We start from the raw sequence: 225494 nt of genomic DNA, 5'->3' as shown, positions 1-225494 counted from the left end.
ATTCCAGAGAGATTAATAAACCTGGGGCCATAGATTAATTAGATGTGGTCATTTCCCTACAGCACGGAAAATTACAAAAGTTGTTCCAATTAAGAAGAATACAGCAGATTCTTAGCAGCACAAACTTTCAACGCAGATGACATGATTGTTTACATTTCATTGATAAAAATAATAGTTTAAGCTGTTCTATTGGACTTTAGTTCTGCTTTAAATCACGACTTACTGTTAGAAAAACTTAGGCGTTTTAAATTCTCATTGCATGCTGTAGGGCGGTCAGGTCCGCTGAGACACCTGTTTCTAGACCCTGTTTCTAGAATCTTGAACAATAATCTTAAATCTGCCATAAATTGGTGCATACCAATAAATTAATTTTAAATATATCTAAAACATGGATGAATGGATGTATTTGGATCAAATTGGAAATTAAAAACTCAGCCAATACTAGATGTGTCTTCAGATGGTACACCTGTCAGGTGTACCATCAGGTAGAGGAAGTCCGTCTGTGGGAGTCAGAGCAGACGGGAGTGGTCAAAGCACTGTTACAACGATGGGAAGACATCCAGCTGTTATAAGAAATTATATTCCTTTAAAACTGATCCCTGAAATGATTAACACCCCATGGTGTGGTTCTATGCTCCAAAATAATGCAGCGCGTCTCGTTCTGAACTGTTCTCAGTGATTTAACATGTCTAGCTTCTCTGTATATTTAATAAATATTGTAGCATCTAAAATACCAAATGTTTTCTATAATCAACTCTTATTTAGCTGTTTAACTAAACAATTTTAACACCAGGCATGCTTTATATGCCTGTTTTATTTTCGCTTCATGAAATAATGATGCTGGACATCTTCAGGGGAATAAAACATGGATCTCCCTTCATTCATCTTTCTTAAATAAAACAAATACTACAGCTTTTAAAAGAGCCCTGTTGGATTATTATTTTTGTATAAAGTGTTAAGAATAACAGGTTTTTATGATGTGGGCCCCAGGAAGAGTAGCTTTTGTCACGGTAACAGCTAACGGGGATCCTAATGAACAAAAACAAAAAAATAATCTCATATAGAAAATCCTAAGTAACACTGAGCCACCCATCCATCCATCTGTCCACTCAGCACACCCCTAGAATATCTGCTACATACTGCACATTTCTGTATTCAATAAATTAGAATATTATGGAAAGTTCATTATTTTGGTAGCTCAAGGAAAAGACATTCTATAGATTAACACAGACTTATATTGTTTTAAAGCCTTTTTCCTATTAGTCATGTTTTTTTCCACCTCCACCTAATAAAAACACAGCATTTAAGATTAGAATATAGCTTTTTAATTCCTAATAAATGTGTTTTCCAGTTTAAAGGTTCTCGTTGAACAGGTCTACTGTGACTGACTGGAAGCAGCTTGTTTTTTAGCAGAATCTCACTAAATGGCGTCAGAAGTCTGCTTTCATCACTAATCCGTGCTAATGCTCCAGTTACTTACTCTTTAAATTATTGCACGGTTTCCTTATCTCACTTCAAAGTGCAGGAAGGCTTCAGGCTGGAGAGCAGAACTCAGAGGTTCTTTCTGAGCTGCGTTTTGGGTTTTTACAGCACCAGCGGTTTTATGGGATTTCCCCGTTTTAAAGACTTGGAAGCTTTGGCTGGAAAAATAACAGCAGTGAAACACATCTGGCCATTAATGCATTTTTTAAAGCAAAATCTGTTTGGAACAAAAGACAAAGAGCGTATAGAGAAAAGTTGAGGACTTCCTGTGTGTTCGTGGAAAAAAAACTACTTTGTGTGACAGTGAACTTATATAATAGTTTAGCTCCTGAGTGTGAAATAAAAAAGCTCAGTTTGACTGTTTCAACCAACTTTTCTTTTCTATCATAAAACATCAGACATTTCTGCTCGAGCCCAGAGAGGAAAAGACGCCCAACAACGGTTCAAGGTTTCTGCTGCTCACTCGGTGTGGACCGGACCGCCCCAGAACCCACCAGAAGAAGCTGGGATCCAGGAAATCACTCCTTCATATTCATGTTATTTCAGCTTTTAACTCTGGTCCTGTTTACTCAACCTTTCTGATGAAAATGGAAAAGTTTGGTTGTGTTGGTGCCGTTCATTCAGAAATGTCCCGCTCTCTGTTGCCATGAGCAACAGGAAAATCTGAATTTCTCTTACAGGGAAGAAGAAATGTGACTCATAAAGTCTTTTTCTATTTATAATGTCAGGGTTGTTGCTTTCCTTTTAAGGTTTCGTTTTATGAGTTGGTAATAACTCTGAACGAATGTAAAGTAATGTTTAAATTACTCATTAAATTAAAATAAATCTTATTTATATAGAGCCAGTTCATGATACACATCACATCATCAAGACTCTTTCCAAAGTCAGCTTCCATCAGATCCTCCAGGTTGGTGAGAAAGTTTCCTCTCTAAGGAAACCCAGCAGGTTGCATCAAGTCTCTCCAAGCAGCATTCACTCCTCCTGAAAGAGCGTAGAGCCACAGTGGACAGTCGTCTGCATTGTTGATGGCTTTGCAGCAATCCCTCATACTGAGCATGCATGAAGCGACAGTGGAGAGGAAAACTCCCCTTTAACAGGGAGGAGAACCTCCAGCAGAACCAGAACCAGGCTCAGTGTGAACGCTCATCTGCCTCCACCCACTGGGGCTTAGAGAAGACAGAGCAGAGACACAGAAAGCTCAGAAGCTCACATTGACCCAGGAGTACTTTCTATGATAGAGAAGACAGAGCAGAGACACAGAAAGCACAGAAGCTCACATTGACCCAGGAGTACTTTCTATGTTAGAGAAGACAGAGCAGAGACACAGAAAGCACAGAAGCTCACATTGACCCAGGAGTACTTTCTATGTTAGAGAAGACAGAGCAGAGACACAGAAAGCACAGAAGCTCACATTGACCCAGGAGTACTTTCTATGGTAGAGAAGACAGAGCAGAGACACAGAAAGCTCAGAAGCTCACATTGACCCAGGAGTACTTTCTATGTTAGAGAAGACAGAGCAGAGACACAGAAAGCACAGAAGCTCACATTGACCCAGGAGCACTTTCTAATGCACACTTTTTAAAAGTTAACGTTATAAATCTCTGCAGAACATAAAACTGAAAGTGTTCCTTGGCGTAATGACAGGACGGACACAAACACGTTTGAGCACCGCAGTTAGAAATATCGTTTTAACAAAGAAGGGTCCTTGAAGTCACCCTAAAGTGGCTCCTAATTGCAGAGCAATGCCAGGCATGGCCTCTGGGGGCAGCACTGTTGCCTCTCAGCTGCTCCCCCTGTGAGAACCTCCAGCAGAACCGAGAAGGTTAAAGATCAACTCCATCCATCTGGGCCGCTGCAACATGAGCCCTCGTTCATCAGAACCCCTTCGTGTCGTGAGTCACGTTTGGCTCCAAACTTCCTCCAGTTGTGAGCAGCTGCTCCAGAATCTCTGCAGCCGTGCTTCACCAAACAGACGTTAGCAGAACGACAAGGAGCTTCAACATGTGTCACATGACAGATTTGCATAACTATCAGCTTGTCGTCGCCCAGGTCCTGTAATCTCATTTCCTGCCTCCTCTGCGTTAAGCCGTGTCGGCTCTGAATGCAGCAGGGAGAGCAGGACTGTTTGCCTGATGAGCAGAAATGATTCACAGATGTGAAACACGCTTACTCCTTTAAACCAAATCATGGAAATTATAAGTTGTCAGGGTAAACACTACCCATAGAGCAGGATGGAAAAGTCAATGGTTGCAGTGAGTCAGCTCATAAACATCTGCAACTGTGAAGGGTTTTGTCTGCAGAGCTGCAGAGCTGCAGAGCTGAAGCAGACACAGTCCAAACCTTCACCTGCTATCTATCTGCTTAGAAATTCACATTTGCACACATTTTGGTCTTTATTGTTGCATTTGAGGGTTTTAATGAAGCTCCACGTTTTGGTCACCTACTTCCTGCTCCGCTTCCTGTTTTACTCTGTTGTTCTGATTTTTTTATTCATTTTGGTTTTGCTATGATTTTGCTTGGAAGGTGAAATTGCTTAATTGCATGTTTGAAAAGTCAGCTGGAAAGGTTCCTGAAGTTGAAAATCTGATTCAGCTCCTTTCCAACTACATGCTCACAATCCAAAATGGCTTCCTCTGACTTAAGACCCAGGAAAAGTTAAATTAATAAACCTTTTCTGTGCTTTTGATGCTGGGAATAAACATGTTCTTTAGGTTTTTACACAGATCACGCCTTGCATCAACATCTGTCCTGAGAGATCCGACTGAATTTGCAAAACTGTTAAAAGAGACGTGAATAAAACAGTTGAGAACCTTTTTTATCTGAAACATGTTCTGGGTCACTTTTAATCGGCATCTGGATGGAAACTTTCCTGGGACGCAGGGTCTCATCCCAACAAGATATTCCCCTAAAAAAAACTCCAAACATAGTCGCCGAGGAAGCAGCCTGATGAAATTACATCATCTGGCTCCTTTTGATGCAGAGAAGCAGTCACCCTCTCTTGGATAACAAAGCTCCATATTTCTGGGCCTGGACAACCTACAGAAGAAGTTAATATCAGGCGCTTGTATCCAGGAACTCAAGAACCAATAACCCCTAACTCCTCCTCCAAAGACTGAGGCTGACCTGGAGGAAGCAGCTTTTTCAGGCTGAGAACAGATGCTTCATGCGTGGCAGAAAGGAAAACATTAAGCACTAACGAGGCTAATCCTTTGTGACCGCTCTGCGACAGGAACAGGAGCTTTAGCGGTACTTTGTCCACGTTAAAGGTGATCGGAGCAGCTGATGGCTGCAAGTCTCAGGATCTTTCACTGATTAAAGTCTTTAGTGTCTGTCGGCTGAAACTGAGAGGACATCCTCAGATAATATCACTGTCAGAGGCAACAGCCTCAGCTGTGAGACCATAAATAATAAAAATCATTAGATGTCATGAAGTCAGCCATTAAAACTGTGGTGGTGAAAACACAGCAGTCAGAACATCACCAATCAAAGCAAAAGCAGGAAGGTTCCTCATATTCAGACCGTGGAGCTGTGGTGAGGTTCTCAGAGGAAATTAACTTTTCTGCTTTATATAACAAAACAACTCATTGTTGTAGCCTATCAGGCTTCAGGGAAAACTTTCTTATTTAAAGGGGACAAATGTAAAAATCTAACTGTTCAGCCCTTAAAGCCTCAGTGTGAGATTTTCACACTGGAGCACCATCTAGTGGTGCGCTGATGAATTACAAACAACCTCACCATTAAGCTCGTAATAATTACTACGGAACCGTGGAGAGTCATAAACGTGACAATGTAAACATGTCCTCCATGTATTAGCTGCTGCTAATAGCTAAAAGCTACGGTCATCGTGTGAAATGCTTTTTGGTTCTGTTACTAAGTCCGCTTATTTTTAGCAACTTTGTTTTTTTCTAAAGTCGCTTGTAAATTCTGTCAGTTGCCATTTTTGGGGGCTCGTTTCTGAAAGTGCCGTCGCTGATTTGGGCTCTAAAATAAGTAACTATGTACACAGTTATAAAGAGAGCTGCTCCTGCTGCTGCAGTGCAGGCAGTGAATGCCCCCCACCCCCCACATCACACACAGAGAGAAACAACCGAGCCGTCTCTGCTGCCGAGAGGACAGCTGGACCACGTCTGTCCTGTTTCTGACATAAAGCCAAAATAAACTTCACTGTTTTATTGAATTAACTCAGCTGTCCAGCAGAAAGCTGCAGCCTCTGCATCAGGTTTAAATCCCGCTCCCTCATGAATTATCTCCACCTGGTAATAATAGCTGAGCTGATATAGACTCTCATTTTCTCTGGTTATTACTACTTTTTCTTTCCTTGGTTACTTTCTCTTCTCGCTGGGCAGAGAGTACGGATGGTCCTCCATTTCAACAGAAAACAGCAAATAGATGATCTACGGTCGTCTTTGCTTGTTTATATTCCTCCTTCACCGACAGAAGGTCTTCATATAGAAAACAGATGAGGAAACATGTAAGACTGACAAGTTTGTCCACTTTCTGCTGCTGTAGTCAGAAATAGTGACGCAACATGGCGCCTCCTAGTGGTGCACCACCACCTATGTATTTATAAACTACTAATTCATGAGAACGCTTTCATTTTTGATGTGATGTTATTAGACTTTGCCAGAATATGTATTTATAAAAGCAATACTTCATTTTCGCTAATTAAAAGCCAAATTAGGTACACGCTGTCCCTTTAATCAGAATCCAATTTAATTCAATACATTTTTATTTACACAGCGCCAGTTCACATCTCAAGGCGCTTTACAAAGTCAGTCTGATCTAATCACAGAGACAGAGGGCGTCCTGATCAGATGTTCAAACCACCTCAACAGTCTCCCTTCGATGCAGAGAAGCAGCGGCTCTACTTTGAGCTCCTCAGTATACCAGAGCTCCTCCCTTTATCTCTGAGCCTGGCCCCCCTCCACAGGAAGCTCATTATGGCCGCTTGTTTCCAGGATCTCGTTCCTTCGTCTTGATCCAGACCTCAGAACCGCAGGTGAGGGTCAGAACGTAGACGGACCGGTAAATCCAGGGCTTTGCTTCATGGCTGAGCGCTTTCCTCACCACAACAGACCGGAGCAGACCCGGTTTTGTGCTGAGAATGCAGATGCAGCTCTTGCTTTGGGCTTACAAGCCGCCCAGATACCCCACACTCCCACAACACCCCCCCCCCCCCCCCCCCCCCACAAAAGACCTCAGAGAACACAGATGTAATCCTTCTCCAGATCCACAGAACACATGTGGACTGGAGAAGCACACCCCCATCATCCCCTCAGCCCCCCCCCAAAAAACTAGATGTTTTTATATTTAAAATCTCTCAATATGACACGTTGCCAAGGTAACCAGCATCAACTGCCTTACCTTTAGCGGCTAACGTTAGCGGCTAACTTTAGCGCCAACGCCATAATTTAGGCTTTGACTACAACTTCTTATAGGTGTCCTAGAACGCTTTTTAAAGGACACCCTGCAGCCAATCAGAATCCAGTATTCACGCAGACCGCGGTTTAACTGGCACCAAAACGAGTCGCTCTCAGAAGCAGCTCTGAGCAGAAGCAAAAGAGGGAATGTGGGGGTAAATTAATGAGGAATTCAGACCAAAGCGTTGCCGTTCCCCTTTATATAGACCACAACTGAAGGACTTAAATGTGAAAAGGAACGCATGATCCAAACCCTAACTAATCCTTTAACTGTTTTCCACCTGCCCAACAAATAGCATCAACACAGGAGTACGTGTGTTGGTCCCGTCTGCAGTGGTGCACGATGTGGTACGTAGGTTTTAGCTGCTTCAGTCTTAGTTACAGTCAGGTTTAGATTGATAGCAGGAAGAATGGATCATATGGAGCAGGAGTCTGGTTTCTGCCTTCATGGAGAAATATCGACTCTATTCTGCAGAAAGACGGTTCTGCCTGGTGGTTTACGGCACGGTTTCATTCTCAGAAGTTCGAGGCGGTCCGGGTGAGAAAGCGTCCTGGAGAAGGTTGCTGCCTTTTTGAAGTTGCTGCCTTCTCAGTGAATCTCCAAGGCTTGCTGCTGGTTGATATGAGTTCTGGATTCAGCAGCGGCTCCATCTCAGTCCCGTGTTAAAATGAATCTGTGGTCAACATGCATGGGTTGCCACGGCTCCCCTCTGGTGGATGCAGCCGTCAGCTATAGAAAACATTCAGCAATCAATGGCGGCCATTGTCCAGGACCGCTGGTGAGTCAGAATCAAAGGCGGGGTGGGGGTGGGTGGTGTTGGGTGGGGGTTCTGTGGCTGCGCTTGGCAGAACCAGAGGGAGATGTGATGCACCAAGAACTGGAGAGACATTCAGTCTCTGGCTCTTCTCCTGGCTGAACAGGAGCCAGAAAATAGCTTTTATGGTGAATGTTGGTAAAAACCCGGAGAGGCTGTATGGACATAAAACCTTCTATGATATCGTTTCCAGGGTTCCCTGAAAGAACAACAAGCCCTCCTCTATGTCTCATTGTCATTTACCAACAGAATAACCTGGTTCTGCGTGTTCTGCGCTCAGTGAGGTGGAGTCGCTCATTCCAGCGTTTCCATGTAGCAGCAGCCGGTAGGCCATGGGAAGCAACCAGAGCGGAGACGCATGAGCCTCCAAACCAAAGCGGTTATGGAAATATGTGTTCACCACGTGGTTGGCCATGTTACCCAGCACTTTTCCTCTAAAGTGGCTTGTTGAAAAAATACATGTGAGCGTGTTTCAGTGAGAAATACGCTGGACTACACCGCCTGAGATTACCAGGTTTCTTTCCACAATTTACCATAATTCTGTCAGGATTTCATCCGACAGACCAACAGAAGGTCGTGCATTAAGGTGAGGAGGAAGTTGCCTCTGAATCTGAAAAGGCTGAACTGCCTGATCAGCATCCGACCTTCCGCTCTGCAGACGCCTGATCATCCAGGATGGCGGCTCAGTAACTGGGCCTCAGCATCATCTGCTGCTGCCTGGCAGCCGGAGGGGCGACGAAACGCGTCGTTACTGACTACCATCACCTGTCAGCAGCCTGGAGGCTGCATGGGGGGGGGGGGGATTAGCACTGCTGCCGTACATAGCCAAACCATAACTGTTTTCAATTCAATACAATTCAATTTCATTGATATAGCTCCAATTAACAACTCATCTCAAGGTTCTTTCCAAAGTCAGACTCCATCAGATCCTCCAGGTTGGTGAGAAAGTTTCCTCTCTAAGGAAACTCCTTCATATTCATGTTATTAATCACTCCTTCATATTCATGTTATTAATCACTCCTTCATATTCATGTTATTTTAGCTTTTAACTCTGGTCCTGTTTACTCAACCTTTCTGATGAAAATGGAAAAGTTTGGTTGTGTTGGTGCTGTTCATTCAGAAATGTCCCGCTCTCTGTTGCCGTGAGCAACAGGAAAATCTGAATTTCTCTTACAGGGAAGAAGAAATGTGACTCATAAAGTCTTTTTCTATTTATAATGTCAGGGTTGTTGCTTTCCTTTCAAGGTTTCGTTTTATGAGTTGGTAATAACTCTAAACGAATGTAAAGTTTAAATTACTCATTAAATTAAAATAAATTTTATTTCTATAGCTCAAATTCACATCAAGTCTCTTTCCAAAGTCAGCCTCCATCAGATCCTCCAGGTTGGTGAGAAAGTTTCCTCTCTAAGGAAACCCAGCAGGTTGCATCAAGTCTCTCCAAGCAGCATTCACTCCTCCTGAAAGAGCGTAGAGCCACAGTGGACAGTCGTCTGCATTGTTGATGGCTTTGCAGCAATCCCTCATACTGAGCATGCATGAAGCGACAGTGGAGAGGAAAACTCCCCTTTAACAGGGAGGAGAACCTCCAGCAGAACCAGAACCAGGCTCAGTGTGAACGCTCATCTGCCTCCACCCACTGGGGCTTAGAGAAGACAGAGCAGAGACACAGAAAGCACAGAAGCTCACATTGACCCAGGAGTACTTTCTATGGTAGAGAAGACAGAGCAGAGACACAGAAAGCTCAGAAGCTCACATTGACCCAGGAGTACTTTCTATGGTAGAGAAGACAGAGCAGAGACACAGAAAGCACAGAAGCTCACATTGACCCAGGAGTACTTTCTATGTTAGAGAAGACAGAGCAGAGACACAGAAAGCACAGAAGCTCACATTGACCCAGGAGTACTTTCTATGTTAGAGAAGACAGAGCAGAGACACAGAAAGCACAGAAGCTCACATTGACCCAGGAGTACTTTCTATGGTAGAGAAGACAGAGCAGAGACACAGAAAGCTCAGAAGCTCACATTGACCCAGGAGTACTTTCTATGGTAGAGAAGACAGAGCAGAGACACAGAAAGCTCAGAAGCTCACATTGACCCAGGAGTACTTTCTATGTTAGAGAAGACAGAGCAGAGACACAGAAAGCTCAGAAGCTCACATTGACCCAGGAGTACTTTCTATGGTAGATGGTAATAGAGGATGATCTGCCTCCACACACTGGGGCTGTCTCTCTGGGCTGTCCTCAGGTGTCTGTCCAGGTGGACTGGACACCTGTCCAGGTGGACCTGTCTCTCTGACCCAGGAGGATGCAGACAGGGCTGCTGGGTTCTTGAGCTATTTCTGTCGTTTTCACGTGTTCTGCTGCTTCCACAGTCTGGTTGCTATTAGCATGTAAGCAGTTGTGCTGTGACAGACGAGCTTTGGGCCGGTGACGTAACGTTGTTAGGGTTGGACCGAACACAACCGCAGGCGGAACAAACAGCTCTGTGTGAACTTTGATGTTTTCATCCCGCAGCGTTTGGGAGGTTATTAGCAGATCTTCTTTTTCTGTTCTGAGTTATTTGTTCCCTTCGTGACAGAACAAATGGAACGCCTTGATGTGGGCTTTGAGCGGCTGGTTTTAAATCAAACAGGACTCTAATGTCAGCTGTAGCCTGGCTGTGAACGCTTCCAGGTGAGGATCCAGGTAAGCACACAAGGAGCCGCGTCAGCGTGGACGTTCTGGTCCTTCCAGAGCGTCAGAGTCAGCCCAGATCAGGGCGAGGGAAATCAAAGGAAATGGGCTCGCTGAAGGATGATCCACAGCTGTGCTCCTCATGTGTGCAACACATTTCATTTTATAACTCCATGTGGGCCCAAAGCATTTCTTCTTTTCCATGCCGGACAGCTGCTGGGTTCATCTGCTTCCCGTTTACTTTGTTTTCCACAACTTTTCTATTTCTGACCCAGTGAATAACCTAAAAACACGCCGAGAGCTGCTTTGGTTCAATGCAGCCATCTTTGACCTAAAACCATGGAGGAAAGGTAATCACACCCCATGATTCTGCAGAACCTCTTCCAGCACCAGTAACTCTGCAGCGGTTCTGATGGACCTTAACATGTTTCTCACAGCTTTGAGGAGGAACTTTGCTCCACGCTTCTGTACAACGTCCCACCTCAGCAGTTCAGTCAGGTCAGAATCTGGACTTTGACTAGGCCACTGCAGCACCTTGAATCTTTTCCTGTCCTGTTGTGCGCTAACGAGACGAAGTATTCAAGCCAAAGACGGCGCTGCGCTTCTAAAGATTTATTGATAATGTCAGAAAACTGGTGCAGGCAGGAAAAACCTGAGCAGAACCTGACGGTGCCGGCGGCTCACAGCAGGAGGTGACTGAGGCTGACGGCTCCGTGGAGCCTCGGTCACACGGATGAAGCAGATGATGAGCAGACGGATCTGCTGCGGCTTGGAAAGGTTTGTGAAACAGTTCAGGACGAGACAAGGGAACCCAGAAGACCAGAACCTGATCGTGAACATCTACTCACTCAATAATCTGGCACCGATGCTGGAGACAACGTGGTAGAATAGGTGCTGGTACTCATACATTCTGGGGCTGGGCAGTTAGTTCTGGGCTCTGGAAAAGCCTTAAAGAGGAGAAAGCTGAATGAAATGTTTCATTTCTTCTGTGTTATGTTGGTGGACGTTTCCCTGCTGACCAAAGTCACGTCATTCATGTTCTACTGCCAATAAAATCACAAGCGTTAACTGGAAGAGAGTGAAGTCACCAGCTGTAGCTGAATGGAAAGAGAGGCTAACAGGTGATTTTCAGTAGTCTCTGCCTGTAAAAAGCTTTAGAAACCAGTTCTGACAGGAGATTAATCTGCTGTTTTCTCTTTTTATCACATGTCTTCTGTAATGTTCTCTTTGAATTGTGGAAAAAAATAGAAATATAAAAAAGCAAAAAGAAAAACCTAATCTGGCGGTGACTGATCAACAAGGAGAACGGTGCTGGTTTGCTGCTGTGGGAGGTCACAGGTGGCAGGAGGAACGGAGCATAACATGATATTAGGTCCACGGTTCTGTGTTTGGGTCCACGGTTTTCTTTATGACCCGGTTTGGACCGAGCTTCAGCTGCTGGACAGATGGACTCATATCTGACTCTTTGGTCTATGAGGAGATCGTGGTCCACTGAGTGACTGCGAGGAGCCCAGATCATCATCCCTCCTCCACCGTGGACCTTTATTTCTCATTCTGTGAAGCTGCTCACAGAGACGATGATCAGGGAGTCTGTGTCCGGTCAGCAGAACCTATCTGGGTCTGACCCTGTTAAACCCATGGAGGCAGCCTGGGTGGGTCCAGAACCCTGGTTGTGTTGGTTCTGCTCAGTAAAACACATCATGATGTTGAAGCATCAGGAGGTGGAAGCCTCCCACAGCTACATAAAAGACGTTTCTGTGCCCCCCCACCTACGTCTGTGGCGATTCCATTGTCAGTGTTTATCTGTAGCATCCTCAGAAGTGGAAACGCTGAGCTTTGAGGTATGAAATAATAAGAGAGGAAGAAAAAACAGGCTTTCAGACCACAGAGCTCCCTGCCTCCTACCAGCCAAATGCTGCGTTTGGAAAAATACATCAAACCAAGCAGAAGGCCATGAGAGACCAAACCGACTGCGAGTTCCTCTAGAAGAGCTGCAGGAGTGACTGAAAGGCTGCAGGGTTCATTCCTGAGGAGGAAGCAGGCGGTAAGAAGAGCCTTCAGCCTTAGCAACCACCTCCACACACAAAGGCAGCGTGAAAATTCCAGAAAGCTTCAGAAACATGCAGCAACACATGTTGTTCATTTGTGTAAGCGGAGGCTCGTTGCTGAGGTAATGGAGGCAGAACCGTCTCCTCAGTCCTGCATGGCAGCGGTGAGGTCATCTGCACCGTCAGCCTGATAAGAGCTGAGCTGAACCCAGAGGAGATGTTAGACATCAACAGGCCCATATTCTGGATCTCTGCAGAATCTCAACCCTGAAGCTGAAGCTTGAAGCTCTGCATGCTCCAGAAAACTGATCTCTGAGCTTCAATGTTCTCAGCTAGTCTGCAGCTGAAGCTGCAGTGATGCTGCAGAAGCTCTCCTCTGAACGTCAGCGGCTCTGGTTCAGGTTCTGATGGTGAACTGGACCGGACTCTTGGACCGCTTCACCTGGGCTGGAGATCAATGATCACATGAGAGGAAATGCTGTTAAGATCGTTTGGATCATGAATTCCCTATAAACCTCAGTGACAATCAGGAACATCCATGCATTTCCTCTGGGTGGACAACGGTCGGCCATCTTGGCCAGGTCTCCCTAAAAACAGATGGTAATCCCCAGAGACTTCCTGGTTAAATGAAGCAGAGTGAGACATAACTGTCATCAGGGACAAAGCCACCTGGAGGATACCTGCACACATGCATGCTGGGAGATGTGAACCGTTCCCAGAGGAACGTCTGTGCAGCTCAGCCAGGAACGGCTCCACTAAAAACATCTGCAGAGAAAGGTTTGTGTCCTCGCTAGCACTGGATCTCCATGTTCTCCCCCACCGGCTCCGGCTCCAGTCACCTTCCATCGTCATCTGCTAGCAGTTTAACACCTGGATGCACATTTCTGCAGCATCTGTGGATCTGTCATTGTTCTGGCATCTGAAACAACTCTGTGGCTCCTGGCGTGACTACAGATCAACAATGTTAGAATGTGTCTCTTCAACACATTGTTTTTTCTGCTTTTCTGTCCAGATGCTCCTTTATGGGTGTGCAGGGATCAAAATGTGCTTCGTGTTGTTCTTTAGCTTTGGGACTCTTAGAGGGAAACATTTGAGGGGAACGTGTGGGAAGACACAGTCAGAGAAGGAAGCTACGGAAAAACATTCACATTTTACTTCCTCACATTTTTAGATCATCTAATAATTTTTTCACCAAACAAGAATAAAAGAGCAAAATACTGTCTTGATCTGATGATTTTGGTGGTGACTGAGGGCGTCAGCAACCTGCAGACAGAGCAGAACAAAGCATCAGGAGCTCCACCATGAGAGCCACAGTGAGTCTGCAGAGCACCAGTCTGAGATGGGACCCATAGGGGCCAGGGGGGCAAAGGGGGCCCATAGGGGACAGGGGGCCCATAGGAGCCCATAGGAGCCCATAGGAGCCCATAGGAGCCCATAGGGTCCCAGGACAGCTCATCTTAGCCTCAAGTATCTGTTGTCTCTGAGTTTTCTGAAGAAGAGGTCCATGACATCATGCCTGAGTCATGAGTTTCCATCTCTGGGTTCTCCAATAAGCCCTTCTGTCTCTAAATCCTTCTCAGATGATGATCAGCATTCACTCCTGAAAGAGCGTAGAGCCACAGTGGACAGTCGTCTGCATTGTTGATGGCTTTGCAGCAATCCCTCATACTGAGCATGCATGAAGCGACAGTGGAGAGGAAAACTCCCCTTTAACAGGGAGGAGAACCTCCAGCAGAACCAGAACCAGGCTCAGTGTGAACGCTCATCTGCCTCCACCCACTGGGGCTTAGAGAAGACAGAGCAGAGACACAGAAAGCTCAGAAGCTCACATTGACCCAGGAGTACTTTCTATGTTAGAGAAGACAGAGCAGAGACACAGAAAGCACAGAAGCTCACATTGACCCAGGAGTACTTTCTATGGTAGAGAAGACAGAGCAGAGACACAGAAAGCTCAGAAGCTCACATTGACCCAGGAGTACTTTCTATGGTAGATGGTAATAGAGGATGATCTGCCTCCCCTGATGATGTCACAGCTAACAGAACACCAGACCAGGTGTACCTTCTATGAAGAGAAAAATGACAGAGAACAAAAAGTTAAAAGCTGAAATAACAACAGTCATTTCAATGCAAAACTGGAGAACAGACTGTGAACTGTACTGTGGAGGCAGATGAGCGTTCACACTGAGCCTGGTTCTGGTTCTGCTGATGGAGTCTGACTTTGGAAAGAGCCTTGAGATGCCGTGTATCATACTTTAGGTGTTTGACTTCTATTCTGAGCATTCTGACTGGTTAACAGTGGGCTGAAGACCTCAACCTTTTATCCGCGGGCTGAGAAGAGGAAGTTACAGTTTGGTGAAATAAAATGTAAAAATCTGCTGAAGGTCAAATGTTTTATTCAGACTGGAAAAGGAAATTATGAGTCAGCATTTCAGTTTCACTTTTGTATTCAGGCTGCAGCTCTTATACTAAGTTTCATATTCTGCCTGATTCCCCAGCTGTGGGTCCAGATGTGAGCAGAACTTCAGGAAATTAAGAATTTCTGGACCACCAGGAGCACGAGAAAGTCCCCTCAAGTTTTATCTCCGCAGACCCACACACCTTCATCCTGCTCCTCTTCGTCTGATCAGCGCCTCTCAGAGACGACTGCGTGGTTCTTACGCTGATTAAAAGCGTTATTTAGGGACTTGGACCGGGCGGTACCAGCGATCCACTCAGTGTCTCCACTCAGTGTTTTCATCCACTCGCCTCAGACACAAACATCATCTTCATTGCTTTTTAAGAACAAAAGTGTAAAAATGAGAATATTCTGGGTTTCCTCTGACCCACATGAGGTCAGAACTATACATACAGGCCCACGCCTCCTTTCACATCCGGCTAACTGTGCAGCTGCACCTCAGCCACTTTCTGCCTCCACCAATGAGCCGCTGGCATAATCTGGGGTTAGTTTAACTTTTTTACCTGTTCTCTCTTATTTAACTGAGGAGGTTTTCTGGCTCAGATCGGACTTTTAAAGGCAGTCAGAGCTTTGGAAGAACCATTCCAGAACCGGTTTGGGTCCTGTGAGGATTTCACCCATCCACATGTAGGTGGTGCTTTGAGCTGAAGTTAAAGAGTTTGGAGGCAGTCCACCAACACAGGTAGCACTGGCAGCCCCCAGCATGATGCTGCCACCACCGTGTTAGACTGCTGGTTCAACGCTCTCAGACATGTTTAGTGTCATCATGGCTGAACGGATCAGTCGTCACCTCGTCTGACCATCCAGTGTTCTAAGATCTGGAATGACCTCAGCCATAAGAGCAGTTTGAGAGTCATGCTGGAGAGCCATTTAAAAACCCTTTAATTACCCTGATTACTGGCAGAGGGTACCCAGAGAGAAGCAGCCATGCAGAAGGAAACTGGAGGATCGATGATTAAACCTGCAGCCCAGCTGGGTTCAACCTGCACTAACATTTCTCTCTTTTACAGCCACTGCAGCTGCAAGTTGTATAAATCATCAGCATAAAACAGATAATTAATCCTGATTAATGTGACCAGAGCATGGCTGTGATGATGGACCCGTCTGACCAAAGCTTGAATGTTTATCATTTAGCTGAAACTGTCAGGAACAGATGGACCCAGTTATTCAGCCAGATAAATGAAAAGGCTTTAATAAAGCTCAAAAATAGAACAGACAGGGATAAGCAGGCTATGTGGTCACATAACAGTCCAGGGTCGATACACAGACCAAAACAGGAATACAGACAGGGAACAGGCTGGCTCAGATAATCAAAAGGCAGAATCAGGTCGACAAAACGAGTAAGCAGTCAGACAGGGCAGGAAAAACAGGTTCAGGGATCAGGCTGGCTCAGATTGGGTCAATATTCACAGGACTATGAGAAAAAAACGCTGGATAAGACTCACCAAGAGGCTCGAATTGATCTGGCAGACTGCAGGAGGCAGAGGCAGGTACAGGTAGGGGAGTGAGCAGGTGAATGGAGGGAAACTAATTACCAGAATGGGTGGAGCTAATCAGGAGACAGGAAGTGGCTGGAAGTAAAACTGAAGCTGATTGGATGGTGACAGAAGTGATGGAGCAGGCCAGAAGAACTGATAACATAAAAGACAAAATCAAACCACAATAAAAACCCAAACTATTCCATAAACCCAAACTAATACAGAACACAAGCTATAACCAAACAAGAAAGAACTCAAAGCAGAAACGGACCTTAAGGCAGGAGAGTGAACAAATTAAATCAAATAACAAACATAAATCATAACAAAACCCAAATCCTGACAGAAAATGTGAATATTTTAGTTTTCTTTAACTCTTCCAGCATTTCATGATGACTTCAGTCGATGGTAGAAATGTTTGTAACTTAAAATCAAACAGTTGCTTTGAAGACGTTGGGTGGTTCTGAACTAATTAAAGGCAGCAGACAAACTGGACTCAACAGAACCGTGTTCCAGTCGTCTGGAATAAAAACCACAGGAAGTATTTTTCTGTCATAATTAAAACTTTGTGTCCCCCTCGTGAGAACGATGAAAAAGTTCATGTGATCCGGCTCACAGGAAGAAAGCAGCGCCTCACCTCAGCAGCTGCTTTGGATTTCATCTCCCTGCAGACCTCTGCTGGACTTTTGAACCCAACAGAACCTGGACCTCTAAGCCGGGCCGCAGAACCTAGACCTCCATTTTCTCTCTGCTATCAGACTGACGTCTTTCTGGAAAGGACTGAATTATTTCAGCTGAATTTGATGCTCAGTTTAAAGCGTTTTAGGAGTTTAAGTCTGCGGATGTTTTGATGCTGTTTCAGGCTCAGAACGGCCGGATCTGCTGTAAATCTCTTTGCTGAGGCCCGGTTCACCAAACCAAGATCACATGTTGAGACGGCAGGTCTGGTTTCCCCAAAACAGCCCCAGGTCACGGTGACTGGTTCTGGCTGGTTCTGGTAAGTTAGCCGGGTCAGAACCGGGTTCAGTCAGTGTCTGATGGACTTTCTACCGTTTTTACTTTCTGCTGATGCCAAACGTTAAAGTTCTGATCCAGTCAAGGTATAAAAGTTCCGACACCACGTTTATTTCTCCTCACAGCCTGGAGGACCCAGTGAAGGAAGATGTTTCAGACACGGAGGAACATTTTCAGTCCTGATTGGTCCAGACATAAAACACAGCAGGCCTTATTTCTACAGACCTCTGAACATCCAACACCTGACAGAACCGGGCCACATGTTGAGAAATGTGCTGAACGTTGAACCTTTCTGTGAGCACTAATGATTTTTTTCATTAGGAATGGTGCAGACGAGGCGGTCCGTGGTTCTCTGATCCGTTTATTTGCTTTCTCTGAGCAGAAACAGTGAGTGGGTGGACTCCACGCAGATTTTCCTGCAGGCAGCTGGTGAGCAGCTTGTTCCTAATGTCTTCCCGGCTTTGGGATGAATTCTCCAGTTATGTGGAGCAGAGCAAACACTGAGTCTGTGTTGGTGTTTCAGAGGGATTTGCCTTTCATAATTTCCACATCGTGGTGGAAGCCAGAAAAGTCAGAAAAGCCAGAAAAGTCAGAAAAGTCAGAAAAGTCAGAGCCAGGCCCAAAACATCCTCTGCTGCTCTACTATCACTATCAGGTTCAATCAGAGATTTGGTGACAATATAACGTCGTTTTTACTCTGAAGGTTTTTAACGTTTGATGCATCCAGACAAATCTAGTCATCTGAGCTACGGAGAGAGAACGATGGAAACTCTTTTTATTTCCTGTGAATAAAACATTAATGTCTGCAAACATAAACATCAGTCATGTGATGTCCAAAGATTTTGTCTCATCCTCAGGGTTGTGTGCGTGTGTTCATGTACTTCCAGCTGGGCGACATTTTTACTCATTTTACTAGTAAAGTGAGGACTTTGATGTAAAGTTAGGAGCTTTTTGTGGTCCTCAGTTATTTCTGGGCTAGTGGTTAGCTTTAGCACTAAGATGTTAATTAGGGTTCAGGGTTAGCCATTAGGGTCAGTGATAAAGGAGGTTCTGCAGGTGGAGACCACAGACCACGTCTCAGTTGCTTTCTGCCTGATGTTTTGGTCTCTTCTGAACGCTGGTGGTGCTTTCTCTCTCTGGCAGCAGGAGGCGGAGTCTAACCCTCACAGGTGGCTCAGGTGGTGCAGCTCATCCAGGATGGAGCATCAATGCCAGCTGAGACAGGAAGGTTTGCTGTCTGTCAGCGTAGAGTCCAGAGCATGGACTCTGCCCCATGGGCTAGAGCATGGCCCATGGGACATTTCTTTGGGGGCCTGCAGCCTCCATGTGTCTCCAGAGGTATTCTGACTGCCATCAGGGACAGAGAGGAGATCTTTAGATCCACTGAGACCACCTGGTGCTGCTGGTCCTGGTTCCTCCTAATGTAGACATGATGGACCTCATGTGGCTGGAGGGAGTCAGCAGCTTCTGCCAGACGAAGGCATTCATGCTAATAAATTTGATTTTCATCGATACTTTTTGTTTGATTTTGTTGTCAGCACATTGAACTATGTAAAGAATAAAGTATGAAGAAGAATATTTCATTCATTCACATCAAGGATGTGTGATGTTAGTGTTCCTTTTATATATATATATATATATATATATATATATATATATATATATATATATATATATATATATATATATATATTTGTGGAGCCCACATGGTGGTCCTGATGTGGACACGAAGCAAAGCATCTTAGACACGTTTTACTGGCAGCTTGTCACCAATACAGTCTGTTCCTGTATTCCAGCTCCAGCATGAAGCTGAGCTGTTAGCTGAAGAACAGCTTCATGCTTTAAGTTTAGCACCGTTTCATTCCTCTCAGGTCCAGCGGCCTGACACATGTTTCTCTGAAGCGGTTCTGGCAGTGGACTGGGACTGCTGGGAATCTGAAAGAAAAGCTCCAGAGACTATAAACCAGGAGAGAACGAGGCCTGATGTATAAAAGATGAAGTAACGTTTTAATTTCTCATGCAGATAAATAAGCTTTAAACCACAGACTAACTGGGCTTTCCTCACGGTTCTGCTTTCTGGGCCATTTCTTCACTGTTCTGGCCGCTCGGTCCAGCTGATTATCAACCGTCCAACTTTCTGCTCCCCGCTTTGGAGCGTGTTGCCTAGCAACGGCATAACAGTGCAGCGCTGTGCAGGAAGTACGGCGAGATGAGTAATGGGCCTGAGACTGCAGAACATGAACCGGGCCACTGTTCTAAACACTTCCATATGCTGCAGACGGTAGAATCAACACGCTGAGACCCGAGCGGGTCGGCGTTCTCCTGACCTCTGGGAACAAAACGCTCCCTGACAGGAAAAGATGGCGGCTGTGTTTGGGTTGCACCGGGACCGTCCTAACGGTCTGACAGTAAGTGGTGCTGAGAGGGCTTTCCTGTTGACATCCAGAACCTGGTGCGGCCCGGTGTCTGAGCCGTGAACAGCCTGAAGCTAACAGCCACGATGTATACAGGCCGACATAAACATTAACATGGCAGAGTCATCCATTAAACAGCAGAAAGCCTTTAACTCAACTCTCATGTAAAGATGTTAGATTTATTATTTGGTAATGTTGAAGCTGATCCTTTTCCCTGAAATAACAATAATAAAACATCTGCTGGTTGGTCTGAACATCAGCAGCTAGTTTCATTTGTTCTGCTGCTTTCCGTCTCCAAACTGCAGCCGGCCGCCGTGTTTTCTGGCTCGCTTCCATGTTTCCTTTCATGTCTTTGGAGGAATGTTGGAGAATCGGGCCAAAAGTTAAACTGCTCCAACAGCATGTCATAAAACCTGGTTCTGACCCGCTGGAGCTGTTTTCTCCTGCTCCGTTCCCAATTATCAGCCGTTTGCTGCAGGAAGACCAGCTTCAGAGCTTCAGCTGCCGTCGTCTGCTTTCTGCACCGTTTGACTCATTTCTGTTTCACGTTCTTCTACATTAGCTTATGAAAAGTATTTTTATAAAACCTTACAGATTTTGTCACGTTAAAACAAACGTTTACGTATTTTATTGGCGTTTCAGGGGCCGTCTGACACAGAGGAGAGAAAATCATTCTGGATTCATCTTCATCCTGGTTACTCTGACATAAAATCAGACCATGGACTAACAGGCAGGACCAGGAGAGCATTGATCAGAGGACTGAGTACTAATGAGTCCTGCACCAGAATCCCAGTAAAACTCACAGAAAGTAAAACCAATCCAACCTCAACTGGACCAGAATGATTCCACGGTGTCATCATTTATGAAATACAGACGAAGCTAAAATGGAAAAGCTGCAGCTGAGGGTCCAACCACAGCATCAGGCTGAGGTCTGGACTTTGACTAGACCATTGCAGCACCGTGGTTCTTTTCTTTCTCAGCCATCCTGATGTGCATCAGCTGCTGTTTGGGGACCACGGTTCTGCTGGGGACCCGGTTCTGCTGGAGATGATGGTCCCCTCAATGACCTGAGGAAGCCAAATCGGATCCTATCACCATGCCTCCATGATGTTGGTGCTGATCTGCTGGGTCCAGTGTTCTCCGTGGTTCTGTACGTTACGGTCCGACATCTCTGCTTTGTCCCAGAATGCTCGTGGTTTACTTTGTTTACGGTGCTTTAGCTATGAAGCACGTTCCTCCCTGGTTCTCCAGGTTGATGCATGGAGGGATTTTTCAGGTGAAGCTGCATAAGCAGCCTGTTCCTCGGCGCCTGCAGGTTTAAAACTCCTCATGAAGCACAGATGCCGTTTCTCCTGATGCAACACTTTGATAAGACGCTGCCAAGCAGCTCATTCTTCGTAGCCTTCCCCATCAGCTCCCTGCTGCTTCTGTTGGGAACATTCCTTCTGCAGACGGTGGGACGTTATCAGCTCCATTTTCCTGACTTCCTGTCATCCTGGTTTAAGTTTCCATGATTTCTGTAAGTCAGGTTTCCCAGCTTGCAGAGCAGAGAGGGAAATAAAGGAAAGGTCAGCAGAAAAGCCCTCTGTGGATGTGTGACGTCACCCTGCGCTGCTCAGATCCTCACCAAACAGGGAGATGTGTCTGGGTTTCATTTCACCCCCCCGCTCTGCTTTTTTCTCTCCTTTCTTCAGAGAAAGTGGGAGGAGAGGAGAGAAGTTTGGAAGTTTGTCCCATCCCAGCCGTGGACTCTGCACCACACCTCCTCTGGTTGGAGAGCAGGACGGTGCTCGTCTCCTTCTGTCCCCTCGCTGCAGACCCCTCTGTCTCTGCGTCTCCGCTCACTTTCCTTATCACTGCTCTCTTCGGCCTCCTTCCCTGGGGAGCGCCGAGTCAAGCCAGCGAGAAGCTTTTTCCTGGACGATAATGATCAAAAGTCACTTTTCATAGCTCGTTATCTTTTATCTTCAAGAAGAAAGTCAGCGGAGTGCATCTGCTTCAGCTCAGGGTAAGTCTGGTGCTGATGTGTGCAGAGAGGCGCGTGTTGCGTTCAGGTGACCTGAGAATGAAGCGCATGTTGTGGAAACGGTGAAGTTTCAGCTCCTAACATGGGAACGCTGACGGCTGTGATAATTACAGCTCTGTGCAGAGTTTTTGGCTTTTACCTCGTAAAATATACGACAGCGTGCGTTTAGCACTCAGACTGAAAGCTATGATTAAGCGGTGAGAGCACTTCAAGGGCAAGAGGTGAAGAAGAAGGTTCCAGCCGGAGATGGGCGTGTGTCTATTCACGTCCTGAAAAGCTGTTTGTGATTTTAACTCAGATTTAATTATGGACAGCAGAATGAGCGGCTAGAGAAGCTGCAGAGATGCTTTATCATCTACATTAAACTGTTATGTGACATTTGGGTTCATCTTAAAAGCGTTTCCTCTGCAGAAATGCACCTTGGTGCCATTATTGCATGTGTAGTCCTGCAAAGACGCCTGAGTGGTTTTCCTCTGGTCCGACCTGTAACTGTGAATCAGTGAAAGGCTCTAATGATGATCAGCGTGATGGGCAGATGTTTCCACAGCAGCAGCAGCAGCAGCAGCAGCAGCAGCAGCAGCAGCAGCCACTCCCTGAGTGAAGGCAGCAGTGGAACATGTGAGGAGGACGCTGTTTTCCACACTCCTGGCCAGATTTGGTTTAGCGGACTGCAGGAATGTTTGGACGGTGCTGGCAGCAGTGGGCTGACTGCTTTTACTGGGCCAGGTGTGCGTCACCACCCTCCACCGTTACACGGCCCCCGCTGTGGGGGGGGGGGGGCTTGATTAAAATGAACGCTCCTGGGTTTCTCTCTGCGTCTTCTGGTGAACTGCCGGCTCTTTCTCTGATGCACTTTAATCACACAAGCTAAGGGAAACTTGAAGTTTGTCCCAAAACGGTTTTAAGTGCTCATTTGGAAAAGCTTTGCTTGGCATCAGGGGGAGTCTTAATAAATAACCTTGAGATATGCAGCATAAATCAGCATTTGTGTGTTTTATGGCGACTCCAGTTTCCAATTTTCCACGTTTTTTTCTTCCCTTGATGAAGCACAGATGTCTGAAAGGTTGGAGGAGTTTTCTGGACGGTCTGCTGCTCTGTAAGGACGCCTCTATCAGGGACTCAGAGCAGCAGACTGGAGAGCCAGTGTGAAGAAAACTCTGAATCACAAAGAGCTGAAACACGGCTTTCTGTCTGCACATCCATTCTCGTCTCTTTTATCCTTCCGTCGGCTTTGATCGGCTCTTCTGGTCTGAGTGCGCATATGTCAGATGTCAGACGGACTGATGCGCTCCAGATGTGTGCAGCAGCCTCTTTAAACTTTATTATCGATCCTCTATCATCTGCAGCACACATGTCCTCTCACAGCTGGATGGGGCGGGCTCCGGGTTTTACTCAGCGGCTGCGGTTGGGTTAGCAGATGAACCTGAGATGTTTACTGCAGGAGCAGCGAGTCGTTATTTCCAAAATGATTTCTGCCCATTCAGCACATCGAGTTCAGAGGAGCTGAGCATGGTGGGAAAATCCTGCTGCAGCCCCGACCTGATGTTTTCCCTCCAAGTAACTTTCCTGTAAACTTCTATGTTGGTCTTTATCGAAGCTTCCTGAAGGTTTTCTGTTAGCTTTGTAAACGTTTGCACTAAGCTTTAGTCCAGCAGATTCTGATTTTTAGAGGGTGTGTTTAGTAAAGAAGGCCTGAAACGGTTCAGGAGGTGGACTGACGAGAGGAAGAGCAGCTTAGAGGATCTGGACCTGTTGGACTGGCTGATTACAGAGAAAGTCCAGAGATGAAGATGTTCAGGTTCTGGGAATGATAGAAACATTGGCCGATGTCCAGGGGAAACGGTGCTAGAAGGTCTGGAGAACCAGTGATCAGAACCATCTGGAACGATCCGGATCAGTCAAACTGAAGATGAAGAGAAAAGCAGCCGTGGTGTTTAACTAATGAGAAACATTCAGAGAAATGCCAACTTTGATTTTATAACACTTAGTCAGTGGAGAAAAAAACTAATAAAAATAGAAATGAACAAAACCAGCCATTAAATTTCTCTAAAGTATTTTAAGATTCATACTTTCAGGTTCAGCTGAAGGAACCAGAGGATTAAAGATAACGTGACACAAATTCCACTTTTCTTTGCTCCTCCTCAGACTGGGAAAGACAAGAAAACATGCAGCTTCAGAAATGAAGAGAAGGCATTAATATGACAGCGTCAGCAGCTGGCTGCTGTTTTTATATCTGGAGTTCTGCAGCTCAGAATCAAAAGCCCGGCCCAAATCAGCCCAAACATGTTTAGAGTCAAGCTTGGTTTATCCTTACTTAACCTCAACAGAACCACCTTTAATTAAAGAGTTCTGTATAAATGCAACATTTCTGGACCAGCGGTAGAATAATACGATCAGAACCTAAAGCATAAAATATATCCTTAACTGATCGGTTACAGTTTCTATCTAAATATTCTACATTTACCATTTACTATGAGATACTGCTGGTTAATAAGCTCCTCAGTTAGTACCGGTTAACTACCCACTGGTTCCTGCTTAGTTCCCAGGGCGTTCCCAGTTAATCAAACTTTATCTTATTGTAAAGAGTTTCCAGAACCGCGTCTCTTTCCTGCATAAAGTCTCGTTTTGGGCCAAACGTTTGCAGCGGCTCTTCGTTAATAAAACATTAACACCGCAGACGTGCTGCAGGCTGCAGATTTAGATGAATGGGTTCCTCTGGTGTTGTGACAGAGAAACCAGAACCACGTTCAGCCAAGCCCGGCCGGCGCTGCAGAACCGCGGCTTTGGACCGACCTGAAGTCACATGAGCATGAGAGGAGGACACAAAGAGCTTTGGTTTCCTTGAAACCTGGTGATTTAGGTTCTACCTTTGGACCGCAGAGCCGGTTTGGTGGCTGCAGGCAGAACCAAGCCAAAGCTTCCGCTCTTTGGGTTTAACTCTGCAGAACCGCAGGTCCTCACTGCTTCAAGAAGGCAAATGGAGACCAGGCCGACGGGGTTTGGCTCAGACGTTCAACGTTTAGTTTAAATCTCTGCAGGTGGGATTTCAGTAAAATTATTGGGAGAAATTGTTTAATTTTTGTAGTTTCACTGCAGCTAAAAATTTTATTTTCCTTTTTTATATTTTCTTCCAAATCTTTAAAATCTTTAAACGTTCTGCATCAAGACTTCTCCTCTTCTCTTAAGGTTTCTAAGATTTATTTGCACGTTGGGTACTTTTTTACAAACATTCCCTTTGACAACTGACATCTTTAAAGGCACTGTTTGTTCTAATTAAGGCCTTTTATTACTTTTTTCCTTGACTTTTTGTAAACTACAGGTAGGGAACAATGAATTGTGTTAAAAAGGCTCCTGAACTCCCGCAGCGCCACACAGACATGATTTATCACCAATGAATGTGTGAAAAATCTCAAAGGAAGCAGTTCAGCAGACGATAAGTTGCAGCAGTGAGGATAATGGAGGACGTCGTGTGTCGGTTGGTGGATTTTTGTTCTGTTCACTAAAGACCTTCAGAAGCTCTTCACACAAGAGAGGGGCAGGAAACTCTTTCCTCAGAAAGAAGTCGCCCCCTTAGAAAAATGCAGAGGTGAGGTACCTGGAGAGGTTCTGGAGTAAGAGCTGCTTTAAACCTTTTGCACATGTGTAGAAGCAGGACCCAGGAGACGCAGAAGCAGAACTTTAATCACCTGGAAGCTTCACTGCTGTTCCCCTTACCCTCCACCAGGTGTCAGCACATGTTTCTGTTGTCAAGGAACCAAGAACCCAATAAAGGTCCTAATCATCCTGGTTCTTCTCACCAGACCGATGCAGACTTGTTCCCTGCATCCCAGCATCACTCTTAGTCTGCGCTACCAGCCCAGACACAAAAACGTCTTTATTCAGAAACCATCATTGGGTTTTAAATCCTGTCATCACAGGTTTGAAGCAGAACTTTATTTTCCATTTGATTCAGGAGGTTAAAAGCAGCTAAATGAAATGAAATAGGGAGTTTCTCACCGCATTGAATGTGTCACTGCTCCCGGTCTGTCCAGGTTTATGTTCCCCGGCAGACAGGTGAGAAATGAACAGGTGAGCTCCTCTGTGAGAGCTAAACTGTGGCTTCAGAGGGTTAAAAGTTTTAAGATTGGCTAACAAGGAGGTGAAAGAAGCTCTCTTTTCTTTCCTGGGGCATTACTTCACATCCTAATGTAGGAAAAACTGACTCCAGAATCACATCCAGCCAACAATCCTCCCTAAGAACGCCGTGATGTGAGCAGGAAAGTCCAGCGTTTGCCCAGGAGAGCTAATTACCAAAGGTCTCCATCTAGCAGCTGCTTTCTATCCTCACCCTGCTCACTCCTGATACTCCTCCCTGAAAGCAGGCTGGACACACAAACGCCTGATTATCATCTGATAAAACCCAGAGCTTAAAGATAATGCCCTACAGCATATACTTCTGGGGGACTCACGTCTCTCTCAGGACCCTTTGGGGAAATTACCTGGAACTTTCCCTGAACTTGTCTTGTTCTAGCGGTTTTTCTAAGGATCAAACTATTTTTTGGTGGCTTTTAACTACAAACCTGAGCTGTAAATGATGATCACCATTGTCTACCTGGTAGACTTCTCAGGCGTTCTCTGCTGCGCTCCGTTCGACTATAGCGGTTGTTACATTTGAGATTTCTGATGGGAAGCTGGGATTTCCGAGTTCCGACTGCAAATCGAATGCTACATTAGTGTCTGTAATAGAAAACACAGGAGGAAATGTGGGTTAAAAGTAATAAATAAGCCCCAGCCTGGTTAAAGGCTGTATAAGCACAGAGGCTGTAACCTGAGCTTAGTTCCCTGCAGCCTGGGGAATCAGGCTGGATTACCATGTGACATGAAACATGCAGCTTTCCTCAAACTTGCAGGGAACACCCGGGAATCCGGCTGCTGGACGACATCAGCTGTGATCTGTTACTTTAAGAGACTTTCAGTTCACAGAGTTACTTTGTAGAATCTGGAGGGTACACTGCTCAGTGTCTGGGTAACTTTCTAAAAATCACAGGATACTTTCCAGACCTACAGGTTGCTCCTTAAAATTAAATGGGTACCTTCCTGAAACCTGTAGGTTAGGTTTTAGAACCGGCTTTTTACCCAGCCCGTCTTCTCAGAACCTACACAGGATTGGTCAAACAGCTGTAGCAGGGTTCTTAACAAGGTACATTATACCTTCTATAGAGTTACCTTCCAGGAACTGAAAGGCTCCTTCCAGAACTTGCAGGTTACTTTCAGGAACTTGTGCGTTGTTCTACTAATCTTTGTAGTTTACAGGCTGCCAGTCAGGTAACCGCTAAGTGCTGGAAATAACCGCTTTCATTTCCCAGCTAGGAGCGTTCTGGATCAGGTTCCCATGTTCTCCTGGTGCATGTTGTCCTGTCTGCTGGTCGGGGAACGTTCTCTCTCCAGCCCTGAACAGCATTTAGTAGATATAGTGAAGGAACAGCTGGAGAAAGCGTACCTTGTTGAAGAATGAATGTTGCAGGTTGAATGACTGAAGCCAATCAGCACTAAAGCAGGAGGCGGTTTCCTGTGTGTCTGATCTGAGCTTTCTGTAGACAAACCTGAAGTAGCTGCTCCTGTAGAGGACAAAGGTGTCTCTAATGTTCAGGTTTCACAACTCATGACACTTGCTCAGAGTTGTCAGATTTCAGTCAGATATTGACTATTAGACTTAGACTTTAACTTGTTACTGGGAACTACGCTGGTGCTCCTGATTTCTGCTTCCCGTTTCACCAACTTTAAATGCGGCTTTTATCAGAATTTCTGAGCGTCCTCTCTAGGAAGACAAGTTTATTTATGGAGTTCTTTTCAGTAACAAGACTAGGAACGCTCATTCTTTGTTTTCCTCGGGTATCTTTGTATCATCTGTGAATTGTGAGCTCCTTAATGACACACTCTTGTTTCTCCTTCCTCGTTGTGCCTGAAGATGAAGAGGCCTCGGTTGTTACCCCTGTGTGCCCTCCTGGGGGTCCTGATGGCAGGACTCCCCTTAAACCTCGATGCTCAGGAAGGTAAGTCGAATTCTTTTTAATTGTTTTCTACCTTTTCACCAAGAAAACCGTTTTTCTCATTTCAACTGTCTTTCCAAAAAAGTTGGGATGCTTTGTAAACAAAACGCAATAATTAATGATGGCTATTCCAGTTAAAGCCAATAAAGACTCAATACTTTGTCCCAAAAACTGCAGCAGACTGATGCAAACTGGAAAATGGTCCAAAATCTATGAGCATTTTAGCAAAAATCTGAACTTCATACATCGGTCTGTTTACATCTCCAATCAGGGTTCAGATCCTTAGAAAACCATCTCACGTTCTTTTAATTTACATTTTTATAGAAATTCCTGACTTTTTTGTAAAGCTTGTTGTAAAATTTAACAAATATGATCCATATTAGCACAGACGGATTTTTACATGACTAAATATATCTCTGAAAACATGAGCATAGTGTTCATGATGAACAAAACAGACTGATGCTGTCAAATCTGAAGTGGCCTAACCAGTTTAATGTGTGAAACTATGTGTGATGCCTTGCACAAAGTGTCTTTTCACCGGTCTTCTGTCCTCTGACATTCTCCTCTGAAGACTGTGCACAAGGCTCGGCAGCTGATGTGTACTTTCTAGTGGATTCGTCCTGGAGTATGGGGCAGGAGAACTTTGAACATGTCAGAACGTTTCTGTCCACCTTGGTAAAGTCTCTGCACCAGGTCGGAGGAGGGCGCTTTCACTTTGCCCTCACACAGTACAATAGCAGGCCCCAAACGGAGTTCCGCCTCAACACCTACCCAACAGCGCAGGACGTCCTGGCACACATCAACGCCATGTCTTACCGCGGCGGCGGCACCCGGACCGGCCTGGGTCTGGACTTCCTCCTCCGTACGCATTTGACCTCTGCGTCGGGAAGCCGGGCAGCCGACGGCGTGGCCCAGATTGTGGTGGTCCTGACAGATGGGCGATCGCAGGATGATGTCGCCGAGCCGGCTAAGGTGCTTCGGATGGCAGACGTGGAGATATTTGCGGTTGGAGTCCAGGATGCGGTGGACTGGGAGCTCAGGGAGATGGCTAGCCAGCCGCAAGAAACTCACGTGTTCAATGTAGACTCTTTTCTGAAGTTGCGGGATATAATTCAGGATTTAGTAGTGAACCTTTGCGGGGCAGTTACCCGGGTGGGGGGCACTCCCGTGGTCAATGAGGCCCCTGTGGCTGGACAAGGGACAGGTAAAGAAACGGTCCCACCTCAACTACCATACTAACCTGCCCACATGTGCAGGAAGGAAGCGCTGCATACTAGAGCAGGAACCTTATCATTAACACCATCCAGTTATAATTTGATTTTAGCATTATAACCTTTCCACCTGCAGAATTAACCTAACTTTTTGCCAGCAATGCATATTGTAACTCATACTTTCTTGGAGCTAACAGGTTACCTTCTGCAACTAACAGTTACTTTTATTGAACTCAAATAAATACTTTTGGGAACCTACAAAGTACTAAGCAGAACTTAGAGGGTACTTTTTGGGACCAAGCTGACCTCTTTCAGGGTTCTTTACAGGAACTTATAATTTGAAGGAAACCTTCATGGACAAGGCTTTAACATGAGGTGACATGTAATCTGTTACTTTCCAAAACTTTAACTATAATTTACAGATTATCTTATAGAAGGTACAGGTTTCGCTCCTTAAACTTTAGGCTTCCACAACCTTTAAGCTACTTTTTAGGGCTTACATGTTACTTCCCCAGAACACAGAGGCTACTTTTAGACACCAAGTATCACTGGCTGACATGTAACCTGCTACTTTTGTAACATAGATTAATCTCCTGGAAGTTACTGGTTAGCATTTAGAACGTACATGTTACTTTCCAAAACTTCAGAATTTTGTTGATCACTTAAAACTAAGTTTGCGCATTAAACATTGCTTTCTGGTACTTGAACAGGTTTTAGGGAGTGTGCTTAGCATTTATGTTAAAGGAAAGTCACCTGCAAGTTTTAGGAAGCAAATTGTGATTGTGTTATATTGCAGCAGCAATTACGTAGCTAGGTATTAACTCTTTGTTAATGTGGTGGTAGTGGTAAGGCGGGGCCCTGAGTATTTTACTTACACTAATATGGGTAAACAGGAGAAACAATAGTAAATTATTTATGGAGAAAAAATTAAATGGAAGGGCAATATCCAAGTTTTGTAATGTTTCAGCACGGTCAGAATACTTTTTGTGACTTCATAGACTCAAAAAAAATTTTTCTCAAAATATTACATTGAAGAACACACATTCAGTTTGGATGTTCGACCTATTTGAGCTCAGATTTGGCAAACCGTAGCAGGTCTGGTGGTTGTTGGAGTTCGTTGTGACCAGAGAAAACACAAATGGCTGCTTCACTTTGTAAACAAGCAGAAATTTGTGGGTTTACTCACAGATCCTTTTAGGCTAGGGGCGAGGTGGAGGTTGAGGCTTTGTGCGTGACCATGCTGAATCCAGTTAGCTTCCCACCGTTTGAGGAACACTCGGCAGAAACTGTAACCGGTCTACGCACAGCAGAAGAGTCCAGAGAAATCCTCTCAGTCCGTCATCGCAGGTTAAAACCGTCCAGAACAGAAACATAGACTCTGAATATTTTTCTCCCCTTGGCTCTGGTAAAACCTCCTCAGGCTACAGACCTGACGTTTTTACACTTGACTTGCTTAGATCTGATCGGACAAACACTTCACATCAAACGTAACAGAAGAAAACACAAGACTGACAAATGAACAAGTTACGTTGTGAACAATGAAGGTTGCAAACACACTTGCATGCATTTTAACTCCTTTTTAATATGTTTGCACCATATTTACCATATTCACATATTTTAGCCTGATATTTTAGACCAGGCTAAAATACATTGCCACCAACCTTTTCCTGACTCTGCTGTTATTCAGCTCTAACACTTTTAAAATCACTACAAGAACACAATATTACCCCAGATGTTTTTGAACAATCTAACTTTTTGGTTGATGTATAGAACTATTTTCATTCACAGTTAAAAACAGCACTTCTAGATGGTCATTATCATTTGGAGAATACACGTTTTTGTTTTTTTTATTATTTAATCTGCAATTTGAAAGACTTAAAAAAGGCTACATTTGGTGGTCAGGTGGATCTCAGGGCAATAAACACTACGTCAAAAAGTCCAACATATTTAAAGTTTCAGGCTTTAAAGACGGGCTAAAAAGATTTTAAAGAATCAATAAGGAGTCCTACAGAACCAGTTCAAGCAGCCTGACATGTATTCTTTAATCTGTTGAAGAGTTTGGTTGCACCGTTTTAATCCAGTTGGAGACAATTTGAAGCGGACGTAAGTTTTTTGTTGTAAAGATGAGCGTTAAAAAGAGAGAATATATTCCAGGTAAAAAAACAAACAGCTGAGGGGGAAAAAGTGTCAAATTGAGTTAATTCAGATTCATCATCATGGAAAATGTCGGGCTAGCCAGTACATGTTTCCAGAATGATAACTTGTGAAAAGGTTTGTGGAACTTGTGGGTTTTTCTGGCATCTGGAGTTGAATATTATTTGCAAAGAAATAATAAAATGTCCTTGTGAAAATGAGAAGAGAAGGGAGTAGAGGACTAATCCCTGAGGCACACCACAAGCTGGTTGACAAAGCTTTAGCCTCAGATTAACACCATTTAATCCGACAAACCTTTGGTTGGAAGCCTGATTTCCTGGATGCTTTTACTCTTGAAAACGTTACCAGATATCAGTCATGAGCTTTTAACCATAGCTAACCATGCACCACTGCTTATGTGTCCTGCACATGTTTGTCTGTCTTTATCAGTCACAATGTCTTTGTGAAACATGTTAAATACTCAGTATTTGAAACAGTTATCAACCTGTTGGAATCATCCTTGAGCTGCTGTAGTCCTGGAAGATGTCCAGTCATCTGGGCAGGAAGCACGTGTTGTAAAAGGCCTAAATAGGCAGTATCAGTAGAAGGAAAGGTGATTATGAATAAAGCAGCAACTAATCTAATGGTTGATGTACAAAATCAGATTTAATCTGCATGCAGGCTCCAAGGATGATCCACAGGTTCATGACTGGTCACTTCACCTGTGGTCTGTAACAAGAGTCTGCATGGGACGGCTGAACTCAACGGAGCTGAGACATTTAGAAACATTTCTAAAATTATAGTACAATCTAAATATTTCTATAGTATTTTATAGAGGATGCATTTCCTCTTGACTTGCAATCCTCAAAAAATAACCACAACTTGATTTATTTCCATATTTAACTGATTTCAAACTTATCTTAAATCTCAATTGCAGAATTTGTAAGAGTGCCAACTAATAAATAATAAAGGAAAAAGTATTGCTGGACAGAATTTTATATCTAATCCCACTTTTCCAAAAGCCAGGGGAAAACAAAAACAGGCTTTCCCATAGAAGTTGTAGCTCAGAGTATAATGTTAAGAACCGCTTTCATTGATAAAGATTTATCTCCACATGTAGTTTAGACATCAAAGCCTGGACGGGGCTGCATTTCTTTTTGTTGGTAGCTTTTTTTCTTGCATCCTGCAGAACGTCAGATAAACAGATTTACTGGGAGGCCGATAGAACCGAAACACCAACAAAGACAAAGGGTTTCAGGTTGAATCCTGAAACTATGAATGATCATATTTTGAACTATATAATATGATAAGCTATCAACACTTATATTGATAAGCTATCAATATCTTGATTATTTTTCATTAGGACTATTTAAATGGCAGAGTGTAGGAGATCTCCTTGGTTCAGCCGACATGCAGTATGATGTGTTTTGCAGTGTTATTTATTCATCCACTCTGACTGTTACTTCACACATGCAATGATTTGCTAACTTGAGTTCCCTGATTGATGTCTTTGTCACTGTCTCACTAGAATATTTGCTTTCACTGTTTCCATTTTGTTCTCTTTTTTCTCTTTCTCTCCTTAAAGCACCAGAAACAGCTGACCTAATATTCTTAATTGACGGATCACAGAACGTTGGAGCAGCTAACTACCCCTATGTACGTGATTGGGTTACGAGAGTCATTGAGCGCCTCTCTGTGGGCAGGGACGCAATTAGGGTGGCCCTGGTCCAGTACGACAACGACCCAGAAATAAAGTTCTATCTGAATAGCTTTTATGAGAAATCGTCGGTCCTGGAGGCGGTGAAGGGCCTGACCTTCTCAGGTGGCGATGAATCGAACCTGGGGGCCGCCATGGAGGAAGTGGCTGAGAGTCTGTTGAGTGAATCGGCCGGGGGCCGGGCAAACGAGGGCACACCCCAGGTTTTGGTGATCGTCAGTGCCGGCGCGTCCACTGATGACACCGGTGCCGCTCACCGGGCCCTCACGAGGGCCGGTGTCATCACATTAGGGGTGTCGATTGGTGACGATGCTGCAGCAGATCTGGACGAGGTGGCCACAGATAAAAGTTTGGTCCTGAAAGCAGCCAATTTCAGAGCGTTGACAACCACTGATGAGCAGTTTGCAGGCTCCATTAAGGTGGCAATGAGCAGCATAATATTTGTGACTGATTTCCCTGAAGGTAGGTAACCTCTTCAAGTGTTGCTGGGGTTCGGTGGTTGGGGAGGGGAATTATTACATCATGTGTGTCAGATGCAGGTACAGCAGGTTCAACAATGATAATCAATGATGAGATTTAGCCTCATTAATCCCCCATAGGGAGAAGTTCGGTTGACTCAGCAGCACAGAGCACATGTAAAAAAGGAGAGATGAAGTATTGTAGAAGTTTTAACACATCTTTACATCATCAACTGATAATAATCACTTACAAACGGTTAGATGTCTAAGATGAAATGGGACCAGGCTCTTTCAGTGTGGTGCTGTGGTGTTGTGGCCTGATGGCTGAGGCATAATGGAGCCTCTAAATCTCTCTGAAGCTGGCAGATGGACGAGTCTGTGGCGGAAGGAGCTCCTGAGCTGCCTCGTGAAGAGGATGAGAGGGGTCGTCCAAGATGGCCTTTAGCTTCACCTCTCCTCCTCTCCTCAGTCACCGCCTCCACACACTCCATGCCCATCTTCACCAGCTGGCCCGCTTGTTGGCGCCACAAGTCCCGATGCCACTTCCCCGACACCCCACTGCAAAGATGAGGCTGGCCACCGCAGACGGTGGAGGGCCAAGCAGCCTGGAGCACATTGTGGTACCTGAGGCCTAAAGGGCCCATCACTGAGTCCCTCAGCTGTCCTGTCTGCAGGGAAATAACAGGAAGTGACCACATGCTGTCACCACTTAGTTTATCGCTGCCTGGTCTGAAGCAGTTCAAGCATCAGTTAAAGTTTAAAGGGCATCAGAATATTATGACACCATAAAAAAGAAATGATCACTGTTACCCGTTATTCTAATGAAACGGCACATTTAAGGACATTTCAAACAGCTGCTTTGGCTGGCAGCAGAAGTTTCACTTTACAGAGTCACCAACACAACCACTACTATCAGGTTTCAGGATAACAACTTAGAGACTAAAATACAAGTATGTTAACCACATATTAAACAGGAATAGGCCTGGACTTTACTGTTTTAGGGACTTTAAATCAAATGTCAGACCTGATACTGCAGCCAGATGTCATCACAACACTCTTCTACATTAAAAAGTCAGATAATGCTCAAAAACAGAAATGAAACCCAAAATTACATGATTCAGCACAGCGATGTAAAAATAACGTCCAAAACAAGTAGAAATCAATAATAAATGAAATTTTTCACATTTAATAAATGCTTGTGTGTGTTGAAATATTTAGATCTCTGTTTTGAGGATTTTCTTTAAAATAACTACAAGATTTTATATAGAAATTTGTAATTTATTACTATTTCATCGTTTCACCATTTTGAGCAAAACAAGATTCACTATCTATTTATTTATAATGACAAAGTGAAAGTCTGCAAGTCCAGCTTACGTCTACCTTTTCATAAATGTCTTTACAGGACTTTAAGTAAAATGAAGACATATGTTAAAATAAACACTATTTCTTCTGTTTTCAGTTGTAGCAGCTGGAAAACGAGACGTCATTTTCTTGTTCGACAGCACGATGGGAACGGCGGTCGTCAACGCTTTGCGTGACTACATCAAGCGGTTTGTCAGCGCCAGGGAAATCGGTCCAGATGCTGTCCAAGTGGGTATTGCCCAGTTTTCCACCGCTCCAAGACTCGTGATGGACCTCAACAGCCACTCAACCAAGGCGTCTTTGCTCAGTGCTTTGGATTCTGCAGCTACTCTCAGACCAAGACCGGGTCAGACCATCAACATCGGCGCCGCCTTAAATTTTGTGCGGCAGAACATGTTGAGACCAGAGAAGGGCAGCCGTCAGCGCGTCTCCCAACTTGTGTTGCTTATTGTCAGTAAAAGGTCCAGTGACAGCGTGGCGGAAGCGGCTCAGGCTCTAAAGGGGCAGGGTGTCCTGACTTTGGCTGCAGGCTCCAGGGCAGCTGCTGAGGAGGAACTGAAGGAGATCGCCTTTTCTGACAGAATGGTCTTCATGGCAAAGGACTTCAGACAACTGTTTCGCAACGCCAGGGAAATAACCGATGCCCTCTCCACTCTTTCTGGGACGATTGTGGAATTGCCCACTGATCCAGGTAATGCCTCATCTTATCATTGCTCAGTACTGTGAACATCTTTCTAAGTTGTGATCAATACATGCAAACTGTTACATCCCAGCCAATAAAAGGAGACAAAAACAGTAAAGGTGAAATGTAACAAATTTTATCCACACAGTATCTACTTCCCAAAATAAAAGTAGACTGTTGCTTAGGATTCTCACTTTGGGGCGTAATAGATCCTGAGTTTGAAAAGCCCCAACTGGTCATATTCTCTGAGTTTGGCCTGGACTTGTGGGCGCAGTGACAATAAATATTGTCTGCAATTTAAGAGTCGTTCATGAAAACTTCAGCAACACTTAAAGGTTTGGAGAAAACTTTGACAGTCATGAATGAGCCTGAAGAAGGCCACGAGCACAAATGCTTTGGTCAAAGTCTGCACCTGAACCTTCAAACGTAGCTGAAGTTTTCAGTTCATTTATGCTCTTCATGCACCTTGAAAGTTGGTGAAGTTGTGACAGAAACGTTTGGATCTCTGGAAATTAATAGTCAATGATTTCATTAATCACAAATACATTTTAATTTTGATTAGTAATTTAATGCCACAAAAAGAAATTAGCAAATGACCAGGTAAGTAAAAACCAGCTGAACACCCATCAGGACTAAAACTGCTCAGCTCTAGTTTAAATCATAAGATGTTGCTCATATTGAAGTAATGTTGTCCCTTTGTGCTTTTCTTTAGATGTGGTGATCACCACAGTGCAGACGCAGAGAATGTTTCGAGACATCGTCTTCCTTGTGGACGGCTCAAACTACCTGGGCAGCAGTAATTTGCCCTTTGTGAAAGACTTCATGATCAACATCGTCAACCAGCTGAACATAGGCCCTGATAATGTCCAGATTGGCCTCGTGCAGTTTGCAGAGCGTCCTAGAATTGAATTTTACTTGAACACCTACACCAACAAGAAAGATATTGTGGACAAAATCTCTCAACTCACTCTGACTGGAGGCGCAGTATTAAATACAGGAGCGGCGATGAACTATGCTCTGAACAACATGTTCCAGCCAGCAGCTGGCTCACGCAAGCCCCTGAAAGCTGAGCAGGTGTTGGTCTTGATCACAGGTGGCACACCCCAGGATGATACCAGCGCTGAAGCTGACAGATTGGCGGTGGATAACATTTTGACTTTCACTGTCACCTCTGGGCAAGCAGACCAAGAAGTGATGAAAAAAATCGCATTTGTTGAAGATATGGCTTATCACCAAAGACGCTTCTCAGACTTACCAGCCTTGGCCGACGTTATCGTGCCGAGCCTAATAAGCGTGCAGGGCGCTATAGAAGTCGATAAAACAGGTTAGTTTCCCATTTCCCATTGTCTAACACACATGAACGTACTAAACTTTGCCTAACTGCCTAAAATGATTCTTTGTGTGCATCCTCAGAAGAGGGTCTAACTGGAGCTGAACGAGACGTGGCTTTCCTGATTGATGGCACAGACAGCGTCCGAGCAGACTTTCGCTACATCCGGGATTTCATCCTCACAGTGATCGAACCCCTTGACATTGGGATCGACAGAGTACGCGTTTCAGTGGTTCAGCACAGTGAGAGGCCCTCTCCAGTCTTCTACCTCAACTCTTATCAGACCAAAGAAGAGGTGATAAGAGCTGTAAGAGAGATGACTCTGGCCGGCGGGCGCAACTTGAACACAGGAGTCGCTCTGAAATACATGAAGTCCACTATCATGTCTGAAAGCAGTGGCAGCCGGGCGGCTCAAAACGTCCCCCAGTTTCTGATCGTTTTGGCTGCGGACAGATCCATGGATAGTGTAAAAGAACCTGCTGGTCAACTGAAGACAGACGGAGTTGTACCGTTTGGTGTTGGTGTCAAGAATGCAGACAAGAGGCAGATTGAGGCTATTTCACACAACCCTTCCTTTGCTTTTAATGTGAGGGAATTCACTGAACTTGGCACCATACCATCGAAGGTCAACGCCTATGTTTCCCTGCCCAAGGACCAGCTGGCAGTGGCCCTCCAGCAAGGTAAGACAGACAACTTTTCCTCCTTGGTGTGCTAAAGCCGATGTATGAAAAACAGTGCTTTTTCTGATGTTTGCTGCTTGATCAGAATAACAAAACTTTATCTGTGTCGTAGTGCAAAATGATGCTGTAAAAAGAGATATTGTGTTCCTGCTGGATGGCTCTGATAACACCAGAGATGGATTTGCAGACATAAAGCGCTTTGTCAAAAACATAGTGGAACGCCTCCATGTTGACGAGAGCCTTGACAGAGTCTCTGTGGCTCAGTTTGCTGATAGCACCAAAGTAAACTTCTATCTAAATTCCCACAAGACAAAAAACGACAACTTGAATGCTATTGATAACTTAACGCACAAAGGTGGGAGGCGGCTTAATGTTGGAGCGGCTCTCCAGTTTGTGAGGCACAGGGTCTTCACGTCCTCCACGGGCAGCAGAAGACTAGAAGGAGTGCCTCAGATTTTAATCATTCTAACAAGTAAAGCATCTACAGACAGTGTGAAAGGACCAGCGTTTGCTCTTCAAGAACATGAAATTGTGGCAGTCGGGGTTGGAGTGGGAGATGCTAACCTTGCAGATTTGGAAATGATTGCATTTGAACCCGGCTTCATATACAAGGTCCCTGACTTCTCCCAATTAAACACGGTCCAAAAACACGTTCTTGCTGCACTGAACATACACAAAGACAATCAGGAAACCAAGAATGGAATCTCAGATTTAGTAGGTAAGAACAGCATGTGTTTTCAAGTAGCGTTTGAAGGTATTTTATTTCCTTTAGTCCATAAACTGATACAAAGTTGGGATAAAATCGTCTATATTTCTGTTGTTTCTGATCCATTCATGATTCTTCTTAGCTGAACATCCCCAGCTCTGTTGTCATTTTATTTTAAAGTTTTCACATTGATCTTTCTGTAGTTCTGGTATGAACTCCTGAGCTTCATGCTGTTTGTACATGTAAATATCCCTGACCGTACAACAGTTCACGACCACTCTTTCTATCTATGTATCAACCAGTTGACACTTTCAGCAGTAAGAGGGACATAGTGTTCCTCGTTGACGGGTCAGACGACTCCAGAAACGGACTTCCGGCTTACCGCCACTTTGTCAGGAGAATGGCAGAAGACCTGGACGTTGGAGAAGACAGGGTTCGGTTCGCTGTTGTACAGTACAGCGACGATGCCGCGGTTTACTTTAGCCTGACAAGTCACAAAACCAAAAGGGCAGTGATCTCTGCGGTCAGAGCGCTCCGCCATAAAGGGGGAAGAACTAGAAACACTGGCGCTGCGCTGCAGTTTGTGCGAAACCGTGTCTTTTCAGCCTCCGCTGGTAGCAGACGCCTGGAGGGAGTTCCTCAGGTGCTGGTTTTACTGACTGGTGGCACGTCCAGTGACGATGTCTCCAGGGCTGCTTTGGACCTGAAGCAAGTTGGTGTGTTTTGTTTTGCCATTGGAATGAAATGGGCTGACCAAGTGGAACTGGAGAAAATTGCCTCCTCCTCCAGGTTTCATGTCAACTTGCCTGTCTTCAGTGAACTTCGGTCCATTCAGCCTGACATGGCTGCATTCATCCAGGCCAAAATACAAACTCAGCCTCCTTCTGGCGTGGGTAAGAAGAGTCACAGATTCATAGCTGAGATTTTCTCACTACCTGCTGGTTCTTCTACCAGCGATCCTGCAGACTTTGAAGGCCGATGAAACTGCATCATCTTCTGAGAGCATCAGTCGATCAGTTTCATGCTCTTTAAGTTTCTTTTGGAAGATGCAACATCAAGGTTGCATTGTCTCTTTTTTGGCTCTCATTCATTTTCTTCTTGAATCTTTTAAGGGATTTCTCTTGCTTCTGCAGCTCTTCCTTGAGCCAATGATAAACACATCATTGACTGATTATTAGTTTCAAGTTATTTTTTGGTTTTCTCCTCCTGTAAGTGGAGAAAGAGGAATATTCCCTCTAAGTTTCCCAATATTCTTCTTGATCAAGCTGTCCAAAGTATTTAGACACTGAATACTTTTTTACTGCATAAAGCTTCTTAGAACTTCCCTCCCAACTTATTTTGCCTTGTTAAACTGTTTGCAGCTTTGATTTCTGGTTTCTAATGGCTAAACTTGCATTCTCTCCTAGTTGAACTAGAGTCTCCTCAAAGAGACATTGTGTTTCTGTTGGACGGATCAGATGGCACACTGAGTGGCTTCCCAGCAATGAAAACCTTTGTCCAACAAGTAGTAGAAACTCTCAGTGTTGGTGAAACCAAAGACCGTGTTTCTGTGGTTCAGTACAGCCGAGATCCAGAGACACATTTCAGTCTGAACACCCACACGGATAAACAAGCCGTTCTTAATGCAGTCCGACAGCTGGACCATAAAGGGGGCCAGCCACGAAACACTGGTGCAGCTCTCGACCATGTGAGGAGGAACGCTTTTGCAGAGTCCTCAGGAAGTCGGCATATGGAGGGTGTCCCTCAGATACTGATCCTGTTGACCGCAGGAAGATCTCAAGATGATGTTACAAGAGCTGCTGCTGATCTAAAAGAGGAAAAAGTTGTTCCCTTCTGTGTTGGAACCAAAACTGCTGACATATTAGAGCTCCAAACGATTGCACATAATCCTTCCTATGCCTTCTCGGTCCTTTCATTTGATGACATTGGAAGCATTCATCAACAGCTTGTGTCACTGGTGAAAAGAGTGCCACGGCAACAGCTCAGAGAAAAAGCACTGAGTGGTATAGGTAAGACTATTTACATTTTTAAGAGCAGTTAGTAACTTCTCTGACTGCTCATCCCTCAAAGCACTGAATCCTCGTAAATCTGATACCTAAAGAGCGGCTCCTCAATAAAATGATCAGGAGTGAACTTTGCTCCCTATTTTTAATGTCCTGATTCATCTCAATAATCCAGGTAGAATAATTGAGAAGGTCCTCTTCACGTTTTCTTCTTTGTTGAAACGTTCCGTCTCATCTGGAACAGACGACTTCAGACTGAGGAGTTCCAGGTAAACTGCTGATAAGGCTGATTTTACCTGGAACTCCTCAGACTGAGGAGGTCTCTTGGAGAAGAGACTAAATGTTTCAACAAGGAACCGTCCAGAGGACTGCTCAAATAGATTTATCCATGTTTTTAAGTTAGTAAAAACATACTTTGAGATGATAAATGTTACAGCTGAAATAATCTGTATAAAACTGTTGTTTTATAAAATAGTTGGAGAGGCAATTTCTACAAGGTCTTCTGCTTGTTCTGAGACCAGATATTTCAAGAAACTCAGAGAGGGAAACATTTTGTAAAGTTTTATATGAAATGGACTAATTTCACATCACAGTAAATTAGCACAAGTGTTGCCAGAATCAGGACAGCTTCATCAGGGTGGGAGCAGATTACAACTCTGTCAAGCTTCATCAGAAACGCACAGCTTTGCCGTGCTGTGTTGCCAGATCTTATGAGGGAAACAAGCAACAAGTTTGATTAAGACAAGCCCGAAAGAAGCTCAACAAGCATCCCGTTCTACTTTGACCCACCCCAACTTTTCCTGTTTGTAAAATTTTTGTCAGCGGGAGTTTGGGGAACAGATATTTTAGCCTGATCACAGTCTCTATAATGGCGCGTTCACACCACACGTGAATGATGCGACCGGTGATTTAATTCAGTTCAATTCAATTTTATTCATATAGAGCCAGTTCATGTTACACATCATCATCAAGGTTCTTTCCAAAGTCAGACTCCATCAGATCCTCCAGGTTGGTGAGAAAGTTTCCTCTCTAAGGAAACCCAGCAGGTTGCATCAAGTCTCTCCAAGCAGCATTCACTCCTCCTGAAAGAGCGTAGAGCCACAGTGGACAGTCGTCTGCATTGTTGATGGCTTTGCAGCAATCCCTCATACTGAGCATGCATGAAGCGACAGTGGAGAGGAAAACTCCCCTTTAACAGGGAGGAGAACCTCCAGCAGAACCAGAACCAGGCTCAGTGTGAACGCTCATCTGCCTCCACCCACTGGGGCTTAGAGAAGACAGAGCAGAGACACAGAAAGCACAGAAGCTCACATTGACCCAGGAGTACTTTCTATGTTAGAGAAGACAGAGCAGAGACACAGAAAGCTCAGAAGCTCACATTGACCCAGGAGTACTTTCTATGTTAGAGAAGACAGAGCAGAGACACAGAAAGCTCAGAAGCTCACATTGACCCAGGAGTACATTCCATGGTAGAGAAGACGAAGCAAAGACACATGAATGCCAACGCCGTTTTTTGGCTTTCCACATTAAATCCAGCACAGTGACTCGCTGAAACCCAGGTCCGCCATGTTGAGTTGAACCAGCGAGCAACAAGCGGATAGAAGCTCCTCCTATTTGATGAGGCAGTGAAGCGTTGTTCCCATTAGCCACGCGACTTGCTGACGAAATGTCAAGCAAGCAAAAGAAGAAGAAACTGACACGGAAAGTTCGCCTTAATTGCATTTGGCTGGAATGCACAATAAAGCAGCAACATAAGAAGGCGAGGAGTTCTATCTAGTGTTATTAAATACAAAATTTTAGGCTGCACTCAATAAACAGGAAAAAGAGACACTTTATTTGTTTCAAAACATCCCAGCTAAACAGGACAGTTGGAATCCCTAAATAGCATCCCTTACCAGCACTACGACAGGCTGAATCCTCACACCCTCCACCTCCCATTTCACCTCCATTTATCATCATCTAGCTTTAGCTAAACGGCTCCCGGCTCACATGGTTTCCCCAGAAAGAAACCCTGAACTTCTGCCAAATGAATAATTATATATATAATCATTATAATTTTTACAAAATCCTAAGGAAGAAATGCAAGGATAAAGAACGTATTAATTTTCTTTGGATATTGAGATTACTGATATGGCAAAAATATTTATGAACAGTTGCTAAACTGGTTTAAGTAGTTTATTGGAAAAAATGTTTTAAAAACCAGATGTTTTTCATATTAGACATGTTCTATCTTGCTCACAGTAAACATTTATTCTGGTCCTTGTATCCTAACACTTGCTTTGCTATGTTTTTTTCACCTGTTGCGTGTTGTGAGATGTCACAGATCCTTCCAGGATTAAATAAAAAAAAATGAGAGGGAGTGAGCAGGACACCTAGTAGATATTCTTCCTCATAAAGGTCAACTATGGATAACAGTTTTTGGTGATGAACTTACAGCTCATGACTACTTTACACAACTTTGCTTTGAAAAGAATCCACCCGTGCCTTTAACCTTACATTTTGTCTTTTGCTATTTCATATCTGTTAAGGTCAAACGCAACAAAGAGACTTCATGCAACGAGATATTGTGTTTTTACTGGATTCTACTGATGAAATGTTGAGTGACTTCACACAAGTGCTTGGCTTTGTTGAGCAGATGGTGGAGAAACTCAACGTGGACGAGGGGAAAGATCAAGTTTCTGTGGTTCAGTACAGCAACGAACCTTCTGTTGAGTTTCTCCTGAACACGCACAAAACACAACAGACAGTTGGTGACAGTTTAAAACGCCTGAGAAATAAAGGTGGCAGCAGTCGCAATACAGGTGCAGCTCTGAATTACGTCAAGCAAAACGTTTTCACAGCTTCCTCTGGAAGTAGGCGCCAACAAGGAGTCCCCCAGTACCTGGTTCTTCTAACCAGTGGTCGGTCCAGTGACGATGTCAGAAATGCTGTGGAAAACTTGAAAAGCATTGGTGTGACGTTGTTTGTGGTGGGAATAAAAAATGCAGACATCCTTGAGATGCAGTCCATTTCCCAGGAAGCCAGTCATGTTTTCCTTGCAACGGAATCCACGTCTGACATGTCAGACATTGAACAACAAATTCTTTCATCCACTGAGAAGAGTGGGAAGTATGTTCCCAAAACAGCTTCCTTTGGTAAGACTTTATTACCCAGCTTGCTCACCATGTTCACAGCTGTTTGAGTGCTTAGCTCAGTTTAAACAGTCAGTGCTGATTTAGTCAAAGAACGCTGCGCAGTCTAAGCTGATCTTCAGCCAACTTGTTTATCTGATTACAGATCCCAGCAGCAGGGATGTTGTGTTTTTGATTGATGGTTCGGATGATTCCCAGCGAAGATTCCCTGACATTATAGATTTTGTTCAGAGAATAGTGACAGGCCTAAGCATTGGCATCAACACAGACCGCGTGGCCGTGGTCCAGTATAGCAACACAGCCGAGATTGATTTCAACCTGAGTCGCTACGTGACAGAGAGTGACGTTGTGGAAGCAGTGAACGGTCTGACTCACAAGGGAGGTTATCCTAAAAACATTGGAGCTGCTCTTCAGTATGTCAGAGAATATGCATTCACTCCAGAGTCTGGAAGTAGGATCCAGCAGGGCACTCCACAGATACTAATCCTGCTGAGTGGTGGCAGATCTGGGGATGACATAAGAACCTCAGTCAGAATGCTGAAGGAAATGGGAGTAACCATAGTAGCCATCGGGACAAGTGATGCAGACACCTTAGAGCTACAGACAATATCTCATGAACCCAAATATGCTCTCTCTGTTACCGACTACGAAGAACTTTCCACTGTCAAGCAGGATGTGTTGTCTTTGTTGAGAGAGACTTCGCATCATGTTGCGCATTCAGTAGGTTTTGGTAAGCTCTGTCCTTCTCTTTACAACTCACTTTAAAAAGAAATCTGCTGGGAACTTCAACTTGAGAAAACTCTGTTGCTTTTAATATGTACTTCTTGTCTTTGTTGCAGATTCAAAGAAAAGCGATGTAGTTTTTCTAATTGATGGATCATATGACTCAAGAAATGGCTTTGAAGAAATTCGAGCCTTTATTCAAAGAATAGTTGACAATTTAAATGTGAGTCAAAATGTGGACCAGGTGGCTGTTGTTCAATACAGCCGTGACGCCACAGCTAATTTCTACTTGAACTCCTATTCATCCAAGAACGACGTGCTCAGTTCCATTAGAACCATGAGGCATAAACTGGGACGACCTCTTAACATTGGTAAAGCACTGGACTTTGTCAGGGACCATGTCTTTGCTGCTTCAGTTGGAGGCAGAGGAGCTGATCTGGCTTCTCAGTATCTGTATTTATTCAGTGGTGGGAGGTCTGGAGATGATGTAAGAGGACCAGCAGAGATGCTAAAAGCCAAGGGGATAAAGACTTTGAGTATTGGAACAAAGAATGCAGATACGCTAGAAATGCAAACCATTTCTTACACACCCGGACATTATTTTTATGTCCCAAACTATGATAACCTGCAAAGCATTTATGCATCTGTGGAAAACAAATTGAGGGACTCGCAAGAAATCACTGAATTCTCAACTGGTAAGAAGAAAAGAAAAACAGCTCTTGAGGTGGCTGATGGGTCATTTTCTTTTCTAATGTTTTGAATTTTCATTTATGTGCTTTTACACATTTCAGAAACCTCTACAGCTGTAGAAGCAGAACTACAGCAAGCTGATATTGTGTTCCTCCTTGATGGATCTGATGACATGCAACAAAATCAAAGACTAATTTCAGAGTTTGTCATAGACTTTGTCAATACACTAGAAATTGGGCCAAGTAAAGCACAAGTAGCTTTGGTCCAATACAGCACAGAGCCCACTGCTGAATTTATCTTGAACACATACCCACTGAAGGAAGATGCCTTGAATCATTTGAGGAATGTGAAACTGAGAGGAGGTGGCACAGTAAACACCGGCAGAGCCGTTGATTTTGTGAAAAACACTGTCTTCACTGCTTCATCTGGAAGCCGAGCCCACCTGGGAGTCCCACAGGTACTGATTGTTGTTAGTGGGAGAAAGTCAGAGGATGATGTCTTGGGCCCAGTGGAAAGGTGTAAAAATGCTGGAATTGCTGTATTTGCTGTTGGAGTGAACACAGCAGATAGGTTTGAGATGGAGCAGTTAGCTCCAGGAGCTTGGTATTTTGTTAAGGAGTCATCTGACTTTCCACTTGTGAGACAACAGGTGTTGTCAGTCACAGCCACTCTCAGAGGCTCTATCAGCTCAGGTGTTGGTAAGTGGAAATATTTCTCTTATTTAAAAGAAAGAACGCTGCACTGTCTATATTTTGGTGACTATTATCTCAGAACTAACAAATATATTTGATTATTCACATTCCTAGGCTCAACTTCAACGATGAAAAGAGATATTGTATTCCTCATTGATGGGTCTGATGATGTAAGGAGTAGATTCAGCAGTATTCGAGAATTCATTGCAAACCTGGTTCAGATTTTTGATCTAGACCAGCAAAAAGATAAAGTTGCTGTTGTGCAATATAGCAACAATGCTGAGATCAGTTTCAGTCTGGATGCCTACACCACAAAAGACGATGTTCTCCAACACATTGCAAGGCTCAAACCCAAAGGTGGCCGGCCTCAGTACATTGGGGCAGCGCTACAGTTTGTAAAGGATAATGTTTTTGTTTCAAAGGCTGGAGGGCGACATAACGAAAGTGCCAGCCAGATACTTGTCGTATTGGCTGGTGGCCGGTCGAGAGATTCCCCACGAGGCCCAGCAAGGGCACTAAAAAGTGGGGGGGTTGTCATATTTGCAATTGGATCAAGACTGTCAAACTCAGCGGAAATGCAGTCCATTTCATCTTACTCAAACTACACCTACTCTGTCCCTGACTTTCAAAATCTGCCTCGCATTCAGCAAAATTTAATAAGACATCTTACTGGAATGAAAAGTCAGGAATCTCCAGAAGGTAAGACAGATCATCTGCATCTAACATGTGTCTGTGTCTGCATATACAGTCATTCTCTTGAGTTATGCCTAAATTCTTAACCCGTAGGGTTTATTATGGTATTACTTTGTAGTTTGTAGTTAAATACCCTTTGAGAAGTGTGTTTGTAAAGGGCATAAAATGTTGGACTAGAAGGCCTGAGTCTATTTATCTGAAGATATTTTATAGGTCTGGGAAATCTGGAGTCTGTGTAGGTAAATTAGGTTCATCCACACCTTACTTGCTCATTCATCATGGTCTACACCTAGTGCACTGCTGTCGTGTCACTTAGGTAAAAGAAACAGGCCACCCACAAACTATTCTTAAAACTTTGGGAGAATAATGTTATCCAAAACGTCTTGGTCATACGGAGACATTCAGAGTTTCTCTCACCAGTTTTGAAAGAAAGATGGAATGAAATTAGCATAGGACTTGTCATCTAAAAGTCACAGAACAGAGGAAAATATGAAACAGGTAGTTCTCAATTGATACTAATGTGCTTTACTTCTCTTAATTTTGCAAAAAGCCAAAGGTAAAGTGAACTTTCTAACCAGTTCCTCAGGTGTCAGGTTTGATTTGATAGTGATAGGACCAAACCAGAGACAAGAGCTTGAGAGTCGGATGTTGGGTTATGATGATTTGTTTATAATATAAAAGCATGCTTACAGCTGAGAACAACAATGGAGGACCTGACAACTGGTTATGGTGGAGCACACTGAATAAATAGGGGAGGGGATGAAAGGAGTAAATTAAACAGGTCAAATGGGTAAAGCAATTAAGCAGAAGGGGAGGAAGACAACGAACTGGCAGGGGCAGAGGCAGAACCGACTCAAACAAGGAAACATGAGAATGCCCAGGCATTAAGAAATGACCTAACTAAACTTAGTAACAGCATCAAGAGAACAAAGATTTAACAGAGCTATTGAAATCATAATGAACAGAAGATGACCAAAACAGGAACAGAATCTAATAGATATACTGAAACAGAAAACTAAAATAATGACAGAAACAAGGACCTGAGAATAAACAATACTAAAAGTACCAAAAAGGCTGTAGAATCCCCATAGAGCTACAATAAGTAATAAGACCCTTGGGGATCCTGACATGGAGGTGTCTTGATCTCTGAGTGATTCATTGGCCTTCCCAGTGTCAAATATAAACCTCAGGCCTCCAATGAGACTGTTGTTATTTATATTAACACAGATGTAACTATGGATAACTGTTCTAATAAAGAGTGTTCTCCACATGACCAGTTTATTTAGTTTAAAACTAATGCAGGGGTAAATCTTAGTGGAATATTTTTATTTAAAAGTATGCCTTTTAAGATAATTTATACAAAGTTTACCTTCTTTATAACAAATAAAGCAGCTTGAGACAAATCGAGAGTGAAACAGTCTTTAAATTCTCAGTTAACATTACTAAAAAGTATACTCTATCCCTACTAAAAGTCACCAACTGTACTTGGTATATTCCCTAAAATGCACTTCCCTTGACATAGCCAATTACATATAAATTTTAAAAGATTTACAACGACAGAATTTGTGTGAGATGTATGATTTTTTAAATTATTTCGGAGTTTCGCATTCATTATCTGACGTATTGGAAGAAACCATGACTTGAAATTCAAAATGTTCCAAATTTCATCTTCCCTAGTTGTGAGACAGTACCCAGGAAGGGATGTGGTGTTCTTACTGGATGGATCTGATGGAACTAGAACTGGCTTCCCAGCAATGCGAGACTTTGTCCAAAGAGTAGTAGAGACACTCAGTGTGGATGACAACAAAGACCGTGTCTCGGTGGTTCAGTACAGCAGGGATCCAGCTGCCCAGTTCTTCTTGAACACGTACATGACAAAAGGCCAGATCCTTGATGCTGTCAGGGGTTTGAGGCACAAAGGAGGAAGACCCCTCAACACTGGAGCAGCTCTCCAGTACTTGAGGGATAATGTCTTCACTGCCTCTGCTGGAAGCAGACGGCCTGAAGGAGTTCCACAAGTCCTCATATTGTTAAGTGGTGGAAGATCTTTTGACAACGTCGATGCACCAGCTGATGCTCTCAAGCAGATGGGTGTCTTGATCTTCGCAATTGGAAGCAGAGGATCTGACATCAGAGAATTACAGAAAGTATCCAACGATCCCACTTATGCTCTTTCTGTGTCCGAATTCACTGACCTTCCAAGTGTCCAACAGCAGCTTCAGGCTTCTGTGGAGGCGGTGGTTATTGACGTCACCCCTGAGTCACCAACTGTACTTGGTATGTTCTCAAGCATCTTCTCAACGTGACATAGGCATTTTCCTGTGTGTTTTCACACTCTTGTAAGAATAGAAATTACGTGGGATGTGTGTATACTTTAACATGTGCTTTTCATGACAACTCAAACTAAGTTTACCTTGGGCAAAAATGGAAAATAGTATAAGTTACACTTTATTTTCTAAAACAGACCGTCAGTTGATCACAACCTGAAGTGACAACATTAATCAAAGGTTATCACTTGTTTCTTTCTCGTGTTTTCTCAGTTGACACAGGCAAAAAGGATATTGTATTCCTCCTCGATGGTTCTGATGGCACAAGGAATGGCTTCCCAGCCATGCGTGATTTTGTTGAAAAAGTGGTTGAAAAAGTCAATGTGGGAGCAAACAAAGACCGTGTCTCTGTGGTCCAGTTTAGCAGAGAAGCTGAAGTCCATTTCTATCTGAACACGTACAATACAAGAGAGGATGTTGTGGATGCGGTCAGAGGGCTTAGACACAGGGGAGGAAGACCCCTCAACACCGGGGCAGCCCTCCAATATGTAAGGAGCAATGTCTTTACAAACTCCTCGGGCAGCAGGCATCTGCAAGGTGTTCCACAAATGTTGATCTTGCTGATTGGGGGAAGGTCTTTTGACAATGTTGACGCCCCAGCGTCTGCTCTAAAACAGCAGGGCATCTCTGTGATTGCTATTGGAACAAGGACCTCTGACAGTGGAGAGCTGCAGAAAGTATCCTATAAGCCAAATTATGCGCTTTCAGTGTCTGAGTTTAGCGATCTCCCTAGTGTCCAAGAACAGCTCTCCTCTGTCATTGAGACAGTGCAAGCAAGCTCTACACCTTTGGCACCAACAGTGACTGGTAAGGAAATGACACATTTCACCTTCTATGGTCTCATAGGATGTAGTTGGAAGTGAGTTGATGTTTAGTTTGCTAAGCCTACGTCAGCAAGCTGCAGTCTAAAAAGTGTTTTACTAGCATACAACACTAATTAATAATTCGGAGCTTAGCATTCATTATCTGACGTATTGGAAGAAACCATGACTTGAAATTCAAAATGTTCCAAATTTCATCTTCCCTAGTTGTGAGACAGTACCCAGGAAGGGATGTGGTGTTCTTACTGGATGGATCTGATGGAACTAGAACTGGCTTCCCAGCAATGCGAGACTTTGTCCAAAGAGTAGTAGAGACACTCAGTGTGGATGACAACAAAGACCGTGTCTCGGTGGTTCAGTACAGCAGGGATCCAGCTGCCCAGTTCTTCTTGAACACGTACATGACAAAAGGCCAGATCCTTGATGCTGTCAGGGGTTTGAGGCACAAAGGAGGAAGACCCCTCAACACTGGAGCAGCTCTCCAGTACTTGAGGGATAATGTCTTCACTGCCTCTGCTGGAAGCAGACGGCCTGAAGGAGTTCCACAAGTCCTCATATTGTTAAGTGGTGGAAGATCTTTTGACAACGTCGATGCACCAGCTGATGCTCTCAAGCAGATGGGTGTCTTGATCTTCGCAATTGGAAGCAGAGGATCTGACATCAGAGAATTACAGAAAGTATCCAACGATCCCAGTTATGCTCTTTCTGTGTCCGAATTCACTGACCTTCCAAGTGTCCAACAGCAGCTTCAGGCTTCTGTGGAGGCGGTGGTTATTGACGTCACCCCTGAGTCACCAACTGTACTTGGTATGTTCTCAAGCATCTTCTCAACGTGACATAGGCATTTTCCTGTGTGTTTTCACACTCTTGTAAGAATAGAAATTACGTGGGATGTGTGTATACTTCAACATGTGCTTTTCATGACAACTCAAACTAAGTTTACCTTGGGCAAAAAGGGAAGATAGTATAAGTTACACTTTATTTTCTAAAACAGACCGTCAGTTGATCACAACCTGAAGTGACAACATTAATCAAAGGTTATCACTTGTTTCTTTCTCGTGTTTTCTCAGTTGACACAGGCAAAAAGGATATTGTATTCCTCCTCGATGGTTCTGATGGCACAAGGAATGGCTTCCCAGCCATGCGTGATTTTGTTGAAAAAGTGGTTGAAAAAGTCAATGTGGGAGCAAACAAAGACCGTGTCTCTGTGGTCCAGTTTAGCAGAGAAGCTGAAGTCCATTTCTATCTGAACACGTACAATACAAGAGAGGATGTTGTGGATGCGGTCAGAGGGCTTAGACACAGGGGAGGAAGACCCCTCAACACCGGGGCAGCCCTCCAATATGTAAGGAGCAATGTCTTTACAAACTCCTCGGGCAGCAGGCATCTGCAAGGTGTTCCACAAATGTTGATCTTGCTGATTGGGGGAAGGTCTTTTGACAATGTTGACGCCCCAGCGTCTGCTCTAAAACAGCAGGGCATCTCTGTGATTGCTATTGGAACAAGGACCTCTGACAGTGGAGAGCTGCAGAAAGTATCCTATAAGCCAAATTATGCGCTTTCAGTGTCTGAGTTTAGCGATCTCCCTAGTGTCCAAGAACAGCTCTCCTCTGTCATTGAGACAGTGCAAGCAAGCTCTAAACCTTTGGCACCAACAGTGACTGGTAAGGAAATGACACATTTCACCTTCTATGGTCTCATAGGATGTAGTTGGAAGTGAGTTGATGTTTAGTTTGCTAAGCCTACGTCAGCAAGCTGCAGTCTAAAAAGTGTTTTACTAGCATACAACACTAATTAATAATTCGGAGCTTAGCATTCATTATCTGACGTATTGGAAGAAACCATGACTTGAAATTCAAAATGTTCCAAATTTCATCTTCCCTAGTTGTGAGACAGTACCCAGGAAGGGATGTGGTGTTCTTACTGGATGGATCTGATGGAACTAGAACTGGCTTCCCAGCAATGCGAGACTTTGTCCAAAGAGTAGTAGAGACACTCAGTGTGGATGACAACAAAGACCGTGTCTCGGTGGTTCAGTACAGCAGGGATCCAGCTGCCCAGTTCTTCTTGAACACGTACATGACAAAAGGCCAGATCCTTGATGCTGTCAGGGGTTTGAGGCACAAAGGAGGAAGACCCCTCAACACTGGAGCAGCTCTCCAGTACTTGAGGGATAATGTCTTCACTGCCTCTGCTGGAAGCAGACGGCCTGAAGGAGTTCCACAAGTCCTCATATTGTTAAGTGGTGGAAGATCTTTTGACAACGTCGATGCACCAGCTGATGCTCTCAAGCAGATGGGTGTCTTGATTTTCGCAATTGGAAGCAGAGGATCTGACATCAGAGAATTACAGAAAGTATCCAACGATCCCACTTATGCTCTTTCTGTGTCCGAATTCACTGACCTTCCAAGTGTCCAACAGCAGCTTCAGGCTTCTGTGGAGGCGGTGGTTATTGACGTCACCCCTGAGTCACCAACTGTACTTGGTATGTTCTCAAGCATCTTCTCAACGTGACATAGGCATTTTCCTGTGTGTTTTCACACTCTTGTAAGAATAGAAATTACGTGGGATGTGTGTATACTTTAACATGTGCTTTTCATGACAACTCAAACTAAGTTTACCTTGGGCAAAAAGGGAAGATAGTATAAGTTACACTTTATTTTCTAAAACAGACCGTCAGTTGATCACAACCTGAAGTGACAACATTAATCAAAGGTTATTACTTGTTTCTTTCTCGTGTTTTCTCAGTTGACACAGGCAAAAAGGATATTGTATTCCTCCTCGATGGTTCTGATGGCACAAGGAATGGCTTCCCAGCCATGCGTGATTTTGTTGAAAAAGTGGTTGAAAAAGTCAATGTGGGAGCAAACAAAGACCGTGTCTCTGTGGTCCAGTTTAGCAGAGAAGCTGAAGTCCATTTCTATCTGAACACGTACAATACAAGAGAGGATGTTGTGGATGCGGTCAGAGGGCTTAGACACAGGGGAGGAAGACCCCTCAACACCGGGGCAGCCCTCCAATATGTAAGGAGCAATGTCTTTACAAACTCCTCGGGCAGCAGGCATCTGCAAGGTGTTCCACAAATGTTGATCTTGCTGATTGGGGGAAGGTCTTTTGACAATGTTGACGCCCCAGCGTCTGCTCTAAAACAGCAGGGCATCTCTGTGATTGCTATTGGAACAAGGACCTCTGACAGTGGAGAGCTGCAGAAAGTATCCTATAAGCCAAATTATGCGCTTTCAGTGTCTGAGTTTAGCGATCTCCCTAGTGTCCAAGAACAGCTCTCCTCTGTCATTGAGACAGTGCAAGCAAGCTCTAAACCTTTGGCACCAACAGTGACTGGTAAGGAAATGACACATTTCACCTTCTATGGTCTCATAGGATGTAGTTGGAAGTGAGTTGATGTTTAGTTTGCTAAGCCTACGTCAGCAAGCTGCAGTCTAAAAAGTGTTTTACTAGCATACAACACTAATTAATAATTCGGAGCTTAGCATTCATTATCTGACGTATTGGAAGAAACCATGACTTGAAATTCAAAATGTTCCAAATTTCATCTTCCCTAGTTGTGAGACAGTACCCAGGAAGGGATGTGGTGTTCTTACTGGATGGATCTGATGGAACTAGAACTGGCTTCCCAGCAATGCGAGACTTTGTCCAAAGAGTAGTAGAGACACTCAGTGTGGATGACAACAAAGACCGTGTCTCGGTGGTTCAGTACAGCAGGGATCCAGCTGCCCAGTTCTTCTTGAACACGTACATGACAAAAGGCCAGATCCTTGATGCTGTCAGGGGTTTGAGGCACAAAGGAGGAAGACCCCTCAACACTGGAGCAGCTCTCCAGTACTTGAGGGATAATGTCTTCACTGCCTCTGCTGGAAGCAGACGGCCTGAAGGAGTTCCACAAGTCCTCATATTGTTAAGTGGTGGAAGATCTTTTGACAACGTCGATGCACCAGCTGATGCTCTCAAGCAGATGGGTGTCTTGATCTTCGCAATTGGAAGCAGAGGATCTGACATCAGAGAATTACAGAAAGTATCCAACGATCCCACTTATGCTCTTTCTGTGTCCGAATTCACTGACCTTCCAAGTGTCCAACAGCAGCTTCAGGCTTCTGTGGAGGCGGTGGTTATTGACGTCACCCCTGAGTCACCAACTGTACTTGGTATGTTCTCAAGCATCTTCTCAACGTGACATAGGCATTTTCCTGTGTGTTTTCACACTCTTGTAAGAATAGAAATTACGTGGGATGTGTGTATACTTTAACATGTGCTTTTCATGACAACTCAAACTAAGTTTACCTTGGGCAAAAAGGGAAGATAGTATAAGTTACACTTTATTTTCTAAAACAGACCGTCAGTTGATCACAACCTGAAGTGACAACATTAATCAAAGGTTATTACTTGTTTCTTTCTCGTGTTTTCTCAGTTGACACAGGCAAAAAGGATATTGTATTCCTCCTCGATGGTTCTGATGGCACAAGGAATGGCTTCCCAGCCATGCGTGATTTTGTTGAAAAAGTGGTTGAAAAAGTCAATGTGGGAGCAAACAAAGACCGTGTCTCTGTGGTCCAGTTTAGCAGAGAAGCTGAAGTCCATTTCTATCTGAACACGTACAATACAAGAGAGGATGTTGTGGATGCGGTCAGAGGGCTTAGACACAGGGGAGGAAGACCCCTCAACACCGGGGCAGCCCTCCAATATGTAAGGAGCAATGTCTTTACAAACTCCTCGGGCAGCAGGCATCTGCAAGGTGTTCCACAAATGTTGATCTTGCTGATTGGGGGAAGGTCTTTTGACAATGTTGACGCCCCAGCGTCTGCTCTAAAACAGCAGGGCATCTCTGTGATTGCTATTGGAACAAGGACCTCTGACAGTGGAGAGCTGCAGAAAGTATCCTATAAGCCAAATTATGCGCTTTCAGTGTCTGAGTTTAGCGATCTCCCTAGTGTCCAAGAACAGCTCTCCTCTGTCATTGAGACAGTGCAAGCAAGCTCTAAACCTTTGGCACCAACAGTGACTGGTAAGGAAATGACACATTTCACCTTCTATGGTCTCATAGGATGTAGTTGGAAGTGAGTTGATGTTTAGTTTGCTAAGCCTACGTCAGCAAGCTGCAGTCTAAAAAGTGTTTTACTAGCATACAACACTAATTAATAATTCGGAGCTTAGCATTCATTATCTGACGTATTGGAAGAAACCATGACTTGAAATTCAAAATGTTCCAAATTTCATCTTCCCTAGTTGTGAGACAGTACCCAGGAAGGGATGTGGTGTTCTTACTGGATGGATCTGATGGAACTAGAACTGGCTTCCCAGCAATGCGAGACTTTGTCCAAAGAGTAGTAGAGACACTCAGTGTGGATGACAACAAAGACCGTGTCTCGGTGGTTCAGTACAGCAGGGATCCAGCTGCCCAGTTCTTCTTGAACACGTACATGACAAAAGGCCAGATCCTTGATGCTGTCAGGGGTTTGAGGCACAAAGGAGGAAGACCCCTCAACACTGGAGCAGCTCTCCAGTACTTGAGGGATAATGTCTTCACTGCCTCTGCTGGAAGCAGACGGCCTGAAGGAGTTCCACAAGTCCTCATATTGTTAAGTGGTGGAAGATCTTTTGACAACGTCGATGCACCAGCTGATGCTCTCAAGCAGATGGGTGTCTTGATTTTCGCAATTGGAAGCAGAGGATCTGACATCAGAGAATTACAGAAAGTATCCAACGATCCCACTTATGCTCTTTCTGTGTCCGAATTCACTGACCTTCCAAGTGTCCAACAGCAGCTTCAGGCTTCTGTGGAGGCGGTGGTTATTGACGTCACCCCTGAGTCACCAACTGTACTTGGTATGTTCTCAAGCATCTTCTCAACGTGACATAGGCATTTTCCTGTGTGTTTTCACACTCTTGTAAGAATAGAAATTACGTGGGATGTGTGTATACTTTAACATGTGCTTTTCATGACAACTCAAACTAAGTTTACCTTGGGCAAAAAGGGAAGATAGTATAAGTTACACTTTATTTTCTAAAACAGACCGTCAGTTGATCACAACCTGAAGTGACAACATTAATCAAAGGTTATTACTTGTTTCTTTCTCGTGTTTTCTCAGTTGACACAGGCAAAAAGGATATTGTATTCCTCCTCGATGGTTCTGATGGCACAAGGAATGGCTTCCCAGCCATGCGTGATTTTGTTGAAAAAGTGGTTGAAAAAGTCAATGTGGGAGCAAACAAAGACCGTGTCTCTGTGGTCCAGTTTAGCAGAGAAGCTGAAGTCCATTTCTATCTGAACACGTACAATACAAGAGAGGATGTTGTGGATGCGGTCAGAGGGCTTAGACACAGGGGAGGAAGACCCCTCAACACCGGGGCAGCCCTCCAATATGTAAGGAGCAATGTCTTTACAAACTCCTCGGGCAGCAGGCATCTGCAAGGTGTTCCACAAATGTTGATCTTGCTGATTGGGGGAAGGTCTTTTGACAATGTTGACGCCCCAGCGTCTGCTCTAAAACAGCAGGGCATCTCTGTGATTGCTATTGGAACAAGGACCTCTGACAGTGGAGAGCTGCAGAAAGTATCCTATAAGCCAAATTATGCGCTTTCAGTGTCTGAGTTTAGCGATCTCCCTAGTGTCCAAGAACAGCTCTCCTCTGTCATTGAGACAGTGCAAGCAAGCTCTACACCTTTGGCACCAACAGTGACTGGTAAGGAAATGACACATTTCACCTTCTATGGTCTCATAGGATGTAGTTGGAAGTGAGTTGATGTTTAGTTTGCTAAGCCTACGTCAGCAAGCTGCAGTCTAAAAAGTGTTTTACTAGCATACAACACTAATTAATAATTCGGAGCTTAGCATTCATTATCTGACGTATTGGAAGAAACCATGACTTGAAATTCAAAATGTTCCAAATTTCATCTTCCCTAGTTGTGAGACAGTACCCAGGAAGGGATGTGGTGTTCTTACTGGATGGATCTGATGGAACTAGAACTGGCTTCCCAGCAATGCGAGACTTTGTCCAAAGAGTAGTAGAGACACTCAGTGTGGATGACAACAAAGACCGTGTCTCGGTGGTTCAGTACAGCAGGGATCCAGCTGCCCAGTTCTTCTTGAACACGTACATGACAAAAGGCCAGATCCTTGATGCTGTCAGGGGTTTGAGGCACAAAGGAGGAAGACCCCTCAACACTGGAGCAGCTCTCCAGTACTTGAGGGATAATGTCTTCACTGCCTCTGCTGGAAGCAGACGGCCTGAAGGAGTTCCACAAGTCCTCATATTGTTAAGTGGTGGAAGATCTTTTGACAACGTCGATGCACCAGCTGATGCTCTCAAGCAGATGGGTGTCTTGATTTTCGCAATTGGAAGCAGAGGATCTGACATCAGAGAATTACAGAAAGTATCCAACGATCCCACTTATGCTCTTTCTGTGTCCGAATTCACTGACCTTCCAAGTGTCCAACAGCAGCTTCAGGCTTCTGTGGAGGCGGTGGTTATTGACGTCACCCCTGAGTCACCAACTGTACTTGGTATGTTCTCAAGCATCTTCTCAACGTGACATAGGCATTTTCCTGTGTGTTTTCACACTCTTGTAAGAATAGAAATTACGTGGGATGTGTGTATACTTTAACATGTGCTTTTCATGACAACTCAAACTAAGTTTACCTTGGGCAAAAAGGGAAGATAGTATAAGTTACACTTTATTTTCTAAAACAGACCGTCAGTTGATCACAACCTGAAGTGACAACATTAATCAAAGGTTATTACTTGTTTCTTTCTCGTGTTTTCTCAGTTGACACAGGCAAAAAGGATATTGTATTCCTCCTCGATGGTTCTGATGGCACAAGGAATGGCTTCCCAGCCATGCGTGATTTTGTTGAAAAAGTGGTTGAAAAAGTCAATGTGGGAGCAAACAAAGACCGTGTCTCTGTGGTCCAGTTTAGCAGAGAAGCTGAAGTCCATTTCTATCTGAACACGTACAATACAAGAGAGGATGTTGTGGATGCGGTCAGAGGGCTTAGACACAGGGGAGGAAGACCCCTCAACACCGGGGCAGCCCTCCAATATGTAAGGAGCAATGTCTTTACAAACTCCTCGGGCAGCAGGCATCTGCAAGGTGTTCCACAAATGTTGATCTTGCTGATTGGGGGAAGGTCTTTTGACAATGTTGACGCCCCAGCGTCTGCTCTAAAACAGCAGGGCATCTCTGTGATTGCTATTGGAACAAGGACCTCTGACAGTGGAGAGCTGCAGAAAGTATCCTATAAGCCAAATTATGCGCTTTCAGTGTCTGAGTTTAGCGATCTCCCTAGTGTCCAAGAACAGCTCTCCTCTGTCATTGAGACAGTGCAAGCAAGCTCTAAACCTTTGGCACCAACAGTGACTGGTAAGGAAATGACACATTTCACCTTCTATGGTCTCATAGGATGTAGTTGGAAGTGAGTTGATGTTTAGTTTGCTAAGCCTACGTCAGCAAGCTGCAGTCTAAAAAGTGTTTTACTAGCATACAACACTAATTAATAATTCGGAGCTTAGCATTCATTATCTGACGTATTGGAAGAAACCATGACTTGAAATTCAAAATGTTCCAAATTTCATCTTCCCTAGTTGTGAGACAGTACCCAGGAAGGGATGTGGTGTTCTTACTGGATGGATCTGATGGAACTAGAACTGGCTTCCCAGCAATGCGAGACTTTGTCCAAAGAGTAGTAGAGACACTCAGTGTGGATGACAACAAAGACCGTGTCTCGGTGGTTCAGTACAGCAGGGATCCAGCTGCCCAGTTCTTCTTGAACACGTACATGACAAAAGGCCAGATCCTTGATGCTGTCAGGGGTTTGAGGCACAAAGGAGGAAGACCCCTCAACACTGGAGCAGCTCTCCAGTACTTGAGGGATAATGTCTTCACTGCCTCTGCTGGAAGCAGACGGCCTGAAGGAGTTCCACAAGTCCTCATATTGTTAAGTGGTGGAAGATCTTTTGACAACGTCGATGCACCAGCTGATGCTCTCAAGCAGATGGGTGTCTTGATTTTCGCAATTGGAAGCAGAGGATCTGACATCAGAGAATTACAGAAAGTATCCAACGATCCCACTTATGCTCTTTCTGTGTCCGAATTCACTGACCTTCCAAGTGTCCAACAGCAGCTTCAGGCTTCTGTGGAGGCGGTGGTTATTGACGTCACCCCTGAGTCACCAACTGTACTTGGTATGTTCTCAAGCATCTTCTCAACGTGACATAGGCATTTTCCTGTGTGTTTTCACACTCTTGTAAGAATAGAAATTACGTGGGATGTGTGTATACTTTAACATGTGCTTTTCATGACAACTCAAACTAAGTTTACCTTGGGCAAAAAGGGAAGATAGTATAAGTTACACTTTATTTTCTAAAACAGACCGTCAGTTGATCACAACCTGAAGTGACAACATTAATCAAAGGTTATTACTTGTTTCTTTCTCGTGTTTTCTCAGTTGACACAGGCAAAAAGGATATTGTATTCCTCCTCGATGGTTCTGATGGCACAAGGAATGGCTTCCCAGCCATGCGTGATTTTGTTGAAAAAGTGGTTGAAAAAGTCAATGTGGGAGCAAACAAAGACCGTGTCTCTGTGGTCCAGTTTAGCAGAGAAGCTGAAGTCCATTTCTATCTGAACACGTACAATACAAGAGAGGATGTTGTGGATGCGGTCAGAGGGCTTAGACACAGGGGAGGAAGACCCCTCAACACCGGGGCAGCCCTCCAATATGTAAGGAGCAATGTCTTTACAAACTCCTCGGGCAGCAGGCATCTGCAAGGTGTTCCACAAATGTTGATCTTGCTGATTGGGGGAAGGTCTTTTGACAATGTTGACGCCCCAGCGTCTGCTCTAAAACAGCAGGGCATCTCTGTGATTGCTATTGGAACAAGGACCTCTGACAGTGGAGAGCTGCAGAAAGTATCCTATAAGCCAAATTATGCGCTTTCAGTGTCTGAGTTTAGCGATCTCCCTAGTGTCCAAGAACAGCTCTCCTCTGTCATTGAGACAGTGCAAGCAAGCTCTAAACCTTTGGCACCAACAGTGACTGGTAAGGAAATGACACATTTCACCTTCTATGGTCTCATAGGATGTAGTTGGAAGTGAGTTGATGTTTAGTTTGCTAAGCCTACGTCAGCAAGCTGCAGTCTAAAAAGTGTTTTACTAGCATACAACACTAATTAATAATTCGGAGCTTAGCATTCATTATCTGACGTATTGGAAGAAACCATGACTTGAAATTCAAAATGTTCCAAATTTCATCTTCCCTAGTTGTGAGACAGTACCCAGGAAGGGATGTGGTGTTCTTACTGGATGGATCTGATGGAACTAGAACTGGCTTCCCAGCAATGCGAGACTTTGTCCAAAGAGTAGTAGAGACACTCAGTGTGGATGACAACAAAGACCGTGTCTCGGTGGTTCAGTACAGCAGGGATCCAGCTGCCCAGTTCTTCTTGAACACGTACATGACAAAAGGCCAGATCCTTGATGCTGTCAGGGGTTTGAGGCACAAAGGAGGAAGACCCCTCAACACTGGAGCAGCTCTCCAGTACTTGAGGGATAATGTCTTCACTGCCTCTGCTGGAAGCAGACGGCCTGAAGGAGTTCCACAAGTCCTCATATTGTTAAGTGGTGGAAGATCTTTTGACAACGTCGATGCACCAGCTGATGCTCTCAAGCAGATGGGTGTCTTGATTTTCGCAATTGGAAGCAGAGGATCTGACATCAGAGAATTACAGAAAGTATCCAACGATCCCACTTATGCTCTTTCTGTGTCCGAATTCACTGACCTTCCAAGTGTCCAACAGCAGCTTCAGGCTTCTGTGGAGGCGGTGGTTATTGACGTCACCCCTGAGTCACCAACTGTACTTGGTATGTTCTCAAGCATCTTCTCAACGTGACATAGGCATTTTCCTGTGTGTTTTCACACTCTTGTAAGAATAGAAATTACGTGGGATGTGTGTATACTTTAACATGTGCTTTTCATGACAACTCAAACTAAGTTTACCTTGGGCAAAAAGGGAAGATAGTATAAGTTACACTTTATTTTCTAAAACAGACCGTCAGTTGATCACAACCTGAAGTGACAACATTAATCAAAGGTTATTACTTGTTTCTTTCTCGTGTTTTCTCAGTTGACACAGGCAAAAAGGATATTGTATTCCTCCTCGATGGTTCTGATGGCACAAGGAATGGCTTCCCAGCCATGCGTGATTTTGTTGAAAAAGTGGTTGAAAAAGTCAATGTGGGAGCAAACAAAGACCGTGTCTCTGTGGTCCAGTTTAGCAGAGAAGCTGAAGTCCATTTCTATCTGAACACGTACAATACAAGAGAGGATGTTGTGGATGCGGTCAGAGGGCTTAGACACAGGGGAGGAAGACCCCTCAACACCGGGGCAGCCCTCCAATATGTAAGGAGCAATGTCTTTACAAACTCCTCGGGCAGCAGGCATCTGCAAGGTGTTCCACAAATGTTGATCTTGCTGATTGGGGGAAGGTCTTTTGACAATGTTGACGCCCCAGCGTCTGCTCTAAAACAGCAGGGCATCTCTGTGATTGCTATTGGAACAAGGACCTCTGACAGTGGAGAGCTGCAGAAAGTATCCTATAAGCCAAATTATGCGCTTTCAGTGTCTGAGTTTAGCGATCTCCCTAGTGTCCAAGAACAGCTCTCCTCTGTCATTGAGACAGTGCAAGCAAGCTCTAAACCTTTGGCACCAACAGTGACTGGTAAGGAAATGACACATTTCACCTTCTATGGTCTCATAGGATGTAGTTGGAAGTGAGTTGATGTTTAGTTTGCTAAGCCTACGTCAGCAAGCTGCAGTCTAAAAAGTGTTTTACTAGCATACAACACTAATTAATAATTCGGAGCTTAGCATTCATTATCTGACGTATTGGAAGAAACCATGACTTGAAATTCAAAATGTTCCAAATTTCATCTTCCCTAGTTGTGAGACAGTACCCAGGAAGGGATGTGGTGTTCTTACTGGATGGATCTGATGGAACTAGAACTGGCTTCCCAGCAATGCGAGACTTTGTCCAAAGAGTAGTAGAGACACTCAGTGTGGATGACAACAAAGACCGTGTCTCGGTGGTTCAGTACAGCAGGGATCCAGCTGCCCAGTTCTTCTTGAACACGTACATGACAAAAGGCCAGATCCTTGATGCTGTCAGGGGTTTGAGGCACAAAGGAGGAAGACCCCTCAACACTGGAGCAGCTCTCCAGTACTTGAGGGATAATGTCTTCACTGCCTCTGCTGGAAGCAGACGGCCTGAAGGAGTTCCACAAGTCCTCATATTGTTAAGTGGTGGAAGATCTTTTGACAACGTCGATGCACCAGCTGATGCTCTCAAGCAGATGGGTGTCTTGATTTTCGCAATTGGAAGCAGAGGATCTGACATCAGAGAATTACAGAAAGTATCCAACGATCCCACTTATGCTCTTTCTGTGTCCGAATTCACTGACCTTCCAAGTGTCCAACAGCAGCTTCAGGCTTCTGTGGAGGCGGTGGTTATTGACGTCACCCCTGAGTCACCAACTGTACTTGGTATGTTCTCAAGCATCTTCTCAACGTGACATAGGCATTTTCCTGTGTGTTTTCACACTCTTGTAAGAATAGAAATTACGTGGGATGTGTGTATACTTTAACATGTGCTTTTCATGACAACTCAAACTAAGTTTACCTTGGGCAAAAAGGGAAGATAGTATAAGTTACACTTTATTTTCTAAAACAGACCGTCAGTTGATCACAACCTGAAGTGACAACATTAATCAAAGGTTATTACTTGTTTCTTTCTCGTGTTTTCTCAGTTGACACAGGCAAAAAGGATATTGTATTCCTCCTCGATGGTTCTGATGGCACAAGGAATGGCTTCCCAGCCATGCGTGATTTTGTTGAAAAAGTGGTTGAAAAAGTCAATGTGGGAGCAAACAAAGACCGTGTCTCTGTGGTCCAGTTTAGCAGAGAAGCTGAAGTCCATTTCTATCTGAACACGTACAATACAAGAGAGGATGTTGTGGATGCGGTCAGAGGGCTTAGACACAGGGGAGGAAGACCCCTCAACACCGGGGCAGCCCTCCAATATGTAAGGAGCAATGTCTTTACAAACTCCTCGGGCAGCAGGCATCTGCAAGGTGTTCCACAAATGTTGATCTTGCTGATTGGGGGAAGGTCTTTTGACAATGTTGACGCCCCAGCGTCTGCTCTAAAACAGCAGGGCATCTCTGTGATTGCTATTGGAACAAGGACCTCTGACAGTGGAGAGCTGCAGAAAGTATCCTATAAGCCAAATTATGCGCTTTCAGTGTCTGAGTTTAGCGATCTCCCTAGTGTCCAAGAACAGCTCTCCTCTGTCATTGAGACAGTGCAAGCAAGCTCTAAACCTTTGGCACCAACAGTGACTGGTAAGGAAATGACACATTTCACCTTCTATGGTCTCATAGGATGTAGTTGGAAGTGAGTTGATGTTTAGTTTGCTAAGCCTACGTCAGCAAGCTGCAGTCTAAAAAGTGTTTTACTAGCATACAACACTAATTAATAATTCGGAGCTTAGCATTCATTATCTGACGTATTGGAAGAAACCATGACTTGAAATTCAAAATGTTCCAAATTTCATCTTCCCTAGTTGTGAGACAGTACCCAGGAAGGGATGTGGTGTTCTTACTGGATGGATCTGATGGAACTAGAACTGGCTTCCCAGCAATGCGAGACTTTGTCCAAAGAGTAGTAGAGACACTCAGTGTGGATGACAACAAAGACCGTGTCTCGGTGGTTCAGTACAGCAGGGATCCAGCTGCCCAGTTCTTCTTGAACACGTACATGACAAAAGGCCAGATCCTTGATGCTGTCAGGGGTTTGAGGCACAAAGGAGGAAGACCCCTCAACACTGGAGCAGCTCTCCAGTACTTGAGGGATAATGTCTTCACTGCCTCTGCTGGAAGCAGACGGCCTGAAGGAGTTCCACAAGTCCTCATATTGTTAAGTGGTGGAAGATCTTTTGACAACGTCGATGCACCAGCTGATGCTCTCAAGCAGATGGGTGTCTTGATTTTCGCAATTGGAAGCAGAGGATCTGACATCAGAGAATTACAGAAAGTATCCAACGATCCCACTTATGCTCTTTCTGTGTCCGAATTCACTGACCTTCCAAGTGTCCAACAGCAGCTTCAGGCTTCTGTGGAGGCGGTGGTTATTGACGTCACCCCTGAGTCACCAACTGTACTTGGTATGTTCTCAAGCATCTTCTCAACGTGACATAGGCATTTTCCTGTGTGTTTTCACACTCTTGTAAGAATAGAAATTACGTGGGATGTGTGTATACTTTAACATGTGCTTTTCATGACAACTCAAACTAAGTTTACCTTGGGCAAAAAGGGAAGATAGTATAAGTTACACTTTATTTTCTAAAACAGACCGTCAGTTGATCACAACCTGAAGTGACAACATTAATCAAAGGTTATTACTTGTTTCTTTCTCGTGTTTTCTCAGTTGACACAGGCAAAAAGGATATTGTATTCCTCCTCGATGGTTCTGATGGCACAAGGAATGGCTTCCCAGCCATGCGTGATTTTGTTGAAAAAGTGGTTGAAAAAGTCAATGTGGGAGCAAACAAAGACCGTGTCTCTGTGGTCCAGTTTAGCAGAGAAGCTGAAGTCCATTTCTATCTGAACACGTACAATACAAGAGAGGATGTTGTGGATGCGGTCAGAGGGCTTAGACACAGGGGAGGAAGACCCCTCAACACCGGGGCAGCCCTCCAATATGTAAGGAGCAATGTCTTTACAAACTCCTCGGGCAGCAGGCATCTGCAAGGTGTTCCACAAATGTTGATCTTGCTGATTGGGGGAAGGTCTTTTGACAATGTTGACGCCCCAGCGTCTGCTCTAAAACAGCAGGGCATCTCTGTGATTGCTATTGGAACAAGGACCTCTGACAGTGGAGAGCTGCAGAAAGTATCCTATAAGCCAAATTATGCGCTTTCAGTGTCTGAGTTTAGCGATCTCCCTAGTGTCCAAGAACAGCTCTCCTCTGTCATTGAGACAGTGCAAGCAAGCTCTAAACCTTTGGCACCAACAGTGACTGGTAAGGAAATGACACATTTCACCTTCTATGGTCTCATAGGATGTAGTTGGAAGTGAGTTGATGTTTAGTTTGCTAAGCCTACGTCAGCAAGCTGCAGTCTAAAAAGTGTTTTACTAGCATACAACACTAATTAATAATTCGGAGCTTAGCATTCATTATCTGACGTATTGGAAGAAACCATGACTTGAAATTCAAAATGTTCCAAATTTCATCTTCCCTAGTTGTGAGACAGTACCCAGGAAGGGATGTGGTGTTCTTACTGGATGGATCTGATGGAACTAGAACTGGCTTCCCAGCAATGCGAGACTTTGTCCAAAGAGTAGTAGAGACACTCAGTGTGGATGACAACAAAGACCGTGTCTCGGTGGTTCAGTACAGCAGGGATCCAGCTGCCCAGTTCTTCTTGAACACGTACATGACAAAAGGCCAGATCCTTGATGCTGTCAGGGGTTTGAGGCACAAAGGAGGAAGACCCCTCAACACTGGAGCAGCTCTCCAGTACTTGAGGGATAATGTCTTCACTGCCTCTGCTGGAAGCAGACGGCCTGAAGGAGTTCCACAAGTCCTCATATTGTTAAGTGGTGGAAGATCTTTTGACAACGTCGATGCACCAGCTGATGCTCTCAAGCAGATGGGTGTCTTGATTTTCGCAATTGGAAGCAGAGGATCTGACATCAGAGAATTACAGAAAGTATCCAACGATCCCACTTATGCTCTTTCTGTGTCCGAATTCACTGACCTTCCAAGTGTCCAACAGCAGCTTCAGGCTTCTGTGGAGGCGGTGGTTATTGACGTCACCCCTGAGTCACCAACTGTACTTGGTATGTTCTCAAGCATCTTCTCAACGTGACATAGGCATTTTCCTGTGTGTTTTCACACTCTTGTAAGAATAGAAATTACGTGGGATGTGTGTATACTTTAACATGTGCTTTTCATGACAACTCAAACTAAGTTTACCTTGGGCAAAAAGGGAAGATAGTATAAGTTACACTTTATTTTCTAAAACAGACCGTCAGTTGATCACAACCTGAAGTGACAACATTAATCAAAGGTTATTACTTGTTTCTTTCTCGTGTTTTCTCAGTTGACACAGGCAAAAAGGATATTGTATTCCTCCTCGATGGTTCTGATGGCACAAGGAATGGCTTCCCAGCCATGCGTGATTTTGTTGAAAAAGTGGTTGAAAAAGTCAATGTGGGAGCAAACAAAGACCGTGTCTCTGTGGTCCAGTTTAGCAGAGAAGCTGAAGTCCATTTCTATCTGAACACGTACAATACAAGAGAGGATGTTGTGGATGCGGTCAGAGGGCTTAGACACAGGGGAGGAAGACCCCTCAACACCGGGGCAGCCCTCCAATATGTAAGGAGCAATGTCTTTACAAACTCCTCGGGCAGCAGGCATCTGCAAGGTGTTCCACAAATGTTGATCTTGCTGATTGGGGGAAGGTCTTTTGACAATGTTGACGCCCCAGCGTCTGCTCTAAAACAGCAGGGCATCTCTGTGATTGCTATTGGAACAAGGACCTCTGACAGTGGAGAGCTGCAGAAAGTATCCTATAAGCCAAATTATGCGCTTTCAGTGTCTGAGTTTAGCGATCTCCCTAGTGTCCAAGAACAGCTCTCCTCTGTCATTGAGACAGTGCAAGCAAGCTCTAAACCTTTGGCACCAACAGTGACTGGTAAGGAAATGACACATTTCACCTTCTATGGTCTCATAGGATGTAGTTGGAAGTGAGTTGATGTTTAGTTTGCTAAGCCTACGTCAGCAAGCTGCAGTCTAAAAAGTGTTTTACTAGCATACAACACTAATTAATAATTCGGAGCTTAGCATTCATTATCTGACGTATTGGAAGAAACCATGACTTGAAATTCAAAATGTTCCAAATTTCATCTTCCCTAGTTGTGAGACAGTACCCAGGAAGGGATGTGGTGTTCTTACTGGATGGATCTGATGGAACTAGAACTGGCTTCCCAGCAATGCGAGACTTTGTCCAAAGAGTAGTAGAGACACTCAGTGTGGATGACAACAAAGACCGTGTCTCGGTGGTTCAGTACAGCAGGGATCCAGCTGCCCAGTTCTTCTTGAACACGTACATGACAAAAGGCCAGATCCTTGATGCTGTCAGGGGTTTGAGGCACAAAGGAGGAAGACCCCTCAACACTGGAGCAGCTCTCCAGTACTTGAGGGATAATGTCTTCACTGCCTCTGCTGGAAGCAGACGGCCTGAAGGAGTTCCACAAGTCCTCATATTGTTAAGTGGTGGAAGATCTTTTGACAACGTCGATGCACCAGCTGATGCTCTCAAGCAGATGGGTGTCTTGATTTTCGCAATTGGAAGCAGAGGATCTGACATCAGAGAATTACAGAAAGTATCCAACGATCCCACTTATGCTCTTTCTGTGTCCGAATTCACTGACCTTCCAAGTGTCCAACAGCAGCTTCAGGCTTCTGTGGAGGCGGTGGTTATTGACGTCACCCCTGAGTCACCAACTGTACTTGGTATGTTCTCAAGCATCTTCTCAACGTGACATAGGCATTTTCCTGTGTGTTTTCACACTCTTGTAAGAATAGAAATTACGTGGGATGTGTGTATACTTTAACATGTGCTTTTCATGACAACTCAAACTAAGTTTACCTTGGGCAAAAAGGGAAGATAGTATAAGTTACACTTTATTTTCTAAAACAGACCGTCAGTTGATCACAACCTGAAGTGACAACATTAATCAAAGGTTATTACTTGTTTCTTTCTCGTGTTTTCTCAGTTGACACAGGCAAAAAGGATATTGTATTCCTCCTCGATGGTTCTGATGGCACAAGGAATGGCTTCCCAGCCATGCGTGATTTTGTTGAAAAAGTGGTTGAAAAAGTCAATGTGGGAGCAAACAAAGACCGTGTCTCTGTGGTCCAGTTTAGCAGAGAAGCTGAAGTCCATTTCTATCTGAACACGTACAATACAAGAGAGGATGTTGTGGATGCGGTCAGAGGGCTTAGACACAGGGGAGGAAGACCCCTCAACACCGGGGCAGCCCTCCAATATGTAAGGAGCAATGTCTTTACAAACTCCTCGGGCAGCAGGCATCTGCAAGGTGTTCCACAAATGTTGATCTTGCTGATTGGGGGAAGGTCTTTTGACAATGTTGACGCCCCAGCGTCTGCTCTAAAACAGCAGGGCATCTCTGTGATTGCTATTGGAACAAGGACCTCTGACAGTGGAGAGCTGCAGAAAGTATCCTATAAGCCAAATTATGCGCTTTCAGTGTCTGAGTTTAGCGATCTCCCTAGTGTCCAAGAACAGCTCTCCTCTGTCATTGAGACAGTGCAAGCAAGCTCTACACCTTTGGCACCAACAGTGACTGGTAAGGAAATGACACATTTCACCTTCTATGGTCTCATAGGATGTAGTTGGAAGTGAGTTGATGTTTAGTTTGCTAAGCCTACGTCAGCAAGCTGCAGTCTAAAAAGTGTTTTACTAGCATACAACACTAATTAATAATTCGGAGCTTAGCATTCATTATCTGACGTATTGGAAGAAACCATGACTTGAAATTCAAAATGTTCCAAATTTCATCTTCCCTAGTTGTGAGACAGTACCCAGGAAGGGATGTGGTGTTCTTACTGGATGGATCTGATGGAACTAGAACTGGCTTCCCAGCAATGCGAGACTTTGTCCAAAGAGTAGTAGAGACACTCAGTGTGGATGACAACAAAGACCGTGTCTCGGTGGTTCAGTACAGCAGGGATCCAGCTGCCCAGTTCTTCTTGAACACGTACATGACAAAAGGCCAGATCCTTGATGCTGTCAGGGGTTTGAGGCACAAAGGAGGAAGACCCCTCAACACTGGAGCAGCTCTCCAGTACTTGAGGGATAATGTCTTCACTGCCTCTGCTGGAAGCAGACGGCCTGAAGGAGTTCCACAAGTCCTCATATTGTTAAGTGGTGGAAGATCTTTTGACAACGTCGATGCACCAGCTGATGCTCTCAAGCAGATGGGTGTCTTGATTTTCGCAATTGGAAGCAGAGGATCTGACATCAGAGAATTACAGAAAGTATCCAACGATCCCACTTATGCTCTTTCTGTGTCCGAATTCACTGACCTTCCAAGTGTCCAACAGCAGCTTCAGGCTTCTGTGGAGGCGGTGGTTATTGACGTCACCCCTGAGTCACCAACTGTACTTGGTATGTTCTCAAGCATCTTCTCAACGTGACATAGGCATTTTCCTGTGTGTTTTCACACTCTTGTAAGAATAGAAATTACGTGGGATGTGTGTATACTTCAACATGTGCTTTTCATGACAACTCAAACTAAGTTTACCTTGGGCAAAAATGGAAAATAGTATAAGTTACACTTTATTTTCTAAAACAGACCGTCAGTTGATCACAACCTGAAGTGACAACATTAATCAAAGGTTATTACTTGTTTCTTTCTTGTGTTTTCTCAGTTGACACAGGCAAAAAGGATATTGTATTCCTCCTCGATGGTTCTGATGGCACAAGGAATGGCTTCCCAGCCATGCGTGATTTTGTTGAAAAAGTGGTTGAAAAAGTCAATGTGGGAGCAAACAAAGACCGTGTCTCTGTGGTCCAGTTTAGCAGAGAAGCTGAAGTCCATTTCTATCTGAACACGTACAATACAAGAGAGGATGTTGTGGATGCGGTCAGAGGGCTTAGACACAGGGGAGGAAGACCCCTCAACACCGGGGCAGCCCTCCAATATGTAAGGAGCAATGTCTTTACAAACTCCTCGGGCAGCAGGCATCTGCAAGGTGTTCCACAAATGTTGATCTTGCTGATTGGGGGAAGGTCTTTTGACAATGTTGACGCCCCAGCGTCTGCTCTAAAACAGCAGGGCATCTCTGTGATTGCTATTGGAACAAGGACCTCTGACAGTGGAGAGCTGCAGAAAGTATCCTATAAGCCAAATTATGCGCTTTCAGTGTCTGAGTTTAGCGATCTCCCTAGTGTCCAAGAACAGCTCTCCTCTGTCATTGAGACAGTGCAAGCAAGCTCTAAACCTTTGGCACCAACAGTGACTGGTAAGGAAATGACACATTTCACCTTCTATGGTCTCATAGGATGTAGTTGGAAGTGAGTTGATGTTTAGTTTGCTAAGCCTACGTCAGCAAGCTGCAGTCTAAAAAGTGTTTTACTAGCATACAACACTAATTAATAATTCGGAGCTTAGCATTCATTATCTGACGTATTGGAAGAAACCATGACTTGAAATTCAAAATGTTCCAAATTTCATCTTCCCTAGTTGTGAGACAGTACCCAGGAAGGGATGTGGTGTTCTTACTGGATGGATCTGATGGAACTAGAACTGGCTTCCCAGCAATGCGAGACTTTGTCCAAAGAGTAGTAGAGACACTCAGTGTGGATGACAACAAAGACCGTGTCTCGGTGGTTCAGTACAGCAGGGATCCAGCTGCCCAGTTCTTCTTGAACACGTACATGACAAAAGGCCAGATCCTTGATGCTGTCAGGGGTTTGAGGCACAAAGGAGGAAGACCCCTCAACACTGGAGCAGCTCTCCAGTACTTGAGGGATAATGTCTTCACTGCCTCTGCTGGAAGCAGACGGCCTGAAGGAGTTCCACAAGTCCTCATATTGTTAAGTGGTGGAAGATCTTTTGACAACGTCGATGCACCAGCTGATGCTCTCAAGCAGATGGGTGTCTTGATCTTCGCAATTGGAAGCAGAGGATCTGACATCAGAGAATTACAGAAAGTATCCAACGATCCCACTTATGCTCTTTCTGTGTCCGAATTCACTGACCTTCCAAGTGTCCAACAGCAGCTTCAGGCTTCTGTGGAGGCGGTGGTTATTGACGTCACCCCTGAGTCACCAACTGTACTTGGTATGTTCTCAAGCATCTTCTCAACGTGACATAGGCATTTTCCTGTGTGTTTTCACACTCTTGTAAGAATAGAAATTGTAGTGTGTGACTATCGCAAGCTAGGTTAGTCACTGAGGGAAGGACGTAGGTGTCTGTCTGACTCGCTGACTGAAGGAGGAAACTTGGCTCCAATACTGGTTGAAGGGTGTTTATTTTTCTTCTTCTTGCACAATACACTTTGACAAGTTTGTATATTGACTGGAAAAATACTTTGGTTATTGATTTGTTACTTTGCGGTCAACAGAAAATATCGGCCCCTATCTCAACCCTCTCTGTCACAAACAAAAGACAAAAAGAAACAAAACTCCATGGGTAGACACAGGTGCTAATTATCAGGCCATCATCCACACCCAGCCACACCCACAGACATATATCCACACACACTTGCTCCCTCTTGTGACCAGTGCTAAACTCATCCATGCCTCTACAGAAATTATGTGGGATGTGTGTATACTTCAACATGTGCTTTTCATGACAACTCAAACTAAGTTTACCTTGGGCAAAAAGGGAAAATAGTATAAGTTACACTTTATTTTCTAAACCAGACCGTCAGTTGATCACAACCTGAAGTGACAACATTAATCAAAGGTTATTACTTGTTTCTTTCTTGTGTTTTCTCAGTTGACACAGGCAAAAAGGATATTGTACTCCTCCTCGATGGTTCTGATGGCACAAGGAATGTTGATCACAACCTGCTCCTATAACATGATTGTCAGGTTAATTGGCCTTCTTTAAATTCCCCTTAGGTGAGAGTGTGAGAATGGTTGTTTGTATCTGTGTTGCCCTGAGATAGTTAGGTGACCTTTCCAGGGTGTACCCTGCCTCTCGCCCATTGACAGCTGGAGATCGGCACCAGCACCCCTCGTGACCCCAATAGGTATAGACGTGACATAAGATGGATGGATGGATGTAAAATAGGCTATCCCGTTAGTTGGTAAAGAAACAAAAACAATTTAATGATCTAGTTTACACTGTCCCAAAGATAGAACAGTTGATCTGAATCATGACAATACAATATTTGATTCAGATTTTGGTCTATTTCAGAGTTAAAAATCTAAATGATTTTGACAACTTTTTGAATTTTCTCACAGCCCTCTCAGGTGAATCACTCATTAGAAACACGTGGACTATAAGCAGTTTTTAAAAAAAGAACATTTTGTACTCAACCCACGTTAATTAATATACCAATGCAAGTTTAATGGTTTGAAGTGATGAAAACACTCATACAAAGTTTTAATAACAAAGCACAGACTGTTGTACAAAGTACTTTGCTTCACTGGTTAAACCCAATAGAATTTAGTTTTTCTTTATCAATTTACAATAAATACTAAGGAATGATTGCTACAGGGTGTATTTCTCTACAAAAAATCTTTGAGGAGGGGAAAGTAAATACTAAGCATGGTTTCCCAAAACTGTTTCAGAATTTCACGTTTTCTTTGGATTATTAGAGCATTCATGTCATTACCTAACATAAAAGGAAATAAATGCACGAAATAGCAGGAAACGTGTGTAAGAAAAAGGCATTTCAAATCTGCATAGAACTTATGATGGTAACGCAGACACCAAGGGAGGATTCAAAGGTGTTCCGATCATATTTATGTGTGTAAATCACATCTACCAGAAATGTCTCTTCCTATTTTGATTTAGAAAATGGTTTTCAGGACGATCTGTTTGCCTTCTAACTGCACCAAGGTTTGCCAGCAAATGAAAAAAGACCCGTGTTTCAGGCTCACAACAGTTTGTTTGTCTGTTTGTTTGTTGGTTGGTTGAACTTAAATGGGCTTATTTCAGCTGACCAAGCAAAGCAAACTATCAGAAGAAAAGAACAATGGTTCGTTTTTGCTGACAAAGTGCCAATAACTCATTTATAAGAACATAATCTGGTGATATTTAGAATTAAAGGTAGAATGAATTTTTTTTTTTTCCAGAAATGTAGGTAAGAAACGCCTCAGTCGCTTTCTGAATAAGTGCGCGCATGCACAAGACAAGTTTTACCTGATCTTCAACTCCCCAGGGGGAAAGTGGGAAAATTCTCCAAAATACAATCTGGTCTTATTTCTGTCTTCTGTTCTGAGGCCTTCCTCTTCTTCTCATAAACTTGTACACAGTGAACTTCTTGCGACTCTCAGCCATGTTCAAAGTCTAAGGTGAGAACAGCGGAGCTACAATGAACGGCTAACACCGAAGCGAACCGCTAAGATAGCCGCTAAGGTAACCGCTAAGGTAGCCGCTAAGCTAACCGCTAAGCTAACCGGATACATAAAAACTGCACCAATGACGTGCGGTAGGGCTCATTGGTGAGGCACTGACGTCATCAGGGTCAGATTTACAAATATATAAACTCTACAGAGTAGACTCATTATAAAGTTCTGATGGAGACTGATTGAGCCAAATAAATTCACCAAGATACATAGAAATAATATTGATTCTTAGAAAATAATACTAAATTATTTGTCATTTGATTGGTAACAGTTTATGAGTTATGATGAGTTTCTGCATTTGTAATACATTGAAAAACTATAACCCACATTACGCACATTTCATTACAAAAACAAAACATGAATACTTATCGCTGTCTTACCTCTACTTATAAATGAAGTCCATGCGCCGCTCTTTCTGAACAAAAATATCATCATTTCCCGGTAAAAGTTCTCTTTATCTTCTTCAGATTTAAAAGTGTCTCAGTCTCAGTGGAGCTCACTGCCAGGGAGGAAAGCCTTCCTTCATCAGTCCTGTTCCAGCTGGATGTTTAGAGTCTTTTTAGTGCTTTACTTGTTTAGCATAACTCGCTAATAAAACATCCATAACTTGCTGTCACTCTACAGTTTTAGGATCAGGAGCAGTGCTCCTTGAGCGCCCCCTGCCTAGAGGCCAAGGAACTGCAGGCCTCACCAACAACCAGCTCTCTGCTGGTTATGATCGCCCAGCAGCACGAAAACATGTTACCTGCACACAGTTTAATGAAAAAAACACAATTCATAATCCACATACATTAAATTGTGGAAAATCAGTTAATAACTGTTTGAACAATCGAATTTATGATCTAGAGACAGGAAGATGCATTCACAGAATGGAAGCCAGCGCAGTTAACATGGGATTGCGTAATCCCAGGGGAGGCCAAGCTCGCTGCGGCCACCAAGGATTTACATGAAAAATAGCAAAAAGTCTGCTATTTTAAAGAGAATATGATCAAAAATTAGGAAATTAGATAAAAAAATAACTTTTATTACACATGACTGAGTGAATCAAAATATATATTATATTATCATTATTATATATTTTCTTTTTTTCCATGATGACAAGTCAGGCCTGGCCTCACTTGCCTCCCCTGACTGCACGTCACTGAACCGCACAGCCTAAAAGGGGAAACTAACAAGGAGCGTGCACTGAATACCGAATGCTGTACTTTTATAAGTACCGAGCAAAGCCCGTACTACCGGGTACCGACAGGCGTAAAATCAAACGGTATTCAAATGCATCACTGTGACACTGAGGGATCGAAGAGTGGCAATTTTCCACTTGAACACAGCGAGGCACGCACAAGAACGTGATGACGTCACGAGCACGGATGACCAAAAGTGCTGCAGGTTACGCCGCTGCGATATTTGTGAGGGGAAGTGCGAAACCAGCGTCGGGAATACCTGTAATCTGAAAAAAAAAAAAAAAAAAATGAATACCTGTAATCTGAGGAAGCACCTGGTCACTGCTGCCAAGTTTGCAGATTTCTTGCTATATTTAGTGACTTTTCGGACCCACCCAAACTTTAATTATTTATTTATTTTCAAAAAAGCAACTTGCAAACATCTAGCGACTTTCTCCTGTTATTGGTGACTTCCCGTGAAAGTAACAATCGTCTCCCAGACAGACAGGCAGCCGCCTCGTCCTGAAACTCACCTGCAGTCAGAGCAAAGAGGAAAGCTGCTCTGTTCCCTCCTTGCAAATGTAGCCCGCCCTGATTTACAAAGCGGGATAAAATATCTTTTTATTTTTTTCTTCTCTGAAACTGTTGCACTAAAACAATTCCCTGTATTTTATTCGCACGCAGCTTCAATCCCATATTCACCTTGTTCACGTTGTTCCTCTGACAACTTTTGTTTTGGTAAAACTGTTTATTATTACATTGCCTTAGTTATTTTTCAGGCAATGTTTTAAAATTAATCAATTATTTTTGTAGATTCAAACAAGTTTATACATTGAGAAATAAATATGTTAATTAGGAAAAATATAAAGATTTTATTAGTAAACATTTATTACCACATAAATGTACAAAAGTACCAAAAATAGGTACTATTAAGTACCGGTAGCGATTTCTACCGGGCATCAGTACCGTGTCTGTTCAAATGTGAAAGGTACCCATTCCTAGGGTGCACACACACTGGCATTACGTGAGAGCGTCACAATAATTGGCATGTGGGAAAACCAATCGAAAAGGTGGTACCTCCGGAACTCGAAACCAAAAAAGGTTGTCCACTAGACCTAAGTGATGTCGTAATAAGCTCCAGAACATTGAAATCAGGTTTATTGCTCACTGAGTTGTTGAGATCCTTTTGATTATAAACTATAACAATGCCATTTTTTGTTTTCTCTCTTACAGCGGAGTCGCAAGGCCCTCGCAAAGACATTGTTTTCCTGGTTGATGGATCGGATGATGTTGGTCGAGAATTTGCTATCATCCAGGAGTTCATCCGCAGGGTTGTGGAGAGTCTCAACGTGGGTGAAAACAAGATTCGAATTGGCGTGGTCCAGTATGGTGATTCTGCCCAGGCTGACATGCATCTCAACTCATATACAACAAAAGAAGGCGTCCTGAATGGCATCAGGGAAATGAGACAGCTTGGAGGAAGACAGCGTAACCTTGGCCAAGCCTTGCAGTTCCTCAGTCAGAACGTTATGATACCAGCACGAGGTAGCAGGAAGCGAGAAGGTGTGCCACAGTTTGCCATCGTTGTGTCCAATAGACCCTCAACAGATGACGTCCGGCGGGAAGCCTTTTCCCTCAAACAATCAGGAGTCATTCCATTTAGCATTGGCACCAGAGAGATCAACCCCGAAGAGCTACGTTTGGTGTCATTTGTCTCAAAATACTCCTTCCCTGTTGATGATCTTCCTGGCTTGTACCAAGTCCAAGAAAGCCTCATCAACACACTAACAGAGTTATCAGATGAAGAAATTGCAAGATTGAGGCCTGAATTTCCAGATTTTGGAGGTAATTTGTCTTGGTCCCTATTTTCTGTAACTCTCTTTCTTGGTTCTTGACTTTTAATAGGTGTTCAATTGAATTCAATTTTATTTTTACAGCGCCAATTTATGAAACATGTCATCTCGAGGCACTTTACAAAGTCAAATCAATCATATTATACAGATTGGTCAGAAATTTCCTATATAAGGAAACCAGTTGATTGCTTCAAAGTCTCTCCAAGCAGCATTCACTCCTCCTGAAAGAGCGTAGAGCCACAGTGGACAGTCGTCTGCATTGTTGATGGCTTTGCAGCAATCCCTCATACTGAGCATGCATGAAGCGACAGTGGAGAGGAAAACTCCCCTTTAACAGGGAGGAGAACCTCCAGCAGAACCAGAACCAGGCTCAGTGTGAACGCTCATCTGCCTCCACCCACTGGGGCTTAGAGAAGACAGAGCAGAGACACAGAAAGCTCAGAAGCTCACATTGACCCAGGAGTACTTTCTATGGTAGATGGTAATAGTGGATGATCTGCCTCCCCTGATGATGTCACAGCTAACAGAACGCCAGACCAGGTGTACCTTCTATGAAGAGAAAAATGACAGAGAACAAAAAGTTAAAAGCTGAAATGACAACAAACAATGCAGATTGGAGAGCAGTAGGAGAACTCAGCAGAGAGAGAGAAATAGACCCTGATGTCCTCCAGCAGCCTAAGCCTATAGCAGCATAACTATAGAGGTAGCTCAGGGTAACATGAGCCACTCTGACTAGAAGCTTTGTCACAAAGGAAAGTTTTAAGATTAGTCTTAAAAGTAGACGGGGTGTCTGCCTCACGGACCAAAACTGGGAGTTGGTTCCACAGGAGAGGAGCCTGATAGCTAAAGGATCTGCCTCCCATTCTACTTTTAGAGACTCTAGGAACCACCAGCAGACCTGCAGTCTGAGAGCGAAGTGCTCTGTTAGGAACATACGGGGTAATCAGAGCTCTGATATATGATGGAGCTTGATTATTAAGGGCTTTATACGTTAGAAGGAGAATTTTAAATTCTATTCTTGATTTAACAGGAAGCCAATGAAGGGAAGCTAAAACAGGAGAAATATGATCCCTCTTGTTGATTTTCATCAGAACTCTTGCCGCAGCATTTTGGATCAGCTGAAGGCTTTGAACTGCATTTTGTGGACTTCCTGATAGTAAAGAATTACAATAGTCCAGCCTTGAAGTAACAAATGCATGGACTAGTTTTTCAGCATCACTCCTGGACAGAATGTTTCTAATTTAGGCGATATTCCTGAGGTGAAAAAAGGAAACTCTGGAAACCTGTTTAATATGGGATTTAAATGACATGTCTTGGTCAAAAATAACACCAAGATTTTTTACTTTATTACCAGAGGCCAAGTTAATGCCACCCAGATTAAGTGATTGATTAAGAACTTTATTTTTTGAGGACTCTGGTCCAAAGATTACAACTTCTGTCTTGTCAGAATTTAAGTGCAGGAAATTTAAAGTCATCCAGCTTTTGATGTCATCAAGTTGTTGTATAATTACAGCCTACTTAGCTGTTTACTAGGATCTGGAAGTCTCCTCACGAGATTCCCAAATCACCTGAGCTGACTACTTTCAGTGTTATCTAGAGCTAAACCACCTAAAGAATGATCATGCTTACTGACCCTTGATGTTCCCTTAAAATGAAAGCAACCTTCTACATTATGAATTTGTTATGTTGGTAGAACCTATACAGTAATTATATCTTAAGATAACCACCTTTGGTTTAGTGGTTTTTTTGTAGCCTAGCTAAGCAGCTAAAGGTGTGAAAGACTTTCCAGTTTGAACCTTCAGAGTTTAAAATATCTCTGCCAGAACCTCCAGAGCCAAAGACATTTTGTAATCTGATGTGTTTCCTTTCTCTCATCTGGAAACAGCAAGCTAATCCACAGTTACAACAGCTCAAGATTTTTAACAATAGGAACCATTTCACTGAACAGTTGTCTAAAAAGAGCACAGATAATAATTTGCAAAAATATATATTTCCATCTACTCCTACTTATGGTCTGGCTTAAAGCTGCTGTTTAGTGTTGGCAGTACATTTAAACATAGATCTTTAACTTGAGTCCTCCCAACTGTCAAAAAGTCAAAAGAAAACATAATTTTCCAATAAACTAAACTGACCAATAGTAAACACTAATGATTTCACTTCAGTTCTTTGTTCTGTAATGTTTTAAAGGCGTTGGCAATTCCTTATGATCTGCATAAGATTGGCACAGAATTGTGCTTTAACGTATCCTATCATTTCTGCTTTGTTTCCACCTCTAAGAAAGTGACCGTTGATCACAATATAATCCTGTGCTTCTATTTTAACAGTAGTCACGCCACCACCAGCAGTAGGACAAGATAGGAGGGATGTTGTGTTCCTCATCGATGGCTCTTCTGCAACACGTAGCGAGTTCCCATCCATTCGCCAAATGATAAGAAGAGTTGTGGACCAGCTGGATGTAGGACTCGACCGGGTCAGAGTTTCCGTGGTGCAGTACAGCGATGATCCAAAACCAGAATTCCTTCTGAATGAGTACTCCACTAAAGGCGAAGTTCAACAGGCTGTCTCAAAACTCGCGAGCATGGGTGGAAGTCGCCTCAACACGGGCCGTGCCCTTGAGTGGGTTTCCAGGAACATCTACCAGAGATCTGCAGGAAGCCGGGTGGAGGACGGCGTGCCTCAGTTCCTCATTCTGGTCACCGGCGGCAAGTCCTCAGATGATGTGTCAACACAAGCTGACCAGCTGAAGAGAAACCAGGTTGCACCTGTTGCCATTGGTTCAAGAAATGCAGATCGAGATGAACTTCGACAGATTTCCCTAAAGCCAGAGCTCGTGTACACCGTTGACAGCTTCCAACAACTTTCAAGAGTGGAACCGCAACTCATTAATTCAGTCAAAACAATATCCACCGCTGATATCATCCAGAGTTACGTTCCAGTGGTGGACGAAGGTAAGAAATGTGATTTTAAGAACTACTCCGGTAACATGGTGGAGTCAATTACTGGATATCTGCTAGAAAACATTTTTGTTTTGCTATAGCTATATTTGTGTCTCTATTTTGCAGGTGGTCTGGATATCGGGAAAAAGGATATCATCTTCCTCATTGATGGCTCAGACAGCACAGGTCCCAATGGAATCGCTCATATTCGAGACTTTATCATCAGTATTGTCCAAAAGCTCACTGTGCACCCTGATAAAGTCCGTGTTGCTATTGTCCAGTATTCAGACAGAAGCAAAACAGAGTTCTCACTCAAGACACATTACGACAAGCAATCTGTGGTGTCTGCTATCAAACGCCTCCGTCAGATAGGTGGACGTTCCTCAGAACTGGCCAAAGCCATTGATTACGTCTTAGATAACGAGCTGAAAACATCGGCCGGAGCGCGTCTGCAGGAGGCCTCCCAGCATCTTGTAGTTCTTTCAGGGAGACGATCCACCCAACCCGTTACTCTCTCTGGACCTCTGCTAAAGAACAAACGGGTGAACTGCATCGGTGTTGGGACTGGCAACGCTGACAGAGCTCAGCTAAGGGAAATTGCCACATCCCAAGAAGATGTTTTTACAGTAGCTACATTCCCCGACTTGCCGAGAGTAAAAGAAAATGTTATTTTAAGGCTGAGCGGGGTTGCAGGAGTCCCTTCACCCCCAGATGTTACTCCAAGTAAGTCATATAGATATCAACATTTTTACTTAATAAATGGACCTTATTGTAAAGGGGAAGTGTGATAAACTACCACTCATAAGTTTAGGATCACTTAGAAATCTCCTTATATTTTTATTAAAATAACATTAAATTGATCGTAAATACAGTCATTGTTAATTTAGACAGACATTGTCAATGTGGTAAGAAATGTGCATAAGAAATGCCACTCAAGCTAACCCAATATGTGGGAGGAACTTCAGGACGCATCGGGTGACATTTCTTCAGATTACCTCAACAAATTTAGAGCTTGAATGCCAAATGTCTGCAAGGCTGTAATTGCTGTAAATGGGTGATTCTTTGATCAAAGCAAAATTTGAAGGTAGAATTATTAGTCTTAAAAGTAGACGGGGTGTCTGCCTCACGGACCAAAACTGGGAGTTGGTTCCACAGGAGAGGAGCCTGATAGCTAAAGGATCTGCCTCCCATTCTACTTTTAGAGACTCTAGGAACCACCAGCAGACCTGCAGTCTGAGAGCGAAGTGCTCTGTTAGGAACATACGGGGTAATCAGAGCTCTGATATATGATGGAGCTTGATTATTAAGGGCTTTATACGTTAGAAGGAGAATTTTAAATTCTATTCTTGATTTAACAGGAAGCCAATGAAGGGAAGCTAAAACAGGAGAAATATGATCCCTCTGGTTGATTTTCAGAGTTTTTATCAGAACTCTTGCTGCAGCTCCCGTTTGAATCAGGCACGAGGTCAAGTGGGAGCCACTAGAACTGCCAGAGTCCTGGATAGATGTCAAAACGTTTTTAGAAAGAACTGAGCAAATGTCCGGTTGCCTCCAATTTAAGCTTGTTTGCTGAAACCCTTGAAATATGTTTAATATGGGATAACACCAATATTTTTCACTTTATTACCGGAGGCTGATTTAATTTCATCCAGATTAGGTGATTGATTAAGAAGTTTATTTTCTAAGGCCTCTGGTCCAAAGATGACAACTTCTGTTTTTCAAAAGAAGAAAAGCTTTACTATGTTTTGCTGATTAAATAACTTGTTATCTAGATACATTGCAATTTCTGAGCACATCTATTACCTTTTGTGGCCTTTCTAGTTCTGCGTGTATTCGATAGGGAGGCGTCAGCTAGCAATGCTAACCACAGCATAACATATATCATGTACCGAGGAAAATGAAACTCATAACATCATTAATTTTACCTTTGTTCTTGTCCCAACTGTAGCACAAGTGTTACATTATGAAAAATCTCTGCTGGGGTTCTAGGTTTGGAGTCCAGGCAGAAATTCAAAAGTCGTAGAGGCATTTTCCGTTTAGTTTTAACTTCTACCTGTTGTCTTCTTCAGTTCTGACATATTTTTTTTAACTTTAAATTCATTTTCCATCTTTTAGCGGATGATCAGCCTGAATCCAAAAAGGCCGATATAGTCTTCTTAATGGATGGATCCATCAATGTGGGCCAGGAAAACTTCAAGGAAGTCAGGGAATTCATCATGAATCTGATTGATTCGTTCTTCACGGAGAGAGACAACCTCCGAGTTTCCCTTGCTCAGTATGCTGCAGATGTGACCGATGCCTTTTACCTCAACACCTACAGCAACAGGGACGATGTTGTAGATGCTATTAGCAAGATACAATACAAAGGCGGACGTGCAGTCAGGACTGGTGATGCCATCCGCTATGTCCAAAACGTCCATTTTACCAAGGAGAGAGGGAGCAGGATAGATGAAGGCATTCCTCAGTTCCTCATGCTGATCACGGGAGGTCGCTCAGATGACGATGGGAAGACAGCAGCTCTGGCTCTGAAGAGCCGGGGAGTGAAAGTCTTTGCCATAGGAGTGGGAGACATTCAGGACGAGCTGGAGAACCTGGCGAGTCAATCTTCCACCACGGCACGAGCACAGGCCTACGTGGAGCTATCAGAGCTCAACGAATCAATCCTGGGGGCTCTGGACGACGAACTGAAGGGCAAGCCTTGTGTCGATTCCAAACGTAAGAGGTTATAATATCACTGTATCGTTGAGCTAGTAGACCTAAAATGTGTATTTTAGATTAGAATTGAAATGTTTTTAATAATATCTAAATGCTGTCTTACAGCCTGCAATGTTGAGGTGTTAGTTGGCTTTGACGTGTCTGGCCGGGACATCTTCAGCACTCAAACCAACCTTCAGACCAAGGTGAACGCGATCCTGCAAAGAATCTCCAAAATGGTTCCGATCAGTTGCTCTGCAGGGCAAAGCCCGTCTATCCAAGTAGGTATGCTTGGCTTGGACTCTGCCTCTGGGCCAGTCCAGCTGGACTTCAAGGACAACCCTGACGAGCTATTTGAGGCCTTCAGAGCCCTGCGCAGTCGGGGGCCCTTCCTTCTCAATGCTCAGACCATCTCTGCCTACAAGAACCGCTTCCAAGTCAGACAGCCTGACACCATCAAGGTTTGTTTCCCAAACAGTTGAAAACAGCTTGTGGAACAGTTGGAAAATCAGAAAGTGACTGTTGTTTCCATTTTCAACCTAAAGGTTATCATTCATCTGACCGACGGTCTTGATGCTCCATATGCTGAAGTAAAAAGACGAGTTGAAGAACTTCGTCAGTCAGGTACAAAGACCACACAGGCAGAAGAACTTGATTAAGCGTCTGTTAAATGAACAAGCCCCAGTGTTAAAGGAGCCTAATCTGCATGTGAACTTAGATTGCATGACAGCACACTCATGCAGCTTTAAAGCCTAAAAGCCTTTTGGATGAAGGGTGAAACGTATCTGCTAGATCCCTGCAGGGTCAGTTTCAGCTTTTTGTCATCAGAATATCTTTCTCTACTTCTAAAACAGGAGTGAAGAGCTTCATTCTGGTCGGGCTGGAGCGAGTGCAACGTTTTGAGGAGGCTTTGCTCTTGGAATTTGGTCGTGGCTTTAGGTACACAAGACCCCTAAGACTCAACGTCATGGACCTGGACTACGAACTTATGGAGGAACTGGTGGGTAAAGACAAAAGCTAACCAAGACCGTTCATGGAGGTCAACCCTTTGGAGAAACTGCCTGCCAAATACTTTCATTCTCTCTTTAGGACAACATTGCAGAGAGGGAATGCTGTGGAGTTCCATGCAAATGTACTGGAAACAGAGGAGACAGAGGGGCGGTTGGAATGCCAGGGCTTAAGGTAACATTTAACCCTAACCAAATATTTTTAAAGTCCTATTGGGAAGACTGACGTTTTCACTGATCTGTCCTTTAGGGTAGTCCAGGATTTCAAGGAAGCCCAGGACATCCTGGTGACGAGGGTGGACCAGTGAGTCTTAATGCCCTGTGCAGACATGCTGGATCGTTTACTCTGCTTTCTGTTTCTGCACTCAGCTTTTATTTCCTGTAATCACAGGGAGAGAGAGGTCCTCCTGGTGTTAATGGGACTCAGGGTTTTCAGGGATGTCCTGGACAGAGAGGTGTCAAGGTAAGATTTTATTTTAGCTCTTCACCTCATAGCTATTTAGGAACATGTTTTAATTTAAAGGACAGCAATAAAACAATTCAAACCCACATATGTTCTTCTTAGGGCTCTCGTGGGTTCTCAGGAGAAAAGGTGAGTGTATTTTTTGTGAAGTAATAATGTTCATGTCATGTAACATCTACAATTTTCTGAACAACTAGTACTTTTTCAGGGTGAATTAGGAGAAATCGGACTTGATGGCATCAATGGAGAAGAAGTAAGTCTGTCAAATATTATATATTAATTCTTTTTTGTCATGTTTTCAGTTCTCTATCTTGTGATTTAACTACGGTGGTGTCTCTAACATCAACAGGGGCAAAGTGGCATTGCTGGGCCTCCAGGAGACAGAGGAAACCCTGGTGCTAGAGTAAGCAGCTTTATGCTGATTTAGCATCATCTTACGATGCTTTTTTAAAAATCCAGGAAGAAACAAATGTATCTGTGTCTGTTATCAGGGTCCAAAAGGAGCCAAAGGAAAAGCCGGCGATGCTGGACAAAGAGGAATCAGAGGAGATCCTGTATGTATCAACTGTTCATATTCATTCTGAGGATTTAGTTCTCACCACTCATGGTAGAAATTCAACAGCAGCGTGGAACAGTTGTTGCAACATTAACTGACAACAACCAACGTCTAAAATAAAGCACTAGAGCAGCAGAAAGACAATAACATTGGCAGATGCAATGAGGTAGATGAATAAAGATGATAGATTAATACAGGAACCGCTGTAATAATGACTTTTTTAGTTTTCTGTACAGGAGAGACAAAGAAAAATAAGAGGCAGTTATCAGTGCAAAGAGCCCTAGAGAGGACAGGATGTCATTGGGTGAGACAGAGACACCTGGATAAAGGTCCAGAGCAGGGATCCTCAGTTCTGGTCTTGGAGGTCCGGTGTCCTGCAGCTTTTAGATGTCCCTGGTCCAAAACTGTAGCAGCAGCTTCTAACCACCAGGACAGAGATGGTGGCTCACTGGTTCTGACCTGGACTGCACTGCAAAAACTGAACTAAATATAAGTAAATTTTTCTTGAAATGAGTGTATTTATACTTTATTTGAGCAGGTAAATAAAAGAATCTGCCAATGGAATAAGTTTTTGCACTTAAAATTGGAAGAACTCATCTCCATCACCTTATTTCAAGTGCATTATATCTAATTATCTTATTTTAGGGGTCAAAATACTCATTCCATTGGCAGATAATCTTATTTTCCTGCTCAAATCAAGGACAAATGCACTAATTTCGAGAAAATATTACTTATTTTTAGTTCTGTTTTTGCAGTGTGGTTCTAGGAGGATGGACCTCCATGTGCTTAGAAACAGCAGCGCTCCACCTGCAGGTAGATCAGAGCAAGAACCAGAACTGACAGAGACACCTGGACAGGTGTCCAAACGTGTTCAGAAAGAGAGAAAGTCCGGTTGTCTCTGATTTAAGCCTGTTTGCTGAACGGGGGCAGAGCTGACTTTCCTCCTGCCAAGTTCTACTCAATAAATGCGTGAGCTTGAGTTTCCAGGGCTCCTGAAAACATGTGCTTTGTTATGTCAACCCAACAAGCTGCGCCTTACATGTCTTCACAGCTCAAACTGAGGTAATTGTGTCACTTTCCATCAGGGAACAAGGGGACGAGACAACAGCACCCCGGGACCTAAGGGAGACCCTGGTGATAGCGGACCGCCGGTACCGTCCTTTTTTCTGCCGTAGACAGAGAATAAAACCCACTGGCTTCGTTTTGTGACTGGGCTGTCTGTTTTCACATGACAGGGATATCCTGGTGTTGATGGATCCAAAGGAAGTCCTGGAGAACTTGGCAGAGCGGTAAGCAACACTTTCAGCACTAAGAATGTTTCCAGACTTCCTGTAAATCAAAACTGAATTTTCTCCTTTTTTAGGGACTTGATGGTAGAAGAGGCCAACCAGGACAACCTGTAAGTCCCTTTCTGTGGCGTTAGGTGTCAGTATGTGTGTAACCGCCACTCTCACAGTGACGTAATGTTTTGGTGCTTCACTGAAGGGACTTCCAGGGAAGCCGGGAGACCGAGGCCTGAGAGGACAGCCTGGTATCGCAGGTTCCAGAGTGAGTTCTGTCACTTTATTCCCATTAGATTCTAGAGCAGATAAATAACTGCGATGCACGCGCCAAAAGATCTCCTGGCTCTGAGGAATCTTACATTTCTTGGCAGTTGCAGCTGCTTGACAAACTGTTTTCATTGGATTCCAACAAGGAGATTTTTTTAACTGTGACGGACTTTATTTGTTAGGCTTTGGTTGATAACGTGACAGAAAGATAAATAAGTCCTGCTCTGTCCTTTTCAAGGGTCCAGCTGGACCGATTGGTACACAAGGACCCAAAGGGGAGGATGGGAACCCTGGACCAAGAGTAAGGGAACCAGCTTCTGTGTCTAAGCTAGCAATCTGATCCCAGATCTGACGTCATGATGTCTCGTTGTTCAGGGTCCCGGAGGTAACCCAGGTCCAGCCGGAGAAAAGGGAAGAAGAGGACCTCTGGGACGCAAGGTAGAGAACCGGACCGGATCTGATGGCCGTCGAGTTTCATTTCTAAACGCTCTTTGATCAGATAGACTCTCTCACCTGATTGGACACACATGGAGAGTCTGTCTGAGCAAACAGGAACGGGCTCCAGGTACATGAGCTCGACCGAACCTGGAGAACCGCACCTGAGAACCCAAACTGGGTTCACTTATGGTTCAATGCTTTCACTATTTCCCCCAAAACTGTTCCTGCCTTTCCCTCATTGTTCCACCTTGTTCTCTGTTTGTAGGGAGAACCAGGAGATCCAGGAGCTGCCGGTGTTCCTGGACCCATCGGCCCCCACGGAGAGCCTGTGAGAACAGAATCCTTTTCATAGATCCACTTTTAAACCCCCGTCTTCACATATTTAATAAGAATAACACACTTTTAGTCATACTGAAAGCCAATTTTCCAAATGCTTTAAATGTTTTAGCGAATCCGTCATCTTCCCTAGGCTTAAAACTGAATTTAGTGAAACTGCTTGTTCCTGTTTTTCCTCAGTTACCAAGAAGTAAACTCTTAACCCTCAAACAACACATTTGTCCCAAGGCCAAAAAAATGTCCACTTCCTAGAAACATCTGAAAAATATTAGATTTTAATAAAAAAGGTCACTTTAAATATGTTTTTTCTTTTTAATAAATCAACTAATTACATTTGTGTATTTAACTGTTTAAATATCAGTAATATATTTTATTTCCATTTTACTCTACAGTTACACTATAGATAGTAAAATAACTTTTATGGTCAGCCATTGGCAGCAGTTATGATTCACATTTTTTCTGTAATGTTAGAATGAAACAAACATATTTTAAGACAAAAGAATATCAGCTTCCCACAAACAGCTATAAAAAATACAGATTAATATTTTTCCCCCTTAAACTCGTTAATCTTTTCAAAGTACTTCATCCTGAAATGTTTATGTAAAATGTTTATATTGCGACCAAGAGGAATATTTTAATGAAGGTCTATAAGTTTACATGAGTCTACTGCAGGAACTGACAGAAAGCTGCTGGAAAACAGGGAGAAGCTGAGATTTTGATGCATGCTTTGAACGGGAAAGATGTGGCGCCCTAACCTGGCCAAACTTATATTTCACATGAAACATAAAGGATTTTTTTATTAATTTAAAATTAAATGAAAGGTATGGTTTCTTTTTATATTGTTATCATCTGGTAAATTTAAGTCATATGTGTTTAAGGTGCCACAGTGCCAGTTTTAAAGTTAAATATTATTTATTTTCTTTACCATACACGCCCTGATGAGTTTTCCTCTGTTTCCTGCAGCTGCCTCTACAGGCTGGATAGTCAGTTACTGAGAGGCTGATTCAGGTCGTTTCCTCTGGCCGTGACGAGCTGCTCGCTCTCGTTCACCTGCTGCTTTGTTGCGTCTGCGCTGTAATCAATGCTTTAGTGAGAAAACACGACTAACTTCAGTATTTAGAGCTTCCTGACCTCAGAAGACGTTACGCATCTAAACTAAACACCTGTGCAGTCGCTGGTGTAATTCCAGCCTGTCGCCACAGGGGGCAGACGTCTGCAGAGATCCAGGAACTTACTCTATGCTCCTTTAACGCAAAGCTGAAATTGCTTGAAAGTGAAAAAGTCACCAAATATGGCGATATTTCTCTCTGGTCACAGTCTTTCTGTCCTGTTTAGGGTCAAGATGGCAGAGATGGAGCTGGTCCAAAGGGAGAAAAAGGAAGAAAGGCAAGTGATCCTTTAGGGTCCAACTTATTGGATAAAGTTCAGCAACGATGGTTCTGATTCACTCTAATGGTCAATTTGTGTATAAATTTATTTGATATGTTTAATATTGGGCTACACACTGCTTCATGAAGACATTAACACAATGATTGCCTACCATGTGCTCTTCTTTGAAGGGTGATGAGGGTTTCCCAGGATTCGCTGGACCCAAGGTAGAGCAACACGTATCTAACCTGAGGTTAAGTTTTCATGTGAAAGCTCTGGTGATGCTGATTGTTTGCATCGTCTGCTTGTCTTTCGTGGTTTTAGGGAGCAGCTGGAGACCCTGGCACCAAAGGTGGACCTGGACCCAGAGGAAACCGAGGACAAAGAGTGAGTTCATACACATCAGAGTCATGTTTTATAATATGGAACATCTATATGAGGGCAAATATCTTCTCTGTAGCATGGCCACATCTTTGCAGCAGTACTTCAGACTAAATCACCTGCATGCATCCTGATTTCAATGTCGACTCTTTCCAGGGAGTATCAGGGGATATTGGAGCACCTGGACAGAAGGGAGAAGTTGGTTATTCTGGACCTGATGTAAGCTTTTTAAACCGCTAAACGTCATTCACATTCTGTACGGCTGCCCAATGTGTGCAATATTAATCATCCCAATGTCATTTTTTACAATATCTCAATATCAGGAGACGGACTGGATGTAATATGTTTTAGGGAATTAAATTTGATGCACACAGTTGATGTATATTTTTAGAGGCTGTGATGTTAGAACTAAGACAGAAAGAGAGAGAAAAGTCTTAATCAACATTGGCATTGCAATATTCAGCAATACTGACAATTATGTATTTAAAAGAAATCATTAATCCCATATTTATACGTTACCACAAACAGTACACACACATATTCAACATGTTAAACACCAGCTTTATGTCACAAACTGCATTATTATTACATTTAAACAAGATTTAAGGAAGTAAAACATGAAATGCTTTTACTGGGATTGCCTGCTTGTATAAAGCGGTTGGATTAGGCAAAACGACATAAAATCTAGAGATAAAGGTGGAAAATCCTGAACTGGAGAGCAGCGCTGACACAACTCACTGATAGGAGAGAATAATAATAATAATAATAATAAAGGTAAAATTGGTCCAATGCACAGACTTTGGAGCGTTTTGATCAGATCAATGCATCTTTTTCTCTGCTTTTATGCACCAGCCTGGTGAGAAGTGCTCCATGCAGCAATCTAAACCAAACCTCTAGATTTATTCATTTTGTCAAGGAATAAATGCAATAAATTTCCACCACAAGTGATACTAAAATTACCAGTAAGATTTTTTAGATTTTTCTTGTTTTTATATATATATTTTTTATCAGCTTGGAAAATATGTTTTTCCACATGAATTTCTTTAAATATCACCATCAAATAGAAGAAAATGCATCACTCCTATATTGTGCAAAAGATTTATATTTTTCTTTGTTTAAATACTTGAAATAGAAACAAAATGTCGGTTCTTTAAAAATTACAACAAATTTCCAATAGTTTATATTTATTAAACTTTACCCATTGTCTCTTTTCAAAGGTTATATTTATTTATTTATTGTATATTAATTAGCATTGCAGCAAATGCACCAGAATTAGCCAAAAGGCTATTTTTCATCCTTTAAAACCGTCCAGTATAAATACAGTGACTCTACATGAGCGGTAATGGGCTGATTGTCTGTTAGGACTGTAATTGTTGCAGAACTCTGAACTAAAGGGAAATAAAAACGATCACCAAAGCGATGGATTTGATGCTGCTGCTCTGCTGCAGACATGGCTGCTCATCCTTTGGTGATTCTGACGCTCTTTTTTCTCCGACAGGGCGCCAAAGGACCCAGAGGACCAGGTGTTGTGGTGTGTGCTCATTTCCTCAGATTCCATTAAAAACAGATTAAACTTGTGTTTTAAAAACAGATTAAACTTGTATTTCTGCGTGTATCTAGTCTCCTAACTGTTTATTCTTCATACTTTCAGCAATGTGACCTGGTCAAGAAGATCAGAGATAACTGCCGTAAGTTTCTAAGACATGTTTTTCATCTTCAGATGTATTTTTGTTCATGTGGAGCTCAAACGATTTCTGACAGCGTTTTCCTTTCTTTTGATTTCCAGCCTGCTGTTTCGGTACGTATGAAAGAATTGATGATTTAGTTTTTTAATGGCGTCCGTCACTATGAAGCAAAGCTGACCGTGTCATGGCGGCTCTCAGGTAAGCAGGAGTGTCCGCTCTACCCCACCGAGCTGGCCTTCGCCCTGGACATCTCCACGGCTGTCGACCCTCAAGTCTTCAACAAAATGCGGGACACGGTTGCCCTCCTGGTCAGGAACATCACCATCGCTGAGAGCAACTGTCCCAGAGGCGCTCGTGTTGCTCTCACCTTGTACCACAACGAGGTCATCACCGAGGTGCGGTTCGCCGACGCCATGAAGAAGCGCTCCCTGGTGGATCGCATCGAGGGACTGCAGAAACCGAGAACTCAGAGCAGGGATGCCAGTTTGGAGGGAGCCATGAGCTTCGTGGCCCAGAGCACCTTCAAGAGAGTCCGCAGTGGCTTCCTGATGAGGAAGGTCGCCGTCTTCTTCGTTGGTCATCGGGTGAAGCAGACACAGAAGCTGACTAACGCCGCTCTTCGCCTTCACAACGCTGGCATTTCTACGTTGTTGTTGGTGAACAGAGAGAACCGAGAACTGAGCCGGGCGGTGCAGGTACGAGCCGACCAGAGGAACGTTTGCTCTGATGATCCACGTTCTCTGTCATTAAACACGTTTTATCCATTGTCCATGTAAAACAGGTCAACAACACGGCGTTGGCCCAGGTGATCGTTCTCCCTGACTCTGGAAGCTCACAGTACAACTCAGTCTTCCAGAAGATCCTGAGCTGCCACGTCTGCTTCGGTAAGACGACTTAATTACTTTTACTCAGCTTCACAAGGATTCACCTCAAACTAGGAAGAAAAATAAATGCCTGCTGCATTTTGTCTGGAAAAAAGCCTTCAGACAGAAATTATAGGAGAGAAAATCATCAGATTCTAATTATTTACATTCACAGAGAATTTCCTTCTTCAGAAACTCAGGATGTAATCGTTTCTCAGAGCATTTGTTCCTTTCAGAGCATTTTTAAAGTTGGAAAGAAATCTCTAAATGACAGAGCATTCTTCATCAGACGTCTTTTCTTACCTCTGAGGTAGATTTTGTGAGATTAAAGCAAAGTTTCTACATAAATTCGACAGATGTGCATGTGGATGATGCCTTCAGACTCAACATGTCACTTTCTGCTTGTTTCTGTAGAATTAAAGGTTTTCTGGTGCTTTCTAGAGGTTTTCAGTTCTGGGAAATAAATGGGAAGATTTAAAGCTTATAAACATGTAACCATATCCTTTGTATTAAGAAGAATATTCTTTGTTTTGCAGATTTCTGCTCTCCAGAGCAGATTTGTGACTACATTCCGCCGTCAGCGGGCAGAGATCGGCGGTCGTTGACGTCTGACGTGGACGTGGACATGGCCTTCGTCATCGACAGCTCTGAGTCCACCTACCCGTCCGTCTTCATGGAGATTAAACGATACATAGCTCACATCGTAGAGGCTCTCCATGTGTCCTCAGATCCAACGGCGTCCGTCCACCACGCCAGAGTGTCTGTCATACAGCAAGCCCCGTACGAGTTCATCCACAACCAAACCGGCTCTCCCATCCGCGTGGACATCGGCCTGACGGAGCACGCCTCGGCTCAGGACATCATCAGAGCTTTGCTGGAGAAGACGGAGCAGCTGGAGGGCGGCCGGGCCCTGGGGCCGGCCATCGAGTCGACGGTGGAGCAGGTGTTTGGGAAGGCGCCGCTGCAGCGGGACAGGAAGGTGATGGTGCTCTTTGTGACCGGCGGCGTGGAGAAGGAGGAGGAGCAGCTGGTCCGCGCCGCCAGCGAGGCCAAATGCAGAGGCTACTTCCTGGTGGTTTTTGGCGTGGGTCCGTCGGTGGGACCCAGGGACGCCGGCGTCTTGTCCCGCATGGCCAGCCAACCGTCAGACGTCTTCTTCAAGCGCCTGGAACTTGTTTCTGACTTCTATGACAAACACATCCAGACGTTTGGGCAGCTGTTTGCAAAGTACATCAGCTGTAAGTTCAGCGATGACTGAATGATTCACAGCCAGTTCACTTCTGCTCCACCAGCATCATTCTCACAACGTTTCTGCTTTTCAGTTGAAAACCAGCATGAAGACTCTAAGAACTGCCGGTGGACGCAGAGTGACCAGCCGCTGAAAAGCCCACTCCCACAGTCTCACCATCAGGAGTCAGTCCTGCTAGCTGTGCCGTCCATTCTTAATGTCTCCATAATAAATGTGCTTTCATTCATTTTTTGTCTCTATATTCACCAGAAAACACCAGAAAAGTCATGAAGGTCACCAAGCAGTTCATGAAAAAAAGCACAACGGTAAGACGGACAAAAAAACTTCACAGCTAAACGAAGTGAACCTGAAAACTTTTTAGTTTTTATAACTCAGTAACTTTCAATCGTTTTTCATCGGTTGTTCCTCTGGTGTTCAGACAACTTAGATCAGCTCTAATCTAACATCTAGAAAACTAAAAGTGGGAAAATCTGGACAGGATTACCTCACAATATTTACAGATTATTTCAGTGCTGATCGTTGCTACTTTTATTTTGTTAATATATATAAATAAAGTTATTTATTCGGCCTCTAAACTCGACCCAGTTTAGATCCTCATGTTGAGTCCAAAGCTCTGATCTCAGGCGGTGCGCAGGTAGAAAAACCACAACGTTTTCCTGTTGTGCATGATTGTGAATTTATTTGTCGGCTCTCCTTTAGAAACTCAATAGATGAGTTGAAAAAAAGTTTTAATGTAACAAAGATATTTTTCAGAATCAGGATTTTTATCTTTCTGTCTAGGGAACAAACAACATTTTCCTTTTTCTCTAAAAACTATTAAATTCCTCCCTATTGTTAGTGGTGACTGAAACACTGGGATGGATTCCTGAAACGTTTCTATTTTCCAACCACGACACAAACAAACCAGAATATCTCAACAATTCACTGCAGAAAACCCCAAAAATCTGCATGAAGAAGCAAAAAGTCTCTCTTTGCTCTGATGCAGCTTCCAGACATTTAAACAAAGTATTATGCATGCAGAGAAAAAGCTGCAGAGATTTATGTAAAAAGCAAAAAGCATTTCATGCACAAAGACCAGAACTATTTGGGACAATGATGAATAAATGTCGCCTCCTTAGTAACGCTGAAAGGAAGTCAAATGATCTGCTGGTTCAGGTCTGAACAATCTGCCTGATGCTTTCTCTGATCTGCAAACCGTAGCAGTACTAACAGATGTGTCTAGATATTTAAATGCAGTCATCACGAGTTTAACAATCATACGACCAACAACTGGCTGCACAGGTTTGACTTTATTGTGCAATATTTGATGATATATGCCTCAGCAGGCTGCATATCAAATCCTGCAGGTGGGTCAGAAAGTTTAACAGGGAGGAGAACCTCCAGCAGAACCAGAACCAGGCTCAGTGTGAACGCTCATCTGCCTCCACCCACTGGGGCTTAGAGAAGACAGAGCAGAGACACAGAAAGCTCAGAAGCTCACATTGACCCAGGAGTACTTTCTATGTTAGAGAAGACAGAGCAGAGACACAGAAAGCACAGAAGCTCACATTGACCCAGGAGTACTTTCTATGTTAGAGAAGACAGAGCAGAGACACAGAAAGCACAGAAGCTCACATTGACCCAGGAGTACTTTCTATGTTAGAGAAGACAGAGCAGAGACACAGAAAGCTCAGAAGCTCACATTGACCCAGGAGTACTTTCTGTATTAGAGAAGACAGAGCAGAGACACAGAAAGCACAGAAGCTCACATTGACCCAGGAGTACTTTCTATGTTAGAGAAGACAGAGCAGAGACACAGAAAGCTCAGAAGCTCACATTGACCCAGGAGTACTTTCTATGTTAGAGAAGACAGAGCAGAGACACAGAAAGCACAGAAGCTCACATTGACCCAGGAGTACTTTCTATGTTAGAGAAGACAGAGCAGAGACACAGAAAGCACAGAAGCTCACATTGACCCAGGAGTACTTTCTATGTTAGATGGTAATAGAGGATGATCTGCCTCCCCTGATGATGTCACAGCTAACAGAACCCCAGACCAGGTGTACCTTCTATGAAGAGAAAAATGACAGAGAACAAAAAGTTAAAAGCTGAAATAACAACAAACAATGCAGAAATAGAACAGGGTGTAGAAGCTCTCGAATAAAGACAGGTGAACACCAACCCATACCTTTTGTCATTCTCAAATCTGAGGTAAGAACACGCACCATATGCTTGGCTGCTAGCATCTGAGAAGTGATGTAGTTCTGTTTTAACAATCTTTCCAAATCCTTGGGGATGATAACATCTTTGGATCAATAACCCCTTCACATCCTGAAGGCTGAACTTCCACTTCTCCCACCGTTCAAGTAAGTCTTCAGGCAAAGGGTCATCCCATCCAATACTTCTGCGGTACAGATCTTGTAAAATGCATTTCCCATTCACAATGAATGGTGCAAGAAATCCCAGCGGATCGTATAAAGATGCTATTACTTAGTTAAAGTTTTCCGTCGCTGCGACGGATTTCCGTCATTTGGAAAATGAGCGCAAAAAGTTCCGTCTAGACTTTTTATGCAAGTTATTAAACTTAAGCTGCTTTAATCCAATGAAACCTGGCAGAGCCAGGACATTAGCCAATCAGAAAGATAGTAGGGCGGGTCTTTGTGAAGCGCACATCTGCCAATCTGAGTTTTATCGGTGTTTCATCATTTTAACTTTTGGGAGAGCATTTTAAGTGGCCTCATATGCATGAATGAAAGTAGCAGTGGTCAAAGTTTTCTTTGGATTTATGCAAACCAGCAGGTCATAAAGTTCACTGGAATGAACAGCTGACAACAACTTCATCGGTAAGTGTGTCTGTTGCTGCTCCTGCAGTTAATTAATGAATTATTTCCACCTGTGGCCATGTCACCTGTCAGCGTTTATTCCCTCGCTGCCAGTAACTCAGCTGATAAACCAAACAGGGATCTCTTCATGATTCGCTATTACGTTTTATTTAAAACTCAAAGAGTTACGCGCTAGCTCAGGCTAATTTAACATGATGGGCTTTTTCTTTTCTTTCTTTTTTTTAAGAACGGTCAGAATGTGAAACAGTGTCCCGCATTTCAATGGGTCTGATTTAGAAAAAGTAAAAAAATTCCTCCTGCGCTTTTCTGTAACAAAGAAAAGCGCAGGAGCAGCTGCCCACCAGGACACTTGTTAAATAAAATCATAAGGATTTTGATGCATGCAGATTATTAAGGAAACTACGTCAGTAAATAAAAAAATAAACTGCAGCTACAACATACACTGGAGAACAGGTTCTAACTGGGTGAGGCCAGAGAAAGGCGATCCTCAGAAAACTTTTATGAAGTTATTTTTTATTTTTAAACAGAGTGGAGCGCGATGTGAAGTGACACTGTAGAACCAAGTCGCACTAGAATCAGCTGAGAAAGCCTCCTGTGGTTCTATGAACTAATTTTATTCAACCCAAAATCACCTGCCAGAGAGACAACCTACAGCAGCCAAGATTACCTACAGCAATATTTAACTTTATGCAAAGTTTAATAACATTTTTCTTATTAAAGTGTTCGTCTTAAAAAGCAAGTAATGTTTTTTTTCTGATAAACTTTGAGCAATTTTATTAAACTTTTCAAAAATGTTACATCCCATCCATCCATGGATTTTCTATACCCGCTTTTTGGTACAGGTGTGACGTCAAGCCCTACCTGATGGGGAAACAGGGTAATGGAGGGGGCAGGTGGCTCTTCATAGGCAGGGACACAGATTACATCCTGGACAGATCGCCAGTCACAGGGCTAAAATATAACCATTTTGTAATAATAATAGGAAAAACAGACTGATTATTGTAATGTGCGATCTGTGTTAAATTGAATTATATGACGTCATCATAGTGTTGGTTATGTGTCCTGCATTGTCCATGGCTGTGGTCGGCCTTGTATGATCATAGGATAAATATATCCTGAATGTGACAGGGAGCCAGTGGAGTTAATGTTCAGGTGTGAAGTAGATGATGTAATAATGAAGCTGCTGTCTTTGTACTAGCTGCAGTTTATATAGGTTTATGGAGGTTTTCTGGAGGACAGGGAGTGAAGGGAGCTGAAATTGTAAAGTGAAGAGGTGAGTGGACTGTGGACAAGTTCAGTAAAAGTGTGATGGAAGAACTTGATGGTGCAGAGACGAAAGTTAACCAGATGATGATGTGGAAAGTGAAGCAGAGGATGGAGAGGCTGTCCAGGATGGAGCCAAGGCTCTGAAGCTGAAACATGGGACAGAGACAGGAATGGTATAACTACCAGATTTTGTTAAAGTTGGCTTTGCACAATAAGCAAGTGAGGGAACTGATGTGGCATGATGTCCACGGCCCAGGGATATATATGCTGACTTAAAAATTTTTTTAATCAAACTGACAATTTTTACTTTAACCCATGAAATAGATGTTGAGCTAGTAGACCCTGATGTCCTCCAGCAGCCTAAGCCTATAGCAGCATAACTATAGAGGTAGCTCAGGGTAACATGAGCCACTCTGACTAGAAGCTTTGTCACAAAGGAAAGTTTTAAGATTAGTCTTAAAAGTAGACGGGGTGTCTGCCTCACGGACCAAAACTGGGAGTTGGTTCCACAGGAGAGGAGCCTGATAGCTAAAGGATCTGCCTCCCATTCTACTTTTAGAGACTCTAGGAACCACCAGCAGACCTGCAGTCTGAGAGCGAAGTGCTCTGTTAGGAACATACGGGGTAATCAGAGCTCTGATATATGATGGAGCTTGATTATTAAGGGCTTTATACGTTAGAAGAAGAATTTTAAATTCTATTCTTGATTTAACAGGAAGCCAATGAAGGGAAGCTAAAACAGGAGAAATATGATCCCTCTGGTTGATTTTCAGAGTTTTTATCAGAACTCTTGCTGCAGCTCGCGTTTGAATCAGGCTCAAGGTCAAGTGGGAGCCACTAGAACTGACAGAGTCCTGGATAGATGTCGAAACGTTTTCAGAAAGAACTGAGCAAATGTCCGGTTGCCTCCAATTTAAGCTTGTTTGCTGAAACCCTTGAAATCTGTTTAATATGGGATAACACCAATGTTTTTCACTTTATTACCAGAGGCCGATTTAATTTCATCCAGATTAGGTGATTGATTAAGAAGTTTATTTTCTAAGGCCTCTGGTCCAAAGATGACAACTTCTGTTTTTCAAAAGAAGACAAGCTTTACTATGTTTTGCTGATTAAATAACTTGTTATCTAGATACATTGCAATTTCTGAGCACATCTATTACCTTTTGTGGCCTTTCTAGTTCTGCGTGTATTCGATAGGGAGGCGTCAGCTAGCAATGCTAACCACAGCATAACATATATCATGTACTGAGGAAAATTAAACTCATAACATCAATAATTTTACCTTTGTTCTTGTCCCAACTGTAGCACAAGTGTTACATTATGAAAAATCTCTGCTGGGGTTCTAGGTTTGGAGTCCAGACAGAAAGTCAAAAGTCGTAGAGGCATTTTCCATTTAGTTTTATCTTCTACCTGTTGTCTTCTTCAGTTCTGACATATTTTTTTACTTTAAATTTATTTTCCATCTTTTAGCGGATGATCAGCCTGAATCCAAAAAGGCCGATATAGTCTTCTTAATGGATGGATCCATCAATGTGGGCCAGAAAAACTTCAAGGAAGTCAGGGAATTCATCATGAATCTGGTTGATTCGTTTCTCACGGGGGACGACAACCTCCGAGTTTCCCTTGCTCAGTATGCTGCAGATGTGACCGATGCCTTTTACCTCAACACCTACAGCAACAGGGACGATGTTGTAGATGCTATTAGCAAGATACAATACAAAGGCGGACGTGCAGTCAGGACTGGTGATGCCATCCGCTATGTCCAAAACGTCCATTTTACCAAGGAGAGAGGGAGCAGGATAGATGAAGGCATTCCTCAGTTCCTCATGCTGATCACGGGAGGTCGCTCAGATGACGATGGGAAGACAGCAGCTCTGGCTCTGAAGAGCCGGGGAGTGAAAGTCTTTGCCATAGGAGTGGGAGACATTCAGGACGAGCTGGAGAACCTGGCGAGTCAATCTTCCACCACGGCACGAGCACAGGCCTACGTGGAGCTATCAGAGCTCAATGAATCAATCCTGGGGACTCTGGACGACGAACTGAAGGGCAATCCTTCTGTCGATTCCAAACGTAAGAGGTTATAATTCACTTTATCGTTGAGCTAGTAGACCCTGATGTCCTCCAGCAGCCTAAGCCTATAGCAGCATAACTATAGAGGTAGCTCAGGGTAACATGAGCCACTCTGACTAGAAGCTTTGTCACAAAGGAAAGTTTTAAGATTAGTCTTAAAAGTAGACGGGGTGTCTGCCTCACGGACCAAAACTGGGAGTTGGTTCCACAGGAGAGGAGCCTGATAGCTAAAGGATCTGCCTCCCATTCTACTTTTAGAGACTCTAGGAACCACCAGCAGACCTGCAGTCTGAGAGCGAAGTGCTCTGTTAGGAACATACGGGGTAATCAGAGCTCTGATATATGATGGAGCTTGATTATTAAGGGCTTTATACGTTAGAAGAAGAATTTTAAATTCTATTCTTGATTTAACAGGAAGCCAATGAAGGGAAGCTAAAACAGGAGAAATATGATCCCTCTGGTTGATTTTTATCAGAACTCTTGCTGCAGCTCGCGTTTGAATCAGGCACGAGGTCAAGTGGGAGCCACTAGAACTGACAGAGTCCTGGATAGATGTCGAAACGTTTTCAGAAAGAACTGAGCAAATGTCCGGTTGCCTCCAATTTAAGCTTGTTTGCTGAAACCCTTGAAATCTGTTTAATATGGGATAACACCAATGTTTTTCACTTTATTACCAGAGGCCGATTTAATTTCATCCAGATTAGGTGATTGATTAAGAAGTTTATTTTCTAAGGCCTCTGGTCCAAAGATGACAACTTCTGTTTTTCAAAAGAAGACAAGCTTTACTATGTTTTGCTGATTAAATAACTTGTTATCTAGATACATTGCAATTTCTGAGCACATCTATTACCTTTTGTGGCCTTTCTAGTTCTGCGTGTATTCGATAGGGAGGCGTCAGCTAGCAATGCTAACCACAGCACAACATATATTTTGTACCGAGGAAAATGAAACTCATAACATCAATAATTTTACCTTTGTTCTTGTCCCAACTGTAGCACAAGTGTTACATTATGAAAAATCTCTGCTGGGGTTCTAGGTTTGGAGTCCAGACAGAAAGTCAAAAGTCGTAGAGGCATTTTCCATTTAGTTTTATCTTCTACCTGTTGTCTTCTTCAGTTCTGACATATTTTTTTACTTTAAATTCATTTTCCATCTTTTAGCGGATGATCAGCCTGAATCCAAAAAGGCCGATATAGTCTTCTTAATGGATGGATCCATCAATGTGGGCCAGAAAAACTTCAAGGAAGTCAGGGAATTCATCATGAATCTGGTTGATTCGTTTCTCACGGGGGACGACAACCTCCGAGTTTCCCTTGCTCAGTATGCTGCAGATGTGACCGATGCCTTTTACCTCAACACCTACAGCAACAGGGACGATGTTGTAGATGCTATTAGCAAGATACAATACAAAGGCGGACGTGCAGTCAGGACTGGTGATGCCATCCGCTATGTCCAAAACGTCCATTTTACCAAGGAGAGAGGGAGCAGGATAGATGAAGGCATTCCTCAGTTCCTCATGCTGATCACGGGAGGTCGCTCAGATGACGATGGGAAGACAGCAGCTCTGGCTCTGAAGAGCCGGGGAGTGAAAGTCTTTGCCATAGGAGTGGGAGACATTCAGGACGAGCTGGAGAACCTGGCGAGTCAATCTTCCACCACGGCACGAGCACAGGCCTACGTGGAGCTATCAGAGCTCAATGAATCAATCCTGGGGACTCTGGACGACGAACTGAAGGGCAATCCTTCTGTCGATTCCAAACGTAAGAGGTTATAATTCACTTTATCGTTGAGCTAGTAGACCCTGATGTCCTCCAGCAGCCTAAGCCTATAGCAGCATAACTATAGAGGTAGCTCAGGGTAACATGAGCCACTCTGACTAGAAGCTTTGTCACAAAGGAAAGTTTTAAGATTAGTCTTAAAAGTAGACGGGGGTGTCTGCCTCACGGACCAAAACTGGGAGTTGGTTCCACAGGAGAGGAGCCTGATAGCTAAAGGATCTGCCTCCCATTCTACTTTTAGAGACTCTAGGAACCACCAGCAGACCTGCAGTCTGAGAGCGAAGTGCTCTGTTAGGAACATACGGGGTAATCAGAGCTCTGATATATGATGGAGCTTGATTATTAAGGGCTTTATACGTTAGAAGGAGAATTTTAAATTCTATTCTTGATTTAACAGGAAGCCAATGAAGGGAAGCTAAAATTGGAGAAATATGATCCCTCTGGTTGATTTTCAGAGTTTTTATCAGAACTCTTGCTGCAGCTCGCGTTTGAATCAGGCTCAAGGTCAAGTGGGAGCCACTAGAACTGACAGAGTCCTGGATAGATGTCGAAACGTTTTCAGAAAGAACTGAGCAAATGTCCGGTTGCCTCCAATTTAAGCTTGTTTGCTGAAACCCTTGAAATCTGTTTAATATGGGATAACACCAATGTTTTTTACTTTATTACCAGAGGCCGATTTAATTTCATCCAGATTAGGTGATTGATTAAGAAGTTTATTTTCTAAGGCTTCTGGTCCAAAGATGACAACTTCTGTTTTTCAAAAGAAGACAAGCTTTACTATGTTTTGCTGATTAAATAACTTGTTATCTAGATACATTGCAATTTCTGAGCACATTTATTACCTTTTGTGGCCTTTCTAGTTCTGCGTGTATTCGATAGGGAGGCGTCAGCTAGCAATGCTAACCACAGCATAACATATATCATGTACTGAGGAAAATGAAACTCATAACATCAATAATTTTACCTTTGTTCTTGTCCCAACTGTAGCACAAGTGTTACATTATAAAAAATCTCTGCTGGGGTTCTAGGTTTGGAGTCCAGACAGAAAGTCAAAAGTCGTAGAGGCATTTTCCATTTAGTTTTATCTTCTACCTGTTGTCTTCTTCAGTTCTGACATATTTTTTTACTTTAAATTTATTTTCCATCTTTTAGCGGATGATCAGCCTGAATCCAAAAAGGCCGATATAGTCTTCTTAATGGATGGATCCATCAATGTGGGCCAGAAAAACTTCAAGGAAGTCAGGGAATTCATCATGAATCTGGTTGATTCGTTTCTCACGGGGGACGACAACCTCCGAGTTTCCCTTGCTCAGTATGCTGCAGATGTGACCGATGCCTTTTACCTCAACACCTACAGCAACAGGGACGATGTTGTAGATGCTATTAGCAAGATACAATACAAAGGCGGACGTGCAGTCAGGACTGGTGATGCCATCCGCTATGTCCAAAACGTCCATTTTACCAAGGAGAGAGGGAGCAGGATAGATGAAGGCATTCCTCAGTTCCTCATGCTGATCACGGGAGGTCGCTCAGATGACGATGGGAAGACAGCAGCTCTGGCTCTGAAGAGCCGGGGAGTGAAAGTCTTTGCCATAGGAGTGGGAGACATTCAGGACGAGCTGGAGAACCTGGCGAGTCAATCTTCCACCACGGCACGAGCACAGGCCTACGTGGAGCTATCAGAGCTCAACGAATCAATCCTGGGGACTCTGGACGACGAACTGAAGGGCAATCCTTCTGTCGATTCCAAACGTAAGAGGTTATAATTCACTTTATCGTTGAGCTAGTAGACCCTGATGTCCTCCAGCAGCCTAAGCCTATAGCAGCATAACTATAGAGGTAGCTCAGGGTAACATGAGCCACTCTGACTAGAAGCTTTGTCACAAAGGAAAGTTTTAAGATTAGTCTTAAAAGTAGACGGGGTGTCTGCCTCATGGACCAAAACTGGGAGTTGGTTCCACAGGAGAGGAGCCTGATAGCTAAAGGATCTCCCTCCCATTCTACTTTTAGAGACTCTAGGAACCACCAGCAGACCTGCAGTCTGAGAGCGAAGTGCTCTGTTAGGAACATACGGGGTAATCAGAGCTCTGATATATGATGGAGCTTGATTATTAAGGGCTTTATACGTTAGAAGAAGAATTTTAAATTCTATTCTTGATTTAACAGGAAGCCAATGAAGGGAAGCTAAAATTGGAGAAATATGATCCCTCTGGTTGATTTTCAGAGTTTTTATCAGAACTCTTGCTGCAGCTCGCGTTTGAATCAGGCTCAAGGTCAAGTGGGAGCCACTAGAACTGACAGAGTCCTGGATAGATGTCAAAACGTTTTTAGAAAGAACTGAGCAAATGTCCGGTGGCCTCCAATTTAAGCTTGTTTGCTGAAACCCTTGAAATCTGTTTAATATGGGATAACACCAATGTTTTTCACTTTATTACCAGAGGCCGATTTAATTTCATCCAGATTAGGTGATTGATTAAGAAGTTTATTTTCTAAGGCTTCTGGTCCAAAGATGACAACTTCTGTTTTTCAAAAGAAGACAAGCTTTACTATGTTTTGCTGATTAAATAACTTGTTATCTAGATACATTGCAATTTCTGAGCACATCTATTACCTTTTGTGGCCTTTCTAGTTCTGCGTGTATTCGATAGGGAGGCGTCAGCTAGCAATGCTAACCACAGCATAACATATATCATGTACCGAGGAAAATGAAACTCATAACATCAATAATTTTACCTTTGTTCTTGTCCCAACTGTAGCACAAGTGTTACATTATAAAAAATCTCTGCTGGGGTTCTAGGTTTGGAGTCCAGACAGAAAGTCAAAAGTCGTAGAGGCATTTTCCATTTAGTTTTATCTTCTACCTGTTGTCTTCTTCAGTTCTGACATTTTTTTTTTTACTTTAAATTCATTTTCCATCTTTTAGCGGATGATCAGCCTGAATCCAAAAAGGCCGATATAGTCTTCTTAATGGATGGATCCATCAATGTGGGCCAGGAAAACTTCAAGGAAGTCAGGGAATTCATCATGAATCTGGTTGATTCGTTTCTCACGGGGGACGACAACCTCCGAGTTTCCCTTGCTCAGTATGCTGCAGATGTGACCGATGCCTTTTACCTCAACACCTACAGCAACAGGGACGATGTTGTAGATGCTATTAGCAAGATACAATACAAAGGCGGACGTGCAGTCAGGACTGGTGATGCCATCCGCTATGTCCAAAACGTCCATTTTACCAAGGAGAGAGGGAGCAGGATAGATGAAGGCATTCCTCAGTTCCTCATGCTGATCACGGGAGGTCGCTCAGATGACGATGGGAAGACAGCAGCTCTGGGTCTGAAGAGCCGGGGAGTGAAAGTCTTTGCCATAGGAGTGGGAGACATTCAGGACGAGCTGGAGAACCTGGCGAGTCAATCTTCCACCACGGCACGAGCACAGGCCTACGTGGAGCTATCAGAGCTCAATGAATCAATCCTGGGGACTCTGGACGACGAACTGAAGGGCAATCCTTCTGTCGATTCCAAACGTAAGAGGTTATAATTCACTTTATCGTTGAGCTAGTAGACCCTGATGTCCTCCAGCAGCCTAAGCCTATAGCAGCATAACTATAGAGGTAGCTCAGGGTAACATGAGCCACTCTGACTAGAAGCTTTGTCACAAAGGAAAGTTTTAAGATTAGTCGTAAAGTAGACGGGGTGTCTGCCTCACGGACCAAAACTGGGAGTTGGTTCCACAGGAGAGGAGCCTGATAGCTAAAGGATCTGCCTCCCATTCTACTTTTAGAGACTCTAGGAACCACCAGCAGACCTGCAGTCTGAGAGCGAAGTGCTCTGTTAGGAACATACGGGGTAATCAGAGCTCTGATATATGATGGAGCTTGATTATTAAGGGCTTTATACGTTAGAAGAAGAATTTTAAATTCTATTCTTGATTTAACAGGAAGCCAATGAAGGGAAGCTAAAATTGGAGAAATATGATCCCTCTGGTTGATTTTCAGAGTTTTTATCAGAACTCTTGCTGCAGCTCGCGTTTGAATCAGGCTCAAGGTCAAGTGGGAGCCACTAGAACTGACAGAGTCCTGGATAGATGTCGAAACGTTTTCAGAAAGAACTGAGCAAATGTCCGGTTGCCTCCAATTTAAGCTTGTTTGCTGAAACCCTTGAAATCTGTTTAATATGGGATAACACCAATGTTTTTCACTTTATTACCAGAGGCCGATTTAATTTCATCCAGATTAGGTGATTGATTAAGAAGTTTATTTTCTAAGGCTTCTGGTCCAAAGATGACAACTTCTGTTTTTCAAAAGAAGACAAGCTTTACTATGTTTTGCTGATTAAATAACTTGTTATCTAGATACATTGCAATTTCTGAGCACATCTATTACCTTTTGTGGCCTTTCTAGTTCTGCGTGTATTCGATAGGGAGGCGTCAGCTAGCAATGCTAACCACAGCATAACATATATCATGTACCGAGGAAAATGAAACTCATAACATCAATAATTTTACCTTTGTTCTTGTCCCAACTGTAGCACAAGTGTTACATTATAAAAAATCTCTGCTGGGGTTCTAGGTTTGGAGTCCAGACAGAAAGTCAAAAGTCGTAGAGGCATTTTCCATTTAGTTTTATCTTCTACCTGTTGTCTTCTTCAGTTCTGACATTTTTTTTTTTTACTTTAAATTCATTTTCCATCTTTTAGCGGATGATCAGCCTGAATCCAAAAAGGCCGATATAGTCTTCTTAATGGATGGATCCATCAATGTGGGCCAGGAAAACTTCAAGGAAGTCAGGGAATTCATCATGAATCTGGTTGATTCGTTTCTCACGGGGGACGACAACCTCCGAGTTTCCCTTGCTCAGTATGCTGCAGATGTGACCGATGCCTTTTACCTCAACACCTACAGCAACAGGGACGATGTTGTAGATGCTATTAGCAAGATACAATACAAAGGCGGACGTGCAGTCAGGACTGGTGATGCCATCCGCTATGTCCAAAACGTCCATTTTACCAAGGAGAGAGGGAGCAGGATAGATGAAGGCATTCCTCAGTTCCTCATGCTGATCACGGGAGGTCGCTCAGATGATGATGGGAAGACAGCAGCTCTGGCTCTGAAGAGCCGGGGAGTGAAAGTCTTTGCCATAGGAGTGGGAGACATTCAGGACGAGCTGGAGAACCTGGCGAGTCAATCTTCCACCACGGCACGAGCACAGGCCTACGTGGAGCTATCAGAGCTCAACGAATCAATCCTGGGGGCTCTGGACGACGAACTGAAGGGCAAGCCTTGTGTCGATTCCAAACGTAAGAGGTTATAATTCACTTTATCGTTGAGCTAGTAGACCCTGATGTCCTCCAGCAGCCTAAGCCTATAGCAGCATAACTATAGAGGTAGCTCAGGGTAACATGAGCCACTCTGACTAGAAGCTTTGTCACAAAGGAAAGTTTGAAGATTAGTCTTAAAAGTAGACGGGGTGTCTGCCTCACGGACCAAAACTGGGAGTTGGTTCCACAGGAGAGGAGCCTGATAGCTAAAGGATCTGCCTCCCATTCTACTTTTAGAGACTCTAGGAACCACCAGCAGACCTGCAGTCTGAGAGCGAAGTGCTCTGTTAGGAACATACGGGGTAATCAGAGCTCTGATATATGATGGAGCTTGATTATTAAGGGCTTTATACGTTAGAAGAAGAATTTTAAATTCTATTCTTGATTTAACAGGAAGCCAATGAAGGGAAGCTAAAACAGGAGAAATATGATCCTCTGGTTGATTTTCAGAGTTTTTATCAGAACTCTTGCTGCAGCTCGCGTTTGAATCAGGCTCAAGGTCAAGTGGGAGCCACTAGAACTGACAGAGTCCTGGATAGATGTCGAAACGTTTTCAGAAAGAACTGAGCAAATGTCCGGTTGCCTCCAATTTAAGCTTGTTTGCTGAAACCCTTGAAATCTGTTTAATATGGGATAACACCAATGTTTTTTACTTTATTACCAGAGGCCGATTTAATTTCATCCAGATTAGGTGATTGATTAAGAAGTTTATTTTCTAAGGCTTCTGGTCCAAAGATGACAACTTCTGTTTTTCAAAAGAAGACAAGCTTTACTATGTTTTGCTGATTAAATAACTTGTTATCTAGATACATTGCAATTTCTGAGCACATCTATTACCTTTTGTGGCCTTTCTAGTTCTGCGTGTATTCGATAGGGAGGCGTCAGCTAGCAATGCTAACCACAGCATAACATATATCATGTACCGAGGAAAATGAAACTCATAACATCAATAATTTTACCTTTGTTCTTGTCCCAACTGTAGCACAAGTGTTACATTATGAAAAATCTCTGCTGGGGTTCTAGGTTTGGAGTCCAGACAGAAAGTCAAAAGTCGTAGAGGCATTTTCCATTTAGTTTTATCTTCTACCTGTTGTCTTCTTCAGTTCTGACATATTTTTTTTTTACTTTAAATTCATTTTCCATCTTTTAGCGGATGATCAGCCTGAATCCAAAAAGGCCGATATAGTCTTCTTAATGGATGGATCCATCAATGTGGGCCAGAAAAACTTCAAGGAAGTCAGGGAATTCATCATGAATCTGGTTGATTCGTTTCTCACGGGGGACGACAACCTCCGAGTTTCCCTTGCTCAGTATGCTGCAGATGTGACCGATGCCTTTTACCTCAACACCTACAGCAACAGGGACGATGTTGTAGATGCTATTAGCAAGATACAATACAAAGGCGGACGTGCAGTCAGGACTGGTGATGCCATCCGCTATGTCCAAAACGTCCATTTTACCAAGGAGAGAGGGAGCAGGATAGATGAAGGCATTCCTCAGTTCCTCATGCTGATCACGGGAGGTCGCTCAGATGACGATGGGAAGACAGCAGCTCTGGGTCTGAAGAGCCGGGGAGTGAAAGTCTTTGCCATAGGAGTGGGAGACATTCAGGACGAGCTGGAGAACCTGGCGAGTCAATCTTCCACCACGGCACGAGCACAGGCCTACGTGGAGCTATCAGAGCTCAATGAATCAATCCTGGGGACTCTGGACGACGAACTGAAGGGCAATCCTTCTGTCGATTCCAAACGTAAGAGGTTATAATTCACTTTATCGTTGAGCTAGTAGACCCTGATGTCCTCCAGCAGCCTAAGCCTATAGCAGCATAACTATAGAGGTAGCTCAGGGTAACATGAGCCACTCTGACTAGAAGCTTTGTCACAAAGGAAAGTTTTAAGATTAGTCTTAAAAGTAGACGGGGTGTCTGCCTCACGGACCAAAACTGGGAGTTGGTTCCACAGGAGAGGAGCCTGATAGCTAAAGGATCTGCCTCCCATTCTACTTTTAGAGACTCTAGGAACCACCAGCAGACCTGCAGTCTGAGAGCGAAGTGCTCTGTTAGGAACATACAGGGTAATCAGAGCTCTGATATATGATGGAGCTTGATTATTAAGGGCTTTATACGTTAGAAGAAGAATTTTAAATTCTATTCTTGATTTAACAGGAAGCCAATGAAGGGAAGCTAAAATTGGAGAAATATGATCCCTCTGGTTGATTTTCAGAGTTTTTATCAGAACTCTTGCTGCAGCTCGCGTTTGAATCAGGCTCAAGGTCAAGTGGGAGCCACTAGAACTGACAGAGTCCTGGATAGATGTCGAAACGTTTTCAGAAAGAACTGAGCAAATGTCCGGTTGCCTCCAATTTAAGCTTGTTTGCTGAAACCCTTGAAATCTGTTTAATATGGGATAACACCAATGTTTTTCACTTTATTACCAGAGGCCGATTTAATTTCATCCAGATTAGGTGATTGATTAAGAAGTTTATTTTCTAAGGCTTCTGGTCCAAAGATGACAACTTCTGTTTTTCAAAAGAAGACAAGCTTTACTATGTTTTGCTGATTAAATAACTTGTTATCTAGATACATTGCAATTTCTGAGCACATCTATTACCTTTTGTGGCCTTTCTAGTTCTGCGTGTATTCGATAGGGAGGCGTCAGCTAGCAATGCTAACCACAGCATAACATATATCATGTATTGAGGAAAATGAAACTCATAACATCAATAATTTTACCTTTGTTCTTGTCCCAACTGTAGCACAAGTGTTACATTATAAAAAATCTCTGCTGGGGTTCTAGGTTTGGAGTCCAGACAGAAAGTCAAAAGTCGTAGAGGCATTTTCCATTTAGTTTTATCTTCTACCTGTTGTCTTCTTCAGTTCTGACTTTTTTTTTTTTTACTTTAAATTCATTTTCCATCTTTTAGCGGATGATCAGCCTGAATCCAAAAAGGCCGATATAGTCTTCTTAATGGATGGATCCATCAATGTGGGCCAGAAAAACTTCAAGGAAGTCAGGGAATTCATCATGAATCTGGTTGATTCGTTTCTCACGGGGGACGACAACCTCCGAGTTTCCCTTGCTCAGTATGCTGCAGATGTGACCGATGCCTTTTACCTCAACACCTACAGCAACAGGGACGATGTTGTAGATGCTATTAGCAAGATACAATACAAAGGCGGACGTGCAGTCAGGACTGGTGATGCCATCCGCTATGTCCAAAACGTCCATTTTACCAAGGAGAGAGGGAGCAGGATAGATGAAGGCATTCCTCAGTTCCTCATGCTGATCACGGGAGGTCGCTCAGATGACGATGGGAAGACAGCAGCTCTGGCTCTGAAGAGCCGGGGAGTGAAAGTCTTTGCCATAGGAGTGGGAGACATTCAGGACGAGCTGGAGAACCTGGCGAGTCAATCTTCCACCACGGCACGAGCACAGGCCTACGTGGAGCTATCAGAGCTCAATGAATCAATCCTGGGGACTCTGGACGACGAACTGAAGGGCAATCCTTCTGTCGATTCCAAACGTAAGAGGTTATAATTCACTTTATCGTTGAGCTAGTAGACCCTGATGTCCTCCAGCAGCCTAAGCCTATAGCAGCATAACTATAGAGATAGCTCAGGGTAACATGAGCCACTCTGACTAGAAGCTTTGTCACAAAGGAAAGTTTTAAGATTAGTCTTAAAAGTAGACGGGGGTGTCTGCCTCACGGACCAAAACTGGGAGTTGGTTCCACAGGAGAGGAGCCTGATAGCTAAAGGATCTGCCTCCCATTCTACTTTTAGAGACTCTAGGAACCACCAGCAGACCTGCAGTCTGAGAGCGAAGTGCTCTGTTAGGAACATACGGGGTAATCAGAGCTCTGATATATGATGGAGCTTGATTATTAAGGGCTTTATACGTTAGAAGAAGAATTTTAAATTCTATTCTTGATTTAACAGGAAGCCAATGAAGGGAAGCTAAAACAGGAGAAATATGATCCTCTGGTTGATTTTCAGAGTTTTTATCAGAACTCTTGCTGCAGCTCGCGTTTGAATCAGGCTCAAGGTCAAGTGGGAGCCACTAGAACTGACAGAGTCCTGGATAGATGTCGAAACGTTTTCAGAAAGAACTGAGCAAATGTCCGGTTGCCTCCAATTTAAGCTTGTTTGCTGAAACCCTTGAAATCTGTTTAATATGGGATAACACCAATGTTTTTCACTTTATTACCAGAGGCCGATTTAATTTCATCCAGATTAGGTGATTGATTAAGAAGTTTATTTTCTAAGGCTTCTGGTCCAAAGATGACAACTTCTGTTTTTCAAAAGAAGACAAGCTTTACTATGTTTTGCTGATTAAATAACTTGTTATCTAGATACATTGCAATTTCTGAGCACATCTATTACCTTTTGTGGCCTTTCTAGTTCTGCGTGTATTCGATAGGGAGGCGTCAGCTAGCAATGCTAACCACAGCATAACATATATCATGTACTGAGGAAAATTAAACTCATAACATCAATAATTTTACCTTTGTTCTTGTCCCAACTGTAGCACAAGTGTTACATTATGAAAAATCTCTGCTGGGGTTCTAGGTTTGGAGTCCAGACAGAAAGTCAAAAGTCGTAGAGGCATTTTCCATTTAGTTTTATCTTCTACCTGTTGTCTTCTTCAGTTCTGACATATTTTTTTACTTTAAATTTATTTTCCATCTTTTAGCGGATGATCAGCCTGAATCCAAAAAGGCCGATATAGTCTTCTTAATGGATGGATCCATCAATGTGGGCCAGAAAAACTTCAAGGAAGTCAGGGAATTCATCATGAATCTGGTTGATTCGTTTCTCACGGGGGACGACAACCTCCGAGTTTCCCTTGCTCAGTATGCTGCAGATGTCACCGATGCCTTTTACCTCAACACCTACAGCAACAGGGACGATGTTGTAGATGCTATTAGCAAGATACAATACAAAGGCGGACGTGCAGTCAGGACTGGTGATGCCATCCGCTATGTCCAAAACGTCCATTTTACCAAGGAGAGAGGGTGCAGGATAGATGAAGGCATTCCTCAGTTCCTCATGCTGATCACGGGAGGTCGCTCAGATGACGATGGGAAGACAGCAGCTCTGGCTCTGAAGAGCCGGGGAGTGAAAGTCTTTGCCATAGGAGTGGGAGACATTCAGGACGAGCTGGAGAACCTGGCGAGTCAATCTTCCACCACGGCACGAGCACAGGCCTACGTGGAGCTATCAGAGCTCAATGAATCAATCCTGGGGGCTCTGGACGACGAACTGAAGGGCAATCCTTCTGTCGATTCCAAACGTAAGAGGTTATAATTCACTTTATCGTTGAGCTAGTAGACCCTGATGTCCTCCAGCAGCCTAAGCCTATAGCAGCATAACTATAGAGGTAGCTCAGGGTAACATGAGCCACTCTGACTAGAAGCTTTGTCACAAAGGAAAGTTTGAAGATTAGTCTTAAAAGTAGACGGGGTGTCTGCCTCACGGACCAAAACTGGGAGTTGGTTCCACAGGAGAGGAGCCTGATAGCTAAAGGATCTGCCTCCCATTCTACTTTTAGAGACTCTAGGAACCACCAGCAGACCTGCAGTCTGAGAGCGAAGTGCTCTGTTAGGAACATACGGGGTAATCAGAGCTCTGATATATGATGGAGTTTGATTATTAAGGGCTTTATACGTTAGAAGAAGAATTTTAAATTCTATTCTTGATTTAACAGGAAGCCAATGAAGGGAAGCTAAAACAGGAGAAATATGATCCTCTGGTTGATTTTCAGAGTTTTTATCAGAACTCTTGCTGCAGCTCGCGTTTGAATCAGGCTCAAGGTCAAGTGGGAGCCACTAGAACTGACAGAGTCCTGGATAGATGTCGAAACGTTTTCAGAAAGAACTGAGCAAATGTCCGGTTGCCTCCAATTTAAGCTTGTTTGCTGAAACCCTTGAAATCTGTTTAATATGGGATAACACCAATGTTTTTTACTTTATTACCAGAGGCCGATTTAATTTCATCCAGATTAGGTGATTGATTAAGAAGTTTATTTTCTAAGGCTTCTGGTCCAAAGATGACAACTTCTGTTTTTCAAAAGAAGACAAGCTTTACTATGTTTTGCTGATTAAATAACTTGTTATCTAGATACATTGCAATTTCTGAGCACATCTATTACCTTTTGTGGCCTTTCTAGTTCTGCGTGTATTCGATAGGGAGGCGTCAGCTAGCAATGCTAACCACAGCATAACATATATCATGTACCGAGGAAAATGAAACTCATAACATCAATAATTTTACCTTTGTTCTTGTCCCAACTGTAGCACAAGTGTTACATTATGAAAAATCTCTGCTGGGGTTCTAGGTTTGGAGTCCAGACAGAAAGTCAAAAGTCGTAGAGGCATTTTCCATTTAGTTTTATCTTCTACCTGTTGTCTTCTTCAGTTCTGACATATTTTTTTTACTTTAAATTCATTTTCCATCTTTTAGCGGATGATCAGCCTGAATCCAAAAAGGCCGATATAGTCTTCTTAATGGATGGATCCATCAATGTGGGCCAGAAAAACTTCAAGGAAGTCAGGGAATTCATCATGAATCTGATTGATTCGTTTCTCACGGGGGACGACAACCTCCGAGTTTCCCTTGCTCAGTATGCTGCAGATGTGACCGATGCCTTTTACCTCAACACCTACAGCAACAGGGACGATGTTGTAGATGCTATTAGCAAGATACAATACAAAGGCGGACGTGCAGTCAGGACTGGTGATGCCATCCGCTATGTCCAAAACGTCCATTTTACCAAGGAGAGAGGGAGCAGGATAGATGAAGGCATTCCTCAGTTCCTCATGCTGATCACGGGAGGTCGCTCAGATGACGATGGGAAGACAGCAGCTCTGGCTCTGAAGAGCCGGGGAGTGAAAGTCTTTGCCATAGGAGTGGGAGACATTCAGGACGAGCTGGAGAACCTGGCGAGTCAATCTTCCACCACGGCACGAGCACAGGCCTACGTGGAGCTATCAGAGCTCAACGAATCAATCCTGGGGGCTCTGGACGACGAACTGAAGGGCAAGCCTTGTGTCGATTCCAAACGTAAGAGGTTATAATTCACTTTATCGTTGAGCTAGTAGACCCTGATGTCCTCCAGCAGCCTAAGCCTATAGCAGCATAACTATAGAGGTAGCTCAGGGTAACATGAGCCACTCTGACTAGAAGCTTTGTCACAAAGGAAAGTTTGAAGATTAGTCTTAAAAGTAGACGGGGTGTCTGCCTCACGGACCAAAACTGGTCACACAGCACTTCTGTAGACATGAACAAGCTGCTGAAATCACTCCGTCTGATCTTCAGTAGCATTAATTCACGTCCGTTGGTTTTAAGACCTTTAAGCACATTTCATAGCATAGCTTGATGCTTCTTTTAGTCTTTTGTTTCCAGCCCACAACCTGTTTGGATCACTGCTGAAACACACAACTGGTCCCACTTTCAGCCGTCTGGGTGTTGGTGTGAGGAGAGGTGTTGCAGTCGTTGATGCAGAGCAACAATTAGCAATGACAATGACATTAGCCCACAGCATGATGCTGCCAACACCGTGCTTGGTCAAAAGTCTCACTTTGACTCCTCCAAACATACAAACTAGTGTTGCGCCGATACCGATACCAGTATCGGCCGGGGTGACGATACCGCACTAAAATAGTGGTATCAGTATCGGCAAGTACCAACAAATAGGTCACCGATACCATTTTTATGTTTGTATGTCACTTGAACGCAGCCTTCTCTCTCCCGATACTCACTAGTTCTACTGGATTCACTTTGTATTAGTCTTTTTCCTGCTTTAATAAAGGTAGCAGCTTGACAAAGCCATGATACCAATTATTTTACATCCAAGTAGAATGCTGTTCTTCATATATACACGCACACATAAATTTCAAAGTAATGTATCGGTATCGGCCGATACTGCACAGCCAGGTATCGGGGCCAAAAAAATGGCATCGGCGCAACACTAATACAAACTACACTTTTTAGTGTCTAACCTCTCAATTATTGTCTCCTGAGGATGTTTTCAGTGCAGCAGGACGTTTTGTGGATGAGGGTTTTTTTCTGGTCAGTCTTTGGTGTGTCCCCAGTTTTCAGTTAACGACAGGCTGGATGTGGCTGTTTGGGTCTTCATCCACGCCTTGGTAAAGTGGTGACTCGTCAGATTATCTTAAAAATATCTGCAGAAAACGTTAGTCTTCAATTCTTCCTCTTGGATCTTCTTTGGGTATTTTGTAGTGTGAATCACCACAGCCACTCCCTGTGTGAGATAAACCAGCTGATGGCAAAGATTATAGCGTCATTCTGAGGAGACGTGTTCCTCTTTTCACCCTCCAGATGCACACGAGCTGCACGTCTCCAACGTGACCTCCAGCAGCTTCAGGTTACGGTGGAGCAACCCAGAAGCCAAACTCTTCGTCTACTTTGAGGTGGTGGTGACTCGGCTGTACGACCACGCCCTGGTGGTGAAGACCAACGTTTCAGGCACAGAGATCGTGCTGGACAACCTGGAAAGCTCCCAGACGTATCACGCCGTGGTCACAGCGTACACAGCAGAGGGTCAGACTGTCTCCACCCGCAAGGGGATCATCAAAACCAGTAAGTCCCACAAATACAGACCGCCACGCTGCTGCCGCACTCCTGGGTTTATTTCCTTATAGGTAACCTTCACTCAGGTGTCCAAGCCTGAGAAAATCACGTCTAAATCATAAAACTTTTTATGGTCGTTGATCATTGTCTTCACTATTTATCTGTTATAGATTCTCACCTCAGTTTAAAGAGCATACATCATGTTTTTTACTGCTTTTTAATTGATGCTGTGTCTAACGTTGTAGTGTAAGTTATATTTGTATATTTTTAACTGTCCTAAATAAAATAAAAACAAGTGACCACAAAGTAACTGAAAGGTTTTAAATGCATAAAGATTTATCTATGAGAGACAAAAGTAGGGACTTTAAAACCTCCAAAATGAGTTCATAAAAGCTCAATTTGGTGCATCCAATGAGCAGGAGGAGTCCTGGCTTGAATCTCATAGGAAATCTGTGGAGGGAGCTGCAGATTAGGGTGATGGTCAGGAGGCCTTCCAAATTTGTAGACACAGAATTCATCACAAAGTCCCATTGACTCCCATTTAAAGGAGCATGGTGCAAGTATAAATGTTACATATTATTTTTCCTTCCCATGCATGCCTTTACGATTACCTGACGTGGAAAATGAGTTGCCCTCTATTTACCACAGTTGCCTCTATAGACTCCATTAGTCAGTTAATGAGAGATTCAGGCCTCGTTCTCTGGCCGTGAAGCGCTCGCTCTCGTTCACCTGGCAGCTTTGTGGAGTCTCCGCCGTAATCGATGCGTTAGCTAGGGAACACGGGCTAACTTCAACATTTAGAAATGTCTCACCTCAGAAGAGATCTAAACAGAACACCTGTGCAGTCGCAGCGGTAGATGCTTATCCTCTCCTCCCATGAACGCGTGCAACACTGATGTCAGTTCAACTTGTCGCCACAGGGGGCAGACTTGTGCAAAAATCCTGGAACTTACGCTATTCTCCTTTAAGCCTATTAGCTGTTGCTAAGACCCGGAAAACTGAGAATTAGTGCGTTCTTCTTAGACCAATACTTTATCAATCAATGCCAAATGTCTCTTCAGATTAAAGCGATAACATTTCTCTGCAGCTCCAGTCTGAAGTTACACATTAATTAGTCTGCTAATGTTTTATGGAGCTAAACCAAAGAGGCTTGTTCCTTCATTGCTCCATCTTTTCTCCCTTTTCCTCCCAGAAGCAGCCAGTCAAAGCAGCAGTGCTGTAAACACCAGACCGCTGGACAAACCAGAGACGGGTACGTTTCTCTGCATGGATCAGAAACAGAAACATCTGTGGGACAAAACCACACGAGAATAACTAGAGCAGAAATGTGTCTATCTGTAGATAACCTGGAGCACACAGAAAAGCTTTTTCTGAATCTCTAAAACAAACTAACTATTTTAGTAGATGTAGTCATAACTAACTTTTCAGTTTACTTGTAAAAAATATCTTTAATTAATCCACTTTCATTCTACTGACTTTATTTTGATTAATGCAGATGTCTGACCCTTGTGGAAATTGTAGGTTCTTGTTTTTCTAGCAACACTGAGTATGAAAGAACCTTATGTCTAAAACGCTGCTTGCATAGTGATTTAACCTGCTGGTTTTTAACACACATTGTATTTTTATTTAATCTAACACAAACGCCCTCTCTCCCTGTCTGTCGTCCTGCACATGTCTGTCTGTTTCTCTTTCCCGTGCTTTTTTGTTTTGCATGTTGTAGTCAATGACCTGGCAGACCCGTGCTCACATGACTTTGACCCTGGAATGCCGTGCAAAGACTATCAGGCTAAGTGGTTCTTTGACAGAAAGAATGGGTTCTGTTCAGAGTTCTGGTATGGAGGTTGTGGAGGCAATGAAAATAGGTTCGACACAGAAGCCCTTTGCTTGCAAAACTGCATGAGGGGTAAGTGGTTGCCTGGAGGAATGCATCTCAGATCAGAGCCTGAGGTGCAGCTGTGCTCTGGAAAAAACACATATTTCTCACGTTGATAATTTGTCAAACATCTGAAAAGTATTATAAATATCTATCTACATGTATCTATACATATTTAGAATTTGTGTTACATCTGATTATTGATGCTTTACATTCATGATGAAACTAATATTTTTTTGTAACAGGCACTGGGGCCCCCTTGGTTTAGATTTAACAAGTTATTAATCATGTTTTTAAAAACAAGCACTTATCAGAAAACAAAGAAACACTAAAAGAAATCAGTAAACGGAATCAAATGCTAATGCTAATCCGAAAATTAGCCTTGGAAAGCTAATGTAGCTAATGCTACCATTATTTTAGCTAGCAAAAGTTAGTGACCTCAATATTGGCCTTTAAATCTTTTTAAGAGGTTGTTTTAAAGGAAATGGTTATAAAATCTATAAATCACAACAAATGAAAATGCCCTTCGCTTCATAAAATAATAATGTTATAAATAACTTTCTAGTGTCTTCAGACGTAATGTGCTGGGAACTGGCGTTACATAAACAATCTGAATTGTGAGCTAGCATAGATTTATTAATCCCAACATCTAAAAATAGGTTATAGATTTTAAAAAAAATCTTTAATTGAAACATTTGTTTGATTTTAAAACAATAAATCACAACAAACCAAACAATATATGATCCTTAAAGTAACCATTGCATGTTACATTAGCTAACACCAAAAGCTAACAGCAGTTTAATTATCAGTGTTCCCTTTTGTAACACGGTTAAAGATGTTAACTCAAAAGCATTTTTTTAACAAATCTATAAATCACAACAAATCAAAGAAAATCTTTTTAAAGTTGTAATTTTGAACACCACAGGCTGATATTAGTTGGATCTCAGTAAATCCAGTTATGTATCGATACATTTATCAAATTTTACTTGGAAGGTTATCTAAAAAGTAAAATGGTCATAAAAATCTATAAATTGCAAGACATCAAACCACATTTGTTCAAACTTCAAGTAGTCTTCATCAGCTACAGTGTTAATAGCGAGGATCTGATCTAACTTCCCAACAGTTATTAAAAGCTTATTATAACTTAGGGTATGAATTTATCTGCAAAGGGTAAAAAAATAAAAATAAAAAAAATCTGTAAATCTTTTTTTTTTTTTATCTGTCAATAAGCCAAAATGCTAACATAGCAATCTAAAATGACCCTTAATTGACTTAAATGTATAGATCTAAACACATCAACATATTGATATTAACATATTTTTATATGAACTAATTTGAAAAGGCAAAGCTATAAATCACAGCAAATCAAAGTATATTTGATTCTAGGGTTAGCTTGAGCAAGCTAAAGCGTACATTAAAATATTTAAAAAGGTTTGATGATAAAGGCCTTTAACTCTTCAGAAGAACAGGGAATGTTGTTCTCTTATGCAATATGTCAATAACAATAAATGTTTATTTCTGGTCAGGAAATTTAATACTTTGCAAAAACCAATTGGAAAGTCCTCATCGGTCACTGCACCATTTGTTAGGATAGTAACCACGCCCACTTCAGATTTCTGACCAATCACAATCTTTCTGGGACACCATTCAAGAAAAAGTTCTGCCTTGAATTTGTAGAACTTGTAGATACCATTCTGGTTTTTAAAGTATGTATAGGCCTTTATTTGGGGTGTTTGCCTTTGAATCATCAGAAAAAGTTTCTTTTATCTGATGTTTGAAGTGTTGATTTAGAGAAAGTACGCGCGCTTTGAATTAAATATATCCACATTGTCTGCCTGAACGAGCCGTAGTCACCTATTCATCATCAATCATAAGCGCTGATTAACAAGTTTTACCGAAGGTTTGTGTTTGTGAGATGTAATAAAATGCATTTTTAATGTATGTAATATTTTTTATGTTTAATGTTTCATGAATTGGCGCTATATAAATAAAATTGAATTTAATTGAATTGAATGTTTCTGCAGCCCCGGAGCCTCAACCAGAGGAGCAGCAAGCTGAACCGGTGGAGATTCTTCCGGCTCCTGGTGAGAACTTTGTTTTAATGTACAGGAATGACAGCAGACATGCACATGCTGATGTTATGCAATTAATACATCCCACAGCAACATTAAAACAGAACTAACATGGTTTTCTATGGCCACATGTAACCATAGCTTATTTCAAAACCTTTTCATCCCCCACCCCCATCATTTTAGGGACAGTGTTGAATGTTAAATTAAAGTTACATCAACCAGATTATTTGCAAACATACCCACTGAAAATATAGCTTTACTTATGATTTAACTGAATTATGCAAGATGTTTGGGGTTCATAAAAGACCAAAGTGTAGAGACCTACTGTGAAAAAATAGTTATTTGATAATAAAGCAATAAGGAGAACTTACAGGGCAATCCCAGAAAGAGCAGGACAGGAAGCAGTGTAACAGGAGGAACCAGGAAAGGACGAGGAAACCCAGCGAGCCAATATACTGAGGGAGGAGTGGAGAATGACATTAGATCCAAGTGAGCTAATCAGGGGAATGTGGAGCAACTGGGAGGAGAAACTAGACAAAGAAAAACTTTAAACCGAGGGGGAAATGCTCTACACTGATCTAGAAGATAAACCAAAATACACAGAAACAGAGGACAAGAAATAAATAAGAAGCTAAACCTAAAGGAATAAACGGAGGAGGCAACACCTTTCTAATACAAATACAAAACAAGCAACAAGGTTCATGTCTTGCATCTTAATTTTCTTGTTACAAGTCAACAGAGCTGATCACTGTGCAGTTAGTCAGCAGTTAGGATCACCTGTTAAATGGTTAAAAACAAAATACCCTTTCCTGACCCTTAATCAGTACAGACGGTGACAGTCAGCCTAAAAGCCTACCTCATAACATTCACTGTGCCTTTAAAAGGAAACTGCATTATTAATCTTATTTATTTATTGCCCTCTCTTCCGTCCTTCTTTCCAGCGGGTATCACATCCGTGGACATTTGCCAGCTCCCCAAAGAAGAAGGCAAATGTGCAAAATTTGTTCTGAAGTGGCACTACGATGCTGAAAGCCAGAGCTGCGTGCGCTTCTGGTACGGCGGCTGCGGTGGAAACCAGAACCGCTTCGACACATACGAGCAGTGTGGGAAGGCATGTGGAACATCCGGTACGTCTTATGGGTTCTTTTTACATAAACTGAAGCAGACAGATGTTCAATGTTAATGAATGCATCTGCAGAGCATCAGTTATTGTTTCATGAATCCTTTTCTTCATGCAAACAAATTAAGATTCAACAAAATCGTCTGAAAAAAGCCTTATTCCTCCATCCTCTCAGTAATTACTGCAAAGCTTTCTTGTTTTAGCTTACAGCCTTTAAAAAGATACCTGATTAGTCCGTTAGGAAAGTCTGGCTCCCTTACCTATTTATAAATGCTATAAAGAAGTCATGGATATGTTGCAAATTCAATATAAGCTGGTAATAACATTGTTACTAGTTGAATAAATTAAACAGAGCAATTAACTGTTAGTTATTAACTCAGACATTCAAGAGTTTTAATGCATGGTATCAATAACCAAGCAAACCCAACAGACCTGAATGCTTTAAAAACATTCTGCAGGGGTTTTTTTGGGCTTGTAAAAATATTTTAACACAGAAAAGTTTCAAATTTAAGCTTGAATATGCAACAGGGGTCATATCTCATTATGCCCCAGAAAAATGAGACTTAAAGCGTCATAAATCAGGCGGCCCTGAGGGAGGAAAGATGAAATTAGCCAAAATCTTACAAAAGCTCAATTAATAATAATTAATTTTATTAATAATGCACTTTACATTTCAAATAAAATCTCAAAGTGCTTCTGTGGCTCTAAAGTTAGCAGGCATTCAGCTACAATCACATCGCAGAGCTGAAAACATTAACCTGGGTGGGAAAAGTTCAGTACACACCTTTAAATCAGGGGTCCTGGGTTTGAATCCCGGTTGAGTCAGGAAGGGCATCTGGTGGAAATCTGTGTGTGAGTTATAATGAAGTTCACTTTATACTTAAAAATGGTAATTGGTAGGTTTTATTGGACAGGAAAACGGCTGCGTTGATTTGGACCGGCCCTGAATCTAACGAGCATCAGACCTCCAGCTCACTGACTCACTGACTCACTGACTGACTGACTCACTGACTGCTTCTCTTGTCCGTCCCTCTGCAGCACCAGTCAGCCAAAGAGTCGTCGCTACACTGAGGACATAGAAGGTGGCCGGCTTTACCTCTGTTTGCAGAACCATCCCAAATGGCCACACTGTAAGGAAGCCTTGCTGAAGCAATGGCGGCAGCACTGGACTCAACAGACATGAACTTTACCCCCAAACGCCCTGAAGACCGTCTGCTGCGTGAAACCTTTAACCAACTGGTGCTAAATCTCTGAGTTGAATAAATGCAGCATTTTGTGTCTGGAACCACGATGTAAAACACGCTTTCATGTTTTTTCAAGAGCAGTTTTTAGAATGAAACAGGAATCACTTGGACAAAGATGAGAATTAAATGTGTAAAAGCAGGACTTTGGCTGTGGTTGAACCGGTCGTCAGACTCGGTCTTTGTTTCCTGGTTTTTTGTTTCCTGGTTCTTTCTGCAGTGCTCACACCGCTCTGTGCAGCCATGTTGGTCCTCCCTCAGCCAGACGCGCTGATTTAAATGTTAGGCGCACTTCCTCCTTTAAAAATGTCCAGCTGTTTAGAAAGGGGACGTAACGTCACTCTGTTTGGTTTTTAATGAAGTTTATCTGTCAGTTTGTGTATGAGGAAATAAAAACCAAGAAGACTTTGTAATAAACATGAGCAACTGACTTTTTTCTTTCTCTGTGTGAAATTGTTCAGTTCCTGACATCCAGACGTCAAAGTTCAAATAAAATCCTCATAAAGAAGAACGTCTGATCCGCTCTGCTTTGATTAATTGATAAATAGTTTGACTCACTGGAAGATAAACAGGAAGAAGCGAGGGCTGGACTGAGTTCTGCACTGCAAAGAGGAAACTAAAACAGGTCAAATGTTCTGCAAATGAGAGCATTTGTCCTTGATTTGAGCAGCAAGTTTAAATAATCTGCCAACAGAATAAGATTTTCACTTAAAATAAGAACTATTCATCCCTGTCGTCTTATTACAAGTGCAGTAAATCCATCTTATTTTAGGGGTTAAATTACTGATTCCATCTTATTTACCTGCTCAGATGAAGGACAGTCACACTTAGAACATTTTACCGGCATCAGTCTGATTCCTTCAGACGTTTGTTTTAAAGATTCAGCGCTGAGATGCCAGATCTACAGCAGAATGGGTCTGTGGGTAATCTGCAGGAACCGGACCTTCCTGCGCTGCAGCTCAGACGTTCTGGACGGCAGAACATCAGCGGTGGAACTCAGTGCAGCAGGTTCCTGGGAGGAAGAGGAGTAGAAGGAGGAAGTCTCCCTCTGACCTGAACCCAGAAACTGCTCTGCTCATGAATTGTCATAAAACTCAAATATATTTCCAGTCAGAACGCATAAAGTTCTGCTGTCAGCGGCTGAGTTAAAGTGACACGGAGCAGATTCGGATCATCCCACATCTGAAACAGTTCCTTCCTGATTTATGCTCAACATTCAGAGAAAGCTAAGAGCAGCAACCGCTCCCACTTAGTGGTGAAACTTCTCTCTCTCCTCTAAACCTCCGCTTTAATTTCTACTGGTTCGTTTCAGATGTGATTGGAAAATAAAAGAGCAAAAGACACAGAAAAATGTAACAACACTATAAACAGATCTATAAGATCTTCATGGATGTGGAAACATGCTAAAGTCATGCATGTATGATTCAGTGAGAACCTGCAGAGTCTAAACACTGAACAGAACCTGTAATCAGAGGCTGAAATCCTCAGGGAGGACGGCCTGGAACATGTTCCATCAGGAACATGTTCCTGATGGAACATGTTCCTGATGGAACATGTTCCTGATGGAACATGTTCCATCAGGAACATGTTCCATCAGGAACATGTTCCTGATGGAACATGTTCCTGATGGAACATGTTCCTGATGGTCACTGAGAACAGGAAGTAAGGTCAGGAAGGTCCAGATTAAACCACCTGCTGATGAGGAACGCGTCCCTCAGAGAACCTCCTCCTGTCTGAAGACCAGAAGAACAGAAACCTGCAGCTAATGTGATGATTTGCTGACGTTGAACCCAGTGTGAACCAGACACGGAGCTGATGCTTGATGGTTTATTAAGGAAATGACGGTTATCCAGGCAGGTAAGAACAATCCACAGAGATACAGAGCTGACATCCAGGGAGAAACAAAAACTGAGGCAAACTAAAAAAATCAGGCCTGATCAGGTCAGACAACAGATCTGATCTGATTTGGTAATTTATCAGGATAAAATGAGGCGGGAATGCTCTTACCATGGGCTTTACGAGTGAGAATGAGTGGAGATCAGAAGAGACGTTCTGGCTGTGAAGACTGATGAGAACTGAGTATAGAGGTGAGAACAGGTGAGAACAGGTGAGAACACTGAAGGCTAATTGCAGGTGGGGTGGAGACTAAACAGGTGTGCTGAGTAGAGATTAGATCAGCTCCAGTGCCAGAAACGTTACAGCTAAACCAGAAGGAACGTTTCTCTCTGGTCACTTTTGTTCCGTCCAGGTTCTCAGGTCGTTAAACTGAAGCTTATTTAACTTTTCAGGAACGCTCCATTAAAAACACGGTTCAGCTGCAGCAGAACAGAAAACGGGTTCCATGAAGCTCAGAGAGGAGCTGCAGAACAAAGAAAACCACAGGTTCTCCTCAAACACGGAACCGCCGACCAGAGAGGGAACAGAAACACAGAACCTCAGCAGAGGAGAACCCAGGAGAACCCAGGAGAACCCAAGAGAACCCAGGAGAACCCAGGGGGACCCAGGAGAACCGAGACCTTCATCCTGGTTCCTGGAGGAACATCTGCCAGAAAACACCAGAACTGCTGCTCTGTCATCCATCCATCCATCATCCATCATCCATCCATCCATCCTTCTATCTATCCATCCATCCACCATCCATCCATCCTTCATCCATCCATCATTCATCCATCCATCCATCCATCATCCATCCAACCATCATCCATCTTGTCTAATGGAGCTTCAGGTTCTGCAGATCTTTGCAGGAAGATTTCTCTCGGGTTTCTTGTACTGGAGTAACTGATGTGAGTCAGAAATAAAAGAATAGAACTGATTAATGCAGACTTAGTAAAGGTTTCTGCTCTGAAAGTCCATTTTATAAAAGCTGCAGCTGCAGGATGTTAAATCACAGCGCTGTTGGCCGCTGAGTTTGACATTTCAAATGTTTTAAAGCAATAAACAAACCGTGACATCCATCCCCAAAGAGTTCACCAGCTCTCCTCCTTCTTCCTCCTCTTCTTATCTGAAAGATGAATTTAAGAAAATCTGTGGCACGCAGATGAAGCTTTTTATTGAGATTATCTTGTGCTGCTCTGACTCAGATGGAAGGAATGTTTTCCTGTCAGATGGAAACGTCTGTTTTACGACCGCTGATGACGTGGAACCACGATGGACCTGCTGCTAAAGCTGGGAACGTTGCTCTTTTCCTCTTTAATCCAAACCAGCATCTTCAGCTGAAACCAGCTGGGTTATCTCACAACAACCTGCTAGATGCACAATAAGCAGCCAAATGAAACAGTAAAAAACACTTTACACAGTTTCTCCCTGAAGAATGGAAGCTTTTGGTCACATTGGCAGTTTTAAAAAGCTTTTTAAATGAACTTTTCTTCCTAGTTGCTCCCGTTGCTGCACGACACGTTGCTGTGATTGCTGTGTGTTTACAGGGCTGCAGAAATAAAGCTGAGCTAATGTTGCTGTGCTTCTGTTACGCTGCACCATGGGAACATGATCCACAGACAATTAATAAAATATACATGGAGATTCCTAATGTACATGTAATCAGAATGTCATTGAAACCTTTATAAATATAAATATTTGCCGTTAGTCAGGAATGTAGCAGCAAACCAAAAAAATATCATTTACTGTATATGCAGAGAGAAGTTCTGTACCTATAAAATGTTCCATAGCAGCAGGAAGTGGATGATGGAGCAGATGGTGAGTTCACCGTGACAACAGACTAGATGTCTAAGGCAGATAGAGTACATAGAAAGTACTCCTGGGTCAATGTGAGCTTCTGAGCTTTCTGTGTCTCTGCTCTGTCTTCTCTACCATAGAAAGTACTCCTGGGTCAATGTGAGCTTCTGTGCTTTCTGTGTCTCTGCTCTGTCTTCTCTAACATAGAAAGTACTCCTGGGTCAATGTGAGCTTCTGTGCTTTCTGTGTCTCTGCTCTGTCTTCTCTAACATAGAAAGTACTCCTGGGTCAATGTGAGCTTCTGAGCTTTCTGTGTCTCTGCTCTGTCTTCTCTAACATAGAAAGTACTCCTGGGTCAATGTGAGCTTCTGAGCTTTCTGTGTCTCTGCTCTGTCTTCTCTAACATAGAAAGTACTCCTGGGTCAATGTGAGCTTCTGAGCTTTCTGTGTCTCTGCTCTGTCTTCTCTAACATAGAAAGTACTCCTGGGTCAATGTGAGCTTCTGAGCTTTCTGTGTCTCTGCTCTGTCTTCTCTACCATAGAAAGTACTCCTGGGTCAATGTGAGCTTCTGTGCTTTCTGTGTCTCTGCTCTGTCTTCTCTAACATAGAAAGTACTCCTGGGTCAATGTGAGCTTCTGAGCTTTCTGTGTCTCTGCTCTGTCTTCTCTACCATAGAAAGTACTCCTGGGTCAATGTGAGCTTCTGTGCTTTCTGTGTCTCTGCTCTGTCTTCTCTACCATAGAAAGTACTCCTGGGTCAATGTGAGCTTCTGTGCTTTCTGTGTCTCTGCTCTGTCTTCTCTAAGCCCCAGTGGGTGGAGGCAGATGAGCGTTCACACTGAGCCTGGTTCTGGTTCTGCTGGAGGTTCTCCTCCCTGTTAAAGGGGAGTTTTCCTCTCCACTGTCGCTTCATGCATGCTCAGTATGAGGGATTGCTGCAAAGCCATCAACCATCAGGAGCTCAGCAGTCTGATGAGGCGAGGATTGAAGCTGTTGAGGAATCTGGTTGTTCTGCGTTTCCACTTTGTTCTCCAGGGACGTTGGTGGACATCATGGATGGAGGTGATGTTCTGTGAGGCTAGCTGTTAGCTTAGCGTTAGCCGTCAGTTCCCCATCACCGCGCCTCGGTTATGGAAGTTAAATTAACTTCCATACTCGGTCTCCTCTGGTGCAGCTGGTATTCTGGCCCTCATTGTTACGTGGGGCTGAGCTGCGTAGTTACTCAGTGAAGTCATCAGCAGACTGGCAGAGAAAGCCTCCTCCTCCTCCTGAGGGGCTGTTGCTGCTCTTCTCTAGATTTATAGATTCTCCTTCTCACATCTCTACGGCGCTTCCTACAGGTCTGATGAGAGTCCAGCTACATTTGTCCAGCGTCATGAAGCGAGGACAGGGAGAAGCCCAGAAGTCTTCGCTCTGTCAGAGCAGCTCAGACTGTCTGCTCAGCGCTTTCCTGGAAGCCACAGAAGGCCCACGCAGCCCTGAGAGTGGGAGGAAGAGGGATTTGTTGTGGTTTTTATGGTGACTGGGGAGGAGAATGTCTCTGCAGCTCAATGTGAAAGTCATTACCCCCCCCCCTGACTTTTAGGGCTGCTGTGGAGACGCAGAGCCAGCGGCGTGACTCAGCGAGGGAAGCATGTGAGACATCAGCCAGGCCACCGGGGGGGGGGGGCTCAGCTCCCACCGTGGATCAACTCCACCGCATTCAGAGGTCATCACAGAGAAGAACTCTGAGGCAGCGTCGGTTCTTACCTCTGATTTTAAACGCTTTAAACGCTCCTCAACGTCAGACCAAACAGAGACTGAACCTGACCTGCCAGCATGAACACAACCTGCAGCAACGGCTTCTAACCTTCAGCCCACGTCTCACCTGAAGGACGCCTGACGACACCAAGCTGCTGTTAGGAAATGACCCTCATGGGGACCTGTAGTTACAGATGAAACTAGCTTTTAAAGCAGAACTCTTTGTTTTCACATAAATGAGTCTGCATTGCTGGCAGCATGAATAGCACAGGTGTCTCATCTAAGCTCAGCTGAACTCTGGTTTATCCAGCAGCCATATGTGGAGCCCAGCCTCCTCCTAGCCTCCAACCTGCGTGCTGATGCCGTCTCTCTCCTGCAGCGTCAGAACCGCTAAGCAGCACAAACCTGTGGATCCGTCTGATTACCAAAGAACTAATTTAGCTTCTCCAGCTGAAGCCGCTGGGCTGCGTTTAAATGAAGCGACTTCAGAGAAAGGCAGCTAAAGGCGGCTGCATGCCACGCTCTTTAAAGTCAGGCTTGTACTGCTGGAAAATGTTTGTTCTGGCTCTTCTGCAGATATTGGATCATGCAGCTTCTGAAATGTCCAACACTAAATACAGCAAACAGTTTTCTTCTGGCGGGTTCTGCTCTGACTCAGCAGTTCTGGTCCAGTTTGTCCTGCAGAGATGAGAAACATAACGAACGTTCAAACAAACTGTAATTCTGTGCAGCTGTTGCTCTTAAACCTGCCAGCTCCTGCATGCAGTTGAAAGGAGCACAGGAACACGTTTACCTGCTCTGGCTCTACAGAACCACTTTACAGCACCGGTTCTGTCCGCTGAGCCGCTTAAACCAGCAGGCGCCATTAAAGCTCACATCTTTTACAGAATGCAAGAAGAAAGTTCCCCTTCCTCCACACTTATAATGCTGCAGCTCTGATTAGTTAAACGTTGAGCTTTAGTCAGAGCTCTGTGCTGTTGAGCAGAAGGTCCACTTTGTTTGGGTCAGAACCGCTCGTGTTTCACTCAGCTTCAGCGTTTTTATTGTTCTGTGGGAGGTCCACTTCTCACTGTTTCATCACATAAATACTCCTGATGATCCACCAGGACTGGGATGGAAGAATGCGGTCAGTAAAAGTTTTATGCCTTTAAAGCTTCACAGACTGCAGCCATCAAACTTTCTGAATAAATATAAGCAGACACCCCGTCTACTTTTAAGACTAATCTTAAAACTTTCCTTTGTGACAAAGCTTCTAGTCAGAGTGGCTCATGTTACCCTGAGCTACCTCTATAGTTGTGCTGCTATAGGTTTAGGCTGCTGGAGGACATCAGGGTCTATTTCTCTCTCTCTGCTGAGTTCTCCTACTGCTCTCCAATCTGCATTGTTTGTTGTTATTTCAGCTTTTAACTTTTTATTCTCTGTCATTTTTCTCTACATAGAAGGTACACCTGGTCTGGTGTTCTGTAGCTGTGACATCATCAGGGGAGGCAGATCATCCACTATTACCATCTAACATAGAAAGTACTCCTGGGTCAATGAGGTCATCAGAGCCGTTTTCTGGTTTATTTCAGCCAGTTGAGTCTTTATGGTCTGCATTAAAAATAAAACCTCCAAAACATTCACATCGTCACATGTTGACAATATTCCTGTGGAGCATTTTCATTTATAAAGATACTCCTCTAGGAACCTTCATCATTTGTACCTTTTATTTTAAACTGAGTAACATTTAACACTGATAACTTTACTTGTAATAAAATAAAGTTTTATTAAACTAACTGGACTTTTACTTGAGTGCATTATTTTGGGACTCTCTCCTCTGCATGTTGGGTACATTCAAGCCTAAATCTGCCAGGGGTGTGAATACTTTTGGGCTTCACAGAGATGCATTTTTATCATTTTTTATACTGAGGTGTGTGTGCGTATCACGTAACCCTGAATCTGAACCCTGAAGTATTTAACTCCAAATTAAAGTCAACTTTAACGCTGGATAAAATGAAAACAGGCGTTGTGTGTCTTCCTCTCCTCTCATTTCCTGCTCGCTCGCTCACATCATGGCGCCGGCGTCTCAGAATGAAGGCTGCCATTCAAGCGTAAACTGGATCTCTGCCCTCATCAGCGACCAGGAAACCCCGCGGATTAGTGAGGGAGCGACGGGCCGGGTACAACGGTTACCCTGCAGCTTTCCTGGCTACTTTCTGCTGCTTCTTCCCAGGATTTCAGGGGTTTAACCTGACGGATTTGTAAAAGCTGCAAAGATGTTTGGCTTTGAGGGAAAATGGAGACATTGCTCCAGGAGACGGGAGCCTGACGCAGCCTGTAGCTGCAGAACCGGCCTGGATCAGACAGACTTTGGTCTCAGCTTTTCACACATGAATCTTTAGCCCCGCTCCATTAAAGCCGCCAATGTCCCTGTTTCCATCAGCTAGGGGCCGTTGATGTAAGACAGCCCAGTGACCTACGGGACAATGTAAAGGAGGAAAACTGCAGTTCCACCTGAGCTTCAGCCCAGTCTGCCCTGTGTGGACGCTGCAAAATGTCCTCATAACGCCAACTATCTACACGTTAGCTATGCATGCTAACACACACACGTTAGCTATGCATGCTAACACACACGTTAGCTATGCATGCTAACACACACACGTTAGCTATGCATGCTAACACACAGTGATTATCATTCAGATGCCAAAACATCTTATTATTTATAACATATTATTCCAAAAGCTGAAAACATCCAGCCAGGATTTTCACGTTTGGTATCTGATGTGTGCAGATATCTTAGCAAACGCTTCAGAGCGACTTTTTAGTGACTGACAGACGGCAACACGCAGCAGCAGTGGGAGTCAAACACGGCGGTCCAAGCAGAACTAAATCCTGATGAACTGTCTTCTTTCTCGCCTTTAACACCTGCACTATTTGCTGAGGAACAACTGATGTGTAGCTGGATAAAACCGGGACATAAAGGAAAGTAAAATAATGTTTTTAGGGAAATTCAAACAGAGATAAATATATATATATGCAAATATATTTCTCTATGTTATTGATGAGGAACTCATCTTGAAGCCACACAGAAAACATCCTTATTAAATAAATCCACTCATAAAAGGTAAATCCCTGCATAATCTCGACTGTTTCGCCTTATTTAACTTATTCTGCAGAGATCTGGGGCAACAATGACAAAATGACACTGCAGACATGAACAATATTACAAAATAGAACAGTAAGGATAATTGATAAGTTTGGATCACTCTAACACAGTTTTCCTGAAATCAAAACTCTTATTATCCGTTAATCTGGTGAAACTACAGACGGTTCTAATTCTATATAAAGCCAAAAACAATCAATAAGCAGGAAACATTGAAGAATATTAAACTGTGGAGCAATCTGAATAAAGAAATGAACAAACATAAAACTGTCCAAATCATCATATAGACATGGTAATTATAATATTCAAAATTATTATTATTACTTTTGTTATCTGTTCATACAGTAGCTTGTTTAAGAAATGTTTAAAAACTCAAAGCTTTTAAATTCTGCATTTCCCAGAAGCCAAAAGTCTAAATGTTCTTTTCTGCTTTCCCAGTTTCGTCTCTTTGGCGTCTGTCCTGAAACGCCTCCGCAGAGACCCCCCCCCCCCCCCCATATCCTCTCCTCCTCTTCCTCATCCCCCTCTTTTTCCCATCCTTCCTCCGCCCAGTCTCCCACATCCTCCTGGCCTCATGTGTCCTGATCTCCAGCTGATGGGGAGCAGCGCCCCCTGCTGGCTCAGCACTTCTCTCATTTAAAGGTCAAACTTCTGTTCTCTGATCTCTGCTGCCTTCCTTCATCAATCTGCCTGATGATCAGGATGACTCAGATGAACTCGTCCTCCTTTAGTGTCCAGAGGGGGACGTCCCTCTGGCAGAGACAGCAGGGACAGCAGAGACAGGGACATCTGGGGGGGTGGTGCTCATCTCCAGCTCCTCCTGGGGAACCCAAGGTCTTCTCAGACAGGAGGGATGAAGAGGTCCGTTCCTGCTGAGCCGACAGCTTCCAGCCACAAACCTTCCTGGTCAGGAGCTTCTGTGACAGACGCACTAGTCCTGCTGCAGAACCGGGACTTTGAAGGAAAATGATGAAAAACTGGAAAGCTGAAGAAAGAGTTCATTTTTATTCCTCCCTCTCTGTAGAACCCAGTAGAACCTCCTCTGGCTGCAGGTCTTCTGTCTGCAGACTGACGTTCCTCTATAGAACATCTCCAGCTCAGCCAGACTGGATGGAGAACATCCAGGAACATCACAGATTCTCAGTTGGATTCAGGTCTGGGCTTTGACTAGGCCATCCTCACCCATGGATCTGGTCTGATCTAATCCATCCCATAATACCTCTGGCTGGTTCTCCTGCTGACAGGTGAAGCTCCCCCCAGTCTCAGGTCTCCTGCAGCCTCTACCAGGTTCTCCTCCAGGATTCAGCTCCATCCATCTCCCCGCAGCATGATGCTGCCTCCACCGTGCTGCGCTTTGGTTTCCCTCCACAGAAGGTTCAGTTTTGGTCTCCACGGATCAGAGCACCTTCTTCTGGGTCCTGGATGGCTCTGCTGCAGGGTGACCCAGTGGGACGTGTCCACCTGGAGGAGAAAGGAGGTTCTTGAAGGCTTCCTGATCAGATGCATGAGCTGCTTCGATGTGAAGGTCCTGCAGGAGAATCAGTCTCAGCCATGAACAAACCTGGTGTGCATGGAAACCTGAAGCATCAGGAGAACTTCACCAAACTCCTCTCTGCTCCACCAGAGATGGTCCGACCAGCCGTCCTCCTCCGTTCAACATTTCACTGTTTGAGGCCTTAAAGTTGTGACCAGATCTTATTTCTAGGGAGAGAAAAAGGTTCATGGTCAGAGCTGGAAGGAGGCCTCTGTCAGGCGTTTCTAAAACCTTCATCTCCTCCAAGTCTGAGTGAATGAACAAGTGTCGTTCAGGAGAAGCAGGACTGAAGCCTGAGCTGAGCTCTGACATCACGGCGCTGGAATGTGTTTAATGTGAAGCAGAGGCCTCTGCAGCAGCAGCAGCATCCTGAGAAAAACTCCTCTGTGACTTTTTCACTGCAGCTTCGCTTCATCAAGGCGAGACAAACAGATTCTTCTGTGGCTGAAGTCAGCGAGCCTCTAAATACGACCCAGCCGTCTGAGCCGCTTCAAACGACGCACGCCAGACTGCAAACATGTGGGACACAGAGATCTCTGCAATCTGACCCGGCTCGATCCAGCTGGTTTATTTTATTTGTTTTATTTAAATTTATTAAAGGGACTTTAGGCTGGCCCGGCCCGACCCGGCCCGGCCCGGCTCAGCTCAGCAGCTCAACAGGGTCACGACTATTTCAGGAACAGCAGCTGAAGCATGTGGTGAAGAAATCAACATCATCTGAGGAATCAAAGCAAAAACACTTTATACTGAATTAAAACAGTAAAAAACACTTTTTTATTTTTAATCTTTAATCTCTTTCAGACATGAAGTTTTCTCTAAACGTATGAAGAAGCAAAAAGTTTCTGAGGTGTTTCTACCGTCCAGTAGACTGAAAACCTTCAGTGGGTCAGAGAAGCAGCTGCAGTTGCTGCTGGATCCACAGCAGTGGATGTTTCAGAACCAGTTCAGAGATTCAGGGCGATCCTGGTCCAGTACAGTTCAGTTCTAACGGTTCAGTTCTAACAGTTCAGTTCTAGCAGTTCAGTTCTAACAGTTCAGTTCTAACGGTTCATTTCTAGCAGTTCAGTTCTAACGTTTCAGTTCTAGCAGTTCAGTTATAATGGTTCAGTTCTAACAGTTCAGTTCTAACGGTTCAGTTCTAGTGGTTCAGTTCTAACGGTTCAGTTCTAACGGTTCAGTTCTAGCAGTTCAGTTCTAACAGTTCAGTTCTAACAGTTCAGTTCTAACAGTTCAGTTCTAGCAGTTCAGTTCTAACAGTTCAGTTCTAATGGTTCAGTTCTAACAGTTCAGATCTAACGGTTCAGTTCTAACGGTTCAGTTATAACAGTTCAGTTCTAATGGTTCAGTTATAACGGTTCAGTTCTAGCGGTTAAGTTCTAATGATTCAGTTCTAACGGTTCAGTTCTAACAGTTCAGTTCCAGCGGTTCAGTTCTAACAGTGAATGAATGAACAAATGAAGGAATAAACAAATGAATGAATAAATGAACAAATGAATGAATGAATGAATGGTTTTAGTGCACAAAAACACAGAAATCAACGTTCCTCACTTTAAACGCTGCAGTGAAAATATTAAAAGACTGAATTAAACTAAAGAAATCATGCAGACAGTGACTGAATGCTGCTTAGAACAACATTGTGAGGGTCTGCTGCTACGGTAACCGGCTGTGGGTTGCTACGGTAACCGACTTAAAAAAAGTTTTCAACTTTTCCACAATTGTTTTACTTTACAGCCTTTTTCTAAAATAATAAAAATGTTTACCTTCATATTCAACAAAAGAAAATTCTGGAGGATCTGATCTGACTTTGGAAAGAACCTTGAGAGCTTGGGCCTCCTTGGAGGATGTTCTCCCATTCTTCTCTGCAGACCAGCTTGGATGGACGGCTTTGGTAGATGGAGGTTTTCTTTAGCTTTCAGGCTTCAGGCTGATTGGGTTCAGCTCCAGCGTCTGGTAACTCCCAGAATGCTCCTGGTCATGCTGGCTGTGTGGGGCGACTCTGGCGGGTTAAAAGGTGAACCGCTGTCTCTGTCTGAGGTCCAGATGTTTTGTTGAAGAATCTCTCGATGGTTCAGTCGATGCAGACCAGCTGCAGGATGCCGCAGCATGATGGAGTCACCACCGTGTCTGACAGAGGAGGAGCGGAGCCTGATACGACCTTTAACCCACAAAGTTCTCTTTGGGTTCCATCAGAACAAGCCTTCCTGTTTCTCTGCTGATCTCTGCAGAACCACACTGGGCCACCGTGTTCTTCTTGACCTTCAAGACCATGATTGGGTTCCTGGTCCCTCTCTGACCTCCACCTTCCTACCCTGAGTTCTCTGCTGGGTTGAGCAGCTTACAAACCTCCTGCATTTCCAAATAATGGAGACCAGAGAACCTTTCAGTTCATTCAATGCATCAAAAATGTTTTTCTATCTTAGCCAGATTTGTTCTTTAACCCGATCTGCTCCATGGGATCTACAGATCGTTCCTTTGACTTCTCTGCCTGGTTTCTGCTCTGAGTTCAGACACTTTGGTTCTTCCTCATGATCTGGTGCCGTTGGTGTTGGTAACTCATGTTCTCTGGTTCCATGGAGTGGAACCAGAGAACATGACACCACCGGTCGTCCTGACTTACAGCCAGATTAAACCTTCCAGCTGCTCAGAGTTACAGCCACGTTTACATCCGCCACTTACTGTGTTGATGAAATATACATTTCAGTATATAATAGACATTTCACAGCCTCTCCAGTGGTTCTGGTTCTGATTCTTGTTCAGTCCAGTCGATTCAGACCCGATCCCAGATGGACCTCCTGCTCAGAGACATTTTTTAGGATAGACCACCTTTCCTGACAGAAGGCTGTAAACAGATGACAGAAATAAACTTAGAATCTTCATTTTGGGTCATACCTGAGTTTTCTGGCAGGAACCAGTCACGGGTCGGGTCGTACCAGAACCTTTTCTACCTGCTCTAACTAACAGTAAAGGTTTACTATATAAATAAAAGCTACAGCAGCAGGTCACTCAGAGTTCTGAGCCGTCGTCTCATCGGTTTGTCCCGTCCTGTTTTATTCTGATTATAAATCACCACCATGCCATAGTTTCTAAATCTTTCTAAACTCTGTGAAAATCCAACTGCTGTCATTTGAAAATGATAATTTCATGGAAAGCAGCGTTAGTCGTTCAATGATCTTTAACAAAGATCCATTTGTGTTGACTGGGTGCTGTCCATCACTCTTTTTAATCACTTCTACAAACTTGTTTATAGTTTTCTAAAACGCTGGGATTTATTTATGCCTTCCTGAACTCAGCTCCATGAAGGATGCTGACATCTAGCACCGCTTCAACCAACTCAGAGCCGTATTATTGTTGGTTTTATGCCGTCTGGTTCACATTTCTGCGGCCTGCTGGCTTCCTGTCAGTTACACAAAGGATTTTAAATCCTTTTAGTTTGTTTTTTCTGCTTTGCATGTTTAGGCCCTGAACAAATACAGACCCGTTTGATAGATTAGAACATTATGAAAACTTCATTTATTTCAGGAACCTGCATCACAAAGTGAAAAACATTACATAGAATAATGATTTTGTGCCGATTTCAAACATGTTAAATATGATGATTTTCTGCTAAATGCGAATAAAAACACAACATTTAAGATTAAAATATTACATCAGACAAATGAAAAAACTGGTGTTAGAGGGTCAGAGCTGTAGATGTGCATCTTCCTCTGAGCTGAAAACTCTGACCTTTAACTTGTTTTCAAGGTCTTCGTATTTTTTAAGTGTTCATTTTTTTCTTTTTTTGTCACGTTTTTAATATATTTTTAGGGGCTTTATTATGCAGTACTTTAGGCAACAGGTGCTTTATGAATAATATTATTTTTTAATTGAATTTTTAGAAAGTATTATGCAAGAAACCAATTTACCAATGAAAACCCACTTTTCTTGGTTCCAGTTACACGCCCGTGTTGTAATATCATGCTGTCATAAATGGGCATTATAAATAATAATAAACTTGCTACAATCTCAAGTATAGAAAAATGAGAGCCTGATGAAACCATAACACTGAATCGCAGAAATTATTTCTTGGACTGCAAACACAAGCGGGGCCGCCTTCTGGCGGCATGACGTAATGACGTAAGATCCAAACGAAACGTCCATTGAAAGACGAATTATTTTCGTATCAATTACATCAGATTCACAGAAAGAAAATGTACAAAACTACTTAGAGTGAAATAAAAGATTTCCGCGTTATCCTGGTTCAGCCGCTCAACTCCGGAGAACAAAAACTTTGTGGCCCGTACGGGGATCGAACCCGCGACCTTGGCGTTATTAGCACCACGCTCTAACCAACTGAGCTAACCGGCCTGCTAGCCGCCGGCGTGCTGTTACATTTAAATGGATGAACATGCGCAGGAGAGCTCAGATATTCTGTCAGCAGGTTTATGTTTATTGGACTCGTCGTGTGGAGGTGATCCATTTTCCTTCCGGACCGGACCGGACCGGACCGGACCGGACTGCGCTGCTGCCGCCGACACATAACCGGCCATGTGGAGCCGAACTTCCTGCGGGCTGCAGACAGTTCTGTTGGGGCTCGGAAGCAGCGGAACATCTGCAGCTCTCCTGGTTCTGATTAAAGCAGAACAGACTAAATATAGAGACGGTTCCTGTGACGCAGCCAGGTGGGTTCTAACAGAACCCCAGAACACGTGATCCACTTCCTCCTCATGAGCTCACAGCAACCGGCCTGTTGCCTCAGATAAACAATGAGCAGCAGAACCAGAACCTTGTATCAGCGTCGGTTCTGATCCATTAAACTTACCTGTGCTCCCAGTTAATCCACAGGGTCAGAATTATTCATACACCCTCGTTCACAGGCTGCTGACCAGAAAGAGTGTGACCACTGGGTGTATGAATATATCTGAGCCTGTGGGTGGAGCAGAACCCGGCTGACGGGTTTACCGTTTACCCACACTTCACAGGAACCTTTATGAGCCCAGAGGGTTTATTAGAACCGTCCAATAAACAGAACCCATCAGAACCAAGAGCAACACGTTTATTCACCAGTGCAAACGTTGAATCACGAGGTCCGATGTGGAGAAGCCGAACATCTACCGTGTCACGACGAAATAAAAATACTGGGACAAAAATCAGACCGGTTCCACATCAGCAGAACATCATCACAGCCTGAGCGGCACCAGGGTCCAGAAGCTGTCTTCACCAGGAGAACCGGGCCGACCCAGGCTCCTCCTCCGGTACCAGACGGCAGAGTTCAGTTCTCCAGGAAAGCCACGTAGTCGGTGAGCCGGGCCAACTGCTGCTCGTTAGGAACCAGCGACACCGGGGGAGGATCTGTGGAGAGAAGCCAGGAGGAGCTGAGTCCCAAACTAACGCGCTGAGCCGAGCAGCAGATGCTTCAGCTGGGAGGAGAACCGGGAGGAGAACGTCTGTAGATTATCTGGATGCACTGTTAATAGAAGCTTAGCCACCGGGAATCAGCTGATTCAGAGCCGTTTAGATGCATCCAGATCCTTTAGCTATCAAGCTCCATCATATATCAGAGCTCTGAGAATAGAATTTAAAATTCTTCTTCTAACTATAAAGCCCTTAATAATCAAGCTCCATCATATATCAGAGCTCTGATTACCCCGTATGTTCCTAACAGAGCACTTCGCTCTCAGACTGCAGGTCTGCTGGTGGTTCCTAGAGTCTCTAAAAGTAGAATGGGAGGCAGATCCTTTAGCTATCAGGCTCCTCTCCTGTGGAACCAACTCCCAGTTTTGGTCCGTGAGGCAGACACCCCGTCTACTTTTAAGACTAATCTTAAAACTTTCCTTTGTGACAAAGCTTCTAGTCAGAGTGGCTCATGTTACCCTGAGCTATCTCTATAGTTATGCTGCTATAGGCTTAGGCTGCTGGAGGACATCAGGGTCTATTTCTCTCACTGTGCTGAGTTCTCCTACTGCTCTCCAATCTGCATTATTTGCCGTCTATGATGACAAGCGTTGCTGCTTCTCCTTCCATAGAAAGTACTCCTGGCACAGTGCTTCGTGCCAGTTGGCATTAACTGTGTGATGGACGTCATTTGGCCTCAAGCATTAAATAAAACTTAAACCTACGTATTTACAGTAAATTTGCTCAAATCATCACAGAAAGCCCAGAGTGTTTGACGCTGGAGCAAAACGAGGATAATCATGTCTTAATAGACCAAACAGTGACGTCATGGTTACTAAAATGTTATATTCAAAGAAAAGCACTGACTGGATTAATCTGAGAAATTCAGATGTTCATCAGTCAAGATGCAGAAATGTACACATCATGTACGTCACATGACCGCATGGTATTTCCCTCTGCTGGCCGTGGTGGACATGGCAGCTCCATGCAAACTGAATCATTTAATTTATCTCTGGTCTGTAGGATCATCAATTTACATCCAAATCTAATTAAATTTATTTGTGCTTCACTGGTTTGAGTGAGTTTAAAACGTTTCCTTATAAATCCTGCAGGGTTCCAGCTGGAGGAAAATGTTGTCTTCAGTTTTAATTGGTTCATAATGTGAGAATAAGAGGCAGAGGAGGCCTGGGTGTGATTTAATGGGCAACACTGCCACCTACCTGGCTTCTTGGGCATCACCATGCGTGTTGCTGGGTCTGCCTGCCAGCCTTGACTCACCACACCTATGAAGCCAGAGTGAAACATCAGCAGCAGATAAAAACAGGAACGACCAGGAAGGAAGCAGGAAACAGCCTCACCCTTCACCGCCTCCTCCACAGAGTAACCCACGAAGGCGGCGAAGTCTTCAGCTGAGATGGAGGTGTAGGCCTGAGCCACCAGGCTGTAGGCCCTCTGCCTGGTGCTCTCTGTGGAGACATCATCATCATCATCATCATCATCATCATCACCATCACCATCCTCCTCATTATCATTATCATCATCATCCTCATTAACATCATCCTATTCATCATCATCATCATCATCATCATCCTCCTCCTCCTCCTCCTCATCATCACCATCATCATCCTCATCCATACACTCATCATCATCATCATCCTCATCATCATCATCATCATCATCCTCATCATCATCATCCTCATTATCATCATCCTCATCATATTCCTACTCATCATCATCATCATCATCATCATCATAATCCTCCTCATCATCATCATCCTCCTCCTCCTCCTCCTCCTCCTCCTCATCATCCTCCTCCTCCTCCTCCTCCTCCTCATCATCATCATCATCATCCTCCTCATCATCATCATCATCATCCTCCTCCTCCTCCTCCTCCTCCTCCTCATCATCATCATCCTCCTCCTCATCATCATCCTCCTCATCATCATCATCCTCATCATCCTCCTCCTCATCATCATCCTCATCATCCTCCTCCTCATCATCATCATCATCCTCCTCATCATCATCATCATCATCATACTCATCATCCGTTTTTTTCCCGCCGCGCTCTCCGGCCTGTGTTTCTGGTTCTTTTACCCTCGACGCTTTCCGTAGTTTTAAGACCGTTAGAGACTGTAGCAAAACAGACCCGCCCTCACTGTTACACAGACTGTTTATTTCATGCGACTTTGAGCTTCTTTTATTCTAAAGGCGCTTCTAAATTTCATGAGTCACGGGTTGCGGGTTTTTTGGGCACGTTTCTGAAAGTGAAATCACTTATTTGGGGCCTAAAATAAGTGACGAAACAGCGGTTATTATGAGACCTGCCTTCACTAGACACTTTGTATCCAGCTGAAATATCCCTCCGCCATAGGAGCCGATGGTAGTAAAGGCAGACAGAGCAACTCTGCACGTATTTTCTGCAGTTTACGGTGCAATAACCGGTGATAACTGCTGAAAGTTGATTACTTGGTGCAGATCACCATTTTGAGCAGACATTGGTTCTGAAGATGAGTTTTTACACGTTGATAACATTGCAGAAACCCCAACCCATAAACCGTACTTTAATGCTTATTAATTTGTTTTCTCTGTATTTGACAAACTAAGGCTGAATCACGTTGCCAAACGAAGGACCTGGAGTTTAGCAACTATTTAGCAACTAAACAGTTGCTAAATAGTCTCATTCAGGGTATTAAGCTCCTGCAGTTACAAGCAAAATGTAAGACTGGAATGACCTGGAAATTTAAAACCTTTTTCCAGGCTTAAACTCTATGAATATGGATATAAACAGCAAGCAAAAATATTCAACGAAGTTATGGTTGTTGGTGTGAAAGCTCAGAATTAGATGTGTGTGAAAGAGAGTGAACAACTTGTAAGAAAATGTACAATTTTTATTAATTTGTATGTTTATGCATAATACCATGTCTATCTTTGTTTAATAGGCAAAAAAATATATCGGCATGGTATTTATTTACAAATTTATTTAACACACTGTGTAAACATCAGAGCGTCATGATTAGTCATTTAGCCATTATAGTCCAGAGTTTAACATTCGGCTCCAGGATGTTTTCATTCCAATTCTGAAAAGTGCTTGAAAAATAACATAAAAATATGTTTTGTACCAGCATGTATTTTATTAGTGTCATTTATTGCAAAATTGCACATTAAAATGCCCAAACAGGCTATTACACTTTCAGAAATAAAAGGATAAAATATGCGATTAATCTCGAGTTACCTATCGACATTTTGTGATGAATCGATTTAAATTAAAATTTTTAATCGTTTGACAGCCCTAGTTTTAAAATAAATCTGGAATCTATTTCACCTGCTGATCAAAGCTGAACTGAAATATCCTTCAAACCGTGTTTGATCTATAAAGCCAAACAGGCACCAGGACCTCTGACTTTGGCTTTTCTAGCATTATTAAAATGTCTTTGTTGGGTCATGATCCACGATGCTAAACTATCCACACCCTGTTAGCATTTCACGGCTTTCAACCAGCAACCTCCACAGAGCTCCAGGCAGGGACTCCATGGCTGCAGGTCTGCTGTTCTCTCTAGAACAGGGGTGTCAAACATACGGCCCGCGGGTCTGGCAATGTGTCAATAAGAATTGTTGTCTTAATGCCAAAAAGAGCTCATCAGATTTAACTTTCACAAGTGGAGCAGTGAGCTTTTGCCATAGTGCTCCGCTTGATTTATGAATGTGAATAGTTTTATTATGATTCATGTGGGGAATATCTCAAATGATATGGACACTACAATGGGAAAGTAGGAGAGGAAAGGAAGAACAAAAAGGAAAATGTGAAAGAAAGAGGAGATAAAAGGAAGAGAATGATAAAACAATTATTGAAAAAAAAACATGTACTTTGTTTAATTGAATATATGCAGTTCCTATGTGTTTCCGCTGTGTTTTAATTAGCAGATTAAGCTTCAGGTGTGGAAAAATTTAAATAATTTCTTAATTTTTATCTGTTTGATGTATTTTGTCATGCAGGACAGTGTTTTTAAGTTCCAAAAAATGTGAATAAATGTTTTTCAACATTGTACAATCACTGTGATCAGTTCTTATGCATAATGCACAAGTAAATGTTTAACTGAGTAAAAGTATTGTTGAAATTGCACATAGTTTTCTTAAAAATGCTGAGGTTATTCATAATATATTGTGTAAAAGTGAAATTAATTTAATATAAAAATCAACAAGTCCACATTTATTAGTTCTATTTAATATTGCATAACTCGTGTGGCCCTCTAGAGATCAGATTAAGCTGAATGCGGCCCCTAAACCAAAATGAATTTGACACCCCTGATCTAGAACGTCTCCAGCTCAGTCAGACTGGATGGAGAACATCAGATCCAGGTCTGGACTTTGACTAGGCCACCCCAGCCACCGCCGTGTCACAGTGGGCACGGTGCGTTCAGGGGGAGCAGCGGTGTTGGAATTCTGCATGTTTGCACATCGGTGGACTCTTTTTCCTCAGGTGACCTCTGAAGGCCAGGTAACCTGAATTTATTTAGAGGTATCTGAGAAAAAAAGCCTGAATTTATTTAGATGTTCTCTGACGTTCTCCAGAGAATGTCTGAGGCCAGAAGCAGCAGCGCTGCAGTTGGACTCTGGTTCCTGATATCAGAGGTCAGCAAACTGGGCCAGCCTGGTGCTCATGCATTCCTGTAGATAAGCTCTGATTGGCCCTCTGTGCGGCCCCAGCTGCTCGCTCCATCAGGCTGAGGCTCCTCTGAGGCCGCAGACATGCCGACACGTCCTCGCTGCCGTCAGCAAACGCTTCAGGCCGAGGTAACCAGGCGACCGGCGCTGTGTACCAACAGCAGCGAGGAGCAGGAGAACCAGCTAACGGCGGCAGGAAGTGCTGCTTCATGTTTAAACATTAAACGTGAAGGTCATAACAGAAGGTCACCTGTGGGCTTTGTGCTCAGACGTATTTATAACCCAGAGAGGCGGCGCACCAACTGGACTCGGCTTTTCTTAGCCGGGTCGGAGGTGCTGAGCAAGTCGGGGTTTTATGGAAGAGGAGCCGAGCGTCTATTCCTGGACGGCCATCATCTGGCACCATCTCACCTCCTAAAAACTAAAAATAGGCCCAGCTCTTCACCAGCAAAGGCAAAGCAGGCGCTGGGTGCTTTTTATAAACGCAGCGAGGTGTTTGTGTCCCGGACAAGAAGCTCAGCTTGACTTTAGTTCAACTTTATTTCAAGTAGAGACAGACGCTGATCAGAGAATCTACAAACAGACATTTACACGCTAAACTGCTTCTGGTTTAAAATACAAAAGTATAAAAAGACGGAAATAAACACAGAATGACGTTAACATATTGCACTGGCAGGATCCCTCCCCGACCTTCGTCCTTTCAGTCCTCATTCTTCCTCCTCTTCCTCCGCCGCGTCCTCAAACTCCTCCAGGTCTGCGGCTCCAAAGTCCATCTTGGACAGAACGGCCTCCACGTGTTCCGTGGACAGAGCGAAGTGGTCCATCTTCTCGAAGCCCGGCTCGGGCCGCTCTTCGCCCAGCGAGGCCTTGGCGGCGTCCTTGGTCCTGGCGATGAGGCCCTTGGAGGCCAGCAGGAACTCGGCGGCGCCGCTCTGCTCCAGGGCGCGCACGGCCGTGTCCGTCAGCTCGGAGCTGGCCTGCAGCCGCTCGCCGTAGCGCTGGGCCAGGGCCCGCAGCGCCGCCACCTTCTCGTCCTGCTCCTTGCCGATCTGCTCCAGCAGCAGGGCCTTGCGCTCCTCCAGGACGGCGTAGAGCAGGTCGAAGCGCTCGGCCAGGCCCTGCTTGGCCCGCTGGGCGTTGTCCTGCACGGCGCGGCCGGCGTCCTCCATCTGGTTGAGCAGCGCCTGCAGGCGGCCGTTGCTGGCCACCAGCGTGTCGATGGCGTTGCTGAGCTCGCCGCGCTGGCTCTGGTAGACGCTGGCCAGCGGCGCCACCTCGCAGTCCTTGTGCTGGCCGAAGACCTTGCACATGGAGCAGGTGGGCGCCTGGCAGCTGACGCAGTAGATGTTGATGCGCTCGTCCTCGTGCTCCTGGCACATGGGCTCCTTGGACTCTTTGGGCTTCAGGCTCTCGGGGCTCTCGCTCTTGCCTTCCTGCTGCTGCTTGTAGATGTCGATGATGTTCTCCACCAGCAGGTTGCGCTGCAGGCCGTGCACGCCGTGCCGGTCCAGCACCACCTCGAAGCGGCAGGTGGGGCAGCGGAAGACGCCGCCGGAGTAGCGGTAGGGGTTGCGGGAGTCGTAGAGGTCGCTGGCGCAGCCGCGGCACAGGTTGTGCTGGCAGGGCAGGATCACCACGGGCTTGGTGAACATGTCCAGGCAGATGGGGCAGCTCAGCTGCTTCTCCAGGCTGTCCATGGGGCTGGGGGGCCGCACCATCGACCCGCTTCTCTGGAGGTCCATGGGCTGGGAGGCTGCGGTTCTGTTAAACAGGAGGTTCTGTTGCTGCGAGGCTGTGAGGCTGCTTTCTATTCTGGTCTGAGCCGGCGGCGCCGCCTTTATATCAGCCTCACAGCTGGTGACACCTGATCCTCCTCCTCCAACCGGAGCAAACACCCCCCCCCCTCTGTGTGTGTCCCCCCCCCCCCTCCATGTGTCACATGTCCCAGCGGGCGCCCCGTCCCCTGCTGCCGGGCCGAGAGGCGGACCGGGCCGCATGTGACCCACAGAACCGCCGGTAAACAAGCAAATGTCAACATGTCCAGAACATCGAGGTTCTGTGAGGTTCTGTGAGGTTCTGTGAGGTTCTGTGAGCCGTTCCAGGGACAGAACACGCAGACAGGGCGCTGGTTTGATTCCCAGTGGCAGCACTTTGGTCCCGCTTCTTTATTTTAATGTTATTTCTATTTAGCTTCATGTGAGACTTTTTCACAGCTTCAAACTTTAATGTAAATAAATTTATGGAAATTAGAGCCAGACAATAATTAAATGACAGAATGATGATTAAAGAAAGGTTGGTAAAAGTTGAATAAAATAACAGTTTTCCTTCATGTTGTTTTCCAGCATGAAGGGTAATATTGCATCACTACATCCTCCCAACCAATCACAACACAGACCCAGGAAGCCCCGCCCCCTTCAGAGCATGATTTCTTATTTTGTTTTCTACAAACCTGCAGCGTTGAATGAAGTTTGAATTCAGTGTTTGTGTTCTGCAACTAAAAATAATTCATTAAGCAACAGCATAAAATATAAAAACACTTAGAAAACAGAAACTTTAAACTTTGTTGCTAATTATCCATCAATAATTTCTATTTTATCGATATGCGTTCTTTCTGTATCGTCCGGCCTAATCAGTTTTTATTAAATACTGAGAGGAAAACTAAGTACTTCTCTCCATCCAGTCCTTTAACATCTACTTTAATCAGATTCTGTTCTTTTATCTGGTTCTGGTCCAAATTAGTCTCATTTTATTTTGCTTATTTTGTTCTTTCATGCAGTTTTCTGTGTGGTTCTAATGAACTTGTAGATCTCTGTGTTCAACCTGCTGTTGGTCAGAACCCGGCAGACCAGAACCCGGCAGACCAGAACCCGGCAGACCAGAACCCAGCAGACCAGAACCCGGCAGACCAGAACCCGGCAGACCAGAACCAGCTGTAAAGCACGGCGGTGGGCGGGTCATGGTCTGGGCGTGTTCTGCAGACACAGAACCTGGAGTGAATCTGTCCACCAGCAGGAGCTCGGTCCAAACCGGGTCATCAACAGAACCGTGATCCCAAACACAGCAGCTGATCTGCAGCAGAATGGCTGAGAAATGAGAATAAAGGTGCTGGAACGGCCTAGTCAAAGCCCAGAACTCTACCTGATAGAAATGCTGTGTTTGGACCCGAGCAGAACCTCAACGATGGAGAGGAGAATGGACCAAAGAGACAGAAAGTCAAACAGAACCAGTGCAGAGTTCTGGTCGCTGAAGGTTTTTCTCTCTTAGCTTCATGTTTTCTAAAGAATCACAGAGAAACTTGGAGGTGAAAGAAATAAAACGTTCAGGTCATCTCCAGCTGTACCGGACCTGTGACCCGGTATGAGCTCATCCAGAACCGTCAGCGCTTACCAAACGTCTTATGAAACATGTTTGTAACGCCGACAGCAGATCAACATCCAGAAGTTATTTTAAACTGTTGCACAACCAGCAGCACAATAAATCTGGCCAAGCCGAACCTCCTGGTGTCTGAGCCCGGTTCTGACCTGCGTTATGCGGGTCAGAACCGGCCGGACGTCGGCACCGCTTACCTCTGAGGGCCTCCATGACTGGGAGGATGTTCTCGGACCACTGGTGGGCGGCGATGGCCGTGTAGATCCCTGGGAAGTCCCTCTGCCAAATGCGCTGGCCCACGGCCCAGATGGCCGTCAGCTCAGGGTTGGCCTGCAGAACCAGGACAGAACAGAACCCTTCAGCGGACCCAGAGTCCCTGAAACAACCTGCTGCAGATCACAAGTCACTTCTGGTGCTGATCCCCGGTTCTGCTGGACCTTCATTCATGTCAGTCGATTACTTGTCAACATTTCAGTCAGAAACCAGCAGAAATGTGAAGCAGCCAGAATTAACGGCATTTATTCCATGTCAGAGGTCCGATGAGAGCCAGAGGTCCGGTTCTGATCGCAGCTCCTCTTAGATTCTGACATTTAACACCAATAACTGACATTTTTCCATTCTAGGGTGCACAGCTTCTCCAGCCTCTACGGTAATCCTGTTCAGTTGGATTACGGCTCCCCGCCCAGGACGCATCGTCAGGGGGCGGCACCAGCGCCACGCTGTCCCAGTATTTCTGATTTTGGTGCAAATTAATAATAAAACTGTTTAGCAGCAGCTTTATTTCATGACACTTCCACTTCTTCACGTCGCAGATGTTCTAAATATAAGAAATTGTGAAGATTTTTATTTTTTAATGTTTTATATGTCACTTAACTCCTGATTCAGCTCCATCTCAACAAAACTGAATAACAATGGAAAGTTTTTTTTGTTTTTTTTTAAACCAAAAATCAATATAAAAATGTTAACTTCTATAAATTAGATATTGCTGACATAACTGAATTTATCCATGATAAAGTGCTGCTATAGGCTTATAGGCAGCTGGAGGACTCGTTCCCTCACTGCTGAATTCTCCTACTACTCTCCAATTTAGCATTAAAGGTCTAGTGGACGATCTGTTTCAGCTTCGGGTTCCACGGCGGATCATCTGATTTACTGGTCGTCCCACATGACAATCATTCTGACGCGCTCACCTAACACCAACGTATGTGATCTCTCCTGACTAGCTTCCTCTTTCTGCGCACTGCTAGCGTTTACGTACCCAGTTAGCTTAGCGGTTAGCTTTGGTGTTAGCCGTTCATTGTAGCTTTGCTGCTCTCACCTTTGAACATGGCAGGAAAACCAGCCACTCTACCTTTAATTATTATTTCAGCTTTTAACTTTTTGTTCTCTGTCATTTTTCTCTTCATAGAAGGTACACCTGGTCTGGCGTTCTGTTAGCTGTGACATCATCAGGGGAGGCAGATCATCCTCTATTACCATCTAACACAGAAAGTTCTCCTGATCCAGGCACTGATGCACAGAAACACGTCCAGCAGAGGTTTTTACCAACTTACAGATTTTATTGCCTGGGGGATTCTCTTCCATAGATACCTGGCATTATTCCTGCAGGACAGAAACAAAGGGAGGTTAGTCAACATGAAGCGGTGCAACCATGAATCTGACCAATCAGCAGCAGGCAACACAGAAATCTCACAGAAATGCTGCAGACAGACGCTTTTACTCACATGTCATTATTGAGCAGATACAGAGCCAGCATCTGAGCGTAGACTTGCGGCGTAGCGATGCCCCCTGGAGCCTGGCAAAGGTAATGCAGGTGGATTTACTGAGGTTCAAACTCAGGGCAGAATCATATTTATAGAAATATTACAACTACTCATTATTTTAAGAGTTTCAATCAGGCAGATATAGCAAAGACACAAAGCTCCCTTTCTGGGATCTGATCCATAATCAGCAGGTTAAGCACTAAAACCTCCAGTTTTCTTCCTGTTCATTAAATGCATCAAACCGAAGACTCCCGACCATTTTAAGCCGATAAAAGCGTCCAATCGCAGCAGTGGCTCTGAGTACAAAAGAAGAGATTTAATCAGTCAGTCTGTTGGTGTCCTTTACTGCACTGTTCAATCAAAAACTGCTTCTCCTTTGTTCAAGAACAGCTGATAAAGAAGAACTTTTCCCACCCCCATGACGGAAAAGTTGCAGACGTTTTAGCCAGATAAAAATTGTTTTTTCCCTGAAGATCAAACCAACCAAGTAGTCCCTCCATCTTAAAGGGAACATATCCTGCAAAATCCACCTTTTTAGGGACCTTGGGGTCTCCAGGAGAGCAGAACAGCTGACTGGAGTCGCTCCAGGAGCTGCAGAGACCTTCAGGTTCTGCTTGGGTCGGATTATTAAAGCCGTTCAGTTTTTTCTGTTCTTTATTACATTTTCTGAACAATTACAATCTTTACAAAAAGCATCTAAAACCTGGTTCATAACATCATGTCAGCGTTAACAGAACGTCTCCATAAACCAAACCATGCTGCCACTAGTGTCTCTGCTGTGGTTATATAGTATCAGTATTTTTATTTTAATGTTTTATTTTTTTAATTTGTAGTCTAGCGAACATGAACTCTGTATTTATCAACAAGATTTGAAGAGTTAATATCTGTTTTATTTCTTTTTAGATTTGTATTGTTCTCTGTAAAATTCTTACTGTTGTCTTTTTAGGTAAACAATTTTAAGATCTGTCCAGAGACAACAGATGAAAAATAACCTTCTGGCTAATTCTGGTGAATTTGCAGGAATGCTAATTAATGTACACTGTCCCTGTCAAATAAATAAATAAATAAAGCAGGAGTAAAAAGGGGAACATGGGGGTAAATTAACGAGGAATTGAGTCCAAATCTGAAGCTCCACTTTATATCGACCACAACAGAAAACCTGACATGTCGCCTTTAATATGAACGCAGACGCTTCATCAGGCTGGTTCTGCTCTCCATGAACAACTGGAAGTAATTTATCACTTCATGTGCAGGATGTAAATACAACGTTTGATTTATAAGAAAAGACCTGGACGTCGTTCTGTTTCATGTTCTCCAGCTCAGTTTGTGGTAAAAAATTACAAATATTACCTGTAAAAAAACAATATTTGGCTGAATTAAGAGATTATTAGTAATAATTAACCCGTGATTTACTCTGGCCACTAAGACAGCAGCACATTTAACCCAGAATCTCTGTTGAACCTTTTAATGATAAGAAATAAAATGCTAACCCGGTTAGATTCTGGACTCGTGTCCATAAACCCAGCCTAGCATCACCAACCAGGCAGAGAAGGTAGAGTTCAATCAATTTGAATGTTTTATCCTATTTAAGAATCTTTATTGTCATTAAGCAGCCAGAAAGAAGCTTTGGTGACACTGCGGCTCTGATACAAAACAATCAATCTAAATTATAACAGTTTTGTTCAGAATGAGTATTTTTTATAGTTATTTTACCCCTGTTCAGATTTAACCTCAGTGGGACTTCCTGGTTAAATAATGGTAAATAAAAACTGCGTTTTAAACACTGTAGGTTAATTTCAGGTCTGACCACTAAGTGGTTTGGGTTTTAAACCAAAGTGGACCAGAACCAGTCCAGAACCCCTAGCAAAGGCTCATTTCACCGTTTTTAAAGAGTCTGGACCGCTAAATGTTTGGGATTTTAGGCTAAAGTGGACCAGAACCGGTCCAGAACCCCAGACAAACTGTCACGGTTCTGGACCGGTTCGCTAAACTGATTAATCGGAACCTAATTTCACCTCGGAGTCGGTAAACAAACCGCAGGTCGGGTTTAATGTGCCCAGCAGAACCGAACCGCCTCGCAGTTTCTATCGGTGCTAATTTAACGGTGTCGTTTGTTCGGAACCGGCTAATCTCAGCGCTTTCTCCTCTTAAGCATCCTTCAGTGTTTGGAAGCTAACTCCTCCTGTGAGCGGCTAACCTGGACCTGAACGGCTCGGTTCTGATAACCGAACCGAGCCGTAAAACAGAGAATGGCTGAAACGTTCCGCTTCCCCAGAGAAAGGCTCACCTCCAGCTCCTGGGCTTCACATTGCTCCAGTAACTTATCAAAACTGTCCTCCATGGTGACAGCAGTGGGCATGATGCTGCCCAGCTGCTCTCCTTCCTGGCTGCTTCACTCCAGCAGCGGCCGCTGGCGCCAGCGCCCCCCGGCGGCTGGGAGCGGAACTACACCACGCTTTGAGTTTACTTTCAGGTACGGCAAGATTCACTTTTTTAGTTTTTAAAAAGAAAGATAGCTAGCCTTAGTTTTCTTGATACATTTTATTGTTATCATAACCTTTTTTAATACATTTAAAAAAATTAATTCCTTAATGTTCATTTTAATAAATGTTGTGTCCTGTTTAGTGAATATTAACACAACATAATTTATGAATGTTTCGTTTTCCCCCAGTTCTGTGCACCATTCTGAGTATTTGTACATATGTGTGGAGAATATTTCCTGGGAAATGCAGGTTACATTTCCATATTTATTATATTTTGAAGCGCCATGTTTGAGTTGTATGTATGTTTCAGTAGTCTGACTCCACTGGATGTTTCAAACATCTGAGGTGTTCTGTAGGCGATGTGGGGGTAAGCGAACCCCTACCCTGAATGAAACGTGCTCTGTAAATAAATCGATGAATTGATGCCCTGTAGCAGCAGCTGGCAGAGAAAAGAACTAAACCGACTGACTCCACCCATGTTTGGATTTTATTTGCATCTCTAAAGAAAGTAGAAAACTGTCTCCTTCCCATTTAGCTCTACTTAACGTTGGTCTGTCACAGGAACTCTGTTGAAGTTCTCCTTCTGAACGGGACAGAACGCACCAATAAACCTCCATAAGGCTCAGTCAAATATTTGGGTTTTACTGCCTCCAGAGTTTCTGGTTTTCAAGCATTTTCATAAATATGCAGTTTGGGATTTAAGAGGAGAAATCTGAGCCTGTGCTGCTCTTGTTTTTTACTCTGAAAGCTAGAAAACCTTTTTCTGAGCTTCAAGGACTCACTGATTCCTGCAGATCAGGAAAGATCCTGCAGGCAAGTTTTTTCTGCATGTTTGTTGAGAAACATCTGAACAGTAAAGGAACACGTTTAATTCAGAAATGAGAAAAACACTGGAATATGAAGAAAATGGTCTGTTTAGGTGAACGTCCCCATGAAAGCCAAGTTTAGAGTCATTGTGGTTTCTCAGCCGGGTCTGATTGAGCCCCTCATCACGCTCACAGACTCTCCCAGATGATTTTCACTGATGGTTTCTGTATTTTAATGCTTTTGATCCCTTCTCATCCTTTGAAGCCGTTGTTTGCACACCTCCACCCCCCCCCCCCATCTCTGGAAACCCGCAGCTCAGATCTAATGGGCTTTAAGTATTTGACAGATTGTTTATAAAGTGTAAAATCCATCCAGCTGCAGCTTCTCAGCAATATTATTACGTCTCATTTAAAACAGGATCTTATTGTTTATCACAAACCAAAACAACCTTTAAATTATGTTTTACTGCAAAAAGCTCCAAATTTCACTGTTATCAGGCCAAAACCATTCCTGCACATTTACACCTGAACTTTTTACCTGGACTGGTCAGAATCAGAACCAGGTCTGTGAACACATGAATTTGAATTGTAAAATGCTCACGATGCACGGACTTATTAAAAGTAACGGCATAAGCCAGTAATAAAAATCAAACAGTCTGCAGTGTAGAAAACACAATAAACAAACGGACAGATTGAGACAGAAATGCAACTGTGATTCATTCATGCAACACAGTAAATTGTTTAAAAAGGACCGACTTTCAGAACTCAGCAGACACTAAAGACTATTTTCATACATTTGAGCTTCTCAGGAAACATGTTTGGCCTTCATCTCTGTATTTAAATAAAAATATATCTCTGTCTGTCAGGTCTACCTGTATATACTGTTTTAGACCTCATGAGCTGCCTAAAAACATGTCACCATGGTAACACACGGTGAGAATAAAAGATTAGTGATTCTTGATTCAAAGGATGCAGGAGTAAATATTATTATCATCATTATGTTCATGTGTGAGGTGGGAGTGACGTAAAGGTGCGCATACACGTACAAACATGCATCCACAGTGGTGAGTGCAGAGCCTGCTGGAATAAATGAATATTAAACACGGCGTTATGGACATGAAGGTGGATTTATAGCCAGAATGTAGAACATGACAATATGAAGAGCACTGAGATGGAGAATTATTAATAACTGACAGCTGGATAGACGCAGAGTTACTGGGTCATGGATCAGGAACTGAACCTGAGACTGGGAGTCAGAGTCAGCTGTTCATCAGAGTGATGCATTGTGGGAAGAAACTGGTCCAGGGTCTGCTGGTTGTGGCGCACAGAGCTCTGTAGCGCCTCCCAGAGGGGAGAAGGTGGAACATGTTGTGGACCTGCAGTGATGGTTCTGACCCGTTTCCTGACTCTGGAGATGTGCAGGTCCAGGACGGAGGGCAGCTCGGTACCGAGGATCCGTTCTGCTGGTACTGGGAGGGATTCACCAGAGAGGAACTGTCAGTCGTTCAGCCTGATCCATCATCCCGATACTTAAAAATGTTTGTTTTATATTTCAGTTTTTATTTATTGATTCATGCTTTTATTCTACCATTCCTCACATATGCCTCACAGTGATGCTTAATAGCAGCAGGGCGCCAAACAGACAGCAGAAGGCGGGGCTTAAACCTGCAAATGGTCCCAGCCGCTGCACACCTCCATGTTCTCTGTCCACCGAGCATCTTCCATCACAGCTTACTGTGTTTAATATTATTACCGCTCTTTGCAATTATTTCATGGGGATTTTCCACATAAAATCAGAGTTTGACTGAAGAAGCTTAAAGTCCAAAAACAGGCAGACCTCCTAATCAGCTTCTGAAGACTAATCATGGCGGGATGTCCTCATTTCAGGTGTTTTATGGTTCTTCTAACAGGTTATTTTGCATTCAGCTCCATCATGTGACACCGGTCCTCTACAACACGCATGATGCAACAAAATGATGGGTTTCTAAGGTCCGCCACCACTAATGATGTCGTTATCTGGGTCACACCTCACATTATTTTCCATTATCTTCAGCAAATCGGATGTTTTACCTGCATCTGCTGACATCTGCTGGAAGTAGAGTATCATCCACATCCTGTGCAGAATGAGGAGCATCCTGCAGTGTGTGTGTGGTGAATCAGAAATACTTTAATAATCCCAGAGGGAAATTACAGAATCTACCAACCGTGGTGCGTTACGCCCTGCAGAGCGTTTACTCCTCTGCTGCGTCCTGCAGCTCCAGGGTTAAAGTCAGACGTTGCATCATGGTCGGGTTTTCCAACTTGTTCTCACTAATTTGAAGTTGGTTGTTTTTCTACCTTTTCATCTCTGGTCTCATAATTGTGACTCACTGAAATATTCTCATTTAATTTCGTATCAAATCATCAGATTAATAATATTTTAATCACAAACTGCACAAAGATGGTTGCTTTTTGACACATGGATTTTAAAGCCTTTAAACCTAAAAACTGACCTTTCCTACTTGAGACTTTTTTAAAGCAACATTGTTGTTGGACAGTCCAGGTCCAGAGTCCTGCTCCTCAGGTAACTGATAGGCAGGAGGACAGGAGGCAGAGGGGTAGAGTCAGTTAGAGATGTCCAGAAACTAAGAACCAACAGGAGAGTCCAACAATGGTGAGGCAAACAATCAGTCACAGACAGGAAGGTCTACTCTACTCACTCTATGGTTTTAAAGAATCTGGTGCCTGAAGGCTGGCAGAGACAGGAAGGTAACACACAGGTGTAGCAGCGCCTAACCAGAGGAACCACAGGTGCAGGACATGAGGGGATAATTGCTGGAGCAGCACAGGGAGCCAGAAGCTGTGAAGGTTACATCCTGGACACACCCAGGAGGGTAGGACACAGTTCTCTGCAGAGTTCTGGGTCTGTCCTCTGGGACGAGCCCAGAGGACAGACCCAGGTCCAGCAGAACCGGCTCCTCTGAATGAGAGGGAGCAGCTCTACTGCCTGCATGGTTCCCTGCAGCACACCTGAGCTCACATTCATGAGGTCTAAATAAAAACGCTTCATCTGCTCTGACATCCTCACAGATTCAGTCCTTTCTCCTGCTGTGATGCTGCAGGAGTTAAAAACACCTGTAAATATCAGGTTTCTGTCCCTGGCGTCCCCTGAGACAGACTCAGCAGAGACAGAAGGCCAGCCATGCGTTTACTGATGAAATGTGATAGTGACCTGAAAAAGGGAGAAAACTGCCGTCCCACCACCAGATCCTTTCTCTGCTCGCTTCTAAAAACGCTGCAGAAAGTCTTAAAATCTGCCCTCTGGGGTCAAACCATCAAAGCTTTCTAAAAATAAAAGTCTGCCTCGCTCTTCTGCTGTGGAATCAAAGTCTGACGTAGTGGAGGAGATTCTGTCTCTTCCTGCGCTCTACGTCATGCTGAACTGCGTCGGTCTGGTTTTACCAGCAGCTGACGCCTCCTCCGAGACGCCTCCTCCTCTGAGACGCCTCCTCTGAGACGTTTCCTCCTCCGAGACGCCTCCTCTTAAACGCTTCCTCTGAGACGCCTCTTCTGAGACGCCTCCTCTGAGACGTTTCCTCTGAGACGCCTCCTCCTCTGAGACGTTTCCTCTGAGACGCCTCCTCCTCTGAGACGTTTCCTCTGAGACGTTTCCTCCTCCGAGACGCCTCCTCTGAGACGCCTCCTCTGAGACGCCTCTTCTGAGACGCCTCCTCTGAGACGTTTCCTCTGAGACGCCTCCTCCTCTGAGACGTTTCCTCTGAGACGTTTCCTCCTCCGAGACGCCTCCTCTGAGACGCCTCCTCTGAGACGCCTCCTCTGAGACGCCTCGCAGCGACAGGAGACCTGCTGATGGTCCTCGTGTCCATAACGTCAAACATTTACCCTGCAGTCAGCTGAAGGAGCATTCCTACCAGATAAACTGGAGCAAACATTCTGGTTTCACCTGCAGAGGGAACAGCAGGAACCCGTCCTGATTGGTGGCGCGTTGGATGTTCCTGTTTTACACACTTCCCTTTACTGGATAAAACTGAAGGCTGTTATTCTTAGAAAATGAGAACTTGTTCATAAAAAGCTGAGTGGAAGTTCTCAGACTGGAACAAAAAGAGGTTTTCTGGGATTTAACGTCCTGACCTTGTAGAGATTTAAGACACACTTAGCCACCGGCCGTGCTGCTGGTAGTTGTGTTGGACATCTGGGATCTGGTTAGAAATGGGAGCGCTGTGATTGGCTGAGAACGACGAACAGGAAGTGTCTGAGGGTTGCTGGTTCCACCGCCTCAGACACTGCACCTCTGATGGGTCCGTCACCTTTGTGCAGAGCAAGAAAGACACAAACCCAAAGATCACCTGAACTCGTCCTTTTAAACGGTAAACGGTAAATGGACTGAACTCATTTAGCCTTTTCCAGTCATGCTGACCACCCAAAGCACTTTTAGAGGGAACAGCGTCTAATCTCTGCCTTTCTGTCCACGATGCGGTTCTGTTGGTCTCCTTAAGGTTTGGACTTCTAGTATGTGCTGCAGCAGTCAGCAGAAAAGGCTGAAACGTTCCCTCCTGTGTTTGGGATCACGGTCCTGTTGATGACCCAGTTGGGACCAAGCTGCAGCTGCTGGACAGATGGACTCAGGTTTGACTCCAGGACCTCATGACGTCCCTTACTGGTGCTAAAAACCCTTTAGGTATCCCACAATCCTTTGCATGTCATGATGTATCAGCACAGCTCCTCACAGAAATCCACTAAAACCTCCGTAGAGCAGAGAGCGTCTCTCTGTAGCTCATGTCCAGAAGGCTGTAGGATCTGACTCCACCCTCCATGTTTCTGACTCCATCCTCTATGTCTCTGACTCCATCCTCTATGTTTCTGACTCCATCCTCCATGTTTCTGACTCCATCCTCCATGTCTCTGACTCCATCCTCCGTGTCTCTGACTCCATCCTCCGTGTCTCTGACTCCATCCTCCATGTCTCTGACTCCATCCTCCGTGTCTCTGACTCCATCCTCCGTGTCTCTGACTCCATCCTCCATGTCTCTGACTCCATCCTCTATGTCTCTGACTCCATCCTCCATGTCTCTGACTCCATCCTCCATGTCTCTGACTCCATCCTCCTTGTTTCTGACTCCATCCTCCATGTCTCTGACTCCATCCTCTATGTCTCTGACTCCATCCTCCGTGTTTCTGACTCCATCCTCCATGTCTCTGACTCCATCCTCCGTGTCTCTGACTCCATCCTCCGTGTCTCTGACTCCATCCTCCATGTCTCTGACTCCATCCTCCGTGTCTCTGACTCCATCCTCCGTGTCTCTGACTCCATCCTCCATGTCTCTGACTCCATCCTCTATGTCTCTGACTCCATCCTCCATGTCTCTGACTCCATCCTCCATGTCTCTGACTCCATCCTCCTTGTTTCTGACTCCATCCTCCATGTCTCTGACTCCATCCTCTATGTCTCTGACTCCATCCTCCGTGTCTCTGACTCCATCCTCCATGTCTCTGACTCCATCCTCCGTGTCTCTGACTCCATCCTCCATGTCTCTGACTCCACCCTCCATGTTTCTGACTCCATCCTCTATGTCTCTGACTCCATCCTCTATGTTTCTGACTCCATCCTCCATGTTTCTGACTCCATCCTCCATGTCTCTGACTCCATCCTCCGTGTCTCTGACTCCATCCTCTATGTCTCTGACTCCATCCTCCACGTCTCTGACTCCATCCTCCGTGTTTCTGACTCCATCCTCCGTGTCTCTAACTCCATCCTCCATGTCTCTGACTCCATCCTCCATGTCTCTGACTCCATCCTCCATGTTTCTGACTCCATCCTCTATGTCTCTGACTCCATCCTCTATGTCTCTGACTCCATCCTCTATGTTTCTGACTCCATCCTCCATGTCTCTGACTCCATCCTCCATGTCTCTGACTCCATCCTCCATGTCTCTGACTCCATCCTCCTTGTTTCTGACTCCATCCTCCATGTCTCTGACTCCATCCTCCATGTCTCTGATTCCATCCTCCATGTCTCTGACTCCATCCTCCATGTCTCTGACTCCATCCTCCATGTCTCTGACTCCATCCTCCGTGTCTCTGATTCCATCCTCCATGTCTCTGACTCCATCCTCCATGTCTCTGACTCCATCCTCTATGTCTCTGACTCCATCCTCTATGTTTCTGACTCCATCCTCCATGTCTCTGACTCCATCCTCCATGTCTCTGACTCCATCCTCCTTGTTTCTGACTCCATCCTCCATGTCTCTGACTCCATCCTCCATGTCTCTGATTCCATCCTCCATGTCTCTGACTCCATCCTCCATGTCTCTGACTCCATCCTCCATGTCTCTGACTCCATCCTCCATGTCTCTGACTCCATCCTCTATGTCTCTGACTCCATCCTCTATGTCTCTGACTCCATCCTCCATGTCTCTGACTCCATCCTCCATGTCTCTGACTCCATCCTCTATGTCTCTGACTCCATCCTCTATGTCTCTGACTCCATCCTCCATGTCTCTGACTCCATCCTCCATGTTTCTGACTCCATCCTCTATGTCTCTGACTCCATCCTCTATGTCTCTGACTCCATCCTCTATGTTTCTGACTCCATCCTCCATGTCTCTGACTCCATCCTCCATGTCTCTGACTCCATCCTCCATGTTTCTGACTCCATCCTCCATGTTTCTGACTCCATCCTCTATGTCTCTGACTCCATCCTCTATGTCTCTGACTCCATCCTCCTTGTTTCTGACTCCATCCTCCATGTCTCTGACTCCATCCTCTATGTCTCTGACTCCATCCTCCATGTCTCTGACTCCATCCTCCATGTCTCTGACTCCATCCTCTATGTCTCTGACTCCATCCTCCATGTCTCTGACTCCATCCTCCATGTTTCTGACTCCATCCTCTATGTCTCTGACTCCATCCTCCATGTCTCTGACTCCATCCTCTATGTCTCTGACTCCATCCTCCGTGTTTCTGACTCCATCCTCCATGTTTCCGTCTCTAATGACGTCAGAGTTAAAGTCTGGAATCAGCTCAGCAGCTGAAGCTCCTTTCCTCCCTGATGGAGTTCTGCTGACCCAGGAAAGGTCAGGGAGCTAGGAGTTAGGAGGTAGGAGTTAGGAATTAGGAGGTAGGAATAGGAGCTGTAATTAGACGTATTCGGATGCAGCCATAGATTTCCATACAGCCTTTTATGCATTTAGCACATTATAAATGAACACGGAGTCATTTAATCTAGTTTTAACAGTTTTGGTCTGAATAAACAACAAATGCATTGAGTGAATAGAAACTGTTTGTGGAGCTCAGTGTGACGCCTCGTTTTGTGTCCACAGAATCATTTAATGAGTTAAACCCATACTTCAGTCTGTAGAGCAGAATCAGATCTAGGAGCTGATATTTCTGTCAGTCAGTCTGCTTTCAGTTTCAGAGTCTCGTTTATTATTTTATTAGGTTAAAAGGTTCTGACTTAGCAGTTCAATCTGATTAATTAAACATATCAATGTGCAGCTGCCAAAGCTCAGATCTGATGGGTTTTTCAGAGTAAAACTACATCTGTCTGTTTTCTAAAGACATTTCCTCTGTCAAATAAAAAGATGCATTGCTGTTAATTGGTAATGGACAAGCATGAATTTCACATTGGTTTTCATTCTGTTTCTGTTAAAAATGCTGATAAAGTGGTTTTCTCAGAGCTTCCCCTTGTATGCATCCATCTGATAACAGGATTCTTATATAATGTTCTAACTTTGGGTGAAAGAAGAAAAAGGTTCCTCTGCATTCATACGCTGTCCTTCATAAAGCCACCAGCGTCTCTCTGCAGCTCTTCCTACATCCAAATAAAGACATTTTTACAGGACCAGCACCGTTTGTGTCATGGATTTATTCCTGTTTTTCATCCAGGTCTGATCAGCCAGTTCACATTTAGTCTAAATAATAAAACACATAGAAACTCAAATCTGTTCATTTTCTTTTAAAAAACATTTGCCATTAAATACAACTTATGCCGCAGGTTCCCTGATAGTGTCATGATTTAGTTTAGTTTTCTGACCCTCGTGCAGAAATGAAGTGTTGCCAGATTATTGAATGGATGTGGCGTCAGCAGCAGACGTGGGGACAGGAGGAAGACGGTTAAATGCAGCAGAGGGATGGATGAGATGAGGAGGTAACGTTGATCCTGGTAATACGTGGTTCTGGTGAGCAGATGGTACGTTTTCCAGAAACAGGGCCTGCTGAGAAGAGGAGAAGATGGGAACAGAAAGGTCCTGGTGGCCGGCAGGTGATGGATCGACTGGGGAAGTCTGGAGATACCAGGAGGGAAGTTCTTTCTCTGGGAATCTTAACTCATCGAGCAGAAGAGACGGATCTCAGACACCGGCACCAAAGCGGGAGTCTTTGTGAACGGAGCATTAACATCCAGAGAAGGAGAGTTTTCATCAGAAATCAAAGACACCTTGTCATTTTATCTGCAGTATGGGTCAGTCTGCTCCTCTAAAATTAAAAGCCTCTCCTGAACGCATTAGTAAGCAGCCTTAGATAAGAGTTAGGAAGTTGATTAGATTCTAATTTGTGATTTGTTAAATTCGATAATGCTGTTGCTAATTCCCTGCTAAAGCATACTAATTAAAGAAGTATATAACATTTATTAGAAGTTGTGGACATTAAATTATTGAGTCAACAGTTACTGAGTTCTTCAATGGTTGTAAAACAGACTCGGTACATTGTTCTTAAATTATTTAGGAGGTTGTAAAAAGTTGCCTGTAGCCCAAACTTTAAACAACACCCTTAGGGACTTTTGAGTTTCTAAAAACTTACCGATCCAGTAATAAGTGTCGTTGTATAAAAGTAGGAGCCACCGTTAACTAAGGCGGTGGTCAGGAAATAGGTCTCCTCAGGCTAATAGGTGTCTCACCTGTCCACTGGAACAGGGTGTGGTCCTGGGATGGAGGGGGTCAGTAGATCGTGTCCTACTTATCTAGCTGAAAGGTTCTCACAGGAACTCTGAGTAATACTCGTTAGATTCAGAGGTCTGTAGAACCCTAACTAGTCTGAGCTTTAACCCAAAATAGAGAAGGATGCAGTTTTAGTTCTAATCCAACAACAACACCCTCATCCCTGCAGATCTGGTCCTTCTGGCCATCCGCTGCTCTCTCCTCTCATCTCTGCTGAACTTTTAGCTTAAAGACAAATCTGCATGTCAGCCTCAGTCCTATGCAGCAGAGGAATGTTGCTTTGGTGAACACGACGAACCTGGAAACATGAAACTACGTCGTGTTCTGGAGCAAACAGCGACTGCTCTGGGTGAGAGCTTCAGACGGTCATGTCCACATGTCTGGGTTCTCTGGGGACAGAGACGATGCTTGCTGCTCTGAATCCAAGTTTAATCCAAATAAAAGCGTTTCTCCAGACGCAGAGATCTGCCTCCATCTCTGGGTCTAAAGTCTCCTTGTTAAGCTCCAGCGGTCTCTGGCAGCTTCCACAGTGTCTGGACTTTCTAAGAGAGCAAAGATAGACGCTTTGCCTGTGTTTGCAGCAAGAATGCGTCTCAGAGTCTTCTTCTCGGACTCAGAGACCCTCCAGCCGGTGCCGTCGCTGCTCATGAAAGTGTTGGACACAAATCAGGCTGTTTATTTTTTATTTTTTATTTTGGAGGAGAGAATGTGACTTATTCACCGACAGGAAGCCCAGATGTGAGCGTGTGTGAACGGACTCTACCCGGCAACAGGAGGCATGCATGCAGGCGTCCTGTTTTATTCATGTTTCTCCTCGGAGAGGCCAGCAGGTTGATGGACAGATGGGAGCTTTAGGAGGTCAGATCTGGACCACACGCTGCTCTGCAGAGCTCTTCTCTGCATCAGCAGGGAAACATCTGTCATGCAGATCAAAGATGGATCAATCATCACGCCTTGAAAGCATCCAGACGCATGAATGGGAGCAGATCAGCAGATTACAGTTCTGAGTGGACTGAGCTGAGAAATCTGCTCTAATTTTAGCTCCTGGAACCAGATTTAGACCGTTTGGTGTCTGAATGTATGAAAGGAAGCGAGGAGATGAAGCCAGAATGTGAATTTCTCTAAAGCAGGAGGAACAAAAATAGCGACAGCTCTAGAGTCAAAGAGCAGCTTTGTTTCCTAACATCAGTCCCATTTGCTGTAGATGGCAGATTATGAAGGACTTTAGAGCGATAAGTTCATTTAGGACAGCTGGACAGAAAGCTGAGTCAGCATCCTGTGAGCCGCTGTAGACGTGGCCTAAGGAGCAACGACCTGCGGTGGACAGGTGGATTAAATGATCCTGAGGAGCAGATCATTAGTGGATCTGGATGAAATGACCGCTGGATGTTGTTCAGGTTAAACGTGAAGGAAATCCTTTGTTCTTTCCGTCCTTCTTTAATCGACTTCGTGTCCAAACCGGCAAAGTCTGACGATGGTGAAGACTCTCAGAGCCGAAAGAGTCTGCACACGTCCTGCCAGCTTCAGCTTCAGCTTCAGCCACCTTATTCCTATTCACAGTATTTTAATGACTGATGTCTTTTCCTGTCTGTCCACACGAGGACACTGAGCCAGAAGAGGAGCAGACGAAGGACCTCGCTGTGATGGAGGACGATGACAGCGCAGCTCCTCAAAGTGTCGTGAATGTTGCTGTTGTTGTGGAAGAAGAGATTGTCCTTGAAGATCTCCCTGACCTGCTCACCTCTGTGGACTGATCCATGCGTTGAACCTTAAATACCCAAAATATCTCAGGTACACATGTGAAACTGATCAGAAGGTTTTCATGGAACTTGGTACAGATCTCTCTGCACGGCTCAGATCCCTCAAAAACAAACTCCTGGAGTGAATCCACATGTTCCCTGCTAATGTTGGTCTGGCATTGTTGACCTGAAAGGTTCCTTCTGTCCAGCCAATCCGTGTTAATTTCCTGTTAGTCTCATTAAACTCTGATGGACCTCCAACTTCCACTGCCTCACATTTATTTTGCACTTTATTAAGTTTTCCTTAAACATGTTACATGTTAAGGTTCAGTGTTTGTAAAATGGCACATAGTATTGAGCAGTGTTACAAAAGCATTTGCTAATTATTTTAACTTTACAAGTACACAATGTAGCACAAGTTGACTGGGACAATTGGCTCTCATTAGTTTGCATTTACTTGATCCTGTTGGATACTGGTACAGTTCAAATAAAACACAAGTTTTCAATGTATAAGTTGCATCTGTAATTATTTATACATTTCTGCTATTATTTATACAATTTATAAGTTAGTACAACTTATAAGAGATTTAATAAACATAAAGGATTTAAAGTTATTACAATGTAAAATTGGAAATTAGTACAACTTACAGATGAGTTGACAAAAATTAGAATTCAGAGTTGAACAACCTCAAAAGCAAAACATAAAATATTTAGTTTAATTGTCTAACTAAAAATTTTATCGACGTTTGTTGCCTTAGGTTCTCCTCCAGAATGAAAACTTTAAAATGCTGATGCTGCTGTTTTAAGGTCTAATATGAACGTGATTCTCTCCCTTTTATCCCTTATAAACATCAGAAATCAGCAGTAAAAGAAGCGACCTGATATGCAAATATTGGTGATTTCTTCAAAGGAAAATGTTTGAGAAATCTTTAATGTTTCCAAACCAAAGCGGCTGATGCCAGTTTTTCACTTGCAGCCATATTTGTTCGTCTAAATGTGAAATGATGATTTAAATCATGTTGATTTCACTCATCTTTCTCATAAACGATGTGACGAGTGAATTTCTCCATTGTGAGATCAATAAAGACTATCTTATCTTATCTTAAACATCCATGAGGAAAATAGTTTTCACTGCAGTAAATCTCCAGAGCTCTGCTGTCAACACACCAAAGTTTTCAGCTCCGTGTTTGTTTACCTGGCGATAAATCAGACGAAGGAGCCCTGAAGCTGCAGCGGGGAAGATCTCCGCCGCTGGTGACGTCACCGTCTGCTTCCTGCTGGCATTTGGAGGCAGGTCTGCTGGACAGACACGTTCCCCTCACACCTCGACCTTTCATGCATCAGCAGATCCCATCTGGCTGCTGCATGAAGGCAGCGGCTCGCTTTGATGTGCAGCTCACTTATTAAAGCTCACCATGCAGAACAGATGAGATGCCTCCGTGTCTCCTGGTGGAACCAGAACATCCTGATCTCAGGTTTCACTCAGAATCACAGAAACGTTCCAGCTCTACCTGGTGGACAAATCAAAAGGATCCGGTTGCATCGGATCCGGTTCTGGTCCTCCTGCTTCTCTGATCAATGCTCTCCTGGTCCAGCCTGTCAGTCCAGGTGGACGTCCATGTCCTGGTAGGTCTGCAGGTGGTCCATCCTCTCTCCAGGTCCACATGATGATCAGAACTCTGGGAGGTTCTGTAGAACCTGACTTGCTGGAAACTGGACCAGAACCTCCTGGTTCCTGGGTCTCCCTGATGTTCTCTGGAGAACCTCTGAGGTCAGAAACAGAACCACTGGACTCTGGTTGCTGATGAGGTGACTTCTGGACTGAACCGGTGACCTCAGGGTCTCAGAGAAGGTCCGATCCAGACGTGTTCTGATCCGTTGGTGATGTTCAGCTAAAATCTGTGGTCTGTCATGCTGTGTTGGTTCAGGTTAACAGGATTACTTTATCTCACAGCACCAGGTGAGCTTTCATGGACAGAAAAGTGAATGTTGTGAGTTTGGAGGATTTAACTGAGACAGAAAGCTGTAGGGTGTGAATACTTTTCTGCAGCTCTGTGTTAATGAGGCTCCTGACTGTATTCTCTCTTTTTCTGCTCTTTGCTCCATGAAGCGCTTTGACTCCTGCATGTGAACATTTTCTGAGTCCTGACTGGTGGAACCGAGCTTGGACTGTCCGGTTCTGACGGCAGGTCCGTGATTCTGGTCCAAATGAAAAAGATGCTTTACCGGCCCTGTCCCGTCAGCTTATTTCTAATAATCCGCTGTTTCCAGCCTAAGGACAGAAGTATTGTGGTTATTCCGCTGAGATGCGCCTTATTACAGATTATGTAATCTCTCTCTGCGGAATTAGAAGACGCTGTCCCCCGGTTCTCCTGTGATTCTGCTCCTGAGCAACTTCTGACCCGAACAAACACATAAAGCTTAAAGTGCGCCTTAATCCTCCACCAGCAGGCCCAGATGGCGCAGCAGCCGCGCGCGGCGTGGGCTGCGCCGTGGGTTGCGTGACCAGGCGGGCGTGCGTGGAGAGAGAGAGGCTGCGCGTCGCTGCTGCGCTCCAGCTGCAGACCTGCACTCTCATCTGGATCCGTTCTGGAGGAGCAGACATGAACCAGAGCGCAGGAGCCGTGCAGCACACCCGGAGGTTCTCCGCGGATGAAAAGGTAAGGTCCCGGTTCTGGGTCCCGGTCCCGGTTCTGGTCTTGGTCCCGGTTCTGGTCCCGCTCCATGTGGCAGGATGCAGGCTTTTCTAAATGTCTCACAAACTTTGCGCAAAGTTTGGAGCGGAGCGATGCAGGAGGCTGCTCCATGTTCTGCTGGGTTCTGCACACATCTGGACGGTTCTATTTAAGGTTCTGTGGTTCCGCTGGAACATGGGTCGGAACATATGTGGAACATCTTCTCTGAGTGCCTCCTGCCTAAATGATTCATGGTTCCGTGAAGACTGGCAGGTATTAACATTTAATACTGAGCCTTTTAACGCGGACTGGAGGAACCGGACTCAAAGGAAGTTTGTTGAAGAACTTTGGATCAGAATCCAGCTGAGGGTTCGGTGGGTTCGGTGAACCGGATCTCCAGCAGAACCGGACCTGGTTCAGTGGATTCGCTTAGAAACAGGAACATTTTTAAGGAAAACTGATTCTGGTTTAGGGCGGTTCCGCTGTGACCGACCCGGCCCGTTCTGATCGATTCTGGTCCAGAACTCTTTGCATAAGTTCGGTTCGATGCAGAAGGTCTGATAGAAACGTTCTAACCCTTCCTGGTCTGCAGGTTTCCTGAAAGTCTCATTTGGACTTTCTCGGAACCTCTGTTGGGTTCCCAGATCCCACCTTCGGAACCACAGGTCCACTTTTCCCTGCAGGTACCGCTGAAACCAGAACCTGCTGCTTAAAGAGAAACTTCATTTATTTCTGACATCAAATCAGAGTTCAGATGAAAAACTTTATATTTGTTACTTCAGAAAGATTATCGATGATTTCTGTCCTAATCAGAAGTTTACATACAGCAGGAGTTATGACGTCATGACTATGTAGGCTTCTGATTGGTTACTTCACACCTGAGTCAAGTACAGGAACACCTGGGGACGGATTTCAGTTGGTGGTTCTGAAATGTTTTCTGCTGTTCCTCATTTGAAGAAGGAAAACAACAAAATGGGTCAAAAATGAAACTTTTAACTTTTTCTGTTTTTATGCATTAAAAGCTGTAGTTCTGAATATTACCCAGAATCCCTTTTAGAATGTATAACATGTTTATGGGTTCATTTATAACATATAACTATGGTTTCTAACACCTTTTAACTTTTTAACTATATAACATTAACAACAGTATAAATGGCTTTTAGCCCGACTCAGTCCGCTTTATACCAGCTATGAACTCATATGGAAAAATAATATCAACCATTAATATCAAAGAAAAACTTTAGTTACATTAAGTTTTAAACTTTTTAGGAGTTTATTAATATTTATCATACTGCTGACTGCAGGTACAGACTGAACAGCAGGGGGCGCTGTGGTCACATTTAGAAGGATTTAGAAGGTCTGGACTAAAAAGGCGAGACTGTTGTTGAAGCAGCAGAAAGAGACAGAGTCCAGCGTGGACATGTCCTCAGAGCTCCATGGAGACATGTCCTGGGTCTGATGGAGCTGAAGTGTCTTCATGATGTCCATGGTTACGTCTGGAGGAAAGCTGGAGAAGCTGGAGGCCAGAGAAGATCCTGGTGAGTGAAGCACGGAGGTGGCAGCATGATGCTGGGGGCTGCTTTGCTGCAGGAGGGACTGGTTCACAGAGCAGACGCATCATGAGGGAAGACCATCATGCTGAAGCAACATCTGGACACATCAGGAAGTCCCAGCTTGGACACAGACGGGTCTTCCTGATGGACAACGTCCCTCAGCAGACCTCCAGGTCAGCTCCAGAGAGGCTGAAGGACCACAGAGTCCATGTTCTGGAGCTCCATCACAAAGTCCTGACCTGAGAGGAGATTACAGGTCAGAGCTGGACCTGTGAGACCCGACCCAGTTACACCGGTTCTGTCAGGAGGAGCGGCACAAGAACCCAGCAGCTGTAGAGAGGAGAACCAGAACCTCTGAGCCGAGTCAGACGGTTAAAGGTGATTCTGCCAAACACTGAGGAGACGGGTGGAGAAAGTGATAACAGAACTTCTGATGTTTGAATGTTTCCTCTGCTGCTAAGAACTGGCAGTAAATGTCTGGCTTCAGCCTCCAGGTGTGAAATACTTGTTTTCTAACCTCAGGCTGAAAAGCGTCTGCTTCTGGTTCTGGTTCTGGTTCTGGTTGGTCACACCAAGCTTTGGTTTCTGCACGGCTGGTTTTAAAGTTCATTAAATGCATGCCACACTTTTCAGATCAAGCCCTTTTGTTTCTGCATCACATAAATGTCATGTTTCACGTCTAAAGCTGTAATCGTTCCCGTTTGAAGCGTCTCAGAAACATCAGTTTAACGCAGCGTGTTCATCAGAACCAGGGAGACCCGCGGGCCCTGCAGCGGTTCCCCGGGCCAAACCAGATGTTGGAGCACAGCTGGGCTCGTCCTGCAGAGACAGACATGAGGACGACGTCTGTGACACCTCAGGTGCTCACACATCAACAGCAGGAACTAAAGGAGCGGTTCATGAAGACCTGTACAGCCTAAACTCTGACTGTGAAAGGTTCTGTTGGGTTCTGCTGGGTTTTCCAGAACCTGTGTGAGGACTGGAGCTGCAGAGAGGATAAAACCTTCTGCTGATTGCCGCTGATGCTGAAAAGCAGGACGAGCTCTTACACAACGCCGCCAGCTGCTCGGCTCCGTCTAAGCTCCTTACGCTTCACCGTGGATCCACAGAGGAACAGAGAGCGGCGCCGCTGTTGTGTAACAGCAGCCTGAGCAGAGAACCCGCATCAGAACCAGAACCGGGTCTGCCGCGCTGCAGAACAGCCGTTCAGAATAACAGACTAAATAACAAGCTGAGGTGAGGACTCAGAACCAGGTCACCAGGTGGTGTCCCTCCCACCTGCAGGCGGACTCGTCTTCTCCGCAGGTGAAGCCAAACAGGAAGTAGAGGACGGTGCTGATGATCCGGGAGTCAGAGACACGGTTCTTTGGTCTTTGGATCTTCTTGCCCTCTTCAGTTCTCGTTTCTGCGCTCATTATTTGTTCTGAACTTTTCTTGTCAGGTTTCCCAGTTCATTCTGGTGCTGGTTGGACATTTCTAGGTTCCTCTGGGTTCTTCTGGGTTCCTTCTGGGTTCCTCTGGGTTCTCTTGTATCCGCCTTATTCGTGTTGATTGGTCCTTCCTGTCCGGTTCCTCCTCTCTGCGGCTCCTTCACCTCGTGGCTGTCCTGTAGGTCCGTGTTTCTGCCCTCGGTGCTGCTGGTGTGGGTGGGGGTGAAGGTGGGGGGAGGGGGCTGTTGGGGCTGCAGCGGCTCCAGGAGGCTCCATGATGGCGGAGGCCCTGAAGCAGGATCTCTGTGAGGAGCAGATCTTTGTCCAGCTGGTTCTAAGGTTCTTCTAGAAGGTTTCAGCAGAACTGGAGGCTTTGGTAACACCTGGGCTGACCCCTGCAGATCAGCACGGGAAACCCCGCATCCAGGGGAGTCTGATCCCAGGACACGACTGAAATAAGGTCCTGGGTTCAAATCCCAGCCTGGGGTCTTTGTGGATGCAGTCTGCATGTTCTCCTATCGTTCTCCTCTGTCTTTAAATCTCACCTCTGCAGCGTAAAATGCAGATTTATTTCTCTTTTTAGCTGCTTTAACATCTGAAGGTATGCTGCTGATTAACCTCCAGCTGATCGTTCTCTTTAAGGCCCGACAAGTTTGCTCTTTACCCGGCGGGTTGCCGGTTCAAAGCCCGCTGTGTTGTGATGAGCAGAAACCAGCCGGGTCTCTTTCAGCTCCAGAACTACAGAACCAACATCTGGAGGGTTTTATTTCAGCTAAGTCCGATCTATGCACCAACCTGGAAGAGCTGCTGAACCGAATGTGGGAGACAACGTGGGAACAGCCTCGGATCAGCAACAGCCAGCTCCTCATTGGTCGGCTGATCACCACGACGTTCTGGTGAAGCAGGAAGGAAGAGGAGGAGACATCTGCAGACAGATCTTCATCTTAGGAAGGTTTATTTCTGGCAGACTCACTTATTTTTACCTGCTTCACAGGTTGAGACAAACTAAGAGGTAATCATGAAGGAAGGAGTTGTTACTGATGCATAATGTCCTGATAAAGCAAAGCAGCTGCTGCCAGCAGACGCTTTGATCCAGAATCAGCTGCTGCTGCTGGTTCTGCTGGTTCTGCCCCAGATGTGACTGCAGGACGGGTCCAGTGTCCAGCATCCAGGGTCCTGGGTTGCCAGGTCTCCAGAGGATCTGTGAGTGAACCAGCCTGGATTCATGAATAAACTGGACTTTCTGATAAATGCTGCCTGCAGCCCACTCAGATCCACATTTCTCTGTCTGACAGCTGCATGAAAGCAACCTGTGTGACGTAAAGTGAAATATTGTGAGCCACTGCTGTCGTTCCTGCCATGAATTCCTCAGAGAATAAGCTCCAAGCTGAGCTGGAGCATCGCTTAACTTCGTAAAGATGCCTACCAGACTTTTTCTGCATGCAGGCTATTGATGGCCGTGGCTCGGAGCGGTTCTCAGATGAACAGAAACAATCCTGTGCAGAATGCAGGAAAGGCCTAAAGGGCTTCTGCAGACCAGCTGGGAAGCTGGATGAGGAGCTTTGACTCTGCTGACTCCCTACTGACAGCCGTGAAGCTTGTCCTCCGCATCACTCTCTGCAGCAGGAAGGAGGCGGAGCCTGGAGGATCCACAGGGTATTGCTGATGTCTCCTGGGCCGTCCCAGTGGGACTCACAACCAGCATGTGCAGAGCAGACAGAAACACCTGCTCAGCTTCTGCACCTGATTTCTGCCTTCAGCTTCAGCTGCAGGGCCGCTTTGGATCCTGCATGAAACTGCAGAGAGCTGCTGGGTCTCCTCAGAAACTTTTAACCATCTGTCAGGAGGAGTTTAGCCTTGAGACAACAGTCAGTGAATAAAAGCTACAGAAATAAAGTTTAACTACATTTTATGGCTAAAAACCAAGAACGCCATCATCACTTGAGAAATACACTGCAAAAACGGATCTAAAAACAAGTAAAATGTTCTTAAAGTTAGTCTATTTGTCCTTGATTTGAGCCAGTAAATAAGATTATCTGCCAATGGAATGAGAATCTTTACCCCTAAAATAAGATAATTAGACACCCTGCACTTGAAATGAGATGATGTATATGAATTGTTCCTATTTTAAGTGGAAAAATCTTATTATATTGGCAAATAGTCTTATTTACCTGCTCAAATCAAGGACAAATACACTAATTTCAAGAAAATGTTACCTATTTTTAGTTCCGTTTTTGCAGTGTAGAAGTTAATGAGGACAGTAGAGGACGGTCCTGCAGGACCAGCGGTGGACAGACGGCTGGAAGCTCCAAGCTATGCACCTCGGCTTAAAATCGGCTAAAGACAAACCAAAAATATTAATTTTTAATGCTAAGAGTTGTGTATGATCTGCATGTTTGATCATGTTTGCATTGTGTTAAACTGAAGTAGAGTAGAATGTTAATTCTAAGCCCAATCAGGGACAGGGGGTGAAAATTAGCATTAGCTATAAACTTTCTATGCAGCTCTTCAGTCACTTGCTCTGTTTTGTCACTATAATTTTATAATTTTTCTCCATAATAAGTTTGCATTGTGCCCATCTACTAAAGATGAAAGAGAGAGAGAACGGTTCTCCAGCCTCCCCCCAAACACTGGTCAGCTGGATGGATGTGAAGACGCAGTGAATGGCAGCAGGATCTCCTCAGACGAGCTTTTCTACACATGAACAGCAAAGAGCAGCTGGAAAGGAACCTTTTTATTTCAGAAAGAGCTGCCTGAGGGTTCCTGCTGGCTCTTAGTGGTAGCCTCCGACCCGCTCAGGTCGTCTGCTGCTGTAGCTCATCTCACTGGAGACGTTTACCGCATTGTGAGGACCGACTGCTCCTGCTCCTAACTGAGTTTAAGTCAGGTTTTGGGTTAGGTTTAGGGCTTATAATTACTGAAACATTAATGCAAAGTGCTTGTAAAGATAGAAAGACATGTTGGGTGTGTTTGTGTACTTTTACATGCAGCTGAGTTGTATTTTACCACCAAAGTGAGGACCTTTCCTGGATCCTGTCTTTTTTCTGGGCTAAGGGTTCATTTAGGTTTAGGTTTAGGACTAAGGTGTCTGTTAGGGTTAGGGGGAGGGCTGAGGTCATAGAAAGGCTTGGAAATGACTGGCTGTCAGTAAAAGTCTGGACGGCCCTCTCTCTCTGAACCATGGATGGTTCGACCCGGTGGTGAATCTGATCCGTCCAGCTGAACCTCGCCGCTTACCGACTGACTCCTGGGATAAATGGCGCCTTCCCACATTTCTCTGTACCATCCAGGAACAGGATCAAGGATTGTCTAATGTCTCTCATCCATATTTATGCATCCTCTCCCCTCAGGTGAAACATTTCCACGGCTGTATTCAGACACCAAAGCTCCCATTATTTTCTGCTCCGCAGCGCTGCAGGAGGCGGAGGAGCAAACCAGAAGCAGCAGCGCTTCCTGATGCATACCCAGAGCAACATGCAGCTAATCTTTTATTGAAAACCTGTCAATTATGATCAGAGCTCATCAGATGCGGCTGCTGGCTGCTCACAGATGGAGCTTTGAATGAGAGCAGCCAGTGGAACAGAAAGGTGTTTGTTAGCAGCATCGGCCCATGACCGGCGACTCTGAGCACAGCTGCTGCTTCTGCCGCTAAACAACAACAACCTGAGCGGAGAAACGACAGTAAAGAGCAGACGAGGCCCGAAAACAAATGAGAAGAGGAAGGAAAGGGGGCTGGGAAGGAAGCAGAAAAGAAATGGCTTTAGCCTTTTCTCCTGGTGACATTTTAGTGTGTATTTCTGGTGGCATCCTCAGGGAGAGCAGATACAAAATGCTTTTAGTGCAGCAAAGAATTATCTAAGAGCAAGCAAGAAAAATAGCCAGAAAACAGCAACACAGCTGCAAGCAGAGAAAGCTGAAGGCGTACGGCACGAAGAGCCGGCGCCTTCAAAGACTAATGTCCTCTTAGATTTGTTTTCCACCTTTATCTACATGAAAAATGAGCAACACTGACGCTACCACACCAACTTTATTTATAACGCACTTTAAAGCAAAACATACGTGGATAGAAATAATATAGAAACTGAGTTTAGGACGAGGCGACTGGCAATAAAAGGCAGCAAGAACCCTGAAGCTCCGCCGTAGATTAAACTAATGCAATCTTCTTATTTTATAAAACCACAGTGTCAGACTGTTTTAATCTGATGGACTGAATTTATACACCAGTCACACGCATCGCTAGGCAATAAGTGCTTTGCTCAGGGAACATCAGCATGTGATGGGGAAAGCTGGAATCAAACCCCCAACCTTCCAATTGCATGACAACTACTCTAACCACTGAGCCACAGTCACCCGATCTCATCGTTTACTGAAAAATTTGTCTGATGGATAAATCATTTCCTCCCCACTGAACCAATCTAATGTTTAATTCACTACAAATACAAATAATCCGTTTTCTGAATATTTATTTGGGACCAATCACAGATAATTAAACTTAAATTAGAGAGAGAAAAATTATGAAAACCAACAGCAGCTGGGAATTCGCTTAATCGAGAATGTTTTTTTAGGTTAACCACACCTTGGTTCATTTAACTAGAATTTAATTTAGTAAAAATAAACACCCAAACCAACAAATATAAAGAATCTAGATTTTTCATCGTAACGCCATGATGTCATTTGTGAGACGTCGGCTCTGATTGTTCACATAGTCACAGATACGAATCAAAGAAACGAAGAAGGAGCGTTCCCAGAGACGTTCCTCACAAACAAAACATGGATAAAGCTAAATTAAAGGTTAAGATGTACAACAGAGCAGGAAGAAGGGGGACATATTACTGATGAATTATATTCAGATAATAATGTTCAAGTTAAAAAGAAGCAGTCAATTAACAGACGATGTAAATAACTGCATGAATGGATCAGACACTTCCTGAGAAACTAAACATGTGCAGATAGACATCAGCAGGTCAGAGACTCTCAGTCGGATCAGAACCTGTAGAACCAGCAGCGTGTTGTAAACATGTAGCCATGAACTGGGCTGCTGGTTCACTGACTGCCAGCAGGGGGCGCTAGCCTCACAGCTCTGGGAAAGAAGCTGTTTTTAAGTCTGTTAGTTTTGATTTAATGTTCCTGAATCACTTCCCTGGTGGAAGTGGGTCAAACAGAACATTGTTCTGGTGGAAGTGGGATCTGTGGCAACATGTCTGGCCTTCTCTGGACTCTTGTAGCATAAACCGTGTCTAGACCTGGTAGACGGCATCCCATAATCCCCTGGGCTGACCTCACCACCGCACTAGGTCCTTCCTCTCCTGTGCAGCTCCCAGACCTCCCTGTCACACTAAAATGCTTTCTATTGTAGCTCTGTAGAAGTTTTTAGCAGCTGAGGATAACGTCCGGTCTTCCACCCTCGTTAGGCTAATTCCCCACACAGAGTCTCTATCGATGCAGACGACAACATGCCCAGAGAGTAAATTCTCCAGAGATTTCCTCTTTATGTGGCGATATGTGCAGGAAAGAGGAGCAGCACACATATTTATACATTTATACATCCTCCTAAGATCTACATTTATCTTCCAGGCCGTTTCTTTTCATGTCCTGATTACTAGATCAACTTTTTTTTGGACTTTGCAGGAATGAGAAGCAGATGAGAACAGAGTAAATGAAGGAAATACTGATGATATTTTAAACTCATCACACAATTTTACGCTGTTATAAAAATTAGCCAAGATCCAAAGAAAAGCCCAGAAGGGACAAAATAACAGAAACAATCTGGGCGGGTTGAAAACCTGCAGAACCTCACGCCTCCGTTTTCAAACCATCTCCCTGCTTCCTGTGGCGACATCATGGAAACCCAACAGAACCCAGCCCAGACATCAGGAAAAGAACCAGCAACCTCCACCAGTCTGCTTCATCAGCGATCGTACGGTTCAGGAAGGAGACGGGTTCTGTGACCCAGAGATGGGCTGGTTCTGGTGGGAAATGTGTGGATCAGGTTCTGCTCAGGGTTATCCAGCGCTGCCTACCTGCCTACTGATGTCCAGAGATGTCAACGTTTCCACCAGATGTTTTCCCTCGCCATGGCATCTATCGTCTGCAAAGCTGCTAAAACACTAAAAGTCAGGAGGTGGTGACCGAGCTGACGAGAAACGGACCGACTGGAGACAGACGGATCCATCAGAGGAGATCTGGGTCCAGCTCAGCCTCTATGGTGAGTGAAACTAATTATTTGTTCATTTACTGCCATCCTTTCACTAGTAGATTAATATGAAAACATCTGGTTAAGCATCTGAAATTCTGTTTTATTCACAGGAAACAAGAAATGAGCAGCAGAGGCGAGCTCGGCTCTCTGACCCTCAGCTTAAAGTTTTCACCAGGGTCAAATATTATAAATTCATCATCAGGAACAGTCTGAAAAGAGTGAAGCTCAACTTTTCTCTCACGGTGTCCTTCATCAACCAATCAGGAGCTCTCTGGTGGTTAGCGATGCAGCATCAGCTGCTTCCCTCTGGTCTTTAAAAGCTGCTTCAGATGTTTGTTGTATCATCCAGAGGAAAGCTCCCAATCATCTCAGCATCAGGTGAAGCCCTGGGGCAGAGGGGAAGACGGTTTGCCCCCTGGCAGCTTCTCCAGCAGCCCGCCTTCATCACAGTTTTTATTCTGCTCATTGAAACAGGCGTAAAACTTCATCATGCAGCAGATCAGCTGATCAGCTGAGGCGAAGCAGGAGAAAACTGCAGGAATGATTTCCTGGTAAATCTCTGAAAGTCACACGTGGCTCAGTGATGGAGAGGTCTGTGTGGAGCTGCAGGATCTACGGCTTCATTTGTGGGATGTCACATAAAGCTGTGCTGCAGGGCGTTAGCCTTCAGAGCTGCTTTAATGGAGCTTTATGGCCCCGCTGAAGGCTGGAGGACTCCAGGAAGTCCCCATGATGTCGCCTTGTCTGTTAGCCTCTTCCTCTTTTATCTTTATCGCTGCAATAAGACCCAACATGATGAGCAGCTTATTGGTTTTTACTCCAGCAGGAAGATCTGAGCTGCAGGTAAGATACTGACCGCTCACGTTGACCCTTCACACCCACCTTTAACTGGACCAAGAACTGAGTTGTTGGGTTTTACTCCTCCTTTAGTCCAGCGCTGCAGAACCGCTGCAGAACCGCTGTGGTTCTGCAGCGGTTCTGTGAAAGTAAAACGTCTTGTCAGGGTTAGCAGTCTTCCAGACAACAGAAGAGCGATCTGTCAGTGATGCTGCGTCGTTATCACACTTTGAAGCCTCTGACTCTGAATCCAGCTTCTCAGATTGAAATGTAAAAGCTGCGTTAGTTTATTACTTTAGTTTATTACTTTAGTTTATTACTTTAGTTTATTAGACAAATAAACTAAATAAGATGAGATCAGGAGGATAAAAACCTCTGAACATGAATAGATTTCCACTCTTCCTTCCTTTTAACGGATGCTAAGACGTGTTGGCTCAGATTTGAGCACTAAGCCCAATCCAGGCTGACTTTACAGAACATGCTGGGTCTACTTAGACACTAAAGTTCTGAATATTCTGGGTTTTCCATGCAGATCCAGATCTTTCCTCAACAACCTGAATGGACCTTTATGTTTCTGAAGTCCTGTGTAGTTTGGTCCATTCTGGCTGAAGGTTTCACTGCAGATGCAGAGTAGCTGGACTTTACCTGTTATTTCCTATCATGATCACACATTTATATATTCTCTACTTCAATGTTATTTTCTCTGGGGTGTAATAATTATATCTAGTCTGTGATTCTTTATTGGTGCCATAATTTCATGTGTAGTGGCAGCTGGGGATGGATAAAAGAGGTTCTGTTTTTAGGTTAATCTGTCTAAAGAAGGCAAATGAAAGCAGAGAGGAACAAAAGAATAAAAACTATAAAAATAATCAAAACATTACAACAGACAGCACAGCAATGGAAAACCTACATATCAGAAAAGAAACCCAGACTCAGATTAAATGAAACCTGAGACTCAACAAGTCGCCTCGTTTCCCTGAAGGATTTAAAAATAACAACAAGCTATTTGCAGAAAAAAGTAAAAACTGTGCAGCATTGATGGAAATACTAAATACTAAAGTTTGGAAGCAGAGAAGATTATAAAGTCTAACAGCAGCAGGGAGGAAGGATCTGTGATGACGCTGCTTTATGCACCAGGAAGGTTTTCATTTTTAGAAACAAAAGCAAAGTTTTATAGAACATATTCTAGTGCCGCACTGCAACTATTCATTTATAATATGACCATAAACATGTCAGTCAGGCCCTAAGCTGGTGTTAGAAGTACTTTTATTTCTGACCATCACATAAACTCATTGTTTTAATTAGATGATAAACATTTAGTTCAGGCTTCATTTTAATGTGTTTAGGCTGGAAGTGGTTCATTCATTTATTTTTCCACATGAATTCTTGATCTCATGTTTCTTGCCTTGTTGTGAGAGGCTCAAAGTCAGTTTATCTGGCTGCTGTCTCGTCTCTTTAACGGTTTTCCATCATGGTTCTTGTATCAGAGGATACTTCAACCGTGAGCCTCAGAATCTGGTGGAAGCTGCACCTCAGCTGATGTCGTGGCCGTCTCCTTTATGCACAAGTTGCCAAATATTTAGTCATTTCACAGAGGAACTGCACATGATTGGCTGTTTCATGGCACGACTGGGGCAGGGGCGTGGCTAAGGGGGGCCTGGGGGGGCCGTCGCCTTTGTACCAGGGCCCACCCACTCAAGTGGCTTATAGTCGTCACAAAATGAAACTAAAATGAAGGAGAGTGACGTTTAAATGACGTCCCATCATGAAAACAGCGAGCTTGATGTTCACAGAGGCTCGATGCTCAGCCATGGTGAGAAATGACGTTATTTACTGACAATGATCAGTAAACTGTAGAATAATGATAATCAGGATGTGGATGTGAATCTCATTATTCATATTGTGCCTTTTTAGTCAACTATAATATTTACTTACTAAAGTTTCTTTATGTTATTAAACATTTTTTATATTAGTTTTTTGTAGAACGTCTGCCGTATTTTCCCTTTCTTTAATGGTTAACTGTAATATTGTGTTAAATAAAAGAAAAGAAAATAGCATTCATTTAAAAATGGTTTCCTGTGTCCTGGGCGTCTGGATAGATGATGCGACCGCGGCCGTTTGTGACGTTACGTTCAAAAAGAGAAATAATGACTCTGACAGGCTGCCGTAGGTTAAATGATCAGAAGCTCCTCTGCTGTGTTTGTGGCTCTAAATCATCTTACAGGCGATGATTATTTTGTCATTTCAAAGATGTTCACTGGAGCAGAAAAGGTCTTTTCTCCTTTTCCTCACCTGGATCTTCTCCTTAATGAACTTACAAATATGTAATCTACTAATAGCCTTACCTTCAACCCAGGTAAAAGGTAAGGAAGAGGTCAGCTAACATCTCTGCTGAGCCCACACATCCTGGACACAACCGGGTCAGACTTTCACCTCCAGGTGGCGCTGCAGAGCGCTGCTGGTTAAAACCAGCCTCCATGGAGACAGGTTCTCCTCCAGGCTGTAAATCTGATGGACACAATGAAGTCCTGGGGAGTCAACCTGTGATTGTGGAGACATAAATAAACTCCTGCTGAGGCTGACAGAGCAGAACCATAAATGACAGGAAAGGCAGAAATAGCTCAGGGCTGCTGCTGAATACGTCAGCATGGACCAGATCTCTGTTTATGCTGTAAAATCTGTTCTGAATGCTGCAGATCCATGTTGGTTTGAAACAAAACTCATTTATCTTAGAAATCTCCTTAATTTGAGCCTCAATAGAAACATGTAGCCGCATTAACAGCAGATTAACAGAGAAAAGGAAGAAAACATCCCAGCTTAAAGATGAGCATTCATACTAAAACCAAATAATTGCTTACATTACAAAATCTCCCAAAGATTCTCAGGTTTTCTGAGGTTTTAACAGTTAAAATTAACAGTCATAATTTGTTGATTTCGCTATTCCTTCATGAACCAGATGCAGTTCCTGGTCTGACCGCCAGATGGAGGCAGACTCCCGCTAACCGGAGGTGGTGACGTCACCAGGCTTCTGACCCTCCAGGTTTACTTTCACAGTGATCAGCGTTCATCAGGTTCTCCTCCATCAGGTTCTCCAGTGGTCTGCTCTGCCTCTGGAGAACCTGATGCCTGCTGGCTTCAGACCTGCTGTGGGAAGAACAGGAACCCTGACCCCATGGAGCCTGGAGGAGTCCTGAGAAACTAGGCAGGAAACAGAGAAGCTGCTTCCTTTAAAGCTGGACCTTTAGGATGTTTCAGCCCTGATGTGGCTAACAGTGAATAACAGAGCAGAGCTCAGCGTCTCAGTGCTGCTACCTGAAGCTCTGCATGGAGGCCTAAAAGCCTCTCAGGTAGAATAAAGAAAACCACAGAAAACTTATTTTGTTTGACATTACTGGATGTGTGACACAAAGGAGTAAAAGAACGTCTCACAGCCTCCATTTCCTGTGTTACCTGAATAACCTGAAATTCAGGTTATTCAGGTCCTGAATAACGTGAATAACGTGAATAATGTGAATATTGTGCATCAGAGCTGCTGCAGGCCTCAGCATCATCGTCATCACAGGCTTCCTAAATTAGCTCCGCTGGCTTCTGGAGACGTGAAGGAAATCATTATTCTGGTTCTTTGTGTCATGGCTGGACCCCCCCCTCCCCCCCTCACATCCACATCCTGCGTTGTTTTATCCTGTGTACTCTCAGGGTTTTTACTTTAAGAACATTTAGTTTATGATTTTCCCTAAAGTTGACCTGAAAGCAGAGAAAAGTCGTGATTGTAATATTTCTGAAACACGCTGAGGGACCCGCAGTGACCAGATGTTACAGAAACTTTTATTGTTTTTAGCTGTCAGGACGTTCTGGTTCTGGTCCAACACTGAATCTTCTTCAGGAGGTTTAATCAGCCTTTAGGCTCGTTTAGCGGCTGCATGGATTATCATGGAGGTTATTCCATCATTTATTCCACTGATGTATTAAATATAATTGCAGTTCTCGTTGTTTCTGCTGTAGAAACTTTAGAAGTCTAAACCTGGAACAGCTGATCAGATGATTTTGTTTTAATTTCTGACTGGTGGCTGGTTGCTGCAGCAGGAATGACTGAACTCTACATCAGATGCTGTATTTTTACGTTCCTCTTGTTCTGCTGCATTGCTTCTACGCTTTATTTCATGTTCTCTTGGCTTTTAGACAACATCACACATCAGAATGGAGCGTAATGTTTCAGCTTTGCTGATTCTGTGGGAACTGGAAAAGTTCTCCTGCAGCAGCAGCGCTGGAGCCCAGCTGTCAGCTGCACCCATGATGCATTTAAGTGATCTTAACTGAAGAGGCTGAGCTGTCGGCAGATGTGTGCAGCTGTCACCCCCCCCCCCCCCCCCCAGGCGCGTCTTCTGAATCATATCTGCAGCAGCAGACAGCCGCCAGATTTAGGTCACAATGGGAGGCAGCAGTAATGTCAGGCTGCCAGCAGGGGGCAGCTCCACTCTGAGGAAAACACCATAGGTGGGGGGGGGGGGGGGGGGGGGGTTCTATCAATACAGGCTTCAGGTAATCTGTACATTTTACATTTAATTGAATGTTGCTACATAACTAGCAGCTGCAGAGTCGCTGCGATAATAAAAGGTTTGCTGAAAAGCTGCAGATTAGGCTGGATGATAATCTGTGGTTCTGTACTCTGAGCGTTTATCTGCCTGAGGAAAGACTACATGTGCTGATTGCCTTTGAAGGAAGCCTTCAGCACCTTCCACATTTCCACATCACGCCTGTGGACTTTTCTATAAAGATGCAAAGCGCTCGTCAGCAGGAGAAAGACTTCCTGCTCCTGGGCCTGAATCACCCCTCCACTCCCCGCCGTCTGTATCTCTTAGTGGAGAGCTTAAAGCCGCTGGTGGAGATATGGAGGGCTGCGTTCAGCAGATAGCCTATCTACCCCCCCCCCCCCCCCCCCCCCCCCCCCCCCCCCCCCCCCCCCCCCCCCTCCATCACGCTGGCTCCATGCATATCACACTCCTGAGAATCTGATAGGAATACCAATCTGCACCAGGAGGAGAGCAGCAGTGTGTTTGCTCTCCTGCTGGGATCAGGAGCTCCGCAGCAACAAACTCCTCTTCCTCTCTCAGGCTGAGGAAGAGGAGCAGGGGTTGTAGGACCGTCCCCCCATTATGCTCCCTCCCTCCTTTTCTGTGTAAACGCAGATCCTCCAGGATCTGCCCCGGTGGGGGGCCTGGAGCCGCTCTATGCTGATAGCCACAATTAGAAGCTCCTTAATTGACTCACCAGTGATTACAGGAGAGAGGCAGCACAGGGAATTTAACCGTCAACCTTCAGCCTCCATTGCTGCACGTCTGCAGCGGTTGGGCTTGGTCCGGTAATCCAGAACCAGATTATTTTAGTGGTCAGCTGCGGTCTCTGCTGATCCTGGTTCCACTCCCCCCCCCCCACAGTTTGTTGATGAGCTGGGCTTTGACTAGGCCATTCCAGGACAAGCAGCCCTTGGAGGGTCTCCTGGTAGGTTTTGGGTCAGAGTCATGTTGCAGGGTCCAGTTCTGCTTCAGCTTTTCCACAGATGTTCTCAGATGTTCCTCTGATACATGGTGGACTCCATGGTGGGGGTCTGACCCGGTCCTGCTGCTGCCGAGCATCCCAGGCCAGGACACCTCCACCTCCATGCTGCACAGCTGGTATGAGCTTCTCCTCCTGGTGGCGCTGCAGAGACCAGCCTCCATGGAGACAGGTTCTGCTCTCAGGCTGGTTCTGATGGACCCTGAACAGCCAGAGGAACCAGAGTCAGACCAGACCGATCGGTACGTAGAGATTTATCTTCAGGCGCAGAAAGTGACTAAAGTGTAATTACTGGTTCTGTCCGTTGTTTCATCTCTAATAATCTGGACCCCAGAGGCAGCAGAACCCCACAGAATCGAACCAGAACCTGGTGAGATGTGCTGCAGCTTTGCATCCATCTCCTCTCCTCTCCTCGTCCTCAGACTGCTCTGTGTCTCCATGCCTGCAGAGAAGGTTTCACACTAACTCTCTCCTGCAGCACCTACAGCCCAGTCCGGCCCGGTTTTGGGTCAGAACCTCCTGAAATGCTCAGAAGTTTCTCCAGGAGGCTGGATTTCCTCAGATGTGGAGACGGAGAGCAGCCCAGCCAGCGCCTTCCTCCCGTTCTGCCCGTTACTCCAGCCTCGTCTGGGTGAAGTCCAACATGTTTGTTCCCAGCGTGCAGATGAGGGTCATTCAGCTGCTGCCCCTAATTGAATTCTGCCGTTCTGGGAAGGAGGCTTTCTCATTGGGCGCTGATCCGTCAGGCGCTCCGGTCTCTAACCTTATCACAAATCAAATGGGTAAAGAAACGCAGCGTGAAATATCAAAGGCGCCTCATATCTATGGAAATGTGTTTTGTGGTCAGGGCTGCTGGCCGCCGGCCGCTCCATCCTCCGTCTCATTCAGGCTGAAGCAGCAGAGCGAAGCCAGAGCTGCACAACATCTGCTCTCATTTACAGACAACAGGCTTTTCTAGCGCTGACCAACATGGTGCCGGTCAGCGCTGCAGACAGCTGCACTGCAGGATAAGGCCAGGCTGTTTGCATATTCATCCCCAGAAACGCTGCAGAAACGCTGCAGATGGAGCTGCTGCTGCCAGACGGACACATTTGCAGCTTTCTGCCTCAAAGACGCAGAAGTGAAGCTGCAGACGACAGACAATCATCAGTTATCAGTTATATTTACGTCTTATTGCAAACATAAATCTGATATTCACACGTTCTGCTGTTGGGTTTCTGGACGCAGGCAGCAGGACGGTCCACTTTAGATTATGAGAATTTAAAAATGAAATTTAGTCAGATTTGCAGAAATACCATGAAGATAATAATTACCTAATAAACCACTTTATGTCTCTTCATGCTGTTTTTATTCAATATTTGTTATTTATAAGAACAGTTTTCACATCTAAACCATAAAAGTGCTGTTTTATGTTTCTATAGGGGGTGATTTATATGCATAGAGCTTCAGGTTCTGTCCTCACCTTCTTAAAACCTTTGCTTTCCACAACACTGTATGGAGGCAGTTTGTCTGGTTTGGGTTCGCAGGTTTAACCACGGAACAAATCCGCTGACCAGGGCATCGAATCAGAGGCTTTCCTGGTCAGATAGATGTTTCCTGATCAGTCTGGAACATCTGGAAGATCCACTTCTAAGGCTTTGGGACTCCAGAGAACCGCAGTGAGAACCCTGATCCAGAGAACATGGAACTGTGGAGAACCGTCCCAGGAGAGGCCGACCCACCAGGATCCCTCCAGGAGGTCTTCATCGACTCCTCCAGGAGGTCCCAGAGGAACCAGAGGAACCAGAGCATCATCTGAAGCTCTGCAGGCCTCAGTGCTGGAGATAAGGTCAGAGGTCATGATTGAACAATAAGGAAGAGAGACGGGGCAGAAATGTTCTCCATAAGAACAAGACCAGAACCTCTGCTGACCGTAAAGAACGCAGAGCCGGACTCTCTGGACACGTTTCTGGTGGAAAAGTTTTATTTTTCATTTCAGCCTCATGAAGCTGTCAGAACATAAACGAGTGAATAAACCAGCAGCTCCACTCAGACATGCTGGCAGCATCAGGAGGTGCTCTTCATCTCTGGATTACATGAAGCAGAACCTCCCGTCTTCTTGGTCAGCGCCGGCAGGACGCGGAGCAGAAAGGGTGGAGCCGTGTGTCGGGTTCTGGTCGGGTTCTGGTCGGGTTCTAGTCGGTGCAGCCCGGGGCGTCATACAGCAGAGAGAGAGAGATGTGTTTGATGTGCGGATCTATTATTCATCTCAGAGCTGTACGTGTGCATCCTTTGGTGTGGGGGGGGGGGGGGGGGGGCGTCCCTCCTCCTCCTCCTCCTCCTCCTCCTCCTCCTCGTGTCTAACGAGCAGCAGCGAGGCTCCTGCCTCACGTCTGCCTCCTCCAGGTTCCCTCTGCTGCTCTGCTGCCTGGATACTAATCTGGGAGGTTTGACTTAGAAAGAAGCAGCCGAGTAGATTCAGGCTGCAGCAAACGCATAAAAAACATCAAACACAGGCGGAGGATGCGTTAAAGATGCACACCTCCATACCAGCTTTATGGAGCTGTAGAGTTTTAAAGGAGATCAGTAGTTTACAGCTGAGGTCCAGATGAACATGGACCTGAAAGCTGCTGGCTGGACCTGAGCTTCATCAGTAATAAAGTCCAGCAGGAGGAAACCTGAGGCTGGATGAGACTCTCTGCTTTGTTCTGACACCAGACCTGCAGCAAGTCCTCCGCTTCTACAATAACTACAGCCAAACCGGTTCTGTTCATGACCCGAACCCGTGTGTTGGGTCAGAGCTGAAGGTTTACCTGCAGACCAACGCTTCCTGTGATGTCACTGACCGGTTCGTTCTGAAGTTTGTGTGTTAGGACAGAAATCCAGTGTAGAACTGGGCCCAGTGTGTCTGAGCAGGTAAGATACTGCCTGCTGCCTCCTGCTAACCCCACTCTCAGAGCTGAAACAGACACCTGTCTTCTGACCAGGTAAGAGATTCAGGTGAGGCGGACGCCTTTAGGCCAATCAGCAGCAGACGAGTGATAAATGGAGCCGACAGGTAAAGGTGAGCATGGCTTGTCTGGGGCGCGGCCTTCAGCAGGACCCGCTCAGCGTCATCTGTCCGGCAGCAGAGACGTGAACCGGCCTGTGATTGGTTCCTGCAGGGCAGTCAGCCGAGGCCGGGGAAGCAATCAGCAGCGCAGATTAAAATGTGCAGCAGCAAACGCAGCAAGGCGGCTCAGAACACGACCAACGACACGGCGCTAATGGAGGAGCCTGTCACCTCCATGTCTGGCTCTGGACTGAGAGGCTGGATTCACCAGGCGTTCCCACGCCGTGAACGATTCACCAGGCGTTCCCACACCGTGAAGGATGAGGCCGAGGCGTTCCCACGCCGTGAGGATCCACCAGGCGTTCCCACACCGTGAGGATTCTCCAGGCGTTCCCACACCGTGAGGATTCTCCAGGCGTTCCCACACCGTGAGGATTCATCAGGCGTTCCCACGCCGTGAGGATTCATCAGGCGTTCCCACACCGTGAGGATTCTCCAGGCGTTCCCACACCGTGAGGATTCATCAGGCGTTCCCACGCCGTGAGGATTCATCAGGCGTTCCCACACCGTGAGGATTCTCCAGGCGTTCCCACACCGTGAGGATTCATCAGGCGTTCCCACGCCGTGAGGATCCACCAGGCGTTCCCACACCGTGAGGATTCTCCAGGCGTTCCCACACCGTGAGGATTCATCAGGCGTTCCCACGCCGTGAGGATTCATCAGGCGTTCCCACACCGTGAGGATTCATCAGGCGTTCCCACACCGTGAACGATTCACCAGGCGTTCCCACACCGTGAAGGATGAGGCCGAGGCGTTCCCACGCCGTGAGGATCCACCAGGCGTTCCCACACCGTGAGGATTCTCCAGGCGTTCCCACACCGTGAGGATTCATCAGGCGTTCCCACGCCGTGAGGATTCATCAGGCGTTCCCACACCGTGAGGATTCTCCAGGCGTTCCCACACCGTGAGGATTCATCAGGCGTTCCCACGCCGTGAGGATTCATCAGGCGTTCCCACACCGTGAACGATTCACCAGGCGTTCCCACACCGTGAGGATTCATCAGGCGTTCCCACGCCGTGAGGATTCACCAGGCGTTCCCACACCGTGAGGATTCACCAGGCGTTCCCACACCGTGAGGATTCATCAGGCGTTCCCACACCGTGAAGGATTCACCAGGCGTTCCCACACCGTGAGGATTCATCAGGCGTTCCCACACCGTGAGGATTCTCCAGGCGTTCCCACACCGTGAGGATTCATCAGGCGTTCCCACGCCGTGAGGATTCACCAGGCGTTCCCACACCGTGAACGATTCACCAGGCGTTCCCACACCGTGAGGATTCATCAGGCGTTCCCACACCGTGAGGATTCATCAGGCGTTCCCACACCGTGAGGATTCATCAGGCGTTCCCACGCCGTGAGGATTCTCCAGGCGTTCCCACACCGTGAGGATTCATCAGGCGTTCCCACGCCGTGAAGGATTCACCAGGCGTTCCCAACCTGTGGAGGTTTGCATTAATCAGATTTCTGCTCCGACAAGCCGGGGGACGACTTCACCTTTACCTGTCCGCCCAGGCCTCCAGCTGCCAGAGACGGCGAGGCCTGAATATTCATGGGGGGGGGGGGGGGGCGCCCTGCGGACCGAGGGAACCGGCCATCTGTGAGCCGTCACCAGCAGCTCCTCTCACAGCTCACCGTCAGCACAGATTGGACTTTTATTCCCATTAAAGGTCGTAAAAAAGCATCTTTCACTTTATGACGTGCTGTTCCAGAACCACGCAGGGACTCATTAACCCAGAGAGTTTAAGAGATGCTGCTGGTTGGTGTTTTTATGGGTCTGAAGGCATTTACAGCACCGAGGAAAAGAAAACCCAGCTTTGCTGATTTCTTTTATTCTGGTTTCACAGAAATGTTTCAGATCAAACTGAAGTTCATGTCAGATAAATTTAAGCTGAGGAAATCCAAAAAGCAGTTTTCAGACGATGATGTCATCTAAGAGATAAATCTATCCAGACTCACCTGGCCTCCTGGGGAAGGTACCTGCGGCCTGGAAGCAACACCTGGTGCTTTTTTGTCTCTCTTGTTGTGTCTCTGTTCTGTCTTCTGTAACCCCAGTCGGTCGAGGCAGATGACCGTTCATACTGAGCCCGGTTCTGCTGGAGGTTTTTCCTTCCCGTTAATGGGTGGTTTTTCTTCCCACTGTCGCTTCATGCTTGCTCAGTATGAGGGATTGCAGCAAAGCCATGTACAATGCAGACGACTCTCCCTGTGGCTCTACGCTTCCCCAGGAGTGAATGCTGCTTGTCGGGACTTTGATGCAATCAACTGGTTTCCTTATATAGGACATTTTTGACCAATCTGTATAATCTGACCCAATCTGTATAATATGATTGAACTTGATTTTGTAAAGTGCCTTGAGATGACATGTTTCATGATTTGGCGCTATATAAATAAAATTGAATTGAATTGAATTGAATTAAAGAGTCATTAACGTCCCTGAGGAGGAAGAGAGACCCGCTCTGCTTTGCTGAATTCACAATGAGACATTTCCCAACAGCAACCGGCTGGTTATTATCAGACCACCACAGCATCTCAGCCATGTGGTCGCCCCTATAAAAACCCAAGGCTCCATCTCATTATAGCTCCTATCTCCTAGCTCCTATCTCCTACCTCCTACCTCCTATCTCCTAGCTCCTAGCTCCTACCTCCTAGCTCCTACTTCCTGCTCCCGGACCTTTCCTGGGTCAGCAGAACTCCATCAGGGAGGAAAGGAGCTTCAGCTGCTGAGCTGCTTCCAGACTTTAACTCTGACGTCATTAGTGACGGAAAAATGGAGGATGGAGTCAGAAACGCAAAGGATTGTGGGATACTATCTATTGTGGGGAAGGGGGGGGGGCATATCTCCAACAGTCATTGTTTCTGGTCCAGAGAAAATGTTGGAAAGCAAACAGGAAGTTATCGTTAGCATGATTTCTGTTGCTTGAGTGGTATCGAAGAAACAGCTGCTAGTTTAAGATTAATGTCTGAATGTTAAATGATGGATGGATGGATGGATGGATGGATGGATGGATGGATGGACGGATGGATGCATAGATGGATGGATGGATGGATGGATGGATGGACGGATAGATGGACGCATAGATGGATGGATGGATGGATGGATGGATGGATGGATGGACGGATAGATGGACGCATGGATGGATGGACGGATAGATGGACGCATAGATGGATGGATGGATGGATGGATGGATGGATGGATGGATGGATGGATGGACGGATAGATGGACGCATAGATGGATGGATGGATGGATGGATGGATGGACGCATAGATGGATGGATGGATGGATGGATGGATGGATGGATGGATGGACGGACGGATGGATGGATGCATAGATGGATTGATGGATGGATGGATGGATGGATGGACGGATGGATGGATAGACGCATAGATGGATGGATGGATAGATGCATAGATGGATGGATGGATGGATGGATGGATGGATGGACGGACGGATAGACGGATGGATGGATGGATGGATGGATGGATAGATGCATAGATGGATGGATGGATGGATGGACGGATGGATGGACGCATAGATGGATGGATGGATGGATGGATGGATAGACGCATAGATGGATGGATAGATGAATGGATGGATGGACGGATGGATGGATAGACGCATAGATGGATGGATGGATGGATGGATGGATGGATGGATGGATACATGCATAGATGGATGGATGGATGGATAGATGGATGGATAATGGATGGATAATGGATGGATGGATGGATGCATAGATGGATGGATGGATGGATGGATGGATGGACGCATAGATGGATGGATGGATGGATGGATGGATGGATGGATGGATGGACGGACGGATGGATGGATGCATAGATGGATTGATGGATGGATGGATGGATGGATGGACGGATGGATGGATAGACGCATAGATGGATGGATGGATAGATGCATAGATGGATGGATGGATGGATGGATGGATGGATGGACGGACGGATAGACGGATGGATGGATGGATGGATGGATAGATGCATAGATGGATGGATGGATGGATGGACGGATGGATGGACGCATAGATGGATGGATGGATGGATGGATGGATGGATAGACGCATAGATGGATGGATAGATGAATGGATGGATGGACGGATGGATGGATAGACGCATAGATGGATGGATGGATGGATGGATGGATGGATAGATGCATAGATGGATGGATGGATGGATAGATGGATGGATAATGGATGGATAATGGATGGATGGATGGATGCATAGATGGATGGATGGATGGATGGATGGATGGATGGATGGATGGATGGATAATGGATGGATGGATGGATAGATGCATAGATGGATGGATAGATGGAGAGATGGATGGATGGATGGATGGATGGACGGACGGATGGATGGATGGATGGATGAATGGATGGATGGATGGATGGACGGATGGATGGATAGATGCATAGATGGATGGATGGATGGACGGACGCATAGATGGATGGATGGATGGATGGATGGACGGATGGATGGATAGACGCATAGATGGATGGATGGATGGATGGATAGATGCATAGATGGATGGATGGATGGACGGATGGATGGATAGATGCATAGATGGATGGATGGATAGATGGATGGATGGATGGATGGATGGATGGATGGATAGATGCATAGATGGATGGACGGATGGATGGATAGATGCATAGATGGATGGATGGATGGATGGATGGATGAACAGACGGTTGGATGGATGGATGGATGGATAGACGCATAGATGGATGGATGGATGGATGGATGGATGGGCGCATAGATGGATGGATGGATGGACGGATGGACGGGCAGACGGACGGATGGATGGATAGATGGATGGATGGATGAACAGACGGATGGATGGATGGATGGATATTAATTGCTCAGCTTTATAGTGAGGAGCCATGTTGGGGTTCTGGTCTCCTCCTCCTCCTCCTCCTCCTCCTCCTCCTCCAGGGAGCAGCCGGTCAGAGCAGGAGGCTCCATGATGTCCTGCAGCAAACATAACGACGCTGTAATAAATTCAGACGACTGAAATCGTGGCTTTCAAAGCAAAGCTTCCGTCCTTCTGCCAGCTTAAAAACTCCTTCAAACGTCTGTTTGATTCTCAGAACATATATTTTTTCTTAATTAATGCTGCAGATTAATCAAATGATATCCGTGGTGGAAATTGCTTTAACTTTCAGTTTCAGCAAGTTTGCGAGATGAGAAAAGTACCTTTTAATTAAAAAGCTCATTGAAAAGAGATGGATTGGCCGATACCATCACTACCTTCTTTCCTGACCTCAATTTAGCTCTGCTCACCTCTGCAAATGAGTCTGGAAAACCTGTCTGAGCGTGAAAACTCACTTTGTTATAGCCCGTCAGATTAATTCATTAAATCCGGCCCGCAGTTTTCCTTTCCTTAATGGTGCCGCTTGTCCACGGTGCCATCTGGAGCTGGAGACGCTTAATAGGCTCACAGGTTCTGAGAGCTGATCTTTGGTCTCTGCAGCTTTGTTTGTCCTGAGAAAATGATCGCAGGTGTTTGTTTCTGCAGGTCGGCTTAAACGAGCTGCAGGTGTGCTGCTCACCACAGAGAATATGAAGAAAGTCAGAATGAGACGCTGTCTGTCTGTGGATCAGCAGGAGGCAGACGATGGGACGCTAAAAGAACAACTGTGGGGTCAGCTAGGATGGACAGATGATGGAGGTAGAGAAGAGCAGGGCCTGAATGATGGAGGAGGACGATGAGGAGGTGGCAGCTGGTCTGCTGTAGCGCCTCCTAAAGGGAGCAGCTGGAACAAAGACATAGCTCTAAAAACAGCAGCAGCCACTCGGCTCTGACAACCATAGACATTACATGTATAGACGCCTGCCTCGCCGCCATCTTGGATGGGTCTCTCCTAATCAAAGCTGGCATTGGAGCCAACGGGAGTAAACACAGAGGAAGCAACTTTACCCGTATTGTCTGTAGCTTATGGTTGAAATAACCAGTAATAACTACTAAAACTAGATCATGTGTTGCAGATCAGCATTTTGGGCTGAGATTGGTTCTGAAGATGAGTTTTTACCTGGTGAGAACAATGCAGAAAGCCAACAGATGGACCATAATTTAATGCTTATTAATCTGTTATCGCTGTATTTCACAAACTAAGGCGGAATAACGTTACAGAGTCCCAACACATGCAGGAAGCTGTGCAGAACAGGGGTCTTTAGCTCCAGCCTTATTTGCAAACAGGGTTTAAGATGCTGAAATGACCTGGAAATGTTAAAGAACACTTTTACAGGCCGTTAAAATGTTAAAGCATGCATAGCACGCATTTATTTATATATATTAAATAATATGAGATAACACATGTCTGTCTGTTATATAGTATAAAACAAAATATATTACATTAATACAAAAATACAGCGTTAAACATGGTTTTTGTTTGATGTGTAACAGCATCCTGTATCATAACCACATCTCTGCTGTTTGTAACAAACCAAACTGAGTGAAAATCGGGTATAAATTCAGGGAGTTGATTTATTTTAGTTAAGATAAATGCACTGGGGACGTGGGAGACCCATCCAAGATGGCAGCCGCGCTGACACGTATGATGTCCATGCTGACAACATGCAGAAATGTAGCCAAAGAAGGTCTTCCACCGTCCTGAGAACATCTGCTGCCAAATGTCATAAATCAGTCAAACTTTATTTATAAAGCCTTTTTCAGACAGTCAGGTGTAACACACAGTGCTGCATAGAGACAGACAGGTGTTTAACCATGATGCATCAGGGAGGGGAGGATCTAAGACGGCAGAGTGACCGCTGCCTTTCAGTGACGGCTCCGTGACACTCGGCTATATTTTCTCAGACATGCTGACAATAAACTGAGTTCTGGTTCTAAAACCAAATAAACCCAACCATGGCGTCAGTCAGGTGGTGAGACGTCGTCACGTTGAATTAGGAACGTTAAAGACCGCGTTAGGAACGTTAAAGAACGCGTTCTCCCTCTGAACACTAACAACTGGCGTTAACGCAGCGCTACCCGCGTGGAATCTCATGTATCCCCACTTTTCTCCGGCTGGTTCCTCCGCCATGAACAGACCGGATCTTTAATGACGCTGTGTCGCCTTTACAGAATCAGAAATACTTTAATAATCCCAGAGGAAAATTACTGTTTCAGTACAACCACCATAACATCACAAACATTACAAACATTTCAGGGGAGACTGGGGATTTACTGAGGCCATGCTGCCGAGGACACCGCCTACACGGTGCCCACAGGGCGCCGCCATTACTCTGTGGAAAGACAGGAGCCACGATAGGGGGTGGAGGGGAAAACACATATTTAAAACTTTATCCTAATACAGGATACCGTTAGAGATAAAAAAAAACCTCAGCACAAGAAGCACAAATAAGACGAGACACATAAAAGCAGAAAGGTAAACATTGGAGACTAGCGGCGTGTAAGCTCATCTGTTATTGTGAGCATCAGCTATGTGTGTCTGTTTGGGTGAAAGTGTATAAATTTCCATGAACGCTCTCCAGAGGCCATCAGAGGCCATTGTCCTTGATGTTACCAGTCGGCCAACAGTTCAGAAAGCATCAACAGGTGTCAGCGGGGGAGGAGGGAGCGGGGGTGGTTCTGAGCTCTCTATGCCATAACAATCCAGGAGTGACAATGATAGGGGAGACATGATCCTAATACTTTATTACAGAATGTGGTTCATGCCAGTGGGAGGCAGGAGCTTCTTCATTTCATGTAAAAAGCTGAATCTTATGATTCAGACCAGACTGGAAGCCCAGTTGTTCATTAATAGCAGCAAAAAGGAGGGAGATCATCGGGTCGGGCCTCAGCGGATCAGAACCCGGCTCAGTAGAAACTGCCATCTGGTTGCAGATGAACTGAAATGGTAACGTCGGTCTGCTGCGTCTGCCAGGGCAGATGGCTTCTCCTGCGCTCTGCAGAACTCTAACCCGGTTCACAGAGAAACTCTGTTATTTTATTCAGACAGAGAATATCTGGGCCAGCCTTTGGGTTCTGGATTCATACTCTGTTTTCTTTGTTTTGGGTCGGCAGAGAACCAGATGATTTCTTCTTGTTATCTTAGAAGCAGCTGTTTATGTTGAAGTAAATGAGCTTAATGGGGTTTATTCTGTCCACTTCTGTGTTTGGTTCAGTCTTACGGATGAAGATGCTCCAGAGTTCAGGTGGTTTTATTTCCTGTGTGATTTTCTGAGGAGACAACGGGCATCCTCGTCTTTTTTCTAGTCAACTTAATGCAGTTTTCATCTTCTTTGCTTCCTGGACTGAATAAAAACTCTTGTGCCATAGGAGGCAGTGAAGTGCTGAAACCTGTCAGCCAATCAGAATGCTTCAAACTAAAGGCAAAGGGTTTGTCCAGATTCAGGGGCTGCATCCTTCCCATGATTCACTGCAGGGTGAAGAACGTTGTTTACACGTAAACAGCAGCCGTGCAAACGAGCCCAAAGCGGTTTGTAACGTTCCACATATGCTTTTACTTTGAAGTCTCGATACGGGGGTGCAGACAGGAAATGCTGTGCAGTAGCCAGGGTAAAAAAGTGTTGATTAGCAGTGAGTTTGTCCAGTTTACCATCGATTAGACGCATGTTGTTAATAATCAATCATACAGGAGCAATACAGGACCCCTGGCAACCGGGGGGGGGGGGGGGGGGGGGGTATTTGATATCAGACACAAACACTGATTATTACAAAAATGCTCCATTTCTGCTTTGATCCAGGCTTTTTGGTTATTGCACATAACTTGCTGGTTGCTAACCAGTGTGGCCTTTGGTTTGTTTAATCTAATTATCTAATTATCTAAAGTGCTGCTCTATCGTTTCTCAGCTGCTCGCTGGTTCTCAGTCAATCATTTTACATTTAAATATTAATTAGCAGATGTGTGTTTCTGCTTAGCTAAGGAGTTTGTGACTTTTGATTGGATCAGGGGGATTTGGTTTAAAAACTGTTAAAGATAAAGGAGGGTGACATTTTATGGTAAACATTAATCGCCTATTGCAGTCATAAATCGTAATTATTAACATTTACTAGGACCAGACGAGTTTGGTTAATTTTAATGAATTTTTAATTCCAATTATTAATTAATTATGAAGTGCTAGTAGCCCAGTCATCTCAAACCCTAAGTGTACCTTAAATATATATTTGTTATAGATGATTTTGGTTGTGAATTATAAATGATTAATTGTGATTTCTAATTCTTAATCCTCATAATCAATAACAGTGATTGCATACCACGGTGGATAATTAAACATCGTGTCCTACCAGCATGGAGGCGTTGGTTTCCTGGTTGGGAAAACCCGGCTGGGACTACCATACATCTTCCATAGAACCAGAAATCAGTGCTAACGTCGTCTGAGCTGCAGTTATGCTGATTTGTGAGTATAGTGGAACATAATCAACAGCACAATGGCTTAATCAGCAGCAGAGAACCAGCGGCACGGCTGGACGCCGGGGGCTTCGTGCCCAGCCTCAGAGGACATTTTAATATGTAACACAGTTTCCTCTTTACCTGTCGGAGCAGATGACCCCATTCTTAAAATGAGTAACGGCTGCTTGGTTCCTCCATCTGTACCTTTATCTCTGGAGCTTTGTTTGCTGAGAACACAACAGGTTTTCTTCTCTTCCTCCCAGCTTCTCTCATATTCAGCGTCCTGAATAACTGCTGGAGCAGCGCGCCTTCCTGCATTTTATGTGACAGAAATGTCAAGTGGTCCCACATTATGCCTCATATTCAGCTTTTAGAGTATTTATTGGGCTATTTCCTTCTGCAGCTTCATCACAGAAATGTTTCACCTGCTGCTAAACCACTCAGTTTTAGAGCTGTTGTCTAAAGGAAATTATGATCTATTAATACGTTTAACAGTAGATTCAAGAAAAGCCTTTATTCAGAATCTAACCTGCTGACATTTGGTTTGACTTGTTTTAAATGACAGGCTGGCTCCTTTGCATTCATTATTCCTTCATCCAGACGGTAAGAAAATGGGCTTGGATTTGGGATTAAAACTACTTGAAATGACGTTTTAAGCTTTAATTAAGATGACTTTTTAAAATAAAACCAGACAACCTTTCCTGCCTAAGATCCTTTTCCCTTTGAAAGTCAACTTCTACCCTCAAAAGCACGTCTGTCACCATTTAACAATGCAGAGTGAATTTCCCTTAAAGCTAAAATCAATTGGTGCTGTCTCAGAGGGGAAAAAGTGAAAGTTAGTGTACTTCAGCTGTTTGAAGCCAGAGAAGAAGAGCTTTGCATGCTCTGACAGGTTGGCAGGTAAGATGCAGTATTTAGTATCTGTTTGGATTCATGGTGCTGCTTTGCATCCAGGGAGCCCTCCAGCACGGCGCTGTCAACACAACACATTGTTCTGGCATCTAGCTGCAGCTTTCTCCACACTGTCCTGTGGGAGGCACATGTTTGGATGCCAGGAGGAGCTGGATTAGCAGCGTTTGACCAGAAACGATGAAGATAATAATGATAAAAAAATAACAATAATAATAATAATAATATTAATAATAATAATAATAATAATAATAATAATAATCACAACAATCATAATAATCATTATAACAATCATAATAATAACAATTATTATGATTGTTATTATAATAACAATCATAATATTACTACTACTAATTATTATTATTATTATTATTATTATTATTATTATTATTATTATTATATTATTATTATTATATTATTATTATATTATTATTATTATTAGTAGTAGTAGTAGTAGTAGTAGTAGTAGTAGTTATTATTATAACAATATAATAATAATTATTATTATTATCATTATAACAATCATAATAATACTACTACTAATAATAATATTAATAACAACAATAACAATAATAATTATAATAATACTGTATGTGGTATTACACACACTACTGCATGTGTGTAATTATTACACACATATATATGTTAATTTATAACATATAACAATATTTTCTAATAACTACAGCGTTTTAACATTGCCACCCTTTTTAACTATCCAATACTAACAACAATATAATACAAACTTTTAACCAGCTGTGAACCTCATATAGCAAAAATAATATTGAGCCATTAGTATTGATATTAAAGACAAACTTAAACAGTTACGTTAGGTTTTGTCCTTTCTTAGGAGTTTATTAATAGTATTCATCATACTACTGACTGGAGGTACAGACCAAACAGCAGGGGGCGCTGTTGCCACATTCAGAAGGCCTGGCGTTTCTGGACCAAAGAGGCAAGGCTGTTGTTGCGCCCCCTGCTGTACCTTCACACCCCGATCTATCAACTACATTATCCACAATATTCTCTCATGGCTCACTAACAGTAGCGTACAAGTGCAAAAAAGTTTAACAGAAAGCAATGGTCTGACCAGATATGCTAATGCTAACGTTTTTGTGCTAATATTGGGATTAGCATTTATAGCTATAGCTTACTTGCCTCATTAAAAATTCCTTAGAAATTCACAATTTGCTAAAGTAAAAATAAAGTACAGAGGTTGCAGACTACACTGGTCCAGAAGGATTGCAGTAAACTGGGATGAGCTGAGCTAACATGTTAATGCTAACATGCTAGGCTACTTTTAGTGAATTCATCATTTTTGACTTGATAAAAATGGCGTAGAAATTCGTCTCTTAGTCCAGAAATGTACATAGTTAGTACAGAACACTGTAACCATGGTGCCCTCTTTAGACATGATTTCATTGTTTTGATCAATCCAACAATTTAACTGCATAGCTCTGCAGCTCTCACCACTTAAGCAGGCTAAGGTTAGCATTGGCATCAATAACCAATTATTATTGGTTCCCTGTAATAATAACTTTTTGCCCTTCTTAAAATGTTTCACATTATCCACCCTTGGTACATTAATAAGGCGGCTGCAATGACTCACACAAGGTAGGTCAGCAGTCTGACCCAGTGGAGAAGTTTGTGGACGACACCACTGCTGGGTCTCATCTCCACCAATGATGAATCCCACTGCAGGGAGGAGGTCAGCAGTCTGACCCAGTGGAGAAGATTGTGGACGACACCACTGTAGTGGGTCTCATCTCCACCAATGATGGGTCCCACTACAGGGAGGAGGTCAGCAGTCTGACCCAGTGGAGCTCCAGGAACAACCTTATCCTGAACACCAGTCAGACCAAGGAGGTAATGATGGACTCCAGGAGGTCCAGGAGGACTGAACACCACCTCTCTGCATACAGGGGGAGGTGGTGGAGGTGTGGACAGCATCAAGTTTCACATCTTCTTCTCCCACCTGGTAAAGAAGGCCCAACAACGGCTCTTCTTCTTCTTCAGGAAACTGAAAAGGTGTGAACATCCCTCTAAGCTGCTAAAAACTTCTACAGAGCTACCATAGAAAGCATTTTAGTGTGACAGGGAGGTCTGGGAGCTGCACAGGAGAGGAAGGACCTAGCACGGTGGTGAGGTCGGCCCAGGGGATTATGGGATACCGTCTACCAGGTCTAGACACGGTTTATGCTGTCACGGTTTAAGAGTCCAGAAAAGGACGGACATGTTGCTACAGATCCCACTTCCACCAGAACAAAGTTCTGCTTGTCCCACTTCCACCAGGGAAGTGATTCAGGAACATTAAATCAAAAGTAATGGCCTTAAAAACAGCTTCTTTCCCAGAGCTGTGAGGCTAGCGCCCCCTGCTGGCAGCCAGTGAACCAGCAGCCCAGTTCATGGCTACATGTTTACAACACGCTGCTGGTTCTACAGGTTCTGATCCGACTGAGGATCATTTAGATTTTCTCTAACATCCTAATGTCTATTTGCACTCGTTTAGTTTCCCAGGAAGTGTTTGGTGAATTCAGCCTGGACATCATTTCTTTGATTAGTGTCTCTGTGAACTCTGGTGTCTCAGCAGAAATGTGATCATGGTTTCATAACGACAACAAAGACTCTGCATGTCAGACATGTGCAGGAAACAGCATTTGGCTGATTGTGCCTGTAGAAAATGCCTAATTGGCTCCTGAATAAAACTGGCTGGGCACGTTTAGCAAAGTTTGAATGTTGGCTTAGATCAGCTGATATATAGGAAGCAAAGCATGAAAGAGTTTAGGGATCATATACTATCAAAAGGATTTGAAGCAATAAATAAAATACATCAAATTAAATGTTAGGTTAAATAAGTTATGAGTTTCCCAGCATTATGAGAACCAGAAATGCCTAATTATGAAATACCTGCACGGCTAATTGCACGACTTTATGATTAAAAAGGAAGCCGTGTTTGATTATTCACACACTTGTTCCCTTTAAATCACTCGTAATGGCTTTATGTGGATAAAAACAAGATAAACAAGCACAGTGTTTTCCTCTGTGGGTCTATTTAATTGTTTTGTTGAAAATTGCTGCATACTTTCAGCAAACTGCAGCCATAAAACCCAGAGAAACTTAATGGGCTCAGAATGAGGCTGGAGTTCCCAAAATGATGTTACTGCAGGACTAAAATATTGGGCGCTCTGTGGGGGAATAATCCAGCTGCTGGCTGCTAACAAAAGGGATCATGAGCTAAATGAGGCTGCAGGACATCGTTTTTAGAAATGTTTTCCTCTTGTGACCGATCCAACATTTTAATAGCGCTGCGACTTGGAAGCTGAAGCTCTGAAGCAGAAAAGCAGAGCATGTAAACGTGGCGTCAGGATATTTGCCTTAGAGCAATTAAAAAGCCCATAAAGTAGATTTATAAATACACGGATGAGCTTTCAGCTGCTTGAGGCTCTCCTGGTGAGGCAGATTCATTCAGAACATTCAGAGACCTGGACCCAGAAACTGGACCGGACCCAGAAACCGAGCCGGTTCTGAACCAAACGATTCTGCTGTTAACAGAAACTCTGCAACTTTCCACTAGAAGAGACCCAGAAACCCAGGAGACACGCAAAGTGCAGAACGTGTCCACAGAACCACGATCAGCCTCTCGTGTTTCTGCTGTATGAACACAGCAGCTTGAAATAAGCACAGCAGTAACAGGAACTGAATTCATCATTAATCCAGAGTTTGTCCCTTTTTAAGCATGAAGGGACACATTTACCCTCCAGCTGTGATTGTTGGTGCAGAAGCCTCTGGTTGGAGATGAGCTGAAGCTCTGCAGATCTGCAACCGTTAATACGAACAGAATTAAAAGGCCTTTGATGTTTTCAGATATCTGTGGAGTTAATTGTTTTAATCAGAGTATTCCTGGTAGCTCACGTGTCCTTCCTCCTGTTTACAGGACATCGGACCCATTGGGCCCGACAGGAACTGGAAGGGGATCGGCATCTCGCTGCTGGTCATCGCGATCATTCTCTCTTTCATTGGACTCTCCATTGTTCTGCTTTCTAAAGGTGAGCCAACAGCAATCCTGGTAACTGGTTAGATGTTCTTAGATGTTCTTCATGTCTGCCTCGGCTTGCATTCCTCAGCTCCCTCCAGCTTCTTCATCATCTGATGGCCTTCAGCTGCTCTCCATGCTTCCCTCCTCCTCTAAGCCACCTGGTCCCTCTCTGCATGTGTCAGATCCTCTGGGATGTCTTCATGTTTGCTCCTTGCCTTCATCTGAAAGTCTTTTTCTCATTAAATCCATTTCATCATGCAGCTCCTGAGCTCCAGTCTGCGTTTCAGTCCCGCTCCTCATTAAATCCTCACAAACTCTGGAGATTGAAGAACATCTGAAGCTGAGATGAGGTTCTGAAGTCAGATGTTGAGGTTGTTGTAAAGTCAGATTTCTATGTGGAAACATGATGACGGTGCAGCAGGTTTGCTCAAAGACAGATTATCGTCTGCAGAAGCTGGACTCTGTCCCAGAAGGAGGCTTCATGCTGCAGGTTCTGCTCCACCCTGACGTCCTGCAGAGGTTAGCTGCAGTGGTGTAGTCTATGTGATACGCGGGTATACGGCGTATCACATAGACTACACCACTGGTTAGCTGCAGCCTTCATGCTGCAGGTTTCCTCCTTTTTCTCCTTCATCAAAGACACATTGAGGATAAAAACAGAGAAGGAACAACTTCTGCTGCGTCTGTGTTTGGGCTGATGACACCACAGAGGGACGAGATATGAACCGACCCGTTTGGGTTTGTGGACGTTTTGGTGGAGGAGCAACAGAAGTCAGCAGATTCTGAAGCGTTTGGGTAACAGCGGTCCATCCGTTAGAGGCCCCATCGATGCTGAATGATGAGTTTCCAGAACGTTCCTTCTGATCAGAGCTTTACACACATTTCCTCTCCTGGTACGATCGTATGGTTGAGTTGTTACAGAAAGAGCCTTGCATCAGATTTTAGGACTTTACAGTAAATGTTTTATTTTGTTTTTTATTCCTGCATGTCCTGCAAACTATGAATCATGAAAGGTTGGAGAAAATGACTTTATACTCATTCCTATTATGATTAGAAACAGTGAAATGGTGTGATTTTATGCTTTCTGTATGGATTTACTCAGCTTATTGCTTTGTTAATGTAATATTTCCCTCTGTAATGTTCTCTGATCATGTTCAGCACTTTGAATGGTCTTGTTACTGAAGTGCTTCATGAATAAACCTCACCAGACCAGACAGTTCTCCTGGTTTCTGAACTCACCGTATCTTCTTCCTCTCAGGTGGTCCAGGGAACACGTCTGGCTCACCGCTGACTCTGGATGATCTCTTCCAGAGGAACTTTCAGATCCATGACCCGGAAGCAAAGTGGATCAGCGGTGAGTTTGTCCCAGAACCAGATCTGAGTCTTCATCCTGCAGCTCCCTCCACTCAGAGCCATCTGGACGTCTTTGTGTTTAAATCAAGTTTTCCACTTTAGAGTCAGCTGCAGCATGTTTCTGCATCCAGTCGGTAGCAGATCTTCACAGATCATTGTATTTATGGGATGCACAGATATGCTCAATATGCACCATTTAGATTGGACCCTGCCAGGTGGCTCATTAACAAGAGCAGAGAGAAAGCTATTAGAAGCAGCCAGATGCTCCTTTTTTAAAGGTTTAATGAAATCTCACGTTTCATCAGACTGATCAGTTCAGTTCTGAAAAACAGAGTAAGAAATCTGAAGTCCAATAAACCACAAACCAACTAATTTAATTAGCTGTTATTCTGGTTCAACCAAGGAAATCGTTTCTCAAACTGAATAAATAAAGTTTTAAACAAAATCAGTGTAAATCATTAGATTCTGACTGAAATTATTTAGTTAGTTTGATTTTAGCAGAACATTCCTTTATTTGGTCTGGAAACGTTTCGTCTGTGCAGCAACAAAGATAAATTAAATATAGATGCTCGGAAAATATGTATACTAAAAAAAACAAATTCAGAAAAATAGAAGTATATCTAATTAAATACATATATTCAGAATAATAGAACAGAGGTGTGAAAACAAGGAGAAATAATGGATTGAAGTATTGAAGTATTTCTCTCTTGTGTGATGGATCTAACAAAGCTTAGTTCCACTTTCAGGACAAAGTATTGAAGCTTTTTACCAGACTGAAATGAAATGTATATTTTAGCTGCACCTTTCTGTCCTCTGAGCGTTTAATCTGAGGAGCGTCGGCCGTTTCTGGGGATCTTTGCCTCGTTTTCTTTCTGTTCTGCAGTTTTTCAGCTGCATAAAGACGGAGATGAATGTAAAGCAGAGGCAGTGCAGCTTAGTTTTTACATGACAGCGGCTCTTTGGAGGATTTTCTTGCCTCTTGAGCACCGGCGGCCCATCTGTCTTTCATGTTTATTTCCCTGTCATTATACGCTGAAGTGCTGTGAGCGTGTGCGCCGGCCTCCTGCCTCAGACTGAGGCCTCTCGCCGTCTTCAGTGACATTTACATGAGACGTTGAGCCTGAAGTGGTTCTGATCCGTCAGATGCATTAATGGCGTCCGGGCCTCGGTGGACCTTCAGCTTGATTTGGGATGAGAACGCCGTTGTTGTTGCAGCGACTGCTGTTATTGTTTCCTTCTCTGCAATCTGAAGCGCTGCTGATGGAAGAGCAGTCCAGTCTGCTCCTGATACCACAGCAGAACTAAAGCGTCTCCAGACGAACCTGCAGACTTTATGCTTTATGGATTTATTCTGATGAAAAACCCTGCTGACCTCTGAGAGGATGACAAGGTTTAAAAACACCTTGGCAGCAAAGGACGTCTGCGAGACACATTTACATGTTGGGAGAACTCTGGTAAACATGTGAAAGAAGCTCTAAAGCAGATTTAGCGTCTTTTGATGCAGCAAAAGAATCTGAAAACGACCAAAATCCAACATTTAATCTGAAAATGTTGAAATGAATCAGCGGTTCCTGCAGAATAAATGTCAATAAAAGCTTTTTATGCTTTATAAACTGACCAGAGTTCTTTCAGTTAGTTTCTACCAACATGACCGGACCAGAAATGGACCAGAACCCGAGCAGAACCCGCCTTTATCTTCCAATGAACGCAGTGAGGAGGACATCCAGGGAGGGGAACCATGTCCAAAGCTCAGAGCTGCAGGACTGTCTCCATATCAACCATCAGACTCCGTAAACGTTCCTGTTCCACAGACATGGACTCTGTTTGGACCTCAGACCGGCGCTGAGAGTTCCTCAGATCGGACTCTAGCTGTTTTCCAGGAACAAACAGAGAACCCGCCGTCCTGTGATGGAGGAGGTGATGCTGTGGGCGGCCTTCCTCACCAGAGCAAACTCTCAGTAAACCTCCAGGAAATCTCAGAGATTTCTAAAACGTTCTAAAGCAGCAAAATAATCCTTCAGCCTCTGAGAACAAAACGACAAAAAGAAAATTACAGTAGAAGAACTTCACCCTGAAACCTGATGTTAACAATGAGGCGGTAAACCGAACCAGAACCAGAACCAGAACCAGATTCTGCCAGAGGTTCAGCAGCTCCATGATGAGAACGTGGAGGCTGGGTTCTCACCCCACAGCGGGGGGAACCATGGGCAGCAGGTTCTGGTTCTGGATGTTCTGGAGCGGTCCACGCCTCAGAAAGCCTGAGGGAACCGATGCGGAGTAAAGTTCTCTGGTTTCTCCTAGCGGAGGAGGTCCTGTTCCGGAGCGGGGACGGAGACGTCTTCAAGGTCAACGTGGAGGACAACCAGACGGAGCTGCTGCTGAAGAACACAACCTTTGTGAGTAAAGCTGTGGGAGGAACCGCTGTAGTCACATTAACCTAAAATAACTGGAGATGAAACTTCAGGTTGTCTTCACCAGCAGACGACGGTTCTCTAGAGGAACCTCATGAATTTAGTCGTTTTAGTCACATTAAAAGCTTAAATGTCATATTTATATCATTATTTATATGTTCTCTCCTCAGGCAACCTTTAAGGCAACCAAGTTTGCAGTTTCTCCAGACAAGAACTTTGTTCTCCTGGGATATGATGTCCAGCAGGTGAGTAGAGAACCTTCCTCTGATCTGAGTTGGAGAAGCTGGGGGGGGGGGGGGGGGGGGGGGGGCAGGTATCCATCCAGTCAGAACAGACGTTCACTGACTGGAAGCACCTGGACCAGTTTACCTGACCTGCAGCTCAGCCTGAGGAGAACAAAGGTTAGATCCCTGCTGCCTCCATCAGTACCCAGAGACGACAGGACAGACCAGCAGTTCATCCATCTGTTCATCCATCCAAGAGGTTCTTCTTCCAGCAGAACAACCATTCAGCCAGACATATTATGGGATGGTTTAGATGAAAGCAGATTATTGGGTTAGAACGGCCTAGTCAAAGTCCAGACCTGAATCCTCCTGAGAATCTGAAGACCTGCAGCCAGAGGAGGTTCTGCAGGAGAACGGTTCTACTGATTCCTGCCAGAGGACTTTCTCTGCTCTCTGTGAAGGCCAACGCTTCTCTTTCTCCTCTCCCTCCCCGTATCTGTCCTTCCTCTATCAATCTTTCTGGATCCTCTTTTTATATATCCTCCTAACTATAAATCAGGATCTGGTCAGCTGGACCCACGGAGGGACCAGGATCATGTCTCTGTCCTCTTTGTGGGTCCAGGATGTTAAAACTGTTCAAAGTTGGATTTATGATGACAGGATTTCTGCTACCTGGAGACGTTCTCCATGTCTGCTACCAGCACTCAGACTTTAATTCAGATTAATGCTGAGATTAAAGCAATCAGAACCATAAAAAAAAGAAAGAACCAAGGCCGGCCCGGTTCGGCCCAAAGCACAGCGAAGGTGAGAAGCAGGGAATCTGGGTTCAGTGGGACTGAAAATAAGCAGAAGTTTTTATTTTCAGGTTTTAATTTAAAATAAAACCAGCAAAGCCACAGAAAGCAACGTGTGGAAGGTCAAAGTGAAAGCAGCTTATTTATGAAGCTGTCAGAACATGCCAGAAGGACCGATGGGAACCCGTTTGTTTCCAGAACTGCTCAGGCCCACAGGGGAGGAAAGCGTTTAGGAAGCAGAACCGATAAATATTCTGCCGTCTAGAAAGCAGCGGCTGATTAACGGCTGGTTTTAAACGGAGAAACTCTCCACAGGGACTCCAGGCGGGTTAAGATGGCCGCCGGGTGGTGGCTGACAGACGGGCCTGTCTGCTGCAGCCTTAACGGGTCCTCCAGGAGTTCTCCGAGAGTCCTCCAGGAGTCCTCCAGGAGTTCTCCAGGAGTCCTCCAGGAGTCCTCCAAGAGTCCTCCAGGAGTTCTCCAGGAGTCCTCCAGGAGTCCTCCAAGAGTCCTCCGAGAGTCCTCCGAGAGTCCTCCAGGAGTCCTCCGAGAGTCCTCCAGGAGTTCTCCAGGAGTCCTCCAGGAGTCCTCCGAGAGTCCTCCGAGAGTCCTCCGAGAGTCCTCCAGGGGTTCTCCAGGAGTCCTCCGAGAGTCCTCCAGGAGTCCTCCAGGAGTCCTCCAGGAGTCCTCCAGGAGTCCTCCAGGGGTTCTCCAGGAGTTCTCCAGGAGTCCTCCAGGGGTTCTCCAGGAGTTCTCCAGGAGTTCTCCAGGAGTCCTCCAGGAGTCCTCCAGGAGTTCTCCAGGAGTCCTCCAGGAGTCCTCCGAGAGTCCTCCGAGAGTCCTCCGAGAGTCCTCCAGGGGTTCTCCAGGAGTCCTCCGAGAGTCCTCCAGGAGTCCTCCAGGAGTCCTCCAGGAGTCCTCCAGGAGTCCTCCAGGGGTTCTCCAGGAGTTCTCCAGGAGTCCTCCAGGGGTTCTCCAGGAGTTCTCCAGGAGTTCTCCAGGAGTCCTCCAGGAGTCCTCCAGGAGTCCTCCAGGAGTCCTCCAGGAGTTCTCCAGGAGTCCTCCAGGAGTCCTCCGAGAGTCCTCCGAGAGTCCTCCGAGAGTCCTCCAGGGGTTCTCCAGGAGTCCTCCGAGAGTCCTCCAGGAGTCCTCCAGGAGTCCTCCAGGAGTCCTCCAGGAGTCCTCCAGGAGTCCTCCAGGAGTTCTCCAGGAGTTCTCCAGGAGTCCTCCAGGAGTCCTCCAAGAGTCCTCCGAGAGTCCTCCAGGAGTCCTCCGAGAGTCCTCCAGGAGTCCTCCAGGAGTCCTCCAGGGGTTCTCCAGGAGTCCTCCGAGAGTCCTCCAGGAGTCCTCCAGGAGTCCTCCAGGGGTTCTCCAGGAGTCCTCCGAGAGTCCTCCAGGAGTCCTCCAGGAGTCCTCCAGGGGTTCTCCAGGAGTTCTCCAGGAGTCCTCCAGGGGTTCTCCAGGAGTTCTCCAGGAGTCCTCCAGGAGTCCTCCGAGAGTCCTCCGAGAGTCCTCCAGGGGTTCTCCAGGAGTCCTCCGAGAGTCCTCCAGGAGTCCTCCAGGAGTCCTCCAGGGGTTCTCCAGGAGTTCTCCAGGAGTCCTCCAAGAGTCCTCCAGGAGTCCTCCAGGAGTCCTCCAGGAGTTCTCCAGGAGTTCTCCTGTCCTCCACAGATTTAGCTCCTTCCAGCCAGGTGTGGAGCTGAATACGTCGTGTCCTGATGGTCGCGGCGCTAAATCAGACGTCCTGGGAATCAACATTCAGGACTATTTGTCTGGACTCCTGCAGCAGCTCTTTCTGGACCACAGGGAGTCTCTAACGACCTGAATGGTTCTGAACCAGGAGTCCAGAACCACTGAACACACCTCGCTCTCCATGATGCTGCTGTCTGAGCCAGAGAAGCTTAAATAAGTCCGATAAGTCGTGTTGATTGTTCACACGACTGCTTAAGATGGATTTCTCACGCCAAAACGGTACAGATGCTTTCCTCAGTGCTTTAGAAGGAAAACCAGCAGCTCTCACCTGGAGCTCTCACCAGCAGCTCTCACCTGAACCGCTCACCTGGACCTCTCACCTGGAGCTCTCACCTGGAGCTCTCACCTGAAGCTCTCACCTGAAGCTCTCACCTGGAGCTCTCACCTGAAGCTCTCACCTGAAGCTCTCACCTGGAGCTCTCACCTGGACCTCTCACCTGAAGCTCTCACCTGGACCTCTCACCTGGAGCTCTTGTAACACTAATTTAGATATTAAACACTAGAACGCATATGACATCAGAAGTCTAAATTCGTCTGCAGGAGCTGTTGTCAGTGATTAATGAAAAACCAATACAAAGGAATAACAGCTTTCAATTAAAGCAAGGGGAAAAAAATAAAACACTACAAAACAGACCCAAACAATATAAATACAATAAATATATACACAACACTGCAGTAGATCTTCATGAATGTGCACAAAACTCCTGCATTTCCCCACCAGTCAGCACCATGTCTGACTGACACATTTCAAAAGTCCATAGTTTGATTGTCCAGTTATTTTAGGTGAAAAATGTCCAAGCGCAAATTGTGTCCAACAGATAAATGATGAATCATGAATTAGTGTGTTTTATGATGAGAAGGAAGGGGAAATGTTACAGACCATCAGCCTGCCTACCAGATCAGCATGGAGGGAATATCAGGTTCTCCTGGCCCAGCCAGTTTCTAAAAGCTCGCCATGCTTTTAACCCTAGAAAGGATCACCTGGCCTGTATTAAAATAAAACAGGACCAGTAAAATACCAGTCTGCTAGTTAACTAGACTTTTTACTTACAGAAATAAATGCCATTACATCCACATCTAGTCTTTCAGACAAAATAAAGATATCAGCATTTATATCATCATGCCATATGTCATCTTAAACACATATTTTAAATTTAAGAAGTTAAACTGTGACAATTGATAAAACACACAATTAGCATTGGCTACTACCACCAACATGCTAAACAAACAAACATTGTTCACTACTCACCAGTTCCATATATAGTTCAGTGAAAGGCAACTTCTTGGCTTCAAGCTCACTGGGTATGTAGATCTGTATGATTTTTTTATATTATAAGTTTTTAAAGTACATAATAAACATAATTGTTTGAAAGCACAAACCTGTAGCTCCTTTGTCTCCAGCTCTCCCCCTCACACCTGACTGGGAAAACTGGAGCAGGCCTGAATAATCACACCAGATGCACTGATTGGCTGAATGCACCATGTGACTAATTGTCATTCTAACCAATGGAGCAGCAAGGTGGTTTATTCCCTGGGTTACACTCTCACCTGGAGCTCTCACCTGGATCTCTCACCTGGAGCTCTCTCTACCTTCCTGAGATCTTCAGGGTTTTTTCAGCCAGAGGAACCGAGTTCAGTTTAAAGGTGAAATCAGGAATAACTCAGATAACTGACTGAGTCTCTCCTGGTGGGCGAGGTGGAAAACTTTCACTGTTCTAAAAAGTTTGAGACTCGCTGCAATGTGTGATAAAAATTAAATATAAAAAATAAACCAAGCTAACTACAGAAGTGCAAATAAATGATTAATTAAAAATCCTCCCCATGTTAAATATTAAATGTTAGGAGTGACGCTTGAAATGGTTCATAATTAGAAACGTCTGAAATGTTCCTGTAGCCATGGTAACACGCTGCATGTAAAACATTAAAGTGAAGCAACAAACCTTCTTATATTCATGCTGCAAATGTCTTTAAATCAGAAAAATATCTCCCAGACAAGTTTTTAACCCTGAGAAGTTGTAAAACATCAAAGTAAATGCTGGTAAAGGAAGTAAATACCGGCAGCAGATCCAAGCTGAGCCCATAGTAACAGTAACATATATAGTTATATATATATATATATATATATATATATATATATATATATATATATATATATATATATATATATATATATATAGTAACATCACGTATATATTTTAAAGGTTCTATGTGGTTCTTTTTTAAGCCTTCCAGGGTCAATTATAGGCTTATATATGATGAGATATCGCCTTTAGAACTACAGAGTCATGGCTGCTGGTTTTCCAGGACGGGAGGGGGGGGGGGGGGGGGGGGTCAATCAGACATGAATCCACCAGAACTCCATGTTGGGCCTGATTCTGATGAAGGAATTACATCATAACACAGTTAATTACTCAGAAAAAATTATTTTGCATGATATAAACCCTTTAAAGTAAAGACCTTCTTATAATAACGCTATAAATTAATTAATCATCCTGATTATTAAAGCTGTTCTTTTTATGTGTGAATGTTTGGAAAGTTTAATCAGTTAAAGTTTAACTGATTAAACTTTAACAGCTTTAACCCTTTTTCAGATCTTTATAATCTCCAAATGTTGTAGATTAAAAACAGCTGGAAGGTTTTCAGCCGTCAACGTTTTGTTCCTGTGGTGAAATCGTCCTGGAGAACCGTGAGAACAGGAAGCTGTCACTGGGACTTCCTGATGTGTCCAGATGTTGCTTCAGCATGATGGTCTTCCCAAGTTGTTTAAAAGTATAATACTCCTAATTCATGAAAACTTTTGACTCATGTAATAAAAAAAACTCATTATTTTGACATTTAGGAGAAAGAATTGATGTTGTTCATCCTAACAGGACTGAAACTGGAAAAGTTTAGTTTGATTTCAGACAGTGAGGAATACATGATGACGTTCCTGATGTTTCTATGAATTTCTGGTTTTGACTGTTTGTAGTTTCTGATTGAAATAGTTTTCATTTATTGATTCAGTCAATAAAACATCCACAAAATAACTGTTACACATTATTTACATTTAGTAGCTGCAACCCTGGAGTTTAAAGATCATTTACACAGCAGAATAATTTAGCCCATGTCAGAACGTGTGGAATGATGCTATATTTATCTTTGCAGATAAAAAATAGAAAAAAGGTCTTTATAATGTCACAAACTGGGGCGAGGTCTGACCCGGTTGAAGGGTTTTAGATTTTAAGCTACTGGTAAAGGAATGTGGTCCAGATTCCTTTAAAAACTGTGAAACAGCCCTTTAATCTAGAGCCACCAATCAGATTGCAGCTTCAGTGTTGCTGGGCAGATTGTTGGAGGGCAGCAGTCCTGCAGAATCAGAATGAAGTTTAATCGCCAAGTAGGTTTGCACTTACAAGGGATTTGGTGTTGATGGTGCAGACAAAAAATAAAAATACAATAAAATAAAAAGGATATACATACATATATATATATATATATATATATATATATATATATATATATATATATATATATATATACAGAAGCAATATACAGCGCTTGTTCTGGGCCCAGCAGCAGATCCAAAGCAATAGAGAACCTGTGAAGCCGACTCCTCAGACCAGGCATCAGAACCGGGCCCGATCAGAACCGGGCGGTGCCGCCCAGGTGATGAGGCGCACCGCCCCATCACAGCCCAGTGTCTTTGTGTCTTTACTGCAACAGTTTCTGCAAAGATGGAGAAAAAGGGCCAAAGTGAGCAGATAAAAGACCAAAAAGGTTCTGACCCAGAAACAGAAATGGACTGGATGATTGAAAGAAACAGCAAAGCGGAGAAAGATGAGCGTCTGTGTGGACGTTGCTGTGATAAAGCAATCCCCCATAGCTACAGAGCCTGCAGTCTGAGGCGGTCTGTTGGACACTTTGACGGTTTTCTGTTTGGCTTTCAGGTCTACAAGCATTCCTTCCTGGCCTCCTACCTGATCTACAACCTGCTGACCAGGTGAGACAACCTGTCCGCTGCTGCAGACCCCAGGTGTGTTGCTGTGAAAGGCTTCATGCGCTGCGTTTGCTGTCACAGAGAGGTGCGGGAGCTCAACCCTCCGGAGGTGTCCGACTCCGTCCTGCAGTTCGCCTCGTGGGGCGTTCAGGGCCAGCAGCTGGTGAGCCGGGCCTCCTGGAGCCGCACGAACAAACGCTCAACGCTTTAATCAGCTTGTTTAGGGGGTGGAGCCATTTTCTGCTGAATCTGAGCAGAGAAACAAATTAAAGCTGAGCGCTTTTATCAGACGTTTAGTTTGAGATAATTCAATGGAAAATAAAGACATTTAACCTCATTAAAGATTCAGTTTAACCCTGGAAACGTCCAGCTTGGTCTAGTAATAATAATAATAATAATAATAATAATAATAATAATAATAATAATAATAATAATAATAACAACAATAATAATAATAATAATAGTTATAATAGTAATAATAAAAATAATAATAATAGTTATAATAGTAATAAGAGTTATAATAGTAATAATAATAAAAATAATAGTTATAATAGTAATAATAATAACAATAATAATAATAATAGAAATAATTATAATAATATTAATATTAACTATAATAATATTAATAATAATATTAACAATAATATTAATATTATTAATAATATTAATAATAATATTAATAATAATAATAATAATAATAATAATAACAATAATAATAATAATAGTTATAATAGTAATAATAATAATATTAATAATAATAATAGAAATAATAATAATAATAATAATAATAATAATAATAATAATAATAATAATAATAATAATAATAATATGATTAATAATACAATAATAATTATAATAATAATAATAATAATATGAATAATAATAATAATAATATGAATAATAATACAATAATAATAATAATAATAATAATAATAATAATAATAATAATAATAATAATAATAATAATAATCTGTTCTCTTGGCCCACAGGGAGCATTCTGGAGTCAAGGATCAGGGTTAGGGACCCAGAGTGGCAGTCTGTGGGATTTAGGTGAATATTCAGACTGAAAGCTGTTTTAAAATGTTATTTCTTTTCCAAATGAAGCTTATTTTTTATGACTCCAAAGAGAAAAATGTTGGGGTCTCATGTTTTGGATATTTACAATCAGCATTTTTGCTAATTTCCCAGCGAGCAGCAGACTAATGAGAGGAGCGGATAATAACGGCCATTAGAGCTGCAGCTGCAGCACAAAGAGGAGCAGAAATCAATGTTTCATTCAGCCTCCCGTTGCTGCGCGTCGTTTATTTCTCATATTTACAGGTTCAACAGAAACGTGTTTCTGACGAGAGAGAAAAGGTAAACGGCTCCAGATTAAATCCACGTTCAGTTAAATTATTTCTGCGCCGCGCAGTCAGACCCGGTCGATAATCACTCTGTTATGTTCTGCAGCTAAAGAAAAGTAATCAGGCATTTCAAATGAAACTTATCCAAATTCCTCTGAGTTTTTACTTTTTATCAAAGGAGCTTTTTAAAAGTTTCACCAAGGCGTAGAAATGCAGGAAGAGCTTTTCTCCCCGTCTCCTCTGTGCATGAGGACCAGGCTTATTAACCCGACTCAGCAGCTCTGACTTCTTCTAAAAACCTTAAAGAAGGAAAACAAGGAGACAAATGGGTCGCTGCAGTGAATGCAGAGCAGAGCTGGACTCCACGTCAGAACCGAGGATTTCCATGGGAAACACTCTGAGCTTTGTGCTCACAGCCCAGAGCGTCTAGACGCCACGCTGAACGTCCGCCATGTTTGCCACGTGGAACAGTCCCGCGTAGTTAGACATATTCCCATAATAATCTGCTACAATTTAACATTGTAGCAGATTATTTATTATTATTATTATTATTATTATTATTATTATTATCATTATTATTAGATGCTCCACATGAACATGTGCACCTACCTGCCTTTACTGTGATCTGCTTTGTGAATCTGGTGCAGAAATGAAGCTGGTGAAGCTGGAGTTTCCCCCTTTGTGTCGATTCCATTTAATTTTCCTTTTAGCATCTCTGATGTTTGGTAAAAATTCACAACTGACCCCAAAGACCTTTAGCCCAGGAGGAGGCCCCCAGCCGGCGGTGGCAGCCATATTGGATGCTGAATGTGCAGCAGGCGAGTCTTCCTGTTGCAGTTTGCTCTGCAGAGGGAAATCAGATGTCCTCTCTCTGTTCCACAGATTTACATATTTGAGAATAACATCTACTACCAGACGCACACCCAGAGCAGCTCCTGGAGGCTGACCTCCTCGGGACAGGAGGGCGTGGTCTTCAACGGCATCGCTGATTGGCTGTATGAGGGTAAGCCTGGCGGCGCCGACACCTGAGCTGTTACTGGGAAATGATGTAATTCAGCGCGCCCCACGGACTGAGGCTGACAACAATAAATAATGCTAGAAATATAGAAATGCTTTAGATTTAGAGTCATTATGGCAAAATAAAAGAACCCAAATTATTTCAATAATAAGAGAGGTCTGAAAACCTTTTATTTACTTTTTAAATATCTATTTTTATCTCAGTTTATTTAATTTGCCCAACAATCTTCAGTCCTATTAAATCATTTATTTCCAAAGTTTCTGCAGTAATTTCCCGTCCCGTCTACATTTATTTCCATAAAATTGTATTTTTAATTGACCTTTAAAACTGCACCTAAAATCCACATTAATCAGGTAATTTGTCTATTATTTGTTTCCTTTTAGACATTCTCCTGCTGCCTCGCTTTGCGGGACGTTTTTAAGGTTTTTAAGGTTTTTAAGCAGGAGGTCCGCCGCCTCCACATCACAAAGAGCCGTTTTCCCAAATGGGAAAAAAATTAATTTATAATCTTTGACAGTTATCTGCTGTATGATATGTTATGTTTAAGGAGCCACTGTTTGTTTCTATTTTTAGGTTTTAAAATAAAGACAAATATAAATAATAATATTAATGTTTCACAAAATGTTAATGTGCTAAAGATGATTCTTCATTTTATGTTGATATTTGAGGAAAATGAAATTAAGCAGAAAGTTTCCAACCTAAGGACAAAAAAAAAAAACATTTTTAAACATAATTACTGTTGGAAACTTAATGCATTTATGCCATGAAATAAAATCTGCATTTTTTATTACATCTATATTTAAAAACATGGTCCAAACAGCCCCTCGCGGCCCCTCGGGCCCCTGGACCACCCACGGTAGCTGCGGCGGCGCTGACGCTCTGCCTTCTCTCCAGAGCAGGTGCTGGGCTCCCAGGTGACCCACTGGTGGGCCCCTGATGGCTCCAGGCTGGCCTACCTCACCATCAACGACTCCCTGGTGCCCACCATGCTTCTGCCTCGTTTCACCGGCGCTCTCTACCCCAGAGGGACGGAGTACCCCTACCCCAAGGTGGGCCTCTGCTGATCCTTTCACACCACCTGCTGGTAAAACCATTAATGCATTTGCATCGTAAAGTGGGACATAAAAAGTAATTAGTCAGCAAATTCTCCTTAGAAAGAGGAAAGTCTATTATTTTTATCATAGGTAAACTTCAACTATGAGATAAAATAAGAAGAAAATCTAGTAAATCACATTGTAGGATTTTTACATATAAATTTTACAATAAATTTTATTTATTTATATATTATGGTGAAAAGTAAAGTTTATGCCAGTAAACTGATCCAGTTCTCAGGTCTAGAGGATAAAAGAGCGCACAGACAGCTGGCTGCAATAAAAAGTGAGCCAGCAGCTCCATGGAGGAGACAAACAGGTTAGACTCTGAGAGACAGAACCAGCTGGATCTTCTAGATTCTAGAAGATGAAGGTGCTGGCAGCAGCAGCTCAGGTGATCTGCCTTCCCTGATGATGTCACAGCTAACAGAACACCAGACCAGGTGTACCTTCTATGAAGAGAAAAATGACAGAGAACAAAAAGTTTAAAGCTGAAATAACAACAAACAATGCAGATTGGAGAGCAGTAGGAGAACTCAGCAGAGTGAGAGAAATAGACCCTGATGTCCTCCAGCAGCCTAAGCCTATAGCAGCATAACTATAGAGGTAGCTCAGGGTAACATGAGCCACTCTGACTATAAGCTTTGTCACAAAGGAAAGTTTTAAGATTAGTCTTAAAAGTAGACGGGGTGTCTGCCTCACGGACCAAAACTGGGAGTTGGTTCCACAGGAGAGGAGCCTGATAGCTAAAGGATCTGCCTCCCATTCTACTTTTAGAGACTCTAGGAACCACCAGCAGACCTGCGGTCTGAGAGTGAAGTGCTCTGTTAGGAACATACGGGGTAATCAGAGCTCTGATATATGATGGAGCTTGACTATTAAGGGCTTTATACGTTAGAAGGAGAATTTTAAATTCTATTCTTGATTTAACAGGAAGCCAATGAAGGGAAGCTAAAACAGGAGAAATATGATCCCTCTGGTTGATTTTCATCAGAACTCTTGCTGCAGCATTTTGGATCAGCTGAAGGCTTTGAACTGCATTTTGTGGACTTCCTGATAGTAAAGAATTACAATAGTGCAGCCTTGAAGTAACAAATGCATGGACTAGTTTTTCAGCATCACTCCTGGACAGAATGTTTCTAATTTTGGCGATATTCCTGAGGTGAAAAAAGGAAACTCTGGAAACCTGTTTAATATGGGATTTAAATGACATGTCTTGGTCGAAAACAACACCAAGATTTTTTACTTTATTACCAGAGGTGAATAAAACATATTTCTGGAAATATTCTCCTGTTTTTGATAAACGACTTGCTTCTTGTTTTAGACTTCCCCTCCTTGTCCTGTTTTCTAACGAGCTCTTCCTGAGCGCAGCTTCGGTGCAGAAATAAACTCCTGCCGTCCCCAGAGTTCTGCAGAGAACCGCTTGTTTTCCACCTCTCCCATAATCTCATTAAATCCTCCGTCCTGCTGCCGCTGTTTACTGGGACGGCTCCTGGAGCTGGAGGACTCTGCAGACTAGTGGAGGCTGCTACATCTGATAAGCCTGAGAGTATATTTGTGTTTGTGTTTGATGCAGATGGGACAGACCAATCCCAGCGTGGACCTCCATGTCGTGTCTCTAGACGGCAGCTCCTCCACCACCCAGCTCAGGCCTCCTGACAGCCTGGAGAGGTTTGAACTTTACCTTCTGCTCCACCCACTCAGGGTTAGGGTCAGCTGGCTCACACCTCCAGCTCTCAGCTCCAGAACATGGACTCTGTGGTCCTTCAGCCTCTCTGGAGCTGACCTGGAGGTCTGCTGAGGGACGTTGTCCATCAGGAAGACCCGTCTGTGTCCAAGCTGGGACTTCCTGATGTGTCCAGATGTTGCTTCAGCATGATGGTCTTCCCTCATGATGCGTCTGCTCTGTGAAGCAGTCCCTCCTGCAGCAAAGCAGCCCCCAGCATCATGCTGCCACCTCCGTGCTTCACTCACCAGGATCTTCTCTGGCCTCCAGCTTCTCCAGCTTTCCTCCAGACGTAACCATGGACATCATGAAGACACTTCAGCTCCATCAGACCCAGGACATGTCTCCAGTCACGGCTGGAGGTTCCCATCATGTTCATAGAATTATTAGACGAATGTGGCAGATTAATTTGCCTTAAATTACACCATCTCACCCAGGTGTTGTTAACTAACCAATCAGAAGCTTAGAAGGCCATGACATCATCATGAGGGCTTTCCTAATCCTTTTAAAGATCTACTATTACTGCGGCAAAAACACTCCCTCATTATTCTGACATTTAAAATAATGTATTTCTATCCTAACAGAACATTTTACTCTGATTTCATGTCAGGCTGTGAGGTTTGAATTCTAAAAGGTCTTTTTATAAAGTTTGATGTTTTAAACCCTGATCAAACCGGACCTTCTGCCTCTGGATGTTTGCTGGAGTCTCATCATCCCTCCACTAAACTTTCTTAACGGTTCTGTTAATCATCATTGGACCCAAACTGTGAACCGGCTCCACCCAAACATGAATCCTGTTTCTTTAACCTGCAGCTGAAATGTTTTAATGATCCAGTGGAAAACATCTGATCTGAGGCTGAATCCTCAGGATCGATCCAAACCCGGTTAATCTGCAGCTGACATGTTTCACCCAAACTAAAAACCATTGTGGCTGTGACCCGTTCCTCTGGAGAACGTCTGGAGAACGTCTGGAGAACATCTGGAGAACATCTGGAGAACGTCTGGAGAACATCCATCCCTCCTCTGGTTCTCAGTCCGGTTCTGTCTGCTTCTCTGTCTGTGCAGCGACTTCTACATCACCATGGTGAAGTGGGTGACCCGGCAGAACCTCAGCGTCCGTTGGGTGAACCGAGCTCAGAACCTGTCCATCCTTTCTCTGTGTGACGTCTCCACAGGCGTCTGTGTGAAGGTAAGGAGCCCAGAACCCGCTCTGCAGGTCCAGCCCGTGAGTTCTGCTGACCCGGTTTCTCCTTTGGTCAGAAACACGTGATGACGTCAGAGGCGTGGCTGGACCGGCAGGTGAGCGGTTCTGGACCCGTCTTCTCCTCCACACCTTCATGTTCCTGGAGATACCTTCTAACCTTCACCAGATGCTTCACTTCCTCACACTGACCCGCTAAGTCCAGCAGAACCCTAACAGAACCCGTCTGCTCAGCTCACATTGATAAGCTGAATGCAGGCAGCTTCTGGTTCTGCTGGATCCGACTGACCTGACTGGTCCAGAACCGGTTCTTGCTAAGCACCAGGCCAGTGAATTCAGTCCTGCTGGGTCCCCAGAACCAGAACCAGCTTCATCAGGGGCTGAATTCTAAGAACCGGGTGGTACCGGGTCTGCGTCTGCAGGACCAGAACCCGGCTCACGGTGAGAGCGCTGCTAATGAGGGTCTTTATGTGTGACCCACCAGAACCAGGAGCCGCTGTTCTCCAGGGACTGCACCACCTTCTTCATCAGCGCCGCCCTGCTGGACGGGGGCGGAGCCTTCAGCCACGTGGCCATGGTCTCCCTCCAGGTAAGGCCTGTGGGTCCGGTTCTGGAGCCGCGGACCAGGCAGGTGTCAGGATGGAGGTGCTGATGTTCTGCTCCGTTCTCCTCAGGCTGATGGAGAACAGGGCGCCGTGCAGCAGCTCACCTCCGGAGGCTGGGAGGTGTCCAGACTGCTGGGCTGGGATGAGAGCAGCAGATCAGTGTGAGTGCAGGTGCTGCAGGTACTGCTGCAGGTACCGCTGCTGGTACCGCTGCAGGTACCACCGGGCCCACTGGACCCGTCTGGTAGAACACCGCCTGCAGAAAGAAAGATCTCTGCCGTTCTCTGGGCTAATGGCTAAAACCCAGAGAACGGCTCAATGCTAAATAAAACCGCGCTACCAGAACCAGAACACCGGTGCTGATCCGGTACAAACAGCAGCTATGGCTTTCCTATCGGACCGGTACCGATGCTGGAGCCCATGTGTCGTACACCCATGGAGTCATGAGGAGGAGCGTTTATGTCTTTAAGGGGAAAATATTAATTATGGGATGGAAACGACTCCTGAAGACGTTCTGGTGACCAACATCAGATTTACCTTCAGCTGCTTTTATCCATTTCTGTAGTTCTAGTCATTCTGCATCATTTTTCGTCTCTGGTTGGTGAGGAAAGCGTTTACCTGAGTGACGTTTGGACCAGAGGTCGATGCCGGTCTACCTGGAGAACCAAACGTTCTCCAGGTAGACCGGCTCCTGGCTGTAGCCTCTGATGTCTCAGTTTGTTTCCTGTAGATAAACCCGACTGAGAAACAGAGAAACTTCCACCAGAGCAACGCTCACTGCATGGCAGCATCCCCACCTCTAAAAGGTCCTGGTTCTGGTTCTGGTTCTGGTCCGGGTGTAGTCGTCAGCGCCACCTGTTGAGGCTCATGTGTCATTACCAGGCTCTGCTGATTTCTTGGCTCTTGTGTTTTTCAGGTATTTCCTGAGTACAGAGGAAGGAACGGCTCAGCAGCACCTGTACAGGTACGGCTCCGCCTTCTCCTCCTGATGGAGTAGAAGCAGCTTCACGCACTGGCATCCGGCCTACTGCTAAATATAGTGCAGCAGGGGCCCCGCCCGGTGCAGGGGGCCCCGCCCGGTGCAGGGGGCCCCGCCCGGTGCAGGGGGCCCCGCCCGGTGCAGGGGGCCCCGCCCGGTGCAGGGGGCCCCGCCCGGTGCAGAGGGGCGGGGCCCAGATCACGCTGCACCGACAGGAAACTGAACAAGCCGCATATCAGCATTTTCAAAATAATTCACTAAAGACAAACTAGATTTTCTGATAAACAGATGTATAAAATGTTGCCTATAATTATTAATATAGAAATGTCTATGTGTTTATTAGCAGTTGTATACATTACATCAATTAGATCAGTTTCTGGGTTATAGATAACAACTTAGGTCATGAAAACGATTAAACAATAAATTAACCAAATAAGCAACAAATAAACTCACTCAGCGCTCTCGCCTGTTCTAGAACAGAACCCTGAAAATGTCTGGAAGCACAAAGAACCCAGAGTCAAGCAGTTTTAACGTTTTTTTAATGGTTTTAAGTGTTTTAACGGTTATAACAGTTTTAACAGTGCAGTGTAAATACGGTGCTGGGTTCTAACGCTTTTACCTTTTAAACTGAGGAGGAAATCCGCTCTGACAGCTGGAGGTGGTTTAGTGTTTCTCTGCTCTTATATTTTAGGTTTTATCTAGAAGAAAAGAACAGTTTGGTTAAAATAAACTTTATTCAGTGAACTATGATTAAATTCTGTGTATCTCTGACTTATTTCTCCCCGTCAGGCTCTCAGCGGTGGAGCCTTTCCACAGAGAGTGCCTCAGTTGCTCTCTTTTCCAACCCAACTGCAGCTTCTACGACGCCGTCCTCAGTCCAGACCACCGACACGTTCTCCTCAGCTGCAGAGGTAGAGAACGCTTTCTGCTCTCATTCACAACAAGGAGCTCAATGTTCACTAGAGCTTCATCCAGTTTTCCCCCTAAATGTTTTTACTGATTAAGGTTTATTTAAAGGGCCAGTACTCGTTAAAGAGAGGACGTCTGATCGTTGCGTAAACTTTGTGGACTGCAGAACGTCGATCGCAAAGCTCACAATGAAACTACAGAACGTTTAAACAACCAAAGTCAAAAGATCTTTGATACAAAGAAAAACCCAAAGCATGTTTCATTTTCTCAAAAACTGAAGAACATGGTTATGTTCCATAAATTTAAAAATCACAATTTAGGTTTGCCTAGTTGGACTTATATAAAAATATCAGAGAAATGTCTACATGAGAAAAGCGCTGATTAGCATTAATCTGCTCATCCCGAACAAGCATGTGGGGACAGTGGAGAGAAATAACTCCCCTTTAACGTCCAGCAGAACCAGGTTTACTACGAGCTGTCTTCTGACACCACAAGCTGGATCTGGAGAAAAGTAGACAAACAGAGCAGGATTGGGCCAGGAGTACTTTCTACAGGAATGAAAACACAGAGTTCATGGCAGCTCAGCCTGTGGGCCTGCCCAGCGAAGAACCACAGTAACACAGAGGTTCTGGACCAGGAGTACTTTCCAAGAGAAAGAGCAGCTCTTCTAGCTCTGCCTGACAAAGAAACACCTAAACACAGAAACACCCACCCAGGAGTACCTTCTATAAGCAAAGAGTGAGAACACAGAATTAACGGTGCAATATTTTCAAATAATGCATAAAGGATCCCCCGTTCTCAATCTAACGAACACAGAGGCAGAACCAAAGCACAGAAACTACAAACTAAGGAACAAAGACTAAGAAATAAATCCAAATGTACAAAGAACAGAAGACGAGACTGAACTAATATGGCAAGACCTGTTAGACAATAATAAAGAGCAGCAGTGCCACATAACAATAGCATATAAACACTGCCATGTGCTTTTATAATAATAAACATAATTTTGAAGCAAAGGGAATATTTGTAATAGTAAACTGATTTCCTGATGTGTGATTTCATGTCTGCAGGTCCTGGAATACCGCAGACTTCCCTCCACAGGCTGCAGGACATGAGCAGTGAGTTCTCCTCGTCTTTCACTCCCTTGCATCAGGTGTGTTATTGGTCACATGTAGGCGGAGGCTGTCTGGACGGGAAAACTGCATCAAACTGTGACGTTTCATCTCCTCACACATGGATTAGATCAGGAAGGTGTTAGCGGGCGTAGAGCCGAGGCCCCAGCTCAGCCTCAGAGGAGGGGATGGAGTGATGTCTGTGGTTCCGGCTGAAGGAGGGGAACGTAAGTTCCTCTGAGTTTTGGTCACGCAGCTCTCAGCAGCACCATGAAGAGGAATGAGAGCGGACAGCATCTCTGCTTAAGCTCCGGGCTAAAAGCTGCTGTAACCTGCTGCAATCATCGTTTTCACTGTAAAAACATCCACAGCCTTATAACAGAGGGAACATGCAGGATTTCCAGGAATAAAACCCAGACGTTGGGTTCTTTGCTCCAAAGGTAGAAGAGTCTGTGGGTTAATCAGCACATTTGTCTCCTGATCCTCAGCAGGGTACACCATCCTGGACAGAAACACAGAGTTAAGGCGAGCTCTGACCAACAGAACCGTACCGAGGAGGGACCGGAGAACCGTGCAAATAAACCGTTCTGGTAAGAACCGGCTCCAACACCCTGTAGACGCAGCTTTACCTGAACCTGCAGAACTTTGCTTCAGTTCAGAGATGTGTCTGCGCAGCTCTCTGAAGGTCCCACCACAGCAGTTTAATCAGACAGAGAGCTGGACTTTGACTAGGCCGTTTCCCCTCCACCATCGTGCTGGATGGTTGGTCTGAGGTGTTGGTCCAGGAGTCTGGTCCGTCCTCCAGGTGCAGCTCTGCTGACATCAGTCCTGCTGCCATCTTGGTTCTGGAGAGAAGAGGCTTTCTCCTTCAGCCTTTAACCTGCTAACTGAGGCTCCAGGTTTCATTTCTCTGAGCTTCAGGCCCTGGAGGCTGGAAGCTGCTGAGATGTTCTCCTCTCTGCAGGATGATGGACTCAGGTGGTCTAAAGATGGATGGCAGCAGCTGTTGCTTTGACGTCATTTCTGACACTCAGAGCTCCAGAGCAGCAGATATTTCTCACTTTATAGAGATTTTCCCACAGATGATGATCAATGATCTGCTCAGCATCACCAACAGTTTCCTTTTTAAATCCTGTGGAGCAAGCAGGGGTGCACTTAGTTTTCTAAACCCATCTTTTCAATAACGCCTTCAAACACAACATCTCTAATTTAATTCAATTCAATTTTATTTATATAGCGCCATTTCATGAAGCATGTCATCTCGAGGCGCTTTACAAAGACAAAATCAATCATATTATACAGATTGGTCAAAAGTTTCCTCTCTAAGGAAACCCAGCAGGTTGCATCAAGTCTCTCCAAGCAGCATTCACTCCTCCTGAAAGAGCGTAGAGCCACAGTGGACAGTCGTCTGCATTGTTGATGGCTTTGCAGCAATCCCTCATACTGAGCATGCATGAAGCGACAGTGGAGAGGAAAACTCCCCTTTAACAGGGAGGATCTTGTGTTTTTATTATGTCCGGATTTGTCAAAGCCAGGAACTGAAAGGGGTGTGCTTTCTTTTTACTCATAACGATTGCTCTTTACTGGTGAATTCTGTTGGTTCTGGTTAACTCTGCAGGACTTCGCCTGGAGTTGGTGGTTCCTATAGACCTGGATGAAACAACGGAGCACCCGCTGTTACTCCTCCTGTATGTTGTTCAATTTTTACATGCTGTATTACACAAAATGTCAATAAAAAGCTGCTTTTAAAGGGTTAAAACATGTTTTTCTCACTGCTCTGATTTGTGAAATATAAATTTGCTTCCTTAAAGGTAGAGTGGACGAATTTTCCAGAAATGTAGATAGAAAGCGGCAAAGTCCCAAAGTCTTATCGGCCCTTCTTCTCCTCAGGGAGATCCCGTGAAAAAAAAAACTCCTACATCCTCTCTGGTCTTCTTTCTTTCTACTGAAGACTTTCTCTTCTTCTCATAAATATGAACGCAGTGAACTTCTTTCAGCTCTCTGTCATGTTCAAAGTCTAAGGTGAGAGCAGCGAAGCTACAATGAATGGCTAACACCGAAGCTAACCGCTAAGCTAGCCGCTAAGCTAGCTGCTAAGCTAACCAGATAAACACTAGAAGTGCGCAGCAAAAACTAACGGAACGAGCGCTACGTTGGCGTTACGTGAGCGTGTCAGGATGATTGGCTTGTGGGACAAACCAGTAGATGAGATGATCTCCAAAGACCTGAAGCTGAAAGAAGTCCACTACACCTTTAATATCACAACAACCCCTGTCTGCAGCTTTGTAACTTCCTGTTAAACATGTTTGTCCACAGAGACAGCGCCCCCGGTGGCCAGGCGGTTAGTGGGCGTTTCTCTCTCGGCTGGGAGTCTGTGCTCGTCAGTTCTGACCGAGTAGTTGTGGCCCGTCTGGACGGGAGAGGCAGCAGCTTCCAGGGTCAGAAGATCCTGCAGGCGGTCCACCAGAACCTGGGCAGAGTGGACGTCCAGGACCAGATCACAGCGCTGGAGTAGGTTCTGAACAGCCTGGAGGACCACAGTTAGCTACAGTACATCAGAAATATATCACATGACATTAATGCATGATTTATATGTTTATTTAAAGTTAAAGCTTCTGCACTTTTCTACTATGATGATACGGCTTTTATTTTATTTTATTGAGATAAAAAACATACACAGTTTGGTGGGAGTTTTTTTATTCTCTTACTGCCTGCATGTTTTAACAATCATCTCAAGAAAATAAATGATTTATGTGTTGCTTGTTAATTTAAATATAGCTCAAAACAAAACAAGCTCCAAAGGTCGTTGGGCAGGGTGGTACCAATGATACGTTTAGAATAAATGTAATTAATTTAGTCCTTTTAGCATAGAGTCTGGTCCAACTGTTAGGTTAACTGGACTCTGCAGTTTGACTAACCATGAAACCAGTTTATTTCTAAATTCTCTTATGAATATTCAGGCACCTGATTAAGCTTCCCTACATTGATGGCAGCAGAGTCGGAGTCTATGGAAAGGTAATAAACATTCTGATGTGATCAAAAGTTTTGTTTTTCTTTTTGAAGAGGATTTAAATTCATAATATTTTCCTGTTTTTAGGCATATGGAGGATTTTTGTCCTCCCTCCTGCTCCTGTCCCACAGTTCAGTGATTAAATGCGGCGTTGCTGTGGCTCCAGTGACCAACTGGAGACTTTATGGTGAGTAAAACAATCACATAAAACCCTCCAATCATCTCGCTGCCATGGATCCCACAGAGAATCAAAGGTTTCATCATCAGTGCTGAAAACGTTCAATAAAGGCGTGAATAGAAAAACATTACAACATATTTTTCTGTTATCTGTTATCTCCTCCCACAGTGTTAGAATCTCCTTTAATATTAGATCCAAACACGTATTTTGGCTAAAACCAACCTTTGGCAGGCGGGCACTAGGTGTTGCTTCGGCCAATCAGCTTGCAGAGTTCTGCTGAATGTCCCTCCTTTCCCCGATCAGATTGGACGGGATCAGAACCAGCTCTTTCTGGCTGGCCAGGTTACCAGAACTGAGAACCAGACAAAGGTTCTGCAGAGTTCAGGTTCTTGCTTTTATTGAAAACTAGACGAACGTTTACGGCTTCAGAAATGATTACATTAGACCAAATTACAGAGGCTACTAATGAGGGAAGGTAAAACCATAACTGGAGGCTTTAGTCAAAGTATTAAAGGTTTAAGCTGCTGTCTTTGCAGGATGCCCACATTTAAACCCGGTTCTGTTAAACTCTGCCAGGTTCTGCCGGCTCTGAGAAGTTCTTTGGCTTTCCTGTAACAGAGGATGACGCCTACAAGGTGCGACTGAAGCAGATTTGGGAATGATTGTTTTTCTGGTGCCGGTCCTTCAGCTGCAGGTTATCTGTTCTCTGTCTGCGGCAGATTTCCAGTCTTCTCCGGGACGCCACAGATCCGGGTCCACAGGACTTCCTGATCATCCACGGCACCGCAGACGGTGGGTACCCCGATAGCACAGACTCTCTGAGGGGGTGAAATGGACAATCACACGGAGCTCTTAAGATCATTTAGAACGTTTCAGTGCTTATTCTTCATCATATTCAGCCTTTTACTGACTTCACAAACAGCTGCAGTGTTCAGAGTACTTTCTATGTTAGATGGTAATAGAGGATGATCTGCCTCCCCTGATGATGTCACAGCTAACAGAACGCCAGACCAGGTGTACCTTCTATGAAGAGAAAAATGACAGAGAACAAAAAGTTAAAATCTGAAATAACAACAAACAATGCAGATTGGAGAGCAGTAGGAGAACTCAGCAGAGAGAGAGAAATAGACCCTGATGTCCTCCAGCAGCCTAAGCCTATAGCAGCATAACTATAAAGGTAGCTCAGGGTAACATGAGCCACTCTGACTAGAAGCTTTGTCACAAAGGAAAGTTTTAAGATTAGTCTTAAAAGTAGACGGGGTGTCTGCCTCACGGACCAAAACTGGGAGTTGGTTCCACAGGAGAGGACCCTGATAGCTAAAGGATCTGCCTCCCATTCTACTTTTAGAGACTCTAGGAACCACCAGCAGACCTGCAGTCTGAGAGCGAAGTGCTCTGTTAGGAACATACGGGGTAATCAGAGCTCTGATATATGATGGAGCTTGATTATTAAGGGCTTTATACGTTAGAAGGAGAATTCTAAATTCTATTCTTGATTTAACAGGAAGCCAATGAAGGGAAGCTAAAACAGGAGAAATATGATCCCTCTGGTTGATTTTCATCAGAACTCTTGCTGCAGCATTTTGAATCAGCTGAAGACTTCGAACTGCATTTTGTGGACTTCCTGATAGTAAAGAATTACAATAGTCCAGCCTTGAAGTAACAAATGCATGGACCAGTTTTTCAGCATCACTCCTGGACAGAATGTTTCTAATTTTGGCGATATTCCGGAGGCGAAAAAAGGAAACTCTGGAAACCTGTTTAATATGGGATTTAAATGACATGTCTTGGTCAAAAATAACACCAAGATTTTTTACTTTATTACCAGAGGCCAGGTTAATGCCACCCAGATTAAGTGATTGGTTAAGAAGTTTATTTTTTGAGGACTCTGGCCCAAAGATTAAAACTTCGGTCTTGTCAGAATTTAGATGCAGGAAATTTAAAGTCATCCAGCTTTTGATGTCATCAAGACATGACTGCAGTCGAAGTAATTGATTGGATTCATCAGGATTTATGGATAAATATAGCTGAGTATCATCAGCATAACAGTGGAAATTAATCCCATGCTGTCTGATAATTTTGCCAATCGGAAGCATATATATAGTAAAGAGAATTGGTCCAAGGACTGAACCCTGTGGTACTCCACAGGTGACCCTAGAGTTTGAGGAAGATTTATTATTAACATGAACAAACTGGAATCTGTCTGACAGATAAGATTTAAACCAGCCTAATGCTTTCCCCTTAATCCCTACAGTATGTTCAAGTCTTTGTAGGAGAATATTGTGATCAACTGTATCAAACGCAGCACTGAGATCTAACAGGACAAGTATAGACACAAGTCCATTATCTGAGGCCATGAGAATATCATTAGTGACCTTCACCAGAGCTGTTTCAGTGCTATGATGAGCTCTGAAGCCTGACTGAAACTCCTCAAGTAGGTCATTACTTTGTAAATGTTCACAAAGTTGATTAGCAACTACTTTCTCAAGAATTTTAGATAAGAAAAGAAGATTAGATATAGGTCTGTAATTTACTAACTCATCTGAGTCAAGAGAAGGTTTCTTAAGTAAAGGTTTAATAACAGCTACTTTCAAAACCTGTGGTACATATCCATTTACTAAGGATAGATTAATCATGTCTAAAATAGTGCCACTGATCAAAGGGAATACCTCCTTAAACAACTTGGTTGGGATTGGGTCTAACATACAGGTAGAAGGTTTAGATGAAGCTAAAATTTTAGATAGCTCAGAAAGCTCTACTGCTTCTAAACAGTTCAAACACTGCGCAGATTCTAAAGATTCCTCCAATGCTGCCTCACTTACTGAGGATGAGGTAATCATGTTTGGGAGGATGCCAATTATTTTATTTTTAATGGCATCAATTTTATTTATGAAGAATCCCATAAAATCATTACTACTAAGAGCTAAGGGAATGGATGGATCAACAGAGCTGTGGCTCTGGGTAAGTTTGGCAACTGTACTAAAGAGAAATCTAGGATTATTTTTATTCTCTTCAATTAATGATGAAAAATATGCTGCTCTAACTCTGCGGAGGGTCTTGTTATACAACAATAGTCTGTCCCTCCAGATTAAGTAGGATTCCTCTTGGTGTGTAGAGCGCCATTTTCTCTCCAATTTCCTAACATTGTGCTTCAAGGAACACAGCTCTGAATTAAACCAAGGAGCCAGCTTCCTGTGAATAATCACCTTCTTTTTCAAGGGAGCTACATTGTCTAATGCAGAACGCAATGAGGAAGTCACATTGTTAGCAAAGGTATCGATTTGTGAATGGGAAGAAACAACATTGCTGCCATCTACAGGGCATTTCTGCAATACTGAGGATATTAAAAAGGGGACAGACTCTTTAAGTTTTGATACAGCATTATCCAATAAAAATCTACTATAATGGAACCCTCTTTTGGGGGTGGAGAATTCAGTTAGATTAAACTCAAATGTTATTAAAAAATGATCAGACAGGACAGGGTTGTGAGAGAATACTGTTAATTCTTCACAATCAATGCCATATGTCAGCACAAGGTCTAAAGTATGGAGCCGAGAGTGCGTCGGTTCATGCACATTTTGAGCAAAACCAATTGAATCTAGGATAGTTTTAAAGGCTACACTAAGGTTATCACATTCAGTGTCAACATGGATGTTAAAATCACCCACTATAATAACCTTATCAGTATTTAACACCAAATCAGATAAGAAATCTGACAACTCATCCAAAAACTGAGTGTAAGGGCCTGGTGGACGATACAAAACAACAAACAGAAGAGGTTTTATTGCTTTGCAGTTTGGATGAGGGAAACTGAGGGTTAAATGTTCAAAAGAACTGTAGTTATTAATTGGCCTGGGACTAATTAATAAATCAGACTGAAAGATAGTTGCCACTCCTCCTCCTCTTCCCACAGATTTGGGAATGTGGAAATTTAAATAACTGGAGGGGGTTGACTCATTTATACTAACGTAGTCCTCTTGTAGCCAGGTTTCTGTGAGACAAAACAAATCAATCTGATTATCAGAAATCAATTCATTAACTAACAAAGTCTTTGGAGGGAGAGACCTTATATTTAATAGACCACATTTTATTATTTTATTTTTAGGTTCAAGGTGAACCATATTGATTTTTATTAGGTTTTTATGATTTGTTCCTTTTAGATCAGTTTTTGATCTGTTAAGTTTTGGCCGTGGGAAAGACACCGTCTCAATAGGATAATGGATGGGTAACAGTACAGAAGCTGCAGAGAGGTGTGTTAAACTACGGCTCTGCTTCCTGGTCTGGACCCTGGGTTGTCAGCATTTAGGAGGACTAATAAATCCGGCCAGATTCCTAGAAAGAAGAGCTGCACCATCCAAAGTAGGATGGATGCCGTCTCTCCGGATCAGACCAGGTTTTCCCCAGAAAGTTCTCCAGTTATCAATGTAGCCCACGTCGTTTTCTGGACACCACCTAGACAACCAGCGGTTGAATGATGACATGCGGCTAAACATGTCATCACTGGTCAGATCAGGCAGGGGACCAGAGAAAATTACAGAGTCCGACATTGTTTTAGCAAACTCACAAACCGAAGCAACACCAACTTTGGTGACCTCTGATCGGCGTGACCGGGTGTCATTACCGCCAGCGTGAATAACAATTTTGCGGTATTTACGCTTATACTTAGCCAGTAGTTTTAGGTAGGATTCTATGTCGCCTGTTCTGGCCCCTGGTAGGCATTTAACTATGGTCCCTGGTTTCTTTAGTGCCACATTTCTCATTATGGAGCTGCCAATAATTAAGGTCGGCTCCTCGGCGAGATTGTCGCTCAGAGGGGAACATTTATTAGAAACGCAGATGGGTTGGTGGTGATCTGGGGTCTGTAATCTAGAGCTATGCTTCCTACGAACTGTCACCCAGCCAGCCTGGTTACCAGGCTGCTCGGGTGCTACTGCTTTAGGTTCGCTACGTGAAGTTACTCTATGCGGCTCCGCGCTAGCAAAAGAGCGGCTATCAGCTGGTTTTTCAACAGCACGGAGCCGGGTCTCCAATTCTGACACCCTCGCCTCCAAAGCTACAAAAACACTACATTTATTACATGTACCATCATCACTAAAGGAGGCAGAGGAATAACTGAACATCTGACACAGAGAGCAGCAGATAGGAGACTTAGTCAGACACGGAGAAGCCATTATGAGGCTAAGGCTTGGCTAGCGCTAGGCTAACGCTAGGCTAAAGCTAGGCTAACGCCCTATTATCACGCCAAAGAACAAACCGTGTGAAACACGAGGAGTTCCCAAACGTGATGAGCAGCCACAGACAATGTTTTAAAAGTGCTTATGTTTGGAAACAGATGTTACAGCAAAGAGGTTTAAAGATAAAAAGCGAGAGAGCCTGGAGCAAAGCTCCGTCGTTCACACAGCAACAACAGGAAGTGACACAATACGCCTTACCGCAAACAGGAAGTCCTTCCTGTTACCTATTGTGGTAACTCTGGCTTGGATGATTTTAAGATCATTTAAAATACTTATTTGCTTCACTGCTTTGCTGTTATCCCCTACTTATATTTTTCTTTCAGGCTAAACAGAATTATAATGAATTAAATGAATGAATGCTGTGGGGTAATTCTGTTTAATGATCTTTCAGCCACCGTTCACTTCCAGCATTCTGCAGAGTTGGTCCAGCTCCTGTCAGCATTAAACATTAACTACACACTTCAGGTAAATACCTGCCTGCTGCTCTGTGAGTGAAGGTCATTTCATGTATCTAACAAAAGCACATATTTATTATGCTCTTTTGTTTTGCTTTGATTTAAAGGCTCCTTTAAATTAAATATGGTCTTTCTGACTTGCTGCCTAGATTTTCCCGGACGAAGGGCACGATATCATCAGCATAAAGAGTCAGCGCTACATGCAGAACTCGGTGCTGAGCTTCTTCAGGCGCTGCTTTGAGGAGGAGACGGCCGTCGTCATGGAAACGTCCAAAGAAGATGACTGAGGAGGCGTCCATGTTTCCCTAAAGGGCTGCTCTCTTTACATCCCTTCTGTCATGATCTCACTCAAACACACCTACCGTAGGGAAGATTAGCGCTCCATTTTAGCACAAATAACCAAATGTGAACTTTTTACAGACGGCCGTCATCCTGTGAGCATAATGTCTGCTGACGAGACAAAATCCACTGAATTTCACCACAATTAGAGGACATGACCACCGTACAGCTGCTGCAGGTGCCTTTACTTCACTAAAGTTATTATTATTTATTGCTGGGACATGAAGAATCTGAACATTTTAAATCTGTGTGACATATTATCAGGCGTGAGATTACACAGAGGAGAAGTCAGAGAAAAGGAAGTTCCTGCTTTGGTTTTAATGCCATCAAACTGACTTTATTTAAGATGTAGACGCACCCATCAGGCCTTTTCTGACCAATTTACAGCTTTCTATGAGGTCTCAGCTGCTGCTTTAGACTTTTTTCCCTTGAAGATGAAAAAACGTGTTGCTGAAAATGGAGAAATTACGAGATTATCCTGGTTTATGGATCAAATCTGTCCCTAACCTTTGTCTGATTTCTGTGAAGCTCAGAAAAGGTCTTTCCTGCTGGTGGATGTCTTCACAGACAAATACTGTGGGAGTCCTTAGCTTTGATGCGTTTAACTTTTTCTTTTAAATCAGATTATTTTTCACCAGTCTAAACCCATCTTTGGCCATTTATCAGTCCGGCTCTCGTATGATCAGACTGTTTGACATTTGATTATAATCTGAGGTGATTCCTTGAAGCATCATTAATGCTGTGTTTTAATCATGAAATCCTGTAATGTGAAAATGCTTTAAAAATAAAAGATGGAGGTTGTTCTGTGAACAGTTTGTTCTCTACTGTATGGCAACCACAGTCATTTATGGAGATAATCCATGTTTTGGATCATGGTTCTGTGATCAGATATCCTAGTTTATATTACAGTTCAGTCATGGTTACAAGTTCAGTAACATTTCATAACACATGCTTATTATCAGCGTATCATCATGAGGCATCGTGGTGGCAGGTCATCAGCTCAGGTGAAGCTGTGAAGGAGTCCACCTGAAGTCCACCTGAAGTCCACCTGAGGACCTGAGGAGCAGAGGAGATGTGCTCGTTGTCCTCCAGCATCACTTTAACTGCTTCACAGGCAGAGAAGACCTCCAGGGGAGTCATGCTGCTGCAGGACCATCTCTGCAGCAGCATGAGGCCGCCGGGGCAGAGCTTGTTCAGATTTGGCAGCAGGTACAGCACGGTGGAGCAGTTGGCTGCTCTGCTGCCTTGCTGCCAGAAGGTCCTGGGTTTGAATCCCTCAGTCATGGAGTTTGTGTGGTTTCTGTGTGTGTGGTTGTTTTTCCTGTGCTGCCACAGTCTGCATGTTCAATCTGATTATTTCAGCTCAGAAGATTATGTTTTCAATAAGCTACAGCGATATTTTTATCCAATGTGTTTTATACTTATTTACCACTTCCACAGATTGTAAAGTGGTTCTGTGGGCAGATGTCCAACTTGTCATGCAGCATATCATATGTGGCATAATCACTGAATTAATATACAGCTTAGCTGCTTAGAGTCAAATTATCTCTATGTCTGAAATAGTTTAAAATTAACTTTTATTCTTTTCTTTATATGCTGCTTAAAACCAAGTTGAAACAATAACAATACCCAAATATTTAAATTCATGCACCATTTCAAGTTCCTCCCAAAATCTATCCGTCTTTTTAAAGATTTTCTTCACCGTTTAGTTGTGGAGCTCCGGTTCTCTGTCGTTCCCCGTGGTTCTCTGTGGTTCAGCTCATCCACCTCAGTTGTCCTAAAACTTGTTGCCTGTTGGTGTCTGACAGTGTTCTGGTGTCTGGTTGCTGCCTTGGTTAGACGTTAGTCAG

General features: G+C 44.2%; 5 protein-coding genes, 1 long non-coding RNA gene and 1 other non-coding gene across 11 annotated transcripts; 3 read left to right on the top strand and 4 right to left on the bottom strand.

The window, feature by feature from the left end:
• Positions 1-21548: 21548 nt before the first annotated feature.
• Positions 21549-119507, top strand: col6a3 (collagen, type VI, alpha 3). Of its 5 annotated transcripts, none has more exons than XM_036132662.1 (46): positions 21549-21802; positions 27768-27852; positions 28421-29053; positions 32779-33372; positions 34828-35421; positions 36125-36736; positions 36829-37422; positions 74785-75396; positions 77729-78352; positions 78467-79063; positions 80456-81055; positions 81161-81495; positions 81580-81658; positions 81889-82034; positions 82124-82216; positions 82292-82345; positions 82433-82504; positions 82607-82633; positions 82713-82757; positions 82854-82907; positions 82996-83058; positions 84146-84211; positions 84296-84349; positions 84424-84459; positions 84546-84608; positions 84849-84911; positions 84986-85048; positions 85314-85376; positions 86720-86770; positions 86944-86979; positions 87077-87139; positions 87290-87352; positions 88632-88664; positions 88785-88821; positions 88920-88931; positions 89017-89513; positions 89600-89702; positions 90218-90919; positions 91004-91094; positions 91180-91235; positions 112520-112780; positions 113964-114023; positions 114492-114674; positions 116669-116728; positions 117658-117843; positions 118875-119507. In XM_036132662.1, the coding sequence occupies exons 2-46, from the start codon at positions 27768-27770 to the stop codon at positions 118913-118915; spliced, it is 9456 nt and encodes a 3151-aa protein (XP_035988555.1). In that variant the 5' UTR covers positions 21549-21802; the 3' UTR covers positions 118916-119507. The 5 variants fall into 5 exon arrangements, with proteins under 5 accessions (XP_035988555.1, XP_035988553.1, XP_035988556.1 ...); XM_036132660.1 differs by having other exon boundaries at positions 36826-37422; XM_036132663.1 differs by lacking the exon at positions 114492-114674 and having other exon boundaries at positions 36826-37422.
• Positions 37434-44142, top strand: LOC105920851 (collagen alpha-3(VI) chain). The gene is made up of 4 exons (XM_036132698.1): positions 37434-38140; positions 39535-40137; positions 42660-43265; positions 43408-44142. Exons 1-4 carry the CDS (start codon positions 38002-38004, stop codon positions 44025-44027), a joined length of 1968 nt encoding a protein of 655 aa, XP_035988591.1. The 5' UTR covers positions 37434-38001; the 3' UTR covers positions 44028-44142.
• A 13928-nt stretch (positions 119508-133435) lies between the features above and the next one.
• On the bottom strand, positions 133436-133509 carry trnai-aau. The gene has a single exon. It is a non-coding gene; the product is annotated as a tRNA-Ile (tRNA).
• Positions 133510-134179: 670 nt separating this feature from the next.
• Positions 134180-146757, bottom strand: cops8 (COP9 signalosome subunit 8). Its single transcript, XM_012857690.3, has 7 exons — positions 146617-146757; positions 144291-144361; positions 144120-144168; positions 142764-142896; positions 135894-136001; positions 135756-135818; positions 134180-134493 (listed from the first exon to the last, which is right to left on the bottom strand). Exons 1-7 carry the CDS (start codon positions 146686-146688, stop codon positions 134414-134416), a joined length of 576 nt encoding a protein of 191 aa, XP_012713144.2. The 5' UTR covers positions 146689-146757; the 3' UTR covers positions 134180-134413.
• On the bottom strand, positions 139719-141023 carry trim63b (tripartite motif containing 63b). Its single transcript, XM_036132705.1, has one exon. It carries the CDS (start codon positions 140937-140939, stop codon positions 139905-139907), a length of 1035 nt encoding a protein of 344 aa, XP_035988598.1. The 5' UTR covers positions 140940-141023; the 3' UTR covers positions 139719-139904.
• A 1916-nt stretch (positions 146758-148673) lies between the features above and the next one.
• Positions 148674-150535, bottom strand: LOC110367541. The gene is made up of 3 exons (XR_002427538.2): positions 150395-150535; positions 149823-150185; positions 148674-149087 (listed from the first exon to the last, which is right to left on the bottom strand). It is a non-coding gene; the product is annotated as an uncharacterized LOC110367541 (long non-coding RNA).
• A 10312-nt stretch (positions 150536-160847) lies between these two features.
• Positions 160848-224454, top strand: LOC105920293 (inactive dipeptidyl peptidase 10). Its single transcript, XM_036132721.1, has 26 exons — positions 160848-160950; positions 193833-193944; positions 195193-195288; positions 197589-197683; positions 197869-197943; positions 204395-204447; positions 204526-204607; positions 206670-206790; positions 207700-207854; positions 209473-209567; positions 210688-210811; positions 210883-210921; positions 211308-211412; positions 211498-211589; positions 212345-212392; positions 213197-213318; positions 214387-214434; positions 214917-215018; positions 216047-216116; positions 216745-216939; positions 217389-217443; positions 217526-217625; positions 218193-218251; positions 218336-218408; positions 223242-223315; positions 223455-224454. Exons 1-26 carry the CDS (start codon positions 160894-160896, stop codon positions 223590-223592), a joined length of 2385 nt encoding a protein of 794 aa, XP_035988614.1. The 5' UTR covers positions 160848-160893; the 3' UTR covers positions 223593-224454.
• The last annotated feature ends 1040 nt before the right edge of the window (positions 224455-225494 follow it).

The sequence above is a fragment of the Fundulus heteroclitus genome, unplaced genomic scaffold (assembly GCF_011125445.2).
Source record: "Fundulus heteroclitus isolate FHET01 unplaced genomic scaffold, MU-UCD_Fhet_4.1 scaffold_53, whole genome shotgun sequence".
Lineage (NCBI taxonomy): Eukaryota > Metazoa > Chordata > Actinopteri > Cyprinodontiformes > Fundulidae > Fundulus > Fundulus heteroclitus.
Note: the sequence above shows the minus strand (reverse complement) of the source record. Positions and strands in the feature narration are given on the sequence as shown.

Coding starts and splice junctions, on each gene's coding strand:
- LOC105920293 (XM_036132721.1), top strand. CDS start 160,894: ATGAACCAGAGCGCAGGAGCCGTGCAGCACACCCGGAGGTTCTCCGCG. Junction 193,945..195,192: donor CATTGTTCTGCTTTCTAAAG/GTGAGCCAACAG, acceptor TCTTCCTCTCAG/GTGGTCCAGGGAACACGTCT. Junction 218,409..223,241: donor CATCCACGGCACCGCAGACG/GTGGGTACCCCG, acceptor ATGATCTTTCAG/CCACCGTTCACTTCCAGCAT.
- cops8 (XM_012857690.3), bottom strand. CDS start 146,688: ATGCCCACTGCTGTCACCATGGAGGACAGTTTTGATAAGTTACTGGAG. Junction 144,169..144,290: donor TATCTGCTCAATAATGACAT/GTGAGTAAAAGC, acceptor TCTGTCCTGCAG/GAATAATGCCAGGTATCTAT. Junction 142,897..144,119: donor TCCCCCAGGCAATAAAATCT/GTAAGTTGGTAA, acceptor CTGGTTCTGCAG/GCCAACCCTGAGCTGACGGC.
- LOC105920851 (XM_036132698.1), top strand. CDS start 38,002: ATGATTGCATTTGAACCCGGCTTCATATACAAGGTCCCTGACTTCTCC. Junction 38,141..39,534: donor TGGAATCTCAGATTTAGTAG/GTAAGAACAGCA, acceptor ATTCTCTCCTAG/TTGAACTAGAGTCTCCTCAA. Junction 43,266..43,407: donor TCCCAAAACAGCTTCCTTTG/GTAAGACTTTAT, acceptor ATCTGATTACAG/ATCCCAGCAGCAGGGATGTT.
- col6a3 (XM_036132660.1), top strand. CDS start 27,768: ATGAAGAGGCCTCGGTTGTTACCCCTGTGTGCCCTCCTGGGGGTCCTG. Junction 87,353..88,631: donor TTGGTTATTCTGGACCTGAT/GTAAGCTTTTTA, acceptor TTTCTCCGACAG/GGCGCCAAAGGACCCAGAGG. Junction 90,920..91,003: donor GTTTGCAAAGTACATCAGCT/GTAAGTTCAGCG, acceptor TCTGCTTTTCAG/TTGAAAACCAGCATGAAGAC.
- trim63b (XM_036132705.1), bottom strand. CDS start 140,939: ATGGACCTCCAGAGAAGCGGGTCGATGGTGCGGCCCCCCAGCCCCATG.